This window comes from Nyctibius grandis, chromosome W, assembly GCF_013368605.1.
Source record: "Nyctibius grandis isolate bNycGra1 chromosome W, bNycGra1.pri, whole genome shotgun sequence".
NCBI lineage: Eukaryota > Metazoa > Chordata > Aves > Nyctibiiformes > Nyctibiidae > Nyctibius > Nyctibius grandis.
This window is the reverse complement of record NC_090694.1, coordinates 9,731,397-10,019,754: the sequence shown is the minus strand read 5'-3', so window position 1 is coordinate 10,019,754 and position 288,358 is coordinate 9,731,397. Positions and strand designations below refer to the sequence as shown.

The following is a 288,358-nucleotide window of genomic DNA, read 5'->3' as shown; positions in this document are numbered from 1 at the left end:
GCTTTCAACTGGTCAATTGCATAGATCGAAACAAGTGAAATATGAAGTGCCTCCAAAACATTAGCTGTGGATTTGACTGCTTCTTATTTTATTGCCTGCAGGTCAAAATGGGCTGTCACATTAAGATGGAAAATAGAGAAACCCTAAGACTGATTTTCCTGTAATTTGTCATGTGTTGGATGAAAATCAAAGAGAACATTTGTTTTATTGTCAAGATGGCTGTGTAGGAGATGCAGGTGCAAACCATCAATAATGTACAGCATTATACCTTTTAACTGAAATACTATAGAACTGTTACAAGCATGTAGTAAAAAGATATGGACTTCAGTCTGTAACTAAAATACAAAAGGTGCTGAATAGAGGCTGCTAGCTTTCCTTCCTTTCATAGCGTAATTGCAGCTGTTTTCAAGCAAGCTATAACATGATAAGGAGTAAAAATTCAATGCAAATAATATAACTGGGTATCATATATCAGTGTCTCTTAGCAACAACCCGGTAATGTTCAGCAAAGGCCATGCTCAAATGAAGTGATAAATATCAGTGGAGAATATTTTCAATGAAAAAAACTTGCTGCTCTAGGTTGAAAACATGAATCACTGGGTTGTTTTATTTTTTAACAATCTGCATATAATTCAGCTGTGACAGTGTTCATTTAAAACAAAACCAAAATTTGCTTCAAAATACTTTTATCATCTCTGTTAAAAAGGTAGATTGTCTGTCCTGTCAGAAAGGCTTTCAGCCTCTGAGATCTTTCCCAAGTAACAGTCTTGTGATGTACGCACAGTGTTGAACATGTATATGTATAAACCATCACTTGAAGGAAGAAAAATGTTTTTTTCCATGTTCAGGAAACATCATCTAAGATATGGTCACAACCCTTCTCTCTTAAAGTTCAACCCTTTTCTGAAACCAGGTAAACTTTTAACATTTCAGCATACAGAGGGGAATGAATTCCATCAAATACTAAAAACATAAAAAGCCAAGGAACAGGGAATATCAAAGATTATTACTAACACCCTGATATTCTATGTTAACACTTTTATAACTTTACGATTCTTTATTCATTATCCAAAAGACAAAAACAGTGTGAATTAATACTATTCTAACAGCAACTTGGAAATAATCAGGATCAAATTCTCATCTGCCATTCACAGACGTGGCTTTATAGAGATTTGCATTACCTGAACCTCTCACCTCTGCTTGGTCAGACCTTTTGAGAAAATCCATCTTCTGGAAATTTTCATGTCTGATGTACTTTGCTTTTGAGGGAGATCACTTCAGCTTTTCTCTTTCCTTTCTGATCCAAGCATTAGGGAGATACATACTCTTACTGCTTTCAAACCATTAACCTTTTGTGATGGGGAGCATAAATATATAATGATTGGACGTTGATCAAAGAATGAGACTTCCCTTGTCAGAACAAATGCTTGATGTTCATGTACACCATTTACTTCAAAAGGATTTTTCCAGTGTATTAACAAGCATTTAAGGTCTGGCAGAAGAGCTTAGCCCCTGAAAGAGACACATTTTGTGTTAAAGTGACAAAACATATGACTCTTGAAAGTAGAAGACAATGTAGTGGACAACTGACATGCATTAGCCATAAATCCAGTAAGTATCCCTGGAACCGGAGATCTGCATCCATGTTGGTTCAAACAAGCCGTTTACTTCACTACCAGAGTCATGACATCTGAGATTTCTCAAGGGCGTGGAAATGTTAAACTTGGCAGGGCAACATTTCTATCTCAACAGCCCACTGAAGGTTTTATCTGGAGTGGAAAGCTAACCAAAACAAACAGTTTCTTTCTATTGGGAGCTCTTCCCAAATAACATATTTTTGGACTTATTTTTCTGACTCAAAACAAAATAGAAACAACCGAAGAAAGTGCCCCCTTAGGTGAAGTAATCACCTCATGTCACACCATGGAACTGATCCCCCCCTCCAAGGCCATGTGGAGGGCATGTTGACATAGGTGGATGCAGGTAGGGTGTATCTCTTTCACCCCCACTCTGGCCAGGCAGATGCAGACCAACTCTGGTCAGAAATCCTTGAACTCCTGTAAATATGCCACTGAGCCCAAGGTGATATACTTTGTCCCTATCAAGACTTTTAGTTTAGGTTCAATAGCACTCTAGTGTTGCCATACAGGCTCTGAATGGGAGCCGGCTTCCACCTGTCAGGCACCAAGCAGGTGCAGGATGGACACATGGCTCTGCTACTGGAGATACACCATTGGTCTTACCTGGCACTGCATAGTTAAGGTAGGACAGAGATTTCTATACAGGCTCAGGCTACAAAACCTGAACCTAACAGTGGTCAGCACTGGAGGTTGCAGAGGAAAGCATGAGAAATCTGAAGCTGGCATTTCTAGAGCAATGGACCCATCAGAAAACTTTCTTCCTCATCTTACGGGCTTGGCCAGTGAGATAGGAGGGACTGAATTCCCTGAAATGCTTGTGACTAGCCAACTAAACCACTGCATCCAATCTGACTTTCTGTTTGGGCTGAGGCTGACACACGTGTAGTGACTGCCTGTATCTTTCTCTCCCTTCTTCCGTTCTTACATGCTCTTTTTTGTTCTCTTCTATACTGCAGATAGTGAAAGGAGAGAGGGAGGTCAGAGGGAAGAAGTTTTAACAAACCTACGAAACACAAATTATTTCCACATATCAAAATATGCTTTCTGTTTTCAAAAGCCATCCAAAAAATACAGGAAGCTGAAAAAGCAGGCCTTTACATTCTTTTCTATGACAATTCTGTGATATGCCTAGAAATACAACATTTAATTTTTAGAATCTCATTTTTCTCTTTCTTCACTTAAAGTTTCCTTTTGGGAAAATCATTTTAGATTTATTTTTGTGCATAACAGTTTACCCTAGGATCAGCAGCAAAAAATGCAAATACAAATGTGATGAGGTATGTGTGGTATTACTTGGAAAAGAAAACTAAATTAAATGTATACCATTTAAAATGGCATTAGCCTGCTAGATAAACAGCACAGGCAACCTCTTAGCTATCTCATAATTGCATTCTGCTTTCCACAGAGCCAAATGCGGTTAAATAGATGGTGTGATGCTGTTGTATTTGAGGGAATAAATTTAGCATTTTACCTGCTAATCACATCACGTTAAAATGATTTTCTCTAAATCAGTTTCTGGAGATCTATCAGTGTTCTTTCCAAGATTTAACTAATTTTGAACTATCATCTCAGTAACACACTGGGAATCTTGCTGTGTAGCTGAAAAGGGATATACAAGAAAAAAAAGAGGATCCTGCATGTCTATTTCATTTATGTAAGCGTAGTGCAAAATAATATGAAAGATTTAAGCAGTAGCCACAGTAAAAGAAAATTATGCCCCTTGAAATAACTTTGAAAATTTCTGTGAACTTTATTCCTAACATATATGGATATGAACATACATATTATAGAAACACAAATAAAGATTAATGTTTCAAACTTTTGGAAAGTTTGAAGCTCTCTGTGTTGTGGGAGAGTTCAAGACAGCTTCGAAATATGTCCAGACAATACATTATCTTAAGCACTTCAAAAAAAGAAAAAAAAACCACCACACCAAAACCCAACCTTTTTCTGATGTACAATGTGGATTTTCAGCATTTGTGAAGGACCTTGAGATGAATTTTTAAAATAGCACAATAGTAGAGAATTGCATTTCACTTTGCAGTTTCGTTGTCATTTATTGTTCCTAAAAGAGTTGTTAAGAAAATATGTTGGTGCTCATTTTATAGTGCTGACTACATGATTGATAAGGCACTTCTTCGAGAGTCTATGAAAGGGTTCATACTCCCGATAGCTAGGAAGTTAAATTGGCATCATTCCATGTATGCGGCCACAAGCATGGCTATTCTCTGCCTTTCAGAGGGAGGTCCATATGCCATAGCAAAGGGCAGCTATCAAAATAGCACAAATGTGTTTCATCAGTCCATTAGCTATGTTAGTGTTTCACAGCAGTGACGGACTGTTCTAATAAACTCTTTATGAAGCCTCTGCCTCTCTGGGGAGTGGAACTCTTTCACCTGAAGCCTGCATCTTGCAAAGCATTTGACACTGTCACACACAACATCCTTGTCTCTAAATTGGATAGACATGGACTTGACGGATGAACCACTTGGTGGATAAGGAATTGGCTGGATGGTTGCACTCAGAGTTGCAGTCAACGGCTCGATGTCCAAGCGGAGACCAGTGATGAGTGGCGTTCCTCAGGGCTCGGTATTGGGACCAGTCCTGTTTGACATCTTTGTCGGCGACATGGACAGTGGGATTGAGTACGCCCTCAGCAAGTTTGCAGACCACACCAAGCTGTGTGGAGCAGTAAACACGCTGGAGGGAAGGGAAGCCATCCAGAGGGACCTTGACAGGCTTGAGAGGTGGGCCCGTGTGAACCGCATGAAGTTCAACAAGGCCAAGTGCAAGGTCCTGCATGTGGGTCGGGGCAATCCCAAGCACAAATACAGGCTGGGCAGAGAATGGATTGAGAGCAGCCCTGAGGAGAAGGACTTGGGGGTGATGGTTGACAAGAAGCTCAACATGAGCCGGCAATGTGCTCTTGCAGCCCAGAAGGCCAATCGTATCCTGGGCTGCATTAAAAGAAGCGTGGCCAGGAGGTCGAGGGAGGTGATTCTGCTCCTCTAATCTGCTCTGTTGAGACCCCACCTGGAGTACTGCATCCAGCTCTGGGGCCCCCAACATAAGAAGGACATGGAGCTGTTGGAGTGAGTCCAGAGGAGGGCCACGAAGATGATCAGAGGGCTGGAGCACCTCTCCTATGAAGACAGGCTGAGAGAGTTGGGGCTGTTCAGCCTGGAGAAGAAAAGGCTCCAGGGAAACCTTATAGCAGCCTTCCAGTACCTGAAGGGGGCCTACAGGAAAGCGGGAGAGGGACTTTTTACAAGGGCATGTAGTGATAGGATGAGGGGGAATGGTTTTAAACTGAAAGAGGGTAGATTTAGATTAGATATTAGGAAGAAATTCTTTCCTGTAAGGGTGGTGAGACACTGGAACAGGTTGCCCAGAGAAGTTGTGGATGCCCCCTCCCTGGCAGTGTTCCAGGCCAGGTTGGATGGGGCTTTGAGCAACCTTGTCTAGTGGAAGGTGTCCCTGCTTGTGGCAGGGGGGTTGGAACTAGATGATCTTTAAGGTCCCTTCCAACCCAAACCATTCTATGATGATTCTGTGATCTTTATTTCTTTGCTAACAGCCCAAAGGCTGCCTGTAAGATAGGGGAGTCTGCAGGCATAAATTGATATGCAGGGCTAAGCCCTAGGTTTTATTCTGCCTTATTTCTTGTATCTGTTTCTACTGAGTACTATTACAATGCTAACCACAGCTTGACTTTTAAATTTTCTCTTCCGAGATTTTAGAGGATATAAAATTTCCAGCCATGAGGAAAACAAAATCTTCTGCAGAATCAGAAGATAGCAAGCAATTCCAAAAATGTCAGAAGTCGAGCAAGCGGGGCAGAAGGACAGCTTAGCTGAGCAGGGAATTTAGGTGGAAAAGGAAAGCATTTGGACATTGCAAGCAAGGACAGGCAATACGGGAGGACTACAGAGATGCTGTTTGCCATATTAGGGAGGAAATTCACACAGTCAAAGCTCGATTAGAGTTCAAGCTGGCCAGCACTGTGAAGGACAACAAAGAGGGCTTTTTTAAATATTTTAACAGCAAAAGAAGGATCAGAGATAACATTGGTCCATTACTTGATGAGGTTGGTCACCTCACAAATAGGGACATAGACAAAGCAGAGACATTTAATGCCTTCTTTGCCTCTGTCTTCAACACTGATGATGGGCCCTGGGACCCACAGAGCCCTGTGTTGGAAGACCATGACTAGGGGGATGATAAACTCCCAGCTGACCCTGAACTTGTTCGAGACTCACTGCTCCAGCTGGATGCACATAAATCTATAGGGCCCGATGGGATTCATCCCAGGGTATTGAAAGAGCTGGCCAATGTTATTGCAGGACCTCTCTCCATTATTTTTCAATCATCCTGGGAGTCTGGAGAGGTCTCAGTTGACTGGAAGATGGCAAATGTTGTCCCAATTTTCAAGAAGGGTAAGAAGAAAGACCCTGGCAATTACAAGCCTGTCAGTCTCACTTCAGTGCCCAGTAAAATTATGGAGACGGTTATTCTGGGAGTTATTGAAAAACACTTGAGAGACAACGCAGTCATTGATCATAGCCAGCACGGGTTCATGAGGGGAAAGTCCTGCTTAACTAACTTAATTTCCTTTTATGACAAGGTCACCCATCTAGTTGACCGAGGGAAGCCAGTAGATGTGGGTTATTTTTTATTTTAGCAAAGCTTTTGATACTCTCTTACAGTATCCTTCTGGACAAAATGTCCAGCACAGAGCTAGACAAGTCCATAATATGATGGGTGAACAATTGGCTGACAGGTGGGCTCAAAGAGTTATAGCAAATGGGGTTACATGAGGCTGGCACCCAGTCACCAGCGGGGTTCCACAGGGCTCAGTTTTAGGGCCAGTGCTCTCTAATGTTTTTATAAATTATCTGGACGTAGGAATGTACATTAAGTTTGCTGATGATACTAAATTAGGAGGAGCTGTGGACTCCCTCGAGGGTAGACAGGTCTTACAGAGAGATCTGGAGAGACTAGAGATCTGGAGAGACTAGAGATCTGGGCAATCATCAACCATATGAAATTTAACAAGAGCAAGTGCCATATTCTCCACCTGGGACGGGGTAATCCTGCTTATACATACAAATTGTGGGATGAGAGGCTGGAGAGCAGCCCTGTGGAATGAGATCTGGGGGTTTGGGTTGATGGCATGTTGAATATGAGTCAACAGTGTGCCCTGGCAGCCAATAGGGCCAACCGTGTCCTGGCGTGCATTGAACACAGCATAGCTAGCTGGTCGAGGGAGGTGATTGTCCCACTCTACACTGCACTGGTGTGGCCCCCACCTCGAGTACTGTGTGCATTTTTGGGCACCTCAATATAAGAAGGACATCAAACTATTAGAGTGTGTCCAGAGGAGGGCGACCAAGATGGTGAAAGGCCTTGAGGGCAAGACTTATGAGGAGTGGCTGAGGTCACTTGGTTTGTTCAGCTTGGAGAAGAGAAGGCTGAGGGGTGACCTCATTGCAGTCTGCAACTTCCTCAGGGGGGCAATGGAGGGGAGGTGCTGATGTCCTCTCTCTGGTGACCAGCAATAGGACACGAGGAAATGGTATGAAGCTGCATCAGGGGAAGTTCAGATTGGACATTAGGAAAAGGTTCTTCACTGAGAGGGTGGTCGGTCACTGGAACAGGCTCCCCAGGGAAGTGGTCACAGAACCAAGCCCATCAGAGTTCAAGGAGTGTCTGGATGATGCCCTTAGTCATATGATTTAGTTTTAGGTAGTCCTGTGAGGAGCAGGGAGTTGGACTCGATGATCCTTATGGGTCCCTTCCAACCTGAAATATGATATGATTCTATGATGTGTTGCACGGCAGTGACCATATCACACCTGACAGTGAGTCAAATGCATATAGCTCCAAAAGAATCACCAAGTCACCACACCACACATGATGACAAATTTTGTCTTCCAATATTACATTGTAAATCACACTGATTTTAGCAAAGAAGTGAGATTTCTGAGTAGCCTGTGCTTACAAATACTTGTGTGTGCAAAAAAATTACTACTCTGTAGTATATCTTATGTCTGAAACACACCAACTGTTTACTGCGCAAATCTATGCTATGCACAGTGTAGGTTATGCAGAGAAGATAGTGATAGTGATTAGCATCCTTTTCTCCAGGGTTTGCTTTACTGTTTGTGGTCGTTTAAGCTGCTAGACAAGAAAACACTTCTGCAATATTGTTGTCATCAAGATGATAGAGAGAAGAGATGCCAAGCTGTGCATTGTAATATATTCATAAAATCCTAGTGATGACATTGCTTAGGGTATTGCTAAGTCCTTTGTCTTGCTATCAGCTTGAAAATTTCCTTCTTCCAATAACATGTCAAAATATTAATTTGTCAGAATTCAAATATTTTGCCATGTAGCAGGAGTAAAGTCAAAGGATTGACGGGTGCAAGTTTAAATAATAAACTTTGGCAATCATTTCTATTGATTGCAAGAACCCTTTAGGATCCCTCTTTTAGTTAGCACTGCAGTTGTTCCACTGCTTTGAGAATTGTTATAGCAATATTTATGGCTGCAATTGAATAGAAATCATTTGTAGTGGAGAAATACACACGTGCCATGGCTAATCTTGCACTACTTTTATTACATTAACATAAGTACCACTCAAGCATCTGCAAACTCTTATGTGAAAAATGTGCTTCTGTGTCAAAAATCACAGTCATCTGGAGGGTGCAGTTCAGTGCCACTGATATGCCAGCATGTTGTCTCTGAAGTTGTCTCAAAATATTTTTTTAGAAAAACAAAAAAAAAAAAGTACAAGTTCCTTCTGTTATGCGTGCTACAAAAAACCCCAAACCAACAAAATAACCAGTGAAAAATTTCCATCACACACCATAATCAATAATGTTACTTTGATAATTGTAACAGTGTTATAATTGGCATACATAGGCTGAGTTTTCTTCCAAATTTTGGATAATTGGAAAGAAGTTTTAAATTTAGTCTTTGAAGCTAGAGTACTTGAGTTTTTTGTTTGTTTATTTGGGTGGGGGTTTTTTTTAAATATTTCAGCTCTTTCTTGAAATTCCCTCTTCTGGTTTCACATTCTCGTAGCATTTTCTTCTGAAATACTGTACGTTTAAAATTAGATTTTGCATGGCTACAGGCATATGGTTGCTGTATATTCAGATATGAACCCGTTTGGACATCATGAAGTCAGAATTCAGCTTCATCATAAAGATTGCAAAGTTTGGACAAGATTTGTGTTTTAGGTGTAAATGGGCAGTAACTGTTCAGATTAACAGAATTAGCGTGAAACTGCCATATATATAAGAACTATTCCTGTGAATAGACCTTCTTTTGTAAGTCTTGACAGCTGAATTCTGTATGAGTTGTAATGGAGAATTATATGGATTAAGTTCAAAGAGCAGGTTAGAGAGCAAGAAAGGGCCTGGACAGGCAGCCTCTGGGTCCTGACAAGGCTAAGACGATTCCAGGCTGTAAATAGGCATGCCCATGCTGTGAATATGTCTATGGGCAATGTTTTCCAAAGAGCCTTCACTGGTAAATCACCTTCCTTTTTAACATTTTCACCTAGTTGTATGTAGAACAAAAACTTTTTTTGTCCCCCACCCCAGTAAAATATACTCTCACTGAAATAATAGTCACGTAGACAAGGTGAACTGATTTTAGTATATCCACTTTATATCTGAATGGCCTAGAAATAGTCTGATAGATTTGGTCTCTGTACAAGCACTGTTGTCATTCAGCTGAACAAGTCAGATGCTCAGAGAAAGCCACTTGAACCTTCTCCTTATGTGATAGAAAGAAAACTACCTATTCCCTCAGAAAGGGTACTTCTGCGTTGTGAACGGAAAGTGCAGAGTAGATGAGATAATGTTATAACATTTCTTTTCATTCCCCTCACTCATCATGTGACTGCCTTGCTTATTGCACACAGTCTGAACCTTGTATCCACAATGAAATGAACTCTTTTATCTCAGGTTTCTCTCTGATGCTTGTTACCATAGGGTCTGAGTAGCCTACAAACACATATGAGTTTGCCTTCTCAGATCCCTGACATGGTATTTTGTAAACTTTGTAAATATTTATCCCAGTATTTACATAAGCAACCTCTAAACTGAGTGCTTCATTACCTGTGTACTTCACCTGAGATGCTCAAGACCTGTCCTATAGCTACCAGTCACTCATGGCATCTGCTGTCTTCAGCTGTACTGACTTGTCAGCATCTATGAAATCAGACTCCAGCTGTCTCAGGCTGGGGACCCAGAAAACAGGGAACATATCATTATTGGTCTAGTGTGGTTGTTTTCTTAGTATAAAACAAAAATCCACAAAGATGCAGTCTGGAATGAACTTCCACCACAGTCTGCACTAATCCTGACTTTACTAAGTTTATAGCTATCTGTTTAAATTCTTATTGTTAACCTCATCCTTTGAAATGATGCACATGGTTCTTTCTTTTATATATACATGAGCTTCACAGTGAAAACAGTAGTGCAATCCCTTCCAAGGGACAGGGTGTGCCAGTCAAGTTGAATGCTTTACATATGTGCCCTAGTAAACGTCAGTATGTCAGTCTTCTCATGTATAACACCAAGAAGGCTCCTGGAAAGCTCCAGAGAGCTGCTGTGATTTGCTTTTATTTACTTATATGAACAAATGTCACCAAACATATTTTAATAAAGATTTTTTTCTGCACTAAACCAATGTGAAGAGTCAGAAAATTTGCATTTTCTATTAGAGGAATAATTAGATTGCATCTAGGCTGTGGAAGATATTACTTCCATAAAAAATGCACTTGATTATAAAAGATTATAAATGCTTGATTATAAATGAAATTGTTTTTTTTCATGGGACAGGTCTGACAGGTAGAGAACTTGAAGTTTCATATCCTTTTTCCTTTTAAGATTCATTAAATGATCCTTTTCATTTTTTACCTTTGAGAATTATAGTATTTTAGGTTTTTCTCCTGGGTGTGTTTGGGTTTTTTTGTTGTTGTAGTTTTTTGTTTTTGGGTTTTTTTTTACTTGATTGATTTTTTAAATTTTTTCTTAATTAATATTCTTTGTACTCTTATGGGGTTTTTTTTTCTGTTAGCCTGAAAACTCTTCTGGATTCTGTGTTTCTGACAACAGTCAACTCTCAGTTATCTGGATTGCAGATTATTCATGTGACACATGGAAAGATTGTTCAGGTGTGGCATGAGCACAGTTCTACTGTCTCTCAGACCAGTTCACCTCCAGGACCAGTGTCATCACCATCATGCAGCAAAAAAACTAGAACCAAAAAACCCTGGGAGATGCAATCTGGTTTCTAACAAGCTCTTTCAGATGCCTCCCGATCTTGTTTTGAAGACCAGGACTGCTGGGGAGTATAGTGTGGAAATACACCCCACCTCACCCCTCCCTGCCTAACCTGAGTCTCAGAAGTTTGTCAGGTTCAATGCAACCCTGTATGAATGCCTGGACCTGGCTGGTCTTAGGACTGTGTTGAGTCCAGCAAATCTAGGAAGTTAGGCGAGCAATGCAAGTGTACTTCATTGGATGGCAACCCAGGTATGCCACAGCTGATGCTGAACCTGATCCTAAAGGACAGGACTGGCTCCTATAGAAAACATCAGCTTCCATGTCCTTTTTCCTCTGAAGATTCATTCCATGCTCCTACTTATTTTACCCAAGTCTTAGCACTTTCAGGCTTCTAGGAGGAAGTGCTTCCTTGAATGCAGCACCTGGGCCCATGCTAATTCTTGCATTTGCACTGTGTCATGCTATGCCAGAGGCAACAAGCCCACCCAGAGCACCACGAATAGTACAGAAAAGCATTGTAGGGGCTCTGTGCAAGGCAGACTAGGTCAAGGTGAATTGTCATTAGACTAGAGCTGATAAAGCCTATTTGTTTCCTGGTGAGGACACTGGTGGTGCTTTGCACCACATTTTCTCTGAGCAGCTATACATCCTTCATGCAGGGCATTCCTGCATACCTTTCTCTTTGATCTGTAGATTACTCTATAGAAGGTGTGGCTACATAATCTGAATGTAGGTGTCTAATTTAGGTGCTAAGAATCACCATCCAAAGTTGCCTATGTTCCTCTGTAGGCTGTTATAGAGAATTTAGGCTCTTGAATGTAGGTATTGTGTATCAAGCAAAGTAGTTGAAAGTAGATTGTATATGCGTCTAGCAAAAGGGGGTTCAAATCACACTGTGTCCTTGTATTCTATTACCCAGAAAACTACTTCAGAAATAATTATTTGAAAGTTAGTTAGAAAAAAATGGAATGTTGAAAGAAAATTTCAGCTCACTGTTCTTTCTAGAGATGTTCTTCAGTTCAAAGTAAACAGAGGTAGAAATACTTCAGAGCTACCAAAGTACTCGATGTGGGCAGGGACCTGTCTGAGAGAAGAGAGTCCTCTCTCAGCATCTGTTAACAAAGAGGGAAGTGAATGGCTGCATCAGTTATGTACCAGATGTGCAATAATTTAGGACACTTTTATTAGAGAAAGAATAAATGATGAAGTGACTGTAAGATTGCAACTCATGTCTGGAAATTTACAGAAACAAAATCTTTGACAAATATTCTGACAAATATGAACATTATATTTAGTGAGCACTTTTTAGAGAGTGTGTGAAAATACCAAAAGGCAGCATCAGGAACGACCATTCATATCTTCATTTGTGATTAAATCCTTGCTATTAACATCCCTGTTACAAGATGTAGCTTATATTGCCTACCCAACCGTGTTGACAGAGGCAATGGAAATTCCCACAGGATAAAATCTACTCAAGATCATGGAAGGAGGTTCTTGCCTTACAGCATGTTAATCTGGTGGTAATTAATAGGTCTGTCTGTACATGCTTCTTGTAGCATCTGACTTTCATTCAATTATCCTCAGAAGCACTGGTATAAGGGGAGATAAGCCACTGAACGTGGGCATCTGTGAGTGCATTTCAAATCTTATGCATACGCTTTTTCATTGCATTTTTTTGCATTGCTTTTTCAGTTTCAGAAGCAGCTAGATTTGTATGTGAGAGTAAGAGAAAAGGCTCATTGCCTATTGTTCCTAAGGCAGAAGTTTCCATTCTTGCAATGCTGTGTTTGTCTTGGGGGGCAGAAGGCATATTCTAAAATTGAAATTGGGAGTACTGGGAATCCAGAGCCTGAGAAGACAGTTTATGGAGGTTAAGGTGTTGAAGGGGGAAGGCATGTGGATGGATAAGAGCACCAAGAGCCAGGATGAACAGTGACAATTGGTAAGATAAGTTGTAGGCTAACTGGATGTGGTGGGTTGACCCTGGCTGGACATCAGGTGCCCACCAAAGCCACTCTATCACTCCCCCTCCTCAGCTGGACAAGGGGGATAAAAAATATAACGAAAGGCTCATGGGTTGAGATCAGGACAGGGAGATCACTCACCAATTACCATCATGGGCAAAGCAGACTCGACTTGGGGAAAAATTAATTTATTACCAACCAAATCAGAGTAGGTTAATGAGAAATAAAAACTAAATCTTAAAACATCTTCCCCCCACCCCTTCCTTCTTCCCAGGCTCAACTTCACTCCCAATTTCTCTACCTCCTCCTCCAGAGTGGCACAGGGAGGACGGGGAATGGGGATTGCAGTCAGTTTGTCACATGTCATCTCTGCTGCTCCTTCCTCCTCATGCTCTTCCCCTGCTCCAGTGTGGGGTCCCACCCACTGGAGACAGTCCTCCATGAACTTCTCCAATATGAGTCCTTCCCATGGGCTGCAGTTCTTCATGAACTACTCCAGCATTGGTCCTTTCCATGGGGTGCAGTCCTTCAGGAACAGATTGCTCCAGCGTGGGTCCCCCATGGGGTCACAAGTCCTGCCAGCAAACCTGCTCCTGCATGGGCTCCTCTCTCTCCATGGGTCCACAAGTCCTGCCAGGAGCCTCTTCCAACATGGGTTCTCCATGGGGTCACAGCCTCCTTTGGGTGCATCCACTGTGCACTTCCATGGGCTGCAGGGGGACAGCCTACCTCACCATGGTCTTCACCACGGGCTGCAGGGGAATCTCTGCTCCGGTGCCTGGAGCACCTCCTCCCCTTCCTTCTTCACTGACCTTGGTGTCTGCAGAGTTGTTTCTCTCACATATTCTCTTTACTGGCTACTGCTCTGCATTTTTTTTTTTTCCCTTCTTAAATATGTTATCACAGAGGCACTACCATCATTGCTGATTGGCTCAGCCTTGGCCAGCGGTGGGTTCATCTTGGAGCCAGCTGGCATTGGCTCTATCAGACATAGGGGAAGCTTCTAGCAGCTTCTCACAGAAGCCACCCCTGTAGCCCCCCCTGCTACCAAAACCTTGCCATGCAAACCCAATACACTGGAGCATGTGTATTTCGAACAAGAAACAGTGGAAGGGTGCACAGACAGATCAAGGCTAGGATGAAATGATGAAAGAATGACACAGGAATAAAGGTTTTCTCTTACCAGGCCTTTTACTGTCAAGGAGTACTAACAAAATAAATTTTTATTATTATTTTCTCTCACTTCTCACTGAACTCCATTTTTCCTACCAAAGCACTTCTCTCCAAATACATTTTCTTTTCTTGGAAGATGTACTGGGGCGGAGGGGGGGTCTACAGCCTTGTTGAATAATCCTGGCACTTGATCCTACTGAGCAGCAGCATAGAGGCACAGATGAGCAGAGGCTGACAGTGAAGCTGCTTCAGCTTTATTTGACACAGCTCTGAGTGTTCAGATGCTATGCTAATAAGTGGCATAAGTAATTAGGCTGATTAGAAGCTAGATAATGATGTGTGAAGGTAGATAGGGAATGAATTTCCTTGATGCAGAGTGGAAGTCCTAGTCTCATTCATAGTAGTGCAAGGCTGTAGGTAAAGAAGATAAGACCGCACAACAGCACCAGGGCAGGCACACTCTTCACATGAACAGTATGTCATTGGTAGGATCTCTCTGCACTGCTCACAAGATCATCAGTCCCTGCTATAATGCTCAGAGCTGCCTTAGGATTGTGTTCATTTTGGGGTTTTTTTGGTGTGTGTTGTTTGTTTGTTTATTTATTTGGGGGGTGTGTGATCTGGCAGTTGGAAGATGGTGTGTGAGCTTGGGCTCCATATGGATTGCAGTAGGAAGCTGTAATTACAATTCCCTGCAGTGCCATGCTACACATTCCCACAGTTCCATAACTAGAAAAGTATCAGCCATCTTCCCTCAGTCCCTGGAGTAGCTCAGGGGTGAATTTTCTTTCATCCACTAGAGACCAGATATTCCTTCTACCCACCACAAGACTACAGAGTTAAATAACAAAATTAATATCCTCAAGAAACACCTCTCTCAAACTTTGTTTCTTTGGAGTCTTTTCAGTTAGCTTGTCTTCGTTTAGCCCGCACCCGGGGCTAAGCAATAACAGTTGGACATTGTCCCTTCCCCAACTGAGGAAGGGAATTGGGAAAAGGAAGGAGACTCATGGGTTAAAGTTGAACAGATTTAATAAAATAAAGAAACCAATATCAATGTTAACACAAAACACACAAAATTATACTTAGCTAGAGTGCTAACAAGTTGCTCCACAAATAACAATCATTGGGAATAAGAGACAAGGAGGGGACAGAAGGGCAAAAAAAAAGAACCCTCCCCTCCATCCCCAGCAAGCTTTCCCTTTTGTAGTGAACTTGATGTTAATGATATAAAATACACCTGTGGGCCAGCCTAGGTCAGCTGCCCTTGATCACCATGGCTAGCCACAAACTGAAACAAAATCTAACAGAAACTTGCTTCTATAAATTTTATCCCATGAAACCAGGATATAGCTGAAGTAGATGCTATACAGAAAAGAAATCTCTGTTTCTCAAGGGCTTTTCCTCTGATCCAATTTCCTACATGCTCTTAATGACCCTTTTGTACTTGACATCCTCCCAGAGAATTCTGTGTGCACAGGGCACTAAATAGCAAAATGACATGAATTTTTCATGCATGATGAACACTTACTAAATGCTTTCAAGATAGCAAGGCTGATGTGCCTGCTGCCCTTCCTCTGCAAAAAATTGGATCCCTTGTAATTCATATTAAGGATCACCTTCAAATAGAATCTCTCTAGCAACTAGATGCAAGCAAACTAGTTAACAGACTTTTTTTTTCCATCATTTGAAGGTCATTTATCAGAAATTTATGAGATTATTGCTACATTAATCCAGTAGTCGATTAGTGAAAATGAATTTCACTGACTTGCAAGACTAGGCATTCAAAACTTTAGAAGCTTCGATTCACGGGATCAGTCTAATTTTGTTTCCTGCAGTTTCAATATACGTGACATCTGAGTCTGACTTGGAATGAACTTTTAACTCCTCCAGAGTGTGGTTTGTTTTTTGGGGTGTGTGTTTTGTTTTGTTTGTTGTTTTTTTTTTTTCTGTCAAATGCCCTTGGGATTGAGGTCTTAAAAACATTACAGAGATTTTTTTAGCTTATTTTAACCAGTTAAAGACTTTTCACGTATGTGCCATCCAATAAAATCCCAAATGCCAAACATTGCAACAGTGAAGTGCTTTCTCTTACATACAACTTTCTGTCTATTCCAGATGAGAACTTACAGGTTTAGTTACTGAATTAATTGAATTAAAGGTAGTTGTATTTTGTGCTCTGAACTTTACTGTTCATCTGAGTAGCAGTATCCAACATGGGCACCTGTAAAGGAGAAATGTTACTGTACCACTATATTTTTGATTGATTGTATTTGCAATAGGAAATGCCTAGAAACTCTGACAACTGTCAAAAAAAACCCAGTTTGCCCCATCTTAGAATCATAGAATCATTTTGGTTGGAAAGGACCTTTAAGATCATCAAGTCCAAACATTAACCTAACACTACCAAGTCCACCACTAAACCATGTCCCTAAGCACCACATCTACTCATCTTTGAAATACCTCCAGGGATGGTGACTCAAACACTTCCCTGGGCAGCCTGTTCCAATGCTTCACAATCCTTTCAGTGAAGAAATTTTTCCTGATATCCAATCTAAACCTCCCCTGGATGACCTCGAGGGCGTTTCCTCTCATCCTATCGCTTGTTACCTGGGAGAAGAGACTAACACCCTCCTCACTACAACCTCCTTTCAGGTAGTTATAGAGAGCAATAAGGACTCCCCTCAGCCTCCTTTTCTCCAGACTAAACAACCCCAGTTCCCTCAGCCGCTCCTCATAAGACTTGTGCTCTAGACCCTTCACCAGCTTTGTTGCCCTTCTTTGGACTCTCTCCAGCACCTCAATGTCTTTCTTGTAGTAAGGGGCCCAAAACTGAACACAGTGTTCGAGGTGCAGCCTCACCAGTGCCAAGTACAAAGGGACAATCACTTCCCTGGTCCTGCTGGCCACACTATTTCTGATACAAGCCAGGATGCTGTTGGCCTTCTTGGCCACCTGGGCACACTGCTGGCTCGTATTCAGATGGCTATCGATCAACACCCCCAGGTCCTTTTCTGCCAGGCAGCTTTCCAGCCACTCTTCCCCAAGCCTATAATGTTGCATGGGGTTGTTGTGACCCAAGTGCAGGACCTGGCACTTAGCCTTGTTGAACCTCATACAGTTGGCCTCGGCCCATCGATACAGCCTGTCCAGATTCCTCTGCAGAGCCTTCCTACCCTCAAGCAGATCAACACTCCCACCCAACTCGGTGTCGTCTGCGAACTTCCTGAGGGTGCATTCGATCCCCTCATCCAGATCGTTGATAAAGATATTAAACAGAATGGGCCCCAATACTGAGCCCTGGGGAACAGATCTTATGATCAGAAATAAATCAGTTTTGCTATCTCTTTTTAGTCAGGAAAGATTACTATGGTACAGTCATGAGATTGACGCTATTGTTGCCTTGGAAATGACTACAGTGATAGTTTTTTATGGTGATGTGGCACCGTGAGGTTGGTGTCCCTGTGCTGAGTCCTCAGGCTGGAGCCCAGGAACGTCTGCCTTGCCTCTGCTCTCTCAAAATCCATCTCTGAATGGGCAAAAAAAATGGTTAAATCTTGAAAATTACTGCTGTACCCAAAAACGATTTATGGCCTACTTTCAGTTTACAGTGTGGTACAATTTGAATGGCAAATATGGTGTCTTGTTGATGATAAATGTTAAGCAATTGGTTTTCAAGGTGCTCTAGAGGTTGCCTGTGACTCTAACCTATAGTCTTCAGCTGCTGTTTTAGGGTCAGTTTGTCTTTACTAATTTTGTCTATATATTTATATGTCCATTTCCAGTTAGTCATTGATTTATAATGACAGTGAAGTGGGAGTAATTGTCTGCCATTGCCAAGTACTTCTTGTTTGCTTGAAGCCCAACCAATTATAAAAGAAAACAACCTAGCAAAATCACAGTCCTCCTTTTTCATCCTTTCTCAAGTGATGCACTGATTGTCCTTCCAACTTCTTTTGGAACTAGCTGCACCTTCTTGGCCTTTTACCAATACATGCAAGGGAAAAGAAGTCTTTGTTCAGAGTACAAAATATGTCAGCTGCCTCTTGAAACCAAATACTTTTTTTTTCTTCTCCTGAAAGAGAAGATGCAAATACTAATAGGAAAAATCACCCAACACCTTCAGTAATATCTTGGGCTTCAAAATACTCATGTTCAGTTCCCTGAATCACTACTTCCTCTGTGATCTTCAGTGAGAAATTTAGGATAGGATTTAGATGTTCTAATTTCTGCAGTTATCAAGGGTCTCTCCATAGGCAGTGGGGATAGACAAATGTGTCCAGAGGGTGAACCTTTTTAAGACTCACCCTCTGGAGGCCTCAGTTCCCATCTACAAACAGGGATAAAGCACTTCGCAGCATCAGAAATGTATTCTGAGGATAAATGCATTGAAGAATGTAAGGCATTTGCACTTTGACACTACAGCTGTGTCAGTGCTGGAGACAGACCACATTATGGAGGCTTCGCAATAAAAATGGTCAGAAAACTTACTGTGTCAGGGTAACTGTGATAGGAAATGGAGTTTGGCTTGGCCTGGGCTTCTAAAATCTCTTTAGGCATTTGTGATGACTGAAGATACAGAGGCTGTGAGGACAGTAATTATTTCCTTCAACTAGAGAGGAACTAAGAGCATATTTGTGCTCAGAGATGAGCAGAGCTCTGAAAGGGAGATGAATTCAAACAGAACACTAAAAGGGAAAACGAATGGTGGCGCCAGCTGATCATAGGCACTGATGAGGGTTTACAGCAAGAAGTGAGTAAGCTGAGTTGAAAGTAAGCATTACTATAGAGCAAACAACAGCTCTTTACTACACATACAAGTACATCTCAGTGTAACAGCCTGACAGCAAAGGGTACTCTCAGACTACATTCCCTCCAGATTCCTCTTTGAAGATTGCCTAAGAAATAGTGCTCAAAGCTCCCAGGCTGACTTAATCAAAGCAAGTCACCCATTAACACACACCCACACCCCAGTGCTTTGTACCTCATGGTATCTCACCTCTCTGGACACAAAAGAGAAGGGTTTTACCTAAGTTTGTTAGTGATGGGTGATCTTATACCAAAACTACCATCAGAAAGCCATTTATGTCCTACTTTTATGCTGGTGTAGGCTTTTTTTAGTGGGTTGTAGGTTTTGCTTTGTTTGCTTGTTTTTCTTCAAGCTGACAATAGGATCTGTGTTATAGACCCCTGTGTTAATTTCCATTGTCTATTCTGCTTCACTTCCTGAATCTTGATCCAGGTAGAGTTAAATCCAAAAATGATGTTTGTTAAGGGTTAACGGCCCCCCGTTCTGAGGCCTTCTGCTTTGCCAGGGTGTCTTCATTTAGCCCACACCCAGGGCTAAACAATAAGAGTTGTTCTCTCACCCAATGTCCCTTCCCCAACTGAGAAAGGGAATCAAGAAAAGGAGGGAGACTTGTAGGTTAAATTTAAACAGATTTAATAAAATAAGGAAACCAATATCAATGGTAATACAAAACACACAAAAATTATACTTAGCCCACAGAGTTGCAGCAAATTGGGGAGAGAGACTCCATATAGAATACACCTGTGGGACAGCCTGGGTCAGCTGCCCTGGATTTAACTGTTAAGGGCCTTGATCACCATGGCTGGCCACAAACTGAAACAAAATGTTGAAGCGGGGCAGCGGCTCACCGGGTGTCGGGCGGTGGTCGGGAGTAACGACACAATCTCAATGTGAGTATGGAGGTTCTCCCCCTATCCGCAAAGCATGCAGCGGATATATAGGCGGGGCTGCTAATCACACGTCCCAATCGCACCTGCGATAGGTCCACAGATTTACATACTCAGAGCTCTGGAGTTAACTCTTGCATAGCTCAAAGCCTGGGTTGCTCAGACTGCTCAGTGGCACAAGATCATGCCCCTTCTCACTTAACCAAGCCTCTACAAAATGTAACAGAAACTTGATTCTATAAATTTTATTCCCATGAAACCAGGACACAGGGGAAATCACCATATTCACCATTCCCTCACAGTAACTGTCAGAGATGCTATAGGCCCATCATGTGGAATAGCTTCTGTTAGGGAAAAATAGGGAGATAATCAATAAGGGCTAGTTGGAGGGACAAGGCCCTCATTTAAATTACCTTGAGTTGCCTTGGTCACAAGGCAGAGTGGGGCAGAGATGCACTCATGCTACTCTCAGTCTCTGCCCAGACCATAATCAGAGGTAATGCATCTGGGCAAGAACAACCCCATGTATGAGTACAACTTGGGGACAGACCTGTTGGAGAGCAGCATAGGGGAAAGGGACCTGGGGGTCCTAGTGGACAGCAGGATGACCATGAGCCAGCAATGTGCCCTTATGGCCAAGAAGGCCAATGGCATCCTGGGGTGTATTAGAAGGGGTGTGGCTAGTAGGTCAAGAGAGGTTCTCCTCCCCCTCTACTCTGCCCTGGTGAGGCCGCATCTGGAATATTGTGTCCAGTTCTGGGCCCCTCAGTTCAAGAAGGACAGGGAACTGCTAGAGAGAGTCCAGCGCAGAGCCACGAAGATGATTAAGGGGGTGGAACATCTCCCTTATGAGGAGAGGCTGAGGGAGCTGGGTCTCTTTAGCTTAGAGAAGAGGAGACTGAGGGGTGACCTCATTAATGTTTATAAATATGTAAAGGGCAAGTGTCATGAGGATGGAGCCAGGCTCTTCTCAGTGACATCCATTGACAGGACAAGGAGCAATGGGTGCAAGCTGGAACACAGGAGGTTCCATATAAATATGAGGAAAAACTTCTTTACGGTGAGGGTGACCGAACACTGGAACAGGCTGCCCAGAGAGGTTGTGGAGTCTCCTTCTCTGGAGGCATTCAAAACCCGCCTGGATGCGTTCCTGTGTGATATGATCTAGGTAATCCTGCTCCAGCAGGGGCATTGGACTAGATGATCTTTCGAGGTCCCTTCCAATCCCTAACATTCTGTGATTCTGTGAATGCCATGAACCCTGCTGACCTGGGAGCTCTGCTGGTATTTATCACTCCAGAAAACAGTACACTTGCCAGCCTAATGAATTAAGTAGCTCTGGGGTGAAGCTACAACACATGAGACTCATGGGCTTATTGTGAAATAAGCAGGATGTTATGGAATAGCACAGATTATCAGAAAAGGCTACAGAGGACCAACATCCCCTTTGTCCCTGCAGGCAGGATTATCAGGTCATGGCATAACTTTAGCAAGTCTTGCTGCTTCCAACACTTATAGGTACATAACTGCTCTAAATGCCTTATTGTTTAACTAGTTTTGAGCCCCTGATTTGCTTGGCCCTAGCTGTAGGGCCTATTTTTGTTGCTTACGAAATAGAATAAGGAAAAGAATTAGTACTATGATGGTTATAGCAGTATTTCATTTCTGTTCTTCCAAGCTGCATTTCACTTTCAATGCAAATTTATTGGATTCTGTCTTTGAAGCAGAAGAGGGAAGCCTCATCCTTCTCAAGGATGAAGGTTTGGTTTTAAAAAAGATAATGAAAATGGTACCTTAATAGATGGAAGTTAGCTGTTCTGCACTCTTAGCTGCCTATAAATAGCCAGGACACTGTTAAAAAAATAGCTAGTATTTGCAGAAATAAGGTAAACACTTCTCTTAATAGCTCAAGGCATTAAAAATTGTGTTGTTAGGCTAGATTACGGGAACTTGGAGGATTTTTTTTTTTAATAAGGAAAAATGAGAGGCAATTTAGGGATGGGGAGAAGAATAGCTGGATACTTTAAAAGGGAGTTGAAAAGCAGTAAGAGACACATCAGCATAGCAAAGGAAACTTCCAAGTCTAATGTCCAGAGGGACTTCCATTATATCTGCAGATACCTAAGTATTTAGGGAAAGGGAGAAGAGGTAGGAACCATGAACTGAGTTGGCAGCATTCAGAGGCAGAAGAAACAAAAGCCTGCTCTAGAGAAGATAAACGAGACCTTAATATTAAAAATGGGAAGAAAGATAATGAACATACCAAATTTGTACTTTGGAGTGTAGTGATACAAAACTCCTGGGCTGCATCAAAAGCAGCATGGCAGCAGGTTGAGGGAGGTGATTCTGCCCCTTTACTCTGCTCTGTTGAGACCCCACCTGGAGTACTGCATCCAGCTCTGGGGCCCCCTACATAAGAAGCACATGGAGCTGTTGGAATGAGTCCAGAGGAGGGCCACGAAGATAATCAGAGGGCTGGAGCACCTCTCCTATGAAGACAGGCTGAGAGAGTTGGGGCTGTTCAGCCTGGAGAAGAAAAGGCTCCAGGGAGACCTTATAGCAGCCTTCCAGTACCTGAAGGGGGCCTACAAGAAAGCGGGAGAGGGACTTTTTACAAGGGCATGTAGTGATAGGATGAGGGGGAATGGTTTTAAACTGAAAGAGGGTAGATTTAGATTAGATATTAGGAAGAAATTCTTTCCTGTAAGGGGGGTGAGACACTGAAACAGGTTGCCCAGAGAAATTGTGGATGCCCCCTCCCTGGCAGTGTTTAAGGCCAGATTGGATGAGGCTTTGAGCAACCTGGTCTAGTGGGAAGGTGTCCCTGCTCATGGCAGGGGGGTTGGAACTAGATGATCTTTAAGGTCCTTTCCAACCCAAACCATTCTATGATTCTATGAACACTTGCAGGATAAAGGATGAGCAGCACATGTCTGAATGCTGCAGTCCAGGAAATATGGAGGAAAATTGATCATCCTTATTGAGAGGCAAATTGACCCTCTTCTCTTTGAGCAACATGAAGATGATCCAGGTTACTATAGCAGGAGAAAGGACTAAGTGATTCAGTGCATCTACTCTAGTGCTATCAGTAAGAATCAAGTCATTCTCATCTGTTGTAATCAAATGTAATTAGGTCAAAAATGAGCAAGTGAGTATACTTCAAGCTTAGCCTGCCAGCACTGGATTTTGATTTAGACTTGGTTCTGCAGTTTTATCAGCTTCACATGCCTTGAAAGAGGCCATTTCAGTTTGTGACCCAGGATGCTCTGCAGCTGTTTATCATTCTCATTTTAGCAAATACACAAGGTTTATGAATAAAATAGAAAGAGAAAACAAGCAGCAAAACTGTAACTAATAGCATTCATTAGCTCATTTGCTATTAATGAAAGCACAGTTTAACAGCAATATTTGTTTTTTGTTTAGTTTAATGACAAATGTTCCCATTAGGCTCAACTTTTACTTTTGTAACAATAATAGTGGTCTTCATTTTGCTGGAAAAAGGAGTGTGATGATTACTACCCAATGGGGACAGATGAGGATTAGACTCTACTATATACAATATTGTGTGTATTTGTAAACTTAGCTCTTCTATTTGAATAATTCACGACCAAACTGACTTGGAGACTTGATAGATATTACATGAATGAGACTGGCACAAAAGTTTTTGTTTGTTTCTTTTCCTTCTAGTCCCATTGCCCTGTGATTTCAGAGCTCACCACAGTTCTCAGCTCTGCTTTGATTATCAGACACCGAGTCCATTCTTAGAGTTGGTGCTCTCAGACCAGACCCAGTAGGCTGTAGAAAGGGAGCTCAAATGTTGGCAAGCAAGAAGCCCTGTAATTATTTGTCTCATTAAGTGTCTCAGTGCTCAGTGTTACACCTTCATGTAGTGGTCTTTCTGCTTGAATTCAGGTGCTGCATTACTTGCTGCAGCTGCTGTGGATAGCAAAGCTCTCATGAGTATGTGAATGGTCAGGCCCTGTGGTGTGGCCCTTATTTGAGCTAGGCAGATAAAAAGCAGCCAATATTTTAAACAGCAGAATTCAGAGCAGAATCTATCTCCTAGCATTAAGAATTCACAGATTTTATTTTAATGATATAGATGAACAAGACAATTCAGAATAGCATTAAATCTTTGTTTCTGACAAATATCTTCACTGTCTCCTTTCTTATAACATACTTATTCAAATGGATCTTTCAATCGTATATCTAAGAAACTTGTAAAAAAAAAAAAGAAAAATCTTGAGAGTGGGGAAAGGAAGATACTTCCCCCCACCATGCAATAGGGAAGGAGTTAACTGACTTCTGATAACAGAAGAGCCTGTGAGTCCAAGGTACTGCAATCATGGGTGCAGAGACAAATAATCAGATCAGTGACCAGATAAGAGAATCTTTCTCCAGCAAATCTTTGAAATTTATAGTTCAATTACAAGAGTGGGCTTGGAATGATCATAAGGAGCTTCAGCTTCCCAGAAAATATTAAGCTGAACCAAAGCAGAGCTATGCAGCTGAAAGTGGGGAAGGAGAGATGTGGGATCTGAGAATGCTAGCAAAGGTTTGGAAACAATATTAATATAAATAAGCATTAATGTTTTCCTTTTATATGGAACAGACTCCAGAAAGTGAGGCTTGATGTAGGATGCAGCAGCTGAAAGGGGCAACTGAGACAATGAGGACAGCTGCTCTAGTATTTTTAATTCCAGCTGTGTACTTCTGAACTGTGATCTCCAAAAGCTGTGTCTGGGTTGGAGGCAGGGGGGTTGTGGTTGGAGATCACCAGCTGGGAGGAAAACTCTCAAAGTTTACACAAAGCACCATTTAAAAGCTGAGTGTGTTGGCTCAAGGCAAGCTTTTGGTTGGGTTACATAGACAGAAAAGTGGTAGATGTTTGGATAGAGTATAATAAAAAAAACCCTTGTTTTCACCCTACTGAGTTTTAAATTATGGAAATTTAGAGACAGCTCAAGGAGGCAGATGGCCATGGCTACATTTGTACTACTAAATGAAACAGAACCAGTCACAGATGGGCAATGCCCACACTACATAGCTTTTGGCCATGGGTTTCCTCTGGACCTCCATCCAGCACTTGTATAATATAATGATTATTTCTGTGCGGTGGCTAAAATTGTGTGAAGGCTCAGGTTTCAGTCTGCCAGACCAGTGTTTTCATAGCATGAAACTGAGGGCATGCATTGCATACCCCTGACATGTACTATGCTGTGTACCTGGGGATTCAGACACTCCTGGGATAGTGCTGGAGGATTGTGTAAGAGAAAGGAGCCAGCCCCAGTGGTTTGGGCGTCTCCATACTGTCTACTAGAAGCAGTCCCCAGCAAGTGTTATCCCCCTGGCATTATTTAGGACTTGTTGACTCAGGTCAAAACTATGCCAAGGAGCGTGTTAAGTGATGTGGATGACTTATGGCCCAGTAAGTCAGCTCATTGCCTGGTCCTGTTTTACTTAGCAATATGGTGAAAATATTTTCATTAACATAGAGAAGATGGGATTTAGTACAAGATGAAAAAGAGCGAGCAGAACTGATGACTGGATGTGGCTTTGCCAGCGATGCTTAGGGAATCAGGGTACATACGTACACATACTCCTATTAGAACCTCCAAATGCACTGCTTGTCCTGATCCTCATGTGGCATGGCTTCTCTTCTTCCCCAGTAGCAGTGGCCTCTCTTCCCCCAGCAACCACCAGCGCTGTAGTGACTGTGGCTTGCTCTAAAGGAAGGACTATGGTCAGAAAGATGTATCAGACAAGGGATTTTGTACGGAGATAGGAAGTATTAATATTTCCATTGAACTGGAAATTCTCCATTTTGGTCAGTTCAGCAGCAGGATTATTAGAAAAATGAAATACAAAGCACGATTAGGGGAAATCTCCATTCCTACTAGTCGACTATTGTAGCAGCCTCCTCCCTGAGAGGGGACTAAAGCAGCCTGAGAAAAGCAAAGTGAAAGCTGAGAAGCAATAAAGTAACTATCAATACACCTAAGGAAAGCAAAGGAGAGGAGGTGAGTAATTTCAGGTAAAGGACAACTCTGACACACAAAGAAATGGATTTTTGTAGGTCATGAATATATTTAAGCTGAAATGAGATGAATACTCATAACCATTAGAGAAGCTGAGTTTTGATGCCCCAAAACTCAACCCCATCCTGCTTAAGATGGAGTTTGTTTGAGATGTTTAGATGACACAATAGCTGGAAATAGTGGACTAGACTCCTGCATCTAAATTGCAGAGGATGTGTTGAAGAACATAATCGTTCCCTCTCTGCCCATGTGAGTAAGCAGTTGGGAGTCAATGGTGTGTACCTGTATCTCATGTCACCCAACTATCAGGATGTATGTAGGCTATATACCTGATCCTATGGGTTGGGGATGTCTGTGTTTCACTCTTCAGCAGTTATTCAAAACTTTCCATCCATTTCTGGGTTTGCTGTCTCTGTAAACTTCATTAAAATTGGCAGATCTGGGGAAAAAATAAAAATGAGTCAGTCACAACATGTGAGTAGATTTAAAGCCATGACAGTATATTATTGGAACCACTGAAATATGTACATATCAAAAGACAGTAATCTTACCGTTGTAATCCTTGTTCTGCCCGCCCCAATCCATCCTACCCAGCTGTACGTTACTCTTTCTCCACTGCAAATAAATGGATAGGACTTGGATGTCCCAGTCATCTAGGCAGCTATGAAATCTCAGCATTGATGTTCCATTTCTGTACAGTGTCAGAAACAGCATCTGTGCTCCACACATAACAGAAGCTATAGTTTCTCACATAATATGTTTCCAGAATTACAAACTTCCCTTAGATTTCCCTGACCTCGGGAAAGTTAATGCCTTGTTTCCTATTTTAAATTAAACTTCAAGAACCCAACAGAAATACTCCAGTGGCACTTCTGTGCAGAGGCTTTGGCCAGGCATGGTTTGATCTGGGAGTGAAGGCAGAGGCGAACAGAACTTTAATCCTGTGCCCTCGGTGTGCGACGGAGACATGGCCCTAGCTGCTGGCCTCCTCATCATATCAGGGCTATGTCTGCCCTGGGGGTAATAGCTGGAAACTACTTCAAAGTTATAGAAGTAAAAGGTTGAATTTATGAAAACAGGAAACAGAAGTTTTGTGGCAGTTTCTTACTAGAGGAAGTACATGTAAACATGTCGTATAGTGAGTGTATAATATAGCACACATGAAGTCATGAGCATGATTTCTGGGGTAAAAGTAGGTGGTGTTCTTGCTAAACAGTATGTATGCAAGTAGCACAAGTCTCTTAACATTACAGGGCCCTCCTCTTGGCTATGTCAAGTTATTTATGGGATTATTTCTGTACAAGCTATTTTTAGATGTGGCCTGTGTCAGAGGTTTCGGCTGGCTGGATATCTAAGCATCTATTTACAAATGTCAGGATGGATGGAATGTTATCAAATAGTCAAAGGGAAATGGAAAGGACACATCTGCTGGTGCTCCACTTTGGGGTTGGAACTGTTCCGATTAAAAACAAAATTAAAAAAACACACTAGGTAAATGTCACTGCCGCTGTGTGAAGCCATTTAATCTTTCCATTTGCAAATTACTTCAGGGCTGATATCTGAAGTGCACTGTGCTCAAGCCAACAATGATAAATAAAAGCATAATTTGACTTGACAACCACAGAAAAACATGGGACTAGCATAGAAGTTGGATAAAAGACCTCTTTTTCCCTGTTTGGCTGTTGGTCTTTCTGTTCTTTCTGCTCACTTGGTCAATAATATAAAAATCCTTTAAAAAAAAATCCTCAAAAAGAATGAACAGGGGGAAAGTGACATGCTTAGATTTAATTTTATATACAATGTGTCACTCTGTATCATTCTGTTTGTATGTGACCATTTCAAGCGCATAAAGCAGATTTGAACAAATTTAATTTAAAAAAAAAGTGTGGGGTGGGGAAGATTGCGACAAGCTAAGTTAAAAGTATGAAGAAATGAAGGAAATCAACAAGAGGAGTAAGGAAACCTAAAACATGAACACAAAAATGACCTTGTTGGCAAAACATAGACTTATTAGTATGATAACTCACATAATAGGACTATTTAATAATAAAGGCTATAGCTCTGCACTGGTCCTGAATTCCAGACAGGGGAGGAAGTTGGACTTGCTGAAAGCCTCTGGCTAATGGAGAAAGAAGAGAAGAACATGACTGCAACTGTTGTTAGACCAAGCCACCCAAACAGAGAACAAAAGGCTGAGGAAGCCTTTTTTTATGAATAACACGACAAATCATTCAACGCACAGGACCAGAGTCATGAGAGACTAACTGTCCAAAGAACAGTTAGGAAAGGAAACATCAGGACAGAGATCGATTAGCAAGCTCTAAATTGAAAAGCATTGGTCACCATTTCTGGTGCAGTAGAAAAAACAGAGGAGAGGCTCTTCTGGATGTGGTTCTAACCAGTGAAGTATAGTTGTTTGAGAATAGGATGCTGAAAGGCAACTTGGAGACAGTGACTATGAAATTATAGAGTTCACAATCCTAAGAAAGAAAATAGGGGAAAACAAGAAAATCATGGACTTGAAGCAGGCAAACTTCCACCAACTCAAGTCAACAACAAAGTCAAAGGAAAATGTAATTAAGTTGTTGTGGCAGAAAACATAAGCTATCCCTATCAGAAGGGAAAAGTATTGAGAGATGAGTTTAAGTAAGCCAGAAGCTTTTAATTGATCTCAAGCTCACAAAGTTCCGCCTGGAAAGTGGAAATCAGATCAAATTCTAAAACATATAAAATAATAGCACATGTATATAAAACCCAATCAGAAAACCAGGGTTCAAAACCAACATACAATTACAAAAGAATTCAAAGGGTAATGTGCTTTCTATTCTATTAATAAGGAAGAGCAAGGAAAACGTTGGTTGTTTTTCCTGTCTATTTAGGGGAGCGGGAAGGAAGGCAATGACATATCAAGTGATGATCCCAAGGCCAGAGTATTTAAAACCTTTTTTGTATGTCAGCTGCAGGCATATGACTAGCATAATTAACATTCATGACAAAGGGTTAAGAACTCAATCTAAAATAGGGAAGAAATAGGACAGGAGAGCATTATGAAACATTCTCAAGTCAGCCAGACCAGATAGACTATGGCCTGGAATATTTTAAGAATTAGGTGAAGTACTCAGATTAGCTATTACTTGAGAATTCATGAAATATGGATAAGATATATATGACTGGGAAAGGACAAAAATAACAGCTGCCTTTTAAAAAAGGAGGGGAGAGAGCAGAGGAAGAAGAGCCTGGAAATAATATACTAATCAATTTAACTTCAACTCACAGAAAAAAAAATCTAGAATCAATCGAACTATTTGCAAACACTTGAAAGATAGCAGGAAAAGTAATAGCATAAAAACTAATTTGCTAATGCATACCTTTTAAACCCATTTACTTTACTTTGATACTGTCATATCACAAAAATAGGGTTTTACAGGGACCTGTCTTTGTTATGACTTTATTCAACATTTTTATTAGCAATCTAGATAACAGTCTTATTAAACGTGCAGATGAGACAAAGTTGGAAAAAAGTGCAAACGTAAATGTGTTGGAAGACAAGCTGGGTCTGTTTAGCCTGGAGAAGAGAAGACTGAGAGGGGATCTTATCAATACTTATAAATACCTTAGGGGTGGGTGTCAAGAGGATGGGGCCAGACTCTTCTCAGTGGTGCCCAGCAACAGGACAAGGGGCAACAGGCACAAACTGAAACACAGGAAGTTCCATCTGAATATGAGGAAAAACTTCTTTACTTTGAGGGTGACAGAGCACTGGAACAGGCTGCCCAGGGAGGTTGTGGAGTCTCCTTCTCTGGAGATATTCAAAACGTGCCTGGATGTGACCCTGTGCAACCTGCTCTAGGTGAACCTGCTTTATCGGGGGGTTGGACTAGATGATCTCCAGAGGTCCCTTCCAACCCTAACCATTCTGTGACTGTCACATAATTCAAATTCAGAATTATCTTGAGAAATTGCAGCAGCGGAATGAGAAATGGATGAAATGCAACAGGGATGATGTACTGCATTTAGGTGGGAATGATCAAATACAAAAATACAGGCCAAGGAATGACTATTTAAGAATTAATTTTTCAGAGAAGTATCTGGAGGTAATAGGTCACAAACTGAAGATGCATCAAAAATATCAATCTATTACAAATGTGAGACACAAGGAATATGTTGTGAAGTATAAACAGCAGTGTAGCCCTTAAGCCTTCCTTTTCTCAGCACTCCTAGAACATCGGGTAGAGGACTTGGTCCCTTTGGGGCACTATACTTCAGAAAAGACATGGGCCAACTGGAGTAAGTCTAAAACAGTACAAGCAATTAGAGGTAAAGAGAATGTGATCTATGACAAAAGAGTTTAAAAATAGAGATTTATTGGCCTAAGAAAGAGAAAAGACTGAAGAGTACATGGCAATTCTTTTCAAAAAGAGAAGAGAATAATCTGACCACAATTTATTTCCACCATGAATAGAAGAATTCAGGAATTTAAATTGTAGCAAGAAGAATAGTGGTTAGGCATTAAGGAAAACATTCTAATAATAAACTTGTGAAGTTCAGATACAGGTGGCTTTGGTAGGTAGAGGGGTCTTTACCACTGAGACTTGTTAAAAAAGTTAGTCAAGAAAATACCAAGAATTAGGTAGGGACAGTTAATCCTGCTCTGGGACACACAAATTAACTACATCAGGAGTAAATAACCTGTAGGTTTCAACTGCATTTGGCTCCTCAGTAATTCAAATGTGGTTACCATGTCAAAGTAATGACATGTCAAGCACATCAAGTACATGATGAGCAGGTGGTCTGTTCTGGTATGGGAGCTACTGCTCAGTCTGAGTCTTTACCTATGAAAAAGTAGTCATCAGGTCCTGTTTATAGTGAAATCACCTATTTTCCTGGAACCCAGCTTTATATTCATCACATGATGGAGCTCTGGAGTCCTGTAAGAACATCATTGTTGTTCATAGGACTCCTGCTCCTTGGCCTCTCTAAGGCATATGGTATGCATCGCATGGCTTCTGTCCAAAGTAAAACACTGTTATGCAGCTCCGTTAATCAGAAAGGCTGGACACTCCCCAAACTGGATTACTCTTGATGTCATTTCTCTGTCAGCTGACTTTTGCCCTCACTGCCTTTCAGTATGGTTATGAGTGCTGAGAATCAAAGTACAAGCATGCAGGATGAAATGAGTTTGAAATAATCTTGTGCAGCAATTTCTCCCAGGCAGTGGTTGAGAGCCAAAGGACATTAGATCATGTGGATGGACAGACAAAGCGTTTTCTACAAATGGAATGAAAAGTCCATGGGAGAACTCTGACGAGGGAGGAGAAAAGGATTTGTCGAGCAAGAATGAAAGGGTCCAGAGATCTGCATTTTGATCACAATGTAGTTATGGCTCAGTTAAGATTTCTGAATGGAGAACTATCAGTGTAATCCCATCAGCAAAAAGGGCTCTATAGGGAAACCTGGGAACTACAGACCAGTGGGTCTGATTTTTACACCTGATTAGATGGATAATATAGAATAGGGTTGGGAAGCACGTGAATGAACATGGTCTTTTGGGAGAGTCAAAGTGCTATCTCATATCATCTTATGAACTTCCATTTATATAACAATATTCTGCTTTGAAATGCTCTGTAGAGCATTTGAATGATATATTAATATTATTAAGACCAGATTTTCCTCTACTGATGTTATATTTTTCTGAAAATGGTGAGTTGATGAAAAAAAAAAAAGCTCTTCAGAAAAAGGTTAATGTCATCCTCAATAGAAAGCGTATCAGTTATGTACAGAAGGCAACAATATGCATTCTGTGAGCCTGTCTTGAATCCCTTGTTGTCACATACACTTAAGACCTGTCAATTATAGACTTTAAGCTGAACTGTAAATTAAAGGATGCTACTGTTCCTGGAACTAGCAGCCTGTGTGAGTCAGCACAGACAGGACACAGGAACAACCACAAAACCACGGATGAAATGCAAAGAGTAAATTTATTTTCATTACCTTACCAACCAGGGGATCCCTGAAGCAGCACCCGGGCAGAGACACACAAGCAGGGGATGCAGGCACTGCTGAGCTTGGTCCATGCTGGAAGATCACCAAACCTTCTGGTTTTGCCTGTTTATCAGGCATTCATATAGGCATAGTTTACCACTGTGCTTTGATATTTTCCATAGCAGGGCAGGAATTTCAAGGATGTCTGATAGGGCATCTCTAAATCTATCATAGGCCTATGTTATCTAAACACAGATGTTCTACTTGTCAAACACACAAGTATAAACAACAATTAGTATGTGTCTCCATTTAGCCCGCACCCAGGGCTAAACAATAACCAGTTGTTCTATCACCCAACGTCTCCTCCCCAGCCAAGAAACGGAATTGGGAAAAGGAGGGAGACTCGGGTTGAAATTTAAACAGATTTAATAAAATAAAAAGAAAACAATATCAATATTAATACAAAAGACACAAAGTTATACTCAGCCCAGAGTGATGGCAAGTCCCTCCAGGGCAAGTAACAACACAAAAAAAAAAATGAAAAAAGAAAACCCCCAGCTATCCCCAGCAAGCTTTTCAATTTATAGTGAACCTGACATTAATGTTATAGAATACACTTGTGGGCCAGCCTGGGTCAGCTGCCCTGGCTTACTGCTAATGGCCTTGATCACCATACCATGGCTGGCCACAAACTAAACCAAAATGTAACAGAAAATTGATTCTATAATTTTATCCCCACGAAACCAGGACAATATGATATATCTATTTTTCTACACCCCAGCTGCAGGTCACTTGAGCATGTTTATAATCCTCCTCACCAATCTTCCATTATTATCCCACATTCCACCCCCTTGCTCAAGGGACTATTTCCACTGGGGCTGGCAAAGCTGGAGGTGTCTATTTGGGCTTGCAGGGTGTAGAACAGAGTAATATACAGAGGCACGTAATAAACACATATAGAAAAAGGAATAAACATATCTCTACAATAATGCTTTGAATCAGGTGTCCCACCCATCCTGTCAGGGAATTAAACCACTCATCCAGCCAGGCACCATCAGTAGATTGTTTCATTTGATGCATTAAGTCCTGGAGATGTTGAATGTCATCCTCTATGCTGGCTGATTCATCAGTTATGTTGAAGCAAAACACGCCTTCACAATCAAAGCAGTGTTTATGGTGTCAAAGAAGGAGATAGTCCACTGCCAACCGTTTTTGTAATGTTCCTTGGCATACAGCTGTTACCTAATCAGAAAAAACAACAATGAGGAACATTAATATCAAAAGCACTTAGCATAGTATAATTCTGTAATACAGCTACTGAGGTTGGTACGCCAATGAAACACATTGTCAAGAGATCTGTTGCTGTTAATCCTCCCTCAATAGAAAAGGCAGATGAGTTAGTTACAGTAGAGGACAACCAAATCTAAGTATTTACATGTTGATCTCATGGAAATGTATCCAGGGCATGTGCTTGTACGAGACTACAAAGCACAACGAGACAACCTATGATAAGGGAGGAAAACAGGAGTGTCATCTCATTCCAGTAATACATATGCCGTTGCTCCAGCTCCTTCAGCTAATATTACTCCGGGTTTGATAACCTGATGTGGGGTAATTGCCCACACAGATTGGAGAGCTATGGCTTGCGCTTTTTCAGATTGAGCTTCAATTCGATGTTGGGTTCATGACACCAATAACACCATTCCAATGCTATCTCCTCTAGATAAGGCACAGGTATTCGTAGAAGATACCTGAAATACAAGAACTTGAGAATCTAATATCAACAAAGGCTGTAAAATAAGAGGAGAAGTTGGGGTACAAAACCATATGGCAGTCTCAAGGGTTATTATATGAAGCTTCACATCTAGATGCCAGTCTTCTTGGGCCCAGCGGGGTAACCACATTGTGAGACTTTTGTATACAACCCAACTGTCAGCATATAAATAATGTGTCTTGCCTTCCAGGATAGCAAGAGATGCTGCAATCAGTTCAGCCCACTGACTAGCTGCCTGTACACCTGTTTGCCATAATATAATTCCTGGAACCGGAGCATATGCAACTGCTCTCCATTGTCTTTGTCCAGTTGCTGTGTATGTTGCACTTCCATCGGTAAACCAGGCATCTTTTTTGTGCTCTTCTATTAACTTGTCATAAGGGGGAGCCTCCTCCACAGGAGATGTAGGGATATGTGTGAGTGTAGGCATATGATTAAATGATACAGTTCCTAGAAGAGTGACCTGTGGAGTGGTTACATGTGGTTTTCCTGGTAGAAATCATTACTGTAAATAATGTTTCCATTTCCAATGTATGGCTGCCTGAGCTACCCCTGCATGGGCCCTAAGGGAATCATCAGTGACCCATCCATGAATAGGTATGGGCATGTGTACAGTCACACTATCTTGGCCTGTGCTTCTTTCAGTTTCTTGTAGTGTCCAAACTACAGCTAAAATTTGTTTTTCCATCAGGATATAATGATGTATAGCGGAGCCTTGTAATACCTTCGACCAAAATCCTATAGGTTCTTTCTGGCCCAGTCATCTGCCACAATCCCTTCAGAGGTATACCTGCTGCAGCACAGACATAACAACGGCTACAGACACTTTGGGGTGTCCTATTCCCATGTGGACTCATCCACAGGTCACAGTCCCTTTGACTCAAGTTCACACTGGAATTCCAGCCTGTCCAGTACAGCAGCACAGAAACAGCAGCGATGCCCTGGCCATCTGCCAGGTCAGGCGCATGGCCATTGCTGTTATCAAAATGTTCCCAGACACAGCAGAGAAAGATGACAAGCAGCACAGCATTACAGTAAGCAGCGAAAGCAAAAAGCAGCCACTAAAGAGCACTAGACTCTAATATACAGTAAGGCAAGCAAGCCCCATGGCAAGCACAGAAGCCTGCCGATTAATAGCTAAACAGCAATAACAGCTATAAATTCGATCTAGCACATTCCAATCAAATCTGTCGTTATCTTGAACCCTTCAAGCCCCATGTTGGGCGCCGAAAAGGACTGTTGTGGTTTAACCCCTGCCGGCAACTAAGCACCACACAGCTGCTTGCTCACTCCCCCGTGGTGGGATGGGGGAGAGAATTGGAAGAGTAAAAGTGAGAAAACTCATGCGTTGAGATAAAGACAGTTTAATAGGGAAAGCAAAAGCCCTGCACACAAGAAAAGCAAAACAAGGAATTCATTCACTACTTCCCATTGACAGGCAGGTGTTTTGCCAATAGACGGGGTCAGCACAAAGGGCACAGACACCAGGTTCAAAAGATGAGCTTACTTTTACTTTAGTTTAAAGCAGCAATAGAATAGTAAGGGAAATAATACATCAGGAACAAAACAAAGCAAGGTGATGCACTTAATCATTACTACATAGAATTAAGCATAGTGATTAAGAAAGAGTCATCATCAATTGCTTTAATACTTTACCATCATCCAGATCCGTACATCAGCTGGGGAGCCACTGTTACAGCGAGGATTTGGAGAGCCTTTCCTGGCAATTGGGAGGTCCTACGCAGTGCGTATACTCATAGGCGAGGTCTCTAAAGTCGCTGTAAGAGGGTCCAGCTTTTATACTATTGAATAAACAAGCTTACATAACATAAAATGCGGAAAAGTCTGGTTTCACTCCGTTAGATGCCACCCAAAGCCTGGCCAGGGCTTAAGGAGGAACTAAGGGAGTGTCTTTATCTATTTGTCTCTGACTACATGTTCCCAGACAAGGCCAGACACCTGGTTTCCCAGACTTGACAGCCTGCCTCTAAACAAGGAAAAATAGATACGTTCTCATAACATGGATACATTCTCATGACTTTTCATTTTCACTAAGGATTATATTTTACCTAAGCTACATCTTTCGTTAATAATCATGCATATTTCACAGAATCACAGAATCACAGAATGTTAGGGTTTGGAAGGTACCTCGAAAGATCATCTAGTCCAATCCCCCTGCCGGAGCAGGATTACCTAGATCATGTCACACAGGAACGCGTCCAGGCGGGTTTTGACTATTTCACTAATATATTTCACTAATAATCAGATACTAATATTATATAATGTCTGGTTGGGGGTTCATCTAGAGGTCAACTTTAGTTCGGGGCCTATTGCTCAGGCCTCAGCAATTCAGCAGGTGTTCAGCCATCTCCAGGAAAGCAGGGCTCCATCATGTGTAATGGTTACTTGGGAAGACAAACACCATCACTCCAAACATCCCCTCATTTATTAGCAATACGCACTACCAACCACTCTACAGTACCTTGAAGCCCATGGCACCGCTCTGCTTGAGCAGTAATTACTTCTTGCGCGATTGCCTTTGCATCTTGTAAAGTCCCAACTTCCTTTTCCAACTCTCTCATTTTACTCCGTAATGCTACAACTTCATGGTCAAGAGCTCCAAGACCAATATCTAATAACCATCCTAATCTCCCCACTAACTTGCGAGAAGAATCCAATGCCACTTTCCATGGCAACCCGTACATAGCCATTGTTACCACTTGTCTGCAGCAAGCTCCCTTCGGTTGCTGGCTGGCCTGAGGCTATCCGCACCCCAGGGCCATTGAGCACAGACATCAATGTGAGGATGCAACAAATGGCGTTTATTTAACTGCGCAACAGCCTTATATAGTCGTCTTGTCCCGTATGAACTCACACGATACTTGCACATCCTGCTCCTTTCGCCACGCCTACCTTCCGTTACAGCCCGAGATTTTCCGGTCACCATACCCTAATCTACCTACATTTCCCCCTCCCCATGCTTCAAGTCATGCGAAGTAAAGCGTATCGCTGATTCTGGAGCCTTGCGTCAAAGCGTAAGCGTAGCTGGCGGATACAACATCCCGAGCCCAGGTTCTCCAGTAAGATTCCCCTGCAACTCCTGAGATGCAAAGCAAAAGCAAGCTAATCATGAGCGCATTGTTCAAAGCTTTTGTTTCACTCAGCAACGGTCGCCGTTCCTCATCTTTCTTGGCGCCCCGCCGCTTTACCAGACTCTCTGTACTGTCATGACTCCTCACGTCTGAAGGTCGAGGCTGGTGCTGTTTCGGCTTCCCCCACAGGTACTCCTGCAAAACATAAAGCTCGGACAGCGTACATATTACTTCGGGTTAGGATTTTGTTTTAAATCAGGGCGCAAACAGCGTGTAGGGACCCACTGTATAACATCATCCCGTTTGATGGCGGCATACCCCCTCCCGTGATGTAGCAGCTCCCAACCTGTTTCCCACTCCGCTGTCCCAGGGAACCGAACCTTGACTGGGGGGCCCACTTCTGGCACCCCTGGACCCCAATGTCGCTCAATTGGGGCACGCTCTTGGTCTCCCCGGGCAAAATGATTTAAAGAATAAAGAGCGCGATGTAAAATGTGAGATTGGGAGTTGACAGGAATTATGTCTGGGAATCCTTCCCCCTCCCCAAGAATCTTAATTCTGTGTTTTAGCGTCTGATTAGCGCGCTCTACAATGGCCTGCCCGGTAGAATTATACGGAATGCCGTGTTTGAGCGTGATACCCCACCGCTGACACCACTGACGTGTGGTATGAGCAATAAAACAGGGGCCATTATCAGTTTTGATCTCGACAGGTAGGCCTAGCCAAGCAATTGCAAGATTCCAATGTAGCTGAATGGAGCGTGCTGTTTGTTTCCGATGCGGGGTGGCCACAATCATCATACTGTAAGTGTCCACGCGCCTCTATATTAGTTCTGATTGGCTTATGCTAAAAAGCTATATCTTGCAGGTGCAGCATTCTTTCTTATTTTTCAACTTCCCCCATAGCTTGTTGGTCTCATAGCCAAGGCCCTTGTTCTGTATTATGATTGGCTAGTTCATCACCACCCCATTACCACCCCCTGGACATGCCTGGACATAGCTCGTTCAGTACCTCGTTCCCACCATTGTCCCCTGGGAACCCCACAAATCCCCCTTTTTGTTTTTGAACGAGCTATGTCCTATCTCGTCCTTTTTGTCTTTGTTTCTTATTCAAACCCGGTTCCCTGTGTCTCGCAGAGCCCAGTCAGAGAATCCCAGCCTTGGTTACCCATAAATCCTGCTCTCTGTTGTTGTGCCAAAAAGGCTGTATTGACCATTCGTTGCACAGTTTTCTGCAAACATGCAAACAAACAGGGTAACACAAGTAGGATAATGCCTATTATAAACATTCCCATAAGCAGACTCTATCTACAAAACATGCAGTTTACTTCAGAACATACTGTTATTCTCTATTATTCTAGCTGAAAGGAAAATTACTGACAGGAAAGCTGATTCTGTTTAAAGGTAACACAGAGCAGGCCTTTTAGAGCCTACTCTGAGGCCTACTCTTGCTAAACCGTTGCTAAACCATCCGGTATCAATTTCCCCCTTTGGAAGTAGTTAGGTTTATTATCTCACTACTTCCATATACTATTCTCAATGATTGTCTTAACACAACCCACGCAGATCCCTATGATAACTATAATCACAACTACATAAACTATTCCCTCTAATAATGTGGCTAACCATCTTTTTACAGAATGTTAGGGATTGGAAGGGACCTCGAAAGATCATCTAGTCCAATCCCCCTGCCGGGGCAGGATTGCCTAGACCATATCACACAGGAACGCGTCCAGGCGGGTTTTGAATGTCTCCAGAGAAGGAGACTCCACAACCTCTCTGGGCAGCCTGTTCCAGTGTTCAGTCACCCTCACCGTAAAGAAGTTTTTCCTCATATTTAAGTGGAACCTCCTGTGTTCCAGCTTGCACCCATTGCCCCTTGTCCTGTCAAGGGATGTCACTGAGAAGAGCCTGGCTTAGAGACAATCCACCGTACTCCTGCGCCTGTAGAGACAGAAGCATAACCTCGACCCATTAGTAATAGTTCCCCTGGTCCCAACCATTCGTTAGTGCCTGGTTCCCTATACCACACTTTGCCTTTGTTTTTCACATAGCTTGCTCCCTGTCAAACTGCCTCCCAATGTATTACAATTGGGGGTCTCTCCTTATCTCCTGCTAAAGTTAAATGGTTAAGTACATAAACAGCTTTTGCAAGTCTCTCAGAAGGTTCAGTCACCTCTCCCCCTTTTTGTTTTTGCAGAAGCTGTTTCAATGTACTATGAGCACGTTCCACAATCGCCTGACCCGTAGGCGAATGAGGAATCCTGGTGACATGTGTAATACCCCATAGTGGACAAAATTGACGAAAAATCTGTGAACAGTATGCTGGTCCATTATCAGTCTTAAGTTGTTGTTTTAGGATGAAAAGGTGGAAAAACCCATTCTATGATTTGCTGTTTAATGTCCGGCACCTGTACAGTCATTGCAGTAGAATTTGTAAGGTCAGAAACCAAAGAGTCCACTCGAGCATTGCCTTCTGCAATAAACCCAGGCAAATTAGTATGATTTCTTACATGTAAAACATAAAACAATGCAGTTCGGATTTGAATTTCTTGCCACAGAGCTCGCAGCAATTCAAAAACACACTGATTACATATATGCTCTATAACAGATCTATCCAATTGCTTTACAATGCCAGCTACATATGCTGAATCAGTAATCAAATTAAAGGGAATGGGAAAATTCTGAAATACTTCTAATACAGCTCGTAATTCTACCACCTGAGGTGAACCCTTTTGTTGTACTACCATAGATTCCCCCTTGCCATCAGAATACCAGACAAGGCCCGCCTTGCCTGTGTTCCCAGATCCATCCGTAAAAATGGTAATTCCATCCACAGGAGTGTCTGCGCACCACACTCCTGTGGCAATTGGAAGTTCCACACTCAATTTTATAACAGGATGGGAGGGCAAGTGGTAAACAACCTGTCCTGAGAAATTCTCCATGGCTGTTTGCAAAGCAAAGCTATTAGCCATACACCACTCAAAATATTGAGCTGCAATAGGAACGGTTAGTGATGCAGGGATCTCTGGCCACAAGCTCCCGACATCGCATCCGTCCTTTGATGAATAATCTGTGCCAATAGCTCTGTAACGAATCTGATCATTCTGAATTCCATTGACCAATTATTGCATACGGAATTTGCCTATCAAACAAAGTGATAATTTGTATTTCCTGATTCAAATTAATACGATGTACAAATTTGGAATGTAGCCTGCTTTCTATTTCTGTAATCAGTTGCTGTATCTCTGAAGTAGTGTGTCGTGGCGCTGTTAAAGTTGTGTCCCCTGCTAACAATTGGAATAGAGACTGCAATTGTGACGACGTAAGCCCCAAGTACGGCCGCAGCCATAACTTGAGCCTTATGTTCCACAGTACCCACTTTTGCACATGCCTTTATCATAGCATTCAAATCTGTTTTTCCAGGTAAAGCTTCAATGATCTTTTGACAATCAGCATTAGCATTATCCCTGTTTGCCACAGGTCCAAGGCTTGGCAGCCACACAGGTTAACCCTGCGTGGAAACACCAGTCCTACGCTCCCTGCGGTTTGGGCTGCGAGTTAACTGCTTAGGCCTGGAACTGGTTGGGAAGATTCATTTGTGTCAGCACACGGTTCCCCCCCGTGTTCTTTCTCCAGTTTCCCTGCACTCTGCAGCTGGTTGTTATCAGCTGACCTTGAGCATTATACTGAGACCTGCACAGCTTCACAAAATGCCCTAGCTTCCCACAGCAATGACACATCAAAACAGAGTTATCTCTCCCACTCAGCTTCAACTTCTTAAGGCAGTTTTTCTTAAAGTGACCTTCCTGTTCGCATGTATAACAACGATGAACTACCTTAACTGCCGCCGCAAAAGTTTTTGCTAAATGCTCCATCTGAAATGTGGTGGTTCCTACTTTCTCACAAGCATCCATTAGCTCAGTTAAGGTGGGGTTGCAATTTGCCATCCCTGCAACAACTTTTCTGCAGTCCTCACCTGTGTTGTCCTTCGCTAACTGTAGTGGCAATGCTTTTACAATTTTCCAATCTAACAGTTGCCAAATATTTCTTCCCTCAGGACCCGCACCCACAATCACCGGATATGCTTGTGGAATTATAACTCCTTCTAATAACGCATTTCGAATGACCCCTTTCCATTTCACTCCTCCCTCACCTCCCCCCCCTTCCCCTGTATACACGGGCGGACGCTGACCCTCTCCCTCACCTCCCACATTACCAGATGGATGCAAACCTCCCCCCCCGCCCTGATCTAAAGGTGGAGTAGGGAGTTGTAAAGGAGGTTGAGGTGGCCCTAATACTTGTCCCGAACACAGAGGGGGGTTTTGGGGGAGACATAGTCACGTGTCCCGAGGCGTTGGCTGAACGATGCTGCTGCAATTCCGTCTTTAATTCTTCCAGTCGTCTACCAAGCTCTGTCATGTCAAGTTCATGTCCATTTTGTGATGGTAACAGTCCTTTAAGTCCTTGTGACTCTGGTACTGCTGATTCCGTAAATGGCTAATCCGGTAAAGGTGGGTACAAAGCAGGTTTACCCTCCTTCTTGTCCTCCTGCTCAGCCTCATCCGTAGAGAGGTCAATGAGAGGAGGGGGTTTCGGAGTCTCCTGTTCAGCGTCTGAATCAATTAGTTCAAATCGAGTTCGTGTTTTAGGGCGCACTACCGGTTCTGATGGATCTGTATCTATTTTTCTCGCTCCCCTCTCCTCGGCTTTTTTCGGAGCCGTCCATACCGACGGCGATAAAGGAGCTGCCACGGGTACAGCCACTGGGGCCGTGGGAGGTGTTGGTCCCGCAAACAGTGAGGGGGTAGTAGATGTCTGCGGTCCTAAAGCCATAAAAGCTGTATGTGTGACTTCTCTCTCTGCTTTTATTCCTTTTAACGCTTCGCTAACCAGCCTCCATGTAGTAGACAATTTAAAGGCTTCCTTATCACCACTTGACACCGCATCCCAGAGAGAGTCACCAATCTTCTCCCATAAAGGCACTTCAAAGACATCATTAAAGGTTGTAAAATGTCCTTTATCTTTTGCCCAAAACAGTAACTGCTTTAACGCAGCTTCGTCATATTTAATTCCTCTCTCAGAGAGTATATGTTGGAGGAGTTTCACCACTGCCACTTCTGTCTTGGTCAGGGTAGACCCCATGTAAACACGCCCGAGCCGCATCCCATGTCGCCCAGTCCTCCCGCGCAGCCCGTAGCAGCCACAAGATAACTCCCCATGTTTTTAATTCTTTAGCAGAACCCGCTGCCATAGCTCGCTCAGCGAGCTTCATTGAGCACCGCTCCCAGGTATTCGGCTGTAAACAATCAGCCGGTCCTGCCACCGCCCCCCCCTTTAACGAGGCGGTCCACACACTGGGCTACGTCTTTCGATTTCACAGAAATCTTAAATTCCCCGCCCAGTAACGAAATCACCTTTATCAAGGTTTCCATGGTTCGCGAACCCACTCCGACCGTCCGCGGCCCGCCAGCCCAGCAATCACGTCGGGGTCACCATTTGTTGCCGCTTGTCTGCGGCAAGCTCCGTTCGGTTGCTGGCTGGCCTGAGGCTATCCGCACCCCAGGGCCATTGAGCACTGACACCAATGTGAGGATGCAACAAATGGCGTTTATTTAACTGCGCAACAGCCTTATATAGTCGTCTTGTCCCGTACGAGCTCACACGATACTTGCACATCCTGCTCCTTTCGCCACGCCTACCTTCCGTTACAGCCCGAGATTTTCCGGTCGTCGTACCCTAATCTACCTACAAGCCATTTCAATTGTCTGGGGAGGGTAACCACCACCCCGTTATCTATTTCAGGTCATGCTTCTGGCAGAGCCAATGTAGCCAGGAAAGTGACCACGGGGGGGTCCAGCGCTCAGTACTGGACCATCCTGGAATACGGGGAGTCACCATCGTGGCCTCCCCAGTCCCTGACTTTTTTTTGCTGGTCATGGCATGGCTGTTCCTGGATCCTGCTGACTACACCAAATGTGTGGGTCAGCACAGGCAGGACGCAGGAACAACCACAAAACCAGGGATGAAATGCAAAGAGTAAATTTATTCTTGGTACCTCTCCAACCAGGGGATCTCCGAAGCAGCACCTGGGAAGAGGCACACAAGTGGGGACGCAGGCACCACAGAGCTCGGTCCATGCTGGAGGATCGTTGAACCTGCTGGTTTTGCCTGTTTATCAGGGATTCATGCAGGCATAGTTTACCACTGTGCTTTGATCTTCTCCATAGCAGGGCAGGAATCTCAAGCATGTTCAATAGGGCGCCTCTAAATCTATCATAGGCCTATGTTATCTAAACACAGATGTTCTACTTGTCAAGCACACAAAGATAAACAACAATTAGTATGATATATGTGTTTTTTGACACCCCAGCTGCAGGTCACTTGAGCGTGTTTATAATCCTTCTCGCCAATCTTCCCTTATTAACCCACATTTCCTTATGAAAACGACAATGTTACTCTGGGGTTTCATTTTCATTCTTCAACTAGCCCAAGAAATTTAAATCTCCTGCTTTATACATTGTGACCTTGGTCAAATTCATGTTTGATGCCTTTTGCATGGTAACACTAGTGTTTTAGCTTAAGGTGAATTTGAGTACCCAAATAATCAAACATGGTCTTTGCTCGAGCTTCTGCAATTTCCTTTCCACCTAAATCTGACAGACAAAGGAATTTGGAGCAGAGAGGGGGAATATGCAGCAAAAGTCACAGAAAACTGCTCATAAAATGTGGGTAGACAATGAGTGCATGCTCTGAGCAATAAAATGCAAAATACTTTGAAAAGTGAACCAGTTAGGCCTCTAACATGTTGGAATTTAGGAAGCTAAGCACAGAAAAGCAATCCAAGAAAGCCTTGTTTAATGTGCTTAAACCTTTGAGACACTTTAGACACTAGCATTTTAGGCAGAAGCTTCACTGGACAGATAAACTTGTGCTATCGACAGAAGAAAATGGAGGACAATGTAGACACATAGGTGTAGGAAGTGGTCTCAGGGTCTGAATTCCAGTTTTGCAGTATGTGCCTGGTCACACAGAGACTATGTGAGAGACTACCGAGAGACTACCAAGAGACCTCACAGAGAGACTACCGAGCCTTGTACAGCCCATGGACTATTACCCGCTGCTGCTGTTTCACGTGGGAACCAGTGATACAGCCAAGAGCAGTCCAAGGCATATCAAGGAGGACTACAGAGCCCTGGGAGCAGTGGTAAAGGACTCTGGGGCCCAGGTAGTTTTCTCATCAATCCTCCTGGTCAAAGGGAAGGGGACTAAAAGGGACAGTTGAATTAGGCAAATCAACACATGGCTACAGGACTGGTGCCACAGCCAGGGGTTTGGCTACTTAGACCACGGGACTGGCTTTGAGAAACCTGGTCTTCTGGCAGCTGACGGGGTCCATCTGTCAGAGAAGGGGAAGAGTGTCTTGGGTCATAGGCTTGCCAAGCTGGTAAAGAGGGCTTTAAACTAAAGTTGCCAAGGGAGGGGGACCTCAGTCCATCCCAATTCAGCCAGTCCGATGCCAGGGCCAGCAACAGGTGCCCAGAGACTGGAGAAGGATGGCAGGTCGGCAGGAGAGCGCCGCAAGAGCAGCGAAAAGGAATTTCAGGCAGTAAGTCAGCTTCGTCGGGGGCCCAACTGAAATGCCTCTATGTAAATGCACGGAGCATGAGGAACAAACAAGAGGAGCTAGAGACGTGCGCATACCTTCAAGGCTATGACCTTATTGGCATCACAGAGACATGGTGGGATGGCTCTGATGACTGGAGCATTGGAATGGAGGGATACAGGCTTTTTAGGAAGGACAGGCAGGGGAGACGAGGAGGAGGTGTTACGCTCTATGTCAATGACCAGTTTGAGTGCATGGAGCTCTGCCTGGGAATGGAGGAGGAGTCGAGCGAGGGCTTATGGGTCAGGATTAAAGGGAGTGCGGGGATGGGAGACATTATATTGGGTGTGTGCTACAGGCCACCTGACCAGGAAGACCGAGCAGATGAGGCCCTCTACAGACAGATAGATGTAGCCTCACATTCACAAGCCCTGGTCCTCAGTGGGTACTTGAACCACCCCAATATCTGTTGGAAGGACAACACAGCTGGGCATGGGCAATCTAGGAGGTTCCTGGAATGCGTGGATGACAATGCCCCCGTTGGTCTGGCACTCACGGGAGTGGGCAGAGAGCCAGCCTGGAGTGACAGCCTGGCTGAGGGCTGATCACTTGCTGTTTGCAGTTCAATCTTTGAGGCACATCAGCTCCCTGAAGCCAAGCAGCACCCAGTCACACAGCTCCTGGTGCAAGAACAAGGGAAGGGCAGCACCAATTCGAGCAGCGAAAGGTGCCAGGAACTGCACTGTCCCCAGCCACTGTAACCCAACAACTTCCATGTGGTGGCACCAGCATTCATGTTCATTGAACCACAGCAGGGAACTCAGGTGAGCTACAATTCTCTTCTATTCTGGGTTAATTTCAGAAGGGGCTCTGCATCATGGCTTACCAAAATAGCTTACCAAATGATTGTGAAACTCTTGCAATGCTGGCTTGTGTGGCTCTTGTCCCACCTCTGTTGTACAAGGAAGCCAGATGCTGAGCCAGTATGGGGGAGGCCACTGTAAAGGCCTTAAAGATCAGTATGTCACTGCTGAAGTCTCCTTTGTGCATGTAGGTACTTTGTCAACATAAATTATACCTAAATAAAATAAACTGATGGCACTATGCTCATTTTGACTGTTTTCTATCCTAAGGTGTTTCTCAAAAGAAAAATCTGTATTATTATAAGAAAAGTCCAAGCAGTTGTTCTCCCTTTTCCTGTAGCTCATGTTTATGCTTGCACTACTTAGCCCTGTGTGTGCTCTGCTGTCGTTATATTTGTCACAGCGGTCAAATAAAAACAGGAGACAGAATGATAATTTCAAGCAGGCAGCAAAGCAAGAGCAAAAGCAAAAGAGCGCCTGTGTTTATTTTACTCCATTTTTTATATCATCCCTCCTCTAGCTGGCTAGCTTTATGATTGGTTGCACTCGCTATTCACGCGCCCGACCGCAAGCGCTGATTGGCCATCACACACTGGCCACGAGTCCATAGTTGGCAGCTGGAATATCACTCCGTATCTTGTTTTTCTCACATCCTGTTTTCTTGCTAAATTCCTTCAAGGTCAGGGCCGCCAGCAGCCCAGTCCAATCCCACACTCTGCCAGACACCTGGTCGAAGAAGGTGCCCAGGCACATCATTGCACTTTCAGCCGTTCAAAACTACTTTGTTTCTACCTGTCAGCCGCACACGCAGCACGTTGACACCCACTTCACTCTAAAATCGAATTTACCATCTTCCTGAAAACAAACCCGGGCGCCAGCCCTGCCCTTACCGACACAGGCCGGGGCCGGGTGCTCGGGCCCTCGCCCCCCACCAGCGAGCCGCTCCGCCAAGGACGGTCCGCGGAAGAGCGGCGCCGCGAGGATGCCTCCGCAGCCGCTCCGTGGACCTGCCAGGGGAGCGGCGTAACTTTTCCGCGCAGACCTCCCCCTCCGCGGCCTCCGGGAGGGAACGTCTCCCTCCCGCTCCCACCCACCGGCAGGGAGATGCGCTGCAGTAGCCGCCGCCTTCCCCTAGGTGGAGCCCCGCAGCGCAGTGAAATTGACACGCACCAGCTGGGGCTCCCGGGCAGCCAGTGGCGCTCCCGGGAACGCGTGGAGCTGTCCCCGTCCGCCTGGCCTTCCCGCCCCGAGGCGGCTGCCACCCCCCCGACAGACACGTTCACCCGGCGCGCTATCGGCCCTGCTCACTGTCCCCCTCATCTCCACGGCTGACGGCCAGGGAGCTGCCGAGCGGGGCGTGGCGGCTATCAGAGGAAGAGGAGGAAGAGGCGGCGGCCGCTGAGCGCCACGCGCCCCGGTGGGCAGGGCAGGAGTGGAGGGGGCCGCGGCGAACGAAGTGAGTGTTTCGAAGGCGGGGCTCAGCGGGTTGCCCGCAGTGGGGGAGCGGAGGTGGAGTGCGTGTGCGGGGAGGGGCGGCAGCCTGCGTTCCCCGGCTGTCCCCCGCCCCGGCCTGGCCTCCCCGCCCTGTGGGAGAGGGTGTGGTGGGGAGGGATGCAGGTTCGCTCGCCATTTTCGGTCGTTACTGTCTCAGCAGTTGGGGCCGGCCCGGCGGAGGGAGCGCGATGCCCGACAGCACCGCCGCGGCGGCCCCTCGCTGAGGCGCTCCGATGGTGCCGGCGCTCGCCGGGGTGGGCGGCGCCCGCCGCTGCCGCCTGCAGCGCCGCCGAAACTTGGGGGAAGTTTCTGAGAGACTCGGTGAGTACTGGGCGGCGGCTTTGCGTCTCTTCCCCGGCGGCCGCGTCCCGCGTGAGGCGGGTGCGGGGCGGCTTCCTCGCCCCCAGCCCCGGCGAGCCGGGATCTGTCTCCTCTCGGGCTTCGCCTCCCGCCCACCTGGCTTTCGCGTGGTAGTGGCCCGGGGAACGGCCATCGCTGCCGCGGCGCGGGGCAGAGCGGCGGTGTCGGTAGCGTCGCCCCTCCGGGAGCGGGAGCGCCCGACGTGTCCCGCTGGCATGGCCGCGGACCCGCGGTATGGACGGCTAGCAGGGTGCGGGCGTGGGGGTGAAAAGGTTTGTGACCCCGTGTGCTGTGGGTGATGAAAGGAGATGACGGGGGAGCCTTTTTCGCACACACATAGGAATTTATGTCAGTGTTATCTTGAGAATGAATTGGTGCAGTGGGCTTTCCTTTATCGCATGACTGCAAATGTTGTTTGAATTTGTACTGAATGCTTATTAAATTATGTTTGTGCAAGAACCATGTTATGACCCTACTTTATAATTTATAATTGTTTTGAGTGATGCCTGGTGTTATAGATTGTGGGGATAAAACGGAAGAGCCAATCTCCGTTGCTCACAAGAAAATTTATTAGCAAGCGATAAATGAGCAAAACAGCGCTGGGCGACGGAGGGAGTCACAGCTCCGCCTGCGGCTCGCGCCGAATCATACGGGAAACATCAATTTATTAGACAAAGCATACATATTCATTAATAAAGCATACATATTCATTAGGATGAGTAAGGGTTATTACAATTAGTTCTGGGAATGGGTGTGATTATTTTCAGGAACTCATTATCGTAAGTCTCTTCCCTCTTATCTATGCATCTGCCGTTTGTTGGTCCCGCTGATATTTCCTTATCTAATTACAAGCTTAGCACATGTTACTCTAAACCTACTATCCTACATAACAGGAGGTTCATCCTGGATCCAAGAACACACCCCTGCTACACGAATCATCCCACACGTATCCAATGTGCACACATGTGCTCGGCAGTGCACACCCGTGCACGCGGGCGCCCAGTGTGGTGGTTGCCATCCGCCTCCCGGTGGTCGCTGGGATGAAGGCCGAAGTCTTCCTCAGGTGTCCTCTAGGTGATCTGGGTCCTGTACACGCGCTGTGGGAGTATCTCTATACATTCGTCATTAGTCAAACAAATAAGTCAGCAGTTGTTTCTGTATATGGCATTAGTCAGCAAGCAAGTGAGCAGATGTTTACTTATCAGGATGTTTGCGGTTTCTCTTAGCTAAGTTACAGTGAAGCCCCCTACACCCACATACAATTTTATGAACAAAGTTAACCCGTTCATTACACCTGGTATACTGTTTTCATCCCCAAAAGCTTGAACTGTTTGTGAGATTACTTGTAGCTTTGTGATGCTATCCATCATTTTTGAGAAGTCGTGGCAGTCTGGTGAATTTCCCACTGACTGGAAAAGGGGAAACATAACCCTCATTTTCAAGAAGGGAAAAAAGGAAGACCTGGGGAACGACAGGCCAGTCAGTCTCACCTCTGTGCCTGGCAAGATCATGGAGCAGATCCTCCTGGGAACTATGCTAAGGCACATGGAAAATAAGGAGGTGATTGGTGACAGCCAACATGGCTTCACTAAGGGGAAATCATGCCTGACAAATTTGGTGGCCTTCTATGACAGGGTTACAGTGTTGGTGGCTAAAGGAAGAGCGACTGATGTCATCTACCTGGACTTGTGCAGAGCATTTGACACTGTTCCACATGACATCCTTGTCTCTAAATTGAAGAGACATGGACTTGATGGATGGACACTCGGTAGGTAAGGAATTGGCTGGATGGTCGCACTCAAAGAGCTACGGTCAATGGCTCGATGTCCAAGTGGAGACCAGTGACAAGTGGCGTTCCTCAGGGGTTGGTATTGGGACTGGTCCTGTTTAACATCTTTGTCGGCGACGTGGACAGTGGGATTGAGTGTGCCCTCTGCAAGTTTGCCAAGGACACCAAGCTGTGTGGTGTGATCGACATGCTGGAAGGAAGGGATGCCATGAAGAGGGACCTTGACAGGCTTGGGAGGTGGGGCTGTGCGAACTGCATGAAGTTCAACAAGGCCAAGTGTAAGGTCCTGCATGTGGGTTGGGGCAATCCCAAGCACAAATACAGGGTGGATGGAGAATGGATTGAGAGCATCCCTGAGGAGAAGGACTTGGGGGTGGTGGTTGATGAGAAGCTCAACATGAGCCAGCAATGTGCACTTGCAGCCCAGAAAGCCAGCCATATCCTAGGCTGCATCAAAAGAAGTGTGGCCAGCAGGTCAAGGGAGGTGATTCTCCCTCTCTGCTCTGCTCTTGTGAGACCCCACCTGGAGAGGGAATTTTACAAGGACATGTAGTGATAGGACAAGTGGTAATGGTTTTAAGCTGAAAGAGGGTAGATTTAGATTAGATATTAGGAAGAAATTCTTTCCTGTGAGGGTGGTGAGACACTGGAACAGGTTGCCCAGAGAAGTTGTGGATGCCCCCTCCCTGGAAGTGTTCAAGGCCAGGTTGGATGGGGCTTTGAGCAACCTGATCTAGTGGAAAGGTGTCCCTGCCTGTGGCAGGGGGGGGTGGAACTAGATGATCTTTAAGGTCCCTTCCAACCCAAACCGTTTTATGATTCTATGAATATGAGCCAGCAGTGTGCCCAGGTGGCCAAGAAGGCCAATAGCATCCTGGCTTGTATCAGAAAAATTGTGGCCAGCAGGACTAGGGAAGTGATCGTCCCCCTGTACTCGGCACTGGTGAGGCTGCACCTTGAATACTGTGTTTAGTTTTGGGCCCCTCACTAAAAGACATTGAGGTGCTATGAATCATAGAATCGTTTTGGTTGGAAAGGACCTTTAAGATCATCAAGTGCAACCATTAACCTAGCACTGCCAAATCCACCACTAAACCATGTCCCTAAGCACCACATCTACTCGTCTTTTAAATACCTTCAGAGATGGTGGCTTAACCACTTCCCTGGGCAGCCTGTTCCAATGCTTGACAACCCTTTCAGTGAAGAAATTTTTCCTGATATCCAGTCTAAACTTCCCCTGGCTCAACTTGAGGCCGTTTCCTCTTGTTTGACCACTTGTTACTTGGGAAAAGAGACCAACACCTGCCTTGTTACAGCCTCCTTTCAGGTAGTTGTAGAGAGTGATAAGGTCTCCCCTGAGCCTCCTTTTCTCCAGAATAAACAACCCCAGTTCCCTCAGCTGCTCCTCATAAGACTTGTGCTCTAGACCCTTCACCAGCTTCTTTGCCCTTCTTTGGACTCTCTCCAGCACCTCAATGTCTTTCTTGTAGTGAGGGGGTGAACGATGATGCTTTCAAAACCATCCTGGTAACTCCTTTCTGAAGAGTGACACGGGAATGGGACCTTACTGGACTATAGGCAGGGAACTTTCTGCAGACAGTGTTACAAACTTTGGATGTATTTTATGTAGTGTTAGTATTTCTGGCCATTGTTTGGCTCAAAGACCTATCCATGGATGTTAAATGTTGTCTGCTCTTCCCTTTATTACTAGCAAGTCACTGTGTGAAACACAGTCCTTTAATTGTAATAAATTTAAGAAAATGTTGAAACTGTAAAGATATGCCATGTGTGCCATTAGAAATAATTATCATGGGATCCAGAAGACCCACAACAGTGTTGTTTCATCTCCAGTTATTAATACAGTCAGGCATTGAGAAGTTGTGAAGGAAATTCAAAACTATCTCTCCAAGTTTTGTCAAGATTACTTAGCAGAATCAATTGTTGCCAGATGCTGATGCTGAATGAGAGAGAACGGCAGCCACCACTGGGGGGATTAGTCTGAAATTACTCAGTCAGTTTTCAGTCCAGTTGTTCTAGGGGTTTATTAATACTCTATGGACTACCCTACAGTTTGAATGACAAGCAAGCAGGTAGAAATGATATTTATGAGTAAAGTGTTTCTTGCCTGTTAGCTCTGGGAATGCATACAGCATCTTTTATTTGTGAGTTTAATGTAGCTGTGAAAAAGGGATTGTAGCATAGATTGGAGTAAAAGATTTGGTCTGCATTTCTCAAGCAGCAGCTCCTGGAAGAGATATGCAGCTTGTGGCTAGGAACAGGGCCATATCCCTGGCCATGACTGCATATGAGGCTCTGCAGTGAGCTTAAAAAGACCTCAGCCAGATGTGAGCATTCAGAAGACGTTAAGAGCACTGTGCTCATGGCACTGGTTTCCAACCCATAGCAGAACCATTATAGTCGTTCTGTTATTTTTGTTTTGTTTTGGGTTTTTTTTGGGGGAGTTGGGTTTTTTGGGGTTTTTTGTTTTTTCTTTAAACAGGGGAATACCTGGTTAGTGTTTGGGTATTGTTTTGAATGTGTTGTGCTCTTAGTTTTTATGCAGTCTTGGAATTAATAAGAGGCAAGGTGCTGCTTGTGTTTCAAGGATAGTGTATCCAACCCAAGATTCCAGGGAATCTAAAACCAGACTATTCCTTTTCTTCAAGCCATTCTTTGGCAGTAGCATGAGCTGAAAGTTTTACATGAATTAAAGATTCATGGTGGAGCATGAAGTCAGGCCATTAAAGTTATCTTACTCTTGATCAGACCCCCTTGAGCAGTTCGTTAATAAAGAAGTGAAAATCCAGCACTATACTGCCTAAATATATTAAATTGCTTCAATGGTAGGTGCTGCTGGGAGGAATCTAGCATCCTTTCTGGAGTCTGGTTTGTTGATTATTGTATGACCCAGTCAGCAGCAAGCTGTCTTGTGAGGCACAAGGACAATAGTATCCTGCACAGCTACTTTGCTAAGTAGCACTGTATTGAAATACAGTGCCAGCATTGTTTGGGACAGATATGTATTGGATAACCTATTGCTGCCAAATTGCAAGATAAAAAGAACTTTTTGGGTTTTCCATCATAAAACTTTCCTGCATTGTTCATCAGCAAGCTGAGCCTGAGGAACTCTGCTTCTGGTAAGATTTAAGGGAGAGTTTCTAGTCAAGGTGTCAATAGGTGTGTCCTGTTGCTCACTAACAAATCTGCTTATTTTGAAGTTTTCCATGCCGTACTAGAAATCTAGGCATTTGCTCAAAATTCAGCATACCTTCAGAAAATTCAGATTGCGGTGTCAAATTTATTAAAAAGTTATTTTCATAAATCCAGAAAAACTTAACCAAATGATGCCAGTAGGTACCCTCTTAGATAATCTTAATTTCTAACTCGGGTCTCTGCCACGTGATGACCTATCTGCAGGAAACAAGCACTTCTTCATCAATCTCAAAATGGCTAAAAGCGCTCTCTTTAGCAAAAATGGGAATCTGGCAGGCCCTAAGTGCAAACCAGTCTCTTTGTAGAGAATTACCTGCAGGCCCTCTGATATGTGGGTTCTTCCTCTGCAAAGTTAATGTAGGCACCTGGTGTAGTTAGTCTGATCATCTTTCTTCTGTTTGAATTTCTCTGTCTGAACTCTTCCTGAAAAGTAGATTGGCACATGTTCTCTTATTTTTTTCAAATTGGTCATGCCAGCTATGCATAAAAGAACTGGAGCAAAAGCATTCCATATCTGTTGTTAAGTGTTTTATTTTCCAGACTAAAACCTGAATACTTGCAGCTCATGTGTCATTATATACTTGTCATTCCTAATTACTTTCTGGCATGTTCTTGGGTGTTTTGTAGACAAGAAAATTTTTTTTTTTTTTTAAACACATGGCTGAAATGCCTCCATAACTAGGCTAAAAAAATATATTTGAGTTCTGTGAGGTGGAAAACTATTGTGAGAAATAAATGTGTGGACATATTAACTTGTTCCTTTCCGAAGGAGTAACTTGCTTCGTCTCTTATTATCAGTAACCACTTTGTCCTGAACAAATGAGACTGTTACACTCATTAAGGTGGAAATTAGTCATCAAGCATATTTGGTTATTTTCAGGGCATTTAAGTGTGTGATTTTTCCCTGCGGGTATTCTATATACTGCGGCATGTTTTATCAAAGGAAAATGTAGTGTTTGCATACCACATTTTATACACACAAATTCATAAATGCACATGTACACAGAAGCAGATTTATAGTTCTGACCCTTGAGATATGCTATCAGCAAGCTACAATAACTGTCCTGAAGCTGGTGGTAAATAGAAACTGCATCAATGAAAAACAGAGAGTTTCTCAGCTGGCATTCCTTTTGCTTCATGGGATTTTATTCTCTCTTGACTGTCAATTGACAACTTGACTACCCTGACAATGTGCTGAATTATAAGAAGCCTATTTCTCAAAAGAGCTGCAGTTCCTGAATTGGAAGTTAAATCTTCAGTTACTATGCTTAAGAGTGACATAGCTTTGTGGAGTATATGTCAATACACAGTCTGCTTAGGATAGATTCAAATGTGAAATACATCCAAAAGCTGTGGCCAGAAATTAAACACAAATATATTTTACGCAAGATTCATTCATTCAGGAGACTCTCTTTTCTCTGCCATGGGGGCTGTAATGTATGCTGTGGTGTACAGTGCCTGAGCTGCTTCCCTGGTTGGGAGCAGTTTCATGCTTGGATCAAGCTGAGCCAAGAGTCTTCCCACTCCAAGAAAGGGGGTTGTGTCCTCTCTCTCATATGGGTTCCTAGTTCCCCCTCTTTGTCAGTGTCAGCACAAATCATCGTGCAAATATTAGGTGAAGCAATTTGCATTTGAATCAATGGACTCATCTATAACTGAGTAAAAAGACAGCAGCAACAAAGACTACTTTCATGCAAATCATTAAGCTGATACAACTTGTCCCACAACTGCCTGGTAGCAGGAGAAGTTGGGAGCCCAAGGCAGTGGACTTCCTTGTCATCAGGAAGGGCTAGTCAGCTCCTTTTGGCAGCAGCCCACAGCCAGATTGGTTTTGGTCAGGCACAAAGGCTGCTTTTCAATAGCCCCCACGTACCAGATGCTGCCAGCCTTATTGCAGGGCTAGGGCTAGAGGCAGCCTTGGAGCATCTGGAGCCCCATGCACCAGGCAAAGGGGGGCATTGGGATCTGCTCTCAGTCACCTGCAAGGTGGCCCAAGTTCATTGTGTGACCCAAAGGCTCATGCATCCAGGGACAAGGAATTTGAGAGCTCTACAGCCAGGGCATTGCAATCAAAGACAAACCTTAGTCAAGCAGGGATGGGCAGGATTTAGCTGTAGCAGCAGATGGAAAATGTGACCTAATGGTGGCTGGTCTGTCTGGGTGATATTGTAAGTTTGTTATTCTTCTATTTTGAAGCTGCTGAATAGTACTCACATGATGTAATATTAAGTATCTGCATTAAATACCTGAATTATTTGCCTTCTCTAAAGACTCTACTGACTACGTGTAGTGGTTTGACCTGGGCTGGATGCTAGGTGCCCACCAAAGCTGCTCTATCACTCCCCTCCTCAGCTGAACAGGGGAGAGAAAATATAACGAAAGGCTCGTGGGTGGAGATAAGGACAGGGAGAGATCACTCAGCAATTACTGTCATGGGCTGTTGTGGTTTAGGCCCAGCTGGCAACTAAGCACCATGCAGCTGCTCGCTCCCCATCCCACTGGGGAAGGGGGGGGGAGAATGGGAAGAAAAAGGTAAAACTCGTGGGTTGAGATAAGGACAGTTTAACAGGAGAGAAGAAATAACAATAATATTAATAAAAGAATATACAAAGCGAGTGATGCACAATGCAATTGCTCACCACCCAGAACCTGATGCCCAGCCTGTTCCCGAGCCACAATCCCACCTTCCTCCAGCAAACTCCACCAGTTTATATACTGAGCATGACATCATATGGTATCAAATATCCCCTTGGCTAGTTCGGGTCAGCTATATCCTGTCTGCGTCCCCTCCCAGTTTCTTGTGAAAATTAACTCTATCCCAGCTGAACCCAGGACATGGGCAAAACCAGACTCAACTTGGGGAAATTAGTTTAATTTATGACTAAACAAATCAGAGTAGGATAAGGAGAAATAAAAACTAAATCTTAACACTGTCCCCACACCCCTCCCTTCTTCCCGAGCTTAACTTTACTCACGAATTCTCTACCTTCTTCCCCCAAGTGGCGCAGGGGTACGGGGAATGGGGATTGCGATCAGTTCATCACACATTGTCTCTGCTGCTCCTTCCTCCTCAGGGGGAGGACTCCTCACACTCTTCCCCTGCTCCAGCATGGGGTCCCTCCCACAGGAGACAGTCCTTCACGAACTTCTCCAATGTGAGTCCTTCCCATGGGCTGCAGTTCTTCACGAACTGCTCCAGTGTGGGTCCCTTCCATGGGGTGCAGTCCTTCAGGAACAGACTGCTCCAGTGTGGGTCCCCCACTGGGTCGCAAGTCCTGCCAACAAACCTGCTCCAGCGTGGGCTCCTCTTTCTCCATGGGTCCTGCTAGGAGCCTGCTCCAGTGTGGGCTTCCTGTGGGATCATAGTCTCCTTCAGGCATCCACCTGCTCTGGTGTGGGGTCCTCCACGGTCTGCAGGTGGATATCTGCTCCACTGTGGTCCTCCATGGGCTGCAGGGGCACAGCCTGCCTCACCACAGTCTTCACTGTGGGCTGCAGGGGAATCTCTGCTCTGGTGCCTGGAGCACCTCCTCCCCCTCCTTCTTCACTGACCTTGGTGTCTGCAGAGTTGTTTCTCTCACATATTCTCGCTTCTCTCTCCAGCTGCAGTGCGTGTTTTTTTTCCCCTTCTTAAATATGTTATCACAGAGGCACTACCACCATCACTGATTGGCTCAGCCTTGGCCAGCAGCGGGTCCGTCTTGGAGCCATCTGGCATTGGCTGTATTGAACATGGGGGAAGCTTCTGGCATCTTCTCACAGAAGCCACCCCTGTAGCCCCCTTGCTACCAAAACCTGCCATGCAAACCCAATACACTATGATAAATCTCAGACCTTAATTCAGCCACCTCAGTTTAGTGCCTGCTCTTCGATGGTATGTGCAGAATTTCCCCAATATGCACTGTCTGCTATGATAAACAGGAGCAAAGACTCTTGCCTCAGGTGACAATAATTTATTACTAATACAGTGCTATAGCCATAGTTTGCAATTCAGTCAACTATGCTAAACAAAAATGAAGATACGTGCTCTGGAGAACTGTCAGGCTGCATTCAGGAATGGCAGGATAATTTACAGTGCCAAATAAAACAAATACAGTCGCATGTGGCTGTGCTGCGTGCTGATTACTTGTGCTTTTAATAAGTTTTTTTTTTTTTTTTCCCATATGCCTGCTGAAAACTGACACTCACTGGTATTAATTGCTTCTTTATGTCTTGCTAAAATCATAGAATCATAGAATAGTTTGGGTTTGAAGGGACTTTTAAAGGTCATCTAGTCCAATCCCCCTGCAATGAGAAGGGACATCTTCAACTAGATCAGGTTGCTCAGAGCCCCGTCCAGCCTGACCTTGAATGTTTCCAGGGATGGGGCATCTACCGCCTCTCTTGAGCTGTTGACCACTACGCTCTGGATGCAACCATCCAATCAGTTCCTCATCCACCAAACAGTCCACCCATCAAATCCATATCTCGCCAATTTAGAGAGAAGGATGTTGTGGGGGACCGTGTCAAAGGCCTTACAGAAGTCCAGATAGATGACATCTGTAGCTCTTCCCTTGTCCACTGATGTAGTCACTCCATCATAGAAGGCCATTAGGTTGGTCAGGCAAGACTTGCTCTTGGTGAAGCCATGCTGGCTTTCTCGAATCACCTCCCTGTCCTCCATGTGCCTTAGCATAGCTTCTAGGAGGATCTGTTCCATGATCTTCCCAGGCACAGAGGTGGGGCTGACAGGTTGGTAGTTCCCAGGGTCCTCCTTTCTGCCCTTTTTAAAAATGGGTGCAATGTTTCCCCTTTTCCAGTCAGCAGGGACTTCACCTTACTGCCATGACTTTTCAAATATCATGGAGAGTGGCTTGGCAACTGCATCAGCCAATTCCCTCAGGACTCTGGGATGCATCTTGTCAGGTCCCATAGACTTATGTATGTTCAGGTTCCTCAGGTGGTCTCAAACCTGATCTTCTCTTACAGTGGGAGAGACTTTGCTCCCCCAGTCCCTGCCTTGCGGTCCATCCACTTGAGAGGTGTGGGAAGAGAGATTGCCAGTGAAGACTGAGGCAAAAAAGTTGTTGAGTACCTCAGCCTTCTCCTTGTCCCTTGTTACCAGTTTGCCAGTCGTGTTCATCAGTGGGGGTATACACCACCAATCAACAAACCTTGAGCATACAAAGTAAGAACAGCCTGAATGGCTACATACACCCCAGAAAACTAGTGTTTCAATCATAACCTCCACGATCTCCCTATTTGTAGTTGAATTCATGGGAGGTTCTGTGAGTAATATTTTACAATTTTTTGTGTCAATATTAAGTTTTTCTGATCCAAACATGTAATCCCAGAGGTGCTTCATATCATCCCAGTTCTGAGCTATGCCATTCTCCATTGGATAATTCACTTCCAGCACTGAGCGTAATTCACTTGCTTCATCACCAACCATGCGATCCTTGATTTCAATGTTTCCCACTTTAGCAGTTGATCTTATAATGGGTCTTCCAACCAAAGCTGGAAAAATGTGCTCTGGAAAATTTGAGCCTGTATAGCCACATTTCACAAGCACCACGAATTATGCAGTCGAGTTTCCCGCATTTGGGGAAATCACAGGGGTCAGCACACTTGGAGTGCAGGGGATGAGCCTCGCCCTGGGAAAACCACCTGCCTGATCATGGTGTCTCCTCTGCCAGGTAAGTATTGACTGTAGGAAAATATTTTTCTGAAATCTCAGGTTTTAAGGGAATTTTGAATATAGCTTGATGAGATATGACAGTGAAGGAATCCTTGAATATTTAATTTAGAGTTAAGATAATTAGTCTCTTCTGTGCAATGAAGTATGTAAGCTGTTCATTATAAGCTTGCTTCTGACACTGGATGAAATAAAGTAGTAATTTTTCTGGAAAAACAAAGTTTTCAAGAAACCAAGCCAGTTTATAATTTTGGGTTGAATTAGACTAATAGTTTCATCTCTTATGAGTTATATAGTCCCAGCTACTTTTAAATGCTGGACTGGCTAAACACATTTAAAAAAAGAAAAAAATCAGATCTTCAGTCTGAAGCATGATTTTAATGAGTTGAAAACAGCTAAACAAAAGTAATTTAAAATAAATTCAAATAATAAGTTCAAATATTTTCAAGTGTATTCAAATAAATGAAAATACATTTTATTTTGTATTGCATAAAATGTTATGGATTGGCTAGAAATAAAAATTTCAGTCCTCCATTAAAATTATATATCAGTATGAATGGAACCAGCTGAATTTTTTTCATCACACCAAAAGGATCTGTTATTGAACTGGTTTTTGCTGTTAGGCTAACTGCTATCAGTTTTCTTTTATAGAGAAGCCAATGTTTTTATGATGTTCATGAAGATGTTAAAATGCCTTTAAACAGATACCATTTTACTAACTTAATATTTACTAATGCCAGGTATTGATTGTGCAAGATAATAATCTCGGATAAGGATTACGATAGACATAATGCTACTGCTGATGATACCATGGTAGGCACTGAATGGACAAACCTCCCTGTCCTTGAAGAGTTTGCAGTGTGGATAGGAAAGCTGTCACCCCTCATGTGGATGGGACAGCAGAGCCCCGGAGTACTACTGAGTGAGCTTCACAAGTTCTGCGGAGGTTCTGCAGCACTGCAGGGTCGATTTGGTTTTCTTAATTACCTAGTTGGAAAGTTATTAAAAAAAACCCCTCTTCACCACAGTTGGTGCTGTGTTACCATGGCAGCCATGGAGAACCACCAAACTCTGCTTTCTCTGCAACAGCCCCTCCAGGCTGCGAGGCTTTGTGCTTCCCTTCCTCCCTTCTCCCTCCCTCCTGCTCCCCCATATGTCTCACGTGTCTTCTTGTCACTGTTTAAAGCTGGGCCGGCTATTAAACCTGCGGCAGACGCTCTGTTAACCCTCCCCCCCCACCCGAAGGGAAAGGGAAAAGGGAGAGACTTACAGGTTGGAAAGTTAAAACAGTTTTAATAAACTATAATAATGAAAAAGAGTATAATAATAATATTGGAATAATCAAATATATACAAATATATACAAAACCAAGATCGAGCTCCCCCGATGTCGGCCACGTCACCACCGGCACTGCAGGGCAGGCTCTGGGAAGGCCCAGGCTGGGCCCAGCGATGGTCGAGAGCTGGGTTCAGGGATGCACGGATCGGGATCGGGGGCAGCAGGAAAACGGACAGAGTCTTCCCTGGACACTGGCCAAAGGCTCAAGCCGCAGAAGCAGCCCGAAGCAGCAGAAGCAGCCCAAGCAGGCAGAGCCCTCCCAAAACAGCAGAAGGAAGAAGGGGCCGAGACCCTCGTGATCCCCCCGCTTTATACTGAGAATGACGTGTATGGGATGGAATACCTTCGTTGGTCAATTTTGGGTCACCTGCCCTGTCCGCTCCTCCCTGCAGGTGCGACCCCCCTTCGGCTCTTCACTCATAAGCAGTGAGGAATTTAGCAGTGACCTTGGTTTCTCTAAGAATAAGTACAGCAAGAGCCTTTCTACATAACATCCCTACCGGTGCCTCAGTGATAACTATAAACTTTGAGTGTTATCAGTCCTAGAAGCAGACACTGTCTGCAAAACATGCAGTTACTTTCAGAAAGTGCAGTTACTTAGAAGAGACTTAGCTGAAAGTAAAAATCACTGAAAGGAAAATTGGCCTGGTTTAGGCCAAACCAGGACACTTCTCTAAGCCAAATGCCACTCTTTAAACCTTTCTCAGTTGGTTAGGTTTTCTGAACTTCATATCTTTATTGCTCTCTTCTGCACATTCTTTGGTTTGTCAACAACCTTGGAAAGGAGAAGCAGCCCAAAAGGGAATGTGGTGTTCAGTAGCATTCGGGAGTGGGGCAACTAATCTCCTGTCCTGCGTGTGCTGCTCCCGTTAATGCATTACAGAATTCCTGGTGCCTTTAAGACAATGGCATTGTGTTGTTGGCTCACATTCAGTTTGTGGTTTACTCCAAACTCCTCTTCCATTATAGGGCTTCTCCCCCCTAACTGCTGGCTAGTGGTAGAATATGACACTCTGACATTTAATCTTATAATAAAGCAATGAGAAAACTGTCATGAATCATGGGAATTCCCTTGATATAATCACTTATACCCCTGTGATTTAGCAGGTGTTACTCTTTTTTTGTTTTGTTTTTTGTTTTGTTTAAACATTGCACAAAATAAATGTGTGTTAGAAGAAGCTTCAGACTGAAAAATGCTTTAGTGAAATACACAAAATCCATCTTTGTTTCCATGTTAGGGGTGGGCATAACGTGTTTTGCTGTGGATCTGGACAGGTCCCATGGCTGCGTTAGTGTGACATTGGTGCCCCGCTGCTGGCACTGTCCTATATCAGAGCAAATGCTCAAAGTCCTGTTTGGTTTGTGGTCAGTAAGGATCCCAGTGCTGCTTTTTTTCATGGATTAAGGTGATAACTGTGGTGGCCAAACTAAGTTTCTGACAGTATAGTAGTTTCCCCTTTGGCTTTAGCTGCTACTTATAAAACTTTGCAAATAAAACTCCTGAACTGGCAGGCTAGTTTTCTTCAGCTAGAGGGTAAGCCTTTCTAAGAGCTTTTGTTCTCCCTGAGGTTTATTGCAAAATGAAAACGTTCTCTTTGTCTCTGGCATCAGCTCAGGTTTGTAAACTTTGTTAACCAAAGAAATACTGAGTTCATATTCCAAAATACTTGGAATCTAGTTGTTGACTTTTGGGTACACAGGGCTGTTGCTCTCACTCAGTACAGTTTTGCCCTTAAACTTCTGGATGATCCCTGTACACATTTTCTTGTTTATTCCCTTTTCTGTCAGAGGGCTCTTTCCTGGAAAATCAAACGTGGACACAGTTTCCAAATTGTGCTGAGGGTGTTCTTTCTCTTTTGCTGTAAGAGCGCTTGGTGGGACGGATAGTGGACATTTTGCACATTACTGATTTTTTGGCACTGTGGATGGGAATATTTGAATTACCAGAGACGATGAATGGATGAGGTGCATACCTAGAGAGGGAGATTGGCAGGTAGGATGTGGGTGTGGGGTTCAGCTGGAAGTTTCTGCCTGTAGGGCAAGTGGGAAGGGGTGGTAGCTGGGAGGGGCTGCAGCAGGCAATACTTGCCAGTAGTGATCTTCTGACCTTCACCCACTCTCCTTAGCACAACTTGCCCCCCTGTCTTCCAGCCCGTCTCCTTCCCTTGGACATCACAGCTTCTTTCTTCCTCTAAAGTTGACCTTGGCTGCACATGTGCCGAAAGGTGAGCTCCCATTGAACAGCCTGCTTCTTTGTCTTGACTGGATTCCCAATTCAGGTGCTGGATTATTTTATCTTTTAATTGTTATTTTCTTGGTTTTGGGGGGATGGGAAGGACAGAAGGCAGTGCCAGATTATAAGGACTGATTTACAGAGACTTTGAAGGTGGAGCTGTTCAGTATTGAGGAATAATGTTTTCTTTGTACAACATTAATCACTTTGCATTCCATTTTCACTGTAACAGCTGATATAATTACTCCACACCATGGGCTACTTAGATGAGTACTGTATATTCAAGTGAACTTTTTAAACTGCTAAATGAATCATACAGAAAAAGTTAATGCTATTTATATTTAGTTAAACATTTGCAAACTAGGCAGGAGGGAAGAGTGTACACAAAAGCAATGTTGCCCTTTATGTTCAAGCTAATTAAGGGAAGCCTGGTGTCTTTTTGAGAGATGATGAGTATGAGCTTCTGCTACAGTCAGTTGATTGTAATAAAGGGGTTGATTTTTAAAAAGGACACTGTCCACTTGAATATTGTGAAATTCAGTAATGTTAAAAAAATGCCTGATGGGGGTATAGCCTCCCTTTTCTGATTGGTCCTGCTTATTTCTTGATAATGTTATCTTCAGAGGGTTTGGGGAAGGGGCTGGAAAGAGATGAATGCATATGGTAAGATTCATTCTGTCTGTTTTACCCCATGTACGCCTCCATGTCTATTTAGCAACTTGCTAGAGATTTGATCTTACAAATGATGCTATAAAATGCCTGAAAGCATTTCATTTTTAAAGAGGTGCAGCATGCCTTTATCTTGCTGTTAATGAAAGTTTATAGCCTTCCTTGTTGCCTACAGAATTTCAAAAATGTGAATCCTAAAGGCTGAGGCCCCAGAAGAAATAAGAAAGCTCATTTTTAAAGCACAGTTTTAAGCCAACCTCATGAATGTTGAATACCTGTGGTAAGCTTGGCAAATCGAGTAATTTCTTAATACAGTCCTGTCACGGTTTAAAGCTGGGCTGGCTATTAAACCTGCAGCAGACGCTCTCTGTTAACCCTCCCCCCCCACCCGAAGGGAAAGGGAAAGGGAAAAGGGAGAGAGACTTACGGGTTGGAAAGTTAAAACAGTTTTAATAAACCTATAATAATGAAAAAGAGTATAATAATAATATTGGAATAATCAAATATATACAAATATATATACAAAACCAAGATCGAGCTCCCCCGATGTCGGCAACGTCACCACCGGCACTGCAGGGCAGGCTTCGGGAAGGCCCAGGCTGGGCCTAGCGACGGTCGAGAGCTGGATTCAGGGATGCACAGATCAGGATCGGGGGCAGCAGGAAAACAGTCGGAGTCCTCCTTGGACACCGGCCATAGCAGAAAGAGCAAGAGAGCAAGAGCGAGACCCTCGTGATCCCCCCGCTTTATACCGAGAATGACGTGTATGGGATGGAATACCCTCGTTGGTCAATTTTGGGTCACCTGCCCTGTCTGCTCCCCCCTGCAGCTGCGACCCCCCTTCAGCTCTTCACTCATAAGCAGTGAGGAATTCAGCAGTGACCTTGGTTTCTCTAAGACTAAGTACAGCAAGAGCCTTACTGCACAACATCCCTACCGGTGCCTCAGCGATAACTACAAACTTCGAGCGTTATCAGTCCTGGAAGCAGACACTGTCTGCAAAACATGCAGTTAGTTTCAGAAAGTGCAGTTACTTAGAGGAGACTTAGCTGAAAGTAAAAATCACTGAAAAGAAAATCGGCCTGGTTTAGGCCAAACCAGGACATTCCACCCCTTATTCCATACCATTCACGTCATACTCAGATCACCACTAACTTTTCATTTTAAAATATATACAGATAACATTAGTTTATGATTCATCTCTATACAAAAAAAAAAAAAGTTCATCAAGTTCATTTAGTTCAGGATTGTGGGTTTCCATCTGGCTAGGAGTCTCTCAGGGCAGGAGACATGGTATGAGCTTTGTCACAGTTTGTGCCCACGGGTTGCAGGTTAAAGATGTCAGTCTCGAGGAGGTTACTGGACGCCACTTGCAGCTAGCTCCATTCCCATCACCACTGCTTCAACCTGAAAGACACTTATGAACACTGTTAGTATTATGCAGCAATTAACATCATGCAGTTCAGAATTAAGTATTCTCACCCAAGATCAGATCACCTTCAGGGACACATCGGACTTCACCATCCTGCAGCATCACCCACCAAGTACATCCAGGTCCTTGAGCAAAAGCAATCCCATGAATGGGTTTACCTTTGCCTGTAGCAGGAAGAACCCAGACAGTTTTTCCCAACAGATTCCTTTCATGCACCACAGGGACTTTATCCCCTTCTACTGTATGTAAAAGGTCTGACTGAGCAGGGCCAGCTCGGTTGATAGATCCTCTGGTGTTAACTAGCCAGGTAGCTTGTGCCAAATGCTTATCCCAGTTTTTAAAGGTTCCACCCCCCATTGCTTTCAGGGTAGTTTTCAACAGCCCATTATACCGTTCAATTTTCCCAGATGCTGGTGCATGATAGGGGATGTGATATACCCACTCGATGCCATGCTCTTTGGCCCAGTTATCTATGAGACTGTTTTTGAAATGAGTCCCATTGTCCGACTCAATTCTCTCTGGTGTGCTGTGTCGCCACAAGATTTGCTTTTCAAGGCCCAGAATAGTGTTCCGGGCAGTGGCATGGGGCACAGAGTATGTTTCCAGCCATCCGGTGGTCGCCTCCACCATGGTAAGCACATAACGTTTACCCTGGCGGGTTTGAGGGAGTGTGATGTAGTCAATTTGCCAGGCCTCCCCATATTTATATTTCAACCACCGCCCCCCATACCACAAAGGTTTTAACCGTTTGGCTTGCTTAATTGCGGCGCATGTTTCACAATCATGGATAACCTGTGCAATAGAGTCCATAGTTAAGTCCACCCCTCGGTCACGAGCCCATCTGTAATTTGCATCTCTTCCTTGATGACCTGAAGTGTCATGAGCCCACCGAGCTAAAAATAGTTCACCTTTATGTTCCCAGTCCAAATCTATTTGGAACACTTTAGCAGCCTGATCTGCTTGTTGGTTGTTTCGCTGTTCCTCAGTTGCCCGACTTTTAGGTACGTGAGCATCTACGTGACGTACCTTCACGACTAGTTTCTCTAGCCGAGTAGCAATATCTTGCCACAGTTCAGCAGCCCAAATAGGTTTACCTTTACGCTGCCAGTTGCTTCGCTTCCACTGCTTTAACCACCCCCACAAGGCATTTGCCACCATCCATGAGTCAGTATAAAGATACAGCCTTGGCCACTTTTCTCGTTCAGCAATGTCTAGAGCCAGCTGGATGGCTTTTACCTCTGCAAATTGACTTGATTCACCTTGTCCTTCTGTGGCTTCTGTGACTCGTCGTATAGGACTCCATACAACAGCTTTCCACTTCCGATGCTTTCCTACAAGACGGCAGGATCCATCGGTGAACAGGGCATACTGCTTCTCATCCTCTGGTAGTTCATTATATGGTGGGGCTTCTTCAGCACGTGTCACCTCCTTTTCTGGTGGCATTCCGAAGTCTTTGCCTTCTGGCCAGTCCATGATCACTTCTAAGATTCCTGGGCGATTAGGGTTTCCTATTCGAGCCCTCTGTGTAATTAATGCAATCCATTTACTCCATGTAGCATCAGTTGCATGATGAGTAGTAGGAACCTTACCCTTGAACATCCAGCCTAGTACTGGTAATCGAGGTGCCAGGAGAAGTTGTGCTTCAGTACCAATTACTTCTGAAGCAGCTCTAACTCCTTCATATGCTGCCAGTATCTCTTTTTCAGTTGGGGTGTAATTGGCCTTGGAACCCTTGTATCCTCGACTCCAAAATCCTAGGGGTCGACCTCGAGTCTCCCCTGGTACTTTCTGCCAGAGGCTCCAGGTAGGACCATTGTCCCCAGCTGAGGTGTAGAGCACATTTTTAACATCTTGTCCCATACGGACTGGTCCAAGGGCTACTGCATGCACAATCTCTTGTTTAATCTGTTCAAAAGCCTGTCGTTGTTCAGGGCCCCACTGAAAATCATTCTTCTTTCTGGTCACTTGATAAAGAGGGCGTACAATCTGGCTGTAATCTGGAATATGCATTCTCCAGAAACCCACAACACCTAAGAAGGCTTGTGTTTCCTTTTTGTTAGTTGGTGCGGACGTAGCTGTTATTTTGTTGATCATCTCTATCGGGATCTGGCGACGCCCATCTTGCCATTTAATCCCTAAAAACTGGATCTCCCGGGCAGGTCCCTTGACCTTGCCTCTTTTTATGGCAAAACCAGCTTTCAGAAGAATTTGGATTATTTTCTCCCCTTTCTCAAAAACTTCTGCTGCTGTATCACCCCACACAATGATGTCATCAATGTATTGCAAATGTTCTGGAGTTCCACCCTTTTCTAGTGCAGTCTGGATCAGTCCGTGGCAAATAGTAGGACTGTGTTTCCACCCCTGGGGCAGTCGATTCCAGGTATACTGGATGCCTCTCCAGGTAAAAGCAAACTGTGGCCTGCACTTTGGTGCCAAGGGAATAGAGAAAAATGCATTAGCAATGTCTATAGTGGCGTACCACTTGGCTGCCTTTGACTCCAGTTCGTATTGAAGTTCTAGCATGTCTGGCACAGCAGCACTCAGCAGTGGTGTAACTTCATTTAGGCCACGATAGTCCACAGTTAATCTCCATTCTCCATCAGACTTTCGCACTGGCCATATAGGACTATTAAAGGGTGAGCGAGTCTTACTAATCACTCCTTGATTTTCTAATTGTCTAATCAGTTTATGAATGGGGATCAGGGAGTCTCGATTGGTGCGATATTGTTGTCGGTGCACCGTGGCAGTAGCAATTGGCACCTGTTGTTCTTCAACCTTCAGCAACCCCACAACAGAAGGATCCTCTGAGAGGCCAGGCAAGGTAGACAGCTGTCTAATGTCCTCAGTCTCTACAGCTGCTATACCAAAGGCCCATCTATACCCTTTTGGGTCCTTAAAATACCCTCTTTTGAGGTAGTCTATGCCAAGGATGCACGGAGCACCTGGGCCAGTCACAACTGGGTGCTTTTTCCATTCATTTTTAGTTAGGCTCACTTCGGCCTCCAATACAGATAACACTTGAGATCTTCCTGTTACTCCTGAAATACTGATAGGTTCTGCCCCTTTATGATCCGATGGCATTAGGGTGCACTGTGCACCAGTGTCTACCAAGGCTCGATACCTTTGTGGTTTTGATGTGCCAGGCCATCAAATCCACACAGTCCAATAAACTCGGTTGTCCCTTTCCTCCACCTGGCTGGAGGCAGGGCCCCCCTAATTAAGAAATGGATTCGTGCTGCTCACAGGGACTGGACCTTCATTTCTCCTATTCACACTTGGGAAAAAGGAATTTGAGGCCCATCTACCCTGACTGGGGTCCTGCTCACTGGTAACTGGAGCAGCCATCCTCCTAGAAAAATTCTCTCTGGTATTTCTGTTAGCTTGCAACTCACGTACTCGTGCCTGTAGGGTACTGGTAGGTTGTCCATGCCATCTGTTCATGTCTTCCCCATAACCACGCAGGGCAAACCACAGGATACCTCGTGATGTGTTCCGTTTCCTTTGAGCTGGTCCTGTAGGAGGGCGTTTTCTCCTAACGGCTGCAACGCGGGCCTGTGTAGGTAGAGAGTCAAGTTTATTCTCGATCCTGGACAGTTTGTCTGACAGTTGTTTAAATGAGTCCTTGTTTTCCTTAGTCAGTTTTTCCACAGCTGAGATGCGGGTCTGCAGTGGGGAAGAAATACTATCTTCATACTGTCGCATACAGTTAGCCATTTCGCCCACAGTAGATCGTGCCATAGCATCTTCTCCCCAGACTAATATTGACAATGTGTGGGTATATGTCGGTGGAGCATTCTTCACAACCTTCCGGAACATGGATCGGTTGCATTCCACTTCATCAGGATCTACAGGATCTACAATTTCCCGTGGGTGTCTATAAATGATCTCTTGCACAGCTAGTTGTCTAAGGTAGTTAATACCTTTTTCTATAGTGGTCCATTTGCTTAGGTGACTCATAACATCATCTTTATAGGGATACCTGCTCTTTACAGCTGACAAGAGTCGCCTCCAGAGACTGATAGTGTTTGACTTTCTTGCAAGCGCCTTATCAATACCACCATCTCTGGACAGGGATCCCAACTGTCTGGCTTCTCTACCGTCTAATTGCATGCTATCTGCCCCATTATCCCAGCATCGGAGCAGCCAGGTAATAATTGGCTCACCGTCATAACGGCTGAAGTCTTTCCTTATATTTCTCAGGTCCTTCAGGGATAAGGAGTGGTAGGTTATCTCTACATCCGAGTCCTCCTCCTGTGATAGTTCTGCTTTAGAAGGACCTTTCTTCTGTGATGGGTCTGCTTTAAAATGACGATCAAGGGAACCCCCATCTGTGTCAGGCCCTGACTCTGCCTGAGAAGGGCCCTCACCTGGGCCATATGATGGCTCTGCCTTGGAAGGCTCTGAGTCATCATCCTCCTCTTCACGAGCTGATTTCTTTCTGTATTTCTTCCTGGTTACAGGAGCAATTGGTACAGATTCGTTAGATGCTGGGGTCTGAGTAGATGCAGTGGCTGTCGTGGGAGTGCTGAGACTCATTAGAGTCTGAGTAGCTGCAGTGGCCATCTTGGGGGGTGTAGCAGTTGTGGTGCAGGCTGCCAAGGTTTCAGTGGATTTAGTGGCTGTAGTGGCAGCACACGCTGTAGGATCTGAGGTGGCTGCACAACACCTACAACTGTCCCTGCACCGATATTTAATCTTATCCCACATCAGAAACACATTCAGGACAACCGAAAATAAAAACATGCCACCTAGACAGCACCATCCTAATTTCACAAAATCTAGAGGAATCAGCTTGGCAGAAAAGGAGAAGGTACTATTTCCCGAAGTAAAATTGGAAGTGTAATCATTAACACAATCAGCTAAAGGATGCCCGGAGTCTGCAGATGAAGTCGCTGCTACTGATTCACGATTAAAGCTGCCCATCATTGTGTCATAGAGATAAGAGATCGGAATACTAACTGCCCAGTTTATCACGGCATAAATCAGTATTAAAACCCATACCAAAGGATACATTTCGACCAGTGCCCACTGCTAAACCGCATGTAAACATTAAGAAGAAGCAAGCAATAACACAGTGCCCACGGCAGGTAAGGCATCATTGCAATACTCAACTGTGAAAGAAACTCTATAAAAAGACGAGATAACACAGCATTCAAAAATGACATCAGCATCTTCGCTATCTGTTTTAATTTCCAACCCCTCGTAAATCTCAAAGGAAGAAATCTGATACTCTCTGGGTCTCCTCCCGCCGGAGCCGGGATTTGACTTATCAGAGCAACCTGTTGGAGCTTCTCTCGTGCCCCACGTTGGGCGCCAATAAATCTGTCACTGTTTAAAGCTGGGCTGGCTATTAAACCTGCAGCAGACGCTCTCTGTTAACCCTCCCCCCCCACCCGAAGGGAAAGGGAAAGGGAAAAGGGAGAGAGACTTACGGGTTGGAAAGTTAAAACAGTTTTAATAAACCTATAATAATGAAAAAGAGTATAATAATAATATTGGAATAATCAAATATATACAAATATATATACAAAACCAAGATCGAGCTCCCCCGATGTCGGCAACGTCACCACCGGCACTGCAGGGCAGGCTTCGGGAAGGCCCAGGCTGGGCCTAGCGACGGTCGAGAGCTGGATTCAGGGATGCACAGATCAGGATCGGGGGCAGCAGGAAAACAGTCGGAGTCCTCCTTGGACACCGGCCATAGCAGAAAGAGCAAGAGAGCAAGAGCGAGACCCTCGTGATCCCCCCGCTTTATACCGAGAATGACGTGTATGGGATGGAATACCCTCGTTGGTCAATTTTGGGTCACCTGCCCTGTCTGCTCCCCCCTGCAGCTGCGACCCCCCTTCAGCTCTTCACTCATAAGCAGTGAGGAATTCAGCAGTGACCTTGGTTTCTCTAAGACTAAGTACAGCAAGAGCCTTACTGCACAACATCCCTACCGGTGCCTCAGCGATAACTACAAACTTCGAGCGTTATCAGTCCTGGAAGCAGACACTGTCTGCAAAACATGTAGTTAGTTTCAGAAAGTGCAGTTACTTAGAGGAGACTTAGCTGAAAGTAAAAATCACTGAAAAGAAAATCGGCCTGGTTTAGGCCAAACCAGGACAAGTCCCATTCACTGTCTTTGGTGTATGAATGCCTCAGCTACTTAAAACAGAGAGTAGAAATAGTATCTTTCTCTACATCTTCTTTCTCAACCTGTGAGCAAACTGATTTACAGATATACACATTGTATATTAGTTGCTCTCTCTATGTGGACACTACAGAATCACAGAATGGTTAGGGTTGGAAGGGACCTCTGGAGATCATGTAGTCCAACCCCCTGATAAAGCAGGTTCACCTAGAGCAGGTTGCACAGGGTCGCATCCAGGCACGTTTTTAATAGCTCCAGGGAAGGAGACTCCACAACCTTCCTGGGCAGCCTGTTCCAGTGCTCTATCACCCTCAAAGTAAAGAAGTTTTTCCTCATATTCAGATGTAACTTCCCATGTTTCAGTTTGTGCCCGTTGCCCCTTGTCCTGTCACTGGGTACCACTGAGAAGAGTCTGGCCCCATCCTCTTGACACCTGCCCTAAAGGTATTTATAAGTATTGATAAGATCCCCTCTCAGTCTTCTCCAGGCTAAACAGACACAGCTCCCTCAGCCTCTCCTCCCTCATAAGAGAGATGCTCCAGTCCTCTGATCATCCTTGTAGCCCTCCACTGGACTCTCTCCAGTAGTTCCTTATCTTTCTTGAACTGAGGGGCCCAGAACTGGACACAGTACTCCAGGTGTGGCCTCTTTAGGGCAGTGTAGAGGGGGAGGACAACTTTCCTCGACCTGCTGGCCACACTCTTCCTAACGCACCCCAGGATACCATTGGCCTTCTTGGCCACAAGGGCACATTGCTGGCTCATGGTGAACTTCTTGTCCACCAGAACTCCCAGGTCCTCCCCTGCAGAGCTGCTTTCCAGCAGGTCAACCCCCAACCTGTACTGGTGCATGGGGTTATTCCTCCCTAGGTGCAGGACCCTACACTTGCCTTTGTAGGGCAAAGTAGGGCAAAGGGACCTACTTAGGTCCCGATCCTGCAGTGAGATTTCTAAGCGTAAGCCACTGCTAAAATCACTGGTGCAGGATGGGAAGGCATGCATATCTCTGAAAAGGGCTCATTTCATGTCCGGGCAGTGCTGAGGGAGAGCAACAAGGCATGTTTTAGCATGGAAATGCTGGACAGACTGTTTCAAGTGCAAGGAAGGGATGGGAAGTTCTTAGTAGTAAAACTACTGTGTAGGACTGAGTCATACTTGTTTATACATAAAAAATGAGTTTTTGTGTTAAAATAAGCAGCAGTTGTATTTGCTTGCTGGAATTTTCTCAGTTAAATTGTTATTTCAGGAGAAAGACTTTACCCAAAGCTTACCAAAATACAGAAATTTCAGAGCATTTCAGAGCTAAGCTGCTTCTAAAAGTGAACAAATCATCTTGCCCTCTGTTCTTTCTATTGTTTCTCAGTCAACAATTAAACCATCCAACCCTCAAGGTCACTTATCATTGGGAGAGATATGAACACTGAGCTGGAAAACAGTTTTGCCCTTTGCGATTTATAGGTGCCTTCAGGGTGGTGATAAATGGCCTCTGTTAAAAAGAGAGACAATTATGTTTAATTGATTGCAGTGGAGATTTTTTGCCTTTTTAATTGTAGTACCTAAGATGTTTTCTGCCTTAAAGAGACTGATATATTCATTTGCATGTTTTTTCCATGTCTTAGTGCAAATGCTAACAACGTTCCAGAGCAACGTTCCAGAGCCGTCTCCTCTCACGGGGAAGGGGAATGGTGCCGTTTATCTCCTTGTCATTTATGGCTCATATTATTGTACTCAAACCCAAATCCTTCATGTCCTGATTACCCAAAATAGAGGTTTGGGTTCTTAGTGTGTAGAACGTCAGCATAAGTAGCTAATAGGCTCCCTTTGTGGGTTTGAGTTGAATGTAGCTACAGTGATGCAGTGATATTTGTGTGTTTGTGTAACTTGCATGCTTTGTAGTGATGAAAATATCACAAGAGCAACCTTTTGAAAAGTACAACTGACTTAATAATTGTGTTTCTGATGTTTGTATCTACTGGAAGAGGCATTTGGAGAAGGGAGAGGAAGGAGTGATTGAGAAAGAGAAAAATGACTCATCAGAAATATTTCTTCTCTTTTCTTTCCCACGTTTGGCTATTTGCATCATAAACTGTGGAGTGATTGATGCCTGTCTGAATGGAATGTAAGATGGCTCTCAGAAGGTGAAATATTTTGCAGTTTTTAACCTCCTTCCTTCCTTTGCTACATTTAAATTTGTCAGTTTTAAACATGCTAAAGGCTGACAAAGTTTAGTAACTGTGAAGGATGTTTGTCTAGTTTACACTAATTCTTCATTTATGATATCCTGCCTTTTTTTAAGGAAAAAAAGAAAAGTGAACAAATAGTGGTTTGTCTCATTTCTGAAATTGCTAACATGAATGTGTATATCCCACACAGGATGATGACGATGAACTCCCTCGAAATATTAGAGTTGCTCTCCATTAAGAAATGTGTGCACTGCACTTAATGAAGCAGCACTTAGCTTTGCTAACATTGCACTGGAGCAATACAGAGGTTCTTTTAACACACGAGTGGATTCCCAGAACTCTTGCTTTGTAAATAAAGTCTGTTCCCAGTGAGTCCTAACTGATGATGACAGTTAATGTAATACCTGCTAGCTAGGCCTGGCCTTTACTAAGAGTTCTTTGAAACTTATTTATTGATTGCTGCGATCAGTTTAGTTGTGGGTTTTTTTTGCTTTGTTGTTTTTTTTTTCTTTTAAAAAAACCCAACATTAATTTGGCCTCAGTTTTCTGATATTTTTTTTTAGTTGATGAGGTGAGTGAGATTAGTCTCAAAAACCTTGTCTGCCTTTTTGTTTGTAAAGCATTTGGTCGTCTTGATTTTACATATGATTATGGCCCCAGGAACTGCTATTATATGAATATTAAATTAATGACATTTTCTGTCCAGGTTGACCAATATCTGTCCAGAAATAGAGACACAGAATTTACCTAATTCTCTATATCATCAGTTCTAAACTAATTCTTGATTATTTACCTGTGCAGAAAATGAGTTTTAGTTACAAGGCTGAGATATCTCTTTCCATGTGAATAAGTTCATTCATTAGAGGGAGGCATTCCTCTCTGTTGTTCTCAGAGTCATTAGTACTTTATATTTGCATGGCACTGTACAGACATCAAGCAATGCACCCTTGTCCCATGGTACAAACCTTAGCCAGATCTGCTGCTGTGTACAAAAGGGATGGGAGTTGTGCTTTGATCCTTCTTACCTGTAGTATTCCTTTAGAAGTCAGAGGTTTGATTTGATTGCCATTATCAGTGAATGGATAATGTTAGACATAAATCATCCAGCAGTGACATTCATCTCATGTTTTTCTGTTCCCTGTCTCTCTTTGCATACATTTCAGTAGTTAGATTCTTAGTGCTGAATTACTTAATTGTTGGAAAGTAAAAATCTTTTAAAGGGATACCTCTTTTTGTTTCCCTTTGTGTATTTTTACTTCAAAAATTACGTAGTTATGAATTTATACACCTTGCACTAGGCACTGTATGAATGCTTAGTGGAAGATAAGATTTGTTACAAATAGACTGAAAAATGGTAGTCCCTAAAAGAATGAGTGAAAAAAAATTTTTTTGATTCCTAGTAAAGATTTAATTAATAAATAATTATTATTCTCTCTTTATTGCTGGATGTTGTTTCCTTTGTGCTTCTGACTGCATTTTAGTCTCATTTTTAGTATGTATGGCACAGTTTTATCTAGCACTACACCAACAAGGGAGACAAATACACTATGGAAAAATAGAAAAAATAGCTATAAAATTTAGCAGGAGATTTTAGTTGGGGTAACTTAAGTTTAAGTAACAGTTTTTAGTGAACTAGATTCTGATTTTATTGTGTCCCTTTAAGAAGGGGTCATTTGTGCTGCCTTAGAGGCTGATTTGTGCACTTATTCATTCCGTGTAATCCAGCTTTATTTTGGTAGGACAATTTTACTTTGAATATTTTGTTACAAGTTTATCAGCTAGTTGGAATAATCTTTCAGTCCTCGATCTGAAATGGACACAGGATTAGAGTGGTTCAAAATTTATAGCTCAACATGCACTTTACAAGTGACTAATCCAACCAGTGGAGAGATTATGCAGTTTTAAATGTTCTAAGGGGCAAGGAGTGAAATAAAATAATTCAGCCTGCAGCAGGTCCATTAAAAATTAAGCATCAGTATAGTATAGAAGTTTTGTCTTGGTGTATGTAGTCATAAAACAAGCAGAACAAATTACACAACCCACTTTTATTTTACCATTGCTCTGTACAAATAATAACTAAATATGAGGAAAAACTTCTTTACTTGGAGGGTGCCAGAGCACTGGAACAGGCTGCCCAGGGAGGTTGTGGAGTCTCCTTCCCTGGAGCTATTCAAAACCCGCCTGGACGTGACCCTGTGCAACCTGCTCTAGGTGAACCTGCTTTATCAGGGGGTTGGACTAGATGATCTCCAGAGGTCCCTTCCAACCTCAACCGTTCTGTGATTCTGTGATTTCAGGGGAACTGTATAAATGCTCTTGCAGGGACAATGTGCCTGGGTGTGGTCAAGACTTGGCCTGTGATGTTTTGAGTGAGCAATCATCGTGAGTCCCAGTGATTGAGGAAGGAATATCTGGATGGATGCTAAGGCCAAATTGGCTAAGGATTTTGAACAGGAGGAAAGTCTTGACTCAGTGGAGATATAGTTTGTATAGCAGAGGACAACATTTTAATTTAAATTTCTTTTACTAAGCAAATGCTACATTTCATGACTTTTGAGGGTGTCTGGCTCAATTCTTAAAGAAAGTGAGTAATAGCAAGAAGGCCTGGAGACATGGGGAAAACTCTCACTGTTGCTAACATGCTGTGTGATAGGTGCTTTCTTGCAGCAGCTCCGAGGTGGATTTGGGTACGGTTAGTCCCAATGCACACCATTTAATACTGAGGATTTTTCTTTTTTTTTCCCTTCTAAATCTTTTCTGCATCGTCACCTGTGATTTAATCTATGGGGCAGGGACTTGGAGTGGAGATGTGTGGGGGTGGTAATGCTGATTTGTACTGCTGATGTCACCCGATCAAGACTGTTGGAGAGTACACTGAAGAAATGAGGGTATATAATTAGAAACTAGGTAATTGGAATACACTTCTCTAATGTTCTTATTAATTCTGCATGCAGCCCTCCCTTTTATTGAAATTTTTTTAATTGTTTTTCAAAGGTTTGCTCTAAGAACTTTTCCCACATGAAACCTGGATCCAGCTGTCCCTGCTAAATTTTTTTTTGCTAACTTTTTATAAAAAATCAGATTGATTACCACGCCCTATAATTTTACAGGTTTTGAAGTTAAGCAAATTAAATAGTAAAATCTACAGATTTCCAGTGACATGGAATCGCTGGCTTAATAAAGGACTACTGCCACCTTGGCAATACTATATAAATTAAATAGGGTGGAATGTAATTTGGAGTAGGTAGACAGAGACATTAAAACCAAGTGCATAAAGCATTTTTAAAATTAATTCTCTTTAATTAATACCCTTTTCTTTCATATATTCGCTCAGCATCGGGACAGTGAAAAAGTGTCCAGCTGCAGTTGTCAGAGGCAAAATGGGAATGGCCTATTCTAACTCAGTTTGCTGCTTGATTTTCTTGTAATGGTGTCCTGGTTTCACTGGGATTTGGTTTCAGTTTGTGGCCAGCTATGGGGATCAGGGCCCTCAGCAGTTAAATCCGGGGCAGCTGACCCTGGCTGGCCTACAGGTGTATTCTATATCATTGACATCAAGCTCATTATAAAAGAGAGGGTTTGTTCAAAAGGGGGGGGGGGACAGGACAGGACAGGACTGGACTGGACTGGACTGGACTGGACTTTTCCTGCTCTCCTTGCCTCTTCTTCATGCTTGTTGTTGTGATTCCTGGAGCAACTTGCCAGTGAGTTGTGGATGAGTATATTTCTGTCTGTTTTGTGTTGTCATTTATATTGATTTTCTTCATTTCATTAAATCTGGTTAACTTCATCCTACAAGTCTCCCTCTCAGTTCAGAATTAAGTATTCTCACCTAGAATTGGATCGCCTTCAGGGACATATTGGACTTCACCATCTTGCAGCATCACCCACCAAGTACATCCAGGCCCTCGAGCAAAAGCAATCCCACAAATGGGTTTACCTTTGCCCGTAGCAGGAAGAACCCAGACAGTTTTCCCCAACAGATTCCTTTCATGCACCACAGGGACTTTATCCCCTTCTACTGTATGTAAGAGCTTTGCTGAGCAGGGCCAGCTCGATTGATAGATCCCCTGGTGTTAACTAACCAGGTGGCTTGTGCCAAATGCTTGTCCCAATTTTTAAAGGATCAACCCCTCATTGCTTTCAGGGTAGTTTTTAACAGCCCATTGTACCTTTCAATTTTCCCAGAGGCTGGTGCATGATAGGGGATATGATATACCCATTCGATGCCATGCTCAACTATTTTTGAAATGAGTCCCATTGTCTGACTCAATTCTTTCTGGTGTGCTGTGTTAACACAAGATTTGTTTTTCGAGGCCCAGGATAGTGTTTCGGGCAGTGGCATGGGGCACAGAGTATGTTTCCAGCCATCTGGTGGTTGCCTCCACCATGGTAAGCACATAACGTTTACCCTGGCGGGTTTGAGGGAGTGTGATGTAGTCAATCTGCCAGGCCTCCCCATATTTATATTTCAACCACCACCCCCCATACCACAAAGGTTTTAACTGTTTGGCTTGCTTAATTGTGGTGCATGTTTCAGAGTCATGGATAACCTGTGCAATAGTGTCCATGGTTAAGTCCACCCCTTGGTCACGAGCCCATCTGTATGTTGCATCTCTCCCTTGCTGACCTGAAGTGTCGTGAGCCCACCGAGCTAAAAATAGTTCACCTTTATGTTCCCAGTCCAAATCTATTTGGAACACTTTAGCAGCGTGATCCGCTTGTTGGTTGTTTCGATGTTCCTCAGTGGCCTGACTTTTAGGTATGTGAGCATCTACATGACGTATCTTTATGACTAGTTTCTCTAGCCGAGTAGCAATATCTTGCCACAGTTCAACAGCCCAAATAGGTTTACCTTTGCGCTGCCAGTTGCTTCTCTTCAACTGTTTTAACCACCCCCACAAAGCATTTGCTACCATCCATGAGTCAGTATAGACATAAAGCCTTGGCCACTTTTCTCGTTCAGCAATGTCTAAAGCCAGCTGGATGGCTTTTACCTCTGCAAATTGACTTGATTCACCTTGTCCTTCTGTGGCTCGTCGTATAGGACTCCATAGAGCAGCTTTCCACTTCCGATGCTTTCCTACAAGACAGCAGGATCCATCGGTGAACAGGGCATACCGCTTGTCAGCCTCTGGTAGTTCATTATACGGTGGGGCTTCTTTAGCACATGCGACCTCCTTTTCTGGTGGCATTCTGAAGTCTTTGCCTTCTGTCCAGTCCATGATCACTTCTAAGATTCCTGGGCAATTAGGGTTTCCTATTCGAGCCCGCTGTGTAGTTAATGCAATCCATTTACTCCAGGTAGCATCAGTTGCATGATGGGTAGTAGGAACCTTACCCTTGAACATCCAGCCCAGTACTGGTAATCGGGGTGCCAGGAGAAGCTGTGCTTCAGTACTGATTACTTCTGAAGCAGCTCTAACTCCTTCATATGCTGCCAGTATTTCTTTTTCAGTTGGAGTATAGTTAGCCTCAGAGGCATTGTATCTGTGCCTCCAAAATCCTAGGGGTCGACCTCGAGTCTCCCCTGGCACTTTCTGCCAGAGGCTCCAGGTAGGACCATTGTCCCCAGCTGCGGTGTAGAGCACATTTTTAACATCTTGTCCCATACGGACTGGTCCAAGGGCTACTGCATGCACAATCTCTTGTTTAATCTGTTCAAAGGCCCGTTGTTGTTCAGGGCCCCACTGAAAAACATTTTTCTTTCGGGTCACTTGATAGAGAGGGTGTACAGTCTGGCTGTAATCTGGAATATGCATTCTCCAGAAACCCACAACGCCTAAGAAGGCTTGTGTTTCCTTTTTGTTAGTTGGTGGGGACATAGCTGTTATTTTGTTGATCACCTCTATCGGGATCTGGCGACGCCCATCTTGCCATTTAATCCCTAAAAACTGGATCTCCCGGGCAGGTCCCTTGACCTTGCCTCTTTTTATGGCAAAACCAGCTTTCCGAAGAATTTGGATTATTTTCTCCCCTTTCTCAAAAACTTCTGCTGCTGTGTTGCCCATGCAATGATGTCATCAATATATTGCAAGTGCTCTGGAGCTCTACCCTCTTCCAGTGTAGTCTGGATCAGTCCATGACAAATGGTAGGGCTGTGTTTCCACCCCTGGGGCAGTAGATTCCAGGTGTACTGGATATCCTTCCAAGAAGCTTAGCTGAAAGTAAAAATCTGTGAAAGGAAAATTGGTTCTGTTTTAGGCCAAACCAGGATAGATGTACAGCGTGACAACAGTAGAAACCAGAAACCCTTGATGTCTGTAACTTTAAATCAATGAAACATAATGTTAAGTGATATAAGAAGCACATCCACCTCCTCCAGCCACTCCAGCCCAGCTGCTGGAGACCAGCCCGGTGCCCTGGGTGCCTCTGCCCAGCCTGAGGGATACAGCTGCCTAGTTGCAGGTTCAACCAGTAACAAAGCTGCACACGAAGCTGTGCATGTATCCCAGAGCCACCCACACACACGTATGCATGGACACACACAGGACACTAACACGGCTGGTTACACAGATGGCCACAGACAAGGCGCTGCATTCAACAGCACCTACATATAGGACTCACATAAAACATAAACATAGACAGCCAAGTCCCCTTCCTCCTCTTTGGTTGGTAGAGATAGAAGTCCACTAGTGAAGACACACACACACATTCATGGATCCCTTGAGTACCAGCAGAGCCCCTCAGTCCACCCAGCACCCCTGCACGGATCCCAGGTCCCCATACCCACTTCACAGGTCCCCTACTCACCAGCTAGTCCAGCTTGATGCTCAGTTCTAAACATGCACACACTCACACACTTGTCCCTCATGCACTCCACATTCACAAGTCCCTCTGGGCATATCGACACGGATCTCCTGCCCACCTGATACTCCAGCCTGGACCCGAGTGCCCACCCACCCGAACCCCCATCCCACCGCTTGTCGGCTATCCCAGCTTAAAGTGTGCTAGCGAATATGCACACACACCCCATGCATTTCAGGATTAGAGAAGATAAAGCCACTCCCCCCACCCCCTTTCAGGCAGCTGGCACCAGGCACACAGGCTGTGACTTGCAGTCCTGCTCCAGCCGCTGGTGCAGAGCCCTTCATTCACCTCACTCGCTCCGGTGCCTCGTAGTATCTGATTTTGGGAATGCACACCGTTCCTGCCCCAGTGGCTGGAGGTTAAAGACCCCCGCTCACTCCAGTAGCTGACACCACAGACCAGGGACACCTATGCTCCTGGTCTGACTTCAGTAGCTAGTGATTCGGAGGATGGAGCAATAATAAAGAAATCATGCAGTTCTTGTTGGAGCTATTTGGTTACCACAAGCCCAGTCTCCATAGATGGTGATAGGTCTCTGCCTTTCAGTGAGCAAGTTCAAGTTACACAGAAGGTAAATATAGATATGAAAGCTTTGAATGTATTCACACTGAAAAGCCATACTTAAAGAACAATTATCTGTTTAAATAGAAAGGTTTTTGTCTTTGTTTAGCTCTGTTGAATTGTAAATTAATGTGTGATTTGCTGTAAGTAGTATTTCCTTTCTAAAGCTGGCAACTGGTAAGTAATTCGCTTTCAAAGCAGGATGGCCTAAGTGAAAAGGACTATCTAAATAAAGAAACTGATTTACATTAATATAATACTGAAATGCCAGGATTTTTTTGAGGGAACAGAATACACCTGAAAATAATTGTGGCTGATATTAAACCAAAGGATAATAATTTGCATCTCTGTGGAACACTTTTCATATGCTTTTGAAATACCTGAAATACATGATCTCAGTAAAGAATAAACAGCAGGAGGTTCTTCAAGATTTGGGCTAGAAATAGCAAGCCCAAGAATTGCAGGTGTTGCTCTAGAAAACCACCGATAGTTATGTGGACATGAAACCTTTGTCTCCAGAACCCTAAAAATGTTTGTTTATTATTTGTCAGGCTCTTCAGAGATGCACCTAAGTTGTATAATACATAACAATTGTGAGACATTCTCCTCTTTAATATTATATACTCTTATTTTTAGCTAAACACTGTCTAAGGAGATCATGGCTCCCTAATCTTCTCAGTCAGGATAAAATAAATATGACAGATATAGAAGAACAAGAAAAACAACTCAATTTGCACACTTTATGGCCTGATCCTGTTTCTCTTAAACTAATGGAAATTCAGACCTTTGCTTTATCTTAAGCCACTGTGGCTTGTAGCTTCAGCCTTCCACTTTTTTCATAACCAGAAAAACAAATGCCACTTTCTAGATAATGAGACATGTTTAATTCTTTCAACACTGGATGAAATCTTGAGCCCAGAGTAAACAGGTAGCAAATATACCTCTGAAGAGTTAGTGTCTCTCCAGGGTCAGAACCACAGTAAACCAAACCTGATTGTGAAGGTAAGATTTGAGCAGTGAGGGAGGATCTACGTATAACATTCAGCTCATTTTTCATCCACAGCTGTACAGGACAGTATGTAAACACATCTGATGTCTGCTGGTATTGTGATGCCATTTTAGGGTTCCCCTTGTGTAGATAGGAAAGGATCTAATTTCTCTGAGCCATCAACTTTGTTCACTGCCCATTTGAAATTCTTAAATCTGTGGTTCATTAAACATCCAAATTCCTTAGTGAAAGTACCAGGAGACCCTGCTTTTTTTTCACTTGGTGTGATTCATCTTTTTTCATCAAGGTGATGTATAACAAAAGCTTTCTTCTTCTATGTGTAATGCTACAGTGCACAGGAGTGATGTTTATCGTGATGTTCTATATACTTCACAGCTGCATGTCAGTCATGTGGAATTAACTTATTAATGTTGCTGATAAATCTCTCCACAAAAGTGAATGTAAGATAAGCGTAGGAAAAGAGTGACCTTTTACAGTTCTGGCTGATTCATCACATGTTTACAAAGGGATCTTGCCATAATTCACAATCCTAACTTGGGAAAGAAGCAGGTAGCTGGCTGGTATTAGCTTTGGCAGTAGGTGTCTTTGTAGCTTAGAGTATCAATTAAATTTTTAAGGGCCTTGGGGATTACTTGAACATCTATGCAATTATCTTAGTGTTCAGGAATTTTATATATTTATTTTTAAAGACCTTGCTTCATTTCTGTTCTAGGACTGGAATGGGAAAGAACAGATTGCCATTGTTGTCAGTTTTCAGTCTGACCGTGATATATTGTATAATTCGTGCTGCCCTGGCAATCTAACTGCTGTCCACTGTTTTGATTCATTATTTTTGACAAGGCAAGGTAGCATACACCAGAGTTATGGAGAACAAGTTGAATTGAAAATTGTTTGAAATATGCTTTTTTTTAAAGCAATGTTTCTTTTCAATATAACTTATTTTTTGTTTATCTGTATAGATTACTTGTTTTCATTCTGAGTTTGGTATTTTATTTTTAAAAATCATATTCAGGTTTTATTTCCAGAAAATTTACTTTGTTTTTCTTTATGCCCAGTAGAGGACTGCTTACACAAATAACTACTTGTCAGTAATCTTTTCAAAGACTCACAGTATAACAAAATGAAACCCTTGATCCCTTAGTCTAGATTCTTAAACACTAAGATAAATGAAAGCTTCATTAAATTAATGATTCGTTACTTAAAAAGGAAGATTCAGAGGAAAGGCTTAGAAAAATGTATGAAGTATAAATGAACTCTGCATTGAAGTTACCATTAAGCAGAAGAACTATGAATCATAAATTGCATCTGTATAAATGCACATGCTTTCTGTGGGGAGACAGTAATAATTATGCCCAGGAGCATTCCCTGTACTCAGTTACTGTCAGCATCAATTCCATGTCACGGTTTAAAGCTGGGCTGGCTATTAAACTGATGGCAGATGCTCTTTATTAACCCTTTCACCACCTGGAAGGGGAAGGAAGAGAGAAAAGGGAGAGAGACTTGCGGGTTGGAAAGTTAAAACAATTTTAATAAACTATAACAATGAAAAAGAGTATAATAATAATAATGGAAATAATTAAATATATACAAATATATACAAAACCAAGATCGAGTTCCCCCGATGATGGTCACGTCACCACCAGCATTGCAGGGCAGGCTTCGGGAAGGCCCAGACTGGACTCAGCGACAGATGGGAACTGGATTCAGGAACGCACGGATTGGGATGGAGGGCAGGAGAAAAACGGATAGGGTCCTCTTCGGACTCCAGCCATAGAAGAAGAGCGAGCGACCCTCGTGATACCTCAGCTTTATACTGAGAATGACATGTATGGGATGGAATAACTCGTTGGTCAATTTTGAGTCACCTGTCCTGTCTGCTCCTCCCTGGAGGTGCGACCCTTCTATGGCTCTTCACTCGTAAGCAGTGAGGAATTTAGCAGTGACCTTAGTTTCTCTAGGAATAAGTATAAGCAAGAGCCTTTCTGCATACCATTCCTACCATTACCTCAGTAATAACTGTAAACTTCGAGCGTTATCAATCCTAGAAGAGGGCACTGTCTGCAAAACATGTAGTTAGTTTCAGAAAGTGCAGTTACTTAGAAGAGACTCAGGTAGTTTCTGTGATCTGCTCTGGGTTGATTCACTAATGCGGTGAGCTACTTTGGTTTATGAGATGACCTCCCTGTGCCTTAGCAGTCAGATCATCTATTAAAACTGAATAATGCAGAATATACATGAAAATCAGAGGCAGGACTTAGAGTAAATTTTTTAGAGTAAATAAATGACAGCCATGACAAGAGCTCAGGACATGAAACAGATGTACAATACAAACACATATCATATGCATAAATCCTATAATTTCAATATGTACATATGTACAAACCCATACAGTCTCACAGAAGATGGATGGAGGGGTATGGATTAAATACTCAGATTCCCCAGATGCCTCACTGTGATCGACTTGCAGGGAGGTATTCTGGAGCTGTCTTTTTATTGATTTGAGTGTTAGCCAAAAACAAATGAGGACTGCTTTTAAAATAGAACTGAGAAAAAATACAAAAGTGACTATACAGTGTTGTTGCTGTATAGGGGCCACAGTTTGTGACACAAGAAATCTCTTCTGAGTCTCTGTTTCCATGAGTATTATAGACCAGTAATGCCATGTATAACCTTCATTGGGATAAGGAGCTGGATTTGAGATCTCCCCAGATGAAATATTTGACTCTGAAATAAAATGCTGAGTGCCTTCAGCTGAGAAACGTAGAAGATGTTTTGCTGATCTAATAGGTTTTTCCTTATTGGGTCAGATTCGGGTTTTAGGAACTAGAAATGTTTGAAAGCGTGAACAAAAGGAAGACTGAAATCAACAAGAAATGTTTCTTCTTAAGCAATCTATAGAGTATGGAAAAACACTACTAAAAGTCAGAATGTATACAGCTCCCACAGCTTTGCTAATCTAGAGTGGGTGGAGGGGCCACTTTTTAGCTCTTCAGCCCTACATGCATATGCGCCTCCCAGCTGCACTTTTCACTCCTGGCTGACTTCAGCATCTTCCTTCTTAGCAATTGACTTCTGCAAATCCCTTTCTTTAATGCTTAATCTATTCACATGCACTCTTTCTTGATAGCACCAGTCATGTTGACCTTGGAGCTGCACGCTCAGACGTGTAGGTTTTAGGCATTGCTCTGCATAGCCAAGCAATGTCCAGACTCCCTGACTCTGCAAAAGGGCTGAGGAAGTGCAGTTCAGGACTGCAAAGCTTAGAACCATCTAACTTCAAAAATACAGAGAGAGAAGCTCAGTCTCTTTTGCTACATAATTTTGGGCGCTTGTGTTGTATTTTCTTCTCGTGTTGGGGAAATCTGACCCCTGCTGAGCTGAAAGTGAACCTATACAATGATAAATGTTACCTTTTTTGGGAAACAAAGTGACAGAGCATTCAGTGAGCAGTCAGTGAGGTAGGAAATGGAGTAGCTGTTTTGGGATATAACAGCAAACTGGGCTTTATGGATTAGCTGTTGAGTGAAGAGAAGGTTGAACAAAGTGGCCACCATCTTAGTTCATGGGTAATGCTTCGTTTGAATGTGAGCCATTTGTGGAACTCGTAAAGCCAGTCATATAAAGATGAAGATCTTTAATAATTCTTAGGATAGCAGCTGAAACACTTAACAGCCAAATTAAACTCAAACATAGCAGTGGTGGAGATTAGGTAAATTTGCTGCTACAACCTAAATCTCCCTCCTTTGTCCTCAGAAGCACTCTCCTAAAGTGTAGATTACACAATTTCCAAAAGTGGGGAGAAAATGAGAGCCAGAGAGGTTTTTAACTTTGCCCAAGTTTCATACTAAGGCACTAGTAAGCTTAAAATAAAATTTGTATCCCTGAATTTTAAGTCCTGTACTTTAAAGCACTAAACTGTTCACCCACTGTGCTGATTAGTCATGACCTTTTTTGATCCAGTAAATTTTATTTGTATGTTTCTGTATTAACAGTTTGCCAAATCTTCCCATATGCTATGTTTTTTCTTAGAGCAGTGAGGTTTTTGGCAGCATGCATTTAATAGGTGATTTTCTTAATATTCTATATTTCCTTTTGGAAAAATGTTTTCTTCTACCTTCTTACAGTCCTAGTTCCTTGAACCACAGTTTTTATCCTTGCAGTAGTTTTAGTCTTTAGTTAAAATTATGAGTTTTGTTTTCCCATATCCTTTTATATTTTATTTGCATATTTAGAAATGTTTAATCAAAAAGGAGTGGGAGATTGTGAGAGGAAAGGAAATCATTATTCAAAAACCAGGCTTTCCACTTTTGCAGAAAATTATCTGGAGCTGGCTGATCATGAGTCAACAATGCCATTCTCTTACAAAAACACAGATATAGTAGGATGTATAAAGCTGAAAGAGAATTACATGAGGTAATCCCCCCCCCCCCATGGCAGGGGGGTTGGAGCTAGATGATCTTTAAGGTCCCTTCCAACCCAAACCATTCTATGATTCATCTAGGGAGGAAGGGAAGTATAATAGTCTTCAGGTAGGTAAAGGACTATGACAAAAAGGGAATAACCTATTCTTCATGCTCGTGGGGGGGAAAAAAGTAGTAGAGGAATTGAATTACATCAAGAGAGACTTGGGGTACATATTAGAATAACCTTCCTAGTGGCAAGGATAGTCGTGCATTGGGAAAGACTGCCAGGGGAGGTTGCAAAATCTTTGCAGGTCTTTGTTGGTCTTTAGAAAAATCTAGTAGGTAGAGATGAGAGTCAAGAAAGAATTGATCTCGCTGTGAAGAGTGGGAGTGGACCAGATGATGTCTGGAAATCCTTTCCAGCCATATTTTTTGTAGTTCTGTTACACTGGTGAGACACTTGTACCCAGTAATTTGTTTTGCTTGAAAAGCAAGTTGAAGTGATGGAGATATTTTTTTTATTCTGCCTCTAGTAAATTCCAGTTTTCTCTTTATTTTAGCCCTGTAAAATAATTTTTCTTTGTTTCTATTCTCGATTCCTCAATATCTCTTCTACTTCATTAAAGACTAATCTAGTATTTATAGCTTCTTCCAAATATGGGTTATTATCAGGTACAGTTGAGTAATCCGTTATGTATTTTTCTCGAATAAACTGGGGATATTATCTTGATTATAAAAAGATGCCCTAGACTTTGAATAACATTTTTAGGTCCTTGCTCTTTTGAAGTTTGTTAGTCTCTTAAGTGTGGACCTGAGAACCGGCTACAATAATCCAGTAATACAACTTTCTTCTCAGCTAATACTTGGTATTTCCCTGTTAATTTATCAAGAAAATTTCCCTTTTAAGTTACTGATATGTCAGAAAAAGTTTCAACTAGTGTAGAGTTCTGGATTTCCAGATGCCCAGATCTCAAAATAATTCACATAAACATTGACTAAACAGTTCTTCATAGCATTCCTCCAGTTCAAGTAGATAATTAACTGTAGCGTTTCACTCATGGAAGATAGCCTGAATTCTGTTTTCTGGATACCACAAGATCTATCTTGTATGTCAAGTGAAATTGCTACCTACTTAGAAAGTTTGGACTTCTTGTCTGTTTACATCCTTTACAATGCTGACAGTTTCCTTTATTACCCAAAGAGGTGTATTAATTCCTATATTTGGCCTTGGACTGCAGTGCTGACCTCCTGAGCTATCCTGTCCACAGATATACTTGTAAACATAATGCAGTAAAAAACATAAATTCACCTTTCATCCATGCTAGAAGTGCCAAAACAAATATCAGTTGTTACTTAGCTTAGTGTTGCTAAGAACGTGTTCCAGTTATTGCTATGTCAAAGAGGCAAAGACTGCCAAATCTGTAAGAAGAGAAATGTGGTTCAGTAAAGTGTTTAAAACATGAAGGGTAAGATTTATTGGTAGACTCCTAAGGATATGAAGGGATTGAGGTGAAAAAAAGACTGATTTGGAACAAGAATGTGATCCCTCATCTAGGGTATTCTGGTGAGGCAAGTGGAAGGGTTAAAGGAGGAAAACAGGTTAAAAACCTTGGCTATCTGAATAGAGGAAAAAAGAGAAAGATGATGGAAGGTTCTGATGGGTTTTGTTAGTGTTTCCTTGAAAGAATTTAGGAAAAAAGTTGATGAGAGAATTTAAGGAATAAGTTCACAGTTGCAAAAAGGTATTTCAGCTGAGGATGTGAAACCTCATTATATTCGAGAAGTAGAGTAAGAAGTAGTAAGTAGTTTGAACTTAAGAAGGATGGAATGACTTGGTTGGAGAAATCTTAAAAATGCATGTGAAGAGATGATTTTTCCTTCTGTTTAAGACAAATATTTTCAAAAGAGGTTCAGGAGAAAGTAGTTCGGGCCTCTAAGCAAGTGCCATGCATCACAGCTGATGCAAACTGGAGAGACGAATAAAGCACATATCAGATACGATCAGAATAAAACTCAGGCAAATTATGTTTTGTCTTCCTTTGAGCTTAGTTGTAGAAGAGTTATTTAACTGGAAATGGAAAGAAGTAAAATACAGGAGGAATACGATAAAGAGAAAAATAGCACAAACACTCTGGAAATAGTTTATCAATCACAGATGCCAGAGATCCTCTTATGCATCTGTTGGTAGCCCAGCATGATGGAGGGGCAGGACTTCTGAACAATTTGTTAGGACTTCTTGTGAATCTAATTCATGTGTCTGCTTGGAAATAATCCATCCTTCCTCGATGACCCATGAAATCATAGGGTGTACATAGTTTACCATCTTTCTTCCAAAGCATGTCATTGATATCCTCCTCTTTTTTTTTTGTCTGCTACCAGCAATTTTTCAATTCTGTATATAAATATACAGAAATGTGGAATCACAGGATCATTGAAGTTGGAAGGGACCCCTGGAGATCATCTAGTCAAACCTTCCTGCTGAGAGTGGGATTTCATTAATGCAGTTGCCCTGGGCCATGTCCAATTGGGTTTTGAATATCTCCAGAAATGGAGACTCCACAACCTCTCTGAGCAACTTGTTCCACTGTTTGATCACCTCTACAGTAAAAAAGGTCATTAATGAAGATATTAAACAGCATTGACCACAGCATCGACCCTGGGGCTACTCCACTAGTGACTGGCCCTCAGCTGGACTTTGTGCCACTGATTACAACCCTTTGGCATTTAAGCCAGTTTTCAGTTCACTTCACTGTCCACTTATCTAGTATGTGCTTCATCAGTTTGTCAATGAAGATTTTACAGAAGACAGTATTCAAAGCCTTGCTAAAATCAAGATAAACATCCTCTATTTTACCCTTATCCACCAAGCCTTCATTGTAGAAGGCTACCAGGTTGGCCAGGTATGATTTCCCTTTCACAAATCCATGCTGACTACTCCCAATCACCTTGTCCTTTGTATGTTTCAAAATGGTTTCCAGGATTATTTGCTCCATCACCTTCCCAGGAATCAAGGTGAAGCTGACTGGCCCTCAGTTCTCAGTGTTCTCCATCTTGCTCTTCTTGAAGATATGGAGCGGTATTTACTTCCATACAGTCCTCAGAAGCCTCCCCAAGTTGCCATGACCTTTCAAAGATCATGGAGAGTGGCCTTGCAGTGACACTGACCAGCTCCCTCGGCACTCCTATGTGCATCCAATCAGCTCATATGGACATATATACGTGTGGCTTATTACAAGTATTTAGCTGTAATTTTTCTAACTAAAGAGCAAACATATTATGCCTCCTCTGAATCTAAGCATTAAGCTGGCTTTGCCTTCTCAACTTCTCAAGCTTTTATGTTCATATGCATTGTGTGCACAGTATGTAAGCCACACAGAAAATATTTTTTAAGTTCTCTAAAAAACTCATTTCTGAAAGTTAATGCTGGGCTGTAGAGCCACAATAACTGTACGTTTTTAGTGCACAGCCACTGTCATTCATCTTAGTTTTTAGACTCAAATTTGCTGCATGTGTCAAGGGTCCATGTAAATTATAACCTTAGTATATTTAAGATCGGGTGATAGTAGTAGGTGACTCTCTTCTGAGAGGCACAGAGGCAGCCATTTGCCATCCTGACCCACTCTCTAGAGAGGTGTACTGCTTACCGGGGGCTCACATCAGAGATGTCACTGAGAGACTACCGAGCCTTGTACAGCTCACTGATTATTACACACTACTGTTGTTTCACATGGGCACCAGTGATACAGCCAGGAGCAGTCGTCTGAGGAGTATCAAGAAGGACTACAGAGCCCTGGGAGCAGCAGCAAAGGACTCTGAAGCGCAGGTAGTTTTCTCATCAGTCCTCCCGGTCAAAGGGAAGGGGTTTGAAAGGGCCAGTTGAATCAGGCAAATCAACACATGGCTACAGGACTGGTGCCACAGCCAGGAATTCGGCTACTTAGACCATGGGACTCGCTTTGAGAAACCTGGTCTACTGGCAGCTGATGGGGTCCATCTGTCAGAGGAGGGGAAGACCACTTCGGTCATAGGCTTGCCAAGCTGGTGAAGAGGGCTTTAAACTAAAGTTGCCGGGAGAGGGGTACCTCAATCCATCCCACTCCTGCCAGTTTAATGCCAGGGCCAGCAATAGATGCCCAGAGCCTGGAGAAGGATGGCAGGTCAGCAGGAGAGCGCCGGAAGAGCAGCACAAACGAAATCCAGCCAGTAAGTCAGCTTCATCGGGGGCCAAACTGAAATGCCTCTATGCAAACGCATGTAGCGTGGGGAATAAACAAGAGAAGATAGGGATGTGCATGTACCTGCAGGGCTATGATATTATTGGCATCACAGAGACATGGTGGAATGGCTCCTATGACTGGAGAGTTGGAATGGAAGGATACAGGCTCTTTAGGAAGGATAGGCAGGGGAGATGAGGAGGGGGTGTTGCCCTCAATGTCAATGACCAGTTGGAGTGCATGGAGCTCTGCCTGGGGATGGAGGAGGAGCCAATGGAGAGCTTATGGGTCAGGATTAAAGGGAGGGCAGGGACGGGAGACATTATAGTGGGGATCTGCTACAGGCCATCCGACCAGGAAGACCAAGTGGATGAGGCCTTCTATAGACAGATAGGTGTAGCCTCACGTTCACAAGCCCTGGTCCTCATGGGGGACTTCAACCACCCCGATATCTGTTGGAAGGACAACACATCTGGCCATGGGCAATCCAGGAGGTTCCTGAAATGTGTGGATGATAACTTCCTTCTCCAAGTGATAGAGGAACCAAGAAGGAGAGGTGCCGTGCTGGACCTTGTTCTCACCAACAAGGAGGGGCTGGTGGGGGATGTGAAGCTCAAGGGCAGCCTTGGCTGCAGTGACCATGAAATGGTGGAGTTCAAGATCCTTAGGGAAGTGAGGAGGGCGCACAGCAAGCTCACTACCCTGGACTTCAGGAGAGCAGATGTTGGCCTCTTCAGGGACCTGCTTGGGAGAGTCCCTTGGGCTAAAGCCCTGGAGGGAAGAGGGGCCCAATAAAGCTGGTTAGTATTCAAGGACCACTTCCTCCAAGCTCAGGAGTGATGCATCCCAACAAAGAGGAAGGCAGGCAAAAACACCAGGAGGCCTGCGTGTATGAACAAGGAACTCCTGGACAAACTCAGGCACAAGAAGGAAGCCTACAGAGGGTGGAAGCAAGGACAGGTGGCCTGGGAGGAATACAGAGAAATTGTCCAAGCAGCCAGGGACCAGGTTAGGAAAGCTAAAGCCCTGATAGAATTAAGTCTGGCCAGGGATGTCAAGGGCAACAAGAAAAGCTTCTATAGGTATGTCAGTGATAAAAGGAAGACTAGGGAAAATGTGGGCCCTCTCTGGAAGGAAATGGGAGACCTGGTTACCTGGGATATGAAGAAGGCTGAGCTACTCAATGAGTTCTTTGCCTCAGTCTTCACCAGCAAGTGCTCTAGCCTCACCACCCAAGTCGCAGAAGGCGAAGGCAGGGACTGGGAGAATGAAGAACCACCCACTGTAGGAGAAGATCAGGTTCGAGACCATCTAAGGAACCTGAAGGTGCACAAGTCCATGGGACCTGATGAGGTGCATCCACGAGTCCTGAGGGAACTGGCAGATGAAGTTGCTAAGCTGCTATCCATCATTTTTGAGAAGTCGTGGCAGTCTGGTGAAGTTCCCACTGACTGGAAAAGGGGAAACATAACCCCCATCTTCAAGAAGGGAAAAAAGGAAGACCCGGGGAATGACAGGCCAGTCAGTGTCACCTCTGTGCCTGGCAAGATCATGGAGCAGATACTCCTGGGAACTATGCTAAGGCACATGGAAAATAAGGAGATGATTGGTGACAGCCAACATGGCTTCACTAAGGGGAAATCATGCCTGACAAATTTGGTCGCCTTCTATGACGGGATACAGCGTTGGTGGATAGGGGAAGAGTGACTGATGTCATCTACCTGGACTTGTGCAAAGCATTTGATACTGTCCCGCACGACATCCTTGTCTCTAAACTGGAGAGACATGGACTTGACAGATGGACCACTCAGTGGATAAGGAATTGGCTGGATGGTCGCACTCAAAGAGTTGCGGTCAACGGCTCAGTGTCCAAGTGGACACCAGTGACGAGTGGCGTTCCTCAGGGGTTGGTATCGGGACCGGTCCTGTTTAACATCTTTGTCGGCGACATGGACAGTGGGATTGAGTACGCCCTCAGCAAGTTTGCCGACAACACCAAGCTGTGTGGTGCAATCGACATGCTGGAGGGAAGGGATGCCATCCAGAGGGACCTTGACAGGCTTGAGAAGTGGGCCCGTGTCAACCGCATGAAGTTCAACAAGGCCAACTGCAAGGTCCTGCATGTGGGTCGGGGCAAGCCCAAGCACAAATACAGGATGGGCAGAGAATGGATTGAGAGCATCCCTGAGGAGAAGGACTTGGGGGTGATGGTTGACTGTTGCCGCTTGTCTGCGGCAAGCTCCGTTCGGTTGCTGGCTGGCCTGAGGCTACCCGCACCCCAGGGCCATTGAGCACTGACACCAATGTGAGGATGCAACAAATGGCGTTTATTTAACTGCGCAACAGCCTTATATAGTCGTCTTGTCCCGTACGAACTCGCACGATACTTGCACATCCTGCTCCTTTCGCCACGCCTACCTTCCGTTACAGCCCGAGATTTTCCGGTCGCCGTACCCTAATCTACCTACATTTCTCCCTCCCCATGCTTCAAGTCATGCGAAGTAAAGCGTATCGCTGATTCTGGAGCCTTGCGTCAAAGCGTAAGCGTAGCTGGCGGATACAACATCCCGAGCCCAGGTTCTCCAGTAAGATTCCGCTGCAACTCCTGAGATGCAAAGCAAAAGCAAGCTAATCATGAGTGCATTGTTCAAAGCTTTTGTTTCACTCAGCAACGGTCGCCGTTCCTCATCTTTCTTGGCGCCCCGCCGCTTTACCAGACTCTCTGTACTGTCATGACTCCTCACGTCTGAAGGTCGAGGCTGGTGCTGTTTCGGCTTCCCCCACAGGTATTCCTGCAAAACATAAAGCTCGGACAGCGTACATATTACTTCGGGTTAGGATTTTGTTTTAAATCAGGGCGCAAACAGCGTGTAGGGACCCACTGTATAACATCATCCCGTTTGATGGCGGCATACCCCCTCCCGTGATGTAGCAGCTCCCAACCTGTTTCCCACTCCGCTGTCCCAGGGAACCGGACCTTGACCGGGGGGCCCACTTCTGGCACCCCTGGACCCCAATGTCGCTCAATTGGGGCACGCTCTTGGTCTCCCCGGGCAAAATGATTTAAAGAATAAAGAGCGCGATGTAAAATGTGAGATTGGGAGTTGACAGGAATTACGTCTGGGAATCCTTCCCCCTCCCCAAGAATCTTAATTCTGTGTTTTAGCGTCTGATTAGCGCGCTCTACAATGGCCTGCCTGGTAGAATTATACGGAATGCCGTGTTTGAGCGTGATACCCCACCGCTGACACCACTGACGTGTGGTATGAGCAATAAAACAGGGGCCATTATCAGTTTTGATCTCGACAGGTAGGCCTAGCCAAGCGATTGCAAGATTCCAATGTAGCTGAATGGAGCGTGCTGTTTGTTTCCGATGCGGGGTGGCCACAATCATCATACTGTAAGTGTCCACGCGCCTCTATATTAGTTCTGATTGGCTTATGCTAAAAAGCTATATCTTGCAGGTGCAGCATTCTTTCTTATTTTTCAACTTCCCCCATAGCTTGTTGGTCTCATAGCCAAGGCCCTTGTTCTGTATTATGATTGGCTAGTTCATCACCACCCCATTACCACCCCCTGGACATGCCTGGACATAGCTCGTTCAGTACCTCGTTCCCACCATTGTCCCGTGGGAACCCCACAAATCCCCCTTTTTGTTTTTGAACGAGCTATGTCCTATCTCGTCCTTTTTGTCTTTGTTTCTTACTCAAACCCGGTTCCCTGTGTCTCGCAGAGCCCAGTCAGAGAATCCCAGCCTTGGTTACCCATAAATCCTGCTCTCTGTTGTTGTGCCAAAAAGGCTGTATTGACCATTCGTTGCACAGTTTTCTGCAAACATGCAAACAAACAGGGTAACACAAGTAGGATAATGCCTATTATAAACATTCCCATAAGCAGACTCTATCTACAAAACATGCAGTTTACTTCAGAACATACTGTTATTCTCTATTATTCTAGCTGAAAGGAAAATTACTGACAGGAAAGCTGATTCTGTTTAAAGGTAACACAGAGCAGGCCTTTTAGAGCCTACTCTGAGGCCTACTCTTGCTAAACCGTTGCTAAACCATCCGGTATCAATTTCCCCCTTTGGAAGTAGTTAGATTTATTATCTCACTACTTCCATATACTATTCTCAATGATTGTCTTAACACAACCCACGCAGATCCCTATGATAACTATAATCACAACTACATAAACTATTCCCTCTAATAATGTGGCTAACCATCCTTTTAGAGACAATCCACCGTACTCCTGCGCCTGTAGAGACAGAAGCATAACCTCGACCCATTAGTAATAGTTCCCCTGGTCCCAACCATTCGTTAGTGCCTGGTTCCCTATACCACACTTTGCCTTTGTTTTTCACATAGCTTGCTCCCTGTCAAACTGCCTCCCAATGTATTACAATTGGGGGTCGCTCCTTATCTCCTGCTAAAGTTAAATGGTTAAGTACACAAACAGCTTTTGCAAGTCTCTCAGAAGGTTCAGTCACCTCTCCCCCTTTTTGTTTTTGCAGAAGCTGTTTCAATGTACTATGAGCATGTTCCACAATCGCCTGACCCGTAGGCGAATGAGGAATCCCAGTGACATGTGTAATACCCCATAGTTGACAAAATTGACGAAAAATCTATGAACAGTATGCTGGTCCATTATCAGTCTTAAGTTGTTGTGGAACCCCAAGACTTGCAAAGCAAGCAAGTAAATGTCGTTTGACATGATGACCGGTTTCCCCAGTTTGTGCTGTTGCCCATATTACATGTGAAAACGTATCAACAGATACATGAACATATTTGAGCCTTCCAAATTCTGCAATGTGAGTAACATCCATTTGCCACAGTTGCAACGCACTCAGTCCTCGAGGATTTACCCCTATTCCAATTCCCATGCCAATTTTCTGACAACTAGGACAAGCACTAACTAATTCACGTGCTTGTGCCATGGTGAGGTGAAATTGTTTCGCTAGCATTTTCGCTGATTGATGAAAGAATTGATGGGATAGGCGCACTTGTTCAAATAGATTTGGTGATATTTGCGTATAGGACACAAGTGTGTCTGCTTTATTATTTCCAATGCTCAAACCTTGATCAAATTGATGACTACGAATGTGAGTGACAAAATAAGGTACCTCTCTGAGGTTTATTGCCTGATGCAATTGTAGCAAAATGGTGTAAAGTCGCATATTTTTCACTGGTCGTATAAAAGCTCTTTCAATTCGATTTACAATGCCTGCTGCATAAAGAGAGTCTGTTACAATATTGACAGGTAAATCCTTCCATTTTACAAAAACCTGATATATCGCAAAAAATTCAAGTGTCTGCAATGAGTCCTCAGTAAATTCCTGAGAATTTACAATGTTTCCATTGTCCATCCCTTTGTCAGGTAATAACTGCTGAATGTGATCGCTTTCCTGCATCAGTAAAAACAGTTAGTCCAGTCACAGGTATCTCTGATCTGATAGGTTTTTCTTCCCAATCCTGTTTGCAAATAAACTGTAGCTTTTTATCTTTTGGCAAACGTGTTAACAATTGTCCAGTAAAGTCCTGTAAGGCCATTTGAAAAAGAGTTGACTGATTTGTTAACCACTGTAGATATTCCTTTCTGATAGGTAAAGAGATAGCATCTGAGTCTAGTCCAGTAATGTCTGTAATCCTTTTATGCACTTTGACAAGCAATTGTGCTATTGCTTCCACTCTGGTACAAAGTGTTGTTTTAGGATGAAAAACCAAAGAGTCCACTCGAGCATTGCCTTCTGCAATAAACCCAGGCAAATTAGTATGATTTCTTACATGTAAAACATAAAACAATGCAGTTCGGATTTGAATTTCTTGCCACAGAGCTCGCAGCAATTCAAAAACACACTGATTACATATATGCTCTATAACAGATCTATCCAATTGCTTTATAATGCCAGCTACATATGCTGAATCAGTAATCAAATTAAAGGGAATGGGAAAATTCTGAAATATTTTTAATACAGCTCGTAATTCTACCACCTGAGGTGAACCCTTTTGTTGTACTACCATAGATTCCCACTTGCCATCAGAATACCAGACAAGGCCCGCCTTGCCTGTGTTCCCAGATCCATCCGTAAAAATGGTAATTCCATCCACAGGAGTGTCTGCGCACCACACTCCTGTGGCAATTGGAAGTTCCACACTCAATTTTATAACAGGATGGGAGGGCAAGTGGTAAACAACCTGTCCCGAGAAATTCTCCATGGCTGTTTGCAAAGCAAAGCTATTAGCCATACACCACTCAAAATATTGAGCTGCAATAGGAACGGTTAGTGATGCAGGGATCTCTGGCCACAAGCTCCCGACATCGCATCCGTCCTTTGATGATAATCTGTGCCAATAGCTCTGCAATCATGCGGACAGTTTTCTTTGTTCTTGAAGGTAGAAACAACCAATTCCAAAACATGTAACATATCTGATCATTCTGAATTCCATTGACCAATTATTGCATACGGAATTTGCCTATCAAACAAAGTGATAATTTGTATTTCCTGATTCAAATCAATACGATGTACAAATTTGGAATGTAGCCTGCTTTCTATTTCTGTAATCAGTTGCTGTACCTCTGAAGTAGTGTGTCGTGGTGCTGTTAAAGTTGTGTCCCCTGCTAACAATTGGAATAGAGACTGCAATTGTGACGACGTAAGCCCCAAGTACGGCCGCAGCCATAACTTGAGCCTTATGTTCCACAGTACCCACTTTTGCACATGCCTTTATCATAGCATTCAAATCTGTTTTTCCAGGTAAAGCTTCAATGATCTTTTGACAATCAGCATTAGCATTATCCCTGTTTGCCACAGGTCCAAGGCTTGGCAGCCGCACAGGTTAACCCTGCGTGGAAACACCAGTCCTGCGCTCCCTGCGGTTCAAGCTGCGAGTTAACTGCTTAGGCCTGGAACTGGTTGGGAAGATTCATTTGTGTCAGCACACGGTTCCCCCGCCGCGTTCTTTCTCCAGTTTCCCTGCACTCTGCAGCTGGTTGTTATCAGCTGACCTTGAGCATTATACTGAGACCTGCACAGCTTCACAAAATGCCCTAGCTTCCCACAGCAATGACACATCAAAACAGAGTTATTTCTCCCACTCAGCTTCAACCTCTTAAGGCAGTTTTTCTTAAAGTGACCTTCCTGTTTGCATGTATAACAACGATGAACTACCTTAATTGCCACCGCAAAAGTTTTTGCTAAATGCTCCATCTGAAATGTGGTGGTTCCTACTTTCTCACAAGCATCCATTAGCTCAGTTAAGGTGGTGTTACGATTTGCCATCCCCGCAACAACTTTCCTGCAGTCCTCACCTGTGTTGTCCTTCGCTAACTGTAGTGGCAATGCTTTTACAATTTTCCAATCTAACAGTTGCCAAATATTTCTTCCCTCAGGACCCGCACCCACAATCACCGGATATGCTTGTGGAATTATAACTCCTTCTAATAACACATCTCGAATGACCCCTTTCCATTTCACTCCTCCCTCACCTCCCCCCCCTTCCCCTGTATACGCGGGCGGACGCTGACCCTCTCCATCACCTCCCACATTACCAGATGGACGCAAACCTCCCCCCCCGCCCTGATCTAAAGGTGGAGTAGGGAGTTGTAAAGGAAGTTGAGGTGGCCCTAATACTTGTCCCGAACACAGAGGGGGGTTTTGGGGGAGACATAGTCACGTGTCCCGAGGCGTTGGCTGAACAATGCTGCTGCAATTCCGTCTTTAATTCTTCCAGTCATCTACCAAGCTCTGTCATGTCAAGTTCATGTCCATTTCGTGATGGTAACAGTCCTTTAAGTCCTTGTGACTCTGGCACTGCTGACTCCATAAATGGCGAATCCGGTAAAGGTGGATATAAAGCAGGTTTACCCTCCTTCTTGTCCTCCTGCTCAGCCTCATCCGTAGAGAGATCAATGAGAGGAGGAGGGGGTTTCGGAGGGGGTTTCGGCCAAGTCTCCTGTTCAGCATCTGAATCAATTAGTCCAAATCGAGTTTGTGTTTTAGGGCGCACTACCGGTTCTAATGGGTCTGTATCTATTTTACTCGCTCCCCGCTCCTCAGCTTTTTTCGGAGCTGTCCGTATCGACGGCGATAAAGGAGCTGCCACCGGTACAGCCACCGGGGCCGTGGGAGGTGTTGGTCCCGCAAACAGTGAGGGGGTAGTAGGCGCCTGTGGTCCTAAAGCCATAAAAGCTGTATGTGTGATTTCTCTCTCTGCTTTTATTCCTTTTAACGCTTCGCTAACCAGCCTCCATGTAGCAGACAATTTAAAGGCTTCCTTATCACCACTTGACACCGCATTCCAGAGAGAGTCACCAATCTTCTCCCATAAAGGCACTTCAAAGACATCATTAAAGGTTGTAAAATGTCCTTTATCTTTTGCCCAAAACAGTAACTGCTTTAACGCAGCTTCGTCACATTTAATTCCTCTCTCAGAGAGTATATGTTGGAGGAGTTTCACCACTGCCACTTCTGTCTTGGTCAGGGTAGACCCCATGTAAACACGCCTGAACCGCATCCCATGTCGCCCGGTCCTCCCGCGCAGCCCGTAGCAGCCACAAGATAACTCCCCATGTTTTTAATTCCCTTTTGTTGCCCATAAAGTAGCTAAGATATTTTCTGCTGTTGAACAGGATTTCAAAATATTTTGGAAAGGCTACTGGAATAATTTTCCTTTTCCTATTGTAGCAGGATTCTGACTTTGTCACATGGAGATCATTTCCACCCTAACGAGTGTTTTGAAACAAGAATGTGTCAGTAGTCCTTGGTAGCTCACTTCAGTCAACAGCTGCCTTAGAATTTACAACTTTTTTTCAGTCTAAGCTGTCCCTTTATTTTTGAAAAAAGCAAGTTGCGGCTCAGTGGTCAATTATTCTCTCTGAGATTAAGAGTTCTTTTCGAAATCAACAATTAAATCAATGTAAGACTCCTTATAGTATTATATATAAATGGGACAATCAGATCCTCAGCCTGATAAAATGTGAGCAGGCTCTTTCTGAAAAGTGGGACATTAGAACTTGGCTGTGCATATTATGGGGTGAAAGGTGAAGACTTACCATGTATGGACCTAATTGTCTTGTTTCATCACACAAATCAGGAGAGAACCTTGCTTACAGGTTTCACTTCAGCTAACCACACATAGAATGATTTATTTTGATCTCGATTGCTATTGCATATTATTCTTGGTTTTACATGAGAAATTCCTATTATTTTTGAATCTCTGTTTAATTTTTCTCTCTGTTCAGTTCAAGGATTTTCTCTTTTGGTAGGTTTTTTGTTTTCTTTTTTTTTTTAACATAATTACAAAGGTGCCACTTGGCCTTTTACAAATTGCATTGCAGAAGGATTCCTAAAAAATATGATGAAATTTTCACTCACATTCTATCCCATTTTGCATTCAGTTCTATGTTGTTTAGGAATCTATCCGTACATTAAAACAATATACATAAAAAGAAGAAAAATCTATGGGTACGAATCAAGATTGCTGCTGCTCTTTCTTAAGCCAGTACTACCAATCAGTCAAGGAAAACTCATTTAAAATATTATTTTCTTCTTGTTAAGGCTAGGGCTATGTGGCCCTAGCATTCAGCCTAAATGTATACAGTATTTCTTTGGACGATATTTGTGGTTTTTTTTGCAGACTGCTTTCTTTTTCTGGTTGTTTAAAGAGCCTGATACTGTGAAAGCTGGTCTTCTTTTCATAGTCCCACCCACTAGAAACCAAATTATTATGAATTACTCAACGAATATGAGCACCAGGGCTGACTTTTTAAAACACTTTAAAAAGCTGACTTGCATCCTTGGGAAGAAGTAACCTTCCATGTTGAATTATTATTATTTTTATTTAAATATAGAAGTATTACTAACGCAAAACCATTTTAGATGATGCTGCTGTGCCAAATATCATGGGAGCGATAATGTGCTTAGGAATTCTGAACAAAAATGACATATTTCTTTTTTTTAACAGCAGTTACTACACTGTAATTTATTATCTAAAGTAGCAGGAGTGAGATACTACTCATCCAAACCCTCCTCTTGATAATTCTGAGTTTTCTTCCAGTCCAGCTGATTTACACCATCGATGTTGTCACGGTTTAAAGCTGGGCCAGTTATTAAACCTGTGGCAGATGCCCTCTGTTATCCCCCCCCCTCCCCCCAAAGGGAAAGGGAAAGGGAAAAGGGAGAGAGGCTTCCGGGTTGGAAAGTTAAAACAGTTTTAATAAACTATAATAATGAAAAAAAAAATATAATAATAATAATAGAAATAATCAAATATATACAAATATATATACAAAACCAAGATTGAGCTCCCCTGAAGTCAGCCACGTCACCACCGGCACTGCAGGGCAGGCTCCGGGAAGGCCCAGGCTGGGCCTAGCAACGGTCGAGAGCTGTATTCAGGGACGCACGGATCGGGATCGGGGGCAGCAGGAAAACAGACGGAGTCCTCCTTGGACACCGGCCATAGCAGAAAAGGGCGCGACCCTCGTGATCCCCCCCCTTTATACCGAGAATGACGTGTGTGGAATGGAATACCCTCGTTGGTCAATTTTGGGTCACCTGCCCTGTCTGCTCCCCACTGCAGCTGCAACCCCCCTTCGGCTCTTCACTTGTAAGCAGTGAGGAATTCATAAGTGACCTTGGTTTCTCTAAGAATAAGTACAGCAAGAGCCTTACTGCACAACATCCCTACCGGTGCCTCAGCGATAACTACAAACTTCGGGCGTTATCAGTCTTGGAGGCAGACACTGTCTGCAAACATGCAGTTACTTAGAGGAGACTTAGCTGAAAGCAAAAATCACTGAAAGGAAAATCGGCCTGGTTTAGGCCAAACCAGGACATTCCACCCCTTATTCCATACCATTCACGTCATACTCAGATCACCACTAACTTTTCTTTTTAAAATATATACAGATAACATTAGTTTATGATTCATCTCTATACAGAAGAAAAAAAGTTCATCAAGTTCATTTAGTTCAGGATTGTGGGTTTCCATCTGGCTAGGAGTCTCCCAGGGTAGGAAAGATGGTATGAGCTTTGTCACAGTTCGTGCCCACGGGTTGCAGGTTAAAGATGTCAGTCTCGAGGAGGTTACTGGACGCCACTTGCAGCTAGCTCCGGTCTCATCACCACTGCTTCAACCTGAAAGACACTTATGAACACTGTTAGTATTATGCAGCAATTAACATCATGCAGTTCAGAATTAAGTATTCTCACCCAAGATCAGATCACCTTCAGGGACACATCGGACTCCACCATCCTGCAGCATCACCCACCAAGTACATCCAGGTCCTTGAGCAAAAGCAATCCCATGAATGGGTTTACCTTTGCCCGTAGCAGGAAGAACCCAGACAGTTTTTCCCAATAGATTCCTTTCATGCACCACAGGGACTTTATCCCCTTCTACTGTATGTAAAAGGTCTGACTGAGCAGGGCCAGCTCGGTTGATAGATCCCCTGGTGTTGACTAGCCAGGTAGCTTGTGCCAAATGCTTATCCCAGTTTTTAAAGGTTCCACCCCCCATTGCTTTTAGGGTAGTTTTTAACAGCCCATTATACCATTCCACTTTCCCAGATGCTGGTGCATGATAGGGGATGTGATATACCCATTCGATGCCATGCTCTTTGGCCCAGTTATCTATGAGACTGTTTTTGAAATGAGTACCATTGTCCGACTCAATTCTCTCTGGTGTGCCATGTCGCCACAAAATTTGCTTTTCAAGGCCCAGAATAGTGTTCCGGGCAGTGGCATGGGGCACAGAGTATGTTTCCAGCCATCCGGTGGTCGCCTCCACCATGGTAAGCACATAACGTTTACCCTGGCGGGTTTGAGGGAGTGTGATGTAGTCAATTTGCCAGGCCTCCCCATATTTATATTTCAACCACCGTCCCCCATACCACAAAGGTTTTAACCGTTTGGCTTGCTTAATTGCGGCGCATGTTTCACAATCATGGATAACCTGTGCAATAGAGTCCATAGTTAAGTCCACCCCTCGGTCACGAGCCCATCTGTATGTTGCGTCTCTCCCTTGATGACCTGAAGTGTCATGAGCCCACCGAGCTAAAAATAGTTCACCTTTATGTTCCCAGTCCAAATTTATTTGGAACACTTTAGCAGCCTGATCTGCTTGTTGGTTGTTTTGATGTTCCTCAGTTGCCCGACTTTTAGGTACGTGAGCATCTACATGACGTACCTTCACGACTAGTTTCTCTAGCCGAGCAGCAATATCTTGCCACAGTTCAACAGCCCAAATAGGTTTACCTTTACGCTGCCAGTTGCTTTGCTTCCACTGTTTTAACCACCCCCACAAGGCATTTGCCACCATCCATGAGTCAGTATAAAGATACAGCCTTGGCCACTTTTCTCGTTCAGCAATGTCTAAAGCCAGCTGGATGGCTTTTACCTCTGCGAATTGACTTGATTCACCTTGTCCTTCTGTGGCTTCTGTGATTCGTCGTATGGGACTCCATACAGCAGCTTTCCACTTCCGATGCTTTCCTACAAGACGGCAGGATCCATCGGTGAACAGGACATACTGCTTCTCATCCTCTGGTAGTTCATTATATGGTGGGGCTTCTTCAGCACGTGTCACCTCCTTTTCTGGTGGCATTCCGAAGTCTTTGCCTTCTGGCCAGTCCATAATCACTTCTAAGATTCCTGGGCGATTAGGGTTTCCTATTCGAGCCCTCTGTGTAATTAATGCAATCCATTTACTCCATGTAGCATCAGTTGCATGATGAGTAGTAGGAACCTTACCCTTGAACATCCAGCCTAGTACTGGTAATCGGGGTGCCAGGAGAAGCTGTGCTTCAGTACCAATTACCTCTGAGGCAGCTCTAACTCCTTCATATGCTGCCAGTATCTCTTTTTCAGTTGGGGTGTAATTGGCCTCAGAGCCCTTGTATCCTCGACTCCAAAATCCTAGGGGTCGACCTCGAGTCTCCCCTGGCACTTTCTGCCAGAGGCTCCAGGTAGGACCATTGTCCCCAGCTGCGGTGTAGAGCACATTTTAACATCTTGTCCCATACGGACTGGCCCAAGGGCTACTGCATGCACAATTTCTTGTTTAATCTGTTCAAAAGCCTGTTGTTGTTCAGGACCCCACTGAAAATCATTTTTCTTTCTGGTCACCTGATAAAGAGGGCGTACAATCTGGCTGTAATCTGGAATATGCATTCTCCAGAAACCCACAACGCCTAAGAAGGCTTGTGTTTCCTTTTTGTTAGTTGGTGGGGACATAGCTGTTATTTTGTTGATCACCTCTATCGGGATCTGGCGACGCCCATCTTGCCATTTAATCCCTAAAAACTGGATCTCCCGGGCAGGCCCCTTGACCTTGCCTCTTTTTATGGCAAAACCAGCTTGCAGGAGAATTTGGATGATTTTCTCCCCTTTGTCAAAAACTTCTGCTGCTGTATCACCCCACACAATGATGTCATCAATATATTGCAAATGTTCTGGAGCTCCACCCTTTTCTAGTGCAGTCTGGATCAGTCCATGGCAAATAGTAGGACTGTGTTTCCACCCCTGGGGCAGTCGATTCCAGGTGTACTGGATACCTCTCCAGGTAAAAGCAAACTGTGGCCTGCACTTTAGTGCCAAGGGAATAGAGAAAAATGCATTAGCAATGTCTATAGTGGCGTACCACTTGGCTGCCTTTGACTCCAGTTCGTATTGAAGTTCTAGCATGTCTGGCACAGCAGCACTCAGCGGTGGTGTAACTTCATTTAGGCCACGATAGTCCACAGTTAATCTCCATTCTCCATTAGACTTTTGCACTGGCCATATAGGACTATTAAAGGGTGAGCGAGTCTTGCTAATCACTCCTTGATTTTCTAATTGTCTAGTCAGTTTATGAATGGGGATCAGGGAGTCTCGATTGGTGCGATATTGTCGTCGGTGCACCGTGGCAGTAGCAATTGGCACCTGTTGTTCTTCAACCTTCAGCAACCCCACAACAGAAGGATCCTCTGAGAGGCCAGGCAAGGTAGACAGCTGTTTAATGTCCTCAGTCTCTACAGCTGCTACACCAAAGGCCCATCTATATCCTTTTGGGTCCTTAAAATACCCTTTCTTAAGGTAGTCTATGCCAAGGATGCACGGAGCATCTGGACCAGTCACAATGGGGTGCTTTTTCCATTCATTTTCAGTTAGGCTCACTTCGGCCTCCAATACAGATAACTCTTGAGATCCCCCTGTTATTCCCGAGATACTGACAGATTCTGTCCCTTTATGATTCGATGGCATGAGGGTGCACTGTGCACCAGTGTCTACCAGGGCTCGATACTTTTGTGGTTCTAATGTGCCAGGCCATCGAATCCACACAGTCCAATAAACTCGGTTGTCCCTCTCCTCCTCCTGGCTGGAGGCAGGGCCCCTCTAATTAAAGACTGGATTCGTGCAGCTCACGGGGACTGGACCTTCATTTCCCCTATTCACTCTTGGAAAAAAAGGATTTGAGGCCCATCTACCCTGACTGGGGTCCTGCTCATTGGTAACTGGAGCAGCCATCCTCCTAGGAAAATTCTCACTGGTATTTCTGTTAGCTTGCAACTCACGTACTCGCGCCTGTAGGGTACTGGTAGGTTGTCCATGCCATCTGTTCATGTCCTCCCCATAATCACGCAGGATAAACCACAGGATACCTCGTGACGTGTCCCGTTTCCTTTGAGCTGGTCCAGTAGGAGGGCGTTTCCTCCTAAAGGCTGCAACGCGGGCCTGTGTAGGTAGAGAGTCAAGTTTATTCTCGATCCTGGACAGTTTGTCTGACAGTTGTTTAAATGAGTCCTTGTTTTCCTTAGTCAGTTTTTCCACAGCCGAGACACGGGCCTGCAGTGGGGAAGAAATACTATCTTCATACTGTCGCATATAGTTAGCCATTTCGCCCACACTAGGTCGTGCCATAGGATCTTCTCCCCAGACTAATATTGACAATGTATGGGTATGTGTTGGTGGAGCACTCTTCACAACCTTCCGGAACATGGATCGGTTGCATTCCACTTCATCAGGATTTACAAGATCTACAATGTCCTGAGGGTGTTTATAAATGATCTCTTGCACAGCCAGTTCTCTAAGGTAGTTAATACCTTTTTCTATAGTGGTCCATTTGCTTAGGTGGCTCATAACATCATCTTTATAGGGATACCTGCTCTTTACAGCTGACAAGAGTCGCCTCCAGAGGCTGATAGTGTTCGACCTTCTTGGAAGCATCTTATCAATACCACCATCTCTGGACAGGGATCCCAACTGTCTGGCTTCTCTACCATCCAATTCTATGCTATCCGCCCCATTATCCCAGCATCGGAGCAACCAGGTAATAATTGGCTCACCGTCATAACGACTAAAATCTTTTCTTATATTTCGCAGTTCTTTCAGGGATAAGGAGTGGTAGGTTATTTCTACTTCCGAGTCCGAGTCCTCCTGTGATTGTTCTGCTTTAGAAGGACCTTTCTTGTCCTTCTTGTGTAATGGGTCTGCTTTAAAAAGACGATCAAGGAAACCCCCCTCTGTGTCAGGCCCTGACTCTGCCTGAGAAGGGCCCTCACCTGGGTCCTGTGCTGGCTCTGCCTTAGAAGGCTCTGAGTCATCATCCTTCACTTTACTAGCTGATTTCTTTCTGTGTTTTCTCCTGGTTACAGGGGCAGCATGATACCTACCGCTGTTGCTGCACTGACATCTAATCACATACCACACCAGAAACACATTCAGGACAAACGAAAATAAAACCATGCCACCTAGACAGCACCATCCTAATTTCGCAAAATCTAGTGGAATCACCTTGGCAGAAAAGGAGAAGGTACTATTTCCCAAAGTAAAATTGGAAGTATAATCATTAACAGAATCAGCTAAAGGACTCCCAGAGTGCGCAGATAAAATCTCTGCTACCGAGGTCAGAGCAGTAACAACCCAGTTTATCACGACATAAATCCGTACGAAACGCCATAACAAAACAATGCATGTTGACCAGTACCCAGCAATGATAAACTGCACATAAACACTAACAAACAACGGCAAGTAAGGTATTATTACACTTAACTCTGTAAAAGGCTTAATAAAGAGACGAGATAGCACAGCGATCAAAAATGACATTACCATCTTCGCTATCTGTTTTAATTTCCAACCCCTCGTAAATCTCAAAGGAAGAACTCCGATACTCTCTCAGCTGAGCTCTCCGGGTCTCCTCCCACTGGAGCTGGGATTCGACTTATCAGAGCAACCTGTCGGAGCTTCTTTCGTGCCCCACATTGGGCGCCAATAAATCTGTCACGGTTTAAAGCTGGGCCAGTTATTAAACCTGTGGCAGATGCCCTCTGTTATCCCCCCCCCTCCCCCCAGAGGGAAAGGGAAAGGGAAAAGGGAGAGAGGCTTCTGGGTTGGAAAGTTAAAACAGTTTTAATAAACTATAATAATGAAAAAAAAAATATAATAATAATAATAGAAATAATCAAATATATACAAATATATATACAAAACCAAGATTGAGCTCCCCTGAAGTCAGCCACGTCACCACCGGCACTGCAGGGCAGGCTCCGGGAAGGCCCAGGCTGGGCCTAGCAACGGTCGAGAGCTGTATTCAGGGACGCACGGATCGGGATCGGGGGCAGCAGGAAAACAGACGGAGTCCTCCTTGGACACCGGCCATAGCAGAAAAGGGCGCGACCCTCGTGATCCCCCCCCTTTATACCGAGAATGACGTGTGTGGAATGGAATACCCTCGTTGGTCAATTTTGGGTCACCTGCCCTGTCTGCTCCCCACTGCAGCTGCAACCCCCCTTCGGCTCTTCACTTGTAAGCAGTGAGGAATTCATAAGTGACCTTGGTTTCTCTAAGAATAAGTACAGCAAGAGCCTTACTGCACAACATCCCTACCGGTGCCTCAGCGATAACTACAAACTTCGGGCGTTATCAGTCTTGGAGGCAGACACTGTCTGCAAACATGCAGTTACTTAGAGGAGACTTAGCTGAAAGCAAAAATCACTGAAAGGAAAATCGGCCTGGTTTAGGCCAAACCAGGACAGATGTGCACTGAAAATGAGTCTTGATCAGTCACCCTGACTTCTCTTTGCCATTTAAATGTGTTCACGCATTTTAATGTCAAGGTTAGCATAGGATCCTGCAGCTCAGCAAGCCCCCAGCAACACAAGGGGTTTCAGGCAGCCATTGCTATTTGAGTGAGAAGCCCAGGTGTACCTCTCAGGGCCATTGTGTAGACTGCCCAGCTGGTGGCCTTTCCTGAGGTGGCCTTCCATGAGAGAGGGCAGTGTCAGGATGCCCATTAGGATTTTGTTGTCTTCCAGCTGTCAGTGACCTTTGTTGGTCCAGAACCCATCAGTTTTCTCTGTTTCCCATGATTTTGTATAGATGCTGGGATGGCTGGAGAAGGTCATATTTTGCAGTTGAGCTAAGGGAGGCATTGAAGCATCATCCATCCCCTGCTGACCTTTGAGGTAGTGTGATAACTTTTATCTTACCTGCAAGTGACTTTATTATGAATGTTGGCTGAGTGATCAATAGTATCCTGTAGCACTCTGCAGATAATCCTCACAAATCTCATCATCTGTTCCTACTGAAGGTGATAATGATAATATGCAGTATACAGAATTCTCATTGGGATCCAATCGTCATATTTTAATATTCCTCCAAACAATAGAAATATTTGAATTAAAGCTGTCAAATTCAATTCTGATGTAAATTGATGACTTCATGCCCATTTCTACCAAGCTTTAGTAGCCAGTATTTGAGACAAATGGGTCAGTAACTGGTAGATTTGCTTCAAAGTTATTTTTCCTTGACAGAGAAAAATTATTTTACTGTATTGTAATGAGACATTTCCCATTTAGAACGTTATTTAAAGTATTAATTGCCTGACTTTTAAAATGCACAATATTGAAAGAAATGGGGAAAAAATTCTGTGTTTTTCCAGGGAGAGAAAACTTGAAAAAGCATATCAGAACATTGTAGATAACAAATCTTGGTTTAAATGACTTTTAAATGACATCTAGTTTGAATTTATGTATTGGGTCTAATTCATACCTGGAATGTATTACTGAAAGGTTAATCAGATTACAGTGAGTAAATTTGAATCAAACATCACAAATATGCTGTGGTATAAGGAATTCAGACTCATGATTGCTTATGCCATGGAACTGGAAAGATGTTATCTGGTGTTAAATGATTACATAAGCCTTTACAGCTACTATCTGTGTACCATAGCAGTTTTATGAGACTTAACTGGCTATTCCTGTCTAAGTGTACACAAATGTAATATTATTAAACAGAAGATAAATTCCAGAGATGTTTTGCTTTGGTTGTGGTACAACAGGTAAAAATTGCCACTCTATGTCCATATTTTTAATGTTTCTAAAACCAGGTGGTGGAACTCTAAATGCATTAATTGAACCATATTGGATATCCCAATTCTACTAAGAAAATTAAAAGGTCAGGATAGTGAAAAGTTACTTGTACAAATGTTTGTAAAGTAGGCATAACTTAGAGTTATTAGGGACCTCCTCAACCAAAACCTTCTTTGTTGTGGTTACTGTGCCTTCTCATATAAAGTTAAGCACACTTGAAAAGCAATTTATGAATGACTTCTCTCACTTTATAGCTGAAGCATGGCAACACAACCATATAGAAAGCTTGTTTTGTGCTGTGCTCTGTTTTATTGACTTTCTGTGCCAAGCAAACTGGTTGTTCCCTAGCTAAGCTGCCTATTCTTTATTCCTCTGTGAACCACGGTACAAGCAGCATGTCTAGCACTTAGAGCACACACCTTAGACACAGGGTCTGGCCTTGCTTCTGAGCTCCACCACTGGCTCACTCAGCGGTTCTGCCACCCTCTGTAACCTCGTTGTGTTTCAGTTTCCTATTTGTAAATGAAGGCTAATACTTCTTAACTTCCAGGAAGGACCACAGCATCCCAATCCTTAGGAAATGCTGTTACACAGGGCATGTCATATTTGATTCCATATTAACACTGCATTACCAAGGGAGAGTTCAAACCCTTTGCATTTAAGGGTGACCCTGGACTTGGGATAGCGGATCCCTGGGTGGTAAAAATAATTTCTGTGATGCTGTCTCACTTGGTATTTGCCACTAACTAGACCTAAAGAACATTTTGGCACAGGGAACAAGGACTAACTTACTCCAAGGATAACATGATCCTAGAGGAGGGAAGATTATGCTGACCAGATATCTTGAAAATTACATGTCTGTAATTTATATTACCTATACCAAGTTAGTTTTAGATTAAGAATTAGACATGTGATAACTGTCTCCATATAGATCAATTAATGGCTGAGCCTTTGTATATTTACCTTTTAATACATGGTTGGCAATACCAGCCCTAGACTCAGTCATCTGGAGGCAAGTTTATTGCTCAGCTCTTCTGTGAAATTGAGACATTTAATTTATTATGCACAGTGGGAAGTGTTCATATGCACATTTTCTAGACTGAGATTAATAGTGTTCTACTCTCAGGTTTTTGCTTACCCTAAATAAGTGTGTCACATTCTTTCCTTAAAAATTAAGTGACCCATAGGTGTAGCGAGAGCAATTTGTGCCTCATTGACATTTACAATCCCAATGGAAGATAACACAAGGCATAGCTTTAAATATATTTTGACAGTGCTGATAGTTCTGCTGAATATGCTGGAAAATATTAAATATCCGGCCAAAAGTAGCAGAGATGTTTATAAAGTAACTGCAGTAAAATATTCCAGTAATCATAATTTCTTTAGCTATAACTCTTATCCAGCTACCAGGTCAGCACACCTCTCTGTCCTTTAAATAAAGCTCTGCTAAGTTGCTTTCTGTGGAATACAATGTACGGAGTATGGAAACCATTTGTGGTGCTGTGAGTGCCTGAGAAAAGCTAATAGTACGGAAATAAAACTGATGGTGATCTGTTCCTCCACTGTTTGGAAAAAATTTATAGACATACAGGGCTTCTCCTTTTGAACAGCCTTTTAAGTTCAGGGAAGAACTTCCCTACACTGAAAATATCACTAGGTGGATGTATTGACAATAAATGTATCCATCAGTTTAACACCAACATGCTGTAATACTTTTCTCATCAGGCAACTTGTTTGGTGATGTTAGGCTACCACAAACCAAGTATCATCCACCATATGTGGGTTATGTCCACTAGTTTGTGACTGAGATCATATCCAAATCCTTCAATCAACAGTGTTATGATTAGATCAGAGAGACATACTTAATCATAAAAAAAAACCCAAAACACTTTTTTTTTTTTTAGTTTTATGGCTATTCCTCATACCTTTGCTTTATCAGTTCATCATAAAATTCACAGGATTTGCTTTTTAGCAGTTAATGATAAAGTCAGCAGTAGGACAATTTAATTTGCTTTTAAATAAATTGAGTTAAATTCTGCTGTTGTTGAGTTACATGTTACTGCAGATATGAAATCAAAGTTAATATTCAGTTTGAATAAATCTGTCAATGTCAGGTATTATATCCTGGCAAAGGGCTATAGGCAGTCATATTTTATTAACTAATATGCATAAAATAGAAGAGAAACTAGGAATGTAAACATTAAAATATACTGCACAAAGTACTTAATGGTTTTGGGGGTTTTTAAAGACAATACTCTGCACTCATTGGTGGCCACTTTTATTCTGGCTTCTTGCTTCCGAGTAAGAAGTACCTCATAAATATGCTGTTTGAGAATTATTTGTGAAAAATAGATTTTCCAGACTAAATCTACTACACTGAACCAGTGAAAAGAATCAGATTAGATAAATCTATCTAAACCTATCCTTCTGTACATTGTTCTGCATGCTTTAAAATTACATTACAGCAAATCAAGTCTTACACTGTAGATACTACTATAGGGTTTATTATGTGTGACTACTAAAAATATGTCCATATGATCCAATCTTTGCAGTAGCATGTGGGAAGTAAATCTGGATTTTTGGAAAGGCTAATCTCAATATTCCCACTTAGTTGCAGTGGACCTGCTGTCAGTTTAGTAACATCAGACTGTCTTACCCCATCCACCCTCTGTGCCCTCTCCTAGGGGAAGCAGCTCTTCCCTTTCACCACGCTTTGCAAGCAACTCTCCTCTTCCCATCTCTTTTCCTCATGAAGGCCGCTACCCTCCTACTTCCATCACCAGCAGAGGTTAAGAAATAGGAAAAACAAAAGGAGGGGAGCAAGGGGCTGCTCCTGGAAAAACACAGCTCCCCATATCTTCCTGCACTGATGGCAGTGGGAGGAAGCCAAGCTATCCTTTGGGCTGTGGCTGGCAGAAAAAGTTGGGGGGTTCAGGCAGCCTTCACAGCTTAAAAAGCCGTTTCTCATCTCCTCCAGGCAGAAGTGATACAGGCTGGATGGCATCATTTGGATGCCTCCAGGCAGAAGTGATACAGGCTGGATGGCAGCTGAGGAACGGCTGAGGGAGCGGGGGTTGTTTAGCCTGGAGAAGAGGAGGCTCAGAGGTGACCTTATTGCAGTCTACAACTACCTGAAGGGAGGTTGTAGTGAAGTGGGAGTCAGCCTCTTCTCCCAGGCAACTAGGGATAGGACAAGAGGACACAGCCTCAAGCTTCGCCAGGGGAGGTTCAGGTTGGACATTAGGAAGAATTTCTTTTCAGAAAGGGTCATTAGACAATGGAACGGGCTGCCCAGGGAGGTGGTGGAGTCACCATCTCTGGATGTGTTTAAGAAAAGACTGGACATGGCACTTAGTGCCATGATCTAGTTGACAGGGTGGTGTCAGGGCAACGGTTGGACTCGATGATCCCTGAGGTCTCTTCCAACCTGGTTGATTCTGTGATTTCATGGGCTAGATCTGGTTTATGAACTACATGCCATAAATAAAAACCTACTTAAAGAATCCAATTTGTTAAAGAAAGAAATACTAGTCCTCTTTTTCAGATGTTTCTCTGTAAAGCTCTACCACCATCCCTATTGATTTGTGCTACAGCTCCTAGTGACAGCTGCTTATTACCTTATCAGATAGCCTTCAACCACATCAGTAAATTAAATGTACTACTCCCATGAGTACTAATTCTTCTTGGAAAAAAAAGCTTTCAGGTTGTTTCAAATAAGCTAGTTGCTTTAAAAAAAAAAAAGAAATCACACACCACATAATACAAATTCCCTATCATTTCAGTAATACAATACATCAACATTTCAGTCTCAAAACTGTTTAAATCCTTTATCAAACATTTATGTATATATACCTAGCAGTACCTATAGTAAGATCTAGAGCACATATCTATATCAAAGTGTCTTCATTTAGCCCACACCCAGGGCTAAACAATAAACAGGTTTTTTTCTCACCCAATGTCCCTTCCCCAACCAGGGAAGGAAATTGGGAAAAAGAGAAACTTGTGGGTTTGAAGTTAAACAGATTTAATAAAATAAAGAAGCCACTATCAATAATAACACAAAACACACAAAAGTATACTTAGCTACAGAGCACTGGCAAGTTACTCCAGGAATAGCAATCATTAGGAAGAAGAAGAGCAAAGAAGAAAGAAAAGCAAAAACAGCCCCACCTCTCTCCAGCAAGCCCTCCCTTTTATAATGAACTTGATGTCAATGATATAGAATACACCTGTGGGCCAGCCTGAGTCAGCTGCCCTGGGTTTAACTGCTAAGGGCCTTGATCACCATGGCTGGCCACAAACTGAAACCAAATCCCAGTGAAACCAGAACAGGATTCCACCCCTTGTTCTATATCATTTACAGTCAAGTCACTACTATTTTCCCCATCCCTTAACATACGTACACATCCACATATACACACAGATATTCTCTCCAGTCCATGGGCCATCTCTCCAAGAAGTCCATTGAATCAATTCAGTCCAAACCCATGGGTTCCATTTCTCAGTCTCTCAGGGCAGGAAAACATTGGTGTGGGATTCACTCAATTGGCAGATCGGGACCAGGCCTCAATACAGTGTCATGGACTGGTGAAGTTGGGCACAGCAGGATGAGGTGTTGCATCTTGATCTTGCAGTGCATGTATCTGCTGCAGCCCACGTTCAGGGTCTGGGGTGATTCTTACTATAATAAATGACACTTAGCATCACACAGTTATTGGCTATTCTCACCCAGAATTAAATCTCCTTGGGGTACACATCTAACTTCCCCATCCTCCTGCATCATCCACCAGGTGCACACAGGTCCTTGAACAAAAGGAATTCCACCAGTGGGTTTGCCTTTGCTCAAAGCAGGAGTAACCCAAATTATGTTTTCCCCAACATATTTCTTGCATGAACCACAGGGACTTCATCCCCCTCTACAGTGCACAACAGTTCAGATTGAGCAGGACCAGCCCGAGTGACAGATCCCCTGGTATTGACTAACCAGGTGGCCTTTGCTAAGTGTTCATCCCAGTTTTTGAAAGTCCCATCACCCATTGCTTTCAGTGTAATCTTCAACAGTCCGTTACATTGATCCACTTTCCCAGCGGCTGGTGCACGGTAGGGGATGTGATATATCCATTCAATACCATGCTCTTTAGCCCGGGTGTCTATGAGGCTATTTAGGAAATGAGTCCCCTTGTCTGACTCTATTCATTCCAGAGTGCCATGTCCCCAGAAAATTTGCTTTTTAAGGCCCATAATAGTATTACAGGCAGTGACATAAGGCACAGGGTATGCTTCGAACCAGCCAGGACTTGCTTCCACCATCATGAGCACATAGCCCTTGCCTTGTCAGGTTCATGGAAGCAAGATGTAGTCAATCTGCCAGGCCTCTCCATACTTATATTCTAGCCATCATCCTCCATACCACAAGTGTTTTAGTCTTTTGGCTTGTTTAATTGCAGCACAAGTTTCACATTCATGGATAACCTGTTCAATAGCGTCCATGGTCAAATCCACCCCTCGGTCACAGGCCCATCTGTTATTGTTTAACCCCGTGTGCAGGCTAAATGAAGACAGCAGTATACACCATTATCCCTAAAGGTATACCTGTTCCTCATCCTTACCAGGAGTCTCTGCCAGAGAGTGAGGGGCTCTGCACCAGTTGCAAGACCCCTATCAATACCCACTTCTCTAGACATTAGTCCCAGCTGCTTGGCTTCTCTACCATCTAACTCAAAACCATTGGCTCCATTATCCCAGCAGCCAAGTAACAACTTGCTTGCCTTCATGACAGCTGTAATCTTTACATATATCTTGCAGCTCACTCAGGGATAGAGATTGAGTGGTTACCTCTGGCTCGTCCTCCTTTGATGTCCCCAGTAGGCCATCACAACCTGCTCTTTTTGTCATTTTTGTCTTCTGTACAGTGGCAACTGATACCAGCACTGGTTGAGTCCCTAGGTTAGCTGCATCACCCATCACTGGGGGCTGACTAGCTGCAGCCCTTGTTGCCAAGGTCTGGGTAATCACAGCAAGTGCTTCCTGGAGTTGAGTAATCACAGTACCTAATGCAGAAATCTGAATAGCCTCTGGGGGAGCCAGGATATCTGTTGTATGGACCAGCACAGGGTCCGAGTATCTGCAATGCCAGTTGGGGGTGCTGGGGCAGCTGCAGTGTCTGTCATAGGAGCTGGAACTGCTGTGGTGCCTGGTGTAAGAGCCAGGGCTGCTGTGGGGCCCCTTACAGTGGTTGCAGCAGCTGTGCTGTATCCACCCTTATACCCATGTTTAATCAAGAGCAAGAACTGAAAAACATTCAAAAGGCCTGACAATATGAGCATGGTGGTTGAAACATCCCATGGCTATTCAAAATTCTTAAAAGCTATTGAGATCAGCCTCGAGGAAAAAAGCAAGTACATGTCACCCACTCCCATTCCATAGAAACCAGAAATGGACACAGTTCCAAAAGAATTTATAATACCATAAGCCAATACCAAGCAACATAGTAGAGTGATACCTCTAAATCCATGCCTAGAAGTGATAAACTGCACAAAATCAGTAACAAACAGCAGCAAAACCACATATTTCATTAGCCACCCCAAAAGCAACTGTAAAATCAAACCCCTGAGAATTCCACCCACAGACCCTGCTACTAACACCAACATAATGAATGCTTATAACAAAAGCAGTCAAATCTGTGAAAACTTCAACCCTCCAAGACTCATAGAGCAAAAAGTCTACAGTTCTCCCAGGTGATCTCTTTACATTGGGCGCTACATAAACTGTCTTCATTTAGCCCACACCCAGAGCTAAACAATAGCAGTTTTTCTCTCACCCAATGTCCCTTCCCCAACCAAGGAAGGAAATTGGGAAAAAGAGGGAGACTCATGGGTTAAAATTAAACAGATTTAATAAAATAAAGAAATCAGTATAAATGCTAACACAAAACACACAAAAGTATACTTAGCTACAGAGTCACAGCAGGTTGTTCCAGGAATACCAATCATTAGCAATGAAGGAGAAACCAAAATAGAAGAAAACAAAAACAGTCCCAGCTCTCTCCTTTTCTCCTCAAGCCCTCCCTTTTATAGTGAACTTGATTGTTAATGATATAGAATACACCTGTGGGCCAGCCTGGGTCAGCTGCCCTGGATTTAACTGCTAAGGGCCTTGATCACCATAGCTGACCACAAACTGAAACAAACCCCTATGAAACTAGGACACAAAGGAATATACATATTTTCATTATCTAAGACTTCAAATTTCAAAATTACCCTTTCCTCTAATATGGAACAAAAAGACACAGGGAAATTAAAACACAACTGTAAGTTCTAGATTTTGAGGACTTTCCTATTCTGTAAGGGTACAGCTGTTGAGTACCTCCCTACCAGCTAAGCTATTCAGGAGAAACCTGGCTGACCCACAGTATGTGCTTTTTTTGTGAGTTTTATGTCTACCATAGAGAGTGTCTGAGACTGGAAGGAAGCCTCCTCCCCTAGGGAGATAAAAATTCAATTCCAGGCCAGACAAAACCAGACCCTTCTTAGCCAAGAAAGTAATTTACAGACCACCAAGTAATCCTGCAATTAATTGTTCTTTGCAACCCATAGAACAGCTGACATCTGGATCCATCTAAGCTATAAAAGGACTACAGACTTTGAGGGGCTTGGGGTTTTTTTTTTTAACATGTATTTAAAGCACCCTGGATTAATTTATATTCAGAACTGTCTTCAATTAGCCTGCACCCGGGGCTAACCAATAAACAGTTTTTCTCTCACCCAATGTCCCTTCCCCGACCAAGAAAGGGAATTGGGAAAAGGAGGGAGACTAGTGAGTTTGAAGTTAAAGAGATTTAATAAAATAAAGAAACCAATATCAGTGACAACACAAAACACAAAATTATACTTATCTACAGAGCACTGGCAAGTTGCTCCAGGAATAGCAATCATTAGAATGAGGAAGAGAGAGGAGAGCAGAGAGCCCCACCTCTCCCCAGCAAGCTTTCCCTTTTGTAGTGAACTTGATGTTAATGATATAGAATACAAAAAAGAAGAAACAAAATCCCTATGAAACCAGGACAAGAACTAACTGAGAGTATGGCTGGTAAGCTGTCAAAAATCTTTGCAGACTATCACTTTTAGAATCTCTGAAAGCAGCAATAGAAAAATATCTTCCTTGAATGAACTATACCAAGTCATTATTCTTTTTAGTGTATGAGTCCAGTCACCTGTTAACAAGGCTGATTGCTGAAGAGAAACTTGTATGCAATAAGTGAACTAAAAATCAGGACTAATTTATATACATCAGGGCAATTCGAAACTTAAAGGTCCATCTGCTGTGATATTTTGCGGTTTTAGTAACATTGGGAAAATGATAATCTATGCAGAAGTGATTTACCTAATGCTGCAGTACACTTTGTAGTAGAACCTAAGACACGTCAGTCTCATCATGCTTATTGTGAATGTGGTTGCTTACACAGGTTTCAAGTGTAATTGGTGTCATATACATTTTAGGAGCAGATGATATCGTTAACTATTTCTTAAAAAAAAAAGACGACTTTTTTATATGGTAAGGTTTTTCTAAAAATGGAAGCTTTTTATCTCTCTAAAAATAAAGTTCCCTCTGATATTGAAGTTATTCGGTGTAAGAACCACAAAAAAGGAACAGTCATACTCTTTCCCTTCTATGCCGATAGTTTCCACACATGCTCACATGGGCGAGACTGAAAAGACTGCAGTTTAGTCCACAGGGCCAAGTCTTGAGTGAGATGATTACTGATGCGCTGATTAAAGGGAAAGAGCCGGTTGCTAAGACTTTTGCTGACAGGCTCCTGTGCAAGCAGCCTTGCTCCCTATTTCAGTATAAAAATGGGTACTGAGGCAAGACTGCTTGTCAGGCTTCAGAGGAGTTCGGTAGGAGTGTTAGACCAGGAGGGCCCCGGCAGGGTTTTACAGAACTCTCTGTGGCTACAGTGCAATGTCCTCCCCTTTAGTCTGCTCATTTTTATTGTACTGCGTGTCTAAGTCCTGAGATCTAGATTGGTATGGGATTTATTTTTGTGAATAGCCCTCATGAAATTGGTATGTGTGAGAAATACTTATGATAGTAGTGGGTGAAGGCTCAGGCTCTCAGGTGCTCCTCAGGGCAGATATCTTGTGAATTTTTGTCTGTAAACATCTTTTTCTTCATGATCCTGTGTAAAATAACAATAACAGGAAAAATGTGAATGCACTAGTCTGTTTTAATAAAAAACAGTTGAATCTGCTCCAAAGTTTCACTTTCTTAATCAGATAGTTGGCAATGTGATGGAGTTCCTGCAGAGGAGGGAGTCCTAACATCAGTGGAAGCAGATGCACTCTCTGCAGCCAGCCAGCCTTGCACTGAGAAGCTCTGTTGTTCGTAGTACACATTGCAGAGTATCCCTTTGAAGTTGATCAAGTCAGAGTTCATGTGTTTTATCTATGTTATCTAAAAACAAAGGTTACAATGTAGAACTGTGATTGTATTAATCTCTGACATTTTAGGAGTGGTAAATGTGGAGGGAGAGGTTTACATCCACTACGTTCTCTTATAGTTACCATAGCTAAAGAGCATGGTTCATTCCTATTGTTTGTAAAATAGAGCTATACACTTATTAAGAAAGTTTTGCTAGTTGCTTGAGAATTTCAGGTAAGATGGTCTTTCTCTTAATTGTAATTCTTTCTCTCTTAATGCAAATTATTAGCTTGTTGTTTTGGGTTTGTTTTTTTTTTAATCCACTACAGCTTTATTTTGTGATGCTAAGATGGCTGGCAATAAATTCGCAAGACTAATGTTCTGTGGTAGATAAAACATTGGAGAGGTTTGCTGTCCATGCCTTTGCTGCTGGGCTGTGGTGTAAATGCAGGCAAGCCGCTACTCTTCCCGATGTCTCCGTTTCCCCATCTGTAAAATGGATAATGCCACTGACCCCCACTGCAGACTGCTTCAGGATTTGCTAATGGAAAACATCGTCTGACAGCATTAAAAGACCTTTTTAGAAATACATTTGGCAAATTATGTATAAAATTAGTATGGCTGTTTCTATTGCTTATTTTGCAGGCACTTCTTAATATCATAGAATCATAGAATGGTTTGGGTTGGAAAGGACCTTAAAGATCACCTAGTTCCAACCCCCCTGCCATGGGCAGGGACACCTTCCACTAGACCAGGTTGCTCAAAGCCTCATCCAACCTGGCCTTAAGCACTGGCAGGGAGGGGGCACCCACAACTTCTCTGGGCAATCTGTTCCAGTATCTCACCACCCTCACAGGAAAGAATTTCTTCCTAATATCTAATCTAAATCTACCCTCTTTCAGTTTAAAACCATTACCCCTCGTCTTATCACTACATGCCCTTGTAAAAAGTCCCTCTCCTGCTTTCCTGTAGGCCCCCTTCAGGTACTGGAAGGCTGCTATAAGGTCTCCCTGGAGCCTTCTCTTCTCCAGGCTGAACAACCCCAACTCTCTCAGCCTGTCTTCATAGGAGAGGTGCTCCAGCCCTCTGATCATCTTCGTGGCCCTCCTCTGGACTCGCTCTAACAGCTCCATGTCCTTATGTTGGGGGCCCCAGAGCTGGACGCAGTACTGCAGGTGGGGTCTCACAAGAGCAGAGTAGAGGGGGAGAATCACTTCCCTCAACTTGCTGGCCATGCTTCTTTTGATGCAGCTCAGGATACGGTTGGCCTTCTGGGCTGCAAGCGCACATTGCCGGCTCATGTTGAGCTTCTCATCAACCATCACCCCCAAGTCCTTCTCCTCAGGGCTGCTCTCAATCCATTCTCCACCCAGCCTGTATTTGTGCTTGGGATTGCCCCGACCCACATACAGGACCTTGCACTTGGCCTCGTTGAACTTCATGCAGTTCGCACGGGCTCACCTCTCAAGCCTGTCAAGGTCCCTGTGGATGGCTTCCCTTCCCTCCAGCGTGTCGACCGCACCACACAGCTTGGTGTCGTCGGCAAACTTGCTGAGGGCGCACTCAATCCCACTGTCCATGTCGCCGACAAAGATGTTAAACAGCACCGGTCCCAATACTGACCCCTGAGGAACGCCACTCTGCGGCAAGCGGAAAAGGCGGCATGGACTCTGAGATCAAGGAGGCAAGGGCCAAAAGCCAAAAGGCCTAAGGCACCTTTATTGTTATTCTACTGCCCTATTTAAATGCTACAAGCAGGAGCTGGACTATGCAGTTCAAGATGACATCAACATTCACACGCTAAGCACTCATCACCCATTCTGGGAAGAGCCACAGTGTTCTGGGCTCAAAACAGCAACAACCATTCCTTGTTTTCAGTTCTGTGTTCAGAACTGACCTTCAACACATGTTTACTTCTTTCATGCCTCAAAGGGCCCTGTGAACTGCTCTCGGCTCCTTTATCTTAAAAGCAAGCAAGAACTATTGTCAATGTAGCGTTCCCAAGCGAATCCTCTGCTCTTCAAGTAAAGCGCAGCTGTTTGCAGGCTGATGGTCTTCCACACCACTCGTCACAATTTCTTCATTGATAGGGTTTTCTTAGAGGAAATGTTGGGTATTGGGACTGACTGAGCTCTTTCAGGTTCCAATGTGAATTTCTAATTGCAACCTGGCATCTCCCTTTGCCTTGCTTATTCCAGAATATAGTTTTCCTTGTAGTGCTATGCTAGCTGCAGGTGTCCACTTAGAATATTACCTGGGAGATATTAATCTTCGCTAAACTAGTAACTGTTCAATAGGTCACTAACTCTAGAGATTACCAGGCATGGTTGTTCAGTTTATTCCCCTTAAAAGTTAGGCCGGCTTGATCATCCACTGTGCAATCCATTTGTCTCCACTTCCTTAATAATCACTCTCTCATCTCCAACTCACTTTCCAAGCCTGTCCTGGATTCCCTGTCACATATCCTCCGACCTCTCCAATGTGGGGAAAAAGGCTTTCCTCAAGGCTTCCCGTACTTCTTTATCATCAGATCTTTTGTCTTCTACCGTGTGCTCACCTGCCTCATGGGGTGGAACCTCCCCCTCTCATGGGGATACAAATAATCAGCTGAATACCAGTAAAGTTACACCTTCGTATTTCAGCAAAGTGCAAATATACATGTGCGCATATGTGTGAATTCAGTGTGTGCAAGTGTATGCACACAAATCAAAACCGACTTCTGTCCCTTCCTTGTGAAGAATTGTTTCAAGACCTGTGATAATTGAAATGACTAAAATAATGCCACGATATGATTCAAAATGTGATCTGGAAGAAAAGTTGCTTGAAGTTCTTAAAAAATAAAGTAGTGTACCCAGTATATACATTACATTGACTTTGAATAAATTCAGGTAGTGAAATGAGCTGATTTCTCTCTCTGTATTTGGAAATACTGGACACACTAACCATGGAAGAATCTCTGATTAAAACAATAACTTAACAGCATACATCTATGGCTCTTGGTTTAAAAGGTGTCATTGACAGCTGTATCATAAAAATGTGTATCGGAAGTGATTGGTTCAGTATAAAGGTTCTAGAGATCCTGTTTGGATGGTATCTAAAAATGCTGATGTGTTTTTAAGCCACTTTGATAAGTGTGGACATAGTCTACTTTTGTATGTGAGATGCTTCATGAAAACATACTTTAAGGTTAAAAACTGGGTATTTTATTTTCCAGATCTTACCAATGCAAGTGGAGGGAGAAGTTAACTGACTTTTTACAGTTTTATGAAAGGTTTGAACAGAGATCAGCGTTTCTTCACAAGTTATTACTTAACTCATGAAAACTTGCTTTGGCAATGCTGCATGTAAAAATACTGAATAATCTTCTCCCCATGCTGGTATCATTCGGTATCTCTTTCAACTTTGTGCTGATTTACACAATTAAGGATCTAGCTCAAAATCTTTGTACATGGCTATACAAAGTGTTTTATGCAGTTGTTGAATGCAGTAAGCTACTTTTTTGGTAGATACACACAGCTTATATATTCAGATTTGTACAGACTTAAAGCACAAATCAGCAGAGAATAGGGCCAGGGGACAATACTGGTATGATCTTACCAAGGACACATGGAAAGCAGTTGCAATCATATTGTTTCTCATTAACAGATGACTTCTTAAATAGAGAATTTTACTTGAAATTATTTTGAAAAACAGTTGGGTTAAATAGATGCATGCATATGCTAACTCTACGTCAGTTTAAACCAAACTTAACGCTAGCTTCAATCTGTAAATTATAGATGCAAATTATATCAATATAAATCATATCTTAAACTGATATGAACTTCAGGACATACAAAATTGCACCAATTTAAAATGCACTGTTTACAGTTATACCTTCTGTCAAGCTGATTAATCTTTGTATGTTGACCAAGTGATAATAAATATGTGAGTACTTCGAGTCATGAGTGGCCATCCAGAAATCCTGCTCCAGTCCTTTGTCTGTCATTTACCAGCTTTCACTTAATCTAGTATTTAAATTAATGACTTCCTAAATGACATACAGGTTTTGTTCTGTTGTCTTTAATCTGATTAGCAGCATATGAATAATTTAGCATGAAATTAAACCATGTAATTCATTTGTCCCATAATAATGAACTGTTAAGTAGTTCCATTAGCCTAGGATAAATACCAGGGTCTTGAACTTAAATTTTACAGCTTCTTGAAGATGTTTGCCCTGGAAGAAAAAGTTTTTTGTATAAATGCTATTCAAAATGAAACCCCTGCTCCTCCTGATTTCCTGAAATTACTCTTTAAGGTCTGGAAGGCAGGTTTGGGTTCAAAGTGATTAGAAGAAATTGAGGATGCTTTGTTCATAAATGCTTGGCTATAACCAAACCCTGTTTCACCTGAGGTCAGCAGGAGCTTCATCGTTTGTAATAACTTCTCTTGCAGCAGCCATCTCTGTCCATAATCAATTGATCATGTTACAGAAAAGCTCGAGAGATCAGATGCAGATTTATTTATAATACGTGTGCTGAAACCTAATTGACTATACTTGCCTGAGTACTAGGTAGTATGCTTTTTAATTCATGTGATATGCAGATACTAGCACACAGGAGCAGGCTTCCAAAGAAATGCCAACTGGAGCAGTAGAATTGGCCTGCTGTACAGTGGCAATCCAGTAGCACATATAAGAAGCTTCTTTAATATTAAGCATGTGAATAATCCTGTTTGTTTTTCCTCATGTTCCAGCGTAAACTCCCAGTAATGCCACATAGGCGGCTTTCCACTGCAGTTCCTGTGCTTCATCATTTCTTCATCATTTCTGTGAAGTGCTAAGAGTTGTGGCTGTGCTAGGGGAATTACTTAGCCATGTTCTCATGTTAAATATATAACCTTGCCTGCTTAAAATCAGATGTCTTTAACTGCTTTGCTGGATTGGGGTCACACTACTGAGTCCTGATGGGTTTTAAACTTTAGTGCTAGCAAGACACTGAAGAGCTACTTTTTTTTTCTTTGCCTTTTCTTTTTCTTTTTCCACTGACACAGAAATGTTTTACAGCACTGGGAATATCATTTAATCTCTTTATGTAAAGTGTGAATAATTATCTCAGTGAAATGTTTTTCTTTGGGTAAAACCACATTTTTTTAGTAGATATTACTAGGGGCTTGGTTCTAGATACAGACTCAGACATTTCTTTTTTCTTTCTTATAATAGTATTAGACATTAAATTGATGCATTATACTTCTTTAAACAAACTGGAATATATTTTTGCTCATACAGAGAAATTCTCTCACTTTCCTTTGCAGTTTATTGTACACATAACAAAGCAAAGAGATGAATTCTGTCTTTTGGATGACTGTTATCTAAATAATAATAAAAAAAAAACCACATTAAAAAAAGCCTAGGAAAAATTACCACTGTAGTTGAGAAAAGTGTTTATAGCCTGAAAGGATTACCACTGTCATGAATAGGCCTGGATCCTGCATTGGGTTTGCATGGCAAGGTTTTGGTAGCGAGGGGGCTACAGGGGTGACTTCTGTGAGAACCTGCTAGAAGCTTCCCCCATGTCGGATAGAGCCAATGCCAGCTGGCTGCAAGACAGACCTGCCACTGGCCAAGGTTGAGCCAATCAGTGATGGTGGAAGCACCTCTGTGATAATATATTTAAGAAGGGGAAAAAGTTGCTGTGCAACAGCAACTGCAGCTGGAGAGAGGAGTGAGAATATGTGAGAGAAACAACTCTGCAGACACTAAGGTCAGTGAAGAAGGAGGGGAAGGAGGTACTCCAGGCGCCAGAGCAGAGATTCCCCTGCAGCCCGTGGTGAAGACCATGGTGAGGCAGGCTGTCCCCCTGCAGCCCATGGAGGTTAACGGTGGAGCAGGTATCCACCTGCAGCCCGTGGAGGACCCCATGCTGGAGCAGGTAGATGTGCCTAAAGGAGGCTGGGATCCCATGGGAAGCCCACACTGGAGCAAGCTCCTGGCAGGACCTGTGGACCCATGGAGAGAGAGGAGCCCACACTGGAGCAGGTTTGCTGGCAGGACTTGTGACCCTGCGGGGGACCTATGCTGGAGCAGTCTGTTCCTGAAGGACTGCACCCCATGGAAGGGACCCATACTGGAGTAGTTCGTGAAGAACTGCAGCCCCATGGGAAGGACTCACGTTGGAGAAGTTCGTGGAGGACTGTCTCCTGTGGGAGGGACCCCACACTGGAGCAGGGGAAGAGTGTGAGGGGTTCTTCCCCTGAGGAGGAAGGAGCAGCAGAGACAATGTGTGATGAACTGATCGCAACCCCCATTCCCCGTACCCCTGTGCCACTCTGGGGAAGGAGGTAGAGAAGGTGGGAGTGAAGTTGAGCCTGGGAAGAAGGGAGGGGTGTGGGGAAGGTGTTTTAAGATTTAGTTTTTATTTCTCATTATCCTACTCTCATTTGGTTGGTAATAAATTAACCTAATTTTTCCCAAGTCAAGTCTGTTTTGCCCATGACAGTAATTGGTGAGTGATCTCTCCCTGTCCTTATATTGACCCATGAGCCTTTTGTTATATTTTCTCTCCCCTGTCCAGCTGAGGAGGTGGAACGATAGAGTGGCTTTGGTGGGCATCTGGCATCCAGCCAAGGTCAACCCACCACATCCTTAATGATACAAGTATATGTAAAGCTGAGTATCAACTCAACAATTCACATCTGCATGATAGCAGCTGAATGTTGCAATTTCTTTCATTTGAGATGCATCTACTTTGCTGCTTTGATGTCTTTTGGAAGCTGAAAGGCCAACAAAGCAATTAAAGTCTTTTCCAAGTTCAAAATTTTCTATGTGGTAGACAGAAACTGAAGGCTATAACCTCAATTCTCTTTTAGAAATTGTCTTCTGACGGAGATAATTTACTAGTTTTATAGTTAAGATCCTCCCTGTATGTACCCAGTTCATTAGGTTACTGTTGTAAAAGTATGACAGATTGTCGTGGTTTAACCCCAGCTGGCAACTAAGCACCCCACAGCCGCTTGCTCACTCCCCCATGGTGGGATGGGGTAGAGAATCAGAAAAGTGAGAAAACTCGTGGGTTGAGATAAAGACAGTTTAATGGTAAAGCAAAAGCTGCGCATGCAAGCAAAGCAAAACAAGGAATTCATTCACCGCTTCCCATAGGCAGGCAGGTGTTCAGCCATCTCCAGGAAAGCAGGGGTCCATCATGTGTAATGGTTACTTGGGAAGACAAAATGCCATAACTCTGAATGTCCCCCCCTTCCTTCTTCTTCCCTCAGTTTTATATGCTGAGCATGACATCATATGGTATGGAATATCCCTTTGGTCAGTTGGGGTCAGCTGTCCCAGCTGTGTCCCCTCCCAACTTCTTGTGCATACCCAGCCTACTCGCTGGCGGGGTGGTGTGAGAAGCAGAAAAGGCCTTGACTCTATGTAAGCACTTTTCAGCAATAACGAAAACATCCCTGTATTATCAACACTGTTTTCAGCATAAATCCAAAACATCGCCCCATACTAGCTACTATGAAGAAAATTAACTCTATCTCAGCCAAAACCAGCACCCAGATTTTATTGTAAATAAAGAATTGATATGCCATATGCCACAACCATCTTTGGACTTCCTAGCCCAGTTCTTGGAGTATGACTTTATAGCTGGATTAACCTAGAACAGCTTTCAGTCCAAGCCCAGAGCAATGTCCAAACTCCACATTCATTGAAGGGCTCCTTAACCACATCTAAGAACTGATAAGCATTTGGTCTGTTACCAGTTTAAATTCAGTTTAAATCAGAGTAATTAGCTCGCACATCTATCCATGGGAAAAAGAAATCAGCTCTGGTAAAAGTAATGAAGTTGCCTATTACAACTGAGATATAAATAAATTTGGTGTTAAAATGAAGCTTTCATATAGTCTGTATTCCAAAATGAAAAGTTTGTTTCAGAAAAAAAAAAATTCTAAATCTGAATTTTAATAGATTCCATTTCCAATTTTAATACTTAAAACTATTATAAATTTTTTGTTTACATAGAGCTCTAATGAATAATATAAAATTGCCTCTCTTCCATAGTTTTAGTTTGTCATAAAGATGTACCTTTTAATAATCCCCAAATTTGCATTAAAGCATGCATAATAATTGCAGCTTTGTGCCAGAGTCCTTCATTCTTTTTCAGTGGTGCTGTCTTTTGTTGCTGGGTTGAGGTTTTTTTTTTCCAGAAATGTGCCCTTTATGAGATTTTTTTTTTGCAATACATAATTTCTGCTTCTGTGGTATTCCTTGTTCTTTTCATATCCCGGATTACCACACACATTAGGTGAATGGTGTTATTCATATCAACTGAGACAATTTGTTATTTCTGTTTCTTAACACGGCTGAGTATATAGCACTGACAAGGGTTCTATAAAAACAGGCATTCATCCAAGTGCTGCTGATGACTCAATCAAGCTGTAATATCAGCAAGCAAGGAAAGAAGTCTTTAAGTCCGTGGCAGTTTTGGATTGTGTTGATTGGAAGGGCTGTAACTCATTTCATCTGCAGAGTGACTGTCCTATTGGCATTCAGGGGAATGAGGGTAAGCAGGCAAAATGATTTCAGCTATGCATGATCATCCAAACCAGTGTGAATGTTTTTACGCAAGCACAGAAAGATTTCCTCTTGGTGTCACTAATCTTGCTGTGAGATAGCTTGTAAGGAATATCTGCACTGTGAAAAATAAAGGCCTTTTCCCCCAGAAAAATTCTGCAAGGGCATGTATTTGGTAGTTGCATAAATATGGTTCAGCACAGCTCGAGAGCCAGGAGTTACATTCCCTTCTCAGCACTTGTTCTTGGTGGTAGAAGTATTGGTGTGTATTCATCTGCATTGCAAGTTCTTGTGTCCTTGCCTGTTTGTGATCTGATGGAATGATGAAATGTAGCAATGTACAAAAAAAGCTCCTGAGGTTAATCCTTTGCTCAATAATTTTGTGGTTTGGTTTGCAGCAGAGAGGCCACCTTTGGTTCTGGACTAGCTGTACGTGTGCTGCTTTGGCAAGCAAAGCTAAACTGGAGGAGGTTACAGGGGAAAAAACTTTGTCATATTTGGAATACAGTGAGTTAATGGAGATGGCAAAAGCAGAAATCCCTTCTTGGGGGCGCAGTTTAATGTAGTGTAATCTCCTTCTCTTTCCTTCAGGTCCTTTCAGGTTCAGGAGCTATCTAGACATAAAGATCTCATTTCAAACAACAGTTTTGTTTATAAGCAAAACTCCTTATGGTTTACTCTGAGTGTTAACATTGTTACCTGACCAGAGTAGATGCAAACCACTTAGTATGCTATAACTAAACAATTTCTTTTCTCAGGGATTTTCTTAGCCCAGTTTCCCCCGTTTATGCTGACTATGTTCACGTCTCACTGGAGAGATGTCATGTTTAAAATCACTTGTGATTGACCTTACTTCAACATCGCTATAGAAAAGGGCCAGGAATTTTTTTTATCCTTTTTATAACTCCTGGCTCCCTTTCTGTACTGAAGCAATTAGCCTGAGCTGATCTCTAGCCAAACGTTCCTGTGGTCAAGTTTCAGCTGCCTTGAGGACAGTCAGCTGCTGTAATTATTTTTTCTGGTTTTAGCTCTCTGTTCTTGCAAACTGCTGGAGTTGGGTAAGATATAGGCTATTATTCCTTAGAATAGTGTGTATTACAGACACTGATTTTTTTTTTCTGTTAAATAGCAGGGACTTTATTAGTGGCATTTGTCTTTCATACACATACAGGGGTACGTGTTAGGAGGTAGATATTACTAGATTGTAAAAGGTCAGTTTTGTCCTAAAACCGATAGAGAAGCTGTCTCTTGCTGGGTTAACACTGCAGCCTCTGAACAATACTGTTCTTGTTGGCAGCGAACTTGCAGGAGTGTCTTAGAGGAACGGCAGGGAGTAGTTACAAGATAGATTTGTGAGAACTTTCTGAAAGGCAGTAGTTGTCTGATAGTGGGGCAGATGGCACTTCAGAGGACTCTTCTCTCAGAAATTTTATTCTGTACCACCAAAAGTGGTATCATGATGGGGCAGCTCCTGCTTTGCACCAGATTTTCTCCCACAAGACCGGAGCCATGGCGGTGTAGCTCCCTTGGCCTCCAATACTAGAAGTGGTAGTCTTACCTGCAGCTCAGCAGAGCTTTTGGTATATGTGCTGGACACAGAGAGGTCCCTGGTGCTTCAAACCTCTTGCAGAGCTCCTTTTGCCTGGGAGAGACCTTGAGTATGAGACCTGTCCCAAGGGCTCTGGGTTTGAGCTCTGAGGAGGGTAGCACAAATGCTGTTTCCAGAGGCCGTTGTACAAAGGGTGGAGCATGGCCCAACTATAATTTCTGTATTTTCAAATGAGAGCATTCACCATTTCTGAGCTCAGTCCTGTCTGTATCAGACATGTTCAGAGTACACCTGTTGGATTTTTTCTCCCACATGCAACTTGTCTGGATGGATAACTCTTTGGAGGATCCCATTTGGATTTAGGCAGAGCAGAGACACTCTATTGCTTTGCCTTGCCAAGATAATGGCATTTTTGAGAATCCACAGAAGCATCATCATTTGTTTCTATACTGCATTTTACTAGGAAAAGCTAAGGGATTAAGCAGTGATTTTGGTCACCTTTAGTATTTAGGAACCTAAATTAATCCTGTGCCCTGTTTCAGACAGCTAGATGTTTTAGTCAAGGTCTGTGGCTAAGCGGGAACTGTCACAATAATTATATAAGTGCTCTTAAACAAGTGGTAACTGCTGCTGCTGGAGGGGTGGCTGTGTCCTCCACCCTGGCTGCTCGCTCCCATGCCTATGCTGCACTGGCTCTGCTCCCATGGTGCATCTTTGTGGAGTCCTGATAAACCCAGTCAGCAAACAGATTTGTTACAATAAATGTTTACAGATTCATTTTAACTGGAACAATTTCCTGATGGAGTTCACCGTGTGCAGGTATGTAAACAAGTCTGCCAGTGCAAGAGGAAGAGCAGTACTGAAATGGGATTGTTTTTATCTACGGCAGCAAGACCTTATTGAAGTTCAACATGATTGTTGACCTCTGGGATGTATTTCCAGACTCCTAGGTTGGTGCTCTGGCTGTCAAATCACTCTTCCTTGGACAAAGCTGAGATGACTGCCAGTCACAGCACAGAGATGGAGGGGATAGCCATGCTGTGATGGCTGCACGTGGGGCCTGATCCTGGTCCAACCACAGAGTTCTTCAGTGTGGTTATGAAAACTGAAACTGTGTTCGCAGATGTTCTCTGAATGACTGACTCTGATGATGACATTTGTTCTCACAGGAGAACTCCTGTGAGGGTTTGGGTTTTTCTTGTAGCTGTTAGGCAGGAAGAAGTAGGAAAGTCTGGAGAAGAGTGGTAGGAAAATCAGCAGAGGCTGGTGAACACTGGAGAACAGGGAAGTGTGAATATGGAGGCAGCATGGGATGCCTGGGTATTGTGACAGGGAGAGAGCAGGGGGGTTGTAAATAAAGTGACATTGTGCTCAGGCCTGTGAAAGAGAAAACAAAACTTCAGGGAGAAAGTGGAAGGGCTGAAGGGGAGGGGGGACTGTTCAACAGGGTAGAAGCAGTGTAAGAGGAGAGGAATTGGCAAATACAGAGAAACATTTCTGTAAAAGATTTATTTATTAATAAGGCACAATAAGAATCCTTTAAACAAGAATACAGATGGAGCAGGGGAACAATTACAGAATCACACAGAATCACAGAATGTTAGGGATTGGAAGGGACCTCGAAAGATCATCTAGTCCAATCCCCCTGCCGGAGCAGGATTGCCTAGACCATATCACACAGGAACGCGTCCAGGCGGGTTTTGAATGTCTCCAGAGAAGGAGACTCCACAACCTCTCTGGGCAGCCTGTTCCAGTGTTCGGTCACCCTCACCGTAAAGAAGTTTTTCCTCATATTTATGTGAAACCTCCTGCGTTCCAGCTTGCACCCATTGCCCCTTGTCCTGTCAAGGGATGTCACTGAGATCACTGAGAAGAGCCTGGCTCCATCCTCATGACAATTGAGCTAGCTAAACACATAGCTGTGCTTAGATGAACCTTGTGCTGTGCCAGTATAGCTCCTCTCTGAGAGTAGGAGGATTGTTGGCCTGTAATTGCTTTATGAACTTTTTCCCAGCCCTGTGTACTCCAGAAGCTGCAGCCTTCCACTGCTCCTGGGTCCTGCTCCCCAGGCTGCCTCACTCCCACACTGGCCTCAAGTCCTTGCTAACGTGCATCCAGCCTCACTGTACGGTTTCATTCCTCCCTGTCCACTTGAGAACAGGGGAGTCACTTTTTGAAAGCTCCCTGTCTGTTTGGCCAGGGGAAAGCCCTGACCGGCGCTTGGCAGGTCCCTAGAGCTCCCCCAGCTCTTCTCTCCATGCAGCCAGTCGCACCCGCAGTACCCTTCCTGCTGCCCTATGCCCGCTCAAACTGGCCGCAGGGTTCACAGGCATTGCGGTGGCACAGGTGCCATGCAGAGTGTCTCCTGGCTTGCCTTTGCAGGTCTAGGTTAGACTCTACTAGTCTAGAGTAGTTGGAATAAATTCCTCCTGTACTGAGCCTGAAACTTGAGAATTATTGAGCAGTTGTGTTAATGAGGATGGGAGAAATACCTTCTGATTTTCAAGTTTTGTACTAAACAGCATGAATGAGAAATCTGGAGTTGGTAATAATTACATTTTTTTCTGAAGCATGAGTCAGTATTCTCTTGGGGTAAGAAAATTAAGGAAGGAATTGTCTTTTAAATTCAGTGTTAACATAGTTTTACATACTCAGTGTGCTTGTGTTTTAGTTTCTGACTAAATTCAGACTTTGCTAACTCTACTAGGAGACTATTTGTTGATACCCAGATTTGACAGCATTGGTTGTGTTAATCAATAACACCCACTTAGAGGTTATTACTCATTAGTGGGCTTGGTTGTTTGGACATTACTGATTTATTCTCCTGTTAGATGAAAAAAGAAAATGTCTAATTGAAAATTCTCCAGTGTAGAATAAAGGTTTTTCATACCAATTTATGGTCAATGTAAAAGTGGAGCTATTACTCTCTCTCTCCACTGCCTCACTGAGCTGGGGTGTCAGTACATCTTGGCAATTTCATGCTACAGAACAAGAAGCTGATGCTTGATCGTTGTTTCAGTGTTCATGTTCATTTTGGTGTTGTAGCTTTGCTTTTGAAGGCCTCTAGTAATCTCTGTGCTCTGTTGGCATGGTTGTAAACTGTCAGGTCGTAATCCATGGTATGTATGTTTTCCCCCTACTACATATGGACACCTCATGAGCTTTTGGGGGCATGGTACAATTTTGTGCAGAAGGCTGCACTGCCCGCAAGTCCAGCATAGCTCAGCTTTTGTCCTTCCCCGTTGTTATCAGATGCTGGTGATAATGGCATGAGCAAAGTAGTGTCCCTCAAACAGGATTATGTGATGGGATTGTAGGATATGTGTGAGTGGCGCAGATGAATTAGGGAAAAGGAGGAGCGTGCTTTCTGAGGAGGTTGTAAAGGCTTGTTGGGTTATGCTTGGATTGTAAAGGCTTGTACTCTTGAAGATTGTGTGGCTTCTGTGGATGTGCTCGGGTCCATCAGAAGGTGCCTTCTCAGAAATGACATGGGTAGAAGTTTCCAATGTGAAACAGCCTCCATGGCAGCCCCCTAAAAGCAGCGTGACAGAGCAGGGGCACCAAGGCATGTGCTCAGGGTTGTGCAGGATGCCGATGGGAAACAGACCAGAGAATTAGCCCGATGTCCTGGTTTGAGTTACTCTCATTCTTGCTGCCTCACAGCTACTGCTGCTCTCTCCGCTCCTGGCATGCTGCCTGCCACTGGTGGTGGCAGTAGGTACTAAGCCGGTGTTTCTCTGCTAACAGCCATTTGACTTTCTAGTGTGGGAGCTGGCTTATTAGACTGCATCACTCCTCTCATTTTTACTGCATGTAGTCCTAGACCTGGGAAGCATTATACCTGGTCTGCAAAGATGAACACAGCTTCAGAGGAACATGAGCTGGAAAGGGGATCATCATCTCTTTGTTCCCTGAAAGAGATACTGTTCTCCTACTTTCACATTTAACCTAGGCTACTCATTGGGATCCATTCCCCAAAGGCTGCTGTGAGGGGGAGTGTGGTTACTTCCTAGAAGCAGGCTAGAGATTGACAATACTGATTTTTTTTCCACCCTCTATATTAAATGAACTAGAGACCCATAAGCTATTTCTCTTATAAAGATAGTATTTACTATCTGTCCTAGACTGCAAGATGATGTATAACTTCATGAGGCAATAAACCGTAAATTAAATACACTTCTGGTTTAAATCCAATCAGAAATTCAATAAAACTAGCTAATAGTTTAAATGTCATGTAATATTAGTTAGTAATATCAGTTTATAAAGAAACTCTCATGTCTTTTATTATTACAGAATTAGAGGTATGGATCTTTGGCATCTGCTGTTTACTTTGGCACTGGTCTGTGCAAATGACTCACTTTCTGCAAGTGATGGTAAGTTTTATACCTTTCTGTGCCTTTGTGTGTGTATATATATAGCTTTATATAAAGAGTATTTTTATATTATATGTGTCAGGACTATGCGTGTTCCTTGATTGCAGTAACCTGGGTAATATGAAATGTGAAAAATATGTCAGTTAATCTTGTTGTAAAGATGGATGAGATCAAGATAACATGTTGCAGAATGAAGGTGAATTTCATAGACAGCGTTCGGTGTATGATGTGTAAACAGGCTGGATCAATGCTGGTGTTAGATATCTGGATTTTCTTTGCTTGGGTACTGAAGTTATGAAAGAATTGTATAGGGTTAATTTTTTATAGCTTTCCCCCCCCTTAACAAGTCTTTTTAGTATAATCATATGTTAAATGTAGAGCTATTTGGAAGTATGGAGGAAGCATTTTAAGACTGTACATGTTGGGTCTGAGGGCAATATGAACAAGTTTCATAAGAAATACACTTAGAATTTCTTGAGTAGAGGTTATAAAAGGGATTTGAAAAGAACACGTAGACTCAACCAGCCATCTGGCTGTGGGTAGCCAGCAGAAGCCTTTTTAGTGAGGAGAAGCTCTGAATGCACATCCTGTGGTGTTCATGATTCAACAGATCTGCCCAGGGTTCACATCCACTGAACGTACCTCTGGCTTTCCACAGTTGTTCTTCCCATCCTTATTCACCTCAATTCTTCCATCTTCTAAATTAAATGCGGGCTGGAAAGTACTCACTCCAGCTGAGCTTTCTCTGATGCTTTTTCTTGTTGCAACCAGCAATGATTTAGAACCATTTATGTATCACCCGGAGGCCTGCTTTGACTGAGGCTGGTCCTTTGGGGACTGGTCTTTTACTCGTTTAGAACAAAAAAATCCCATTAACTTCAGTGGGAGTTTTACATTGTGTCAGACTGATCTGCTTACGCTGGTTATGAACTGCTCCTGTAAACAAATACAAGTTAACCTAGTCTGCTCTGTCTTGTTCTGGCCTTTGGAGAGAGCAGTAACAGTTTTCCATAATTACTAATTTTATACAAACACGTCACCACTTCTCCCAGAGCTATGGAGCAGCTGCAGAAGGGTGTCTCCGTAAGCAGGTGCCTCGCCTGACATCCTAGCTAAAATCAGTGTTAGCAGAGAAAGTCAGAGGGAAGTTTCATGAGTAATTTTGGAAAAAGTGGGGTGAAAAAAGCTTCCACAACAAACTGTAAATAAACTGTTAACATTTTCAATGAAAATTTCTCGCATCTCTCAATTTCTTTTTTTCCCTTTAGGTCGATACTTAGGAGTTGCTGAATGCAAATTAAATGCCTATAGAGCTGCAAGCCATGTTTCATTAGCCTTTCTAGTGTTAGTTTTAGAATATGGTACTAAACCAAAGGGATATGGCACAGTTGCCTGTAGTCAGAACTGTCCTACAGTTTAAAGGTATAATCATCCTCCTTCGCCCTGATACAGTTCTGCATTTTCTTGGAGTTGCATACTTAAAATTTCTAGATATCCATATTTGCAGAAGCACTGGAGAGATATAAGTGGTATTACTTTGTTGTTAATGGAGACATTAAGCTGAAATAAGATATAATTGGAACTCAAATGATCAGTTTTCAGAGAATTCTTGAATAAAGTTAATTTTATTTATTAAAAAAGGGTTTTGGATAGGGAAAACACAAGTTTATGTTTATTTACTTCTATGTATGTGGCTCAGTCTCTTATCCTCTGTGTTATCAGACACTGGCTCATCTATAAGATTCTCTTCTCCCCTGCTAGTTAAGGCATTTTCTTTAACATTTACCAAATTTGGTTTGAGTTCCTAATGTAGCTGATTGTTGAAGGCAATGAATGAATCAAGTTTTCACTTTTGTTCCCAACTTTAATTTCCTACTTGCAGCAATACTTTCATTCTGCTACCTACATATCCCATGGGAAAATGAATGTGCCTATTTAAGAAGTGTGTAAGGAAGTGTAGGGTAGTGAAGTGTTTATTTTCATATTAAATTTGGGCTGAAACAATGTGGGGCCTTAATTTAATGTATTTTGAATCCTTCTCTATCTTCCGATTTGGTTAAAAGAAGGTGAATTTTCTGATAGGCATTTCCAGAAGAAAGCTATATACTCATTTTTTCCCCTTTGTGTACCAATCTCTTTAGTTAGACCTATGAACTGAAATAAAATTTGCAAATTCCTCCTTGGTTCTACTGAAATGTGGAAAGCCAGTATTTCACAGTGAAATATGATACATGTACCAGCTTCTATTCATTTCCTTTTACAGAATGGTCAGTAGAACAAAAACGAATGTGTCCTGACTTGATCCTTCCCCTCCAGTGTCTGTATTTTACAGTACATTCATTCAAGGGACAAAAATAATCCCTGCTCAGATGCAGTCTACTGGACCAATTGTCTTCTCTCTCAAGGTTTAAGAGCACATGAGGATTTTTTGTTCCTTGGCAGATGAGGTGTGGTCCAGATGTCCTAAATTCAGTAAAAATCTGTGTTATAAATAAAACTTAACCACATCACCTTTTATCTATACTGGTGACTTTGTCTATACTGATGAAATAGTAACTTCCATGAGCTTACCTTCAGAATCAAAAAATGAAGAACATTTAAATTGTGTTCCTGTGCTTAAATCCAAGACACAGTACTAAATATGTATGTCCTGATTCGCTGCATTATTACAGAATTGTGTGTGTGAAGGGAACAGAGCTTTGTTGTCCCAAAAATAAATTTCTAACCACTAAACTGCTTCTAATGCTGTAACACATTTATTCTGAGTAGGGGAAATGCTCAATTGAGAAAGTCGGATAAGGAAGTATAACTCAAACAGGAATATTTGTGATAACAGCATGAGAAAACATCCATTTGTCATTCTTGCATGATTTAGGACAGAGGATTAGATGAGATCTGTTTATTAGCTGTTTTTTTTTTTCTCCCATGTCAATGTGTGTTGCCGCTTGTCTGCAGCAAGCTCCGTTCGGTTGCTGGCTGGCCTGAGGCTATCCGCACCCCAGGGCCATTGAGCACTGACACCAATGTGAGGATGCAACAAATGGCGTTTATTTAACTGCGCAACAGCCTTATATAGTCGTCTTGTCCCGTACGAACTCGCACGATACTTGCACATCCTGCTCCTTTCGCCACGCCTACCTTCCGTTACAGCCCGAGATTTTCCGGTCGCCGTACCCTAATCTACCTACATTTCCCCCTCCCCATGCTTCAAGTCATGCAAAGTAAAGCGTATCGCTGATTCTGGAGCCTTGCATCAAAGCGTAAGCGTAGCTGGCGGATACAACATCCCGAGCCCAGGTTCTCCAGTAAGATTCCCCTGCAACTCCTGAGATGCAAAGCAAAAGCAAGCTAATCATAAGCGCATTGTTTAAAGCTTTTGTTTCACTCAGCAACGGCCGCCGTTCCTCATCTTTCTTGGCGCCCCGCCGCTTTACCAGACTCTCTGTACTGTCACGACTCCTCATGTCTGAAGGTCGAGGCTGGTGCTGTTTCGGCTTCCCCCACAGGTACTCCTGCAAAACATAAAGCTCGGACAGCGTACATATTACTTCGGGTTAGGATTTTGTTTTAAATCAGGGCGCAAACAGCGTGTAGGGACCCACTGTATAACATCATCCCGTTTGATGGCGGCATACCCCCTCCCGTGATGTAGCAGCTCCCAACCTGTTTTCCACTCTGCTGTCCCAGGGAACCAAACCTTGACTGGGGGGCCCACTTCTGGCACCCCTGGACCCCAATGTCGCTCAATTGGGGCACGCTCTTGGTCTCCCCGGGCAAAATGATTTAACGAATAAAGAGGGCGATGTAAAGTGTGAGATTGGTAGTTGACAGGAATTACATCTGGGAATCCTTCCCCCTCCCCAAGAATCTTAATTCTGTGTTTTTGTTTCTTACTCAAACCTGGTTCCCTGTGTCTCGCAGAGCCCAGTCAGAGAATCCCAGCCTTGGTTACCCATAAATCCTGCTCTCTGTTGTTGAGCCACAAAGGTTGTATTGACCATTCGTTGCACAGTTTTCTGCAAACATGCAAACAAACAGGGTAACACAAGTAGGATAATGCCTATTATAAACATTCCCATAAGCAGAGTCTATCTACAAAACATGTAGTTTACTTCAGAACATACTGTTATTCTCTATTATTCTAGCTGAAAGGAAAATTACTGACAGGAAAGCTGATTCTGTTTAAAGGTAACACAGATCAGGCCTTTTAGAGCCTACTCTGAGGCCTACTCTTGCTAAACCGTTGCTAAACCATCCGGTATCAATTTCCCCCTTTGGAAGTAGTTAGATTTATTATCTCACTACTTCCATATACTATTCTCAATGATTGTCTTAACACAACCCACGCAGATCCCTATGATAACTATAATCACAACTACATAAACTATTCCCTCTAATAATGTGGCTAACCATCCTTTTAGAGACAATCCACCTAATTCTTGCAGGATTTTGTTGAGCCAATTATTTCCTGCTGCATCCCTGATTGCCCTGCTGTCTTCTGCTACTCTCTGTCGGATCTCCGGATCTAAATCCCACCTCCACATGTGGTTTAATACACTTGATCGGAAACCACCGTACTCCTGTGCCTGTAGAGACAGAAGCATAACCTCGACCCATTAGTAATAGTTCCCCTGGTCCTAACCACTCGTTAGTACCTGGTTCCCTATACCACACTTTGCCTTTGTTTTGCACATAGCTTGCTCCCTGTCAAACTGCCTCCCAATGTATTACAATTGGGGGTCGCTCCTTATCTCCTGCTAAAGTTAAATGGTTAAGAACATAAACAGCTTTTGCAAGTCTCTCAGAAGGTTCAGTTTCCTCTCCCCCTTTTTGTTTTTGCAGAAGCTGTTTCAATGTACTATGAGCACGTTCCACAATCGCCTGACCCGTAGGCAAATGAGGAATCCCAGTGACATGTGTAATATCCCATAGTTGACAAAATTGACGAAAAATCTATGAACAGTATGCTGGTCCATTATCAGTCTTAAGTTGTTGTGGAACCCCAAGACTTGCAAAGCAAGCAAGTAAATGTCATTTGACATGACGACCTGTTTCCCCAGTTTGTGCTGTTGCCCATATTACATGTGAAAACGTATCAACAGATACATGAACATATTTGAGCCTTCCAAATTCTGCAATGTGAGTAACATCCATTTGCCACAGTTACAACGCACTCAGTCCTCGAGGATTTACCCCTATTCCAATTCCCATGCCAATTTTCTGACAACTAGGACAAGCACTAACTAATTCACGTGCTTGTGCCATGGTGAGGTGAAATTGTTTCGCTAGCATTTTCGCTGATTGATGAAAGAATTGATGGGATAGGTGTATTTGTTCAAATAAATTTGGTGATATTTGCGTATAGGACACAAGTGTGTCTGCTTTATTATTTCCAATGCTCAAACCTTGATCAAATTGATGACTACGAATGTGAGTGACAAAATAAGGTATCTCTCTGAGGTTTATTGCTTGATGCAACTGTAGCAAAATGGTGTAAAGTCGCATATTTCTTATTGGTCGTATAAAAGCTCTTTCAATTCGATTTACAATGCCTGCTGCATAAAGAGAGTCTGTTACAATATTGACAGGTAAATCCTTCCATTTTACAAAAACCTGATATATCGCAAAAAATTCAAGTGTCTGCAATGAGTCCTCAGTAAATTCCTGAGAATTTACAATGTTTCTATTGTCCATCCTCTTGCCAGGTAATAACTGCTGAATGTGATCGCTTTCCTGCATCAGTAAAAACAGTTAGTCCAGTCATAGGTATCTCTGATCTGATAGGTTTTTCTTCCCAATCCTGTTTGCAAATAAACTGTAGCTTTTTATCTTTTGGCAAACGTGTTAACAATTGTCCAGTAAAGTCCTGTAAGGCCATTTGAAAAAGAGTTGACTGATTTGTTAACCACTGTAGATATTCCTTTCTGATAGGTAAATAGATAGCATCTGATTCTAGTCCGGTAATGTCTGTAATCCTTTTATGCACTTTGACAAGCAATTGTGCTATTGCTTCCACTCTGGTACAAATTGTTGTTTTAGGATGAAAAACCAAAGAGACCACTCGAGCATTGCATTCTGCAATAAACCCAGGCAAATTAGTATGATTTCTTACATGTAAAACATAAAACAATGCAGTTCGGATTTGAATTTCTTGCCACAGAGCTCGCAGCAATTCAAAAACACACTGATTACATATATGCTCTATAACAGATCTATCCAATTGCTTTATAATGCCAGCTACATATGCTGAATCAGTAATCAAATTAAAGGGAATGGGAAAATTCTGAAATATTTTTAATACAGCTCTTAATTCTACCACCTGAGGTGAACCCTTTTGTTGTACTACCATAGATTCCCACTTGCCATCAGAATACCAGACAAGGCCCGCCTTGCCTCTGTTCCCAGATCCATCCGTAAAAATGGTAGTTCCATCCACAGGAGTGTCTGCGCACCACACTCCTGTGGCAATTGGAAGTTCCACACTCAATTTTATAACAGGATGGGAGGGCAAGTGGTAAACAACCTGTCCCGAGAAATTCTCCATGGCTGTTTGCAAAGCAAAGCTATTAGCCATACACCACTCAAAATATTGAGCTGCAATAGGAACGGTTAGTGATGCAGGGATCTCTGGCCACAAGCTCCCGACATCGCATCCGTCCTTTGATGAATAATCTGTGCCAATAGCTCTGTAACGAATCTGATCATTCTGAATTCCATTGACCAATTATTGCATACGGAATTTGCCTATCAAACAGTGATAATTTGTATTTCCTGATTCAAATCAATACGATGTACAAATTTGGAATGTAGCCTGCTTTCTATTTCTGTAATCAGTTGCTGTATCTCTGAAGTAGTGTGTCGTGGCGCTGTTAAAGTTGTGTCCCCTGCTAACAATTGGAATAGAGACTGCAATTGTGACGACGTAAGCCCCAAGTACGGCCGCAGCCATAACTTGAGCCTTATGTTCCACAGTACCCACTTTTGCACATGCCTTTATCATAGCATTCAAATCTGTTTTTCCAGGTAAAGCTTCAATGATCTTTTGACAATCAGCATTAGCATTATCCCTGTTTGCCACAGGTCCAAGGCTTGGCAGCCGCACAGGTTAACCCCGTGTGGAAACACCAGTCCTGCGCTCCCTGCGGTTTGGGCTGCGAGTTAACTGCTTAGGCCTGGAACTGGTTGGGAAGATTCATTTGTGTCAGCATACGGTTCCCCCCCCGCGTTCTTTCTCCAGTTTCCCCGTATTCTGCAGCTGGTTGTTATCAGCTGACCTTGAGCATTATACTGAGACCTGCACAGCTTCACAAAATGCCCTAGCTTCCCACAGCAATGATACATCAAAACAGAGTTATCTCTCCCACTCAGCTTCAACTTCTTAAGGCAGTTTTTCTTAAAGTGACCTTCCTGTTCGCATGTATAACAACGATGAACTACCTTAATTGCCGCCGCAAAAGTTTTTGCTAAATGCTCCATCTGAAATGTGGTGGTTCCTACTTTCTCACAAGCATCCATTAGCTCAGTTAAGGTGGGGTTACTATTTGCCATCCCTGCAACAACTTTTCTGCAGTCCTCACCTGTGTTGTCTTTCGCTAACTATAGTGGTAATGCTTCTTTTACAATTTTCCAATCTAACAGTTGCCAAATATTTCTTCCCTCAGGACCCGCACCCACAATCACCGGATATGCCCGTGGAATCACAACTCCTTCTAATAACACATCTCGAATGACCCCTTTCCATTTCACTCCTCCCTCACCTCCCCCCCCTTCCCCTGTATACGCGGGCGGAAGCTGACCCTCTCCCTCACCTCCCACATTACCAGATGGACGCAAACCTCCCCCCCCGCCCTGATCTAAAGGTGGAGTAGGGAGTTGTAAAGGAGGTTGAGGTGGCCCTAATACTTGTCCCGAACACAGAGGGGGGTTTTTGGGGGAGACATAGTCACGTGTCCCGAGGCGTTGGCTGAACGATGCTGCTGCAATTCCGTCTTTAATTCTTCCAGTCGTCTACCAAGCTCTGTCATGTCAAGTTCGTGTCCATTTCGTGATGGTAACAGTCCTTTAAGTCCTTGTGACTCTGGTACTGCTGACTCTGTAAATGGCTAATCCGGTAAAGGTGGGTACAAAGCAGGTTTACCCTCCTTCTTGTCCTCCTGCTCAGCCTCATCCGTAGAGAGATCAATGAGAGGGAGGGGGTTTCGGAGGGGGTTTTGGCCAAGTCTCCTGTTCAGCGTCTGAATCAATTAGTTCAAATCGAGTTCGTGTTTTAGGGCGCACTACCGGTTCTGATGGATCTGTATCTATTTTTCTCACTCCCCGCTCCTCAGCTTTTTTCGGAGCCATCCGTACCCACGGTGATAAAGGAGCTGCCACCGGTAAAGCTACCGGGGCCATGGGAGGTGTTGGTCCCGCAAACAGTGAGGGGGTAGTAGGCGCCTGTGGTCCTAAAGCCATAAAAGCTGTATGTGTGACTTCTCTCTCTGCTTTTATTCCTTTTAATGCTTCACTAACCAGCCTCCATGTAGCAGACAATTTAAAGGCTTCCTTATCACCACTTGACACCGCATTCCAGAGAGAGTCACCAATCTTCTCCCATAAAGGCACTTCAAAGACATCATTAAAGGTTGTAAAATGTCCTTTATCTTTTGCCCAAAACAGTAACTGCTTTAACGCAGCTTCGTCATATTTAATTCCTCTCTCAGAGAGTATATGTTGGAGGAGTTTCACCACTGCCACTTCTGTCTTGGTCAGGGTAGACCCCATGTAAACACGCCCGAGCCGCATCCCATGTCGCCCAGTCCTCCCGCGCAGCCCGTAGCAGCCACAAGATAACTCCCCATGTTTTTAATTCTTTGGCAGAACCCGCTGCCATAGCTCGCTCAGCGAGCTTCATCGAGCACCGCTCCCAGGTATTCAGCTGTAAACAATCAGCCGGTCCTGCCACCGCCCCCCCCCTTTAACGAGACGGTCCACACACTGGGCTACGTCTTTCGATTTCACAGAAATCTTAAATTCCCCGCCCAGTAACGAAATCACCTTTATCAAGGTTTCCATGGTTCGCGAACCCACTCCGACCGCCTGCGGTCCGCCAGCCCAGCAATCACGTCGGGGTCACCACTTGTTGTCGCTTGTCTGCAGCAAGCTCCGTTCGGTTGCTGGCTGGCCTGAGGCTATCCGCACCCCAGGGCCATTGAGCACTGACACCAATGTGAGGATGCAACAAATGGCGTTTATTTAACTGCGCAACAGCCTTATATAGTCGTCTTGTCCCGTACGAACTCGCACGATAATGACACATCCTGCTCCTTTCGCCACGCCTACCTTCCGTTACAGCCCGAGATTTTCCGGTCGCCGTACCCTAATCTACCTACAAATGTGCTTGTATCTGCAAAAGTTCTCATGAGCATCCAGCCCCTCTCCCAAGTCATTACTAGGTGATGAATCCTAACAATCTTAGAGTTCTGCCCAGCACAGTCTTGCTGAGGCCTTCCTCTAAACTTAATTAGATGTGCTCCATACCCGTACCATATCTGATATGTTGCCCGAAGGACTGGATCTGCGGTGTCACAGTTCTCTAACAAATCCACTTCAGTAATTGAATTTTTTATGGCAGCAGGTTAAAAAAATTACACATAGTTGCTAATCTTTCTTACACCAAAGCACATTACTGAGGCAGTGTAATATTGAGGGACCTTGACAGGCTTGAGAGGTGGGCCCATGCAAACTGCATGGAATGAAGTTCAACAAGGCCAAGTGCAAGGTCCTGCATGTGGGTTGGGGCAATCCCAAGCACAAATACAGGCTGGGCAGAGAATGGATTGAGAGCAGCCCTGAGGAGAAGGACTTGGGGGTGATGGTTGATGAGAAGCTCAACATGAGCCGGCAATATGCACTTGCAGCCCAGAAAGCCAACCATATCCTGGGCTGCATCAAAAGAAGAATTCTGTGATTCTATGACTCTCCCCCTCTACTCTGCTCTCGTGAGACCCCACCTGGAGTACTGCGTTCAGCTCTGGGGCCCCCTACATAAGAAGCACATGGACCTGTTGGAGCAAGTCCAGAGGAGGGCCACGAAGATGATCAGAGGGCTGGAGCACCTCTCCTATGAGGAAAGGCTGAGAGAGTTGGGGTTGTTCAGCCTGGAGAAGAGAAGGCTCCAGGGAGACCTTATAGCAGCCTTCCAGTACCTGAAGGGGGCCTACAGGAAAGCGGGAGAGGGACTTTTTACAAGGGCATGTAGTGATAGGACGAGGGGTAATGGTTTTAAACTTGAAAGAGGGTAGATTTGGATTATATATTAGGAAGAAATTCTTTCCTGTGAGGGTGGTGAGACACTGGAACAGGTTGCCCAGAGAAGTTGTGGGTGCCCCCTCCCTGGCAGTGTTCAAGGCCAGGCTGGATGGGGCTTTGAGCAACCTTGTCTAGTGGAAGGTGTCCCTGCCCATGGCAGGGATGTTGGAACTAGATGATCTTTAAGGTCCCTTCCAACCCAAACCATTCTATGATTTTATGACTTGTACATGGAAAGATCCATGGAAGAAGTGCACGCTTTTATATCTTGAAAGTAAAGCTTATGTTCAGCCTTACAAGAGCCTGTGCTTTGAGCTGGCTCTGTGCAGTGGGGTCGGATCCACCCTTGGCACACAGTGAAATCCCATACGTTTTTTTCCTCCTGGCAGGAGAGGGTGTGAAGCCAGCAGTTGGCCAGAAAACTGCACAGCATTTGAGACCAGATATTGGGCATTTAGTCACCCTTTTGCTCTCTCCAGTCTGTTGCCAAGTTCTGCTGGAGACTTTCCATTGACTTAGCTAGTTTTTATGCTCTCCTCCTGCTAAGAGCTTGGCTTACCGGCTCCTTAAACTGAAGCTGTGACTGGAGTGAAGTGACAGGTGCCCACCATCTCTGAGATAGCGATCTTAAATGTGACCAAGTATGTCTGCTGCATCAGGTCTTTGTGTGTAAGTCAGAGCGGAGCGGGTCTGGGACTTGAAGCCTCTTGCCAGCTGGACACTGACCCACACGCTGTCTATGTCCTCGAGGTGCCATACAATAGAAAGGGCAGAACATAGGCAGTGGTAGAAAGTAAGTGTAAAGACCACAATAATGGCAAGGTAATTTCTAATAGGTGTTTACCATAGGTAAATGGGTCTTGTGCCCTAGGGATTTGAAAACATAAGACCCATTTTCACAGATAATGAAGACATTTTTGTTAAGTCAATAGAACTTAGGCGCCTAAGAATTTAGGTTGCTTTGAAGATGGGGAATTGTGTGATTATGAAAATTTAGTTTAATTTAGTTAATTAGGCACATGAACAAGAGATAATACTGCTTCATGAGTAGATCACCTACTTTTGTGCAGTAATAATCATGGTTCAAGAAAAAATAAGAGCTTATATTCATGTACACATACACAATTTGTGTTTGAGATATTTACAGTAATGTAACTACAGTGTTTCAAATACATATCCAGCATACACCTAGCTATTTTGGCTTACTATACCTGCTGACTTCATAAGTGTTTGAGGGGAATTGCTCCAGTCACAGGTTGCAAAATGTTTAGGAAGCAAAGTAAGTTTTGTCTGCTTGTTCCTTCTCTACAACTGATGAGTGTAGGTCACATGAGGATATAGAGAAATAAACTGGGAATTAGTCCCAGTTAATAAAACAATACATAAGCTCAAGCAATTCCAAAGCTAATTTCTTCCCAGTGAAAAGAAGTGGAAAATGTTTTTTATCATTTTTGATACTAGATCAAAGTTTGTTCCAGAATATTACAGCTATGCCAATTCATCCTCTGAAGCAGATTTAGAGATGCATTCATATTTAATGATAGCACAATAAAAATATTTTTGAGTGAGCTGGTTTTGTACAATGATAATTTTAGGACCTATAAGCCTGAATTTATTGTTCTTCTTATCTAATCTGATTTTAGAAATGTATTTAATTTTTTGCATCACAACTTTTTTTTTAATTATTGTATGAAGCTGTTATGCTCAAATGCTCTATTTTCCTCATTTTTATATAAGAAGTGGGATTATTTTCCCTTCTGAGACGTATCAAATGTAATTTTTACTTCTATCAAAATGTCCTTTGGTTATGCTGTTGTCTCCTCACTTATTGTACTTAAACGCTTTGTGTGCATTCCACATCCAGATTAAACCATCTAAGTTTAGGTGTGCACTGGATGTCAAAACTCCCAATTGTAGAGCTAGGGATTGTATCCATAACCCATGTATAGGGCTTTCGTGTCTTTAGTGTCATTAGTGGCACCTGAGACATCTGCATGGGACTCACAGAGATGACACAGGACCTGCAGGACATCTGCATCCTTCTGGAATGGCCAGAAGCTTAAAGAGCTTTATTAAAAGCTTAAGGTCAGACATCTCAAATGTCGCTGAACATCTGTTTTCAGGCAACTAAATCAACTCCATCAGCTGTTCTTTGTTCCAGGAACTGTATTAACTAGCTCTCCCTTGACTTCATGGGATCTTGGACACCTAAGGATGAGACTCATCCATGTATGAATCAGATGGATATCCTCTAGGTACCCAAAATTCTGCATGAGACTTATAGATAGGGCATATGACCTATAGGACATCCATGACTTTTGAAGTAGAGGCTGGAAGGCAGGCAGAATTCCCTAGGTGTTCTGAGATAGCTACAGATGTTTAGGCAACTGAATTTTGCCCTACATTGCATAGAGAAAGATAAATATAGGTGTCATCATTTTGAACTGAGTCTCATGCTTATAGCTGCCTTGTTTGGGGATGCATAATTCTGTGTGCTTCCTACTGGGTAGTGTCGTAGTTGCTCAGCCACATGCTCTAGGTCTTCTATTGCCAGCCAAGATGAGGAGTCTTCTTACTGGATTGACAGGATAACAGTTGGGTTCTTGCTGGCACCATGAAATTAAGTAGCAGACAGATGTTGTCTAAAGGCATGGATTTGACTTTTGTGACACACAAAGGAATTCTTAGCCTAAGCAGTAAGATGCCTTTGAATTGCAGCATTTATTTATTTATTTATTATATTTTATTTTATTTAATTATAAATTTATTTATTTATTTAGCATATTCTCTGCTGAGAAAGGGAAATTTGTCCACCTGTTCATGGAGTTAGGAGGTACCAGGGACTTTGTCGCCTGGCTTGAAATAATCATGAAAAAAAAGATCAATAGCTGTGTGGGGTTGTAGCTGAAAACACATTTTGTGATTTAGGCACACTCAAATTTTATAGATTGCAGTCAGTGCAGTGACAAGCCATTCCTCATGCATGAAGGGTATTCATTTTTAATTACTTTTTGATGATCAGGAAGACTAGATGTATTTGGAGATATAATGATCCTAATCTTGTTAGGAAGTGACAAAAGAAAAAGGGCAGAATCTTTCCTTAGCTTAAGCTGCAAACTCTCTTACCTCCTCTTGGTAAATAATACCATAATATAGTCGGTAGTTGTCTTTGTTTAGCCCGCACCCAGGGCTAAACAATAGCAGTTTTTCTCTCACCCAATGTCCCTTCCCCAAATGAGGAAGGGAATTGGGAAAAAGAGGAGGAGACTCATGGGATGAAGTTAACCATATTTAATTAAATGAAGAAAATCAATATAAATGAGAACACAAAACAGACAAAAAAAAATACACATCCAAAAATCACTTGCAAGTTGCTCCAGGAATCACAACAACAAACAGGGAAAAGGAAGGAAAGACAAGGAAAACAATACAAAACCCCCCCCTCTTTCCACCAAACCCTCTCTTTTATAGTGAGCTTGATGTCAATGATATAGAATACACCTGTGGGCCAGCCAGGGTCAGCTGCTCCAGATTTCACTGCTGAGGGCCTTGATCACCATGGCTGGCTACAAACCAAATCCCAGTGAAACCAGGACAGTAGTCATTTGTTCATTGTGGTCATTTTCTCTTTATTCTTCTAACTGGTTTGTCTTTGCTAAGGCCTGTCTCTGTGTTACTTACTTTCTCAATTATATGCAGCTATAGAAGTATGGAACACAAGCCAAAGCAGAGTTGGCAGTAAAACCTGAAAAGTTCAAAATTGCGATCAGCTTAGTACATTCTGTTTTATGTGGACAGGGTCAGAACTGTAAAGAATGCGGATTTAAAACTTTTGCCTGCAAAGCCTTTAGAATAGTTGTCTTATTTCCAGAAGTTTAAGTATCTCTGAGCAAGAAAAATATTCCATCATATAGTAGAAATTGCTATAGAGCCATTCCAGGAGCCAGGATTTGAAAGCTTGGCACAGGGAGGTGTAAGTTATACCACTCTGATCTGGCTAAGCCATTTCGGCTGGAGGAAAGATTCAGTTTGGCAAAGAGCGAAGTAGTATTTCCATCATCACTTTCCATTGCGATTAGGCATGGCTTTGACGGCTAGTAGAAAAAATTTGAGGGAAGGCCTTGAGTCTGTGCACTTTTGAGTTACTTTTACCGCTCTTGCTTCCTAGCCTGTAGTATATATTTCAGATAAGCCATATATCTGGGCTGATGTGACAGTATCTATGCTCTCCCATTGAGAAGAAAGGATTTCACCTTGTCTTTCTTCTGTGTTGGGAGCATACATGATATTTTAACAGGAAGGGATTTGGGATTACTAAGAGTGGAGGACACATGCTGGGAATGAATTGTAAACAGGCCTTTATTTTCTAAGAAAACACAGAAAATAAAAAAGTAGTGCTGAAATTTTCATGCATAGTAGCCTTAAATGGACAGGCTGGATCGATGGGCTGAGGCCAGCTGTATGAGGTTCAACAAGGCTAAGTGTCAGGTCCTGCACTTGGGGCACAACAATCCCATGCAATGCTACAGGCTTGGGGAAGAGTGGCTGGAAAGCTGCCTTTCAGAAAATGACCTGGGGGTGTTGATCGATGGCCAGATGAATATGAGCCAGCAGTGTGCCCAGGTGGCCTAGAAGGCCAACGGCATCCTGGCTTGTATCAGAAATAGTGTGGCCAGCAGGACTAGGGAAGTGATCGTCCTCTGTACTTGGCACTGGTGAGGCTGCACCTCGAACACTGTGTTCAGTTTTGGGCCCCTCACTACAAGAAAGACATTGAGGTGCTGGAGTCCAAAGAAGGGCAACGAAGCTGGTGAAGGGTCTAGAGCACAAGTCTTATGAGGAGTGGCTAAGGGAACTGGGGTTGTTTAGTCTGGAGAAAACGAGGCTGAGGGGAGATCTTATCATTCTCTACAACTACCTGAAAGGAGGCTGTAGTGAGGTGGGTGTCAGTCTCGAGTTGCTCCAGGGCAGGTTTAGATTGGATATCAGGAGAAATTTCTTCACTGAAAGGATTGTCAAGCATTGGAACAGTCTGCCCAGGGAAGTGGTGGAGTCGCCATCCCTGGAGGTATTTCAAAGACATGTAGATGTGGTGTTTAGGGACATGGTTTAGAGGTGGACTTGGCAGTGCTAGGTTGACGGTCTTGTCTCCTGTGTCCTTTCCTCCAAACCACATCTGTGACTCCAGCATTTACTGAAGAGTTTCAAGCCTTTGGATATCTTCACTCACAAGCCTGCCAAAAACACTTTATGAACAATTAGCTTCAGTCAGATGTCCTGCAAAATAACATACATGCCACAGTTTTCCCATCCAGTTATCTCTGTTATCTTTAACGTTCCTGCTATTGTGTAGATTTTCTTCATTGCTCTTTAGTTGCTGTCATATTTTCTTCTCTTTTAAACACAAACTCACCAATTTGCTGTCCTCTGATTGCTGAGTTTTGAGGTCATTTGCAAAAATTAGCCACACCTCTGTAGTTAGTCAGGAGAAGTCAGTCATTCTGCCTCTCAGCTGCAAGGCTTGTAATCCCAATGTACATCTTTGCTCTCCCAAGCAGACCCATAGACTGCAGCCAAGCCGCCAACACACACACTGGTCCTCCTGTGAACCAGAATTGTTCCTTCTTTAGCAGGGATGAGCTTTACTCAAAACTGCTGGCTCACAGTAGCCACTTGTGGTTTGCTTTTGGAGGAGAAGCAGTGAGGCTAGTTTGAAACATGAACTTTTGCTCACACACGCAATTAAGTCCATGTATTTAAGGAGGAAGATCAGATGATGGAGATGATGCAAAAACATGCACAGCAGTTTGTTACCACTATCTAAGCAGCTAACGAGAAATTCCTATTTACAGTTTTTACTTTAACTTCTTTTTTTATATTTTAAATGTAGTTGTATATTTCACGTGAATTATTTAAACGGTTTGTACTGCACTAGCCAAATGAACTTGGTTAATAAACTGACTGTGCATCAGGGGAAGGAAAAGTAGCTCAAGCAAATAAACACTAATCCATATTATAAAAGCATATTGCATGAGTTATAATGAATCATTCCATGCAATGGAGCACATGCAGAGCAAATTGCTTTCAGTACCACCCATCTATAACAGGAAAAAGAAACCATTGTTATTGCACATTCATAGCATACAATGAAATGACCATCGGAAGGGGTGACATTTTTTCATTAATTTAAACAATGATAGTTATTGTGCAGTAACTTGCACTGCCTGATTTAAAAAAAGCTCCATGGTAGGACGGGACAGAAACCAGTGCAGTCCTGCATGGTGCTAAGGGAGTGAAAGAGAAGGATGTGAGTGGGCAGGAGTCCTCTGGGGGCTGGTGGAGCCCCATGTCAGTGCATGCAAATGCTCGGCACTGCACTGCTGGAGTGATGGATTGCGGTCTGGCTGGGGAAATGCGAAAGATAGATACACCCAGACTGAGAAGTTTGTCTTTTGTGGACTATCCCTAACTGTTACCCAGAACATATTCAGGGAAACATACTGAAAGGAAATATGTTTATTCTGTATTTGGTCTGGGATTTTGTTTGTTTATTATTCCCCTAACAATGTACAGTCTTGGCTTTAGGGCTGACACAGAAAATTTAGAAATGGCGTTTATTTAACTGCGCAACAGCCTTATATAGTCGTCTTGTCCCTTACGAACTCGCACGATAATGACACATCCTGCTCCTTTCGCCACGCCTACCTTCCGTTACAGCCCGAGATTTTCCGGTCGCCGTACCCTAATCTACCTACATTTCCCCCTCCCCATGCTTCAAGTCATGCAAAGTAAAGCGTATCGCTGATTCTGGAGCCTTGCATCAAAGCGTAAGCGTAGCTGGCGGATACAACATCCCGAGCCCAGGTTCTCCAGTAAGATTCCCCTGCAACTCCTGAGATGCAAAGCAAAAGCAAGCTAATCATAAGCGCATTGTTTAAAGCTTTTGTTTCACTCAGCAACGGCCGCCGTTCCTCATCTTTCTTGGCGCCCCGCCGCTTTACCAGACTCTCTGTACTGTCACGACTCCTCATGTCTGAAGGTCGAGGCTGGTGCTGTTTCGGCTTCCCCCACAGGTACTCCTGCAAAACATAAAGCTCGGACAGCGTACATATTACTTCGGGTTAGGATTTTGTTTTAAATCAGGGCGCAAACAGCGTGTAGGGACCCACTGTATAACATCATCCCGTTTGATGGCGGCATACCCCCTCCCGTGATGTAGCAGCTCCCAACCTGTTTTCCACTCTGCTGTCCCAGGGAACCAAACCTTGACTGGGGGGCCCACTTCTGGCACCCCTGGACCCCAATGTCGCTCAATTGGGGCACGCTCTTGGTCTCCCCGGGCAAAATGATTTAACGAATAAAGAGGGCGATGTAAAGTGTGAGATTGGTAGTTGACAGGAATTACATCTGGGAATCCTTCCCCCTCCCCAAGAATCTTAATTCTGTGTTTTTGTTTCTTACTCAAACCTGGTTCCCTGTGTCTCGCAGAGCCCAGTCAGAGAATCCCAGCCTTGGTTACCCATAAATCCTGCTCTCTGTTGTTGAGCCACAAAGGTTGTATTGACCATTCGTTGCACAGTTTTCTGCAAACATGCAAACAAACAGGGTAACACAAGTAGGATAATGCCTATTATAAACATTCCCATAAGCAGACTCTATCTACAAAACACATGCAGTTTACTTCATGTCACGGTTTAAAGCTGGGCTGGCGATTAAACCTGCAGCAGACGCTCTCTGTTAACCCTCCCCCCCCACCCGAAGGGAAAGGGAAAAGGGAGAGAGACTTACGGGTTGGAAAGTTAAAACAGTTTTAATAAACCTATAATAATGAAAAAGAGTATAATAATAATATTGGAATAATCAAATATATACAAATATATATACAAAACCAAGATCGAGCTCCCCCGATGTCGGCAACGTCACCACCGGCACTGCAGGGCAGGCTCCGGGAAGGCCCAGGCTGGGCCTAGCGACGGTCGAGAGCTGGATTCAGGAATGCACGGATCGGGATCGGGGGCAGCAGGAAAACAGTCGGAGTCCTCCTTGGACACCGGCCATAGCAGAAAGAGCAAGAGCGAGCAAGAGGGCGAGACCCTCGTGATCCCCCCGCTTTATACCGAGAATGACGTGTATGGGATGGAATACCCTCGTTGGTCAATTTTGGGTCACCTGCCCTGTCTGCTCCCCCCTTCGGCTTTTCACTTGTAAGCAGTGAGGAATCAGCAGTGACCTTGGTTTCTCTAAGAAAAAGTACAGCAAGAGCCTTACTGCACAACATCCCTACCGGTGCCTCAGCGATAACTACAAACTTCGAGCGTTATCAGTCCTGGAAGCAGACACTGTCTGCAAAAACATGCAGTTAGTTTCAGAAAGTGCAGTTATTTAGAGGAGACTTAGCTGAAAGTAAAAATCACTGAAAGGAAAATCGGCCTGGTTTAGGCCAAACCAGGACATTCCACCCTTTATTCCATACCATTCACGTCATACTCAGATCACCACTAACTTTTCATTTTAAAATATATACAGATAACATTAGTTTATGATTCATTTCTATACAGAAAAAAAAGTTCATCAAGTTCATTTAGTTCAGGATTGTGGGTTTCCATCTGGCTAGGAGTCTCTCAGGGCAGGAGACATGGTATGAGTTTTGTCACGGTTCATGCCCACGGGTTGCAGGTTAAAGATGTCAGTCTCGAGGAGGTTACTGGACACCACTTGCAGCTAGCTCTATTCCCATCACCACTGCTTCAACCTGAAAGACACTTATGAACACTGTTAGTATTATGCAGCAATTAACATCATACAGTTCAGAATTAAGTATTCTCACCCAAGATCAGCTCACCTTCAGGGACACATCGGACTCCACCATCCTGCAGCATCACCCACCAAGTACATCCAGGTCCTTGAGCAAAAGCAATCCCATGAATGGGTTTACCTTTGCCCGTAGCAGGAAGAACCCAGACAGTTTTTCCCAATAGATTCCTTTCATGCACCACTGGGACTTTATCTCCTTCTACTGTATGTAAAAGGTCTGACTGAGCAGGGCCAGCTCGGTTGATGGATCCTCTGGTGTTAACTAGCCAGGTAGCTTGTGCCAAATGCTTATCCCAGTTTTTAAAGGTTCCACCCCCCATTGCTTTTAGGGTAGTTTTTAACAGCCCATTGTATCGTTCAATTTTCCCAGATGCTGGTGCATGATAGGGGATATGATATACCCACTCGATGCCATGCTCTTTGGCCCAGTTATCTATGAGACTGTTTTTGAAATGAGTCCCATTGTCCGACTCAATTCTCTCTGGTGTGCCATGTCGCCACAAGATTTGCTTTTCAAGGCCCAGAATAGTGTTCCGGGCAGTGGCATGGGGCACAGAGTATGTTTCCAGCCATCCGGTGGTTGCCTCCACCATGGTAAGCACATAGCGTTTACCCTGGCGGGTTTGAGGGAGTGTGATATAGTCAATTTGCCAGGCCTCCCCATATTTATATTTCAACCACCGCCCCCCATACCACAAAGGTTTTAACCGTTTGGCTTGCTTAATTGCGGCGCATGTTTCACAATCATGGATAACCTGTGCAATAGAGTCCATAGTTAAGTCCACCCCTCGGTCACGAGCCCATCTGTATGTTGCATCTCTTCCTTGATGACCTGAAGTGTCATGAGCCCACCGAGCTAAAAATAGTTCACCTTTATGTTCCCAGTCCAAATCTATTTGGAACACTTTAGCAGCCTGATCTGCTTGTTGGTTGTTTCGATGTTCCTCAGTTGCCCGACTTTTAGGTACGTGAGCATCTACATGACGTACCTTCACGACTAGTTTCTCTAGCCGAGCAGCAATATCTTGCCACAGTTCAGCAGCCCAAATAGGTTTACCTTTACGCTGCCAGTTGCTTCGCTTCCACTGCTTTAACCACCCCCACAAGGCATTTGCCACCATCCATGAGTCAGTATAAAGATACAGCCTTGGCCACCTTTCTCGTTCAGCAATGTCTAAAGCCAGCTGGATGGCTTTTACCTCTGCGAATTGACTTGATTCACCTTGTCCTTCTGTGGCTTCTGTGATTCGTCGTATAGGACTCCATACAGCAGCTTTCCACTTCCGATGCTTTCCTACAAGACGGCAGGATCCATCGGTGAACAGGGCATACTGCTTCTCATCCTCTGGTAGTTCATTATATGGTGGGGCTTCTTCAGCACGTGTCACCTCCTTTTCTGGTGGCATTCCGAAGTCTTTGCCTTCTGGCCAGTCCATGATCACTTCTAAGATTCCTGGGCGATTAGGGTTTCCTATTCGAGCCCTCTGTGTAATTAATGCAATCCATTTACTCCATGTAGCATCAGTTGCATGATGGGTAGTGGGAACCTTACCCTTGAACATCCAGCCTAGTACTGGTAATCGAGGTGCCAGGAGAAGTTGTGCTTCAGTACCAATTACCTCTGAAGCAGCTCTAACTCCTTCATATGCTGCCAGTATCTCTTTTTCAGTTGGGGTGTAATTGGCCTCGGAACCCTTGTATCCTCGACTCCAAAATCCTAGGGGTCGACCTCGAGTCTCCCCTGGTACTTTCTGCCAGAGGCTCCAGGTAGGACCATTGTCCCCAGCTGAGGTGTAGAGCACATTTTTAACATCTTGTCCCGTACGGACTGGTCCAAGGGCTACTGCATGCACAATCTCTTGTTTAATCTGTTCAAAAGCCTGTCGTTGTTCAGGGCCCCACTGAAAATCATTCTTCTTTCTGGTCACTTGATAAAGAGGGCGTACAATCTGGCTGTAATCTGGAATATGCATTCTCCAGAAACCCACAACGCCTAAGAAGGCTTGTGTTTCCTTTTTGTTAGTTGGTGCGGACATAGCTGTTATTTTGTTGATCACCTCTATCGGGATCTGGCGACGCCCATCTTGCCATTTAATCCCTAAAAACTGGATCTCCCGGGCAGGTCCCTTGACCTTGCCTCTTTTTATGGCAAAACCAGCTTTCAGAAGAATTTGGATTATTTTCTCCCCTTTTTCAAAAACTTCTGCTGCTGTATCACCCCACACAATGATGTCATCAATGTATTGCAAATGTTCTGGAGCTCCACCCTTTTCTAGTGCAGTCTGGATCAGTCCATGGCAAATAGTAGGACTGTGTTTCCACCCCTGGGGCAGTCGATTCCAGGTGTACTGGATACCTCTCCAGGTAAAAGCAAACTGTGGCCTGCACTTTGGTGCCAAAGGAATAGAGAAAAATGCATTAGCAATGTCTATAGTGGCGTACCACTTGGCTGCCTTTGACTCCAGTTCGTATTGAAGTTCTAGCATGTCTGGCACGGCAGCACTCAGCGGTGGCGTAACTTCATTTAGGCCACGATAGTCCACAGTTAATCTCCATTCTCCATCAGACTTTCGCACTGGCCATATAGGACTATTAAAGGGTGAGCGAGTCTTACTAATCACTCCTTGATTTTCTAATTGTCTAATCAGTTTATGAATGGGGATCAGGGAGTCTCGATTGGTGCGATATTGTCGTCGGTGCACCGTGGTAGTAGCAATTGGCACCTGTTGTTCTTCGACCTTCAGCAACCCCACAACAGAAGGATCCTCTGAGAGGCCAGGCAAGGTAGACAGCTGTTTAATGTCCTCAGTCTCTACAGCTGCTACACCAAAGGCCCATCATTAGCCTTTTGGGTCCTTAAAATACCCTCTCTTGAGGTAGTCTATGCCAAGGATGCACGGAGCATCTGGGCCAGTCACAATGGGGTGCTTTTTCCATTCATTTTTAGTTAGGCTCACTTCGGCCTCCAATACAGATAACACTTGAGATCCTCCTGTTACTCCTGAAATACTGATAGGTTCTGCCCCTTTATGATCCGATGGCATTAGGGTGCACTGTGCACCAGTGTCTACCAAGGCTCGATACCTTTGTGGTTTTGATGTGCCAGGCCATCGAATCCACACAGTCCAATAAACTCGGTTGTCCCTTTCCTCCACCTGGCTGGAGGCAGGGCCCCCCTAATCAAGAAATGGATTCGTGCTGCTCACAGGGACTGGACCTTCATTTCTCCTATTCACACTTTGGAAAAAGGAATTTGAGGCCCATCTACCCTGACTGGGGTCCTGCTCACTGGTAACTGGAGCAGCCATCCTCCTAGAAAAATTCTCTCTGGTATTTCTTTTAGCTTGCAACTCACGTACTCGTGCCTGTAGGGTACTGGTAGGTTGTCCATGCCATCTGTTCATGTCCTCCCCATAACCACGCAGGGCAAACCACAGGATACCTCGTGATGTGTTCCGTTTCCTTTGAGCTGGTCCTGTAGGAGGGCGTTTTCTCTTAACAGCTGCAACGCGGGCCTGTGTAGGTAGAGAGTCAAGTTTATTCTCTATCCTGGACAGTTTGTCTGACAGTTGTTTAAATGAGTCCTTGTTTTCCTTTGTCAGTTTTTCCACAGCCGAGACACGGGCCTGCAGTGGGGAAGAAATACTATCTTCATACTGTCGCATACAGTTAGCCATTTCATCCACACTAGGTCGTGCCATAGCATTTTCTCCCCAGACTAATATTGACAATGTATGGGTATATGTTGGTGGAGCATTCTTCACAACCTTCCGGAACATGGATCAGTTGCATTCCACTTCATCAGGATTTACAGGATCTACAATTTCCCGTGGGTGTCTATAAATGATCTCTTGCACAGCTAGTTGTCTAAGGTAGTTAATACCTTTTTCTATAGTGGTCCATTTGCTCAGGTGGCTCATAACATCATCTTTATAGGGATACCTGCTCTTTACAGCTGACAAGAGTCGCCTCCAGAGACTGATAGTGTTTGACTTTCTTGCAAGCGCCTTATCAATACCACCATCTCTGGACAGGGATCCCAACTGTCTGGCTTCTCTGCCATCTAATTGCATGCTATCTGCCCCATTATCCCAGCATCGGAGCAGCCAGGTAATAATTGGCTCACCATCATAACGGCTGAAATCTTTCCTTATATTTCTCAGGTCCTTCAGGGATAAGGAGTGGTAGGTTATCTCTACATCCGAGTCCTCCTCCTGTGATAGTTCTGCTTTAGAACGACCTTTCTTCTGTGATGGGTCTGCTTTAAAATGACGATCAAGGGAACCCCCATCTGTGTCAGGCCCTGACTCTGCCTGAGAAGGGCCCTCACCTGGGTCATGTGATGGCTCTGCCTTAGAAGGCTCTGAGTCATCATCCTCCTCTTCACGAGCTGATTTCTTTTGGTATTTCTTCCTGGTTACAGGAGCAATTGGTACAGATTCGTTAGATGCTGGGGTCTGAGTAGATGCAGTGGCTGTCGTGGGAGTGCTGAGACTCGTTAGAGTCTGAGTAGCTGCAGTGGCCATCTTGGGGGGTGTAGCAGCTGTGGTACAGGCTGCCGAGGTTTCAGTGGATTTAGTGGCTGTAGCGGCAGCACACGCTGTAGGATCTGAGGTGGCTGCACAACATCTACAACTGTCCCTGCACCGATATTTAATCTTATCCCACATCAGAAACACATTCAGGACAACCGAAAATAAAAACATGCCACCTAGACAGCACCATCCTAATTTCACAAAATCTAGAGGAATCAGCTTGGCAGAAAAGGAGAAGGTACTATTTCCTGCAGTAAAACTGGAAGTGTAATCATTAACAGAATCAGCTAAAGGACGCCTGGAGCGTGCAGATGAAGTCGCTGCTACTGATTCGCGATTAAAACTGCCCATCATTGTGTTATAGAGATAAGAGATCGGAATAGTAACTGCCCAGTTTATCACAGCATAAATCAGTATCAAACCCCATACCAAAACAATACATTTTGACCAGCGCCCACTGCTAAACTGCATGTAAACATTCATAAGAAGCAAACAATAACACAGTGCCTACGGCAGGTAAGGCATCATTGCAATACTCAACTGTGAAAGAAACTCTATAAAAAGACGAGATAACACAGTACTCAAAAATGACATCAGCATCTTCACTGTCTGTTTTAATTTCCAACCCCTCGTAAATCTCAAAGGAAGAAATCTGATACTCTCTCAGCTGAGCTCTCCGGGTCTCCTCCCGCCGGAGCCGGGATTCGACTTATCAGAGGAACCTGTTGGAGCTTCTCTCGTGCCCCACGTTGGGCGCCAATAAATCTGTCACGGTTTAAAGCTGGGCTGGCGATTAAACCTGCAGCAGACGCTCTCTGTTAACCCTCCCCCCCCCCACCCGAAGGGAAAGGGAAAGGGAAAAGGGAGAGAGACTTACGGGTTGGAAAGTTAAAACAGTTTTAATAAACCTATAATAATGAAAAAGAGTATAATAATAATATTGGAATAATCAAATATATACAAATATATATACAAAACCAAGATCGAGCTCCCCCGATGTCGGCAACGTCACCACCGGCACTACAGGGCAGGCTCCGGGAAGGCCCAGGCTGGGCCTAGCGACGGTCGAGAGCTGGATTCAGGGATGCACGGATCGGGATCGGGGGCAGCAGGAAAACAGTCGGAGTCCTCCTTGGACACCGGCCATAGCAGAAAGAGCAAGAGCGAGCAAGAGGGCGAGACCCTCGTGATCCCCCCGCTTTATACCGAGAATGACGTGTATGGGATGGAATACCCTCGTTGGTCAATTTTGGGTCACCTGCCCTGTCTGCTCCCCCCTTCGGCTTTTCACTTGTAAGCAGTGAGGAATCAGCAGTGACCTTGGTTTCTCTAAGAAAAAGTACAGCAAGAGCCTTACTGCACAACATCCCTACCGGTGCCTCAGCGATAACTACAAACTTCGAGCGTTATCAGTCCTGGAAGCAGACACTGTCTGCAAAAACATGCAGTTAGTTTCAGAAAGTGCAGTTATTTAGAGGAGACTTAGCTGAAAGTAAAAATCACTGAAAGGAAAATCGGCCTGGTTTAGGCCAAACCAGGACACTTCAGAACATACTGTTATTCTCTATTATTCTAGCTGAAAGGAAAATTACTGACAGGAAAGCTGATTCTGTTTAAAGGTAACACAGATCAGGCCTTTTAGAGTCTACTCTGAGGCCTACTCTTGCTAAACCGTTGCTAAACCATCCGGTATCAATTTCCCCCTTTGGAAGTAGTTAGATTTATTATCTCACTACTTCCATATACTATTCTCAATGATTGCCTCAACACAACCCACGCAGATCCCTATGATAATTATAATCACAACTATATAAACTATTCCCTCTAATAATGTGGCTAATCATCCTTTTAGAAACAATCCACCGTACTCCTGCGCCTGTAGAGACAGAAACATAACCTCGACCCATTAGTAATAGTTCCCCTGGTCCCAACCACTCGTTAGTACCTGGTTCCCTATACCACACTTTGCCTTTGTTTTGCACATAGCTTGCTCCCTGTCAAACTGCCTCCCAATGTATTACAATTGGGGGTCGCTCCTTATCTCCTGCTCAAGTTAAATGGTTAAGTACATAAACAGCTTTTGCAAGTCTCTTAGAAGGTTCAGTTTCCTCTCCCCCTTTTTGTTTTTGCAGAAGCTGTTTCAATGTACTATGAGCACGTTCCACAATCGCCTGACCCGTAGGCGAATGAGGGATCCCGGTGACATGTGTAATACCCCATAGTTGACAAAATTGACGAAAAATCTGTGAACAGTATGCTGGTCCATTATCAGTCTTAAGTTGTTGTGGAACCCCAAGACTTGTAAAGCAAGCAAGTAAATGTCATTTGACATGACGACCTGTTTCCCCAGTTTGTGCTGTTGCCCATATTACATGTGAAAACGTATCAACAGATACATGAACATATTTGAGCCTTCCAAATTCTGCAATGTGAATAACGTCCATTTGCCACAGTTGCAACGCACTCAGTCCTCGAGGATTTACCCCTATTCCAATTCCCATGCCAATTTTCTGACAACTAGGACAAACACTAACTAATTCACATGCTTGTGCCATGGTGAGGTGAAATTGTTTCGCTAACATTTTCGCTGATTGATGAAAGAATTGATGGGATAGGTGTACTTGTTCAAATAAATTTGGTGATATTTGCGTATAGGACACAAGTGTGTCTGCTTTATTATTTCCAATGCTCAAATCTTGATCAAATTGATGACTACGAATGTGGGTGACAAAATAAGGTATCTCTCTGAGGTTTATTGCTTGATGCAACTGTAGCACAATGGTGTAAAGTCGCATATTTCTTATTGGTCGTATAAAAGCTCTTTCAATTCGATTTACAATGCCTGCTGCATAAAGAGAGTCTGTTACAATATTGACAGGTAAATCCTTCCATTTTACAAAAACCTGATATATCGCAAAAAATTCAAGTGTCTGCAATGAGTCCTCAGTAAATTCCTGAGAATTTACAATGTTTCCATTGTCCATCCTCTTGCCAGGTAATAACTGCTGAATGTGATCGCTTTCCTGCATCAGTAAAAACAGTTAGTCCAGTCACAGGTATCTCTGATCTGATAGGTTTTTCTTCCCAATCCTGTTTGCAAATAAACTGTAGCTTTTTATCTCTTGGCAAATGTGTTAACAATTGTCCAGTAAAGTCCTGTAAGGCCATTTGAAAAAGAGTTGACTGATTTGTTAACCACTGTAGATATTCCTTTCTGATAGGTAAAGAGATAGCATCTGAGTCTAGTCCGGTAATGTCTGTAATCCTTTTATGTACTTTGATAAGCAATTGTGCTATTGCTTCCACTCTGGTACAAAGTGTTGTTTTAGGATGAAAAACCAAAGAGTCCACTCGAGCATTGTCTTCTGCAATAAACCCAGGCAAATTAGTATGATTTCTTACATGTAAAACATAAAACAATGCAGTTCGGATTTGAATTTCTTGCCACAGAGCTCGCAGCAATTCAAAAACACACTGATTACATATATGCTCTATAACAGATCTATCCAATTGCTTTATAATGCCAGCTACATATGCTGAATCAGTAACCAAATTAAAGGGAATGGGAAAATTCTGAAATATTTTTAATACAGCTCTTAATTCTACCACCTGAGGTGAACCCTTTTGTTGTACTACCATAGATTCCCACTTGCCATCAGAATGCCAGACAAGGCCCGCCTTGCCTCTGTTCCCAGATCCATCCGTAAAAATGGTAGTTCCATCCACAGGAGTGTCTGCGCACCACACTCCTGTGGCAATTGGAAGTTCCACACTCAATTTTATAACAGGATGGGAGGGCAAGTGGTAAACAACCTGTCCCGAGAAATTCTCCATAGCTGTTTGCAAAGCAAAGCTATTAGCCATACACCACTCAAAATATTGAGCTGCAATAGGAACGGTTAGTGATGCAGGGATCTCTGGCCACAAGCTCCCGACATCGCATCCGTCCTTTGATGAATAATCTGTGCCAATAGCTCTGTAACGAATCTGATCATTCTGAATTCCATTGACCAATTATTGCATACGGAATTTGCCTATCAAACAAAGTGATAATTTGTATTTCCTGATTCAAATCAATACGATGTACAAATTTGGAATGTAGCCTGCTTTCTATTTCTGTAATCAGTTGCTGTACCTCTGAAGTAGTGTGTCGCGGTGCTGTTAAAGTTGTGTCCCCTGCTAACAATTGGAATAGAGACTGCAATTGTGACGACGTAAGCCCCAAGTACGGCCGCAGCCATAACTTGAGCCTTATGTTCCACAGTACCCACTTTTGCACATGCCTTTATCATAGCATTCAAATCTGTTTTTCCAGGTAAAGCTTCAATGATCTTTTGACAATCAGCATTAGCATTATCCCTGTTTGCCACAGGTCCAAGGCTTGGCAGCCGCACAGGTTAACCCCGTGTGGAAACACCAGTCCTGCGCTCCCTGCGGTTTGGGCTGCGAGTTAACTGCTTAGGCCTGGAACTGGTTGGGAAGATTCATTTGTGTCAGCATACGGTTCCCCCCCCGCGTTCTTTCTCCAGTTTCCCCGTATTCTGCAGCTGGTTGTTATCAGCTGACCTTGAGCATTATACTGAGACCTGCACAGCTTCACAAAATGCCCTAGCTTCCCACAGCAATGACACATCAAAACAGAGTTATCTCTCCCACTCAGCTTCAACTTCTTAAGGCAGTTTTTCTTAAAGTGACCTTCCTGTTCGCATGTATAACAACGATGAACTACCTTAATTGCCGCCGCAAAAGTTTTTGCTAAATGCTCCATCTGAAATGTGGTGGTTCCTACTTTCTCACAAGCATCCATTAGCTCAGTTAAGGTGGCATTACTATTTGCCATCCCTGCAACAACTTTTCTGCAGTCCTCACCTGTGTTGTCTTTCGCTAACTATAGTGGTAATGCTTCTTTTACAATTTTCCAATCTAACAGTTGCCAAATATTTCTTCCCTCAGGACCCGCACCCACAATCACCGGATATGCTTGTGGAATTATAACTCCTTCTAATAACACATCTCGAATGACCCATTTCACTCCTCCCTCACCTCCCCCCCCTTCCCCTGTATACGCGGGCGGACGCTGACCCTCTCCCTCACCTCCCACATTACCAGATGGACGCAAACCTCCCCCCCCGCCCTGATCTAAAGGTGGAGTAGGGAGTTGTAAAGGAGGTTGAGGTGGCCCTAATACTTGTCCCGAACACAGAGGGGGGTTTTTGGGGGAGACATAGTCACGTGTCCCGAGGCGTTGGCTGAACGATGCTGCTGCAATTCCGTCTTTAATTCTTCCAGTCGTCTACCAAGCTCTGTCATGTCAAGTTCGTGTCCATTTCGTGATGGTAACAGTCCTTTAAGTCCTTGTGACTCTGGTACTGCTGACTCTGTAAATGGCTAATCCGGTAAAGGTGGGTACAAAGCAGGTTTACCCTCCTTCTTGTCCTCCTGCTCAGCCTCATCCGTAGAGAGATCAATGAGAGGGAGGGGGTTTCGGAGGGGGTTTTGGCCAAGTCTCCTGTTCAGCGTCTGAATCAATTAGTTCAAATCGAGTTCGTGTTTTAGGGTGCACTACCGGTTCTGATGGATCTGTATCTATTTTTCTCGCTCCCCGCTCCTCAGCTTTTTTCGGAGCCATCCGTACCCATGGTGATAAAGGAGCTGCCACGGGTACAGCCACCGGGGCCATGGGAGGTGTTGGTCCCGCAAACAGTGAGGGGGTAGTAGGCGCCTGTGGTCCTAAAGCCATAAAAGCTGTATGTGTGACTTCTCTCTCTGCTTTTATTCCTTTTAACGCTTCGCTAACCAGCCTCCATGTAGCAGACAATTTAAAGGCTTCCTTATCACCACTTGACACCGCATTCCAGAGAGAGTCACCAATCTTCTCCCATAAAGGCACTTCAAAGACATCATTAAAGGTTGTAAAATGTCCTTTATCTTTTGCCCAAAACAGTAACTGCTTTAACGCAGCTTCGTCATATTTAATTCCTCTCTCAGAGAGTATATGTTGGAGGAGTTTCACCACTGTCACTTCTGTCTTGGTCAGGGTAGACCCCATGTAAACACGTCCGAGCCGCATCCCATGTCGCCCAGTCCTCCCGCGCAGCCCGTAGCAGCCACAAGATAACTCCCCATGTTTTTAATTCTTTGGCAGAACCCGCTGCCATAGCTCGCTCAGCGAGCTTCATCGAGCACCGCTCCCAGGTATTCAGCTGTAAACAATCAGCCGGTCCTGCCACCGCCCCCCCCTTTAACGAGACGGTCCACACACTGGGCTACATCTTTCGATTTCACAGAAATCTTAAATTCCCCGCCCAGTAACGAAATCACCTTTATCAAGGTTTCCATGGTTCGCGAACCCACTCCGACCGCCTGCGGTCCGCCAGCCCAGCAATCACGTCGGGGTCACCACTTGTTGTCGCTTGTCTGCAGCAAGCTCCGTTCGGTTGCTGGCTGGCCTGAGGCTATCCGCACCCCAGGGCCATTGAGCACTGACACCAATGTGAGGATGCAACAAATGGCGTTTATTTAACTGCGCAACAGCCTTATATAGTCGTCTTGTCCCATACGAACTCGCACGATACTTGCACATCCTGCTCCTTTCGCCACGCCTACCTTCCGTTACAGCCCGAGATTTTCCGGTCGCCGTACCCTTATCTACCTACACTTAGTGTCTGTTTTAGAGGGCTTCTACACCAGAAATGGTTGAGGGTGGAATGTAATGCAGAAGTGTTTTCTGTCATAGGCTATGTGTTGATATTTGGGGTTCATCTGAGTGAGGTGTTTAGAAGTATAAGTCACTGGTCTGATTATTCTACACCACTTAATTAAGTCCATTTATTTTATAGGACAAAGAATATATGAGTGATTTATTAAAAAGGTATAAAACACTGGTGAACAATGTGGAAAAATGGTGGGGTGTGTATATATAGACAACATAATTTATTTTCTAGTGAACTTTTTCATTCTCCAGTGTATTCTTCAGTGGATTTGTAGTGGATGGTTGGTCTTGCTAACTAGTTTAGTTAGCTTTGAATGTAACTGCCTCGTCTGTTTTAGTCAGAAATTGCCCTGTTATCCAAGGATACCTCCACTTGGCTCCAGAGCTCAGCTCTTCATGCTGTGAAGATATATCAAGCCACTTCACAGGAACAACACATCTAGGACAGCTCCACAAGTAATGAAATGGATGTGAGATCAATAACTTATCTTTCCTTTCTGACTCTGTAGCATTTGCACAATAGGAAGCTGTAGAAGTTAACCAGAAAAACCCAAGGTATCTCCTGTTACTCTTGGCACATGCCTTTCAATGAACCTAGGGACATTCAGAATTAAATTAAAATTCTGGCTGGATTATGCCATGCTTTGCAGAGGTAGAAGGCAAGACTTTGCTCTTGAAAGGATACACTGAGAGCTCTTCGGTGTCGTTATATTCGTCACTGCGGTCAAATAAAGACAGGAGACAGAAGGATAGTTCCAAGCAGGCAGCAAAGCAAGAGCAAAAGCAAAAAAGAGCGCCTGTGTTTATTTTGCTCCATTTTTTATATCTCCCCCCTTGAGCTGGCTAGCTTTATGATTGGTTGCGCTCGCTGTTCACATGCCCGACCACAACCGCTGATTGACCGTCACACACCGGCCACGAGTCCATAGTTGGCAGCTGGAATATCACTCCGTATCTTGTTTTTCTCACATCCTGTTTTCTTGCTAAATTCCTCTTCACTCTCAGGTTTAACCGTTTCAAGGACATAGCTTCATTCCTTCAAGGTTAGGGCTGCCAGCAGCCTAGTCCAATCCCTCAATTCCCCCTTTTTGTTTTTCAACCAAAAAGGCCATGTTTATCATCCGTTGCAGGGCCCTTTGCTAACAAGAAAACAAACACGGTAACACGAGCATGATGATACAAGCTACAAACAATCCCATAAGTCCCATCTTTATCAATCCTGTCAGCCATCCCCCAAATCCTAGCTGACCCAGCTAGTCATCTAAGAACCCATGACCCATGACCATGCACTAATAATAAAAAGTCTATAGCAGCTCTATTTTGCAAGGTAGCATTTCGAATACTATCTACATCATTGGCTAATGCTTCTAAAACTCTAGAAGTTTGGTTAGCTCTTTTTGCAACCTAGCAAGCTAAAATTTGCCTGGCCTTATGTAGGTTAGTATGGTTAGTATGACTTTTTGCATGGGCATTATTAGACTTAATTTGTTTATGGTACACAGACCTCCCACCTTCTTACTGGGCAACCTTGGCCAAGCCCTATCCCCACAAATTAGAAATAAACCTTTTGGTAATTTTGGCTTTCAGATCCGTTTAAGGGGACCCCCACTAGACATGTATGAAAGGGCTGTTCAGGCTGAGCTAAGGAGGCACAAAACTGCGTCTGGTTCAGGCTCCGCATCAGAGTCACCCAAACATTGTGACTCCCCTCCCAAGGTGTCGGCGGAAGGACTATCGGCTGGTGTCCTCTTGTCAGCTCCAGGATCCAAAGCAGGCTTAACACACCTGGTGGGAAACCACCGTGGCCCTGCATCTGTGGAGACATAAGCATACCCACATCCCCAGGTAATTAAATCCCACGGGCCTGTCCACTTTCCTGTTTGCAGGTCTCGTGCTAAAACCTTTGCCCTGACAAGAGGATCGCCTCCCTGCAAAGACAAATAATGAGAGATAATTACAGGACACTCTTTCCCAGCTGGCACAGTTAAATGATTCAATGTGTACACAGCCTTCCATAGGCAAGCATGCGGAGTCTCATAGCTCATTCCCCCTTTTTGTTTTTCAAGAAGTTGCTTCAGAGTGTGGTGCACTCGTTCCACAATGGCCTGGCCGGTCGGGGAATGAGGAATGCCAGTAACATGTTCCACCCCCCAGGAGGCGAGAAATAGGGTCATGTGTGCAGATACATACGCCGGCCCGTTGTCTGTCTTAATATGTTTCGGAATCCCAAGGGCTGCCCAGGCTTGTCGAAGATGTGAGATGGTGTCGATTGCTTTCTCGCCGGCATGGGCCGATACCCACACAACCTTAGAAAAAGTATCCACAGAGACGTGAACATATTGTAGGCGACGAAAAGAGGGAATATGTGTTACGTCCGTTTGCCACAGGTCCAAGGCTTGGCAGCCGCATGGGTTAACCCCGTGTGGAAACACCAGTCCGGGTCCTAGGCATTGACACTCTGGACAAGTGGCGGTGATAGATTTCGCATCTGCAAAAGAGATCTTGAATTGACGGACTAACGTCCGAGCCCCTTGGTGAAAAAACTGGTGAAACAGAAACGCTTGATGAACTAGGTCTGGCACTGGAGGGGTCCAAGCGGGGGCTGCGAGAGCGTCGGCACGCGCATTCCCTTCACATATGAATCCTGGCAGACTGGTGTGTCTGCGAATATGCAAGATATAATACCTATGCATACGTTGGTTCACTACAGTCCATAGCATTTTTAGCAACGAAAATAATTGTTCTGAGTTTACCTCTTTGAGTAGCGCACGATCAACACGCTGCGCAATATCTGCTACATAAGCAGAGTCCGTAACAATGTTTACAGCACAATGAGAAAATGTTTGAAAAGCAACAATGGCAGCCCTAAGTTCAACCAATTGAGGTGATCCCTGTACTAAATGCACCAATTCCTGCCACTGCCTTCCGTCATACCAGGTAACTACTGCTTTTCCCGATTTTCCAGAACTGTCAGTAAAGACCGTGGGGCCTTGTACTGTGCTATCTGCTGCCAGCGGCTTTTGAATCACTTGTAACTCTGAATGAGCTTGTAATAATTTGTGACTGGGAAGATGATAAGATACCTGCCCCTCAAATCCTTCCAGGGCCAATTGAAATGGTAAACTGTTTGCCATTGAGTCAGTCGGCGGCAGCAGCAGCAGCGGCGACAGCAGCGGCAGCAGCGACAGCGACTGAGGTGAGTCCGGGGTGAGGGTGAGATCGGGCTGTACCGGGCGGGTTCCGTACTCAGGGCCACCCGAGCAGCACCCCCGAGTCCCGTCTGGACCCGAAAGTTCCCGGCAATGAATCAGGCGAGGAGGGGGCGTAGCCAGAGGCACCGCGAGAGATTTGAAGGGCCCTGGGGAGCGCGAGCGACCTGGAGTGCGGCGAACAGGAGCGCGGCGAACAGGGGAGAGGCAGTTTGCGCGGCAGTTTGCGCGGCAGTTTGCGCAGGCAGGGCGAGCAGGTTAGGCGGGCAGGAAGGTATGGTTTCCACTCGGCGGGGCCCTAAGTCCTCTGCAGGTGCCAGAAAGGACATGGCAACCCAAACGGACCTGCCGCGAAAGCATGCGGAGGTCCAGGTATCAGGCTGCAGGGAGTGCCAGAGCCTGGCCCTGGCACTCGAGGGTAACGGAGACCTCGCTTGTGTGAGGTGTGAACAGGTCGACGACCTGATCTCCTTGGTGGCCCAACTCAAGGAGGAGGTGGAAAGGTTAAGGAGTACAAGAGCATCCCAGAAAGAGGTTGGCGGGCAGTGCTGTTCCCTGCCTGTCCTGGGAAAAAACGGACGGGCCTAATGCTCCCCGGGTAGTGGAGGATCCTCTTCCTCCTCCACAAGGAGCAGGAGGAGACCTAGGGGATGGGGGGGAATGGAGGCAGGTCCCTGCTTGGGGTGGCAGGCGAATCCCATCCCGACCTTCCTCCCCTCCCCGCGTCCCCCTGAAAAATAGGTATGAGGTGCTGGAGCCTGAACGCCTTCCTGAGCGTCAGGAAGACACAAATCTAGGTGAAAGACCTTCTAAGGGGCTACGTAAACAGAAGCAACCAAGTAAGAGGGCTGCAACCAGCTCCAAAAAGGAGAAAAGAAAAGTAATTGTTATAGGCGACTCCCTGCTAAGGGGAACAGAGGGCCCCATATGCAGGCTAGACCCAACTCACAGGGAAGTCTGCTGTCTCCCTGGGTCTCGGGTAAGGGATGTAGCCAGGAGGCTTCCTGAACTGGTGAGGCCCTCTGACTACCTTCGGTGTTAGGTGAAAATAGGGAAAAGACTATGAAAGTACAACAGATTAATATGTGGCTAAGAGACTGGTGCCGTAGGTGGGATTTTGGATTCGTTGACCACGGGGTGGCTTTCATGGCACCGGGCCTGCTTATGCTGGATGGGGAACAGCTGAGTCAGAAGGGGAAAAGGGTTATGGCCCAGAAGTTGGCAGGGCTGGTTAAGAGGTCTTTAAACTAGGTTTGATGGGGGAGGGGGATAAGACCAGGGCAACCGCAAATGAACCTAGGGGCGACAGGCGTACATCGGGGGCAAGGCCACTAGCCCAGCTGAAGTGCATTTACACCAATGCACGCAGTATGGGCAACAAACAGGAAGAGCTAGAAGCCACTGTACAGCAGGAAGGTTATGATGTGGTTGCCATCACAGAAACGTGGTGGGATGACTCTCATGACTGGAGTGCTGCTATGGATGGCTATAAGCTCTTTAAGAGGGACAGGCGAAGCAGGAGAGGCGGTGGGGTAGCGTTGTATGTTAGGGAGCGCTTGGACTGTGTCGAAATTGAGGAGGATGGTGAGGATGACAAGGTTGAATGTTTATGGGTGAAGATCAGGGGGAAGGTCGGCAGGGCGGACATTACGGTGGGAGTCTGTTATAGACCACCCAACCAGGATGAGCAGGCAGACGAGGCGTTTTACAAGTGGCTGTCAGAAACCGCCTGGTCGCCGGCCCTTGTACTCGTGGGCGACTTCAACTTGCCAGATGTCTGCGGGAAATACAACATGGCAGAGAGGAAGCAATCTAGGAGGTTCCTCGAATGTGTGGAGGACAACTTCCTCATGCAAGTGGTAAATGAGCCCACTAGAGGAGGGGCCCTGCTTGACCTGTTGTTTGTGAACAGAGGAGGACTAGTGGGAGATGTGAGGGTCGGAGGCCGTCTTGGGAATAGTGACCATGAAATGTTAGAGTTTTCGATAGTGGGGGGAGTAAGGAGGGGCAAGAGCAGAACTTCTGCCTTAGACTTCTGCCAGGCAGACTTTAGCCTGTTTAAGAGGCTGGTGGACCGAGTCCCTTGGGAGTCGGTCCTGAAGGGCAAAGGAGTCCAGGAAGGCTGGACGTGCTTCAAAAGAGAATTGCTAACTATTCAGAAACAGGCTGTCCAGTCTGTAGGAAGACAAGCCGTCGGGGAAAAAGACCAGCCTGGTTAAACAGAGAACTTAGGCTAGAACTTAAGGAAAAAAAGAGAGCCTACTTGCTCTGGAAGAAGGGTCGGGTAACTTGGGAGGTCTATAGGGACGTGGCCAGGTCGTGTAGGGAGAAGATTAGAAGGGCCAAAGCTCAATTAGAGCTTGATTTGGCTGATACGGTCAAAGATAACAAAAAAAGTTTCGACAAATACATTAACAGCAAAAGGAGGGTCAAGGAGAGCCTCCACTACTTGCTGAATGAGGAGGGTAGTGTAGTGTCAGGGGACGAGGAAAAGGCAGAGGTGCTCAATGCCTTCTTTGCCTCGGTCTTTAATGTCAAGACCGGTTGTCCTCAGGAGACTCGGCCCCCAGAGCCTGAAGTTAGGGACGGGGGGCTGTGTGAACCCCTCGTAATCCAGGAGGAGACTGTTAGTGACCTGCTGTGCCAGTTGGACACCCACAAGGCTATGGGCCCCGATGCGATTCACCCCAGAGTAATGAAGGAACTGGCAAATGAACTTGCCAAACCACTCTCGATTATCTACAGGCAGTCCTGGTTAACTGGAGAAGTTCCAGCTGACTGGAAATTAGCAAATGTAACGCCCATCTACAAGAAGGGTCGGAAGGATGATCCAGGGAACTATAGGCCTGTCAGCCTGACCTCGGTGCCAGGCAAGGTGATGGAACAGATCATCCTGAGTGCCATTACACGGCACATGCAGGACAATCGGGGCATCGGGGCCAGCCAACATGGATTCATGAAAGGCAGGTCCTGCTTGACCAACCTGGTCTCCTTCTATGACCAAGTGACCCGCTTAGTAGATGAGGGCAGGGCTGTGGATGTAGTCTATCTAGACTTCAGTAAGGCATTCGACACTGTCTCCCACAGCATCCTCCTAGACAAACTGTCTGCCTGGGGCTTGGATGGGTGGACTCTTCAATGGGTTAAAAACTGGCTGGATGGCCGAGCCCAGAGAGTGGTGGTGAATGGGGCAAAGTCCAGCTGGCGGCCGGTCACTAGCGGTGTTCCCCAGGGCTCAGTTCTGGGGCCGGTGCTGTTCAATATCTTTATAGATGATCTAGACGTAGGGATTGAGTGCACCCTCAGTAAATTTGCAGATGACACCAAGCTGGGTGGGAGTGTCGATCTGCTGGAGGGTAGGAAGGCCCTACAGAGGGATCTGGACAGGTTAGATAGATGGGCCGAGACCAACGGCATGAGGTTCAACAAGAACAAGTGCCAGGTCTTACACTTTGGCCACAACAACCCCATGCAGCACTACAGGCTGGGGAATGATTGGTTAGAAAGCGGCCCGGTGGAAAGAGACCTGGGGGTGCTGATTGACAGCCGGCTAAACATGAGCCAGCAGTGTGCCCAGGTGGCCAAGAAGGCCAATGGCATCCTGGCCTCTATTAGGAATAGTGTAGCCAGCCGGTCTAGGGAAGTGATCGTCCCTCTGTACTCGGCACTGGTGAGGCTGCACCTTGAGTACTGTGTCCAGTTCTGGGCTCCGCACTTCAAGAAAGATGTTGAGGTGTTGGAGCGAGTCCAGAGGAGGGCGACCAAGCTGGTGAAGGGTCTGGAGGGTCTGACCTATGAGGAACGGCTGAGGGAGCTGGGGTTGTTTAGCCTGGAGAAGAGGAGGCTCAGAGGTGACCTTATTGCAGTCTACAACTACCTGAAGGGAGGTTGTAGTGGAGTGGGAGTCGGCCTCTTCTCCCAGGCAACTAGCGATAGGACAAGAGGACGCAGCCTCAAGCTTTGCCAGGGGAGGTTCAGGTTGGACATTAGGAAGAATTTCTTTTCAGAAAGGGTTATTAGACATTGGAATGGGCTGCCCAGGGAGGTGGTGGAGTCACCATCTCTGGATGTGTTTAAGAAAAGACTGGACATGGCAGTGCCATGGTCTAGTTGACAGGGTGGTGTCAGGGCAACGGTTGGACTCGATGAGCCCAGAGGTCTCTTCCAACCTGGTTGATTCTGTGTGATTCTGTGATTCTGTGATTCTGTGATACACCAGTTTACATAATCACGTTCAATGGGAATTATCAGTTGACTGGGGTCTCGGCCTGTGAGTTGAACCCATCGTGTGTGTCCTTTCGTGATTATTTTCGATATCAGCTCAGTCTGAGTGCTCACTGTTTTTCGTGGTTGAACGGATAAAAACAGCCACTCTAGAACATGTAGCGGATCCTGCCAGCGCTCATTCCACTGGCCCAGTAATCCCATGGGATGATAGTTGGCAATGGCTACATATAAACTTACTGGTGTTTCTAAATCCACACGATGTACCTTTTTCTGCCGCATACCATTGGCCACTTCCTCTAAATCCAAGGTGCCTTCCACTGTCAATGACCGGGGAGACATCAAATCAGTGTCTCCCTTCAATAGGTCAAAGAGCAGCTTCAATTGAGCAGTCAGGAGGCCCAAGTATGGCCTTACCCAATTGATGATCCCCAATAATTTCTGCACATCATTCAGGGTTTTGACGTTTACTCGGAATTGGATGGATTGTGGCTCAATTGTCTGATCCAAGACCTTAACTCCCAAGTACTTCCATGGGGCCTGCTGCTGAACCTTTTCCGGTGCTATACACAGCCCGAAAGTGGCCAATGATTGCCGCAGAGCTGGATATACTTGTTGAATTTCTGCTTTATCTGCAGATGACACAAGAATATCGTCCATGTAATGATAACAGTATACCTGTGGAAATTGCTCCCGTACTGGTGTCAACGCCTTTGCTACATACCATTGACATATTGTGGGACTGCTTTTCATGCCTTGCGGTAATACCGTCCACCGATATCATTGACAAGGCGCCATGTTGTTCCTACTAGGTATTGAAAAAGCAAATTTGCATTTGTCAGTTTCATGTAAAGGGATGGTGAAAAAACAATCTTTCAGATCAATAACCAAAATGTCCCAGTTTCGTGGGATCATAGTCGGAGAGGGCATGCCTAGTTGTAAGGCTCCCATCCCCTCCATCACGTCATTTACTTTCCGCAGATCCTGCAGTAGTTGCCATTTACCTGACATTTTCTTAATTACAAACACAGGGGTGTTCCAGGGGCTATGGGAAGGTTCTAAGTGACCTTGTGCTACTTGTTCTTCCACTAATTGTCAGAGGGCTACACACTTTTCTTCAGGAAGGGGCCACTGCTCCACCCAGACGGGGGTGTTTGTTAGCCAAGTTAGAGGCAGAGTTGGTCTCTGTGCACCCTCCACAACAGTGGCCCCTATTAAAAATCCTTTTGTGTACCAATGACCACTCCCCATTGTCCCAGAACATCCCGTCCCCACAAATTCAAGGGGACATCAATCACGTAGGATCGCACTGTTGCCGTCTGACCCTCAGGGCTCCAGACTTGCACCATAAATCGGCTCTGGACACTGTGTCGCACCACCTACTCCCGCCAGCATGGAGCCAGCCGAGCAGGTGGGCCAGGATCGAGGCCATATACGTGCAGACATGATAGTCACATATGCTCCCGTATCAATCATCCCGGTCACCTGTATTGTCGAGGGGGTTCCTTTGGCGAAGGTGAGTATACAAGTTAAAGTTGGGCAGGTATTCTGTATGCTCTGAGCCCAAAAGATCTGTGGCGTTCCTGTCGAACCGAACCCCCCCTCCCCTCTGATCTTGTCCTGTTTACAAGTGACTTGCGCTTGGAAAGGAATCAACTGCGCGATCCGGCTACCTTCGGAAATTGACACAGGGGGGTAGGAGTCCATATCATCGCACAAATTTGACCCATATAGTCTGCATCAATAACTCCTGGTAAAACAAATAGACCTTGCAAGGTTACACTAGAATGTCCGAGTAATAGTGCACTTAACCCGTTTCCCGTGGGTCCCAAGGCATTCAATGGAACCTTATGCACTCTGCTATTCTCTATTGTGATTGCGGTTGCTGTGGTAACATCCAGTCCGGCGCTCCCTGCGGTGCGGGCTGTGAGTTGACTGCATAAGCCTGGAACTGGTAGGGAAGATTCATTTGTGTCAGCATGCGGATCCCCCCCACGTTCTTTCTTTTCCCCCCGCGCCGGCCACGAGTCCATAGTTGGCAGCTGGAATATCACTCTGTATCTTGTTTTTCTCACATCCTGTTTTCTTGCTAAATTCCTCTTCACTCTCAGGTTTAACCGTTTCAAGGACATAGCTTCATTCCTTCAAGGTTAGGGCTGCCAGCAGCCCAGTCCAATCCCTCACTTTGGGGTATCCAGCTGCACAGCTGAGACTGTTTAACCTCCCATTTCTGGCCAAGCCAGTTAAGTATTTACATCCTTGTCTACAAAAATACTTGCAATAATATTGCAGAGCCCTCCTGAATGAGATTTCATGTTAAGAGAGGTAGCAAAGACAAAACCAGTGGAATTTAAGGGGGTTGCCCAAAATATCCAACTGCTATTGTCTAATTTCCCAAGGCCATGAACACTGCTCATTGTTTGAAGTAAGTTTTTCTCCGGGTTGCCCTTTCTTTCCTCCACAAGTCAAGAAACATTTATTTTTTACCAGGAGTAACATGCTTTACAGAATCTGGAATATTTGCATGTGATGCAGTCTTGTGAATGTTTTGTTAAGTGAGTGACAACTTCAAGCTGGTATTCTGCAGGAGGTGAGAGCTTCTTTCCATAAGTGCTGACCATCTCAAAACAATTATATCCTTGCAGAGCTCCCAGTCTGACATGTTATCTTATGCCCCCAGTACAGCAGTCTTGATACTCTGCTTCACCAGTTTATCTAACTATTAGACTTAAGTAGCAGTTCTAGTTACAGGAGAAACTGTGCAAGGATTACATCTATCAGGGTTAGTGTTTGATCTATCTTGTCCAACTTTGTAACAGAAGGCTTGATTGTAAATTATTATTAAATGCTGTTTTTCAGTAATGAGATCTTGTTACTGCTGGGATTCAACATGTATTTTTTCCCATTTGTTAAGCCAAAGTGCAATTTTTCTTAAGAGAATGAGGCTCTGTTTTCTTGTTGTTTAGAGAATTGTCGACAGTTAATGTCTTGCTATTTAATTTCATTATATCCCTTAAGAAACGTGAGTTATGACCATGACAGTACTTTGCACTTCCATGGGTTTTACATCTTGGCAACTTGCAAAGATGTGTGAAATATAATTAAGATCTCCAGTAATCTCAAGATACATGTATATACGCACTGGCTTTCTAGAAACAGTGTTATTTTTCCCAAAGTCATAGCTATCCTTAAAAAAATAGAATATTAGGCTTAGCATGTGGCTCTTAACCCCCTTTAAGAACAGAAGTGGGGACCAAGAAAAAAAATAAATGGCTTACATTGATAGGACTTCTGGATTTAAAGAGAGATGATCTCTGTCTGTTGTTCTACTTGCCTATGGGAATCCTATCATGCATTCAATTGCAGTTTATGAAAAGCTGCTATAATCTTTTAACAAATTACTTTTAGAAAAGCCCTGAATCCATCATATCTCTCCTTTACTAGAGGTAAGCTGCCCTGACTTATATAGGTGGGGAAGTCCCACAGCATTTCCTGGTTGTTAACATAATACACCGTAGCTTTTAAATACAGCATGTTAGAAAGATACATGAATTTTAGAAAAATGCATAAGAAGAAATCCTCCTTCCTTAAATCTGGGCAAGGCTTAGGTCATATATAAGGAATAAAAATTGTTCCTAACTCCATATTTGGGATGGCTACAGGATGGACGTGTCCCTAGGAGTAACAGAGCTGGTGTACTCAAATCCTTGCAGCCCAACGTATGGGATGTGTCAGGAAAGCCACTGTGTGGAGCGGTCAGGCTATCCTGACTTCTCAAGTGGAGTTTATTTCAGTGCTAAGATGTGAATGAGATTTGTTTTACTGATTATGCCTGGGTTTTTTTGTTATTGTTTTTTTATTAGTAGGTGGCTCCCGCACGATTGGTGTGAAATTACCATTTTCATTTCTTTTATTGTTTCCTGTAGGAAACCTGCCCCAGTTACCTCAGTTATCACTTGCAGCCTTACCTATCATGGGTCTCAGCAGAAAGGCAAAGAGGTGGCAACAATGAGGCTGAGGCATGTTGACAGGAACAGATGAGCTTCCAAAGCCACTTATTTGTCCTAAAGTAGGCAAAATCCCTGTGACTCCAGGAAGAGTAATAGTTCTGTAATAATGACATTGGTCTGAAACAAGCTTTCAGCATCTGTCTGTGCCACAGAAATTCCTCTGTGTCTTTGTCAAATTTAATATCTGTGTCCCAGCTCCCTAGCTCTAAAGTAAGAAGGCACTTTAAGGATAAACTCCTTATTTTTTTTGAGTTGATCAGATATTATGGTGATGAAATTGTTGAGGTTATGCAATATCCTCTGTTGACAGCACTGCATTTATTGTGCAGAGCAAAATGATAGAAAAATATATTTCTTCTTCCAGTACTCATGAAGCTGGTGGACTGCATCCTCCATCAAGGCAGGAGAAGATGTCTGTGTGTTTTTCAGGAGGTAGGGGACAGCACCAGCACACAGAGAAAATGCTGCAAGTTTCCTCCAGCACATATTTGCTTTCTGCATAAATCTGCATACTTGCAGAAACTGTGCTTTTCTTCCAACAGGCAAGGACTTGTACTAATGTGAGTCCATAACTAATTGTTGCCATGGGAAACTATGAAATGGTCACCCACACTTTTATATCTAAATAGAGCTTGTGTTTAGACATATTCTTCAATCTGTGCGTTAACATATGCACATAGTGTGTATATGTTTCTTCCCTGGTGTAGCATGGTCAACTTGAGATAGGAAAGGTTGCTTTTAATGTTAAAGATTTTGGCAGCTTCAGCAGCACCTGGAACACTGTGTCTATGGGGCTGCTCAAGTAGCTGAAATACCCAGAGTGCTGCTTGGAGTTCAATCAATTAATTGATGTGCTCAGAGCATATAAAAAGACACAGCCAGTCCTACAAAAGTTTCACTTCCTTTACTTGTCGCCCACTGTGACCCTCCAGCCCTTTTCCCTACTGAATAATATGATCCAAATATAAAAATGGAAATGCTGGAGCTTTTCAAAGAAGAAGGTATTTTGTTTTGAATTACGAACCCAAATTTCCCCTTTTCTTGTACTCAGAAAAGACTGTATTGTCCTATGTGAAGTTCTCTTCTGGTTGAAGTGGTGAAGGTTGAGGGCAGCCTTGGTTGTAGTGACCATGAGATGGTGGAGTTCAGGATCTCATGTGGCAGGAACAGAATAGCTAGCAAAATCACAACCCTGGACTTCAGGAGGGCCAACTTTGGCCTCTTCAAGCAATTGCTAGGGGAAATCCCATGGGACAGGGTACTAGAAGGTAAGGGGGCCCAAGATGGTTAGCATTCAAGGACTGCTTCTTCCAAGCTCAAGATCAGAGCATCCCAACAGGTAGGAAGTCAAGAAAGGGTACCAGGAGACCTGCATGGTTGAACAGGGAACTGCTGGGCAAACTCAAGTGGAAGAAGAGGGTGTACAGATCATGGAAGGAGGGGCTGGCCACTTGGGAGGAATATAAGTCTGTTGTCAGAGGATGTAGGGAGGCAACTAGGAAAGCTAAGGCCTCCTTGGAATTAAACCTTGCAAGAGAGGTCAAGGACAACAGAAAGGGCTTCTTCAAATACATTGCAGGTAAAGCCAACACTAGAGGCAATGTAGGCCCACTGATGAATGAGGTGGGTGCCCTGGAGACAGAGGATAGAAAGAAGGCGGAGTTACTGAATGCCTTCTTTGCCTCTGTCTATACTGCTGGAGGCTGTCCTGAGGAGCCCCGGACCCCTGAGGCCCCAGTGGAAGTCAGGATAGAGGAGGAGTCTGTCTTGGTTGATGAGGGCTGGGTCAGGGACCAATTAAACCATCTGGATGTCCATAAATCCATGGGCCCTGATGGGATGCACCCGCGGGTGCTGAGGGAGCTGGCGGAAGTCATTGCTAGGCCACTCTCCATCATCTTTGCTAAGTCATGGGCAACGGGAGAGGTGCCTGAGGACTGGAGGAAAGCGAATGTCACTCCAGTCTTCAAAAAGGGCAAGAAGGAGGACCCGGGTATCTATAGACCGGTCAGCCTCACCTCCATCCCCGGAAAGGTGATGGAACAACTTGTCCTTGGTGCTGTCTCTAGGCACATCAAGGATAGGGGGATCATTAGGGGCAGTCAACATGGCTTCACCAAGGGGAAGTCATGCTTAACCAACTTGATAGCCTTTTATGAGGACATAACCCGGTGGATAGATGATGGTAAAGCTGTGGATGTGGTCTGTCTTGATTTCAGTAAAGCGTTTGACACAGTCTCCCACAGCATCCTCGCAGCTAAACTGAGGAAGTGTGGTCTGGATGATCAGGCAGTGAGGTGGATTGTGAACTGGCTGAAGGAAAGAAGCCAGAGAGTGGTGGTCAATGGGACAGAGTCCAGTTGGAGGCCTGTATCTAGTGGAGTCCCTCAAGGGTCGGTACTGGGACCAGTACTATTCAATATATTCATTAATGTCTTGGATGAGGGAATAGAGTGCACTGTCAGCAAGTTCGCTGATGACACCAAACTGGGAGGAGTGGCTGACACACCGGAAGGCTGCGCAGCCATTCAGAGAGACCTAGACAGGCTGGAGAGTTGGGCGGGGAGAAATTTAATGAAATATAACAAGGGCAAGTGTAGAGTCCTGCATCTGGGCAAGAACAACCCCATGTATGAGTACAAGTTGGGGGCAGACCTGTTGGAGACCAGCGTAGGGGAAAGGGACCTGGGGGTCCTAGTGGACAGCAGGATGACCATGAGCCAGCAATGTGCCCTTGTGGCCAAGAAGGCCAATGGCATCCTGGGGTGTATTAGAAGGGGTGTGGTTAGCAGGTCAAGAGAGGTTCTCCTCCCCCTCTACTCTGCCCTGGTGAGGCCGCATCTGGAGTATTGTGTCCAGTTCTGGGCCCCTCAGTTCAAGAAGGACAGGGAACTGCTAGAGTCCAGCGCAGAGCCACGAAGATGATTAAGGGAGTGGAACATCTCCCTTATGAGGAGAGGCTGAGGGAGCTGGGTCTCTTTAGCTTGGAGAAGAGGAGACTGAGCGGTGGCCTCATTAATGTTTGATAATATGTAAAGGGCAAGTGTCATGAGGATGGAGCCAGGCTCTTCTCAGTGACATCCCTTGACAGGACAAGGGGCAATGGGTGCAAGCTGGAACACAGGAGGTTCCACATAAATATGAGGAAAAACTTCTTTACGGTGAGGGTGACCGAACACTGGAACGGGCTGCCCAGAGAGGTTGTGGAGTCTCCTTCTCTGGAGACATTCAAAACCCGCCTGGATGCATTCCTGTGTGATATGACCTAGATAATCCTGCTCTGGCAGGGGGATTGGACTAGATGATCTTTTGAGGTCCCTTCCAATCCCTAACATTCTGTGATTCTGTGATTCTGTTCTCCAAAATACTTCTGTTGTGAGACTTACAACTGATTTAGAAAATCTCAGGTCAGATGACTAAAGTTTGGAGAAGCTGTAAGTGACCCAGATGCCCACGGTGGCAGCTAGTGACTGAGGCATCTCTGCTGGGATAGGAGAAGGGGTGCTGCTGGTCAGTGGTATCTCCTAACCAGCAGGTGCTTGTGGAAGGTGCTTGTACAAGCAGGTGCTTGTACCAATTCTAGATAGAACCTTTGACAGGTTAAATTTGACTTTTTTTAAGCTGCTTAGTTTCTGAAAGCTTTTAGATATGCTATTGAAGCCAAGCTGCTTGCTAGGAAGCTGCGTTAGAAAATCACTAGGGTCAAGAAATGTAATGGTTTCTCTATTTGTGTGTCAGCAGAGCAAGAACTTCATAGAATCGTAGAATCATATAATGGTTTAGGTTGGAAGGGACCTTAAAGATCATCTAGTTCCAACCCACCTGCCACAGGCAGGGACACCTTTCCCCTAGACCAGGTTGCTCAAAGCCCCATCCAACCTGGCCTGGAACACTTCCAGGGAGGGGGCATCCACAACTTCTCTGGGCAACCTGTTCCAGTGTCTCACTACTCTCACAGTAAAGAATTTCTTCCTAATAGCCGATCTAAATCTACCCTCTTTCAGTTTAAAACCATCCCCCCTCATCCTATCACTACATGCCCTTGTAAAAAGTCCCTCTCCTGCTTTCCTGTAGGCCCCCTTCAGGTACTGGAAGGCTGCTATAAGGTCTCCCTGGAGCCTTCTCTTCTCCAGGCTGAACAGCCCCAACTCTCTCAGCCTGTCTTCATAGGAGAGGTGCTCCAGCCCTCTGATCATCTTCGTGGCCCTCCTCTGGACTCACTCCAACAGCTCCATGTCCTTCTTATGTTGGGGGCCCCAGAGCTGAATGCAGTACTCCAGGTGGGGTCTCACGAGAGCGGATTAAAGGGGCAGAATCACCTCCCTCGACCTGCTGGCCATACTGCTTTTGATGCAGCCCAGGATACGGTTGGCTTTCTGGACTTCTCTAAGCATAGCTTCACCACCATCCTTTCAGAGAGGATCTGTGTGAAGCATGTTAGAACATATTGAAATGTTATGGAAAAGGCTGCATTGTCACTGGCTGGGCTGCACGTTTGCTTTGGAGTGTGAATTTGGCACTGTTTAGTGAGACGAAAGAAACACCAACACTAGAGTACAATGCTTGGCTTCCTCCCTGTCCTCAAAACAGTCTGATCTGCCAGTTCCTTCTGCATACCCAAATACTGACTGAATTAATATAAATGTCAATTATAACATCGATTAGGATAGCAAGCAAGCACTTGTTCCTGTCTGGCATTTCTGTGGTGTGCATGAGCACCTTTAGCACCAGCAGGTCATAGAATCATAGAATCATAGAATGGTTTGGGTTGGAAGGGACCTTAAAGATCATCTAGTTCCAACCCCCCTGCCACGGGCAGGGACACCTTTCCTCTAGACCAGGTTGCTCAAAGCCTCATCCAACCTGGCCTTAAATATGGCCAGGGAGGGGGCAGCCACAACTTCTCTGGGCAACCTGTTCCAGTGTCTCACTACTCTCACAGTGAAGAATTTCTTCCTAATATCTAATCTAAATCTACCCTCTTTCAGTTTAAAACCATTCCCCCTCGTCCTGTCACTACTTGTCCTTGTAAAAAGCCCCTCTCCCGCTTTCCTGTAGGTCCTTTCCTAAATAAAGGATGAGCCGCAGGTGTCACACAAGCATGGGCCTTAGTGATCCCTTAACTGTGTAGCTTTGTGTCTTTTATCAGGGTGGTCCCCTACTCTCCTCCCTTTTTTGTTTTGTTTTGTTTTTTTTTTACTCTGAAAAGATGGAGACTGTACATGTTATTAATCTAAATCAGTTGTAATGGATGTACTAATGTAGACTTGGCATTTAAAGGATGAGAAGATGACTGCAGACAACTAGATACTTAGTGGATTTTGAAAAGTGATAGACATCTAATTGTTATACTGTTTGTATGATTGTATTTCCTTAAATTACAATTTTAATTTAAACTAAGAGATCTCCCATCCAACTAAAATCCTTTACCTATTATTCTGAAAGTAACAACTAACAATACTGAAAGTGAAAGTAGCAAATTAAACATCTCCTCAAGAAGCTGACTGATATGCATTACCTAGCTTTCCAAGATTGAGTAATTTACTAAGGAAGAAAAGATGTTACTAAAAGTATGTGAATATAAAACCTATTTTATAAAAAAGTTTTACTCTTTTTCAATGGTCTTAAAGAATTTCAAGAATTAGTTAAACCGAATTCCTTAAATGCAGGCAGAAGACAGTTCAAGCTGCAAAAGGTTTTAATGATCCTAAAAAGTATCTTTCTCAGTGAAATATCAATATTGCAGATTTAAAAGAAGAATAATTTTAATTGTTTTTCCAGCCTCAAGGTAGCTTGTCTAGATGTTATCTGTATTTTTGATGAGTTACCTTAATACTTTGTATGTATACTTTTTAGTAGCTAGAATAGTATTGTGTTTTGGATTTAGTATGGGATTTTGGTATGAGAAGAATGTCAATAATATACTGATGTTTTTAGTTGTTGCTAAGAAATCAAGGACACTTCAACTTCCCATGCTTTGCTAGTGTGCAGGTGCACAAGAATCTGGGAGGGAGCATAGCCAGAGCAATGGATCCAAAATGGCCAATGGAATATTCCATATCATGCAACATCATGCTCAGTATATAGATGAGAGTTGGCTGGGAAGTCTTGGCTCTTTTGCTTCCGGGATTGCGGTTTCAGGATTTCTCTCCTCTGGGATCGCTAGCCATGGACAGGCTGGGCATTGGTCAGCAGGTGGTGAGCAGTTGCACTGTGCATCACTTGTTTGTATATTCCATTATTATTATCATTACATTTTATTTCAATTATTAAATTGTTTTAATCTCAACCCACGAGTCCCTTTACCTTTACCTTTACGATTCTCTCCCCCATTCCCCGGGGGGCGGGGGGAGAGTGAGAGAGCAGCTGTATGGTATTTAGCTGCCTGCCAGGACAAACCACAACAGTGGGCCACTTAAAATGTTTTTCTTTTTATAGATCTCTAAGTAGATAAATTGCTGGCTTTAGTTCCTTGAAACTACATAAAAGTATCCAGGTATTTGTCATATTATAGTTGTGACTGTAGAACCACGGGCACAGTGGGAGCTTCTAATTGACTGCATTTTTCTTTCACTTTGTAAAATACCTTACTGAAGAATCATAGAATCATTTAGGTTGGAAAAGACCCTTAAGATCATTGAGTCCAACTGTAAACCTAACACTGCCAAGTCCACCACTAAACCATGAACCCTAAGCACCACCTACATGTCTTTTAAATACCTCCAGGGATGGTGACTCAACCACTTCCCTGGGCAGACTGTTCCAATGCTTGACAACCCTTTCGGTCCAGGGATGGTGACTCAATGACTTCCCTGGGCAGCCTGTTCCAATGCTTGACAACTCTTTCAGTAAAGAAATTTTTCCTAATATCCAATCTAAACCTTCCCTGGCGCAACTTGCAGCCATTTCCTCTCATCCTATCACTCACTACTTGGGAAAAGAGACCGACGCCCTCCTCGCTACAACCTCCTTTCAGGTAGTTGTAGAGAGTGATAAGGTCTCCCCTCAGCCTCCCTTTTTCCAGACTAAATGTTGGGTTCCCACGGGACAACGGTCAAGTACTGAACGAGCTATGTCCAGGCATGTCCAGGGGGTGGTAATGGGGTGGTGATGAACTAGCCAATCATAATACAGAACAAGGGCCTTGGCTATGAGACCAACAAGATATGGGGGAAGTTGAAAAATAAGAAAGAATGCTGCACCTGCAAGATATAACTTTTTAGCATAAGCCAATCAGAACTAATATAGAGGCGTGTGAACAAAGCATACTAACCAATCATAATAGAAATGACATGTACACAGAGCGTGTACAAAAATAGAATAGTATAAATGTACCCTCAATAGAATAGTATAAATGTACCCTCAGATATGCGAATAAACGAGATCTGCTTAACGATAATATTGGTCTGCATGCATTTACTCCGTGCCCTCTCAACAAGTGGCGCCCGAACAGGGACTTTCCCCCGGACCAGGGGCCTTCGGCCGGAGACTGCGGAGAAGCAGCGGACAACGGCACGAAAGGAAAGGGTGAGAGGAAGCCAGCTGTAGAGTGCTGCCCCGGCACTGGATTTTCGCACTGGCAGGAACGGATGCGGTAAGCCTGAGTTTTGCTAGCAAAGGAAAACCTGGGTAGGCCTTCCCAGGCAGCTGGGGGAGGAATGGGGTCTACCCTGACCAAGACAGAAGTGGCAGTGGTGAAACTCCTCCAACATATACTCTCTGAGAGAGGAATTAAATATGACGAAGCTGCGTTAAAGCAGTTACTGTTTTGGGCAAAAGATAAAGGACATTTTACAACCTTTAATGATGTCTTTGAAGTGCCTTTATGGGAGAAGATTGGTGACTCTCTCTGGAATGCGGTGTCAAGTGGTGATAAGGAAGCCTTTAAATTGTCTACTACATGGAGGCTGGTTAGTGAAGCGTTAAAAGGAATAAAAGCAGAGAGAGAAGTCACACATACAGCTTTTATGGCTTTAGGACCGCAAGCGCCGACTACCTCGCTGTTTGCGGGACCAACACCTCCCACGGCCCCGGTGGCTGTACCCGTGGCAGCTCCTTTATCGCCGTGGGTACAGACAGCTCCGAAAAAAGCCGAGGAGCGGGGAGTGAGTAAAATAGATACAGATCTATCAGAACCGGTAGTGCGCCCTAAAATACGAACTCGATTTGGACTAATTGATTCAGACGCTGAACAGGAGACTTGGCCAAAACCCCCTCCTCAACCCCCTCCTCTCATTGATCTCTCTATGGATGAGGCTGAGCAGGAGAACAAGAAGGAGGGTAAACCTGCTTCGTATCCACCTTTACCGGATTCGCCGTTTCCTGAGTCTGTTGAACAAAGTTTACATTCCGGCGCTAAACGACCACCGTTAAAGTCGCCATTTATGGAGTCAGCAGTACCAGAGTCACAAGGATTTAAAGGACCGTTACCATCACGAAATGGAGACAAAATTGACATGACAGAGCTTGGTAGATGACTGGAAGAATTAAAGATGGAATTGCAGCAGCACCGTCCAGCCAACGCACCGGAACACGTGACTATGTCTCCCCCAAACCCCCCTCTGTGTTCGGGACAAGTATTAGGGCCACCTCAACCTCCTTTGCAATTCCCTACTCCACCTTTAGATCAGGGCAGGGGGGGAGGTTTGCGTCCATCTGGTAATGTGGGAGGTGAGGGAGAGGGTCAGCGTCTGCCCGCGTGTACGGGGGAAAAAGGGGAAGAGGGGGGAGGAGTGAAATGGAAAGGGGTCATTCGAGATGCGTTATTAGAAGGAGTTATAATTCCACAAGCATATCCGGTGATTGTGGGTGCGGGTCCTGAGGGAAGAAATATTTGGCAACCATTAGATTGGAAAATTGTAAAAGAAGCATTGTTACTACAGTTATCGAGGGACAACACAGATGAGGACTGCAGGAAAGTTGTTGCAGGGATGGCGAATCGTAACCCCACCTTAACTGAGCTAATGGATGCTTGCGGGAAAGTAGGAACCAGCATGTTTCAGATGGAGCATTTAACAAAAACTTTTGCGGCGGCAGTTAAGGTAGTTCATCGTTGTTATACATGCGGGCAAGGTCACTTTAAGAAAAACTGCCTTAAGAAGTCGAAGCTGAGTGGGAGAGATAACTCTGTTTTGATGTGTCATTGCTGTGGGAAGCTAGGGCATTTTGTGAAGCTGTGCAGGTCTCAGTATAATGCTCAAGGTCAGCTGATAACAACCAGCTACAGAGTGCAGGGAAACTGGAGAAAGAATGCAGGGAGGAACTGTGTGCTGACACAAATGAATCTTCACAACCAGTTCCAGGCCTAAGCAGTCAACTCGCAGCCCGAACCGCAGGGAGTGCAGGACTGGTGTTTCCACACGGGGTTAACCTGTGCGGCTGCCAAGCCTTGGACCTGTGGCAAACGGCCGTTGTGGAACGAGTGCAAGTGTGGAACAGAAGGCTCAAGTTATGGCTGCGGCCGTACTTGGGGCTTACGTCGTCACAATTGCAGTCTCTATTCCAATTGTTAGCAAGGGACACAAATTTAACAACACCACGAAAGACTACTGCAGAGGTACAGCAACTGATTACAGAAGTAGAAACCAGGCTACATTCCAAATTTGTACATCGTATTGATTTGAATCAGGAAATACAAATTATCACTTTGTTTGATAGGCAAATTCCATAGGTAATAATTGGTCAATGGAATTCAGAATAATCAGATTCGTTACAGAGCTATTGGCACAGATTATCATCAAAGGTCGGATGCGATGTCGGGAGCTTGTGGCCAGAGATCCCTGCATCACTAACCGTTCCTATTGCAGCTCAATATTTTGAGTGGTGTATGGCTAAGAGCTTTGCTTTGCAAACAGCTATGGAGAATTTCTCAGGACAGGTTGTTTACCACTTGCCCTCCCAGAACTTCCAATTACCATGAGAGTGTTGCGTACGAACACTCCCGTGGATGGAATTACCATTTTTACGGATGGATCTGGGAAAACAGGCAAGGCGGGCCTTGTCTGGTATTCTGACGGCAAGTAGGAATCTATGGTAGTACAACAAAAGGGTTCACCTCAGGTGGTAGAATTACGAGCTGTATTAGAAGTATTTCAGAATTTTCCCATTCCCTTTAATTTGGTTACTGATTCAGCATATGTAGCTGGCATTGTAAAACAATTAGACAGATCTGTTATAGACAATACATGTAATCAGTGTGTTTTTGAATTGCTGCGAGCTTTGTGACAAGAAATTCAAATCCGAACTGCATTGTTTTATGTTTAATGTGTAAGAAATCATACTAATTTGCCTGGGTTTATCGCAGAAGGCAATGCTTGAGTGGACTCTTTGCCTTTTCATCCTAAAACAACAATCTGTACCAGAGTGGAAGCAATAGCACAATTGCTTGTCAAAGTGCATAAAAGAATTACAGACATTACCGGACTAGACATTACCGGACTAGACACAGATTATATCTATTTACCTATCAAGAAGGAATATCTACAGTGGTTAACAAATCAGTCAACTCTTTTTCAAATGGCCTTACAGGACTTTACTGGACAATTGTTAACACATTTGCCAAAAGATAAAAAGCTACAGTTTATTTGCAAACAGGATTGGGAAGAAAAACCTATCAGATCAGAGATACCTGTGACTGGACTAACTGTTTTTACTGATGCAGGAAAGCGATCACATTCAGCAGTTATTACCTGGCAAGAGGATGGACAATGGAAACATTACAAGTTCTCAGGAATTTACTGAGGACTCATTGCAGACACTTGAACTTTTTGCAATATACCAGGTCTTTATAAAATGGAAGGACTTACCTGTAAATATTGTAACAGACTCTCTTTATGCAGCAGGCATTGTAAATCGAATTGAAAGAGCTTTTATACGACCAGTGAAGAATATGCGACTTTATACCATTTTGCTACAGTTGCATCAAGCAATAAACCTCAGAGAGGTACCTTATTTTGTCACTCACATTCGTAGTCATCAATTTGATCAAGGTTTGAGCATTGGAAATAATAAAGCAGACACACTTGTGTCCTATACGCAAATATCACCAAATCTATTTGAACAAGCGCGCCTATCCCATCAATTCTTTCATCAATCAGCGAAAATGTTAGCGAAACAATTTCACCTCACCATGGCACAAGCACGTGAATTAGTTAGTGCTTGTCCTAGTTGTCAGAAAATTGGCATGGGAATTGGAATAGGGGTAAATCCTTGAGGACTGAGTGCGTTGTAACTGTGGCAAATGGACGTTACTCACATTGCAGAATTTGGAAGACTCAAATATGTTCATGTATCTGTTGATACGTTTTCACATGTAATATGGGCAACAGCACAAACTGGGGAAACAGGTCGTCATGTCAAATGACATTTACTTGCTTGCTTTGCAAGTCTTGGGGTTCCACAACAACTTAAGACTGATAATGGACCAGCATACTGTTCATAGATTTTTCATCAATTTTGTCAACTATGGGGTATTACACATGTCACCGGGATTCCTCATTCGCCTACGGGTCAGGCGATTGTGGAACGTGCTCATAGTACATTGAAACAGCTTCTGCAAAAACAAAAAGGGGGAGAGGAAACTGAACCTTCTGAGAGACTTGCAAAAGCTGTTTATGTACTTAACCATTTAACTTGAGCAGGAGATAAGGAGCGACCCCCAATTGTAATACATTGGGAGGCAGTTTGACAGGGAGCAAGCTATGTGCAAAACAAAGGCAAAGTGTGGTATAGGGAACCAGGTACTAACGAGTGGTTGGGACCAGGGGAACTATTACTAATGGGTCGAGGTTATGCTTCTGTCTCTACAGGCACAGGAGTATGATGGTTTCCGATCAAATGTATTAAACCATATGTGGAGGTGGAATCCAGATCCAGAGATCCGACAGAGAGTAGTAGAAGACAGCAGGGCAATCAGGGATGCAGCAGAAAATAGTTGGCTCAACAAAACGTGGGTTGAGTTAAGACAATCATTGAGAATAGTATATGGAAGTAGTGAGATAATAAATCTAACTACTTCCAAAGGGGGAAATTGATACCGGATGGTTTAGCAACGGTTTAGCAAGAGTAGGCCTCAGAGTAGGCTCTAAAAGGCCTGATCTGTGTTACCTTTAAACAGAATCAGCTTTCCTGTCAGTAATTTTCCTTTCAGCTAGAATAATAGAGAATAACAGTATGTTCTGAAGCAAGCTGCATGTTTTGTAGATAGAGTCTGCTTATGGGAATGTTTATAATAGGCATTATCCTACTTGTGTTACCCTGTTTGTTTGCATATTTACAGAGAACTGTGCAACGAATGGTCAATACAGCCTTTTTGGCTCAACAACAGAGAGCAGGATTTATGGGTAACCAAGGCTGGGATTCTCTGACCGGACTTTGCGAGACACAGGGAACCGGGTTTAAGTAAGAAACAAAGACAAAAAGGACAGGACAGGACATAGCTCGTTCAAAAACAAAAAGGGGGATTTGTGGGGTTCCCATGGGACAACAGTCAAGTACTGAACGAGCTATGTCCAGGCATGTCCAGGGGGTGGTAATGGGGTGGTGATGAACTAGCCAATCATAATACAGAACAAGGGCCTTGGCTATGAGACCAACAAGATATGGGGGAAGTTGAGGACCTTGGCTATGAGAAAAATAAGATATAGGGAAGTTGAAAAATAAGAAAGAATGCTGCACCTGCAAGATATAACTTTTTAGCATAAGCCAATCAGAACTAATATAGAGGCGTGTGAACAAAGCATACTAACCAATCATAATAGAAATGACATGTACACAGAGCGTGTACAAAAATAGAATAGTATAAATGTACCCTCAATAGAATAGTATAAATGTACCCTCAGATATGCGAATAAATGAGATCTGCTTAACGATCATATTGGTCTGCATGCATTTACTCCGTGCCCTCTCAACAAATAAACAACCCCAGTTCCCTCAGACGCTTCTCATAAGACTTGTTCTCATAAGACTTTGTCATCTGCGAACTTACTGAGGGTGCACTGGAACCCCTCATCCAGATCATTGATAAAGATATTAAAGAGAACTGGCCCCAATACTGAGCCCTGGGGAACACCACTTGTGACCAGCCACCAACTGGATTTAATTCCATTCACCACAACTCTTTGGGCCCGGACATCCAGACAGTTTTTTACCCAGCAAAAAGTATGCCCATCCAAGCCATGAGCAGCCAGTATCTCCAGGAGAATGCTGTGGGAGACTGTGTCAAAGGCTTTACTAAAGTCTAGGTACACAACATCCACAGCCTTTCCCTCATCCACTAAGCAGGTCACCTTGTCATAGAAGGAGATCAGGTTAGTCAAGCAGGAGCTGCCTTTCATAAACCCATGCTGACTGGGCCTGATCACCTGGTTGTTCTGTATGTGCCATGTGATGGCACTCAAGATGATCTGCTCCATAACCTTCCCTGGCACCGAGGTCAGACTGACAGGCCTGTAGTTCCTTAGGTCCTCCTTCCAGCCCTTCTTGTAGATGGGTGTCACATTTGCTAACCTCCAGTCAGCTGGAACCTCCCCAATTAGCCAGGACTGCTGATAAATGATGGGAAGTGGCTTGGTGAGCACTTCCACCATCTCCCTCAGTACCCTTGGGTGGATCCCATCTGGCCCCATAGACTTGTGTGTGTCTAAGTGGCATAGCAGGTCACTAACCATTTCCCCTTGGATTATGGGGGCTTCTTTCTGCTCCCCATCCCTGTCTTCCAGATCAGGGGGCTGGGTACCAGGAGAACAACTGGTCTTACTGTTAAAGACTGAGGCAAAGAAGGCATTAAGCACCTCAGCCTTTTCCTCATCCTTTGTCACTGTGTTTCCCCCCTCATCCAATAAAAGATGGAGATTCTCCTTAGCTCTCCCTTTGTTGCTAATGTATTTATAGAAACATTTTTTATTGTCTTTTACGGCAGTGGCCAGAGTAAGTTCTAGATGGGCTTTGGCCCTTCTAATTTTCTCCCTGCATAGCCTCACAACATCCTTGTAGTCCTCCTGAGTGGCCTGCTCCTTCTTCCAAAGGTCATAAACTCTCTTTTTTAACCTGAGTTCCAGCCAAACCTCTCTGTTCAGCCAGGCTGGTCTTCCCTGCCAGCTCATCTTTCGGCACATAGGGAAAACCTGCTCCAAGAAGAGAGATTCTTAAGAGAATGGTTTATTTTAAAGTATGAAACATAATACATAAGAATATATTCTAGATGTCATATTCAATCCTTTTGCTGAACTTATATTTTGAAAATGAAGAAAAAACTTTAATAAAACAGTCTCTTTTAAATAACTCTGAGAAAATTGCATTTAGTTGTGTTTTCAGAGGATGTAGGGAGGCAACTAGGAAAGCTAAGGCCTCCTTGGAATTAAACCTTGCAAGAGAGGCCAAGGACAATAGAAAGGGCTTCTTCAAATACATTGCAGGTAAAGCCAACACTAGAGGCAATGTAGGCCCACTGATGAATGAGGTGGGGGCCCTGGAGACAGAGGATAAAAAGAAGGCGGAGTTACTGAATGCCTTCTTTGCCTCTGTCTATACTGCTGGAGGCTGTCCTGAGGAGCCCCGGACCCCTGAGGCCCCAGAAGAAGTCAGGATAGAGGAGGAGTCTGTCTTGGTTGATGAGGGCTGGGTCAGGGACCAATTAAGCAATCTGGACGTCCATAAATCCATGGGCCCTGATGGGATGCACCCGCGGGTGCTGAGGGAGCTGGCGGAAGTCATTGCTAGGCCACTCTCCATCATCTTTGCTAAGTCGTGGGCAACGGGAGAGGTGCCTGAGGACTGGAGGAAAGCGAATGTCACTCCAGTCTTCAAAAAGGGCAAGAAGGAGGACCCGGGTAACTATAGACCGGTCAGCCTCACCTCCATCCCCGGAAAGGTGATGGAACAACTTGTCCTTGGTGCTGTCTCTAGGCACATCAAGGATAGGGGGATCATTAGGGGCAGTCAACATGGCTTCACCAAGGGGAAGTCATGCTCAACCAACTTGATAGCCTTTTATGAGGACGTAACCCGGTGGATAGATGATGGTAAAGCTGTGGATGTGGTCTATCTCGATTTCAGTAAAGCGTTTGACACAGTCTCCCACAGCATCCTCGCAGCTAAACTGGGGAAGTGTGGTCTGGATGATCGGGTAGTGAGGTGGATTGTGAACTGGCTGAAGGAAAGAAGCCAGAGAGTGGTGGTCAATGGGACAGAGTCCAGGTGGAGGCCTGTGTCTAGTGGAGTCCCTCAAGGGTCAGTACTGGGACCAGTTCTATTCAATATATTCATTAATGACTTGGATGAGGGATTAGAGTGCGCTGTCAGCAAGTTCGCTGATGACACCAAACTGGGAGGAGTGGCTGACACAGCGGAAGGCTGCGCAGCCATTCAGAGAAACCTAGACAGGCTGGAGAGTTGGGCGGGGAGAAATTTAATGAAATATAACAAGGGCAAGTGTAGAGTCCTGCATCTGGGCAAGAACAACCCCATGTACCAGTACAAGTTGGGGGCAGACCTGTTGGAGAGCAGCGTAGGGGAAAGGGACCTGGGGGTCCTAGTGGACAGCAGGATGACCATGAGCCAGCAGTGTGCCCTTGTGGCCAAGAAGGCCAATGGCATCCTGGGGTGTATTAGAAGGGGTGTGGTTAGCAGGTCAAGAGAGGTTCTCCTCCCTCTCTACTCTGCCCTGGTGAGGCCGCATCTGGAGTATTGTGTCCAGTTCTGGGCCCCTCAGTTCAAGAAGGACAGGGAACTGCTAGAGAGAGTCCAGCGCAGAGCCACGAAGATGATTAAGGGAGTGGAACATCTCCCTTATGAGGAGAGGCTGAGGGAGCTGGGTCTCTTTAGCTTAGAGAAGAGGAGACTGAGGGGTGACCTCATTAATGTTTATAAATATGTAAAGGGCAAGTGTCATGAGGATGGAGCCAGGCTCTTCTCAGTGACATCCCTTGACAGGACTAGGGGCAATGGGTGCAAGCTGGAACACAGGAGGTTCCACATAAATATGAGGAAAAACTTCTTTACGGTGAGGGTGACCGAACACTGGAACAGGCTGCCCAGAGAGGTTGTGGAGTCTCCTTCTCTGGAGACATTCAAAACCCGCCTGGACGCGTTCCTGTGTGATATGTTCTAGGCAATCCTGCTCCGGCAGGGAGATTGGACTAGATGATCTTTCGAGGTCCCTTCCAATCCCTAACATTCTGTGATTCTGTGATTCTGTGAAAATCAAGCTATTTAAAGGGTTTGCAAAACAGTTGTTTTGAATTTTTTTACTGTAGCTTCTGATTTTTTTTCATCCATTACTGTGAACTTTAATTGTGTTGAGCTTAGTCCAAAGGTTTCCTGTGTTCCAGCTTTTTAAGCTACCTAACCTGTGTAAATACATTAGGGCAGTTCTAAACCATTAAAAACAAGAGAAGATGGTTGTGTGCAAAGTTTATCATCAGTATGAATCATGTGGCAATTTAGATACTTAAAATAGTTTGTTGTTCATAAAACACAGCAAAATACATCAAATGAAATCTCTCTAGATGAGACAAATATATAGTGGGCATTTCAATTTTGTGTTGTGGGAGGTTTCTTACTGGAAGGGGCTAGGTTTTTTCCATTGGTGTGTTTTCATTTTTATTTAAAATGAGTGTTGGTGTACTTGAAATGGTGTGTATCAAAAGCTGTGGAAACTGAAATCCTTCTTTCATCTTCTGTGGGAATCTGGCCCTTCCTTTTGGGCATTGTCTCAGAAATCGTAAACCACGTGCTCGGGCGACATCTTATGGCGGCTGCCTGGAATGCCTGAGCCTGGCAACGTGGGATGGCGCAATAAGCTAGGCGCCCGCCCTCCACCCTCCTCCGGATGCGTGTCTCCGGTGACAGCCTGGCAAGGGGCCAATCCTACGGCGCAGGAACCGGACATGTCCCGCCTTCGGACCTGTGATTGGTGCGAACTGTTGACTGACGGCTCCCAGTCACATGACTCTGCCGAAAAACTCTATAAAAGAGGCTGGATCACTTCACCACGCGGGACCCTCACCGCCATCTTCCAAGGAAGACATCGCTGGATCTCAGGGTGGTGAATATTTTCTTTTTTCTTTCTCTTTCAACTGTTTTCTCTGTTTCTTTCTTTCTTTCATCTCTCTCTCTCTTTTCCTTGAATATTGAGTTGCCTCAGTGTTGGACCTAATAAAGTCAGAGCCAAGTGTGTTGATACCGTGCCTCGGTTGTGCTTTGTCTGAACTCAGGGATCACGAATCTTTAATATTTCGGGTCAGGATTGTTTGGGGGTGCTTTACCTGCCGGCAGGTTAAGCATACCGGGTGTTCGCATTGAACCAGGCACGCCGCACGTGGGCTGCACTGGAATTATTTATATTTTTGGCGGGCCCTGCGCGCGGGCTGTCTGCATTGAACCAGGCACGCCGCACGTGGGCTGCACTGGAATTACTAATTAGGCGGATCTCTCTCTCTCTCTCTCTCTCAGGGAGCAGGGGACGGGGATTGTCTGCATTTTATTTCTAGATTTGCTCCTTTTTTTGACTAATTAGGCGGGCCTCTCTCTCTCCCTCTCTCTCTCTCGGGGGGGGCGGACGGGGGGCGGCTGTCTGCATTTTATTTCTAGATTTGCTTTAGAGGCGGACCTTAAATCCGGAACCCGACATTTATAAATTGGCGTAGTCGGCAGGATCCTTGAGTTTTCGGAAGGTATCAATAACTTAGAGAGAATGGGTGCAATTCTGAGTGCATTTGATGTAACGCAAGAGCAGGAGTTGGAGGACTCGGCACAGACGCCGCAGACAAAAGAGCTTTTGGTGCGGTTGTTGCAAGATCGGTTGGTAACTTTAGAGGAGAGAAACTGTGAATTGGAGGAAAGGGTTAAAACTCTGCAGGATGAAGTAGAGAATGAGCAGGAGAACGTAAGGTGTTTGCAGGAGGCTTTTGTGGAGAACTTACGTGCTTGTGACTGCAGAGGGCGACGGAGTCGTGCACAGGCAGCTGATGCAGCCCCGTCCCCTGGTGAGGATCACAAAGGGGATGGTTTGTACCGTAAGGGGGAACCAGAGGAAGCGGGGACACAATGTGATTTACCGCAGGGTCCTACGCAACCCCTTCGACCGCTGGTTAAGGTCGAATATGCTTATGAGGATAGTGAGGACCATAATCCTAAGATGGTTACGAAGGAGGTGCCGTACACAGCAACTGAATTGGCTAAGTTGAAAAGGGATTTTTCACGCAGTCCAAAGGAGTCTGAGACAGAGTATGTGTGGAGAGTGTCGTTGACTGGTGGTGATCAGATTCTGTTGAGTGAAAGAGAAGCTGAGGGATATTGGGGACCTGGAGTGTTTTTGACTACTGGTGATAATAGAGCCCCTTGGTCTCTCACTCAGCGAGCAGCTTATTGGGCTGGAGGTTTGAATCCCTTGGAGAGGGGAGATCCTCTTGCGCTTACAGGCTCGGTGGATCAGCTTGTGGAGAATGTGCACAAGGCGGCTTGTTTGCAAATGATGTATGATCGGGAATTGAAGCTTAGGCAGGAATCCCCAATGATGATACCGGTAGATCCTGAGAGGATGACTCCCCTGGTTAGAGGTTTGCCTGATTCATTGAAACCCTTAGGAATTCAATTGCAAGGTACTATCAGAAATACCCCTCAGAGTGCACGGGTGACAGCTGCTTTAACCAGAGCTGTAACCCCGGATCGCTGTATCCCAGGACAAAAAGTGTGGACGTGGGGGGAAGTAGCTCAAGAATTGATTAACTATGGGTGGAAATATGGTCCAGTGAAATCAGGACCTAAAAATGTGAGGCGTATGGAGGCAAAGTGTCCTCTAGCGAGGCCCTCTCGCCCAAACCTGATAAATTTAAAGAGAGATAGTACATCTCGAAAGAGAGTGTTGTGGATAATAGAACTATTTGTGGTAAGCTTAGCACTACTAGTGGCTGAGCACATGATTCGTCAGCAACAAATCATTCTCAGAGGCCCCTTTAAGGAAATAGCAGGGACCCCTCCCCCTGACGGGGTGGCACAACGAGCTTCTGTACAGAAATGGCATGCACAAATTGAACATTATTGTAGCATCTTTAACGTATCAGAAGGCACACCTAAAAAATTAGCTATACAGGAGGAATTCTCTCCAGATCATGAGAATAACCTCCCACCTCCTGTCATACAAGTAGTGCTTCCATTTTCCAAGCAATCACCAAATACCGGGCTCACTGATGCCTCAGCCAAACGTGAGGCAAGTGTGGAAGTATCGAGCTGCTGCTTTACAAGCCCAGACTGATGAGAAAATCATAACAGAAGGTGAAGGTAGTGCACAAGTGGGTGAATTAATTGCTGTTTGGAGTGTTTTCCAACATGAGGCTCAATCTTCTTCTCCTGTCTACATCTACACTGACTCTCTCACTGTCTCCAAGGAGTGCACTGAGTGGCTTCCTTTCTGGGAGAAAAATGGGTGGGAAGTCAACCAGATACCGGTATGGCAAAAGGAAAAGTGGCAGGACATTGTAAGAATTGCCAAACGAGGGAATTTTGCCATAGCCTGGGTGGCCTCTCATCAGGGCGTTGATGGTCTGGCTGGTCGATGGAATGGTGGAGCAGGTGAATTGTCTCGTCCAGCTCCCTTACAAAATGAACCAGTAATGGAAAATTGGGAGAGATTATTGGAGTGGCTACATGTCAAACGAGGACATATGGGAGCCAAGGATCTTTACTGTAAGGCTCGGGCTCGGGGCTGGCCTGTCGCTGGGGAAAGCATAACCCAAGCCTTAAAAGAATGGTTTTGCTCACTCCCAAGACCCCAGCTTATTCCACCAGACAATGGTTAACCAAAACCTCACCCGGTCCTTCCACTAATAGGACCGAGAAGTTTCTTTTTCTGTTCCTTTGCAGGTCGGAAGATAGAAGTTCAGAGAAGCAGAAGAAGAAAGCAACATTTAATGGAAGTTTTGATTGAATGTATAGTTTTAAATTGTATAGCCTTAATAATTTTTGCAATGTGCCTTTGTCACTATTGACAAATCGTTTTGGGCAGTTGTATGTTGTCTCGCCTATACTGTTCAAAGCCTACCCGGCGAGAACCTTGCTTCCTTGTTCTCAGGTTTAACATGGGGAAAATGAGTTCTTGTTGTTGGGAAAATTGGTTACTCAAGCTTTTAAGCTTATTAATTGCTGGGTGTGTGGCGGACCACATTTGGTCTGAAAGTTGATTGTGGATCTCCATTTCTCTTGCTCATGAGTGAATTGTGAAAAGAATCACCCTCATCTTGGCCTATGCAACACCCTGCTCCTGGTCACTATTGTATTAGTTACAACCAAAAGGGAGGATGCTACAATCAGTCCCTGGTGGGAGAAGATTTTCTGGTCCCCCACTGATTACACTCACTTTGGGGAAATATTAGGTACAAATTGTGTTTGGAAACAATGAGCAGGAGCATGGTAATGCAAATGGGGATGGAATTAAATTAATTGCATTAACTGTGGTGTGACAGGGAACCCCTTTGACCTGGGAACCATCTGAGTCAAAGGACTACCGCCCTGCCAGATCATGGCCAAGTCCTTTGCAAATGGGATGCGAACCCTGAAAGGTCATTATTGGTTTTGCGGGCACCATGCATTCAAAATACTACCAAAAAATTGGGCTGGGGTATGGTATATTGGGATGATATGCTTCATACTTCTAAAAATTGGCAGCTAAGAACTGGGAATCAAATTATATGATCCCCAACGAATTATTGAGTATTATGGACCCGCAACCTGAAACACCGATGAACCAATCAGCGGTGCTCGAGAGCCAATCAAGATTGGCTGGTTCTCGATTACCTGCTAACAGAAGAAGGAGTTTGTGCCAAAGTTAAATGACTGTAATTGTTTCCTGAAAATTGATGATAATGGAAATGTGTTTACACTGTATAACTTTTTCTCATTTTGTTTACATGTTATAGTTGCACTATAACTTTATCAAAAGCTATTTATCATTATTGATGATATTGTTGTTGTTAGACTTCTGTAAAGAAGAAGAGGTGACTCATTCTGTTTATTAGAATGATACCAATCACAAGTCATTGGACTTATCTTTATTTCCTTGTATGCTTTACTCTTCCCTTGTCTTTCTTCAACACCTATTATCTTTTTCTATCCTTACCTTTCTACATTTCCTTGTCTCTTCCCTTTTCTTTCTTTTAACCTGTTATCTTTTTCTGTCCTAACTTTTCTACACCCCCTGGAATCGAACTTTTCTACACCCCCTGGAATCGAACTTTTCTACACCCCCTGGAATCGAACTACTGACTATATGTTGATGATTTCTGAGCCACGGGGTGGTGTGGGAATCTGGCCCTTCCTTTTGGGCATTGTCTCAGAAATCGTAAACCACGTGCTCGGGCGACATCTTATGGCGGCTGCCTGGAATGCCTGAGCCTGGCAACGTGGGATGGCGCAATAAGCTAGGCGCCCGCCCTCCACCCTCCTCCGGATGCGTGTCTCCGGTGACAGCCTGGCAAGGGGCCAATCCTACGGCGCAGGAACCGGACATGTCCCGCCTTCGGACCTGTGATTGGTGCGAACTGTTGACTGACGGCTCCCAGTCACATGACTCTGCCGAAAAACTCTATAAAAGAGGCTGGATCACTTCACCACGCGGGACCCTCACCGCCATCTTCCAAGGAAGACATCGCTGGATCTCAGGGTGGTGAATATTTTCTTTTTTCTTTCTCTTTCAACTGTTTTCTCTGTTTCTTTCTTTCTTTCATCTCTCTCTCTCTTTTCCTTGAATATTGAGTTGCCTCAGTGTTGGACCTAATAAAGTCAGAGCCAAGTGTGTTGATACCGTGCCTCGGTTGTGCTTTGTCTGAACTCAGGGATCACGAATCTTTAATATTTCGGGTCAGGATTGTTTGGGGGTGCTTTACCTGCCGGCAGGTTAAGCATACCGGGTGTTCGCATTGAACCAGGCACGCCGCACGTGGGCTGCACTGGAATTATTTATATTTTTGGCGGGCCCTGCGCGCGGGCTGTCTGCATTGAACCAGGCACGCCGCACGTGGGCTGCACTGGAATTACTAATTAGGCGGATCTCTCTCTCTCTCTCTCTCTCAGGGAGCAGGGGACGGGGATTGTCTGCATTTTATTTCTAGATTTGCTCCTTTTTTTGACTAATTAGGCGGGCCTCTCTCTCTCCCTCTCTCTCTCTCGGGGGGGGCGGACGGGGGGCGGCTGTCTGCATTTTATTTCTAGATTTGCTTTAGAGGCGGACCTTAAATCCGGAACCCGACATCTTCAAAAATGAAATAGTATGGGAAGTTAAAATATATGCTTCCAGGACAGGGGTAGCTCACTAAACAGGATTCAGTCTTCCTGCTGAATCGGTTTCTCACCTCTTTCTGTTATTTCCTGAGACCTCCACCTTAATTTCACATTGCATGCAGAATCAGTGCATAAAAGTGTTAAAAAATTTTAAAAGCCTGAAAGATGATATTTCTTGGGCCATATATGGAGTGATGCTCCTGTCTCTGGATGGAGGCTGACAGCTCTTCCTTAAAACCAGCAGGCACAGCATGCAAACCAACAAAGCTGTGTGGGAGAGTACGACTGTTCAGGAAAGTATATAAAATCTAGTTGTCAAGTGCGATTGTCTGGTTTTTGTTTGTGTTTTTTTTTCATCTTGAATTATCATTAGTGTGCAGATATAGAACAGTAGATACTTAAGAAGCAAGCATAATAAGAGGGAGTCCATCTAAATCTGTGTAAGGTGTGCTGGTTTTCGCTGGGACAGTGTTAATTTTCTTCACAGTAGCTGGTATAGGGCTATGTTTTGGATTTGTGCTGAAAACAGTATTGATAATGCAGGGATAATTTCTCTTGTGTTTGTTTTTATTTTATGTTTTACTTAACTTCAGATACTATTCCCCTCAATGAAAGCATGAAGTAGAGAGATTTTGTCTGTGGTGCTTACATCACTCTTCAGATTTTATTAGCTCTTATTCCGCTGAAATCAAAAATTCATGGCAAGTAACATCTTGACAGTTTCAATTATTTACTATATATAATTTATGAGAATCACAGAATCAATCAGGTTGGAAGAGACCTCTGGGATCATCGAGTCCAACCGTTGCCCTGACACCACCATGTCAACTAGACCATGGCACTAAGTGCCATGTCCAGTCTTTTCTTAAACACATCCAGAGATGGTGACTCCACCACATCCCTGGGCAGCCCATTCCAATGTCTAATGAACCTTTTTGAGAAGAAATGCTTCCTAATGTCCAACCTGAACCTCCCGTGGCAAAGCTTGAGGCTGTGTCCTCTTGTCCTATTGCTAGTTGCCTGGGAGAAGAGGCCGACTCCCACTCCGCTACAACCTCCCTTCAGGTAGTTGTAGACTGTAATAAGGTCATCTCTGAGCCTCCTCTTCTCCAGGCTAAACAACCCCAGCTCCCTCAGCTGTTCCTCGTAGGTCAGACCCTCCAGACCCTTCACCAGCTTGGTCGCCCTCCTCTGGACTCGCTCCAACACCTCAACATCTTTCTTGAAGTGTGGGGCCCAGAATTGGACACAGTATTCAAGGTGCGGCCTCACCAGTGCCGAGTACAGAGGGACGATCACTTCCCTAGACCGGCTGGCTACACTATTCTTAATAGAGGCCAGGATGCTGTGTGAGCCGACACAGGCAGGACGCAGGAACAGCCACAAGACCACGGATAAAATGCAAAGAGCAAATTTATTCCCGTTACCTCGCAAACCGGGGGATCTCCGAAGCAGCACCCGGGGCAAAGGCAAGCAAGCGGGGACGCAGGCACCGCGGAGCTCGGTTCCTGCTAGACAGAGTGTGAGAGATTCCGGGCCTGCTGCTTTCGCCTGTATATTAGGGGTTTCTTGCAGGCAGCAGCTTTCCACTGTGCTTTGATCTTTCTCACAGCAGGGCAGGAATCTCAGGCATGAACAAGTAGGTGCCCCTGAGTCTTATCACAGGCCTATGTTATCTGAATGCAGATGTTCTACTTGTCCAGCACACAAGACTAAACAACAGTTACTAGTATGATATATGTGTTTTTCGACACCCCAGGTGCAAGTCACTTGAGCGTGTTTACAATCCTCCTCACCAATTTTCCGTTATATTCCCACAGTTGCCATTGGCCTTCTTGGCCACCTGGGCACACTGCTGGCTCATGGTTAGCCAGCTGTCGATCAGCACCCCCAGGTCTCTTTCCACCGGGCCGCTTTCTAACCACTCTTCCCCCAGCCTGTAGAGCTGCATGGGGTTGTTGTGGCCCAAGTGTAAGACCCGGCACTTGTTCTTGTTGAACCTCATGCCGTTGGTCTCGGCCCATCTATCTAACCTGTCCAGATCCCTCTGTAGGGCCTTCCTACCCTCCAGCAGATCGACACTCCCACCCAGCTTGGTGTCATCTGCAAATTTGCTGAGGGTGCACTCAATCCCTACGTCTAGATCATCTATAAAGATATTGAACAGCACCGGTCCCAGAACTGAGCCCTGGGGAACACCGCTAGAACCGGCCGCCAGCTGGACTTTGCCCCATTCACCACCACTCTCTGGGCTCGGCCATCCAGCCAGTTTTTAACCCATTGAAGAGTCCACCCATCCAAGCCCCAAGCAGCCAGTTTATCTAGGAGGATGCTGTGGGAGACAGTGTCGAATGCCTTACTGAAGTCTAGATAGATTACATCCACAGCCCTGCCCTCATCTACTAAGCAGGTCACTTGGTCATAGAAGGAGACCAGGTTGGTCAAGCAGGACCTGCCTTTCATGAATCCATGTTGGCTAGCCCCGATGCCCCGATTGTCCTGCATGTGCCGTGTAATGGCACTCAGGATGATCTGTTCCATCACCTTGCCTGGCACCGAGGTCAGGCTGACAGGCCTATAGTTCCCTGGAACATCCTTCCGACCCTTCTTGTAGATGGGCGTTACATTTGCTAATTTCCAGTCAGCTGGAACTTCTCCAGTTAACCAGGACTGCCGGTAGATAATCGAGAGTGGTTTGGCAAGTTCATTTGCCAGTTCCTTCATTACTCTGGGGTGAATCCCAGCCGGGCCCATAGCCTTGTGGCTGTCCAATTGCCACAGCAGGTCACTAACCATCTCCTCCTGGATTACGGGGGGTTCACACAGCCCCCCGTCCCTAACTTCAGGCTCTGGGGGCCGAGTCTCCTGAGGACAACCGGTCTTGACATTAAAGACCGAGGCAAAGAAGGCATTGAGCACCTCTGCCTTTTCCTCATCCCCTGACACTACACTACCCTCCTCATTCAGCAAGTGGTGGAGGCCCTCCTTGACCCTCCTTTTGCTGTTGATGTATTTGTAAAAGCTTTTTTTCTAATCTTTGACTGTAGCAGCCAAATCAAGCTCTAATTGAGCTTTGGCCCTTCTAATCTTCTCCCTACACGACCTGGCAACGTCCCTATAGACCTCCCAAGTTACCCGACCCTTCTTCCAGAGCAAATAGGTTCTCTTTTTTTCCTTAAGTTCTAGCCTAAGTTCTCTGTTTAACCAGGATGGTCTTTTTCCCCGACAGCTTGTGTTCCTACATGCAGGGACAGCCTGTTTCTGAATATTTAGCAATTCCTTTTTAAAGCACGTCCAGCCTTCCTGGACTCCTTTGCCCTTCAGGACCGACTCCCAAGGGACTCTGTCCAGCAACCTCTTAAACAGGCTAAAGTCTGCCCGCCGGAAATCTAAGGCAGAAGTTCTGCTCTTGCCCCTCCTTACTGTTGCACAGAGTCGTGTCCAGGTGGGTTTTGAATAGCTCCAGGGAAGGAGACTCCACAACCTCCCTGGGCAGCCTGTTCCAGTGCTCTGGCACCCTCCAAGTAAAGATTTTTTTCCTCATATTTAGATGGAACTTCCCATGTTTCAGTTTGTGCCCGTTGCCCCTTGTCCTGCCACTGGGCACCACTGAGAAGAGCCTGGCCCCATCCTCTTGACACACACCCCTAAGGTATTTGTAAGCATTGATAAGGTCCCCTCTCAGTCTTCTCTTCTCCAGGCTAAACAGACACAGCTCTCTCAGCCTCTCCTCATAAGAGACATGATCCAGTCCTTTAATCATCTTTGTAGCCCTTCACTGGACTCTCTCCAGTAGTTCCTTGTCTTTCTTGAACTGGGGGGCCCAGAACTGGACACAGTACTCCAGGTGTGGCCTCACTAGGGCAGTGTAGAGGGGGAGGATAACCTCCCTCGACCTGCTGGCCACACTCTTCCTAATGCACCCCAGGATACCATTGGCCTTCTTGGCCACAAGGGCACATTGCTGGCTCATGGTGAACTTCTTGTCCACCAGAACTCCCAGGTCCTTCTCTGCAGAGCTGCTTTCCAGGAGATCAACCCCCAGCCTGTACTGGTGCATGAGGTTATTCCTCCCTAGGTGCAGGACCCTACACTTGCCTTTGTTGAATTTCATGAGGTTCCTCTCTGCCCAGCTCTCCAGCCTGTCCAGGTCTTGCTGAATGGCAGCACAGCCTTCTGGTGTATCGGCCACTCCTCCCAGTTTTGTGTCATCAGCAAACTTGCTGAGGGTACACTCTGTCCCTTCATCCAGGTCATTGATGAATAAGTTAAACAAGACTGGACCCAGTACTGAAACCCTGGGGAACACCACTAGATACAGGCCTCCAACTAGACTCAGCACCGCTGATCACAATCCTCTGAGCTCTGCCATTCAGCCAGTTCTCAATCCATCTCACTGTCCACTCATCTACCCAGCCAGTCATGCCATCATAGAGGGCCATCAGATTGGTCAAGCATGATTTCCCCTTGGTGAATCCATGTTGACTACTCCTGATAACCTTCTTTTCCTCCACATGCTTAGAGATGGCATCCAGAATGAGCTGTTCCATCACCATTCCAGGGATGGAGGTAAGGCTGACTATCCTGTAGTTGCCCGAGTCCTCCTTCTTGCCCTTTTTGAAGACTGGAGTGACATTGGCCTTCCTCCAGTCTTCAGGCACCTCTCCTGTTCTCCATGACCTTTCAAAGATGATGGAGACTGGCTTCAAAATAACATCTGCCAGCTCCCTCAGCATCCCATCGTTGCCCATGGATTTGTGGGTGTCCACTTTGTCTAAATGATCTCTAACCTGATCCTCCTCAACCAAGGGAAAGTCTTCCTTTCTCCAGACTTTCTCTCTTACCTTCAGGGTCTGGAATTCCTGAGGCCCAGCCTTAGCAGTGAAGACTGAAGCAAAGAAGGCATTCAGTAACTCCGCCTTTTCTGTATCCTTTGTCATCAGGGCACCGACCTCATTCAGCAGCAGGCCCACATTTTCCCTAGTCTTCCTTTTGCTGCTGATGTACTTGAAGAAGCCCTTCTTCTTGTCCTTGACATCCCTTGCCAGATTTAATTCCAAGTGGGCCTTAGCCTTCCTCATCGCATCCCTGCATACTCTGACAACCTTCCTATATTTCTCCCAAGTGGCCTGTCCCTTTTTCCACATTCCATAAACTTCCTTCTTCCATTTGAGTTTTGCTAGAAGCTCCTTGCTCATCCATGCATGTCTCCTGCCACCTTTGCTTGATTTCTTACTCATAGGGATGCACCAATCTCGAGCTTGGAGGAAGTGATGCTTGAATATTAACCAGCTCTCTTGGACCTCCCTACCTTTTCTAGAACCCTAACCCATGGCATACCCCTGTCACAGTTTAAAGCTGGGCCGGCTATTAAACCTGTGGCAGATGCTCTCTGTTAACCCTCCCCCCCCACCCGAAGGGAAAGGGAAAAGGGAGAGAGACTTATGGGTTGGAAAGTTAAAACAGTTTTAATAAACTATAATAATGAAAAAGAGTATAATAATAATATTGGAATAATCAAATATATACAAATATATACAAAACCAAGATCGAGCTCCCCTGATGTCAGCCACGTCACCACCGGCACTGCAGGGCAGGCTCCGGGAAGGCCCAGGCTGGGCCCAGCGACGGTCGAGAACTGGATTCAGGGATGCACAGATTGGGATCGGGGGCAGCAGGAAAACAGACAGAGTCCTCCCTGGACACTGGCCAAAGGCTCAAGCCGCAGAAGCAGCCTGAAGCAGCAGAAGCAGCCCAAGCAGGCAGAGGCCCCCAAAAACAGAAGAAGGAGGAACGCCCAAGCCCCTCGTGATCCCCCCGCTTTATACTGAGAATGATGTGTATGGGATGGAATACCTTCGTTGGTCAATTTTGGGTCACCTGCCCTGTCCGCTCCTCCCTGCAGCTGCGACCCTCCTTTGGCTCTTCACTCATAAGCAGTGAGGAATTTAGCAGTGACCTTGGTTTCTCTAAGAATAAGTACAGCAAGAGCCTTTCTGCATAACATCCCTACCGGTGCCTCAGTGATAAGTACAAACTTTGAGTGTTATCAGTCCTGGAAGCAGACACTGTCTGCAAAACATGCAGTTAGTTTCAGAAAGCGCAGTTACTTAGAGGAGACTTAGCTGAAAGTAAAAATCACTGAAAGGAAAATTGTCCTGGTTTAGACCAAACCAAGACATTCCACCCCTTATTCCATACCATTCACGTCATACTCAGATCACCACTACCTTTTCATTCTCAACTATATATACACATAACACTAGTTTATGATTCACCTCATGTCCTGGTTTGGCTCAAACCAGGCCAAATAGCCTTAGAGAACCCAAGGTCACTGCTTACGAGTAAAGAGCCGAAGGGGGTTGTACCTGCAGGGAGGAGTGGACGGGGCAGGTGACCCAGGATTGACCAGCAAGGTATTCCATCCCATACATGTCATTCTCACTTTCCTGTTTATCACTAACCCACTGCCTCCTGGAGGTGGGGCCCAGGAGGGAGGGGCCCTCCTGTCTCCCACTGATTGGTACCAGCTTTGCCAAATCTCCAGTTAAAAGCCTGCAGGTGTGATGGCAGGGGAGCTTTTGCATTTTGCCCTCTGCCCGTGCTGGGGGGAGCTTTTGCATTTTGCCCTCTGCCCGTGTGGGGGGAGCTACTGCCTTTTCCCCTCTGCCTGTACTGGGGGGAGCAATTCTGCCTGAGGAGGATTTCCAAGCTCTTGATCTTGGTTTTGTACATATTTGTATATATTTGGTTATTTCTATTATTATTGTTATTATATTCTTTTTCATTATTCTAGTTTATTAAAACTGTTTTAACTTTCCAACCCATAAGTCTCTCTCCCTTTTCCCTTTCCCTTTCCCTTAGGTGGGGGGGAGAGGGTTAACAGAGAGCATCTGCCACCTGGTTAATAGCTGGCCCAGCTTTAAACCGTGACACCTCTATACAAAAAGTTCATTAAGTTCATTTAGTTCAGGATTGTGGGTTTCCATCTGGCTAGCAGTCTCTCAGGGCAGGAGACATGGTTTTGTCATGGTTCGTGCCCACGGGTTGCAGGTTAAAGATGTCAGTCTCGAGGAGGTTACTGGACACCACTTGATGAAGCTAGCTCCGGTCTCATCACCACTGCCTTAACCTGAAAGACACTTATGAACACTGTTAGTATTATGCAGCAATTAACATCATGCAGTTCAGAATTAAGTGTTCTCACCCAAGATTAGATCACCTTCAGGGACACATCAGACTTCACCATCCTGCAGCATCACCCACCAAGTACATCCAGGTCCCTGAGCAAAAGCAATTCCACGAATGGGTTTGCCTTTGCCCGTAGCAGGAAGAACCCAGACAGTTTTTCTCAACAGATTCCTTTCATGCACCACAGGGACTTTATCCCCTTCTACTGTATGTAAAAGATCTGACTGAGCAGGGCCAGCTCGGTTGATGGATCCTCTGGTGTTAACTAGCCAGGTAGCTTGTGCCAAATGCTTATCCCAGTTTTTAAAGGTTCCACCCCCCATCGCTTGCGGAGTAGTTTTTAACAGCCCATTATACCGTTCAATTTTCCCAGATGCTGGTGCATGATAGGGGATGTGATATACCCATTCGATGCTGTGCTCTTTGGCCCAGTTATCTATGAGACTGTTTTTGAAATGAGTACCATTGTCCGACTCAATTCTCTCTGGCGTGCCGTGTCACCACAAGATTTGCTTTTCAAGGCCCAGAAAAGTGTTCCGGGCAGTGGCCTGGGGCACAGAGTATGTTTCCAGCCATCCAGTGGTTGCCTCTACCATGGTAAGCACATAGCGTTTACCCTGGTGGGTTTGAGGGAGTGTGATATAGTCAATTTGCCAGGCCTCCCCATATTTATATTTCAACCACCGCCCCCCATACCACAAAGGTTTTAACCGTTTGGCTTGCTTAATTGCGGCTCATGTTTCACAATCATGGATAACCTGTGCAATAGAGTCCATGGTTAAGTCCACCCCTCGGTCACGAGCCCATCTGTATGTTGCATCTCTCCCTTGCTGACCTGAAGTGTCATGAGCCCACCGAGCTAAAAATAGTTCACCTTTATGTTCCCAGTCCAAATCTATTTGGAATACTTTAGCAGCCTGATCTGCTTGTTGGTTGTTTCGATGTTCCTCAGTTGCCCCACTTTTAGGTACATGGGCATCTACATGACGTACCTTCACGACTAGTTTCTCTAGCCGAGCAGCAATATCTTGCCACAGTTCAGCAGCCCAAATAGATTTACCTTTGCGCTGCCAGTTGCTTCGCTTCCACTGCTTTAACCACCCCCACAAGGCATTTGCTACCATCCATGAGTCAGTGTAGAGATACAGCCTTGGCCACTTTTCTCGTTCAGCAATGTCTAAAGCCAGCTGGATGGCTTTTACCTCTGCGAATTGACTTGATTCACCTTGTCCTTCTGTGGCTTCTGTGACTCGTCGTATGGGACTCCATACAGCAGCTTTCCACTTCCGATGCTTTCCTACAAGACGGCAGGATCCATCGGTGAACAGGGCATACTGCTTCTCATCCTCTGGTAGTTCATTACATGGTGGGGCTTCTTCAGCATGTGTCACCTCCTTTTCTGGTGGCATTCCGAAGTCTTTGCCTTCTGGCCAGTCCACGATCACTTCTAGGATTCCTGGGTGATTAGGGTTTCCTATTCGAGCCCTCTGTGTAATTAATGCAATCCATTTACTCCATGTAGCATCAGTTGCATGATGAGTAGTAGGAACCTTACCCTTGAACATCCAGCCTAGTACTGGCAATCGGGGTGCCAGGAGAAGCTGTGCTTCAGTACCAATTACCTCTGAAGCAGCTCTAACTCCTTCATATGCTGCCAGTATCTCTTTTTCAGTTGGAGTGTAATTGGCCTCAGAACCCTTGTATCCTCGACTCCAAAATCCTAGGGGTCGACCTCGAATCTCCCCTGGTACTTTCTGCCAGAGGCTCCAGGTAGGACCACTGTCCCCGGCTGCGGTGTAGAGCACATTTTTAACATCTTGTCCCATACGGACTGGTCCAAGGGCTACTGCATGCACAATCTCTTGTTTAATCTGTTCAAAAGCCTGTCATTGTTCAGGGCCCCACTGAAAATCATTTTTCTTTCTGGTCACCTGATAAAGAGGGTGTACAATCTGGCTGTAATCTGGAATATGCATTCTCCAGAAACCCACAGTGCCTAAGAAGGCTTGTGTTTCCTTTTTGTTAGTTGGTGGGGACATAGCTGTTATTTTGTTGATCACCTCTATCGGGATCTGGCGACGCCCATCTTGCCATTTAATCCCTAAAAACTGGATCTCCCGGGCAGGCCCCTTGACCTTGCCTCTTTTTATGGCAAAACCAGCTTGCAGGAGAATTTGGATGATTTTCTCCCCTTTGTCAAAAACTTCTGCTGCTGTATCACCCCATACAATGATGTCATCAATGTATTGCAAATGTTCTGGAGCTCCACCCTTTTCTAGTGCAGTCTGGATCAGTCCATGGCAAATAGTAGGACTGTGTTTCCACCCCTGGGGCAGTCGATTCCAGGTGTACTGGATACCTCTCCAGGTAAAAGCAAACTGTGGCCTGCACTTTGGTGCCAAAGGAATAGAGAAAAATGCATTAGCAATGTCTATGGTGGCGTACCACTTGGCTGCCTTTGACTCCAGTTCATATTGAAGTTCTAGCATGTCTGGCACGGCAGCACTCAGAGGTGGCGTAACTTCATTTAGGCCACGATAGTCCACAGTTAATCTCCATTCTCCATCAGACTTTTGCACTGGCCATATAGGACTATTAAAGGGTGAGCGAGTCTTGCCAATCACTCCTTGATTTTCTAATTGTCTAATCAGTTTATGAATGGGGATCAGGGAGTCTCGATTGGTGCAATATTGTCGTCGGTGCACCATGGTAGTAGCAATTGGCACCTGTTGTTCTTCAACCTTCAGCAGCCCCACAACACAAGGATCCTCTGAGAGGCCAGGCAAGGTAGACAGCTGTTGAATGTCCTCAGTCTCTACAGCTGCTATACCAAAGGCCCATCTATATCCTTTTGGGTCCTTAAAATACCCTTTCTTAAGGTAGTCTATGCCAAGGATGCACGGAGCATCTGGACCAGTCACAATGGGGTGCTTTTTCCATTCATTTTTAGTTAGGCTCACTTCGGCCTCCAATACAGATAACTCTTGAGATCCCCCTGTTACTCCCGAAATACTGATAGATTCTGTCCCTTTATGATTCGATGGCATTAGGGTGCACTGTGCACCAGTGTCTACCAAGGCTCGATACCTTTGTGGTTTTAATGTGCCAGGCCATCGAATCCACACAGTCCAATAAACTCGGTTGTCCCTCTCCTCCACCTGGCTGGAGGCAGGGCCCCCCTAATTAAGGAATGGATTCGTGCTGCTCATGGGGATTGGACCTTCGTTTCCCCTATTCACATTTGGGAAATAGGGACCTGAGGCCCATCTACCCTGCCTGGAGTCCTGCTCACTGGTAACTGGAGCAGCCATCCTCCTAGGAAAATTCTCTCTGGTATTTCTGTTAGCTTGCAACTCACGTACTCATGCCTGTAGGGTACTGGTAGGTTGTCCATGCCATCTGCTCATGTCCTCCCCATAACCACGCAGGGCAAACCACAGGATACCTCGTGATGTGTTCCGTTTCCTTTGAGCCGGCCCTGTAGGTGGGCGTTTTCTCCTAATGGCTGCAACGCGGGCCTGTGTAGGTAGAGAGTCAAGTTTATTCTCTATCCTGGACAGTTTGTCTGACAGTTGTTTAAATGAGTCCTTGTTTTCCTTAGTCAGTTTTTCCACAGCCCAGATGCGTGCCTGCAGTGGGGAAGAAATACTGTCTTCATACTGTCGCATACAGTTAGCCATTTTACCCACACTAGGTCGTGCTGTAGCATCTTCTCCCCATACTAATATTGACAATGTATGGGTGTATGTCGGTGGAGCACTCTGTACAACCTTCCGGAACATGGATCGGTTGCATTCCACTTCATCAGGATTTACAGGATCTACAATGTCCCGTGGGTGTCTAGAAATGATCTCTTGCACAGCCAGTTCTCTAAGGTAGTTAATACCTTTTTCTATAGTGGTCCATTTGCTTAGGTGGCTCAGAACATCATCTTTATAGGAATACCTGCTCTTTACAGCTGACAAGAGTCGCCTCCAGAGACTGATAGTGTTTGACTTTTTCGCAAGCGCCTTATCAATACCACCATCTCTGGACAGGGATCCCAACTGTCTGGCTTCTCTACCATCCAATTCCATGCTATCCGCCCCATTATCCCAGCATCAGAGCATCCAGGTAATAATTGGCTCACCGTCATAACGGCTGAAGTCTTTCCTTATATTTCTCAGGTCCTTCAGGGATAAGGAGTGGTAGGTTACCTCTACGTCCGAGTCCTCCTCTTGTGATAGTTCTGCTTTAGAAGGACCTTTCTTGTGTGATGGGCCTGCTTTAAAAAGATGATCAAGGAAACCCCCATCTGTGTTGGGCCCTAACTCTGCCTGAGAAGAGCCCTCACCTGGGTCATGTAATGGCTCTGCCTTAGAAGGCTCTGAGTCATCATCCTTCTCTTCTCGAGCTGATTTCTTTGGGTATTTCTTCCTGGTTACAGGGGCAGTTGGTAGAGATTGGGTAGATGCTGGGGTTTGAGTAGATGCAGTGGCTGTCGTGGGAGTGCTGAGACTTGCTAGTGTCTGAGTAGCTGCAGTGGCCATCTTGGATGTAGCCTGTGTAGCTGCAGTGGCCATGTTGGGTGTAGTCTGAGTAGCTGCAGTGGCCATCTTGGGGCGTGCAGCAGCTGCGGTGTAGGCTGCGGGGGTTTGAGTAGCTGCAGTAGCTGTCTTGGGGCGTGCAGCGGCTGCGGCGTAGGCTGCCAAGGTTTGACTAGATGCAGCTGCTGTCTTGGGGGGTGTAGCAGCTGTGGTGCGAGCTGCCAGGGTTTGAGTGGATTTAGTAGCTGTAGCAGCAGCACACGCTGTAGGAGCTGAGGTGTCTGCATAACACCTACACCTGTCCCTGCACTGATATTTAATCTTATCCCACATCAGAAACACATTCAGGACAACCAAAAATAAAAACATGCCACCTAGACAGCACCATCCTAATTTCGCACAATCTAGTGGAATCAGCTTAGCAGAAAAGGGGAAGGTACTATTTCCTGAAGTAAAATCGGAAGTGTAATCATTAACAAAATCAGCTAAAGGACGCCCGGCGTGCGTAGATGAAGTCGTTGCTACCGATTCGCGATTAAAGCTGCCCATCATTGTGTCATAGAGATAAGAGATCGGAATAGTAACTGCCCAGTTTATCACGGCATAAATCAGTATCAACCCCATACCAAAACAATACATTTCGACCAGCGCCCACTGCTAAACCGCATGTAGACATTAAGAAGCAGCAAGCAATAACACAGTGCCCACGGCAGGTAAGGCAGCATTGCAATACTCAACTGTGAAAGAAACTCTATAAAGAGATGAGATAACACAGCGTTCAAAAATGACATTATCATCTTAGCTATCTGTTTTATTTTCCAACCCCTCGTAAATCTCAAAGGAAGAAATCTGATACTCTCTCAGCTGAGCTCTCCGGGTCTCCTCCCGCCGGAGCCGGGATTCGACTTATCAGAGGGACCTGTTGGAGCTTCTCTCGAGCCCCGTGTTGGGCGCCAATAAATCTGTCACGGTTTAAAGCTGGGCCGGCTATTAAACCTGTGGCAGATGCTCTCTGTTAACCCTCCCCCCCCCACCCGAAGGGAAAGGGAAAAGGGAAAAGGGAGAGAGACTTATGGGTTGGAAAGTTAAAACAGTTTTAATAAACTATAATAATGAAAAAGAGTATAATAATAATATTGGAATAATCAAATATATACAAATATATACAAAACCAAGATCGAGCTCCCCTGATGTCGGCCACGTCACCACCGGCACTGCAGGGCAGGCTCCGGGAAGGCCCGGGCTGGGCCCAGCGACGGTCGAGAACTGGATTCAGGGATGCACAGATTGGGATCGGGGGCAGCAGGAAAACAGACAGAGTCCTCCCTGGACACTGGCCAAAGGCTCAAGCCGCAGAAGCAGCCTGAAGCAGCAGAAGCAGCCCAAGCAGGCAGAGGCCCCCAAAAACAGAAGAAGGAGGAACGCCCGAGCCCCTCGTGATCCCCCCGCTTTATGCTGAGAATGATGTGTATGGGATGGAATACCTTCGTTGGTCAATTTTGGGTCACCTGCCCTGTCCGCTCCTCCCTGCAGGTGCGACCCCCCTTCGGCTCTTCACTCATAAGCAGTGACCTTGGTTTCTCTAAGAATAAGTACAGCAAGAGCCTTTCTGCATAACATCCCTACCGGTGCCTCAGTGGTAACTACAAACTTCGAGCGTTATCAGTCCTAGAAGCAGACACTGTCTGCAAAACATGCAGTTACTTTCAGAAAGTGCAGTTACTTAGAAGAGACTTAGCTGAAAGTAAAAATCACTGAAAGGAAAACTGGCCTGGTTTAGGCCAAACCAGGACAACCCCCAAGTAGGTCCTTGAAGAGGCCAAAGTCAGCTCTCCTCAAGTCCAGTGTTGTGATCCTTTTTGCCCTACTTTCTCCACGCAGGATCCTGAACTCCACTGTCTTGTGGTCACTGCAGCCGAGGCTGCCCCCAACCTTCACATCCCCAACCAGACCTTCTTTATTTGTTAGCACAAGGTCCGGCAGCACACCTCTCTGCGTTGGCTCCTCCACCACCTGTGTCAAAAAGTTATCATCAGTGCTCTGCAGGAGCCTCCTGGACTGTGGGTGCCTAGCTGTGTTGTCTTTCCAGCAGATATCGGGGTTGTCGAGGTCGCCCATGAGAACCAGGGCCTGTGATCGTGAAGCTACTTCCATCTGTCTGTAGAAGGCCTCATCTACTTCCTCTTCCTGATCAGGTGGCCTGTAGTAAACCCCCACAACAGTGTCACCCATATTAGCCTGCCCCTTAATTCTTACCCATAAGCTCTTGACTACTTCTTCATCCACCCCTAGGCAGAGCTCGATACATTCCAGTTGCTCTCTCACATAAAGGGCAACTCCACCTCCTCGCCTTGCTGGCCTGTCCTTCCTAAAAAGTACATAGCCATCCATGACAGCATTCCAGTCATGCGAGCTATCCCACCATGTCTCTGTAATTGCAATGAGATCATGGCCCTGCGACCGCACATAGATCTCTAATTCTTCCTGTTTATTCCCCATGCTGCATGCATTGGTGTACAGGCATTTCAGAGAGGTAATCGAGCATGTAGGTTTCCCAGAATAGGTGCAAGAGGATCCACCATATCTATACATACCCTTGAGGTGGTTGGCCTTTTGGTTCCCATCTTGGGAGGCAGCTATGGAACTTTTCTCGCTGTTCTGATTGGCCTGGCTTATTCCCCTGTTGGAAGCGATGGCATGAGCATTGCCACTCTGGACCCCCCCCTTCCCCCCGAGTCCTTCAGTTTAAAGCCTGCCTCACCAACTTGGCCAGCCTGCTGCCAAAGATTCCCTTGCCTGATATGTCCACACAGATTGCAATAATCTTTTAGTAAGGATTAATTACAATTACATTATCTGATATATGTTAAATTCAAAGGTAGGAACAGCATATCTGTGTTCTGAATGAACAACAGTCAGAGTTTACTGATTTTCAGTCGCATTAGTATTTAAATACTCGTAGGAGCAAATTTTCAGAAGTGCTCTGTACTGCAGTTTACAGTCCTATAAAGTTAATTTATTAATATCTGTCAGAACATTTAATTTTCAAAGGATTAAGTATGTCTGTTAGGCCCTAATTTCATTCTATAAGGAGCTGAGAACCCTTTGCACCCAACAACACTCAAAATTAAAGTCTCTTCCTGGATTTATTTTACTGCTTGGGGGAAAATTGCCAGAATTGTTAAGTGGTTCAGGGAAGCTAACACTAGAAAATGTTAAGCTGTGCTGAAGGACATCGATTCTGCTGGATCCATGGCTCTGAGTGCTCACTGAGCAAAATATGGAAATGAAACAAAGAAAATACTGGAAGACCAGAGCAATTTAAAAAGGTGAACTGAGTATGAAACTTTCTGGGAAAAGGAAGGATAAATGAAGAAGGCTGATACTACTTTTCCCTGCATATGAATGCAAAAAGGGTTCCAGCAAAAAGTATTTTAGGCCTTTTCTTTTCTAGTGGAAAAAAGGAATTTGTAGCGACTACATATTTTTAGTGTAAAACAACATGACAACAAGGCAGGCAATATTTTTAGTTGATGAACATCCAAAGCTCTATATGAGCTCTATACATACCACAGTCATCAGTAGGAACCCATTCCTATGCTTTTGAAATTTAGGTTGCAAGACATAAAATGCATTAATGCTTTGAGTTAGGTTGCTTTCAGAAACAAGCAAACAAACTCTGTTCAGATTTAGGAAATAGTAAGTTTCTCACCATGCTGAGTGTGTGATTTGACCTTTCTGTCTGCTGTCACAAGCTAGACAGTCTTGTTTACGCTTTGGAGAATGATTAAGGATCTTTATTGAGATGATTCTCTAAAAAGTAGGCATATTCCACTCTGAGAACTCCGTCAGGCTCATGATGCCTTGACATGATCTTATGAGCAGACACAATGGAATCTACATACAGTATTGTCATGGAAATTTGAGATGTTTGTTTCTATGTCAGAATAGTGAGCCCTAAATCTCTGTCTGTCATAACTGATTGTTGATTTATGAAATTCATCCTGGATGTGATAAGCTGTTCCATTTGTTAACAGGACTTCATAATTCTCATAATTATGGCCTTTCCTTCTTAATGAGTGGCACCATTTTTTACTGACAGAGGCACAAGCATTTAAAATAATGTTTTTCAGATTTGTTTTCTTTTGTGAGGAATAGTAAGAGGTTCCACAGACACATTAAGATTTATTGTTGGAAACACTCTTGGTGGGTTTAGAGATGTGCAACTATCATTTTCCTAGTCTTGCTGCCAGATGTCCAAGCAGCCTGTTTCCAAATGTTATTATGGTGACAAACCTGCAGTGAATCAGCAGAATTTTGTACATTGTTCTACAGATATCCATTTTTCTAGCTCTGTTTTAAACTGTGTGAAACTCTTTGGTATAAGACAAATAGAAAACTAGTGTATGGAAGATTAGGAAAAAATAAACATCATTTGGTCACTAGATGGAAACAGAAGCAGCAAGTGTGCATATGTGTGTAACTATATGTATTTGCATATTCACCTGAATATTTTAATCTCTTATCTTCACATGAATATAGATAAAGTAATTTTTAGTATTACAGTTCAAGTCAAGAATGAACTGGACAGCAGAGTATGGTTGGAGTAGACTAAAAACGCATACAAGAGAGATGAAATAAAAAGGGGAAGGGTAAGAATAACAATGCAAAGGAAATCAAATTCAGGGAAGCTCTAAAAAATGCTGTAAACCATGAAAACAGCATAATGCTGGCTCATCAAGAGGGGCAGAGTCTATAAGAACATCTTTTTTTTTTCCTGTGTTAGATTTTACCAATTTTTTTGTTCCTTTGCAGCAACAAGGAAAGAAGTCATCTTGGGTCTTTGAATGTGTCAGGAGTGGTTTTCTGTGAGGAAGCCTTGCTTCTGAAAAGCCTTAGAAGTTCTCACCACATCTCCAAATATTGCTGTTTTCATCCAAAGTTGAATCTCTGAATCCCATATCATTAAACTAAAGAACCACAGCCTACTTAGTTAACAGTTAAGCAGCTGTTCTGCATGGTCCCTATTGAGTCATGGAATCGTTCAGTCACAGAATAATTTAAATTGGAAGAAAACTCTTCAGGTCTCTAGTCCAACCTCCTGCTGAAAGCAGAGTTGATTTTGAAGTTATATCAGGTTGCTCAGAGCTTTGTCAAGTTTTGAATGTCTCCAATGATGGAGATTCCATAAACTCTCTGGGAAAAAGAATATCTTTATCTAACCAGAATTTCCCTTACAGCAACTTCTATTGCTTTCACCAGTTCTTAAACTCTCATGGTCTCCACAGCCAAAGCTGCTGTAGATCTTCACGTTCCCTACCAGCTGTTCTGGAATTGCAGGTCCTGCAAAGCATTTCCCTCAGTTGGCCTGTCCAGTGTCTGCAGTAAAAAATAGTCACCGAGGGACTCAAATCACCAGGATTTTGAAAGTAAATCTTCCTCACCTAACATTTATAGGGAAATTTTCCCTGCTGAAGAGCCTCATTCTCAAACCAGGCTAAATATCCCTCTGTAATTAGTAGCAGATGCAGCAGTGCGTGCACAAGCGTGTGTCAAGAGGATATTTGGAAATCATAGCAGAAGGTACTGTGCCAGATAGGAAAGGAATATGTGAAGCTGAAGCAGTTGATTTGTAAAGACAGGGAGGGAAAGGGGACAGCTGTTATGGGTTTTTAGGTAATGCTGCGAATCAAGCACATGACACCTGCTTCAGCAGAGGTCTTCATCTGTTATTTAGATGTGTCAGAACTGCATAGGACTTAAAAGAGACACCTCCATAATTCATCTTCAAAAATCTCTTAAAACATTTAGATTTTTCCTCCTGTCTCCAAGTCCATAAGCCTTTTAGTAGTGTAATGTGCACATTTTTATTTTCCATTTTTTTCTCTTGCTATCACATTGTTGCGTAAAAGAGACAGACCAAATGCGAAGATATTAATTGACTGTATACCAAGACAGACATTAAAACTGCCTCCTACAAAGAACATAGAGGCAGACAGAATTAAAGAGAAAATATTTTTCTGTCACCTCTTTTAGCAATGCTACTACTATTCTTTTATTATTTATATTACTTCTAATGATGTTAAAAATACAGTGATAGATAGCATTTTTAAATATAAGTTCAGAATTGTTATTGGGCACTTAAATGTACTTGCACCAATCTCAACATACTTAGTCCTTCAATTTCAAATGCATCATAATGCTAAATCTCAAAAGTCTTTTTTTAGTTTTAGGTGGTGGTGGTTTTTTTTTTTTAATTTAGAGTAGTGCCACTGATAAATATTTGAAGTTACATTGCAAGGTTTCTGTCAGTCCCACTCAACACCATGACTACAGTCCTTTATGTACCAGATAGACTGTGATTTACAAATATTGACTTTTTCAGTGCGGGATTTTTTACCAGCCTTTGTAGCCTAATCCAAAATAGTTTAATTTTATTGTCAGAAAAAGAAATTAAAAAGGTATATTTAAAAATAATTGGAGAAATAGGATCAATCTTATGGGTCATGAGTGAATATAGGAGTGCAGAGCCTTGAGTGGGCACTTGACTCACAACAGCGTGACCAAGGGGGTAGAGGGGCATCTCTGGTGTCATATGGTTAAGTAGCATCAAGCGGTATTGATGCAGCTCTTCTGTCTGTTTCCCATTCTGAAGTGCTCTGTGGAGGAAGGATGCTTCCAGAAAATCTGGCCTTGCATTTCTCCAAAGCCACTAACACATTTTTCAGTGTTAGGAATGTGGGAATGAGGTTGACAGCCCTGCTACTTGCAATGGCAAGCATTGTCAGAAATACATCATTTTTATTCTCCTTTGGGAATATCATAACTGCTGGCATATGGTCCCTGCTTTCCTCATTGTTTTTCTGCATAATGAAAAGAGAGGAGACAGACTTCACAAGGGCAAGGAGAACTCATCTGTGGCCTGACAAATCTATAAAACCCTGTGTGAGGGTTACAAAATAATGCCATAGGATAAGGTAAATGCCCTCCCTATGCTGGAGGAGTTCTCTTCAGTTGCTGTTTCCCAAGGGGGGGAGGGGGGATAATTTGGAGAGCTTCTCTGTAGGCACAAGTTTAAACAAACTGACTGACATTCAGTCACAAGGAGTGTTTCCAATTCCAAAGTATAGAAAATTATTAATGAGGCTTTCTTTCCTGAAATATTTTTCAGAAGCTCATCAAAATCATCTCAGTTCACAGAAATATGTGGCTTTGATATAAGTGGAATAGTCTAACAGAAAGGAACTGCAACTGAAAATTTGTAACCAGGCAGAAACTGCCCTGTACTCTGCTGTAATTACTGCCCAGATCTACTACTTTGCTAGCAATCATTTTCTTTAATGAATCATGAAGGATCCATAAAATGTATTCATAATATTTATTTTACTGTTGTTAAGTCAGTGTGTTCTTGTGGGATTGTGCAATCTAGAGAGCTTTATAAATACTTACAAATATTGTTGGCAAGCTGGAGGCAGTCCAGTGGAGGGCCACTAGGATGGATAGAGGGTGGGAGCACATGATATATAAGGAGAAGCTGAAGAAGCTGGGTTTGTTTTCCGTTACCTACAGGAGTTTTTATGGACAAGCCAGTTTCTTCTCGGAGACACACACAAAATAGCAAGGGGCAATAGTCACAAACTGCAACAAGAGATGACCTATTTGAGTGTAAGGAAAAAAATCCTTCCCCTGCGAGTGGTTAAGCGCTGGAGCAGGTTTTGCCAGAGAGGCCACAGGGTCTCTGTCTTTGGTGATATTCAAAACAGGACAGAACAAGGCCCTCAGCAGCCTGATCTAACTTCAAAGATAGCCCTGCTTTGACTATGAGGTTGGACTAGATGACCCCCAGAGGTCCCTCCTAACCTAAATTATTCTGTCATTCTCATAAATAAATGCATCATAAAAACCCACAACTTTACGTGCTCCTCTTGCGCTTCCAAGCTCACTGATGATAGAATGACTGTAGAAAGTGTTACTAACACTTTATGTGATTAAGATTGTCTAAGTCTTCCTACTGAAATTTTCTCAGTTGCCTGTAACTCACCAGGGAATTGTCTTTTACTGTGTTTGTGAAAACGTACTCAGATTTTGATACTCCTGTGAGAATTCTCAATTTTGTGTGTGTGCTAAGTAGAAACTTGCTTGCACTTAGTAACTAAAATTTCCAGGCTCTGACATCACAGTTTGCTTAGGCTCTCCTAGCAATTAGTTCTGACGAGCCTGGGTGTGTTGCCAACGGAGGGTGTCTGAGCACACTCTGTCCCAGGGCTGCAGAGATGAAGCAGAGTTTCTCTTAGCAGCCACAGCCAGCTGCTGCGGGCTGGGATGAGGCCAAGCCCTGGAAACGAGAGCAGGAAGCCTGTCTCTTGTGTGCATTCAGTGACCCCCTTGGTGCCAAGGCAGCATGGAGGAAGGAATAGGTTCAAATTTAGCAGAGACAAGAACTAAACTGGGGGAAAGGGATAGGAGCAAGGGCTGAATTTATGTGGCTGTGTAGACCCAGACCTAAAGTAGTCTCAGTGGCCCTGTAGATGCCTGTCTGCATTACTTACCTGCTTGCATATCTTTGGGGCTCCTTCCTAGAGTGACCCTCTCCGTATTCCAGGAGAAACTTCATGGAAGTATTGAAATTTTGTTTGGATAGTGTCCTGGTTTCATGGGATAAAATTTATAGAATCAAGTTTCTGTTAGATTTTGTTTCAGTTTGTGGCCAGCCATGGTGATCAAGGACAGCTGACCCAGCCTGGCCCACAGGTGTATTCTATATCATTAACATCAAGTTCACTATAAAAGGCAAAGCATGGGGGAGAGGAGGGAGATTCTTTTTGCTCTTCTTTTTCTTTCTCATTCCCAATGATTGCTATTCCTGGAGCAACTTGCCAGTGCTCTGTAGCTAAGTATAATTTTGTGTGTTTTGTGTTGTCATTGATATTGTTGTCATTGATATTGTTTTGTGTTGTCATTGGTAGTGTCTCACTGCCCTCACAATAAAGAATTACTTCCTAATATCTCATCTAAATCTAGCCTCTTTCAGTTTAAAACCATTACCCCTCATCCTATCACTACATGCCCTTGTAAAAAGTCCCTCTCCCACTTTCTTGTAGGCCCCCTTCAGGTACTGGAAGGCTGCTATAAGGTCTCCCTGGAGCCTTCTCTTCTCCAGGCTGAACAGCCCCAACTCTCTCAGCCTGTCTTCATAGGAGAGGTGCTCCAGCCCTCTGATCATCTTCGTGGCCCTCCTCTGGACTCATTCCAACAGCTCCATGTCCTTCTTATGTTGGGGGCCCCAGAGCTGGATGCAGTACTCCAGGTGGGGTCTCAGGAGAGTCGAGTAGAGGGGCAGAATCACCTCCCTCGACCTGCTGGCCATGCTGCTTTTGATGCAGCCCAGGATATGATTGGCCTTCTGGGCTGCAAACACACATTGCTGGCTCATGTTAAGCTTCTCCTCAGCCATCACCCCCAAGTCCTTCTCCTCAGGGCTGCTCTCAATCCATTCTCCGCCCAGCCTGTATTTGTGCTTGGGATTGCCCCGACCCACATACAGGACCTTGCAGTTGGCCTTGTTGAACTTCATGCAGTTCACACGGGCCCACCTCTCAAGCCTGTCAAGGTCCCTCTGGATGGCATCCCTTCCGTCCAGCGTGTCGACCGCACCACACAGCTTGGTGTCATCAGCAAACTTGCTGAGGGTGCACTCAATCCCACTGTCCATGTCACCGACAAAGATGTTAAACAGGACCGGTCCCAATAGTGACCCCTGAGGAACGCCACTCGTCACTGGTCTCCACTTGGACATCGAGCCATTGACCGTAGCTCTTTGAGCACGACCATCCAGCCAATTCCTTATCCACCGAGTGGTCCATCCATCAAGTCCATATCTCTCCAATTTAGAGACAAGGATGTCATGTGGGACAGTGTCAAATGCTCTGCACAAGTCCAGGTAGATGACATCAGTTGCTCTTCCCCTATCCACCAGTGCTGTAACCCCATCATAGAAGGCCACAAAATTTGTCAGGCATGATTGATTTCCCCTTAGTGAAGCCATGTTGGCTGTCACCAATCACCTCCTTATTTTCCATGTGCCTCAGTATAGTTTCCAGGAGGATCTGCTCCATGATCTTGCCAGGCTCAGAGGTGACACTGACTGGCCTGTAGTTCTCCGGGTCTTCTTTTTTTCCCTTCTTGAAGATGGGGGTTATGTTTCCCCTTTTCCAGTCAGTGGGGACTTCACCAGACTGCCACAACTTCTCAAAAATGATGGAGAGCAGCTTAGCAACTTCATCTGCCAGTTCCCTCAGGACTCGTGGATGCACCTCATCAGGTCCCATGGACTTGTGCACCTTCAGGTTCCTTAGATGGTCTTGAACCTGATCTTCTTCTACAGTGGGCGGTTCTTCATCCTCCCAGTCCCTGCCTCTGCCTTCTGCGACTTGGGTGGTGAGGCTAGAGCACTTGCCAGTCAAGACTGAGGCAAAAAAGTCATTGAGTACCTCAGCCTTCTCCATATCCTGGGTAACCAGGTCTCCTGTTTTCTTCCAGAGAGGGCCCACATTTTCCCTAGTCTTCCTTTTGTCACTGACATACCTATAGAAGCATTTCTTGTTGCCCTTGACATCCCTGGCCAGATTTAATTCTATCAGGGCTTTACCTTTCCGAACCTGATCCCTGGCTGCTCGGACAATTTCCCCATATTCCTCCCAGGCTACCTGCCCCTGCTTCCACCCTCTGTAGGCTTCCTTCTTGTGCCTGAGTTTGTTCAGGAGCTCCTTGTTCATCCATGCAGGCCTCCTGGCATTTTTGCCTGACTTCCTCTTTGTTGGCATGCATTGCTCCTGAGCCTGGAGGAGGTGATCCTTGAATATTAACCAGCTTTATTGGGCCCCTCTTCCCTCCAGGGCTGTAGCCCAAGGGACTCTCCCAAGCAGGTCCCTGAAGAAGTCAGAGTCTGCTCTCCTGAAGTCCAGGGTGGTGATCTGGCTGCGTGCCCTCCTTGCTGCCCTATGGATCTCGAACTCCACCATTTCATGGTTGCTGCAGCCAAGGCTGCCCTTGAGCTTCATGTCCCCTACCAGCCCCTCCTTGTTGGTGAGAACAAGGTCCAGCATGGCACCTCTCCTCCTTGGTTCCTCTATCACTTGGAGAAGGAAGTTGTCATCCATGCATTCCAGGAACCTCCTGGATTGCTTGTGCCCTGCTGTGCTGTCCTTCCAACAGATATCGGGGTGGTTGAAGTCCCCCATGAGGACCAGGGCCTGTGAATGTGAGGTTACACCTATCTGTCTGTATAGGACCTCATCCGCTCGGTCTTCCTGGTCAGGTGGCCTGTAGCAAATGCCCACTATAATGTCTCCCGTCCCTGCCCGCCCTTTAATCCTGACCCATAAGCTTTCTGTCAGCTCCTCCTCCATCCCCAGGCAGAGCTCCATGCACTCAAACCGATCATTGACATAGAGCGCAACACCCCCTCCTCGTCTCCCCTGCCTGTCCTTCCTAAAAAGCCTGTATCCTTCAATTCCAACGCTCCAGTCATAGGAGCCATCCCACCATGTCTCCATGATGCCAATAAGGTCATAGCCTTGCAGGTATGCGCACATCTCTAGCTCCTCTTGTTTGTTCCTCATGCTCCGTGCGTTTGCATAGAGGCATTTCAGTTGGGCCCCCGACGAAGCTGACTTACTGCCTGAAATTCCTTTCCGCTGCTCTTGCGGCGCTCTCCTGCTGAACTGCCATCCTTCTCCAGTCTCTGGGCACCTATTGCTGGCCCTGGCATCGGACTGGCTGAATTGGGATGGACTGAGGATCCCCTCCCCTGGCAAATCTAGTTTAAAGCCCTCTTTACCAGCTTGGCAAGCCTATAGCCCAAGACACTCTTGCCCTTCTCTGACAGATGGACCCCGTCAGCTGCCAGAAGACCATTTTAAGGCATTAAAAAGGGAACATTTTATTGCATTTCTTTTCTCAGTTTAATGTGAACAGGCCTGTACTACATTTTGCAGAAGGGTCTCATGGGGGAATTGTCTAGGTGCACCATGGTCAGCATGAGTAAGTGTGGTAGAGCCAGTCCCACTCTCTGTTCATTTCATAATGAATTTATGTCTTTTTTAGTGTGAGCGATAGGAGTTAAATTGCTCAGGAGTCACTGAGATCCTGACATTTTTAATATATATGTCAGTTTTCTAAAAAGCTGTTGAAATGTTAATGTCTATTCAATGTATCTTTGATGTGAACTTAAAAGATGGTTTTCAAAGAAGAAATTGCCATTGTCTGTGTCAACAAGAGGTTTCTCACCAGGATGCCTGTGACAAAAAGTAAATCCATTTATAAACTGTGTAAAAAATGGCTAAATGTTGTAACAGCTGCATTATACAAGGCTTTTAGAAAGGATGACAAGGGTTCTGTGGCAGCAGTTTGGAGGGAGCTTTGCAGTATTTTAGGGACTTGATACCTTTTCATTTGTAATACTTGTGAAGTTCATTTCATGTGTTATTGTTGCTATCTTTAAACATGCTTCGGTAAGCGCTCACGGTCACATAACAGAACTGTAGTTCTCATGAGCCCTTTTGGACTTTAAGTTCAAATTGCAAAACAAAATTCACACAAATGTTCACCAAAATGTATTTTCTGACTTTTTAGGTAGTCGAGTTCTGTTGTCTTGATAGCAAAAGCTCAATGTTCCCCGTGGAACAGGCAGCACAATTGTCAGATGAGCCCTAATTGTACTACTTTAAGATGACAAGGTAGATCCCTTAGTAAATCTTTTTTTTTTGTTTCCCCTGGATTGAGCTGAACTAGCCAGTTTCCACCCTCACACTTCACGAGATTAGCTGGGAACTTCTGGCCCTGAACAGAAAACAGAGCTGCATCCTGGGACTGCATCTGGATCTGTCCCTCTGCAGCAGCCTGCTCTGCGCCACAGCCGCAGCCGCCTCTCCTTGGCATTCAACAATGGTGTGTCACACGTTCCCACGTTCACCCATCAGGGAAAATGTTGAAAATCAACTCAGAATTGAAGAACTCATAATTGCAGTCAAGAAGAGTGGGATATCAAAGAGAGAAGGAAAGAAAATAAGGGTAGAGGGAAAGCATCTTGAGGAAAGAGGCAGAGAATTCATCAGTGGAAGCTCAGGGAGGGAAAGAGGGGACATGAAAGGACAAGAAGGAGAAAATGGAAAGTGCAAAAGGCTTTCTGTCACTAAGTTAAGTGATAAAATCTGAGATCCTCAGTGCTCTGAAACAGCAGGAAAGGGATTTTTTTTTCTCTGATGTTCCCATCATGTGAATATTAGCTATTCTCTTTTTGAAAACTGGACTTAAGAATTCCCAACGTTGCCTTTCCTTTGACTCTCGCCCTCCTAGGAGCCTGGCACCAAGTGTGCTCAGTTCCCACTGAATGAAAGTTGATTGTGCTCTTGGATTAGATTATTCCACTAATCACATTTTCTTACTAGTATGTCCTTGGCTGTGCTGCACTATCACACATCGCTCACAAACAATACCACACATTGATTCTTCGGAGCTTGAAAATGAGAGACATTTTTGTCTCTTCTCATAGTTTACAGGCTTACGAGACATGATGGCCCCTTCCCTTTGCTGAGCCCTCCTATTCTGCTTGCAAACTGATCATGGTATATCATCAGTGACTAGTTCCCAAAAGCTATGCATCCTCTGCCTTATCTTCATGTGTGGTATAGAAGTCATGGAAAGAGTTAATGTTCTATGAACTGCTCTGCAAGATTTACAAGGGGGGGGGAAGACCATAACCTGCAAGCATCTGTAGGAGGTCTCTCAACAAATAAATCTTTTTCTGTCTATCTGTCCCCAGGTACAATCTTGGCAGCAGAATAAGCACATGGCAAAAGTTCAGGAAATATTCTGTCCCTTCAGTTCTTCAAGTCACTGTTGCCTTTCACATCTCTGCCTGGGGAGCAAGCTAAAAACCACCATGAATGCTGTATGCATTCTGGTGACTGAGAAATTAATAGGAGTTTTATAGACAAGATCAGGAACAGGTTGCCCAGAGAAGTTGTGGATGCCCCCTTCCTGGAAGTGTTCAAGGCCAGGTTGGATGGGGCTTTGAGCAACCTGGTCTAGTGGAAAGGTGTCCCTGCCTGTGGCAGGTCCCTTCCAACCCAAACCATTCTATGATTCTATGATTCTATGATTCTATGATTCTATGATTCTATGAATATCAGTTTTATTGGTGCTAAATGATGACATGTTGAAGGGCTTTATTAAGTTGCCTTTCCTTGCAGTTTGATGTATCCTCCCTTATGACATTCTTTCTGGTTTTTTTTTAAAAAAAAAAAGGAATTACTTCGTCCATGGACTAAACAGGGGATATAGGTTAGACTGTCCCATGCTTGGCTACACTCCCAGTGTGGTGCTTATATAGTAACTTGTAAGCAAGTCTGAGAGGGTGTCATTTACAGACAGGAGATAAGGGAGAGTTCAAGAGAAGAGGACAGGACTTTACACCTTTCTAAACTGTGAATTTAATGCTATTCTTGCCATACTCTTCTTTCTGAGCTCTCCATATATACATTATACATAACCCAGCAGTAAAATAGAATAGCAGTTATTGGCACAGAGCTATGAACTGATATGAGCTTACCCCGTATTTTTGACTAAAAGTAGAAAAGAAAGTTTATATCATGTTTGTGTTACATAGCAAGCCTTACTAAGATTGAGTATGTAACTTATTGACCAGGGATGACAAGACTAGGCTGACTGATTAAATAAAGTGTAATTTATTTTGTAGTAGAAAAAATATTTTAAAACACCATCGGTTGATAATCATGTCTATCTTCCTTGCAGGCTTCTCTTTTCAAAACAGCTGTAAAATAGTAATAGCTGTGCCAAGGAAGACCTAAAATTCCTTTAGCCTTGTATCCTATCTCCTATATCTTAAATGGTTGCTTACCAAATGCATAGTGAAGAGCAGAAGAACAGAGCAAGCACTGAATATTCTGCCTTCCTCCAGTGATGTGTGTCTTGGGGGGGGGGTTGGAGCCAGAGTTGGTGCCTTTATATTTATTACCTTTGAATAGTTTTTACTGTAAAGTTGGCAATTGTCCTCTTGAACATACATATGTATAAAATTTTAGGATCCCAAATGCCATGTAATAAGGACTTTCACAACTCAACTACAAGTTTTTTGGAGAAATGTTTCCTTTTCTTCCTTTGAACCTTCTACTTACTAGTAGTGTTAGCTGCCCCCCCCCCCTTTTTTTTTTGTATTGCAAGAGACAGTGAATAATCAATCCCAGTTCCTTTTCTGTTCTTTCTAATTTTGTAGATCTCCCTATTAAGCTGTCTCTTTTCCAGGCTGGAAAGTCCTAGCTTATTTAATCATAAAAAATCTATTCTTTAGCTTTTTTGATCACCTTGTCTGAAAACAGTTTAAGACAGGAAATAATTTTCCTTTCCAATTCTGCTGAAGGGGGAAGAGAGAGATGTGTATGTCTGTCCATGCATGCATACATACACTCCTGCTCCCTGCACCATGGTGGTTTCATCCTCGGAGGTTATCTATCTCCATTGTAGGATTCGCATAGTGCAACTGAGTGAGGGCAGATTGGAGCATGGAGAGCCCCATCATGCAATCCACTGCTGCCAAATGTGATGGCAGCTGTTTGGAAGAAGTTTACAGGCTTTCTGCAGTGATAATGGGTAATGGCTCTTTGACTTACCTTCTGCAAGGCAGCATTAGAGATACTCCTTTGTAGTACTGTTCCTCCAGATGCTTAAAAGTTCCTGTATTTCAGAAGCAACTGATACTTTAATCTGCTCCTTAGTTAACACAATTTGAAAAGGTCTTGGTGCTTTTATGAGAAAAAGGATCCTGATTTGAGCTCAAAATATTTGCTCAGTGATTTCTAAAAGAAGATGACTTTAGAAACATATTTGATTTATAGTTTGGTGAGACATACCATGCACGTTCAGGGGCCAGGTGTAGATTAATCTGTCAGCGTTTTGCCGCTGTCATAGGAATTTCCAACATGTGCCACCGTGTTCTGTGCCTGCAGGATTCGAAAAGGATCACTCCTGGGTTTGGTTTCCCAGCTCAGATAACAGCACATATCTCTTGCCAACAGACCAAGACCTACTCTGACCTATAATAGCATTATATAAGCAGTCACTTTAACAAAAGTACTAGGTCTATCTGCGCCTCATGATAAAATTATGCCCCATGCAAGGGGCCAGTGCAAATTTAGGCATGGTGGGAAGCCCTCAGTATGGTGCATAATGGAAATTGGGGCAGATTTTCATAAGATGATGGCGTGTTCCTAATTGAAAAGCTATTTTCAAAATGAAGAACACCAGAATACTTAGCATGAGCAAACCACTTTCTCTAACCTGCTAAGGAATAGCTGAACTGTTTTGGCTGGATATTTCCATAAAAGACAGGCACCTGATACTGAGATTCTCAACTCGAATAAATTATAGCAAAGCATCAAGCAATTGAATACCAGATTTCATAGTGGGATGTGTAAGGAAGACTTAGCAGATGGCATTGTTAGCTCTGCTATCGATATATTTATTTTAACATGTTTCTGGCATCTTATATCTCTGTTCTGTCATGTCAACACTCTGTCTATTCATTCTACTCTTACTACTCTTTCTGTCTTCCAACAATTTTTCTCTCTTATGCTAAGATAAGGTTCCAAAAACTACTAAGGTTTTTGAGTTCTGTTTTACAGTTATAACTGTAGTCTCTTGATTACCATAATTTTCCTTCTTTCACCTTTAAAATGTGGTGATTTAATTTGGATGCTTAGCTCAAGCTTAATCATCTAGAAATGAACCTGGAAATTTTATAAGGTGTACATCGGTATTTCCTGTGTTCTTTGGTTCCTGGTTTTGTTGGAACAATTTATACTTTGAAACTCATATTTTTAATGATAATTTGACATTTCCATTTATTCTTCCTGGTAGAACTAAAAAGGATAGAGAAAGATTAAAAAAAATGAAAGAGTGAAAAAATATCTTCAGTTTTTCAAATTTCAAACAAAGCAAAGCTGAGTAGTAAGCTTGCATAAAACTTAATGCTATTGTTATTTCCTAAACTGGCTTACTTATTCCTCTTTAACATACACATATACCATAATTGTTGGAGCTGGTTATACTGTCAACACAGCAACAGAGAGATGTTATCCAAAATTTCATGTTCATTTAATCAATATATAAATTACTCTCCTTAAGTCCATGTGTGGCAAGTGCAAACCATGCAAGATGATTTCTTTTGTCTTTTATGCTCATTCCTGCTGCTGGAGTCACATCACAAGTCAAGACAAGGGACCGACTGGATTTCTGCTTGAGCCTCTTACTCCATGCTACATGCCCCCGCATCATTTTTAAGCTGTGCAGAATCACTGGCACTCAACTTCAGGCACCTCATAAGGAGCAAGGGTGGCTGTTGTTTTTTGAGGGTTTTTTTCCTGAAATAAGCACTTCATTCCCAGTGAAAGAATTGGGCTCATCTGTGCCTGGCTGCTCATTCCCAAACCTCCACTGCTGCCTCACATGTGCTGGCACAAGCTTTTTTTGCAGTCACATGGGAAGCTGGTTTGAGGAACCAATTTGACTGGAAAAATATTCCTTTTTTCCCCCAGTGTTAGCCTCCAGCTGCTTCCCTTCCCTGGTCCAGCATACCACCAGGTCATACAGGCTCTTAGAGCAGGAGAGAGTGAGTAGCCTGGGAGTCTGCTTCTTCCCATGGCACAGCCAGCTGTGTCTCCTGCAGGAGTTGACTGAACTGCAGTCAAGGAGGAGAGATCAGTATCTCCAGATGGCAGATCAGTATCTTCAGATGGTAGATCAGAGCACCTCAACTCCTTCCTTAGGGACATTAGTTAAGCTCTTCTAAGTTAGAAGGCAAGAATCCATGTCTTTGCACCCATAAAGCATGCCAAGGAGCCTAGGGAGAAGAAAAGTGGTAGAGCCCACCCAGAACAAGGAAGGTTTTGGGGCAACGCTAGTGGCATGTGTCCATAGCACTCTGGGAAATGTTCAGTGGGGGGAGTTTTGACAACACTATGTTGGGATTGCTAAAGAAGAGAGGCCAGGCTTGTTTGTAGAGATTAGACAAAACAGCATGGAAAGATTCCCTGCACTTCCCTGCACTGGTATTAGTGGAGAACTCACAAAGAGATTATCCAACCTGTAGCTATTGTATATACTATCCCTCCCATTTAATGCAAATATGTTATTTTAGGATGTCGTTTGATTTACTGTTTAGGTTTCTTAGTTGTATCTTGATATGTTTAAGGAAATCTCCGATAGCATTGGATCCCTTGTGGGCAACAAAGGGATCAAATTGAGTAAGATCAGTGTAAATGAGGTTCTTGGGAACCTGACATAATGATAAAACTGCATCAGACAGTTGTATCAAAACCCATTGCTGGTCCTGTAAGTGTGAAGAAGGGCTTTGTAAGCTGTGGATTGTACCTGCACCATTATTATTATGTTTGCATTGCCTGAGGGCAGCAAAATTGCTCAGAAAGCCCTTGTAGAGCTGTTCCTTGCCACATGCACTGCAGCACAAGGAACACAGCTCCTAAGCACTGTTGTCAGGATCGAGATCCTTCACAGCTCAAGTCGGTTGTCCTCTCTTCTCACACTTGTTCCCATTTCTCTTCCACTGTAACATCTGGAGACTTTTACCAAGACAAAGCATACAAAGCACGTGTCTTCACTTCTCTTTTCTCCAAGTCCTGAAGCCATAGCATCTTGACAAGAAGCAGAAACAGAAGTTGTAAAATACAGAGGGAATTTTCTGTATCACCAGTGGGGCCTCTGTCTTTGTGGCAGTCCCTCTTATTTATTATATTACTCTTTTATCTCAGGGAAGAAGGATGAGCTTAAATATTATAACTTAGAGGACCATTACTGGATATATCTACTTAGAGATTATTTTTTTGTAAACTAAGCTCGTATGTATTTCAACTCTCTGTTGTTTCTGTAAAGATTAATCAGTTAGAGGGAGCTGTGTGATTGCCTGGACGCTGTCAGATGCGATACATGTTTTTGCTTACCTTCTCAAAAGAAACAGCTCTAGGAGCAGCTAGAGAAAGAAAGAAAGATTTTCATGTTTCTTAAATCAACACTTTTTTCCTATTTTGAAATTAAAATAGTATTATTTCTATTTTTATTGTCTTGGGCCTGACTGTGCTGTGCTAGGTCTACATATAGTAGCTAATCATACATCCTAATACCATAACAAGCTAAGCAACCCCAACTGTCTCAGCCTGTCCTCATAGGGGAGGTGCTCCAGACCCCTGATCATCTTCGTGGCCCTCCTCTGGACCCGCTCCAACAGCTCCATGCCTTTCTTATGCTGAGGCCCCCAGAGCTGAACACAGTACTCCAGGTGGGGTCTCACGAGAGCGGAGTAGAGGGGCAGAATCACCTCCCTCGACCTGCTTGCCATGCTTCTTTTGATGCAGCCCAGGATGCGATTTGCTTTATGGGCTGTGAGTGCACATTGCTGGCTCATATTCAGTTTTTCATCAACCGTCACCCCCAAGTCCTTTTCCAGAGGGCTGCTCTCAATCCGGTCATTGCCCAGCCTGTATCCATGTTAGGGATTGCCCTGACCCACGTGCAGGACCTTGCACTTGGCCTTGCTGAACTTCATGAGGTTCACACGGGCCCACCTCTCCAGCCTGTCAAGGTCCCTCTGGGTGGCATCCCTTCCCTCTAGAGTATCAACCACACCACTCATCTTGGTGTCATCCGCAAACTTGCTGAGAGTGCACTCAATCCCACTGTCCATTTCCCCGACAAAGATGATAATCTTTATTCTGTGTGCACTGATAATCCTCTCCATTGTAACTGATGCCACTTCTGGCTGTGTTATAATCCATTTTTCTAGAAAAGTTTGTACATCTTATAGTCCTTAATTTAGCTTGCATATAAAGCTGGTGAATTCAACAGAATTAATTATTAAGACATTGTAGAGCCTATATCTAAGATCCTGCTGGACCTCTCAAAATGTAAGTGACGTTTCATTCTATTCAGTTCATTTCATCATGTTAAGAAGTGACTGTGTGACTTTTCCCCTGAAGATGAGGACATGGTCTGCATGGGCTTTAAATATTGTATGTTTTAGTTATAAATATGGTGCAGACATCAACAGAAATATTCTAACTTAGGAGAGTTTTCCAGTATACCATTTTCTCAAATTCTTAACCTCTTTCAGTAAAAATACCTAAATTTGTTCTTGATTCATGTAGCTGAGGATAGAAACAGGAAACGCCATAGCATGTACTTTCTTGCACACTCTGTTTATAGAAGAAGGGAGAGACTCATGTCTTGTTGATTACAGGCATTATGCAATTGAGGCAATTATACACGTCTCTGAAGTAGAGGCACAAAATTTCATTTATTTTTCTTTGTTTTGTATTTAAACAATGGTTTTATTTTCCATTAAATAGAAAAGAAAATTCAAGTTTGAAAGCTGGAACATTCCTGAATTTAAAAAGTTATAAATACAGTATTGTTCTTGAATCTTTTATTCTGATTTATTTTTGATCTATGTTATAATAGTTTGCAATTTCATGATCATATGCTGGTTTCAATCAGGTGAAAATTGTTTGATAAATGGTGTAAAAATGTGTAAAAAATCAAATCAAGGTTAACCAAAAGCATTTTGGGATTTAGGCAAAAGCTGTCAAATATTGAATACCATACCAAACAAAACCAGGTGCAATAGTCAAAATGTTTAATTTCAATATTTTCTGAAAAAGAACAGTGTGATTTTTTCCATTTGCTGCAACACTTCATTTAATTTTTTTTTTAAATTTAAAAAAGAAATTTCTATAAAGTTCAATAAAATGTAGCATGGTGGCTAAGGAACAGAATAAAAAACCTTTCTCTTTAAATCTTTCTAATCAAACATCAGTTATTTTAAGTTGGTAAGAAGAAATACTTAAGGGGGGAGGGGGGATGTCTGCTGGAAATACAACATGGCAGAGAGGAAGCAATCTAGGAGGTTCCTAGAATGTGTGGAGGACAACTTCCTCATGCAAGTGGTAAATGAGCCCACTAGAGGAGGGGCCCTGCTTGACCTGTTGTTTGTGAACAGAGGAGGACTAGTGGGAGATGTGAGGGTCGGGGGCCGTCTTGGGAATAGCGACCGCGAAATGTTAGAGTTTTCGATAGTGGGGGAAGTAAGGAGGGGCAAGAGCAGAACTTCTGCCTTAGATTTCCGGCCGGATGACTTTAGCCTGTTTAAGAGGTTGGTGGACAGAGTCCCTTGGGAGTCGGTCCTGAAGGGCAAAGGAGTCCAGGAAGGCTGGACGTGCTTTAAAAAGGAATTGCTAAATATTCAGGAACAGGCTGGCCGGAAAAAGACCGGCCTGGTTAAACAGAGAACTTAGGCGAGAACTTAGGCTAGAACTTAAGGAAAAAAAGAGAACCTATCTGCTCTGGAAGAAGGGTCAGGTAACGTGGGAGGTCTATAGGGATGTTGCTAGGTCATGTAGGGAGAAGATTAGAAGGGCCAAAGCTCAATTAGAGCTTGATTTGGCTGCTGCGGTCAAAGATAACAAAAAAAGTTTCTACAAATACATTAACAGCAAAAGGAGGGTCAAGGAGAGCCTCCACCACTTGCTGAATGAGGAGGGTAGTGTAGTGTCAGGGGATGAGGCCTTCTTTGCCTCTGTCTTTAATGTCAGAACTGGTTGTCCTCAGGAGACTCGGCCCCCAGAGCCTGAAGTTAGGGACGGGGGGCTGTGTGAACCCCCCGTAATCCAGGAGGAGACGGTTAGTGACCTGCTGTGCCAATTGGACACCCACAAGGCTATGGGCCCGGATGGGATTCACCCCAGAGTAATGAAGGAACTGGCAAATGAACTTGCCAAACCACTCTCGATTATCTACCGGCAGTCCTGGTTAACTGGAGAAGTTCAAGCTGACTGGAAATTAGCAAATGTAACGCCCATCTACAAGAAGGGTCGGAAGGATGTTCCAGGGAACTATAGGCCTGTCAGCCTGACCTCGGTGCCAGGCAAGGTGATGGAACAGATCATCCTGAGTGCCATTACACGGCACATGCAGGACAATCGGGGCATCGGGGCCAGCCAACATGGATTCATGAAAGGCAGGTCCTGCTTGACCAACCTGGTCTCCTTCTATGACCAAGTGACCCGCTTAGTAGATGAGGGCAGGGCTGTGGATGTAATCTATCTAGACTTCAGTAAGGCATTCGACACTGTCTCCCACAGCATCCTCCTAGATAAACTGGCTGCCCGGGGCTTGGATGGGTGGACTCTTCAATGGGTTAAAAACTGGCTGGATGGCCGAGCCCAGAGAGTGGTGGTGAATGGGGCAAAGTCCAGCTGGCGGCCGGTTCTAGCGGTGTTCCCCAGGGCTCAGTTCTGGGACCGGTGCTGTTCAATATCTTTATAGATGATCTAGACGTAGGGATTGAGTGCACCCTCATTAAATTTGCAGATGACACCAAGCTGGGTGGCAGTGTTGATCTGCTGGAGGGTAGGAAGGCCCTACAGAGGGATCTGGACAGGTTAGATAGATGGGTCAAGACCAACGGCATGAGGTTCAACAAGAACAAGTGCCTTGAGCAGCGTAGGGGAAAGGGACCTGGGGGTCCTAGTGGACAGCAGGATGACCATGAGCCAGCAATGTGCCCTTGTGGCCAAGAAGGCCTCCTCGGGTGTATTAGAAGGGGTGTGGTTAGTAGGTCAAGAGAGGTTCTCCTCCCCCTCTACTCTGCCCTGGTGAGGCCGCATCTGGAATATTGTGTCCAGTTCTGGGCCCCTCGGTTCAAGAAGGACAGGGAACTGCTAGAGAGAGTCCAGCGCAGAGCCACAAAGATGATTAAGGGGGTGGAACATCTCCCTTATGAGGAGAGGCTGAGGGAGCTGGGTCTCTTTAGCTTGGAGAAGAGGAGACTGCGGGGTGACCTCATTAATGTTTATAAATATGTAAAGGGCAAGGGTCATGAGGATGGAGCCAGGCTCTTCTCAGTGACATCCATTGACAGGACAAGGGGCAATGGGTGCAAGCTGGAACACAGGAGGTTCCACTTAAATATGAGGAAGAACTTCTTTACGGTGAGGGTGACCGAACACTGGAACAGGCTGCCCAGAGAGGTTGTGGAGTCTCCTTCTCTGGAGACATTCAAAACCTGCCTGGATGCATTCCTGTGTGATATGGTCTAGGTAATCCTGCTCTGGCAGGGGGATTGGACTAGATGATCTTTCGAGGTCCCTTCCAATCCCTAACATTCTGTGACTCTGTGATTCTGTGTCTTACACTTTGGCCACAACAACCCCATGCAGCGCTACAGGCTGGGGGAAGAGTGGTTAGAAAGCAGCCCAGTGGAAAAAGAGACCTGGGGGTGCTGATCGACAGCCGGCTAAACATGAGCCAGCAGTGTGCCCAAGTGGCCAAGAAGGCCAATGGCATCCTGGCCTCTATTAGGAACAGTGTAGCCAGCCGGTCTAGGGAAGTGATCGTCCCTCTGTACTTGGCACTGGTGAGGCCGCACCTTGAGTACTGTGTCCAGTTCTGGGCCCCGCACTTCAAGAAAGATGTTGAGGTGTTGGAGCGAGTCCAGAGGAGGGCGACCAAGCTGGTGAAGGGTCTGGAGGGTCTGACCTACGAGGAACGGCTGAGGGAGCTGGGGTTGTTTAGCCTGGAGAAAAGGAGGCTCAGAGGTGACCTTATTGCAGTCTACAACTACCTGAAGGGAGGTTGTAGCGGAGTGGGAGTTGGCCTCTTCTCCCAGGCAACTAGCAATAGGACAAGAGGACATAGCCTCAAGCTTTGCCAGGGGAGGTTCAGGTTAGACATTAGGAAGCATTTCTTCTCAGAAAGGTTCATTAGACATTGGAATGTGCTGCCCAGGGATGTGGTGGAGTCACCATCTCTGGATGTGTTTAAGAAAAGACTGGACATGGCACTTAGTGCCATGGTCTAGTTGACATGGTGGTGTCAGGGCAACGGTTGGACTCGATGATCCCAGAGGTCTCTTCCAACCTGATTGATTCTGTGTGATTCTGTGTAATAAGCCACACAACTTATGAAATCTCTTATTTACACATATATGTACAAGCCTTATTCAATCTCCAAAGTGTTAAATGAGGCAATGATATGGGGTGAGCAAAACAGAAGGTCATCCATCTAGTTGACCAAGGGAAGCCAGTAGATATGGTGTTTTTTTATTTTAGCAAAGCTTTTGATACTGTCTCTCACAGTATCCTTCTGGATAAAATGTCAAGCACGCAGCTAGACAAGTGCATAATAGGCTGGGTGAGCAATTAGCTGACGGGTTGGGCTCGAAGAGTTACAGTAAATGGCGTTACATCAGGCTGGCGGCCAGTCACCAGTGAGGTTCCCCAGGGCTCAGTCTTAGGGGCAGTGCTCTCTAATGTTTTTATAAATGATCTGGACATAGGAATCGAATGTACATTAAGTTAGTTTGCCAATGATATTAAAGTAGGAGGATCTGTGGACTCCCTCGAGGGTAGAGAGACCTTACGGAGAGATCTGGATAGGCTAGAGAGCTGGGCAATCACTAATCGTATGAAATTTAACAAGAGCAGGTGATGGATTCTCCACCTGGGATGGGGTAATCCTGGTTATACATACAAATTGGGGGATGAGAGGCTGGAGAGCAGCCCTGTGGAATGAGATCTGGGGGTTTGGGTTGATGGCATGTTGAATATGAGTCAACAGTGTGCCCTGGCAGCCAATAGGGCCAACCGTGTCCTGGCGTGCATTGAGCACAGCATAGCTAGCTGGTCAAGGGAGGTGATTGTCCCACTCTACACTGCACTGGTGTGGCCCCCACCTCGAGTACTGTGTGCAGTTTTGGGCACCTCAATATAAGAAGGACATCAAACTATTAGAGTGTGTCCAGAGGAGGGCAACCAAGATGGTGAAAGGTCTCGAGGGCAAGGCTTATGAGGAGTGGCTGAGGTCACTTGGTTTGTTCAGTTGGAGAAGTGAAGGCTGAGGGGTGACCTCATTGCAGTCTACAGCTTCCTCAAGGGGGGCAGTGGAGGGGGAGTTGCTGATGTCTTCTCTCTGGTGACCAGCGATAGGACATGTGGAAATGGAATGAAGCTGCATCAGGAGAAGTTCAGATTGGACATTAGGAAAAAGTTCTTCACTGAGAGGGTGGTCGGTCACTGGAACAGGCTCCCCAGGGAAGTGGTCATGGCACCAAGCCTGTCAGAGTTCAAGGAGTGTCTGGATGATACCCTTAGTCATATGGTTTAGTTTTAGATAGTCCTGCAAGGAGCAGGGAGTTGGACTTGATGATCCTTATGGGTCCCTTCCAACTTGAGATATTCTATTATTATATGATTCTATGAATATTCTTGTATTAGTTACTCCCTGATGTGGATGCTTGGCAGTGTAGACTGTAGAGGACACAATTTGAACCATGTATTGGGTTTGTGTGGCAAGGTTTTCGTAGAGGGGAGGGCTTCTGTGAGAACCTGCTAGAAGCTTCCCCCATGTCGGATACAGCCAATGCCAGCTGGCTCCAAGATGGACCTGTCGCTGGCCAAGGCTGAGCCATTCAGCAACCGTGGTAGCGCCTCTGTGATAATATATTAAAGAAGGGGAAAAAGTTGCGGCACAACAGCAAGTGCAGCCAGAGAGAGGAGTGAGAATATGTGAGAGAAACAACTCTGCAGACACCAAGGTCAGTGAAGAAGGAGGGGGAGGAGGTGCTCCAGGTGCTGGAGCAGAGATTCCCCTGCAGCCTGTGGTGAAGATCATGGTGAGGCAGGCTGTCCCCCTGCAGCCCATGGAGGTTAACAGTGGAGGAGATATCCACACTGCAGCAGGTGGATGCACCTGAAGGAGACTGTGACCCCGTGGAGAGCCCGCGCTGGAGCAGGCTTCTGGCAGGACCTGTGGTCCTATGGAGAGAGGAGCCCACGCAGGAGCAGGTTTGATGGCAGGACTTGTGACCCCGTGGGGGACCCACGCTGGAGCAGTCTTTTCCTGAAGGACTGCACCCTGTGGAAAGGACACATGGAAAGGACCCATGCTGGAGCAGTTAGTGAAGAAGTGCAGCCCGTGGGAAGGATCCATGCTGGAGAAGTTTGTGGAAGACTGTCTCCCCTGGGAGGGACCCCATGCTGGAGCAGGTGAAGAGTGTGAGGCGTCCTCCCCCTGAGGAGGAAGGAGCAGCAGAGACACTGTGTGATGAACTGATCGCAACCCCCATTCCCCATACCCCTGTGCCACTCCGGGGGAGGAGGTAGAGAAGGCGGGAGTGAAGTTGAGCCTGGGAAGAAGGGAGGGGTGGGGGGAAGGTGTTTTAAGATTTAGTTTTTATTTCTCATTACCCTACTCTGATTTGGTTGGTAATAAATTAAATTAATTTCCCCAAGTCGAGTCTGTTTTGCCCATGACAGTAATTCGTGAGTGAGCTCTCCCTGTCCTTATCTTGACCCATGAGCCTTTCATTATATTTTCTCTCCCCTGTCCAGCTGAGGAGGGGGAGTGATAGAGCGGCTTTGGTGGGCACCTGGCATCCAGCCAAGGTCAACCCAGCATAAACCATTAAGCCAAAGAAATACAAATAGTTCTGGTTTCTCGGAAGAGAAAATTTAAAAGTCAAGCTGTGGTTAGCATTGTAATAGTACTCAGTAGAAACAGATACAAGAAATAAGGCAGAATAAAACCTAGGGCTTAGCCCTGCATATCAATTTATGCCTGCAGACTCCCCTATCTTACAGGCAGCCTTTGGGCTGTTAGCAAAGAAATAAAGATCACAGAATCATCATAGAATGGTTTGGGTTGGAAGGGACCTTAAAGATCATCTAGTTCCAACCCCCCTGCCACAAGCAGGGACACCTTCCACTAGACAAGGTTGCTCAAAGCCCCATCCAACCTGGCCTGGAACACTGCCAGGGAGGGGGCATCCACAACTTCTCTGGGCAACCTGTTCCAGTGTCTCACCACCCTCACAGGAAAGAATTTCTTCCTAATATCTAATCTAAATCTACCCTCTTTCAGTTTAAAACCATTATCCCTTGTCCTATCACTACATGCCCTTGAATAATGTCCCTCTCCTGCTTTCCTGTAGGCCCCCTTCAGGTACTGGAAGGCTGCTATAAGGTCTCCCCAGAGCCTTCTCTTCTCCAGGCTGAACAGCCCCAACTCTCTCAGCCTGTCTTCATAGGAGAGGTGCTCCAGCCCTCTGATCATCTTGATGGCCCTCCTCCGGACTTCCTCCGACAGCTCCATTTCCTTCTTATGTTGGAGGCCCCAGAGCTGGATGCAGGATGATCTTGACATGCAGAGTCCAGTAGCATCATGTCGTTCCCTAGCCAGGGATCATTTCATCAAACATAAAGAACTAATATCTACATTTTAGGTGCTTCATGGAGAAATTTTCTTAAATAAATGGTCATATTTCCCAGACAGTGAAGAGAGGTATATGCTTCCATGTGCATGTGTCACGGTTTAAAGCTGGGCCAGCTATTAAACCGGTGGCAGGTGCTCTATATTAACCCTCCCAACCCCACAGAAGGGAAAGGGAAAGGGAAAAGGGAGAGAGACTTATGGGTTGGAAAGTTAAAACAGTTTTAATAAACTATAATAATGAAAAAGAGTATAATAATAATAATAATGGAAATAATTAAATATATACAAATATATACAAAACTAAGATCGAGCTCCCCCGATGATGGTCACATCACCACCGGCACTGCAGGGCAGGCTCCAGGAAGGCCCAGACTGGGCCCAGCGACAGATGGGAACTGGATTCAGGGATGCACAGATCGGGATCGGGGGAAGCAGGAAAACAGAGAGTCCTCTTCGGACACCGGCCATAGAAGAAGGGGGGCAAGAAGGGCAAGAAGGAGCGAGACCCTCGTGATCCCCCTGCTTTATACTGAGAATGACGTGTATGGGATGGCATACCTTCGTTGGTCAATTTTGGGTCACTTGCCCTGTCCGCTCCTCCCTGCAGGTGCGACCCTCCTGCAGCTCTTCACTCATAATCAGTGAGGAATTTAGCAGTGACCTTGGTTTCTCTAAGAATAAGTACAGCAAGAGCCTTTCTGCATAACATCCCTACCGGTGCCTCAGTGATAACTACAAACTTCGAGCGTTATCAGTCCTGGAAGCAGACACTGTCTGCAAAACATGCAGTTACTTTCAGAAAGTGCAGTTACTTAGAAGAAACTTAGCTGAAAGTAAAAAATCACTGAAAGGAAAATTGGTCTGTTTTAGGCCAAACCAGGACAGTATGTGATCTTGCTATGGAAAGCTTTCCAGGCCAAATAGGAAACATTGGCATTTTAGAATGGCTGCTTCATTAGACCCTTAAAAATCAGGAAAAGGTTAAGTACTTACTTTGAAAGCAGTGAATCATACCTGAAACTTTTTTTATTTTTCTCACAAGGATTGATGAGGCTGACTAATTGTACCAGTCGTTTCATGGCCCTACATCGTTTCAGTTTTGACAAAGAACAGAAATTATGAATATGAAAGCAACATGTGGCAGAACAGGCACATGCTTAGAGGTGCCCTTATCTCTCTTAGACCAAGGTTATATCTACACAATGTAGTATACACAAACCTGAACTCAGTTCAAGGTACCTACTCTAATGAGTAGACACATTGCAAAACTGCTCAGCTGGGTAAATAGTAAGCTGTGGTTAGTCTAATACTGCGCTCTGCAGTACCACACTTTCTTTAAAGCAAGTGAAGGGCTAATTCAGGTATATCTGTACTGAACTACAGCTACAGTGCTGGCATATCCCCATGCTGTGTGTCAGGCTGTGATACTAACATTTCCACACTGCATGAAAGAGAGCTTGACCCATCTTTCAAATTTGTCTTTCTACAGGTACATTCATCTACGTTTATGCATGTAAGAAGAATTTAAATCTTGCCTCGTACGTAAGCAATTGGAAGGACAGTTAATTACTCATAAAAAATGCTGAGTTTCATTTTACCGGCTTGTTAGTCTGTCTTATGGATTTGTTTAATGTTTCTCATTCTGTCCCCTGCCATTTTTCCTGACAGACCTTTTGCAGTGGCCACAAATCAGCAAGTGCAGATCACCTGAACTGGAGACATTTTCATGTTATTGGACTGATGGAAATTTTTATAACCTCACTGCTCCAGGAACAATACAATTATTGTACATGAAAAGGTAATAATATGAAAACAATGAAAGAAAGAGGAAAAGAAAAAGAAGTCATGTACTTTGATATGCCTGTTAGCTCATTGCTGTTAATTTTTTGCTGTGATGTGAACCATATTGTTTTTAAGGGCATAAAACTGTCATTTAAATACATATTTTTCAATGTCAAAATATGTTGTTAAAAAACAAGCATTTTGCAGTGACAAGCATTAATTGGCAGATAATTAAGAACACATTCTTATTAAATTTAGGTCCAGGTTGCAGAATCCAAAACTGAACACTGTATGGCTTGGGAAAGGAGCTTTTAACAGAGAACTTCAGTTTATTCCTTATCAAACTGACATGCAACTGTGAGATTCCTTATATCTGTGCTCATATGTGGAGTGTGGATATAAGCACCTTTCAATTTTTTTTATTAAAGTTTTCTAGAACTTCCATTGATCAATTCATAGAATCATAGAGTGGTTTGGGTTGGAAGGGACCTTTAAAGGTCATTTAGTCCAACTCCCCTGCAATGAACGGGGACATATTCAACTAGATCAACTTGCTCAGAGCCCTGTCCAGCCTGACCTTGAATGTTTCCAGGGATGGGGCATCTACCACCTCTCTGGGCAATCTGTTCCAGTGTATCACCACCCTCATCGTAAAAAATTTCTTCCTTATGTCTAGTCTGAATCTACCCTCTTTTAATTTAAAACCATTACCCCTTGTCTTGTTGCAACAAGCCCTGCTAAAAAGTTTGTCCTCACCTTTCTTATAGGCACCCTTTAAGTACTGAAAGGCTGCAATAAGGTCTCCCTGGAGCCTTCTCTACTCCAGGCTGAACAACCCCAACTCTCTCAGCCTTTCCTCATAGGAGAGGTGTTCCATCCCTCTGATCATTTTTGTGGCCCTCCTCTGGACCAGCTCCAACAGCTCCATGTCTTTCTTGTAGTGAGTCCAGAGGAGGGCCACGAAGATGATCAGAGGGCTGGAGCACCTCTCCTATGAAGACAGGCTGAGAGAGTTGGGGCTGTTCAGCCTGGAGAAGAGAAGGCTCCAGGGAGACCTTATAGCAGCCTTCCAGTACCTGAAGGGGGCCTACAGGAAAGCGGGAGAGGGACTTTTTAACTTTTTACAAGGGCATGTAGTGATAGGATATGGGGTAACGGTTTTAAACTGAAAGAGGGTAGATTTGGATTATATATTAGGAAGAAATTCTTTCCTGTGAGGGTGGTGAGACACTGGAACAGGTTGCCCAGAGAAGTTGTGGATGCCCCCTCCCTGGCAGTGTTTAAGGCCAGGTTGGATGGGGCTTTGAGCAACCTGTTCTAGTGGAAAGGTGTCCCTGCCCATGGCAGGGGGGGTTGGAACTAGATGATCTTTAAGGTCCCTTCCAACCCAAACCATTCTATGATTGTGCTGAGGACTCCAGAGCTGGACACAGGACTCCAGGCGGGGTTTCACGAGAGCAGAGTAGAGGGGCAGAATCACCTTCCTCGACCTGCTGGCCATGCTTCTTTTTATGCAGCCCAGGATACAGTTGGCCTTCTGCACTGCGAGCACACATTGCTGGCTCATGTCCAGGTTTTCATCTGCTAGTACCCCCAAGTACTTCTCCTCAGGGCTGCTCTCAATCCCTTCATCCCTCAGCCTGTATTGATACGAAGGGTTGCCCTTACCCAGGTGCAGGACCTTGCACTTGGCCTTGTTGAACCTCATGAGGTTCCCATGGGCCCACTTCTCAAGCTTGTCCAGGTCCCTCTCGATGGCATCCCATCCCTCAGGCACGTCAACCACACCACCCAGCTTGGTGTCATCTGCAAATTTGCTGAGGGTGCACTCGATCCCACTGTCTGTGTCACTGATGAAGATATTAAACAGTACTGGTCCCAATATGGACCCCTGAGGAACACCACTTGTCACTGATCTCCATCTGGACATTGAGCCTTTGAGCACTACCCTCTGGATGCGACCATCCAACCAATTCCTTATCCACCGAACAGTCCACCCATCAAATCTATATCTCTCCAATTTAGAGAGAAGGACATTGTGGGGGACCGTGTCAAAGGCCTAGATTAATTGCTAGATTAAAGTCTGAATGTGTAGGTCAAGGTAAAAAGTCTGCTCTGAGACTGAGGATTATGTTTCTTTGAGCCCTGTTCAATTCTGATTCACATTCCACTTAAGCTCTTGTAATTTTCATGATTTTACAATGATTAGCCTGAAAGAGGACATAGACATTACCAGTAATGGCTATTAAGGAAAAGAGGCCTTTTGTTCACAGGAATAGGAGGATGTAAGTTTCTGTTCCATCTAATGTTTCAGCCTTTTTGATCTACAGATGCTTTCTACTGGTGATGATAAATTTGCCTAGCAAACTTAAGCTTAATGGCAAAGCTTGATTTCTTACTTTTCTGAGACCTCTCAGAAATATAGGGGTCCAAGTTAAAACCACTGTTTAAGTGTAAATGTTTACTTGACAGTTGTCAGTGGCATGCATCAAGAGAGTACAAACTTTAAAAATTAATTAAACTCTACAATAAAGCAGTACCACATATGTTGAACAGTTCACATTTCATCTTTGCCCCAGAAATTAGTATACTGCAATAAAAGATGTGAATTGAACATCCACATTAAAAATATTTCTGTTTTAATGTGCAAGCAACATATAAGGCTCAGGACTGAACTGTATCACCTAACCCAGTCTCCTGCTTAACCCAAACCATAGTGCCTAACCACGTACACCTTTATCAAGTCCTGACTCTGGCAGAGCTACAGCATTTCCTTTAGAAAAGTGTCTGGTCTCATCAGCTAAGCACAAGACCTGTGCTTAGTGGCAGAAATGCTTCTTATTCAATTTATGTAGCATCTGCCTTTTTACTTCTTAAGCACTCACTCCAGTATTGAAGGCTGCACTTGGCATAATTGGTTTAGCTTAATCCTCCTTCTGTACAGCTTGAATGGCTCATAGTAAGAAAAGGCATTTACAGTATATTTTTAACAAACCAAGACTGTAATTTTTGAAAAGATCCCTATTCGCTCTATATTTGGGCTGAGAGAGAATATTGAGATAAAGAACAGCAGCAGCAGATCTGTTCACGATGAGATTTGTTTTTCTAAAGTGACTTCAGAAATACTGAATAAATGTCTGTCACTTTTCCTGTAGAATATTTCTAATAATCTGATTGTTCCCATTTTGCTTTACTGAAGACTTCTTTGTTTTTGGACCTGCTGCATAGTTTCAGCTTGGCCGTATGAAAATGACCCTACACAAGTAGCAGCGTTTCTCAGTCTGAGAATCCATGCCACTCTTTATAACTGCTGGTTTGTTGTTTTTAAGAGATGAAATGAAATCTATGAATGTGATATTTCCTGGTGCAATTCTTTTATTTACAAAGAACATTTATGTATTTTTGAACAGTCAGAATGAAAAAACATAAGGGGTTTCTTGCTAGTAGTTCCAAGCCTGTGTTTTAGAAGTTCTGTATCCCAAGGAATTTAGCCCTTCCTCACTCACAGTGCTGTATTTCTCTTCCTTTCTTTCACAACCTGCGGTCCTGGGTTGGTTTGTGCCAGGTCTCCTGCGTCATTAACCCCCGGGCACTTTCCCATGTGAGCAATCAATGCTCCAGTGCCTACATCCCAATTCAACTCCCAAGGGCAATGCACTCCCCTGTCCTTGGCTTTGCAGGTGGTGCAGTTTCAGATCTCATTATGTAGATGGGCATCTTATTGCAATTTAATTTTGCCTGAACAACAGTTGCTTAAATGCATATCAAATTTACCTAAGTTTGCGCTTGCTGGTAGTCATTAGCACCTACCAGCATGACAACATGTGCTCTCTGACTGATCTTTTGGAAACATCACCCAAAGCACAGAAATGCCACTACCAGTACATGAGAACCTAAACACATTTATGCAGGTTGCTTGGATAGTGGTTTGGCTTCATTCTAAGTCACAACAAATATTGACATGTATTTCTCACTTCCATAGAAGTTATGACTTATCAACAAGTCTTGTAACATCTATAATTTGTACCTTGTAAGATCTATAAATCTCTCTCTCATGTATATTATATTTTTGTTGTCATTCTAGGAATGATGAAGACTGGAAAGAATGCCCTGATTATATCACTGCAGGAGAAAATAGCTGTTATTTCAACACATCCTACACCTCTATTTGGATACCTTATTGTGTTAAGCTTGCCAATAAAGATGAAGTATTTGATGAAAAATGTTTCAGCGTTGATGAAATAGGTATGCTTCCATTATGCATTTTACCTCTATATTTTTATACCACAGTAGGTGTGATTCTATAAGCTTTCGTGTTATTCATACTGTATTTAAATTCTCCTTCTCAGAAAGGTTAGTTTCTAAAAAATACGATATATAGAAAGGGATTTGGTTTTGTAACATATATAATGTGATCCACACCAGAAAATATTGCCCAGGTTGAAGAAAGCTAAAAGGATAAAAGTAAATACATAGTTTCTCTTTATGAATACCAGTGGTCTCTCAAATGTGTGCAGATGAGTTTGCCTTTGCTGTCACTCTGAGCCCTTTCTAATGGATGCTACATCCCCTTGTTCAGTGTGAGCAAGGATGGCATTAAAATCTTGATTCTGCAAAGTTCTGGAACCAAATAGGTTTTTGTTCCTGAATCAACACTAATCTGCAGAATCAGGATGTTTAGCATTTCTAAGCTAGAATTTATACTTATTGCAGTATGAATTGTGACTGAGATTTTCCAGACATTATTGCTTGTTCAGAGCAGTGGTGTATGTATATGCAATTAACACTTTATTCCTGCAAGTGACTAGAATACCTGCTGTTCCGTTTTCTTCAGCTGAGCAAAACTGAGGGTGCATTCTTGTTACCAGACTTGTAGCGACTTTGTCATTGATTCATAGGTTTAGATTTTAATCAGCAAATGTGTGGTTAATATGCTTTTTTAGTCCTGAAATCATTTAACAGTGTGTAGTAAGAATGGACATTTCACATTGAAAACTGGCTGGTTTATTCCAAATACTCTGTTTAAACAGTACTACCTGATCCCCCTGTCCACCTCAACTGGACTCTGCTAAATACTAGTCAGACTGGGATCCATGGGGATATCCAAGTAAGATGGGATCCACCACCAACAGCAGATGTTCAGAAGGGATGGATTACTCTGGAGTATGAATTGCAGTACAAAGAAGTTAATGACACAAAATGGAAGGAGGTATGAAGCAAATATTTATTATACAATAGTCATAGTATAGCGCAGGCTTGTTCTGTCCCTAACACTTTTGTACTACTATGAAAAGCAACAGGTTTGTAATTGCTAACTAGAAGATACCTTAAGTCTTAAACAATATGCCCATATTCTTCTGAAGTGTTTTGGTAAACATTGTAACTTTATGTATCAAGATAGTTGGCACGCAGGATAATAATAAGACACCCTGAAATCCCTGTGTTAGATTAGGAAGTATAGCAATAGTCACATATATACAAGTTTTTTCAAGGATAAAATATTTCCCTATTGTTTTCCTAAACCTCAGCTATTTGAAACAGTGCATGGTATTTTTAGTAGTTGGAACAGGAATATTATGGTTGGAAAATGTCACTGTGTCAGTCCAGATTTTTCAGGGTACCTGTAAAATTCTAATATTTATAAATATCATTTCAACAGATTAAAAAAAGAAAGAAAAACTTTGAGTTATATTTTAAAATTTGATACAATAAGCAAGTAAAAACAATGCAACATAGATAAAACATACAGATTTCATACCAGACAGCAATGTTAAATTTGTGACTATATGGATAGTCCATGAAAATATAAAATGTTTATACCCCAAGTATTTTAAATTTTCTTTTGAAAATCACTAACTTCTCATGTAGTTAGTTTTCCTGTTATGGGGAAAAAAAATTGCACCCAGCTTACCTGAATGCATAGGTTAAGTGCCAGTGTGACATGGAATATTTGCATATGGAGACTTCTTCCTGAATACCAGTTCAATGCAATAAGAACATCATTTCAGAGCAGAACCCTTCCTTTACTTTCTTATTAATATGAAGTGAGTTAACTGACAGAAGGAAGGCAGATAATACTGTTATGAATTTGTCTTAATCTATGAAAGGCAAATTTACCAACTGAAACATAGTCAAGTTGGTTGGTTGGCCTTCATCTGTGAAAGACCTTGGACCCCTCCTCACCTCTGATCCTTCTCAATGTTAGCATTTTCTGTTTATCCTACTCCTTACTAGTAAGTCTACAGCCAAACAGGCCTATAATGTCTATAACTTTTTCCTAATACTTGTCTGAATTTCTTTCTGTACTCGTTTAAGCTACACTTACTTCATAGCCTCTATATTTTAAAGCCTACAAAATGAGTTAAGGCAGTAAATCAATACTCCTTAAGAACTTGAAAATATGCAGAGTATTTATGGGATTTACAAAAGCAGGTGGCAATATAGATACCTCTTTAAAAATGCAGTTTTGATTTTTTTATAAGCCTTTAGGTATCAATCATATAAATACCCTAATAAAGCTTTGTTCTTGCTCCAGTACCATCAGTAATACCAGCATGCCTTGAGAATGAGAATATAGCTAGCAAAATCACAACCCTGGACTTCAGGAGGGCCAACTTTGGCCTCTTCAAGCAATTGCTAGGGGAAATCCCATGGGACAGGGTACTAGAAGGTAAGGGGGCCGAAGATAGTTGGTTAGCATTCAAGGACTGCTTCTTCCGAGCTCAAGATCAGAGCATCCCAGCAGGTAGGAAGTCAAGAAAGGGTACCAGGAGACCTGCATGGTTAAACAGGGAACTGCTGGGCAAACTCAAGTGGAAGAAGAGGGTGTACAGATCATGGAAGGAGGGGCTGGCCACTTGGGAGGAATATAAGTCTGTTGTCAGAGGATGTAGGGAGGCAACTAGGAAAGCTAAGGCCTCCTTGGAATTAAACCTTGCAAGAAAGGTCAAGGACAACAGAAAGGGCTTCTTCAAATACATTGCAGGTAAAGCCAACACTAGAGGCAATGTAGGCCCACTGATGAATGAGGTGGGGGCCCTGGAGACAGAGGATAAAAAGAAGGCGGAGTTACTGAATGCCTTCTTTGCCTCTGTCTATACTGCTGGAGGCTGTCCTGAGGCCCCAGAGGAAATCAGGATAGAGGAAGAGTCTGTCTTGGTTGATGAGGGCTGGGTCAGGGACCAATTAAGCAATCTGGATGTCCATAAATCCATGGGCCCTGATGGGATGCACCCGCGGGTGCTGAGGGAGCTGGCGGAAGTCATTGCTAGGCCACTCTCCATCATCTTTGCTAAGTCGTGGGCAACGGGAGAGGTGCCTGAGGACTGGAGGAAAGCGAATGTCACTCCAGTCTTCAAAAAGGGCAAGAAGGAGGACCCGGGTAACTATAGACCGGTCAGCCTCACCTCCATCCCCCGAAAGGTGATGGAACAACTTGTCCTTGGTGCTGTCTCTAGGCACATCAAGGATAGGGGGATCACTAGGGGCAGTCAACATGGCTTCACCAAGGGGAAGTCATGCTTAACCAACTTGATAGCCTTTTATGAGGACATAACCCGGTGGATAGATGATGGTAAAGCTGTGGATGTGGTCTGTCTTGATTTCAGTAAAGCATTTAACACGGTCTCCCACAGCATCCTCACAGCTAAACTGAGGAAGTGTGGTCTGGATGATCGGGTAGTGAGGTGGATTGTGAACTGGCTGAAGGAAAGAAGCCAGAGAGTGGTGGTCAATGGGACAGAGTCCAGGTGGAGGCCTGTATCTAGTGGAGTCCCTCAAGGGTCGGTACTGGGACCAGTACTATTCAATATATTCATTAATGACTTGGATGAGGGAATAGAGTGCACTGTCAGCAAGTTCGCTGAGGACACTAAACTGGGAGGAGTCGCTGACACACCAGAAGGCTGTGCTGCCATTCAGAGAGACCTAGACAGGCTGGAGAGTTGGGTGGGGAGAAATTTAATGAAATATAACAAGGGCAAGTGTAGAGTCCTGCATCTGGGCAAGAACAACCCCATGTATGAGTACAAGTTGGGGGCAGACCTGTTGGAGACCAGCGTAGGGGAAAGGGACCTGGGGGTCCTAGTGGACAGCAGGATGACCATGAGCCAGCAGTGTGCCCTTGTGGCCAAGAAGGCCAATGGCATCCTGGGGTGTATTAGAAGGGGTGTGGTTAGCAGGTCGAGAGGTTCTCCTCCCCCTCTACTCTGCCCTGGTGAGGCCGCATCTGGAATATTGTGTCCAGTTCTGGGCCCCTCAGTTCAAGAAGGACAGGGAACTGCTAGAGAGAGTCCAGCGCAGAGCCACGAAGATGATTAAGGGAGTGGAACATCTCCCTTATGAGGAGAGGCTGAGGGAGCTGGGTCTCTTTAGCTTGGAGGAGACTGAGGGGTGACCTCATTAATGTTTATAAATATGTAAAGGGCAAGTGTCATGAGGATGGAGCCAGGCTCTTCTCAGTGACATCCCTTGACAGGACAAGGGGCAATGGGTGCAAGCTGGAACACAGGAGGTTCCACATAAATATGAGGAAAAACTTCTTTACAGTGAGGGTAACTGAACACTGGAACAGGCTGCCCAGAGAGGTTGTGGAGTCTCCTTCTCTGGAGACATTCAAAACCCGCCTGGACGCATTCCTGTGTGATATGGTCTAGGTAATCCTGCTTTGACAGGGGGATTGGACGAGATGATCTTTCGAGGTCCCTTCCAATCCCTAACATTCTGTGATTCTGTGATTCTGTAATAGTTCTCAGGAGAGCAAAGGTTTGAAGTTCAGTGTTTCTTCTTTCAGAAAACAGATAAGGAATTGCTGAATACTATACTTGCCTCAAGAAAAATAGTACTATAGATTATGTTGTACTGCAGCTGTATATATTGTATGTTATTGTGCCTTTCAGCTTAAAAGCACAAATGTGGCATAATTCCCTGAGACACTATCAGTTAGAGCACAAAAGAGAATTTTTTGAACAAAATCTTGGTCTGGGCTGAGACAATTGCAAAACTCCTAATAACAGCATTGGAGTAACAATTTCACTCTTTGCATTCTTTGCTACAAATATCTTCTGTAATGAGTGTTGAAGCAGTAAAGAGAGAGATGTCCAGTTATACTGTTATTACTATTTTTATACACAAAGGATAATCTTTGCTTAAATATATCATAATGTTTTGTACATATAACTGATACAAAAATTGATACAAAAATTAATTTATAGTACTTCAAATGGTACTAAATCTCCCCCTTACTGAGACTTGTTTGTAATTTTTTAGAGGTTTTGGGATGAACTTGTTTGATTTTTCATGTATATCATTCATTTTTTTTCAATCCATTTACTAATTGAAAATAGATAACATAACTTGAAAGAGGACTAAAACATTAAGTAGTAAAGTGTTATAACAGTAAGTCATAGTGATAAGAGGATCAAAATTATTTTCTGAGAAACTTCCTAAAAACCATAAAATTCCCACCCTCATATAGTGGCTGTTCATGAGACAGAGCCAAATTTAATGTGTCTCACAGTTTGAAAAAATTTCATCATTGTTAGTAGCTCCTCGCTGGGTATCTTTTTAAAATTCTACTCTTATCTTGAAGTGTTGCCCATTACATTCACTAGAATAAAATTCTGTCCCCTCTTATGTCTATCCAAGTTTACTAGTCACGACTAGCACTAGCTATACAGACCTTGTGAGGCTGCTGTGTTTTTCAAATAAGGTGCGAAAACACACATCATCTGAGCAGCAGTGAAGAATGACGACTTAGTAGTGAAGTGTCTAACTATGAAGTGCCTAAAAATGTATGCATGATAGGGAATCTTGAAAGTCTAATTTTCCTTTAGTTATTTATTGAATTTTAAATTAGGCTGATCTTTTGACGACTTAAAAAAAAAAAAAAAAAACAAACAAACAGGCCCAGATCCACCTGACATGGGATGAAATTGGTGATCACAGCTCAGTCCTCAGTGAAGAGGGCTGGATCAGGGAGGACTGCTGGCTCTCGTTATCTTGTTGAATTTCTGCTGGAAAAGGTCCATTTCACACTGCAGTGAAGTGCACTTAGGGCAAGGAAGCATGGAGTACTAACTCCAGAGCTGAACACCGTCATTGTGTCCATACAGCATTGTGGCTGAGACAGAGAGCTTACTAGTTTTGGGGGGCAAAACTCATCTCCCTACACTGCATTAGATATACAGCCTAATATTTCCATGTGGTATACTGTGTTGTATGGGTGTCCGACGCTGCGCTATGCCTTCCCCAGGGTACCTCTGAACCTTTCCCCGGTACTGCCCATCTCCCAGTTTTCACTATTTTTCTGTTAAAGTTGGTGAAAGCCGTTGCCTTGGTTGCTGTGTTGCCTGTGGTGCCTGGGCCAGCCTCTGCCTCTGGTGCCCCCCATCCCAGAGAGCACTCTCAGCATCCCAGGGGCTCCAGCTGACTAGTGACAAACAGTTGCTCTGCGGTCTGTGTTAACTCCTTCTTACAGGGCCAGACTCACACAGGCAGCACAGTCACACAGCTCAGTGTGACAGCAGGTTTGTCACGTTTCTTTAGTATGGCAATCACAAGCATCACTCTGTGTACACTGACTGAACAGCATGCAGTAAGTCCAGCAACCCAGCGGTCTGGTTCCAAGCTCCCCTTCACATACTTTAAATGACTTTTCTATATGCTGTCATGCATTTTTATTAGTTATCTTTTATCATGTCTCTCTCATATAGTTTTTAATTGATTTAATTCATATCACAAATGCTATTCATCTATTCAGTTCATGCTGTACCTTCCCCAGTCTATACATCTTGCTCCATCCAGGTGTCTTACATAAAGTTTTGTTAGTCCATTAATGGGCTAGAGACATCCTGCCCATTAATCAATTATCTGCTCTTTAGCAACTCTTGCAATTTCAGGTGTACAGCTACAGTAATTCTACTTCATATTTTTCAGGGCTCTATTTTGGCCTGCATACTGCCTTTTCCAAGTGCCACCATTATTTGGGGGTAGATAAAATTTTGTGTGGTCCAGCATCCCTCTCCTAAGAATTTCCACTAATTGTTTCAGCAAAAAAAAAATAAATTATATACTGTAAAACTTTAGTATACTATTTCTTTGTGGCTTCATAGCACAAAATAAGTAAACTGGACTATTATAAATTGTATTCCCTTCCCAACACTTTCCAACTGGATTATCTTCACATGTTAAAAACCTCTGTGATGTAGAGCAATGGTTCTCCAGGATCTTGTGCTCAACAGAGAAAAGCAGTCTGTCTGGGATCACTGCCTCCTCCAAAATCTGCAGCTACAGTGATTATAGGATTGTATTGTTCAAGCTTCTTTCAAATCCCCAATGGCTGTTGTTTTCCAGGTGTTTTAATTCTTAGCCCATGATGAGTTTTGCCAGTATCATCCTTGATTCTGAAATAAAAGTAGAATATAACATCTGCCACATGCATTTCTATTTTGTGCATTTTCCTTATTTTTATATACTTATGTTGGGCTGTTAGAGATAGAATAGAATAGAATAGAATAGAATAGAATAGAATAGAATAGAAAAAATACATATTATTAGAGGAGAAATAGAAGAAAAGAGAGATTTCACATATTAAGACCTCCAATGTGACTTCCTACATAGTTTGATATGCAGCAGTATCTAAGTATGTTGCAGTTAATATAGAAGTCTCAAGACCAACAATCTGATGCCAGCTCTCACAGTCTCCATTATCACATTTTATATATAGTCAAAGATTTTGGGAGCTATGCAGTCTTCCCCAAATAAATACATTTGTAAGATGCAATACAGGTTAGAAGGCCTTTAAATCATTTTTCTTCTTAAAATTAATTCCATAATGGATATTGCACTAGTTTTAAGACTTCCATGTAATTTCAACAAGGTTTTTAGCATTGTGAAGTCAGTAATGTGTTATAACAGTAAAAAGGATTTACAACCTGATAAGATCAATGGGAGATATTCACACCACCTACTTATGGCATGTAACTGGGAGCAGCTGCCTTTCTTCATTGATTGTATTTACAGAGAGCTTGGATTGTCTGCTTTTGGTCCCCTGAATCACAACAAAGCCTGATGGCTAGTAAGTCAAGAATAAATGGTGTGAATTTTCTCTGAACTCTTCTCATGGTATCCTTACAGTTCCAAGTAGTAAAAAGGCCTTCAAATGTTTATTTCTCAAATCAAAAAGCAGTGTAAAATTGCCAGTACAACTCAAACAAATAAATCACAGTCCTTCTGTCTTTACAGTTAGAACCCAGGCTCTCAACAGTGGTTCCACTGTACTCTCTGAAGATGGGAAGAGATTATGAGATACGAGTCCGATCAAGACAACTTACCTCTGAAAAATTTGGGGAGTTCAGTGAAATCCTTTATGTATCTTTTTCTCAAACAGGTGTTGAATTTGTTCATTGTGCTGAAGGTAAATAAGTGAAGTGCAGCAAAGTGTTTTTATAACCATTGCTGTCTTTTTGTCTTTTGGGTGTTGGGTTTTTGGGGGGGAGGTTTCTCCTTACCTTTGATGTTGTATGCTTGAGTGGATTGATAATGCAGCCTACTACATGAAAATCATTTGGTAAGATTGAGAGTGTACAAATTCCATATACAAGTTCAGAAGTAAACTCATCAAGACTTTCCCAGCTCATCAGAGAGCAAAAATACAGATAGCTTTAAGAATCAGAAATAATAACTGCTGTTGCATATCCTATAGAGCCTAAAACACAATTAAATCTCATACTTCATTGTGTAAACTGAGCACTCCAGTAGTGAAGAGAAGAATTGTCACTTTTATTAAAGTGTTATACTGCTGGCTAAGTTTGTTACCAGAATTATGTGCTTTTCTGATCTGCCCGATACTATCAAGGACAGCGTTTTTCTGATTCTTGTTTCTGTCTTGTACTGGTTTTTAAAGTCCTATTAAAGACAGAAGAAATAGCCATTGAGCACCACATTTTTTCTATTAAAAGAATGAGACGGTGCCTTTTCCTAAAGCATTCTCAGGTCTGAGCTACTAAATTAACTCTTCAAAATATGAGCTCTTCAGCAAGTTATTTTAACAAGCTGCTTCACTTAATTTTCCAGAATATTAGTGGAGGTGTTAAATAAAACCACCCATAACTCTTATCTTTCAAAATCTTGCTAGATTGGCCATTTTAACTCTTTGTATTACTAGTTTTCATTCATAATTTATATGAACAGCTAATGTTCTGTCCACATGGCATTATTTTGTCAAGGTTTTCATATGAACTGCATTAAGTTGTCAAGGTTTTATATGAACAAAATTAAAATACTATGAAAATCTAAGGCCATCATATGAGCACAGTTTTCTTCAGTCATGTCCTGGTTTCATGGAATAAAATTTATAGAATCAAGTTTCTGTTAGATTTTTGTTTCAGTTTGTGGCCAGCCATGGTGATCAGGGCCATTAGCAGCTAAACACAGGGCATCTGACCCAGGCTGGCCCACAGATGTATTCTATATCATTAACATCAAGTTCACTACAAAAGGGAAAGCTTGCTGGGGAGAAGTGGGGTGTGGTTTTGTTTTGGTTTTGTTTTTTTTTTTTGTGTGTTTTTTTTTCCTCCCCCTCCCCCTCTTTTGCATTCTCAACCATTGCTATTCCTGGAGCAACTTGCTGCAGCTCTGTAGCTAAGTATAATTTTGTGTGTTTTGTATTATCATTGATATTGGTTTCTTTATTTTATTAAATCTGTTTAATTTTAACCCACAAATCTCCCTCCTTTTCCCAATTTCCATCCTTGGTTGGGGAAGGGACACTGTGCGAGAGCGCAACTGTTCTTGTTTAGCCCTGGGTGCGGGCTAAATGAAGACAAGTCACTACAACCCAGATTCTGCGAGTTGATCCATATCTATACATCTCACACAGCAGCAGTGATCTGATTTGATGGATCAGTTCTTCACCATGTACTGCATTGCTGGATTGGGACATAAGTTGGAAATTCACAAAGGAAAATTGGGAAACCATAAGATGGTCTGGCAAAATTTATTCTTACTTGTTTTGTATTTTACCCTTAGGAACACAGAATTAAAATTGAATTTTTCCATGTTAAAAGTTAAGTATTTAAATTGAAATGTACTATTCTATCTTTTTGAAGAAGCTGGACATTCACAGGTCTCACTGACATGACAAGGAGTTACTGGTTCTCCATTAAATTAGGGACCTAACATAAACATATCCGAATAGGACTTTAAATACTCATTCCTATAAACATGTCCAGTCAAAATCTAAGCTGAGAGCAGAGGGCTAAAACTGATGCCTGAATTTTTTTTTTTTGTCCAAAAGGCTGTATATTATGTTCATGTATAGAATTCTAAAGCTTCCTGTCCAGTATTTCTTAGCCCAAAAAATGAGTGAAGTTTGTATGGAAAACTTACAATTGGGAACAAATGAAAAGAATGTAAGGCTACAGCCAGAATAAATTTCTCTATACTTTGTATTCTACAGTGTCAGCTTAAGTATGATGGAATCACCAGTATTTAAAAGATAAAACTTTTCATTTATTAGCATTGTTATTCTTTCCTACCAAATCACATTTCTCAATCACCTGAATTCTCTCTTTGTAGCCACCTGCAAGGTAAATAAAAGGGAGAAATATTTTTTCTTTTTCTTTTTTTTTTTTTTTTTTTGCAATTGGTGGTTCACAACATAATTAATGTTCTGCCTTTAGAAAGAGTAGTATTATGCTTTTTGACACCACCATATTTTAGTTCCTGTGAGAGGAGACTAGTCTGTCTATGATTTACCACACTATTAATAATGTTCTCTCAGCTTGGGCTAACAAGCAGCAACGTGGTCTGTGGCATTATATGCCTTCAGGACTACTGGTAGCATGTTCCAAGTAGGCAGAATGTTCCTTGTGGCTGCTTTTGCTACATATATTGTCTGTATTAAGATCTTGTTTATATTAAAAAACTTGGTCTGTCTTTGCAAGGAGTCTCAGTGGACTCACTCAGTGGAAACTGTTGAGACCAAAAGGGTATTTTTATTTCTGCTTAACACAGAACTTTCACATTTAAGTAACCAAAAATTCTCCTATCAGTTTTGATGACTTTGGTATCCTCAGGCAGCAGAAGAGAATGTTGAAATTAAAGATGCAACAGAGATGCAGATTCCTGCTAACATGTTTTTGTTCTGTTGTTTCAGAAATTGAGTTTCCATGGTTCATAGTTATCATCTTCGGAGCATGTGGGCTGGCTGTAACAGTGATCTTAATTGTGTTGTCCAAACAACCAAGGTAGAGAGTTTTTATTTGTCAGATTTTATGTACTTGTAGCTCAAAAAATAGAATGCTTCAATTTTTTTTCAAATCTGGGGGACTAGAATCTATTTTGAGGATTGTTGTCCATCCTCTTAAGCTACATGGATGCTGGCATATGTACATACTGGGCCTTCAGCAGTGAGAATCTGATTATGTTAGCTTCTGTTCCTTTTAGATTGCAGAACATTTTATACTACAGTATTTACTTAGCTAATTTACTTAGGCTTTGAAGGGGATTAGTTTTTTAGTCCATTCAAATTTTGTAAATACTATTTTTACCCACTTACTGTTCAAAAGTTTCACAGAAACATGTCTATATATTTGTTTTTGTTCTTAGACTATTCCACTAATCTATGACTATTTCTTCATCGAGCCAAGGGAAAGAGCTTGAGTCATAGGGAAGTATTTGGTCTCTTTAGATAGACTGCAGCTCCTATAAGTAACAGGAATAAAATAAAACAAAGCTCAGGATTGTGCCATTTATAAAAATGACACAATGACACATATATAAAAATGACAAAATGGTCTCAAAGTGAATTAATCCCCTAAAATGTGTGTTCAGGGATGGGTTTTGGCAGAATAATTCAGCTTGTACGTCATACCAGTACTGTCCTAGACTGTGGAGCAACACTATGGTCAAGTCCCAGTGCACACATGCATGTTGTCAGCGGTCTTGTATATACACTTCAAAAATGAACACTGAGGTGTTTTGCACATACCAGCATAAGGACAAGTCACTGAAATGAAAACAAGATGGTGCAGTTGGAGGATCTCTAAAAAAATAATTTAGGCAAGCAGCACTATGCTTTGGCAGTGCTTAACTTAAGGAAGCCACTCCCTGCAATAGCATCCCAATCCTAGAGTTAAGAGCGAGGCTCCTGATACAATGCATGACAAAAGCTAGATGTGTCAGAATGGGGCAAGAACAACTCGCACGTGGGAGCAGGAGCTCACTAAGGTCAGCACACTGAGCAAGGAGTGGCTTGGTCACAGAAGATCCTGAGGGCTGAAGCATGTCTCTGATCACAGCTCATTAATATCTTCCATGCTAATCATGATTGCTGGAGGAGGCTTTTCTCCACTGAGGACCTTTCATCTGGAAAGTTTTTCTGAACCTATGGGCCTGCACCCTTTCCTTCAAACTGGTGCACGTGGTGGTGGGAGTGGCAATGTCTTCTGCAGAAGAACAGGCCGCATAGGTTTCCAGTAATGCAAAATATGCAGGCTCAGTTTCCTCCTGTATCTGAAAAGATATCAGTTCATAGTTTCCTCAATTCTGATCTCACAAGATCTGAACAAGGCTCCCTAGGACAGATGCCATAGGGTTAGGCCATACTCTTTTAGAGCTGAGAGATGTAGGCTTGAATTATATGAGGCTAAGAAAGGAGCAGAGCATAGTTCTCCCTCCTGAATGATTTCTCCAGGCAGCGAGTGGTAAAATCCTTTATCTGTTTTGTTAGCAGCAGTGTCCAATCCTGTCAGAACAGCTGATTTGTGGATTCAACTGTAAGTGCAAATCTTAAACTAGTACTCTGAGAGCCCAGCCAGTGCACAGCTAACACCGCCCCTCCAGGGATTAGGTGGAAAATTACTGAATTTCTAGCTCCCATTGAGGCTTGCTGAGCAGAACTTTGAGAGTCTGCCAAAAACAAAAACAGCTGGGGAATTTGGGCCAGCCATAGTTAAGCAGAAGTTGCCTAAATTTCTCTCTAGCACTTCTTAAGACCCCTCTGATCCTCCCTGGACCTCACCAAGGTCACTAAAAATGCAGCAAAACTAATATTTGGATTTGGATCTACCATTCCTACAGCTTACTTTCTAAAATAGGCAAGTAACCCAGTATAAAGAAAATGCTGAATTTTCCTTTTGGGAAGTACAGTTTATCTGTTTGCCAAAGAAGCAAGGAGATAAAATGGAGGACATAGGCATGACCCGCTATTGTTGGATTATTATTAATGGAAAAATCATCTTTCTATTTGGGTTTTCTTTTATGTTGTTTGGTTGAGGGTTTTTTTCTCAAAGAGTTAGAAATTCACTTTATGAAGAATTAGAATAATATGTATTTCCACAGTATGTACATGCATAAGCAAATTATTAGTTCTTTCTCTACAAGGGTAAAATCCTGTTACATTATGTTATATTACTTGTTGCATTAATAATTCAGAAAACAGAAGTGTCATAGAGTGGTAAAATACTAGCCTAAATTTTTGAAGTTGTGTTTCTGTTTTATTTATTAGTTCTGAAGTAATTCACTCTTTTCACCAACTCCTTTTTTTCTGTTCCCCTATTTAAATTTATTGGGTTTATGCAAGACTACTTTGTCCCTGAAAAAAATTGTATCAGGTTCCTTTGAAAATTATGTAAAAAGGGAAAATATTGACAGTGCTCTAGGAATTTACTCTCTTTCTATAGAGCATTAAATTATCAAAGAACGGAGTCCAAAATGGATTCCCACATAAATGTATGTGATTTCAACAAGGAAGGCTGCAGAAAACTTTTTTTTTTATTTGGAATGAGAGAAAACAATCATTCTATTTCTTAGCACTATTTGAAACTGAATCTTCAAACATTTCAGTTTTGAAGTAAATAAGTATAAATGCAATGTAAAGCTCTCTTCTTTCTAAACTCCTCATAAAGGGCCACTGTCAATTAAAAGCCATCATTTTTTTTTCCAGGTTAAAAATGCTGATTTTTCCTCCTGTACCAGTTCCAAAGATTAAAGGGATTGACCCAGATCTCCTGAAGGTAATATTGTGCTCTAAAATCTACAGTGGGAATCATTGTAGTAGTAGCAGGTGACAATTGTCCCAGGCAGAACAATTTTACAGTTTTGTAGGAAAATATTACGACATGGAGGGAGTTGCCACAGAATTAGTTTTCATTAAAAAAAAAAAAAAAACACACTTTGCAATTATTACATCAGATCCAGTTACCTTTCCTTAAGTTAACACCGTAAAAAGCACAAGCATTTTTATTCTTTCCTTTATAACATTTTTTTCTTGCTTTATAGAAAGGAAAGATAGATGAAATGAACTCCATCTTAGCCAGCCATGACAGCTACAAGACACATATATACAATGACAACTTGTGGGTTAAGTTTATTGAGTTGGACATAGAAGACCCCGAAGAAAAGAACAGAGTCTCAGATACCGACAGGCTCCTGAGTGAAGATCATCTGAAATCACAAAGTTGCTTGGGAGCGAAGGATGATGATTCTGGACGGGCTAGTTGTTGTGAACCAGATATTCCAGAGACAGACTTCAGTGCAAGTGACACATGTGATGCTATCTCTGATACTGATCAATTCAAAAAGGTAACTGACAAAGAAGAGGATCTCTTGTGCCTTCATAGGAAAGATAATGATGAGTCATTTCCAAGCCTTGCTGACACAGACACCCAAAAGCCACATACTAATACTCAGTCCAAAAATAGCCAGTTGTGGCCAGCTTTTGCAGACAGCATTGACTCAGCTAGTCCATCAATCCATACCCAGCTAAGTAACCAGCATTCATTGACAAATACTGACTTTTACACACAAGTGAGTTATATTACTCCAGCAGGCAGTGTTGTACTTTCACCAGGGCAGAAATCCAAGGTGGGGAGAGCACAGTGTGAAGGCTGCACAGAACAAAACTTCACCATGGACAATGCCTACTTCTGTGAGGCAGATGTGAAAAAATGTATTGCTGTGATTTCTCACGAAGAGGATGAGCTGCATGTCCAGGAACAAAGCTGTAACGAGGACGCTTACTTCACCACAGAGAGCCTTACCACTACTGGTGTTAATCTTGGAGCTTCAACAGCAGAAACCCCAAGTTCAGAGATGCCAGTCCCAGACTATACGTCTATTCATATAGTTCACTCTTCACAAGGCCTTGTGCTCAATGCAACTGCACTGCCTGTGCCAGACAAGGAATTCAACATGTCTTGTGGCTATGTGAGCACAGACCAGCTGAACAAAATCATGCCGTAGCTCTTCTTTGACTAGGTACGTGTAGTATTTCACAGCAGAGAGTCAGCTCGGACTTGTATGCTGAAACCAAAATGAAGTCTAAAAGTTTCTCATGGTTCTTATAATTTTATCTGAAATGTTGAAACATAAACTATTCATCAAAATATTCCTATTGTGTTCTGTAAATATTATCTATGAATTTGTCTTGAGACTTTTACTAGCAGTGACTGTCTTGTTCTTGTGGGTGTTGATTTTTGTGATACTAAACATTGAAATGACTATGTTTAATGTACAGTAAATCATACTTTTTGATAAAGCTAAAAATCAGGTGGTTTAAAGTCTAAGAATTTAGTCAAAATCATGCTGTTGGCAGAGATCTTTATATCAGTAATTGGGAACTGAACATATAGGTGAAAAAACAAAAGTAGTTTGAATAATAAACACATCTATTTTGTTTTATATAAATTAATAAAATATATTTTAATATTTTAGTCATAAAAACATAAATGTTTTCTATTACACTACACACTGTAGTTCAATTATGATGACCCATCTAAGGATCTAAGGAATGTAATTGCTGCAATCTTAAAAAGGAGTTTTTTGTTTTATAAAAGTTTTGTTTGCAGCAAAAAGAAAAAATAGATTTTTACAGAGCCACTTTATACCTCCAAAGAAACCTGTAGAGAAGTTTTCAAATGTTGTAGAAACTTACAGTAACTGATTCTATTACTTTCTTATGGTAACTAATATAGAAATATACATTGCATTTAAAGTTTTGTAGAAAACTTTAAAATAGAAAAAATATTTGGGCAAATTATTCTGGTTTTCATCAGATTCTGGTTAATGCTACTAATATACTATTTTATAAGCAAAATTTTATTGATTACTGTATTAAACAGTGTGCAACTACACTTTCATTGAAAATTTTTGAAAAACACATGAATAAGCTCTGGTGACTTAGCAGCATTATCTTTTCACATTTGACCAACTTCTGAAGCCCTCCTACAGCCAAAGGTATTACTACAGTTATTAGTTTGCGCCACATAAAGTCTTGATTAAAAAAATAAATTAAGGACTTCAGGATTTGGCCAGCAGTTCATTTTTAAAGCTATAACAGGATTAAAAGACTTAAGTGTAACAAGGGAATCGAATACAGTATTGTTCAAAAGCGTTTATCATTTTTGCAGCCTAACAGCATGTCCTCTGACTGTGTTAGGCAAACTTTCAGAAGGAGAGAAAACCAAAACTCGTTGGGAAAGCTCTCTGTTCTTATGTATATTAAGAACTTAACAGAGCTTTGCAATGAACTGTTGTTGCTTCAGAAGTTACCTTCCTAGGCATAGCAGGGTTCTTCTTAGAAAGCCAATAGGGACATTCGTTTTCTTTCTCTGACCTGAACAGAAATATATGAAGTGCAGTGAATGCAGGTCTTACTCATGATGTCTCCCACTGAACACACTGATGCTCTCCTTGTGACCAAGGTCTACAGGACCAGGCCCAACTATTGGGTGGGATTTTTAAGTTTAGCACATACTTTATGGTAAATGTGCATTAGATATTCTGCTAATTTGCTGCTATATTTTTTCTAACAAACAGCTACATTATTTAGTTTCATATAAAATTTTCATAGATGATAGACACTAATGCAAGTAATGCCAAGTACTGTGTGTGTTTGGAAGAAGTTTCTTACTCTATTTTTATTGCCTCGATCAAACTCAGAATGTCATTTTGGTACTTTACTGGTCACACAAGCTATTATACGCCAGTCAGAAGATGTGTCTTTCAGTTTCTATTTAACTTTCCTTATGTCAGTGTTTTTTTTGTTTTTCTCAAAGTTTAATAAATGTATTGTCTTTGATCTGTCCTGACACAATGTATTTTATTGCAGATAATTACATTCTTATGGAAAATAGAGACTTTATCAGGAGAAATCAAGTATTTCTCATTGAATAAAGTAGAATGCAGCTTTCCTTAGAATAGAAGCAATGCCTACTGGGATCAGTGTTTTCACTGATGATTGATATGTATATAGTTAAAAATAGAAGCACGGACTTAAATTTATAGATGGAGATAGGACATGCTGTACCCAGAACTGGACAAGACATGTGTTACTAATTTAGCAGGCCAGTTTACCTTTGGCTGGAACAGCCTGTGGTTGCAAATAAATAAGCCACACTAGTTCAAGATTTGTACCTACAGTAGAATCCACAAATCAGATATTCTGACAAGCCTCAATAGTTACTTGTTGTGATAGTTAAAACCTAGCAGTATATGAACTCTGAAATGTCAGAAATGTCAGATAGTCTGTCTCTATGAAAATGCTGTATATCTTGAATGTCTCCCAGTGTGTAACTTAGTAATGTACTACTGCCTGTCTTCTCTCTCTGGGGTAGAGAGGGAGCTGTTGGAGGAATCCAACTAGACAAGGGTAAACTCTTTCTTCCCAAGGGAATTGGGGTGTGATTCAGTTCCTCTACACAGAAGTCCAGTACCGTTTAAGGTATGTAATCGGGCTTCCAGGTGCTGGTCCAAAACAGCACAGGTATTGTGTAGATTCTGTCTTATCTAAAAGCCTGAATGATGGTAGATGTCCATGTTTTGGCAGTTGAATTGATCCCCAGTGGAAGAAAACAGCTCCAGGAATGTAAATATCTTTGTTTCAGATAGATAGGTCTAAGTTACCATTATAGTCAATAGTCTAAAGAGCTACTTAGCTGACCAGATGTAGGTGTCTGCTTTAGGTGAGCTGATTAGGGCTCTCAACTCTTCAGACTAGAATGGGAGCATGGACATCTTGCTCATGTTCAGACACCAAAATATATTTGTTAATTAAGGTGTCTTAATGTTGAGCTGAATTTCACCTTAGCTGAACCCTTGGACAACCTAAGCCAGAGAGGGGCATTGGTGTTCTCTTATGGTTTGTGCCCTCTGTAAAAACAACTTCGTCTGTAGAACTCAGTGCAAATGAACAATCATGATAAGTAAATATGCTTGCTTATACCTCCTGCTTGAAGAATTAAGCTTCAGAAGGCTTATGCCTTTTATAAGGCTCTAAAAATACCTTGAGCTCCAGTGGGAGTCTGAGGATTCACAGCTGGACTTAAAGAAATGGCAATGAAGACAGTGGTTCACCACTGCCGTGTGGGGAACTCCAGCTCCCACTACTCTCACCTGTGCCAGTTCCAGTGCTCTCTGCCAGTGCTCTTCCACAAGCTGATCCAACTTTCTAAAACCTGAGAAAATAATGGAAGCAAAATATCAGAAGTTACCTTCTGTTGATCAGTGAGTTAAACTGATTGAGTAAAGTCCCGGATGAGCACCAGGGAAGAAAGGCAGGGCCACATGGCCAAGAGCAAAGGAGGGAGGAGCTAGAGCGATCTTCCCAGGAATATCTTTTTGGCCAAAAGAGCTCCCTTATGCAGCTCACTCATGCAGGCAAGAGACGGGAGAAATACACAGCTCAAGGTAGGTGTGTGTTTGCAGGGAGATAGTGTAATGACCTCTTTTGGTGGTAACTATCACTCTTTTGGTGGTAACTATCACCTAGGTCAGCTTAAAGGGACTGTGAAAAGCCAGCTTGAGCTCCTTCCTGCCTCCAGCAGGAGTGCAGCTCAAGTAATCACATGCCTAATGACGGCAGCCTGTGTGCAGTTCACATGTGGATGTTTAGAAGAGAAACCCAAGTGTCAGACTTGAGGTTGTCTCTGAATTTTACGTTTTATACCGGCAATCCACTGTTTTCCTACAGAACGCAGCAACCTATTATTTCAAGATACGATGCACTTGCCAGATACAGAAAAGCTTATATTACGCTGTTGCAAAGCAAACTGTTTATTTAATTTCACCTTTACTTTGAAGTGGGGGGAAAATATATCTGTGCTCTACAGAAGGAGCCTCTGGACGAGTCATTTTTTATCTTCTCTCTTACTCATATTGAGAAATAATACTACATATTGTCCCAATGCTGGACATATAAGTTCATGTACAAGTGACAGAATTCATACTTTTAGAAGTCATGGCAGTCTGGTGAAGTTCCCACTGACTGGAAAAGGGGAAACATAACCCCCATTTTCAAGAAGGGAAAAAAGGAAGACCCAGGGAACGACAGGCCAGTCAGTCACACCTCTGTGCCTGGCAAGATCATGGAGCAGATCCTCCTGGAAACTATGGTAAAGCACATGGAAAATAAGGAGGTGATTGATGACAGCCAACATGGCTTCACTAAGGGGAAATCATGCCTGACAAATTTGGTGGCCTTCTATGATGGGGTTACAGCACTGGTGGATAGGGGAAGAGTGACTGATGTCATCTACCTGGAATTGTGCAAAGCATTTGACACTGTCCCACATGACATCCTTGTCTCTGAATTGGAGAGACATGGACTTGATGGATGGACCACTCGGTGGATAAGGAATTGGCTGGATGGTCGCGCTCAAAGAGTTACAGTCAATGGCTCAATGTCCAAGTGGAGACCAGTGACGAGTGGCGTTCCTCAGGGGTCGGTATTGGGACCGGTCCTGTTTAACATCTTTGTCGGTGACATGGACAGTGGGATTGAGTGCGCCCTCAGCAAGTTTGCTGACGAGACCAAGCTGTGTGGTGCAGTCGACACGCTGGACAGAAGGGATGCCATCCAGAGGGACCTTGACAGGCTTGAGAGCTGGGCCTGTGCGAACCACATGAAGTTCAACAAGGCCAACTGCAAGGTCCTGCATGTGGGTCGGGGCAATCCCAAGCACAAATACAGGCTGGGCAGAGAATGGATTGAGAGCAGCCCTGAGGAGTAGGACTTGGGGGTGATGGTTGATGAGAAGCTCAACATGAGCCAGCAATGTGCTCTTGCAGCCCAGAAGGCTAACCGTATCCTGGGCTGCATCAAAAGCAGCATGGCCAGCAGATCGAGGGAGGTGATTCTGCCCCTCTACTCGACTCTCCTGAGACCCCACCTGGAGTACTGTGTACAGCTCTGGGGCCCCCAACATAAGAAGGACATGGAGCTGTTGGAATGAGTCCAGAGGAGGGCCACGAAGATGATCAGAGGGCTGGAGCACCTCTCCTATGAAGACAGGCTGAGAGAGTTGGGGCTGTTCAGCCTGGAGAAGAGAAGGCTCCAGGGAGACCTTATAGCAGCCTTCCAGTACCTGAAGGGGGCCTACAGGAAAGCGGGAGAGGGACTTTTTACAAGGGCATGTAGTGATAGGATGAGGGGGAATGGTTTTAAACTGAAAGAGGCTAGATTTAGATTAGATATTAGGAAGAAATTCTTTACTGTGAGGTTAGTGAGACACTGGAACAGGTTGCCCAGAGAAGTTGTGGATGCCCCCTCCCTGGCAGTGTTTAGGGCCAGGTTGGATGGGGCTTTGAGCAACCTTGTCTAGTGGGAAGGTGTCCCTGCCCATGGCAGGTGGGTTGGAACTAGATGATCTTTAAGGTCCCTTCCAACCAAAACCATTCTATGATTTTATGAAATGCCTACTAAAATTTTTTTTTCTAAGTTTAATCAATGGCTAAAATGTTCAGGGTGACAAGAAACAGACATCACAGAGGGACACTGTAAGCAAGGAGTATTTTGGTGGTAAACACAGTAACTTTCACTGCATTGAAGCTTTTGGCATGTTAACAGGCCTCACTTGTTCCCATTCTTGGAATGACATTTTACTCATATTGCCTGGCAGAGGCTAGTCTATATGAATATCTGTATTCTGAAACCATTTTAGTTCTCAAAAACAAGGAGGACTCAAGTTGCTGTGCTAGTTGCCTTTTGGTGTCAACAAGAAGCATACCTCAGTTTGGAAGAGTGTGATTTTGAGCCTCTTTTCTCCATCAAGGACAATGTGCATTTCCAAGGTGTAGCGATGTGCTCCCCCCCCTCTACTTAAGCAATAGCCACCAGTGGTGGTCGTGATGGCTGCATCCGGCCCAAAGTGGATTCAGGGGAGACAGATAACAACACAATAGCCAAGGGCTAGTTGAGCATGTGCCAACCGAAATACAGCTGGTATGCAAATATGACTATAAGTCAATTATCTTGCTCCATAAATGGAGCAAGTGGACAGCCCAGGGCCCATTGGGCTCTCCTGAAATGGCAGTGGGCTGCATGCCAGGATCTCCCCTTGAGTAGGGACACCTCTAAAGGTTACTCCTCGAGGTCAAGAGATTCCTTGCCACAACAGATTCTCAGTAAGTGATTAGTAGCATGCTAAACCTTGAAATCTTAGCTAACTGATATAAAGGATTGATTGTGCACACATATAATCCTTTAGACATAAACCGTTGACCAAGTCTGGGACTAGGAGTGGATCCAGCCGCACCTAGACTCCTCTCTGAGAAGGAGCTTAGAAAGCGAGGGGGTCCTTTCTGAACCTCGTGACTCAACCAGAGAGTCTCCCTGACAGTTTTGCCTGACCCTGTCCTCTATGCTGTAAATAATCAAGTGCACCTTGCCATCAAATCTTGTTAATCCACTGTAACATTTACTATCAAACATTGTTAAATCACTGTTTTATATCAATAAACATATTGCTACTTCTCTCTTACGAGTGAAGTGCATCACTCCATGACACAAGGCTTCAAGTTACTGTTATGAGACTGAAACAGCACCATCTAGACCAGTTTCCACTGAGAAGAAATATTTTTGTGAAATATAATGACTTACACTTCTGTTCTTTACTATTTGAGTTGAAATATTTTTCCTGACTTATGATACAGGAGGTGAGATCAGCAGATTATGACAGCTGTTCACACTGTTCAAGGAAATTAACCAGACGTGGGTACCTCTAGGTTTGCTTTATTGACAACTCAGAGTTGGGCCACCACCTCAGTGAATGGCAAATCAGTTAAAGAACCCGCACAGTTTATATACTATTTTAAGCTTATTACATAAAGTCCAAAGTCTTTGTAATTTTCCACTCAACCTTTCAGTTGTCAAACTCATCATTTATTAAAGTCCATCACAATCCCCTGTCTCAGCTAAATTTTTTTCTGGTTCCAATTCCCGTTTCAGTTTCGGGGTCGTCTTTGGGTCATCGTCTTCTTAATCACTTCTGCTAATCCTGTCTAGCACAATTCTGAGAAAGACTTCAAGATGTACTATTAAAAGTTTAGCCAAAGCAAGCGACTCCTACTTTCTAAATTCTCTTTATCTAGCGAAACACCTGTTTCTAATTAATTAATCATCCTTTGTTTAAACTCTCTCTACATGATTAGCTTGACTAGGTTTTAAACCAGCCCTGGGTTGGGTCTGTACAAGGAGCAGGCTGAGAGCAAACACTCCAGGCCTGTTGAGCAGCATTCTGGTTGCATCTGGTAACATATTACAAGATAGCTATGTCCTAAATACATATTACTAAACCCAAAACTCATATCAAAGCTTATACTAAAGGTTATACTTAAAAATTCTTCTACAACACTTTCTGAATTAAAATTAACATTATCAAAGGAATGTTTTGTATTTCAAAATAGTAAGAGTATTAAAGAAGTGGTGGGAGGTGTTCTACAGACTTGTCTTGTTTATGATGGCAATCTACGTTGGGAGCACTCTACTGTCATTCACAGCTTAATATATACAACTATATATGCATCAGCGCAGTTGTAAGAATGTGAAATAATTCTCTGGTTCAAAGAGAAACTTAAAACAATATGAAATGTAGCCACAGGCAACCTTTTTCTCCTGCACTGAGATGTGCTATCTCAGGGGCTCATTACCAGACACCCTGTAAAAAGGAGTGCCTGACTCAGGGTGACAGATTGACTGATTTGAGAGCAAAAGGGGAAAAAAGTTTAAAGCATGTTGTTGTTTTTATTAAAGAAGCAATGAAAACTTTGTTGGGGGGGAAAAGAGGTAAATGCTACAGAAGATTACTTTTTCATTACACATTTTTCAGTTCTAATTCAGAATATCCTAGTTCACTAAGACGGTGGAATTTGTAAGCACTTAACCAGCTTTTATAGCCAATTGACTTTGGGGAGATACCACTGGATATATTTCTCTGTTGGAACTCCCTCTGTTTACATCTAATTTTACAGTACAAATTCTTCTTTCTGAGTAATCATTATTAATTGCACACACAGTCAGTGCTTTAAATGCCATAGAAACCATGCCCTTAGGTCAAACAGAAGCAAGATGTAGCCCAAATCCATTTCTATGATTTGTATATTACTTAAACACTCTGGCATAACTGTATTGAGCAAGCATTTCCTCACCTTCTTTTATCAGGGCTATTAGAGAGAGTAGGTGACATTCAGAAACAGATGGAAGAGAAGAGAAACAGTAACAGTGGTGGTAGAGAACCAGGCACAGTGGAGCAGCTGCCAGAAGGAGTCAGCAATGCGCAGGGTAATTAGCTGTAGGTGGAGTTGTAGGAGTGGTGTGGATGAGGACAACTGTAGTCAGTAGTTGTAGTGAAAAGCAGATGCAGCTATTGAAATCGATGCACCTAGTAAACTGACGAAAATGTTTGACAGGTTTAATTTTTTTTCCCCTACAGGCTTTGGTATTTCTTTTGCAGACTATTAGCTTCTTTATCCTAATAGATGAAATTTAGCTGATTAATGATACATTAGCTTCCTGAAATTAGTCAGAGAAAGCAGAGGATCCTTCCACATCATGTTGCAAATTGTGAGAGAACATAGCTGAACTTCCCCTCCTCCAAACTGGAAGGAATAAAAGTCTGCAGAAGGCTTAGTGGGAATAAAAGCAAAGTTGAAGAGCTGACAACTTTCTGTAGCCTCCAGTCACAGATGCTATAAACGACGCATCTACTACTGTCTTTGGTCTGCTTTTGAGCTCATGCTGAAGGAAATAAAATCTGTTCCACAAGAGACACCTGAGGCCTAGGCATGCCAGGAAACTGATTCCTCACACTTTTCTTTTCAGTAGTAAAATTAACAGAACATATATTTTACATATTTTTTTCACTTGTATTGCATATGAAACCTTACAATATTATACCAGAAAGACATAAAATATAGAACCATACAGTGTCAGGTAACTTTCCCATACTAAGAAAGAAATTAAATTTTCTGATGTTTTTCACAGCAGCTATCCATGTAGCATGTACAGTGCTACAATATCAAGTTACAAACAAAGGAAATAGCAACCTTGCCCTTCTGAATGGGAAACTTCTTCAGGAACTAATTCTGTGAGCCAACTAAATGTACTTTCCTTGGAAGAGTAAGGCACAAGCTTGTAAAGTTACCAAAGGCAACATGATTCCTAGCAAAACTGTGCTACCAAACAAGTAGGTCCAACCCTTCTTCAACAGCAGTCTTGTTACCGGAAAATAGTAACCAAGAAAACTCTCCAAACCAAATGATAGTTTAGAAAGCCGACATTGGTTTATTGCAGCGCTGGGTGCATGGGGGATCTCTCCTCCTAGCATGCACACCTAAGAACAAAAGCTTGCTCCTTATATACATAATCCCGAGAAAAGTCCACGCATTCCAGAAAAAAAAAAACTTATGCATAATATGTTATGTAATGCATTACGTAATGTCTTTACGCATGCGTACTAAATTGGGGAAGGGGTCTTGGGTGGTCTCTGGTGGTCGCAATTCCCCTTTAATCGTGCTTCTGCGCAAGCGTGGTCGAGGCCTTCTTGTTTACAAGTACATGTGTTCTCAAGAAGAAGATATCGTTTTGAACTTATCTCTCCTCTGACACAAGAGTTTATGAATCAAGTTAATTTAGACATCACAAAGTTGTTCTTTACAGTTTTGTTTTGTCTTTTGGCCTTATATAATTAGCAGAGACCTTTGTTTTTCTGGGACTAAGCGTAAACAGCATGAATCATTATTTACTAGAACCTTGTTATCAATCCCATAAACAAACTCTATCTACAAAACATGTAGTTTGCTTCAGAACCTATTGTTATTATTCTAGCTAAAAGGAAAATTATTGACAGGAAAGTTTGTTCTGTGTAAAGGTAACACAGAGCAGGCCTTTAGAGCCTACTCTGAGGCCTACTCTTGCTAAACTTGCTAAATTGAACCGTCTGGTATCAATTCCCCCCTTTGGAAGTAGTTAGATTTATTATCTCACTACTTCCATATATTTTTCTCAATGATTCTCTTAACACAACCTACGCAGATCCCTATAATAACTATAATCACAACTACATAAACTATTCCCTCTAATAGTGTGGCTAACCATCCTTTTAGAGACAATCCACCTAATTCATGCAGGATTTTGTTGAGCCAACTATTTTCTGCTGCATCCCTGATTGCCCTGCTGTCTTCTGCTACTTTCTTCATTTTATCCAATTGCTCTTGCAGGTTATCAGTAATGTTTGGGATGTGGATGCAGCAGTGCTCTTTGTCTAACTTAAGATATCCACACACTTCTTGTTCTTTGACTAATAGCAAGTCTAAGGCCAGTCTATTTTGCAAAGTCATTTTAGTTGGCTTGGATCTGTTTGTTAACAATTTGGAATCCCTTTTGAGTGGCTCTTGATAAAGATTCTACTTGCCACGTTTAGATTTTCTATTAGCATCCAATTTTCTAAAGCCATCAGTCCTCGTAAAAGGAAACTTTGAAATCCCCATTCAAGTTGTGACCCCAGGGGATAGGCTGACTGGCTAAATGAGGAATTGGGATACATGCTGTTACACTAGTAAGATTGCTCATTCTACCAAACCCTTGTATCAGAGTTAGAATTAAGTTCTCATTTATGTCTGTATTGGCCTCTCCATCTGTATCAATTTCTGCATTTCTGAACATCATTGCAAGGGAGATAACCCAGAACCTTGTGATCCCCAGGTTAATCTTAAATGTAAAGGTCCTTGTTTTACAGTCCATTCTGATTCTGGTGATGAAGCTGGTTTGATCCTGCGGTGATGTATCCACGGAGTGACTCCTTCGAGCTTGACAGCTGTGTAGGTGGTGAGCAAAATCTGGAAAGGTCCTTTCCACTTCTCTTTTAGCGGTTCATCTGACCACGTCCTCAGGTACACCCAGTTCCCAGGTTGGTATTGCTGCACAGGCATGTCCAGGGATAACGGTGCGCACACAGTGAGGTACCTATGGAGAGAGGACAAAACCTTTCCTAGAGAGATAACATATTCTTTCAGATAATGTTTCCCCATGATCTCAGGATCAACTTCTGTTTCTGTCACCTGATAGGGTTTACCATAAATGATTTCAAAAGGACTAACCTTTTCTTTAGTTTTAGGATTCGTAGCAAAGCTAAGGGTAAAGCACCTGGCCATTTTATTTGAGCCTCTTGGCACATTTTTACTCATCTGTTTATTTAAGCTTTGATTCATTTTTTTTTTTTCTACTTTTGCACTTGATTGAGGTCTCCATGGGGTATGGAGGTCCCATTTTACCCCTAACACTTCAGCTAAATTTTGAACAGCTTCAGATACAAAGTGTGGGCCCCTATCTGAAGATAGTCCCATAGGTACCCCAAATCTCAGTATTATTTGCTTAAGTAATATTTTTGCTACTTCTCTTGCCTTGTTGGTGCGACAGGGGAAAGCTTCTAGCCAGTCTGTGAAAGTATCTATCATTACTAAAAGATACTGATACCCATTTTGCCGCAGTAATTCGGAAAAGTCCATTTGCCAAAAGTCTTCTGGATTGTTTCTTCTCTTTGTTGCTCCTGATAAAGGTCTCTGCTGGAGTATGTTTGTTCCATCGCCTGCAAACAGTCATGTGTTATTTTTTCCTACCAGGATCTGTAGTTAGAAAGGTTGCTGGATTCAGGATGCTGGTTACTTTCAGCTCCACATCATCTTGTTCCAGAAGGACGGCTTGATATTTCAGCATCTGTCTCGGTGACAGCCAGCATCCTCCTTTTTGTTCTAGAACAGCTGTAACTGCATGGGGCACAAACACAGTTCGCTTTCGCCCGAGTGTCAATTTTCAGGCCTCTTGGATCAGTAGTACTGTAGCTGCCACTGCTCGGAGGCATGCTGGCCATCCCTAGAAATGCTCTAAGCTCCCGCTTTGATTTGGGTTCCGGGATTTGGCAGATAGCCTCTTTCCTTTCAGTTCCCAGATTGCGTTGACCCTGGGAAATTGTGAATCCCAAGTACATTACTTCTTGCTGGGTTATCTGTGCCTTTCTCCGGGAGACCTTGTACCCTGCCAGTCCCAGAAAGTTTAGAAGATCTATTGTTATCTGTATGGAATCCTCCCTGTTACTTGCTGCTACCAGTATGTCATCCACATACTGCAGTAAGGTGATGTTTTCATGCATCTTTTGTCAGTTCTCTAATTCTTTGGCCAATTGATTTCCAAAGATTGTAGGACTATTTTTAAATCCTTGCAGCAACACTGTCCAGCACAGTTGAGTTTTTCTACCAGTCGTGGGACTTTCCCATTCGAAAGCAAACAGTTCCTGACTCTCGGCGGTCAGGCGACTGGTTTCAACTGGATGATTACCGGCTCTGCCGCTCGGGATCGTCCCGGTGTTCCTGAGGCCCATACGAAAGGTGCTACAGCGTTTTCAATTTCTTCTGGTATCTCCTGTAGTTCGGCTGCCTTCTGTAATATAAAAACTTGGGCATCCAAAGCTTTATTTTCAGGGATATGGTTTTGGATTTTTCCTTTTGTAAAAGTAATTTGTGCATTCAATTTACTTAGCATATCTCATCCTAACAGCGGCATGGGGCAATCTGGTATGTAGAGAAATTGATGGGTTAACACCCTTTTCCCAATTCCAAAATTCAAAGGCTGGAAAAAAATGACCAATCTTCTTTCTGCCCTGTGGCACCAATAATTGGCATGCTTTGATCACTCAAATTACCCTTGCATGTATTTAATACTGAATAGATAGTTCCCATGTCTACAAAAAATTTTACTTTCTCATTTCCCAATCTTACTATAACCAGGGGTTCTGTTGGGGAGGGTTTCGATTCTTCCCCCGGTCCTCCTCAGTCTGAATCTAAAGTTATCATGTTAGCAGCTTTCCTTGGCATTTCCCCAAGGCCTTGCCGACCTGATTGCGGACACTCCTTTTTCCAGTGCCCTTTCTGCTTGCAGAAAGCACACTGATTTTTTTTTCTAATTGCTTTGCAGCACCTGGTACTTTATCGGAAGATTTTTCTTCCCTTTGCCTCCCCCGATAATTCCGTTCTCTAACCCTACCAGTTTCCAGTTTCCTGGGTTGCAGCTGCTGCCAGTTGCTGGTTGTTTTTAAACACCTTTTTTTTTTTTATTTCTTCCTCTACGTTTTCTCTGTTGTTATACACTTTCCAGGCATTCTCTAACATTTTGTCTAATGAGTGGGCATCTGCCCCCTCTATTTTCTGCAATTTTTTTTTATATCTGCACTAGATTGTCCTATAAAAATGTGTATTAACGAGACAGCATCTACATCATTCTCTGGATTCAAATCAGTGTATTTTCTTGCAGCCTCTGTTAGTCTTTCAAGGAAAGAGGAGGGATCCTCATTCTTTCCTTGAATGACCTGATACAATTTAGACCAATTCTTTGACTTTGGAATAGCATTCCGAACACCATGCAAAATCAATCGTTGGTATTCGGTCAATAACAACCTCTGAGCAGGAACGTTAGGGTCCCAATCAGGATTATTGGGAGGAAAATGTTCATCTAACAGTCCTGCTTGTGCAGCTTGAACATGCACTCGTTCAGCCTCCTCTCTGGCCTTGGCCAGAATGAGTCGTTTTTCCTCGAAAATCACTAAGTTATTCAAAATAATTTTCAAATCTTTCCAATCTGGATCATGATTTTCAATTATAGTTTGCTACCCATTCAGGGTCCTCCCTATATACTCCTGCCCTCTCCCTCCAGGATTTTAAATCCGATACAGAAAACGGCACTTTTACTCAAACTGGCCCCTCCGGTCCTGCTGCTTGTCTGAGAGGGGCTTGTATGTTAGCATTTCTCTGCCTAGTCCTACCCGCTACCGGACTGAAACCTGCTTCACCTTCACCATCGGTACTGTCTGAATCACTCTCTTCATTATCCCTTCTAGGTCCAACTAACATTTGAACATCCTCCTCGTTCTCCTCCTCCTCTCTTTTCTCCTTATACTTGTTGCACCGCTTGCCAATGCTGCATGCCGAACAACAACACTTAGGCACTTTCTTTTTCCCTGCCTCTAACGCCAATACTTCACCTTCGCTTACAATCAAACCACATTCCTTACGCACATTATAATCATCCCGTAATGCAAAGAACAAATTCACATACAGCATCTCATCCCACTTTCCCTCTCGTCTACAGAACAACATTAATTGCAGTATTGTGTTGTAACTTATACTCCCGTTCTTTGGATATTTCTCCTTATCATCTAGGATATACAAAGGCCACCATTGATTACAATATTCTACAAGCTGCTTCTGGGTGAGAGAGTCTCCCCCCCACACACCTTTTTCCAATGTTTCAATATACATCCTAGAGGAGATTTTTCAGAATCCCCCTTCCACCAAGGGGTTGTTACCCATTGCAAAATAATATCAGAACACAAAAGCAGTGTTAAAACACAGAGACACAAAACCAATGACTTAACACAAAATAACAAGATGCTGGGGACTCAAACCCCTTATACCATTTTCAGGTGACTCGAATCCCTTATACCACTTTCAGTGGGACTCTAATCCACCCCTTCAGTAGACTGTTTGTTTCCTATTTTGCAAAGTTTCAAAATTAACACGAATACCCGAACAAAGTTGTACAAGTACCACAGTTACCACAATTACAAATAAATTTGTCACAGTTCAAAGCCGGACTGGCTGTTAAACCGATAGCAAACAGTAAATGGCAAAACGCCGCTTGCCCCCGCCCCTTTTTTCCTTTCCCTCCCCCGAAAGGGAGGAACGGAGAACACAGAGAGAAACTTGCAAGCCGAAAGTCAAAAGCAGTCTGTAAAGTTTTCAACAAGGGTATCTAAAAAGTCTATTCTACAGTTACATTTACTGATATGAACCCAACTGATACCAGACTTAAATGATTTAGTAAAAGCAGGCCCCCTTTGTGTAAGCTTTAAACAAAACCAATTTTCCTTTCAGTGATTTTTACTTTCAGCTAAGTCTCCTCTAAGTAACTGCACTTTCTGAAACTAACTGCATGTTTTGCAGACAGTGTCTGCTTCTAGGACTGATAACGCTCAAAGTTATAGTTATCACTGAGGCACCGGCAGGAATGGTATGCAGAAAGGCTCTTGCTTGTGCTTATTCCTAGAGAATCCAAGGTCTCTGCTAAATTGCTCACTAATTATGAGTGAAGAGCTATAGAAGGGCCAAAGATAAACAAGCCTGCGAACAGCACCCTTGTTGTGTCTTAAACGATTTGATTTACAACTGTGGCCTACAACTCTGGTGCCGGAAGAGATAAATCCTGTGGAGACAGAACAGTATCTTTTCCTTGGGGCCACCTGCATGTGCAACATCTTTGTAACATAAAGGCATCAACCATGCTTGCGCAGAAGCGGGATCATACAGCGGACAGCACAAGTATGGGGGATCACGACCACTAGAGACCACCCGTGACCCCTTCCCCAATTTAGTAGCATGCACAAAGACAGTTTCGCAATGTATTAGCATATGTATAAGATTTCTTAAAAAAGGTGGGCTTTTCTCAGAAATTGTATGAATATTCATTTTTTATAATGTATATAATACATTAATAATGTATATAATGAATGTGCTTTTGTCCCTCATGCATCCAGCACTGCAATAAACCAGTGTTGGCTTTCTAAACTATCATTTGATTTGGAGAGTTTTCTTGGTTACTATTATCTGGTAACAGAATTTGGCAACCCAGATGGGACAAGCTCTCCAGAGTCTCGGCAGACCAGAGGAATCGTGAGGACTCCAGCACGCATTGGAGTATTTTCGGGGAGACCCTCCAGTTCCCTGGTCGGGTGAGTTTCCGTGACAGCTATCTGAGATATTAACGACATTGGTCATAAGTATTGGTACTAGTATTGGAACTTGGTTATAAGTATTGATTGCTTACAAATAAGTCATATCTGAATTAAGTATGCATTGTTACGCTAGTGGTATTGGAACTTGGTGTGCACAATTGTAGTAATCCATACGCTACCACGAGGATGCCCAGAGTCTGGATTTTGTTTGGGTATAGGTTTTGTATATATTTGCATATATTCATTGTTGTTGCTTATTAAAACTGTTTTAACTTTCTAAGCCTGTGGGTCTCTCCCTTTTCTCTTTTCCTCCCCCTTCGAGAGAGGAAAAGGGGGGGGGGGGGAAGGAGAGCATCTGCCACCAGTTTAATAGCCAGTCCAGCTTTAAACCGTAACAGATTTATTTATATTCGTGGTAACTGTGAAACTTTGGGTATTTGTGGTAATTTTGAAACTTTGTGAAATGGTAAATAGACAGTCTCTTGAAGTGGAAATTCTTAATATACAGCCCAAGGGAGAGCACTTAAAACATTGGAGAAAGTTTGGGGGTGATCCCCTTAGGCTTAAGAAGTTCATAGAATATTGTAATCAATGGTGGCCTTTGTATATTTTAGATAATCAGGAGAAATGGCCTAAGAGCGAAAGTATAAGATATAACACAATATTGCAATTAATGTTGTTCTGTAGATGCGAAGGAAAATGGGATGAGATGCTGTAAATGAATTTGTTCTTTGCATTATGGGATGATTATGATGTATGTAAGGAATGTGGTTTGGTTGTAAGTGAAAGTGGTGTATTGGCACTAGAGGCAGAGAATAAGAAAGTGCCTAAGCATTGTTGTTCGGCATGTAGCATGGGCAGGCAATGTAACAAATATAAGGAGAAAAGGGAGGAAGAGGAGAACATTGAGATGTTGGTCAGACCGAGAAGAGACAATGGGGCAAGGAGAAACGAACAGGAAATGGCAGCGCAGGGCAAAAGGGGAGCGAACAGAAGGCAAAGAGAACAAAGGAATAGTTCCTTTGAGGAATAGTTCCGATGAGGAAAAACATTTCAGTCTGGTGGCAGGTAGGACTAGGCCAAATGTTCAGAACATACAAGCCCCTCTCAGGCAAGCAGCAGGACCAGACACACCAGTTTAGGTAAAGGTGCAGTTTTCAGTATTGGATTTAAAGGCTTTGAAAGATCTGGCAGGTGTATATATAGGGAGGACCCTGAATGAGTAGCAAAGGTTATGGAAACTATAATTGAAAATCAGGATCCAGATTGGAAAGAACTGCAGATTGTCTTAAATAACTTCGTGTCTTATGAGGAAAGAAGAATTATTATGGCCCAGGCTAAAGAGTAGGCAGAACGAGTGCATGTTCAAGCTGCACAAGCAGGATGGATAGAGGAACATTTTCCTCCCAATAACCCTAATTGGGATCCCAACAACCCTAATTGGGATCCCAACATCCCTGCTCAAAGATTATTATTAACCAAATACCAACGATTGGTTTTGCATGGTGTCCAGAATGCTATTCTGAAGTCAAAGAATTGGTCTAAATTATATCAGGTCATTCAAGAAAAGAACGAGGATCCCTCTTCTTTCCTTGAAAGACTAACGGATGCTGCAAGAAAATATACCAATTTGAATCCAGAAAATGAGGTGGATGCTGTCTCATTGATCCACATTTTTATGGGACAATCTAATGCGGACATAAAACAAAAATTACAGAAGTTAGAGGGGGCAGATGCTCGCTCATTGGATAAAATATTAGAAAATGCCTGGAAAGTATATAACAATAGAGAAAAGGTAGAAGAAGAAAAACAGAGAAAAGAGAAGCTTTTAAAGAAAAGCTACTGGCAGCAGCCATAGCCCAGGAAACTGGTAGGGTCAGAGGACAGAGCTATCGGGGCCCGAGGGTAAGAAGGTTTCCCGGTGGAGTACTGAGGGCCAGAATACCATTAGAAAAGGATCAGTGTGCTCTCTGCAGGCAGAAAGGGCACTGTAAAAAGGAATGCCCACAATTAGGTCGGCGAGGCCTTGGGGAAATGCCGAGGAAGGCTGCTAACATGATGACGTTAGATTCAGACTGAGGAGGACCTGGGGAAGAGTCGGAACCCTCCCCAACAGAACCCCTGGTTATAGTAAGGTTGGGGAATGAGAAAATTTTTAGTAGATACGGGAGCTACTTATTCAGTATTGAATACATGCAAGGGTAATTTGAGTGATCAAAGCACATCAAGTATTGGTGCCACAGGGCAGAAAGAACATCAACCGCTTTTCCAGCCTTTAAAATTTGGAATTGGGAAAAGGATGTTAACCCATCAATTTCTCTACATACCAGATTGCCCTATGCCGCTATTAGGACGGGATATATTAAGTAAATTGAATGCACAAATTACTTTTACAAAAGGGAAAATCCAAATACATATTCCTGAAAATAAAGCTTTGGATGCCCAAGTTTTTATGTTACAGAAGGAAGCCGAGCTACAGGAGATACCAGAAGAAGTTGAAAACGCTGTGACACCTCTCGTATAGGCCTCAGGAACACTGGGACAATCCCGAGTGGCAGAACCGGTAATCATCCAATTGAAACCAGATGCCAGACCGGTAAGATGAAAGCAGTACCCAGTTAAACTAGAAGCAAGGAAAGGATTAGAACCATTAATAGAACAATTTGTAAATTTGGGGTTATTAAGAGAATGCCAATCAGAATACAACACTCCGATATTGCCAGTTAAGAAACTGCATTCAGAAGAATATAGATTGGTTCAGGACTTAAGGGCTATAAATCAAATCGTGCAGGATGTCCACCCGGTAGTGGCAAACCCGTACACTCTCTTAACCACCCTGAAGGAAACAGATAAATGGTTTACCGTATTGGATCTGAAAGGTGCGTTCTTTTGCCTTCCGCTGGCAGTTGAGAGTCAGGAACTGTTTGCTTTCGAAGGGGAAAGCCCTAAGACCGGTAGAAAAACCCAGTTGTGTTGGACAGTGTTACCGTAAGGATTTAAGAATAGACCTACAGTCTTTGGAAATCAATTGGCCAGAGAATTAGAGAACTGGCAGAAGATGCATGAAAACATCACTTTACTGCAGTACGTGGATGACATACTGCTAGCAGCAAGTAACAAGGAGGATTCCATACAAATGACAATAGACCTTCTAAACTTTTTGGGACTGGCGGGGTACAAGGTATCCCGGAAAAAGGCACAGATCACCTGGCAGGAAGTAACATATTTAGGGTTCACAATTTCCCAGGGCCAGCGTAGTCTTGGAGCGAAAAGGAAAGAGGCTATTTGTCAAATCCCAGAACCCAAATCGAAACAGGAGCTTAGAGCATTTCTCGGGATGGCTGGATGGGGTGTCGCCTGTGGATAATGAATTTTGGACTCATTGCCAAACCCTTATATGAAGCTGTACAAGGGGAAGGAAACCTCCTTGTTTGGACTCAGGAATGCAGAGATGCATTTGCAAAATTAAAACAGACCTTAATCAGTGCTCCAGCTCTAGGCCTCCCGAACTTAGAAAAACCATTTGAACTATTTGTACATGAAAGACTGCATATTGTCCTATGTTGGTCCAGAGACTAGGATCATGGAAAAGACCCGTGGGATACTTTTCAAAACAACTAGACAATGTCAGTAAAGGATGGCCAGCATGTCTCCGAGCAGTGGCAGCTACAGTACTACTGATCCAAGAGGCCCGAAAATTGACGCTCGGGCAAAAGCTGACTGTGTTTGTGCCCCATGCAGTTACAACCGTTCTAGAACAAAAAGGAGGACACTGGCTGTCACCAAGCAGGATGCTGAAATATCAAGCCGTCCTTCTGGAATGTTGGGGTCCATGCGAGGAACGGACTACAGCACACCAATATGATGCTCTAATAGCCACTTTATTGTAGTTAACACAGCTCTTTTATAACATACATACTTTCTTATCTCGCGGTCACGCCTTAAGCACTGTGCACGCTCTGTCTGCGCGCCACTTCTGCTGTTCTGATTGGATACTTGCTATGCCTAAGCAAGGCCACATCCTTATGCTTTCTTGCTGACTCATGCTCTTACATAACAGTGTACTCGTATGTTCTCTCTATAGTTCTTCCACGATCCAGGCCCCAACATCTCCCCCTTTCTTTCTTAATACAATGGCAATGGTTCTTGATATCATTCCCTGCAAACCTTTTATGATACAGAGTACCAAGACAAAGATGAATATCAATACTTGTGCCAAGCCTTTCACTAGGCTGGCTATCCACCCTCCAGTTCCCAGATCACCCAACCAGTCATCCAAAAACCCATGATGCTCCCGCATTTTCTGTTCTGGATTCAGATTCTGGAGCCACGGCCAGATGATACGTGCAAGGCAGTGATCACGCCTCCTCAAGGCCTCTGGTGTTAGAGTTGCCTGGTCCTGTAGCGTCGGCTGGTTCATCTAGCCACGGCTTCACCCATTTGGCCGGAACCCATTGGCAGTTATTTCCTGTGGAGACACAAGCATACCCTCTGCCCCAAGTTATCAATTGCTTTGGCCCTTCCCAAGTGCCTGATTCTGGGATGAATACCCTTACCGATACGTTTGTATTACTGAGGTCTTTTTGATTTCCCTGCCCGTGAGCTATGGCAGGTGGTGTTTGCGAGTTCTGCTTAGGGTTTAGCCAATTTAATACAAACAATGTTTTATGTAGCGCATCCTGTGGTCCCATCTCCCCCTGTTTTCGAATAATTTCTAAATGCTCTTTTAATGTGCGATGCGCACGTTCCACAATTGCCTGCCCTGTAGAATTATATGGAATACCGCGTACATGTGTAATACCCCATTTCTGCATAAACTCTGCAAACGATTCAGAGCGATAGGCAGGGCCATTATCAGTCTTAATTTGTTCTGGCTGGCCCATTACTGCAATAGCTTTCAAAAAATGTTTTTTAACGGCCTTAGCCGTCATGGAGGTCAGGGCTGTAGCCCACATGTGACCGGAGCAGGTGTCAATTGATACATGGATATATTTGAGTCGGCCAAAGGCAGCATATTCGGTGATGTCTGTTTGCCAAATCTGTCTGGGTTGGAGTCCCCTGGGATTTGCTCCCGCAATCTGTAACACAGGTATTCTAGCACAATCGGGGCAAGAAGGTATAATCGCCCTTGCATCAGTCTTTGTCAATTGGAATTGCAATCGCAATGATGCTGCAGATTGGTGAAAAAAACTGGTGAGATTGCCGAGCCTCTGTTAATTTTGCCTGCGGGGATCTGTCCACCCGAAACGTGGATACCAACTGATCGGCTCGGGAGTTTCCTTCCACCAAACCTCCGGGTAAACTGGTATGGCTTCTAATGTGGGTGACAAATACCGGGTGTAGACGGTGTTGCATTTCATGGCATAGGTCGAAAAAGGCTTTGAACAGCAGTTCATTGGCGATATGGCGAAGCAACGATCGGTGTATGCGTTTCACAACCCCTACCACGTATAGGGAATCCACTACCAAATTTAAGGGTGCTTCGCGCCACTTCTGTAAGGCCAGGAGTACAGCTTGTAATTCTAAAACCTGAGTAGATCCTTCTGCTACGATGACATGTTTTCTCCATTCTCCCTGTTCTTGCCAGACAAATCCGGCTTTTCCGGTGCGGCTACTTGCATCGGTAAACACTGTGATTGCTTGCAACGGCTCACTGATGACAAGAGGCCGTTCTTCCAGCGATATGTGAGTTTTAAAGATGGGGTGTGATGGATAGTGATTGTCAATCTGCATCGTCGTGTTCAATAGGGCTAAGGACATGAGTTTTTCTCGTTGACATACATCTGGTAGGTAGTCGAGGCTGATTGGAATAACAAGCTTGTCAGGTGTTCGTCCAGCCACAGCTAATAGCCGTGCAGTCCCTTTGAGAATGACTTGAGCGATAGCTTCCCACCTTGTAGTGATAGTCTTTTTACCATGAGAGGGTAAAAACACCCATTCCAGCACTTGAAGTGGATTTGACTGAGATGGGTCCCATTGTCCTAATATGCCTGACACTTCAAGGTCCATATTATAAATGTACAAGTCCACGGGTAATTCAGGCACTACTCGTGAAGCACAAGACAAGGCAATCTTTTGAGTTATTACTTGCAGTGCAGATCGAGCTGCTTCTGCGAGCTCGCGGGATTCTTGAGGTGCGGAACCCTTCTGAAGCATTTCGAAGAGAGGTTGAAGGTCTGCATTGGTGATGCCGCAGCCAGTCCTTATCCACTGAATGTCTCCCACTAATTTCTGTACATCGCTCAGGGTCTTTACATTTGCTCGAATCTCCAATTTCTGAGGTTGAACAGTGGATTCGGTAAGCGATCGCCCTAGATATTTCCAAGGTGGTGACAGCTGCACCTTTTCCGGGGCTATGACCAAGCCCCACTTTTCCAGATCCGACTTCAATTCTTCTACCACTTCGCTGGCAATGGTTCCCTTTTGACAAAGTAGCAAGTCATCCATATAATGGTAAATCAGCATTCCCTCATGCGTCTTTCGAAATTTCTGTAGAGCCAGATCCACGTACCACTGACAAATTGTTGGAGAATTCTTCATACCTTGTGGCAATACCACCCAATGATACCTCTTCGCTGGTGCTGCACGATTTATGGAGGGAACTGTAAATGCAAATTTTTCACAGTCGTCCGGATGCAAAGGTATCGTGAAGAAACAGTCTTTGAGGTCGATCACGACAATATCCCATCCTCGTGGTAACATAGTAGGTGTAGGGAGCCCTGGCTGTAACGGACCCATGTCTTGCATGACAGCATTAACAGCCCTTAAATCTTGCAGTAATCTCCATTTCCCTGACTTTTTAGGTATTGTAAATACAGGCGTGTTCCATGGACTTGTTGAGGGTACCAGGTGACCTGCATCAAGTTGTTCTTGCACCAACTCCTGTAAGTGTGCGAGCTTTTCTTCGGGTAGCGGCCATTGGTCCACCCAGACGGGTGATGTTGTTAACCAAGTAAGCTTCAGTGTAGGTCGGGTGTTGCTCGCCGCAATGGCCGCTTCTAAAAAGGCGTTTGGAGAACGCATCCCCATTGCGAAAGCACATCTCGCCCCAGAATCCAAATAGTGGTATGTAACACATACGGTCGAACTCGAGCCATTATTTTCTCCTGACAGTCCTCGATTGTTACAAAACGAGTGCTTACATGTGTGGGTGAAGCGCCTCCGATTCCGACCACAGTGGTATTAACTGATTCAAGAGGCCATGCTTCTGGACAGGCCGCACGAGGAACTATGGTAACATCAGCTCCAGAGTCCAACAACATCCGCTTCTCGGTTAACGTTATGTTTCTGGGTCCTCTGATATTAACTGTTCGACAGGGTTTGGCAGCAGTTATTTCATGCACAAATGCGACTGTGGGGGCTTCAGTGGAACCAAAACCCTTGGTTCCCTCTGGCGTTGTCAACGGCTCTAGGAACGCTGGATCGGAACGGAACTATTTGAGCGATTCTAGTTCCTCGTTTCAACGTCACAGGTGGGTTTAATACTCGCAACATGATTCCAATTTGTCCAGTGTAGTCCGTGTCGATGACGCCTGGTAGCACCAGAAGACCTTGTTTTTGGTAGCTGATGATCTTCCTAACAACAATCCACTGAGTCCATAGCCTAAAGGTCCGCTAACGGTTGAGGGAATTACGTGTACGGCGCCATCTGTAATTGTTACATCTGATTCCCACGGCCAAATCAACGCCTGCACTTCCTCTGGTGGAAGCTGAGAGCTCTGAGAGACAGCCTGAATGGGGTAGGCTGCCGGATGGTATTGTGGTGTCATCGCGCCCCGTTCCCCGGCGCTGCTTCTCAAGTTTCCCGGCAACGGGGTTCCATCCTTTTTAAATCTTGATCGGCAGTCCTTCTCCTGGTGCCCAAATTTATTGCAGCGATTGCACACACCTGCAAGCCCAGCGGATCCTCCGGGGTTGCTCCCCTTGTTTGGGGTATTCTTCTTGGGGCAATTCCGCTTCATGTGTCCCTTTTCTCCACACTGATAGCATCCTGTCCTGGATGGGCCTCGGTTTTCTTTTCCTGTTTTCCATGGTGGCTTTAAAACTGCGGCTAAGGCATCAGCATGGGCTTGAGCATGAATCCGTGCCTTTTCCGCCTCCGCTTGCAGTATTGGAACTTTGCTACAAGCCTCAACCATATCTGCCAGTGTGGCCGTCTTTCCCAAACTGGCAAGAATCTGCTGACATTGTGGGTTCGCATTCATGACTGCTAAATCCCTCCCGACCGCGGCCTTAGCTTCAGGAGTTAAATTCGGCGATGCATCAATGGCGTCTTTTAAGCGATCAACAAATTGCATATAAGGTTCACCCACCTTCTGTTTGATATGGTCTAGGCAATCCTGCCCCGGCAGGGGGATTGGACTAGATGATCTTTCGAGGTCCCTTCCAATCCCTAACATTCTGTGATTCTGTGATTCTGTCGTGTAAGGGGGCTTAGGTGTTCCTATATTTGGCAACTCCTTTAATGCAGCCAATGCTAAGGCCTGTGATTGTTATAACACGTGCGGATGTAAAGCAGCTTGTGTCGCACCATCGGCGTACTGACCTCTCCCTAATAGTGCGTCAATTGATGCCAGTCTCAGGGGGTCCCCGTCAGCTCGGCGTACGTTCTCAACAGCGGCTATCTCCACCTTTTGCTGCCACTTTTCCAAAAATAACAGGCATGCGGTGGGTGGCAACATCAGTTCGCCAAGAGCACATATGTCCACTTGTGTTAATGTTTGGTTTTTAAAGAATGATGTTAGCAACTGCATCACATGTTTATTGTCCATTCCGTACTGCATCACCGCTTCTTGTAACTGCTTCACAGTTTTCCAATCAAACGGTGCCCATTGACGACGATCTCCTTGTGTGAAAACTGGCATTGCGGTGATGCTATGCGGTAACATTACGCCTTCGATGGTAGCCTCTCGAATGACGCCCCGCCATCGTTGCCCTGGATCATAACCGGGTAATGCTCCAGGCCGTGTATTCTGTTCGTCACCAGGATCGTTGGAATCTGGAGAGTCTGGCAGTGGCGTAGATGGGTCTCGAGCTCCCCCTGCAGGTCTTTGAGTGCTATTCTCTTGTCGAGGAGGTTCAGTCAGCCGGCGCATGCCCGAACGAGAAGACGATGACCCGCCCAGGGAAGACGATGGCCCGCCCAGGCCACTCCCATATTTGTCGCGTAGGTACGCGTCAGCTGCTGCCTCCTCCCACTCCCCGTCCTCGACACACCGTCGCGCCCACTTCCGGATTTTATCCTCTTTGTGCTTTAGCTCTTCTGGAGTTAGTTCCACTTCTGCTGGCGGACCTTTCTGCTTCTCGATAGCCTGTCCGAGAGCCTCTAATCCACCAGATATCGCCTGCGAGGCTTTATTGTAAGCGAGTTGCCACGATGTCTTACTAGCTCCTCCATCTAGCTTCTCCATTTTTTTTTAATATTTCCTGCATTTGCTGTTCTTGTCGCTGCAGTAACTCTCGCAAAGATGCGTAACTGTCCGCTTCAGGAGCGGCGTCTGACTCATTTGTTTCTACTTCCATGGGGAGGGGTACAGTTTCAGGATTCACCGGCGGCTGTTTGCCCCTGTCATCCTCCGGAGGGGGTACCGAGACCCCAGATGTCGCCTCCGGCCCCATTTCATGAGGCATTAACGGGGCTGACGGGACTGTTGAGTCTCCACCCCAAAACTCTACCTCGAGCGCAGGGTAAGCGGCGGGCACCGAGCCTGCGGGGGCGGGGGGGGGTGGGGGAAAGGGTATCGGCGAGTCCTCATAGGGAGGGGCTGCCTCTACAGGGTCCGTCGGTGACCGCTCTTTTTCCTCTGGTTTTGTTAGTACTTTTTTGAGCGCGGATTGCACTTTTGCCTCAGAGGACATAGCCTCCAGCATATCCCTCACCTTCTTCCAAGATGTGGCTAACTTTCTAGCCTCTTTATTTCCCACCGTAATTGATCTCCAAAGTTCTTGCCCTAGATCGTCCCAGCAAGCTGCAGAAAACAACTGATCGGTGGTTTTTAGCAAGCCTCTTCGCTGGCCCCATCCCAGCAAAGTTTCTACTTCTTTTCTTTTTATCTCAGTCTCAGTTTGTGCGGCTATCTGCAGAATACACTCCACCGCCTTTTCCAGTGCAGATACTGCACCCCCCCATCCTGCCGTTAATCACGTAGGCCTACGATTCCCGTCTCTCTCGAACGGCCTGGCTTACCTCCGCCGGCACGGCAGTCACCCTCGCGTTTTCGTCTGGTCCCCCTTCTTCTCCGTTGCGAAGATCACGTCGGGGTCACCACAATGTTGGGGTCCATGCGAGGAACGGACTACAGCACACCAATATGATGCTCTAATAGCCACTTTATTGTAGTTAACACAGCTCTTTTATAACATACATACTTTCTTATCTCGCGGTCACGCCTTAAGCTATTGGCTGCAAGCACTGTGCACGCTCTGTCTGTGCGCCACTTCTGCTGTTCTGATTGGATACTTGCTATGCCTAAGCAAGGCCACATCCTTATGCTTTCTTGCTGACTCATGCTCTTACATAACAGTGTACTCGTATGTTCTCTCTATAGTTCTTCCATGATCCAGGCCCCAACACTGGAACAAGACGATGTGGAGCTGAAAGTAACCATGATCCTGAATCCAGCAACCTTTCTAACTACGGATCCTGGTAGGAAAGAATTAACACATGACTGCTTGCAAACGATGGAGCAGACATACTCCAGCAGAGCAGACTTGAAAGACATGCCAATGGACAATGCGGACTGGGACTTGTTTGTCATTTTGCAGTGGAGTTCCCCTATAATAAATAGGCAATTTTTGTTGTTGTTGTTGTATGTAAACAGCTGAAGAGTAAGTGTTCAAAATAACTGGATTTTCTTTTAATGCTACTAATCAGACTAGGTTGATCCTTCCTCTTTGTAATTTCTTCTTGACTTGTTTTTAACACTTGTTTTTAACACTTCGGTGATTTTAAAGTGGCCTCATTTCTCGTGTGTTTTGAAATCAGTGGTGCTGGGCCAGTTTACACCAGTAAGAATCTAGACCAGTTCATTCTAGATTCCAGTGTGATTCCAACCAATTCCAGAGCAATTCCACTGTCTTAAAAGTAATTGCACCAACAGTGTATTTCGGTACATAGCAAGTATTACAAAACCTGGCAGAAAAAAAGACGACTTAAAGATTTTTACAAGTCAGTCTGTAGCATTTGGATCCCGTTGAGAAAAATCTCTTAAGAATGCAGGCACTAGAAACAATTTTGCAAAAACAGGAAATGAAAACTCAGTTTCAGGATTCCCCAGAGCTTACAAAATCTCCTGCCCACACTGAGTCCATTTAATGTTTATGAAAATCAAAACGTACGAGAAATTCTGTAATTATCCTTTCCTTCTATTCCATTAACATAATAATTTTGGCTTAATGCGTTCAGAAAACACCCATTATTGAGAAATAGATAACATTATAAAACTGCTCCCCAACGTGTCCTATAATTGTATAATTCCACCACTCGCATCAGAGTCTGACAGTAAATATAATGTTTTGGAAACACAAAGTTCTGATAAATAACATGCTCTTCATCAATCTTGTCATATTCCACAAAATTAAAGCATTTTAATAATTGATCTTTTAAAACAAGAGCCAGCTGCTGCAAAGCCAACATCATTTGTGAAATCCTGCTGTCCCTAATGTTTCTTTCCTGCAGTTCTACCAAAAGCATTTTAGGTATAGTACTTTGAAGATTAAACTGGTCCAACAGATATCAACAGGGCCAGTTTTTTACTCTTTCCTCACATCTGGAAAGCTGCCCGCCTTTATAGGGATCCATTATAAACACATGACACTCCTATGACATCCTGAGATCCCTCTATGCCTTTATAGCCTTCTGCAGCACTGGCATACAGCACCCAGCAACAGCTGTCTCGCCCTGTGAACTAGACGAGAGCTATGTTCTGAATTATACTTCTCTTTGCATTTCAACTTTCTAGTTGGTTTCCAATGGAAATTTCCACAGTCAGCCTTTTCAGCCAAAGAAACAAGCAGACGCTCTGCCAAATCTTAAGTCATGAAGCTCTTTCATAGCAAAACCAGCACACTTACCCTTTCCTCCCCCCTCTGCTCCTTGGCAGCTCTGCTTAACTCCGCTGCAGAAGAAAACAGTGTGGGGAAAAGGGCTGTGGTATTTATATGGCTCTTGTTTATCTTGCTTTGCAGATACAGTTCAAAGTTCAGGGAGCTTATTCTGAACGACCTTGCAAGCAAAGCAAAACCCTTCAGCAAAACTAGCCAAAATATTTCTCTGTTAGCTAATTCCAAGTGGAAACTATTTATCGCGCAGAATGGCAAGGTATTTTTAATATAATGACTTTGAATATCAGGTTACGCAGTTTGTCAGTCACCCCAGTCAGCTGGAGGTAGTGGTACAGTCAGAGGAGGAGGGTGGGCCAAAGAGACATTATTATTTGAACACAGTGGTAACCACAGTAAGGGGGGGAAGGCACATCTTTATTTATAAAAATGCTGAGCTAGCAGGTTTTTTTCTCATATGCTTTATCTATTTGCCTTAGAGAACGGTGTACCCTGTCTGAGGGCATGTGCAGTACAGAGCTCCTTTTGCCAAGCTGCTCTTGATTATGTCACTTGGCTTTAAAACTTATTTCTGAAGAACCTGCCAGTTTATCAACTTCTGTTAGAGCCCAGATCTTCAGCCATTTAAATCAATGTAGCTACATGAAAGCCATGAAGCTCTACCAATTGGCAACAGCCACTTAACTCTCTGTATTACTCTGTTATGGTTTCTTAACACCATCATCACTGAGGTATCTGCAGACATTCAGGTTAAACTGTTTCTTGCTCTCTTTCCTCAGTGAGAGAACTGTTTATGTGTGGCGTGTTTTATTTTGACAGCAGTTTGCTTGAGCTTGTTTTCCTTCAATGTACACGTTATGTGTGTTTATGGAGAAATAAATGTTTAAAAACTTGGTGTGCCCTCATTGTTTAAGATGGTGAGATTTATATTGCTTAGTTCTATGGCCTGAGACTCTGTCTCTTGCACAGATGAGCTTTATGCTTCTGGTTGAAAGTCCTGCTGGGTGTGAGAAATGGAACTGCCAACATTGGGGTTTATCCTGTAGAAGTCCTATGCTCAAGTCAATGGAAATAAGGACAAAGATCTGAAGTTTTATTCAATAGTCTCTGAAGACACGATGCAGAAAGCAGAGACAGTGTATTGGGTTTGCGTGGCAAGGTTTTGGTAGCGGGGGGGGGCAACAGGGGTGGCTTCTGTGAGAAGATGCCAGAAGCTGCCCTCGTGTCGGACACAGGCAGTTCCAGCCAGCTCAAAGACGGACCAACCACTGGCCAAGGCTGAGCCAATCAGAGATGGTGGTAGCACCTCTGTGATAATATATTTAAGAAGGGGGGAAAAAAAACTGCTGCAGAACAGCAGCTGGGAGAGAGGGGTGAGAATATGTGAGAGAAACAACTATGCAGACACCAAGGTCAGTGAAGAAGGAGTGGGAGGAGGTGCTCCAGGCGCCAGAGCAGAGATTCCCCTGCAGCCCGTGGTGAAGACCATGGTGAGGCAGGCTGTCCCCCTGCAGCCCATGGAGGTCCATGGTGGAGCAAATATCCACCTGCAGCCCGTGGAGGACCCCACGCTGGAGCAGGTGGATGCGCCCGAAGGAGGCTGTGACCCTGTGGAGACCCTGTGCTGGAGCAGGCTCCCGGCAGGACCTGTGACCCCACAGGGGACCCACGCTGGAGCAGTCTATTCCTGAAGGACTGCACCCCGTGGAAAGGACCCATGCTGGAGCAGTTCGTGAGGAACTGTAGCCCGTGGGAAGGACTCATGTCTTTCCAGGAAGTCTCCTCCTGGAAACTATACTGAGGCACATGGAAATCAAGGAGGTGATTGGTGACAGCCAACATGGCTTCACTAAGGGCAAATCGTGCCTGACAAATTTGGTGGCCTTCTACAACGCGGTCACAGCGCTGGTGGATAGGGGAAGAGCGACTGATGCCATCTACCTGGACTTGCGCAAAGCATTTGATACTGTCCCGCACGACATCCTTGTCTCTAAATTGGAGAGACATGGCCTTGATGGATGGACTACTCGGTGGATAAGGAATTGTCTGGATGGTCGCACTCAAAGAGTTGCGGTCAACGGCTCGATGTCCAAGTGGACACCAGTGACGAGTGGCGATCCTCAGGGAACGGTATTGGGACCGGTCCTGTTTAACATCTTTGTCGGTGACATGGACAGTGGGATTGAGTGCGCCCTCAGCAAGTTTGCCGGCGACACCAAGCTGTGTGGTGCGGTCGACACGCTGGAGGGAAGGGATGCCATCCAGAGGGACCTTGACAGGCTTGAGAGGTGGGCCCGTGCAAAGCGCATGAAGTTCAACAAGGCCAACTGCAAGGTCCTGCATGGGGGTCAGGGCAATCCCAAGCACAAATACAGGCTGGGTGGAGAATGGATTGAGAGCAGCCCTGAGGAGAAGGACTTGGGGGTGATGGTTGACGAGAAGCTCAGCATGAGCCGGCAGTGCGTGCTTGCAGCCCAGAAAGCCAACCATATCCTGGGCTGCATCAAAAGCAGCATGGCCAGCAGGTCGAGGGAGGTAATTCTGCCCCTCTAATCTGCTCTCGTGAGACCCCACCTGGAGTACTGCGTCCAGCTCTGGGGCCCCCAACTTAAGAAGGACATGGAGCTGTTGGAGAGAGTCCAGAGGAGGGCCACGAAGATGATCAGGGGGCTGGAGCACCTCTCCTATGAAGACAGGCTGAGAGAGTTGGGGCTGTTCAGCCTGGAGAAGAGAAGGCTCCAGGGAGACCTTATAGCAGCCTTCCAGTACCTGAAGGGGGCCTACAGGAAAGCGGGAGAGGGACTTTTTACAAGGGCATGTAGTGATAGGACGAGGGGTAACAGTTTTAAACTGAAAGAGGGTAGATTTAGATTAGATATTAGGAAGAAATTCTTTCCTGTGAGGGTGGTGAGACACTGGAACAGGTTGCCCAGAGAAGTTGTGGATGCCCCCTCCCTGGAAGTGTTCAAGGCCAGGTTGGATGGGGCTTTGAGCAACCTGGTCTAGTGGAAGGTGTCCCTGCTTGTGGCAGGGGGGTTGGAACTAGATGATCTTTAAGGTCCCTTCCAACCCAAACCATTCTATGATTCTATGATTCTATGTTGGAGAATTTTGTGGAGGACTGTCTCCCGTGGGAGGGACCCCATGCTGGAGCAGGGGAAGAGCGTGAGGTGTCCTCCCCCTGAGGAGGAAGGAGCGGCAGAGACAATGTGTGATGAACTGACCGCAACCCCCATTCCCTGTCCCCCTGCGCTGCTCCGGGGGAGGAGGTAGAGAAAATCGGGAGTGAAGTTGAGCCTGGGAAGAAGGGAGGGGTGGGGGGGGGGAAGGTGTTTTAAGATTCGGTTTTATTTCTCATTACCCTACTCTGATTTGATTGGTAATAAATTAAACTTATTTCCCCAAGTCGAGTCTGTTTTGCCCATGATGGTAATTGGTGAGTGAGCTCTCCCTGTTCTTATCTCGACCCACGAGCCTTTCATTATACTTTCTCTCCCCTGTCCAGTTGAGGTGGGGGAGTGATAGAGCTGCTTTGGTGGGCACCTGTCGTTCGGCCAGGGTCAACCCACCTCAGACAGATGTCAGACTGGGACTGAACTTTTTTAAAAGGTGGGATGTGCTCATTTTGCTTATATTGTTAGGGAAGCACATCCTTGTGTTCTCTGCCGGGTTGGGACCGAGCCCTCATATCTGTGATGATGTCCTTTACTATTCTAAATGATAGATTATTCACTGGGCCTCCTGCCTCAGGATAGAGTGTTGATTTTCAATGCTAATAAAGCCCTGCAAGGTTTGCTGGAAGTGAGTATTTGGTATGTATCATGTCTGTCAATTCCTAAATGAACACTGAAGCAGCCAAAAATAAATGAAGCAGGTACAGTTCTAGTAATAGGGAGAGGAATAAAATGCAGCTCAGTAGTGATTGACAGTTGGTCTCTTGCCAGTTATTGCAACACAGGTGGAGATACTATCAAATAAAGAGCAATATTCCATTCCCATTTTTCAGCTATGTAGAGAGGGATGTGCACAAGGCTTGATTAACAAGTGTTGAGCCTATAAGCTCATGTAATACCACTGAGTGCCACTGAGACTAGCAGCTCACAAGTACTGTGGTCACTACTGAAAAGTTAGTATTTCCTCCCATACAGTATGCAGAGACACCTGCAGACCCTCAGTTCCCTTACAGAGAGATGAGAAGCAGCTAGCAATTATCACTGTGCTAATAACTACTATTTATCATATTATTTATTATTATATTACATTATATGCCTTATAATCTTTATAATATTAAGGAGACCTTATCCACATTCATAGTGATAAGCCATAAGCATCTTGCTTTATAACATTCACCCTACCTGAGATCATTGTTCTGCCTCAAGATTTATTGAGGAAAAAGTTCCTCCATCTGAGAGCAAGTAGTAAGGAATATTATAATGCTGGCTGTGGGTGCAGATAGATCTAATTCAATTTTTTTTTAGAAATGTATGAACCCCTAAATATGTTTAAACTTCAGTCTGAAGCATTACCCTTTCTAAGTGGAAAAAATTCCACTTCCACTTTTTTTTACAAACAGTAGAACAAAGATGTTAATAATTGTTAAATTTACAGTCCGATCATTCCATTTCTTATATTCATCCCCCTTGAATTAGTAGACTCCTGTAGCCCTTTGTCTATAGGTTCTGAAGAAATAATTGTTTTAAATCTTAATTTTGCTTTCCACCCTAAGTATTTTCTTAGTTGTTGAGTATGTATGTTCCAATCTCACTGCAGGAGGCAGTTATGAACTCTAATTTGGACAAGTCTTCAGTTTCAAGCAACAATTTTTATAATTATCATCCTGTTTCTACTCACTTTCTTATTTGGGGGGCATAATGGTGCTGGTGGAAATAATAGTCCCCTTCCCTTCTTATTGAACATAAACTATCCCCCTTTTTTACATGTTTCAAACTTTTCAAAGCATCACAGCACAGAAATACCAGTGTCTTTGGAAATTAACTGATATTCATTATTTCTGTTATCTAGATACATTTCTGAAAAAATCTCAAATGGACATGGAATTATGAGGCTGTCAGTAATTATACTCCGATAAAGTCTGCTGTAGCGATTTGCAACATGTGCAAATAATGAGAGGACAGAGGCAGAACATGGATCCAGCACGAATTCTATCATGAGACCTTAGGACTTTAGTGTCTGTTTTGCTTTTGTGACTGAAGGATGTCACAAACAGGGAATTCAAAGTCCATTGGCAGATCGCAAGTCTCTACTGATTCTTCTCTTATGTCTTTTCATTTTATAACAGTGTAACTGTGTCAACTCAGTGGAGTTACTCATACTTTATAGTGGAATAAATTGCAACAAAAACAGGCTGTTGAGGTTTACTTAATGCTTACATAAACAAATTTCCATTTGTTTATGAGGCCTTAAACTCTTGGTTAAA

The 288,358-nt window shown here is 43.9% G+C and overlaps 1 protein-coding gene, 1 long non-coding RNA gene and 1 other non-coding gene across 3 annotated transcripts; 2 read left to right on the top strand and 1 right to left on the bottom strand.

The window, feature by feature from the left end:
* The first annotated feature begins 46,339 nt into the window (after positions 1-46,339).
* Positions 46,340-256,832, top strand: LOC137675761 (growth hormone receptor-like). The gene is made up of 10 exons (XM_068421976.1): positions 46,340-46,586; positions 46,785-46,945; positions 130,806-130,885; positions 235,691-235,820; positions 239,889-240,049; positions 240,835-241,013; positions 248,048-248,219; positions 250,962-251,052; positions 253,752-253,821; positions 254,087-256,832. The coding sequence occupies exons 3-10, from the start codon at positions 130,816-130,818 to the stop codon at positions 255,047-255,049; spliced, it is 1,836 nt and encodes a 611-aa protein (XP_068278077.1). The 5' UTR covers positions 46,340-46,586; positions 46,785-46,945; positions 130,806-130,815; the 3' UTR covers positions 255,050-256,832.
* On the bottom strand, positions 57,506-57,669 carry LOC137675805 (U1 spliceosomal RNA). Its single transcript, XR_011050011.1, has one exon. It is a non-coding gene; the product is annotated as a U1 spliceosomal RNA (small nuclear RNA).
* A 23,149-nt stretch (positions 256,833-279,981) lies between the features above and the next one.
* Positions 279,982-283,764, top strand: LOC137675706 (uncharacterized). The gene is made up of 3 exons (XR_011049978.1): positions 279,982-280,220; positions 280,315-280,548; positions 281,409-283,764. It is a non-coding gene; the product is annotated as an uncharacterized lncRNA (long non-coding RNA).
* The last annotated feature ends 4,594 nt before the right edge of the window (positions 283,765-288,358 follow it).

Coding starts and splice junctions, on each gene's coding strand:
- LOC137675761 (XM_068421976.1), top strand. CDS start 130,816: ATGGATCTTTGGCATCTGCTGTTTACTTTGGCACTGGTCTGTGCAAAT. Junction 130,886..235,690: donor CTCACTTTCTGCAAGTGATG/GTAAGTTTTATA, acceptor TTTTCCTGACAG/ACCTTTTGCAGTGGCCACAA. Junction 240,050..240,834: donor TTTCAGCGTTGATGAAATAG/GTATGCTTCCAT, acceptor CTGTTTAAACAG/TACTACCTGATCCCCCTGTC.